Here is a 234,017-nt window from a genome sequence, read left to right as displayed (position 1 = left end):
AGAGGCTTTAGAATCTAATTTCTGCGTCCGGTCGGTGCCGCTGCCCAGCAAAGATCTGGCAGACCCTCAGGTGAGCTTCTCTGGTCCTGGTGTGTCAGTCTTACAGTGAATGAGCACTGGTCAGTGGGTCAAGAAGCTCCAAGCCTACCCAGGCTCTGACACCTGGTCCTTGCGAGACCTTGGATGAACAACTCACTTCTTTGTGAGCCTGTATCTTCAACTGTAAAGTGAGAGAGTTGCCCTAAATGGTTTTTCAGATGGCTATAAAGGGACACCCTAAATCAAAATGTGAAAGCAAACAGTTGCAGAAAATGTGCTCTCATATCACCCTTTAATATTCTTCTGGTAATCCCAATGACTATATTAGGTAAAAGAAACAAATATGAGGTATGAATACTGGAAATGAGAAGGCAAAATTATCATTTACTTGTAAATTATGATTAGTATACCCAGGACATCCAAATGAAGCAACTGAAATAAATGTTTAAAAAGGGAAATCCATTAAAATGTCTATATCGAAACATTAACATTTAGAAGTATATACAATGGAAGAAAGGCTCCTATCTACATTATAAACAAAAAAACTAACAATATTTTCAAGACCTTCTAAAAATAAACTGCTAAAAAATTTTCTGGCTTGGGGACTTCCCTAGTGGTTCCACTGGTTAAGAACCCACCTTGCAATGCAAGGGACGTGGATCAATCCCTGGTGGGTGATCTAGGATCCCAAATGCCACAGAGCAACTAGGCTGGTGTGTGAAAACTAGCATTTGAGTGCCCTGACTTCTGAAGCCCACACACTCTGGAGCACGCACACAACTAGGAAGTCCATGTGCCACAGCGAAAAATCCTGCATGCCACAACAAAGATCGCTCAAGCCGCAACTGAGAGCTGACCGCCAAATTAAAAAATCTTCTCTGGTTAGAGAAAAAAAAGACAAATGAAGAAACATCAGCCCCACGAAGATTAGTACTTAACATTTACCAGGCACCTCAGTTTTAGGCACTACGTTAAGAATATTAATTCTCCCATTTGCTCACTACAACTTAGATGATATTATTGTCCCAATGTAGAGAAACTGAAGCCAACATCGAAAAGCAACTTGCCTGAGGTCACAGAGCCCAGACAATACTCCTCAGGGTCCCACCACTGCCCGGGCAACACAGTAGAACAGAGAAGCCAAAAACAGATCCAATTACTTTATGGGCATTTGAACTTTTGATTCAAATCAGTGGAAAATAAAAGAGCTCTTGGCTAGCTGGATCCTTAATCAAAATAAATTCCAGGTAGATAAAAAGATTTAAACCGAAGAACAAGAGGAGAGGAGGAAGGGGCGGGGAGGGGGGAAGAGAGAGAGACGTGGGAGGGAAAAGCACTAAGAGAGAACATGGGTAAAAAAAGATGCATGAGCTTGGGATGGAGAAGACTCTGCAAGCAAGATACAAAATTCAGAACATGTAAAAACTACTATACTTAAAAACAAACTACAAGCTGTGACGTATGAGAGAAAACTTCCAATTTCTAACACACAGCAAGAAAAAGACCACAGCCCAAAAGCAAACAAATTTAAAAGGTCAGTAAATATATGTCAACCTCATTCATAATAACGGAACTCAAATCAAAACCATGAAATAATATTTTCCATTTCCATCATCTTAGCAAAAGCTGAATGATGAGATAACCTCTGATGTCAATAAGGATGTAGGGAGATGGAAGGCAACTGGCTCACCCGTCAGGATTTTTAACACTCAGTTACTAAACCAGAAGTTCCAGGGCTAGAAATGAGTTTGTTCTATGAAAAAACAGTACACAAGGATGTTCACTGTCTGAAACAGTATTTAGAATATCAATGAACTGAAAACCTAAAAATCCAACAGGAAGGCCTGGTTAAATAAATTTTAAGTTCATACGTAGAATTAAATGCTATAAATTTGTTCTTTTAAAAAATCTATACATACCAAAATGAAAAAATGTCTAAGATATACTCAATGAAAATGACAAGATGCAGAATAGTGTAGGAAAGTTAAAAGTCCATTTACATTTTTAAAAGCAGGAGAAAAAATACATATATACACACAGAAAAATTCTGGGAAGCTACTCAAAAAACTAGTGAGTATCCTCTGAAGAGTCCAAATGGGAGGCAAAGAGAGATGAAATTTTTTTCTTTTTACTATTTGAATTTTTCTTAACTATCTGAATTTTTCCCCCATGTACAACTTTCACAACTTTTAAAAAAATGAATTTGACAAAATATCATCTCAACACTGAACAATAAAGACACACACTTCAAGGCAGTTTTTTTCAAACATTTACTGAACACAAACACCATTTTTTCTTTTTACACAGCAATATTGTTAGTTTCAAATTAGCTGGGCTATTAGGACTATCGATTACTACGAAATTAAAAATGATTCTACATGTCAAACTCAAATAGAAAATGCCATGCAATATATAAATCACTAACAGACCTCCGGTGCAGTCAGCAAGTTTACTATGTTTATTAAAATCACGTAAATGGTTTGACAAAAGTGCACAACAGGATGACATCACTGGTTTGTTATAAATCACAGTGAGTTACTAGAATACAACAACGTAATTCTTCTATGTGGAGGATTGCAGGATGAGGTGAGTGTTATAAAAGATAGGCTCTTTCACCATGTTAAGCCAGTCAGATTTTACTCCTCAGCTATGGACGTCTGAAAAGACTGGTTAGCAAAGCTAAGATTTTTCTCACTCATCTTTTCTTCTCTACCAATTACTAAGCAACAACAAAAAAGGCCATGCACAAATTCTACAACACCTGATAAAAAACAGATACAAAACCTTGTTCATCACTTGGCAAAGCTTGTTATCTTCGATCCTTCATTTTTTTGATTAGGCCACTCAACACGTGACTTACCCCTAAATGAAAAGCTGTTAAAAATTTAGCGAGTCTCACCCCTGCACACACATCAAGATACACTCCTCGTAACCATCAAGTCAGTGTTCCTTCCCTACACATTAACACAAACGAACACACCACAAACCTAGGACTAGACATTTACTTTACAGTTTTAAAAATTAATATATCTATCGCCACTATCCACAAGTATTTATTTCAGATCCCACATTTGGAGAAGATACTGTACTACCCAGCCCATCTGAAGATTTGGGCAAATCTGCCAGCAATGTATGAGAAAGCCCGGCAATGTGCCACACACATTAGGAGCTCTCTACCTTCCAGAGAGGGTATCCAGAGCAGGGCTGTGCATTTTCAGAGCAGGAGTAAACACACAGCTTAAAATCTTATGGACTAATAACTTTTCATAGAACAAAAGGCAGAGTTTTGTTTTAACCCATTTTAATGTTACAGTATAATCAGTGAGGAAAATGGAATAGTCATCTGTACATTGACACATCTGGCTAGCCTGAAAGGAACACTCAAGGTTTTTACAGAAAATCTACCTTAAAAGCAAGTCCTTTATACTTTTATCCATCTCCTCTCTAGTCCAATCACTGGCTGCTTCTAAAGCCAGCAAAGTAATCCAAGGTCCAGTAACTCACTCCTCACCCTGCCCCTTTCCCCGAGAAAGAACTGTTTCTGCTCAAATAACCCAAAGCAACCTTATTCCTAAAGTAGCTGCCTCAGCTGAGGTGGAGACTAGTGACAGGCTGTTGTTCCCTTGGGATCTAATTTTCAAAAACACTTGCCAAATGCAGAATTGATACTTATGCAGCTGCTGACCCCAAATCACATTTTACTTCAAACAGTGCTAGCAGACCTAAGTTTCTCATAATTACCAAGTTACTAATCAACTATCAGTGTAATGAAATAAAACCCTTCCCAGAAATAAACAAGACCAAAGCTTGCTTTTTCATTGGCTGGTTGAAGTTCACACAGCAAAAAACCTTATGGACTGTGGCCTGTGAGAAAGCAATCCAGGGTAGACAGAAAACAATGTTGTTTCAGAGCTCTTAGGCCAAAAATTTCCCCTTTATCAGTCTAAGGATGGATTTGTTGGCCCATTCCTTGAATTATACAGTTACCTAAATTCAAGAGATCAATTTTACCAATGCTTAAGTGCAAAACCCACCCAGGTTTCACATGGTTTGCCCAGGCATTCATCCACCTGGGTCTCTAATTCAATTTTATGACAATTATTAAGCAATAAGTTTTGATTGAATTTGTAATTTATCGAGGAAGATTTATAATCTAAGACACAATTCTACCAATAATAAACACAAAATGACAAAAGTGGCTAAAAAAACAGCAATAGCCCAGAGTTCTCAGAGAAGCTGAGATACAGAACTATCACCTTTCTTACCTATTTATTTCCCTTTAAAAAAAAAGAAACTTAAGTTTGGGAAGGGTTTTGCTAAACACATTTTAAAATAATTCTATCAAAAACAAATTTAAAAAAAAACAGGCATGTAGATCACTTGTTTCAAGAATGGTTTTATACAGGTGTTTCACAATACATATTTGGATTTGTTTTACAAGACAGAATTAGATCCTTAGCAATATAGTGAACAATGTACTGCTATAGAATAGTTTTAAAAAAAAATCTGTTACCATTAGCAAAATTCATCATCTATCCCACTGTCTTCAAAGTCAACTTTGTCAGCATCTCAATCAGCAGTTTTACTCTCCCCAGCATTCGGTCCCCCCTTCTCAAAAACACTGAGTACCATTATATTTTGTTGTCTGAATATGTACAGATAATCATTATTCTCATTTAATAAGTACGTAATACCTAAAATAGTTCTCATCCTGGGTAGCCAAAGGGATGAAATGTTTTATAAAACATGCAACATTATCTGATATTTTAAGTTCTGATGTTTAAAAATCATATGCATTAATAATGGAACCAAGTAAATACCAAGTATCACAGCTATTCCTCAGACTGTCAAGTAAGCAGGCCTTGAAGTCTGAAAAATACAGGGTCTGTTCAGAGCTGCGAAAAAGGTGTGATTCACCCACCTGGAGGATGGGCCTTTTCTCTTTCAGGCCATGAGAGTTGCCAAGAGCAAGGTACACTAGCTCCTTGATTCACACCAGGAAGATCAAGGCCAGTAATTTTCAAATTAGGGATCAAATACTTCCCTTTAGACCATCTTAAAAACCTTTCTTGTAAAATTCCCAGGTCAGGAAAACAGAAGCAGATTACTATGGCAGAATTCACCATCAAAACATTCCTAACTGAAGCAAGGAGACACGCAAAGCATAACTACAGCAACAGTAAAAGTACCCTGCATTCTTGGGGGAATAGGTTTTTAAAAGTCCCCCATCCATTCCCTCCCATCCTTCAGAGCATCTCATTTCATGGGGTATCTCTATTTTCTTTAAGGCCCTAGGTGCTGATTTTGGCTTGGTCATTCTCTTTTATACTGATCCAGCTGCAACCTTTTTCTTAGACTTCACAAAGCAATATCTATACATAAAATGTTAACTGAAATCGTGTTGTTTAATTTTATATTTGATGTTGCTACACCATTATAATGCTTTTCATTAAAGAAAAAAAGCTGCAGGTCTTCACTTACAGTACCATGCACTATGAGTAGCTAAGGCATTCATTTGGCACTAGAGAAAAAAATACAGATATAGCTAATTTTACTTATCATTTTTAACATTGAAAGAAATAGGTATGTACCCTTGAATTTCTGTGATGCTTAAAGATAATCACAGAATATTCTTTTAGTCTGACAGTCAAAATGTTGCCATTAAAACAAAACCAAAACCATAAAGACCTCTGTAAAACCTGTCGGAATAAGTGACATTTTCTGGTTTCAAAATCTGCTGCCCTCAGAGAAATAACTTTCAAAATGGCAATGAGAATTATTTTCATCATCAAAAACATTGAGTCGATACCACTCTAGTAATTTTTCTACTTCTTATCACAGACTAAATGAAGAAAGTGAAAAAAATATCCCAGTTCCTTTTCACCTGTCATAAAAACCTTAGGGAGGCACAAATAATGCCCTCTGGAAAAGCAGTTTTCAATTTGAAAAGATACCACACAAGAAGAGAGGGAGAAGGGGACAAAAACAGAATGCATAACTGTAATCTGACAACTTGTTTCATAGGAGAAAACACAGCAATCATAATTGTTACATGTCTGTGAGCTGAATCAAATGTTGACTGCTGGAATTTAGATTAATCACATCAAAACAGAGATATCTATGCATTTTAGAATCCAAGCTCAAAGGCAAACAGTCCATCAATATTCTCTGAAAAGTTGCTTAAGATTACTATTTTGTATGTATCACCGAGCATAATTCAACAATTTCAATGGATTCAACTTTACGAATTATTAACTATTATTAAGTTAGCACATTTTTCAGATTAATCTGCAGCTATCCTTTTAAAAAATCCTCCCGATGTCATTATGTGTTGTATCATTTCCCATAAATAATGGAAGAGTGGAAACCACCTATCGCAGTTTGGCATGTGCAGAACATCTGGATATTTCATTACTTTTAATGCTTCTTTTAGTTGTTTTCCTTCATGAAATCCTCAAAACTGCTGCAAAGGGGAACACGCTGACACAGGCTTAACAGAAATGCTTTTCTAGGCAATTTTGGTAAAACATTTATCAACTTTAAATCATAAATGTCCCTTGTTATATAAACAAAATATTTTATATTCCTTAAAAAAAAAAAAAATAGCTAAGTGACCAATATCCAAACACCTTAAGATTATAGTTACACTAAACAATGTGGCTTTGTTTAAAGTGTATTTGAAATCAATAACCACATGAGACAAGAAGACCAAATACAAAACTAAGGAAGGATACGTAGGGAGGAGGGGTAGTGGAAAGAAAAGTAGAATTTATGAACACATAATTCTATTGTCTGTGATTAAAGTCCTTTACTTTTTAGCACCACATTAAACGATTTTACATATCCAGTCACTTAATGAAATCCAACAAACTCTTCAAGAGTTCTGGGGATCTGGTCTTGGTAGTTAATGTCATTAGCCCGAACTGCCCGGGCAGCCAGGCACTTGAGACTCATCTTCATTTGAGTTTTAAGTAGTATTTCTGATACCCCAGTTGTACTTTTGTCTAGCGGAGTTTTATTCTGTTTATTTGTCATGTCAGTGTGAGCGCCAGCTTCAACTAGACTAATGATGATAGAGTGCAAGGTCAAAAAATCACTGATGGGCCTGTTGTACTGCACGATAATGTGAAGGGCGCTGTTCCCTTCATTGTCCACAGCATTCACCTCAGCACCACAGTCCAGCAGGAGCTTTGTGACAAGCGCGTTTGGAAAGCTGCAAACGTCATTGGTGTGGAAATCATCAACCGGGGTATTTGAGTTGACAGCTAGATGCAGCAAGGTGAAACCTTCACGAGTTCTGGGGTCCAGGTGAATCAGGTTGTAGATCTGCTTGTTAATTTTGCACTGATCTTCTTCACTGCACTGTGTTTTGGTGGAGATGCACACTAAATACAGAAAGGTATAGAGGTTACATTCATAATTGTCCATAGCACTGTGGACATCAGCATCTGGAATATTTTTTACTCTGTTCATACTCTGTTCTATTTCCAACACACTGCATCTCAAAACACATTCTATGTCTGGGGCCTTCACAGTTTCATTTAAATGTATCATCTGTGAAAAAACTTGGGCAAATCGAAGAAGATCCTTATGGGTATTTCTGTTGCCTTTCTGTCTGAGATGCAGGGCATGAAGCCACAACTTGATACACTGTTCGAATTCCATGTTATCTGCATAAACAGCTCCCCTGTAAATGATGGGATGGGAAACATCAATGTTGTCGGCACCTAAAATCCGTTCCCGAACTATAAGGCCTTCCATATGAAGAGCATCTCTGTCTTGCCGAATGGATTCCAGTTCCTGAGGATTTCTACATTCAGTTCTATTCCCATAAGCATGGATTGGTGGGAGAACCTCTTTCTCAAGAATGTTATCACCATCTTGAAACCTCTCCAACATAGCTAAATATAAATAGTGATATGTCTTCATGATGTCGTAGTTCTCGCGATCATTTGCAAAGGAGGCACCCAAGAGCTCCAAAGCTTCAATCCGACTTCTCCGGTCACAATCAGCATGAGAGAGCAACAGTTCGACAACATCAGCTTTACAGCTTTCAGCAGCTACTTTTAATGGCGTCATCCCATGGCCGTTCACCACTATAGCAGCACGCCATTTTATCAGCTCCTTCACAATATCTATGTGCCCAGCTTCAGCTGCAAAATGCAATGCTGTGGCTCCACAATGTGCTTTAGCATTCGGATCAGCACGTTGTTCTAAAAGATATCTGACCACGTCAGTGTGTCCCTTATAGGCCGCAATCATTAGGCAAGTGTTGTCATACTTGTTGGCAATGCTGATGTTGGCATTATTTTCGACCAAGTATTTCACAATGTCCAATCTGCCATCAAAGCATGCTGCCCGCAGAGGGGTTGAGTTAGTTACTGTGGTGTGGTTCACGTTGGCTCCATGACTGACTAGAAGCTTAACAACTTCAAAATGTCCCGCTCCTGCTGCACACCAAAGAGCAGTGGCCCCATCGATGACATACCTGTTCATGAAAAGAGCCAACAGTTAGAAAATGGGGGTCACCTGCCCTAGCATAAATTTAAAGGATGGAATCATTTACACTGATCCCAAACCTCAAGTCTACAGAGCATTAGTTAAACATTAGTTTCGGTGAAAATAAAATCAGGTTATTTAAGTAAAGCACTCAGCATAGTACTTGTACCTAGTATGAACTCAATAAATGTGAGCGATTATTAGTATTTCCACAGTATAAAAACTTAAAGAAAAAATAAAAAGAGTCACTGATTTCCTACTAGCAGAAGTACATAAATTTCAGAAAACAGAGGAAATGTACAAAGTTTTGTAATTTCTTTACCACCAAGCTGATTCCCTGGCTCTTAGAGGAGCACAGAACGTTCCTCCCTCCCAACACCCTCAGGTACCACAGTTTCTCTCAGTATATCAGTAAGAATGCCACCACAATCTCTGTATTAATGTTGTTAGACACTGTGTCAAGAGAAGTATTTGAGCAGATAATTTTACCTAGGATTATCTAAACTAGTAAGTATGTACATACTCTACTAAAGCAATGAAAATGAAATAATTACTGCTCCTTACAACATGAATGATACAACACAGGTCAAATTATATATCCTATGAAGTAAAAAAAGTACAATCTACTTGGTAAAAAAAAAAAATCATAGTTCAACCCCAACTATCAATACTGTCTATCACTTCTACTGAAAATAAAAGCCATACTTTATAAACATCCAAGCAATTACTTCTTTAGTTTCAAATAATGAAGCAAAATTTCTATAAGTAAAAGCATTCTCAGTAACAGCTACCTATATGGTTATCTACGGGGGAGAGTGTAGGATTGATTCGGAAGGGGCTTAAAGCTACTAGCAATGTCCTATATTTTGAACTGGGTAGTGGCGACACGGGTGGATATTTAGGGGAAAAAAATTTATCAAATTGCGTAAGAAAAATCTGTACATTTTACTGTATGGAAAACAGTCCTCAAAATAAATTTGAATACTTCTGAAGTTTCCTTTTAAATTTTCATTTTTAAAATGTCATTTAATTGTTAATTAATTTTTTAAACTAAAGAATCAATCAAGAGGGGGTTCCCTGGTCATCTAGTGGTAAAGAATGCACCTTTCAATGCAGGGGACACTGGTTAGATCCCACAAGGGATCCAGGAAGATTCCACAAGCTGCAGAGCAACAAAGCCTGCGCGCCACAACTGCTGAGCCTATGCTCTAGAGCCCAAGAGTCGTGACTGCTGAGCCCCGGACCACAGCGACCGAAGCCTGGGAAGCCTACCTGGAGCCCACACTCCCAACAAGAGAAGCCACTGCAATGAGAGGCCCGCCCACCACAACCAGAGAAAGCCCACTACAGCCACGAAGACCCACCGGAGCCAAAAGAATAAAAATACACAAACAAATCTTAAAAAAGAATGAATCAAGAGAATGAGACATGCATCAGTTGAAATGATTCAGTGGTTGCCGACTGTAGCTTTTGCAGACAATTTAGTTTAATTAAAATTCACTTATTACATCTTTATTGCCATGATTATAATCACAAAATTCAAAAATGTTTTCTTAAAAAAGAAAAAAGTTTTCTTTCAGTCAAAAAAGAATACAATTTACAAAAGCACCAGAAAATACCAATGTCTAATAGTAAATCTAATGAAAAATGTACAAGACCTCTACTCTATACTGAAAACTATAAAACATTCCTGAGATAAATCAAAGACTTAAAGAAATGAAGAAATAGTCCATGTTTATTGTTTTGGAGATTCAAGAATGTTAAGATGTCAATTCTCCGCCAAAATAATCTACAGATTCAATGCAATCCAAATCAAAACCCCAGTAGGCATATGTGTGTGCATGCCTCCACATGTGTGTAGATACTGAAAAGCCAACTCTAAAATGTATAGAGTGACACAAAGGAAGGACCCAGAACCACCAAGATAATCTTGAAAGAAAAATAAAGTTGGAGGACAAAATACGGTAAGATGGTGTGTCACTGGCACAAGGATAGATAAACACTAATCAAAAGAAAACAACCAAAAACCCCACCCTAGGAACAGATTCACATATACAGGAACACAGATTAATGACCAAAGGTCCACTGAAATTCAGGTATAAAGTATGGTCTTTTTAATAAATAGTGAAGAAGCAGCCACTAGACATCTGCTTGGAAAATAAGTAAACTTGACCCTACTCACAAAAATTTCAAAGTGGCAAAGACCTATAATATGTGAAACAAAACAATAAAAGCTTCTTAAAAAAAAAAAAAAAGACTATCTTTATGACCTTGGGGTTGATGATTTCTTAAACATAATGCAAAAAAAAAACCATAAAAGAAAAAAACTGATTAGACTTCAAAAAATTAAAAAAAAATTTTTTAAAGAAAGTGACCAGCAATCCACTCACTGGAGATATCTACAATCGATTATCTGATAAATCACTTAAAAAGCAAACAACTGCATTTTTTTAAAGAATGTGAAAAGACTGAAGAAGTATACTTCAAAAGCATATATTCAAACAACCAATAAACATATGAAAAGATGTTCAAGATAATTACTCAGCAAGGAAATGCAAATTAAAACCAGGAGTTACCAATACACATTCACTAGAATAGATGAAATAAATAATACTGACATGACAATACCAAGTATTGGCCAGGATGTGAAGTAACTGAAACCCCTCCTGTTGATGGAAATTTCTAGTGGGAATATAATCTGGTTCAACCACTTTGGTGGTTGACTGCTTGAGAAAGTATTAAACATACACCAACCCTATGAGCCAACAGTCCCACCCCTTGGTATATACTTAAGAGAAATGAACACAAATTCCACCAGAAGACATATACAAACATGTTCATACCAACGCAATTTATAATAGTCAAATACTAAAACTAAAAACAACCAAAATATCTGTCAACAGGATAAACTGCCATACATTCATATAACATAATATTATAAAACATTTTAAAAATACTTATACATGCAACTCAGTGGGTGACTCTCATAGATACTGTCTTAAACAAAAAGAAGCCAGACAGAAAAAAAAGAGTACACTGTATGACTCCATTTATAGGAAGTTCAAGTGTAGGCAGAACTAATCTACAGAGATAGAACTCAGAATAATCATTGCTTCTGGGAGGGGAAGGGAGAGGAAATGACTGAGAAAGGGCACAAGGGAAACTTTTAAAGTGACATCAATGTTCTGCTTATTGATCTAGAAAGTGATTACATGGATGTAAGCAAATGAAAGTTTTATAACATTTATACACTTAAGATTTATGCACCTTACTTGATATTATACCTTAACTAAAAATAGATATAATTTAAAAACAAAAGAGACACAAGTCAATTTAAAGAAAGAGTTTGAACACAGAGTTAATAATGTCAATGTGTCAGGCACTGTACTAAGCAATAGAGCACATTTAATTCTCATTATAACCTTCTCCCAATAATCCTATAAGGTAGATAACCATTATTAAGCCCATTTTAAAGACATATAACTAAAAGGCTTATATGAGATTAAAAACACAAAAGTCTTTGGAAACTATCAGTTCAGTTCAGTCGCTCAGTCGTGTCCGACTATATAATGCATCAAATGTGAGGAAACAGTACATGCCATTGTTCAAACATGTTTCCATTTAAAAAGCTTTTTTTCCCCAATCTGCTTGTTAATGCAATCTACCCAAAAATTGATACATAGTTAAAAGAGTTCTATTTACATAGTTACAAAAGTTTCCTTGCACTTCTTAAATATAAAAAATTGTTACATGCCAGGAATAGGAACCAAAACTAAATAAAACTCAAGAACTGTCGTACTAAAATAAGCATTCACATGTATTATCTTTTGCAATAACCATATAAGATAAATAGGACCCCCATTTTAAAATGGAAAAAAAAAAGTGATTTAAAATTTTTTTTCTGGCCTCAAATTCCCCACTACTAATGACATAAGGGAGAAGGAAATGGCACCCCACTCCAGTACTCTTGCCTGGAAAATTCCATGGATGGAGGAGCCTGGTAGGCTACCATCCATGAGGTCGCAAAGAGTCAGACACAACTGAGAAACTTCACTTTCTTTCTTTCTTTCTATAGTTCCTTTTGGAGAAGGAAATGGCAACCCACTCCAGTGTTCTTGCCTGGTAGGCTACAGTCTATAGGGTAGCAAAGCGTCAGATACAACTAAGCAACTCACACACACACACACTCACACTCTGACATAGGATTAAAAGTTACATTACAAGTATATACTTCACTTGGGCTTCCCAGGTGGTTCAGTGGTAAAGAATCTGCCTGCAGTGCGGAAGACGCAGTTTCCATCCTTGGGTCAGGAAGATCCCCTGGAGAAGGAAATGGCAACCCACTCCACTATTCTTGCCTGGGAAATCCCATGAACAGAGGAGCCTGGTGGGCTTCAGCCCATGGAGTCGCAAAAGAGTTGAACATGACTTAGCAACTAAACAACAACGTCACTTGGTTTTTATAATCATGTAATACTTTTTTCCAATGTAATCTATTAATTTCCATTTTCCCTACAGTGATATGACAGAAGCCTAGAAAAAGTTTCAATTATCTATTTTTATTGAGGCAATAAAAATTTTGAAATACTTAATGACAAAAATATTCACTGCAGAATGTCCTTCAGGAACATTACCCTTAGTAATTTTTAAATTTCTACACCTTAATCAGCACTAAAAAGATTAAAGGGACTAATAATCCTAATACTTATGACATTTTTTGTCCATAAAATACAGCTAAAGTTATAGCTGCATACTGCCTCAAAACAAAATACCAAAAATATTTACTTTCTATAAGTATTTCTAGAAAGTAAATAAAAATATAATCAAATGCAATATTTACTTAATGAGTATGGGAGAAGCACTATAAAACACTGATCTTTCTGGTCTAAAATTACAAATTTTAGGGGGTCCCTCACAGCTCAGTCAGTAAAGAATCTGCCTACAATGCAGGAGACCCAGGTTCGATTCCTAGGTGGGGATGATCCGCTGGAGAAGGAAATGGCAACCCACTCCAGTATTCTTGCCTGGAGAATCCCATGGACAGAGGAGCCTGGCAGGCTATGGTCTATGGGGTCTCAACCGTCAGATACGACTAAGTGACCAAGCACACGCGCGCGCGCGCACACACACACACACACACACACACACACACACACATGTATTTCATCTGAAAAATCAAGCAACATTAATCTGGCATTCGCCTTTTAAAATAAAATGTATAAAAATAACATTTCTGATCACAAACCTAAACTCATCTATTGTCTGGTTCAAGCATTTGAACTGAAAATAAAAATTCATTCAGTGTAAATGATTAACTTTATTTTAACCAAAGTCCTAAAATCATTTATTAGATCATATGTACTTCCTTGAAATATACACTGGAAATGACTTTCTAAATGAAGTCAAGTGACACTGTGCCCCTACGCCTTTCCTCTATCTGGACATTTAAGGATTTGTACTAGCACTGATTTTAAAAGAGCACTCGACAAAATTCCCAGAGGTCCTGTTCTCCTTCCTATCCATGTCAGCAAACTTCTTCTAGGACAAGAGTTCCCCACAAACTCTGGCATTGCGCAGTCAGGCCCTCAGAACGCAAACCAGCACAATATTCCAAGACCACATGACGCCTCTCCTTTGTTCTGGTCCATTTTTGTAACACTCTTAACAGCTTCCCATTCTACAACTAAAGGTTCTTCTTTCATTTCTATTCATGTAACTTTTCTTCTTATCCCCTCATCTATGTCAACTTTAATCTTAACAGAGTAAGCCATAAGTAAAATAATCTCAAATGTTACTCCTAAAAATTAGTACAAGGACTCAAATACCAGGCTTAACCTAGGTGGGTGGCTCTTTCTCCCTTGAGGCTCTATTATGAATTCACTTTAGTTTTCAAGCTTTTATAGATGTTTTTAGGCAGATTATAGACTTTTTAAAAGAAGTTATTGTAATATCTGTGCATGTCTCTCTCACACACACACAAAGGATTGTATCAAACCCATTATCATACAGGTGCTGTTGCTTAAGACGAAGCTAAGAAGTGAGTTGTTGTTGTTGTTTTTTTAATATTAGGAAAACAACAGGATAAGTGATGAACAATCTGGCAAACAACTGTGAAGATGATACATAAATTACTAAAAATTAGGAAACACTAAGCTAAAGCCCACAGAGAACCTGTCTGTCCCTATCTGGCCATGGGTCTCAAGTGAAGGGTTGGCTAAGTACCTCTCAAAAACCAGTCCCTGAGGGGTGAGTGAGCTTCATATTAACACCTCATTCAGACTAACATTTTCACAATGTCTGGAATGAGAGTAAAGTGAAATCATGACATTTGCAAATAACACTTTCTTCCTCTACTTCTGAAATGCCTAAATGACTGGAACAAACTGCAAACTAATCTCAGAATGCTGTGAGTCTGCAGAAAGGTGGCCACGAATATCAATTCTTCTGTTAATTAGTTTGTAAGCTCCTCAAAAGTAGAAACTGTATTTTTTTCTGTATCTTCCACAGTATGTGTGGGGCACAGTGCCAGGCCGATCACAGTCATTTAGTAAGTTTTAAAAAACTAAGCTACCTTGACAGAGCAGCTAATGAATCCATAATTGTAATAATACATAAACAAAAAAAGACAGATTGAAGAAGGCTCAGACAAAATGTCGAATGACAGAAATGTTTGCAATTCCAGTCTCACCAGTCTCTTGATATTTTACATGACAATCACCAAAATCTGGCCTCCACCTCACTCCAGTCTCCCACAATCTCTTTCTTAATTTCCCAGGCTTGAACCCCTCCCTGCAGCAGCACTGAAACACTTGTCATTGCGAGTGCACCATGTTGCTGCTCCCCTTCTTTACTTTCTTTCTATCCTTTAAGACTGAGCTCAAACATCACCTCAGCTGTGAAAACTTCCCTGCTTCTCCCAGGCAAACCTGAGCACTTCCTCTTCCTGCATGCCCTCAGTAGTCCAAAAGATTCCTGTAACCCTAAATGGCATGGCAGCTATTACTCATTTTCGCCAATCTTTCCCCTCCCCACTGCACCTTAATCCCTCCCACCCAGGGCCACCTGACTGTCTTCCTGGGAACCGCATGTTACTCATCTCTGCACACCCAATCCCTACTATAGAGCCTGGCACACAGTAGGTGTTCAAAATATGTTTGCTTACTAAACTTAATTTCACTGGTCAGTGCAAAATATGGGGCAAGCCACTATGAAGGCTCAATGCTACATTCCTTATCATTTCAGGTTCTCTTAATTGCCACCTCAAAATACATCTCTCTTTGACAGTTAGGAAAGATAAGCAAAGCCTTTTCAAATGCTTTAAAAAAAACTATTTTTTCTTGCCACTATTCTCTCCTCATCAAAACAGGCCTCAGCAATCTCCTTAGCAGCAGTGGATCCAGCAGCTGTTACTGCAGAGATTCATAGCTCAGTGGATGCTTGTGCTTATACAACTGGAATGGTGCTCGAAGTTCAGAGGTCATTCTACTTCACTCCTCCTCTGTGTATAGGAAAGGCTGTGGGAATGCAGAGAGTTACAAAAAGGACACAGAAGCCAGTAAAGGAAAACAAACAAGAATCAGGTTGCCATCTGTGGTTAATATGAGAAAGACCAACTCCTTAATGCCTACAGAGGTGGTACTAGACATTAACCACCACTCATGGGCTATCATTTCAGTAAAATGCAATACTCTAATTGCAATATTTCCCTCTAATCTGAAACAGAAGAAAAAGCTCTTCTTATTTCAACTTAAAAAAAAAAATCAATCAAAATTCAACAATGCCCTAGTCAACTCAAAGAATTGTTTTTTTCAATCAAGTTTTATCCAAGCAGTATTCAATTATCAAAACTAAAGATACATATCTTTATACTTGGATCACATCTATCTCAAAAGAAGAAAACGCTAGAAGAGCTTACCTACTGGCACAAGTCAACAAAAACAAATGCAATCAATGAAGCAAAATCTTCATGAAGCTGTAATCTGTAAAACAGGTTATAACCATCCACACAGAAAAGATAATGTCAAACCTGACAATTCTGCATTCAACAATATGACACCTCAAAATATGTACAATTCAACCTAAATGGCAAATTTTAACTATGACAATATGCATTTTTGAACTCCCCACGTGGAATAACAGCAAATTATCAAGCTTCCCCAGATGATGGGATAACTAATTTTACATGGCATCATCTTCTCCCACACCAGGTCCTATGCCATTTTCGCAGCCAACGTGTCTCCTTCCCAGCAATGTGTAAGTCAGAATCGTGTCTGGGGATGTCTGGCTGCATGACAATCCCGCAAGAGGCTGAAGCTGCTGCTGGTTCTAGGGGCTTCTTTTGACATTAAGGTCCCATAACCCACTAAAGGCTTTATCAGACACTCAAAGAGCTAAAATTGGGCGGTCAAATAATTCATCGGAGGTTTCCAATGTTAATTGCTGACCTTGTTAATTTCTGATTTCGGTTACAAGTCCAGCCCTGACACAGGGAAAACCTGAAACGCCGCTCCGTCCTCCATACTGCTTGTTCATACACTATCCAGAGAAGCATTGGTTTTGCCTGCGTGCTCAGTCGTGTCCGACTATTTGCGACCCCATTCACTGAAGCCCGCCAGGCTCCTCTGTCTATGGGATTTCCCAAGCAAGAATACTGGAGAATACCTATTAGATATTAAGACAGAGGGTGTGGCTATTTACCTATAGAGGGAATAAGGGGTAGAGGCGATAAGGATGGGCAGCAAAACATGGAATGGAGTATCCGCCCTAGAAGATGAAGTGGTTATTAATGCGGCAGGTCAGGAGATACAAAAATGGGAGAAGTGATACCTCCAGGAAGCGAAAGAGTGGGACGGGAAGATCCATGAGGTGACAGGTTCGCACGCGTTAGAGGAGGCAGGAGCTGGGATGTACCTACCCGTCGAAGCGGACGGTGCCAGTCTGCTGAGTCTGCACCCGGTAATGTTCTAAAAGCAAGCGCACCACCTTAGCGTGCCCATTGCGAGCTGCGATGATGAGGGGCGTGGAGCGCTGCCCTCCCTGCTGGCTGACATAGCCAAGCAAATAGCGGATGTCGCTTTCAGACCGGTTGAGAAGCAAGGCGGCCAGAGTCAGAACCTTGCCCTCGCTGGCCGCCTTGTATACATAGCCAGCCAGGCCCTCCATGGCCGCCGCCAACTCCAACACCCGTTTGGTCGCCACTGCTGCTGCTGCCTTGCGCCCCCGGAGGCCGCGTTCGCCAGCGCTTGAAAACTGGGCCCTCACAGCCCATTCAACAGGGCGCCGCCGCCGCTGCCGCCGCCGCCGCCGCCGCCGCCGCCGCCGCGCCCAGGCAGCAGCGCGGCCCGGGGAGGGCTGAGACGCAGAGGTGGCCGAATGCCGCGGGGGGCAGGCCTGCGACCCAGCCCGGGCAGGGAGGAGGGCGGTCAGGGCCGCCCCCGAGGCCCCAGGCGCCGGCCCTGGGCCGAGGGGATCTCCATGGCGGCCGCCGCCCCGGGCCTCAGGCCGGACCCCTCCTTCCTGCGGGCTGCGACAGGCGCGTGCCCGAGCTACGGGTCGCCGGTGAAATCCCCACAGGGCCGCGCGCGCCCCGGAGCGCGAAGGACGGCCGCGTTTCACCCGGCCCGGCCCGGCAGGCCTAGGGCCTGAACTGCCTCGTCCTCCCGCCGGCGCCCGCCGCCCTCCCCAGGAAACCCGCAGGCCCTAGCCCACTGGAGCTCAGAAACGCCAGACGCAGTCGAAGGTTTCAGAGGTCCACGCCTGGGAAGGCCCTCGGAGCGAGGGGGAACGCTGCGGCGCCAGCAGCCCTTGGGCTCGGGACAGGGAGGAAGGCGGGCCTCTGCAGACTGGGCCGAGAGGGGGAGGGTGCGACCAGGGGACGGTTAAGTGGGGTGTCTCTTCCAAAGCCTACCGGCTGGCAAACAAGGCCCAATGAAGAAAGGTTCTGCTACTCGAAGGCGGCCCGTACCCAGTTCGGCCCTGATGTCCGCATTGCCCTTGCTGCTCGGAGCTTCCAACTCGTCCCCATTAGGCCCTACGGGTCCCTAGCCTGGGAGTGGTACAGAGTGAGACCACTGAACCGTCACTACCGGGGGGGCGAGGGGGCGCGACTCCGGGGCCCTTCCCTTTTTGCCATAGACCTTATGGGACCCTTCACCCGATTGGGGCCCGGGGAGGCGAGGACGCGGACCTGGCAGGGACCACTTTGAGACCAGGGCTGTGTCTCTGAGTCCTAGAAATAAGGGAGGACTTCGGGTGTCGGCACGAGGCTTTGAGAAGGGACTGGAAGTCCGGCCTGTCCTCCCTGGAGAGGAGGATGAAGTGTGTGAGCAGGGAACAAAAGAGGGCTCACCCTGGGACGGAAGGCAAGGGCTGTGTTCCCACAGACCAGGACTCTAATCCTGAGCCTGATGGAGCCTTCCATCAGGAGAAACCTCAGGGAGTTTTCTCCCATATCTCACAAGATTGTTAGGATTTGAAAAGAGCATTCATCCAACGAATTTTAGAGGTCTGCTGTGTGCCAGGCTCTGCTTGGCTCTAGGGATTCCGTGATAGACCAGATGAACACAGTGCCTCTTCAGGGACTTTGTTGTTGTGGAGAAAACTGACAATAAAATAAACAAATAATAGGCAAGACTGGTTGAGTTTATATCACTATGATTTTGCTGTGAAGCAAGTGAAATAGAGTGATGGTGGGGTGATGCTAATTCACTGCGTGTGGTGGGATAAGACCTCCATGACAGGTAAGGAGAAGGGGTATTTTAGGCAGAGGGAACAGTCTTGGTGAGTTCAGAAACAAAGGTAAGAGTGGCTTCAGCAGAGTAGGCCATAGGAGAGCGACAGGAGATGAAAGCTGGGTGCAGCTCTTGTTAGGGCCCAATTACCCTTCTTCTCAAATCTGATGGGGGCATTTGAGTAGTTTTAAACAGAAAAGTGACAAGATATGGTTTATATTCTTTAAAAGATCAGTCTCTAGTAGGCAAGAGGCAAGGCAGGAAGGCCACTTAAGAGGAAAGGTTTGGGACTAGGATGGTAGGAGTGGAGGTGATGAAGCCGGTGGGGCAGTCACAAAAAGTCCAAGTTCATTATGGAGGTCACTCCCTCCACACACACACAAAGGATAGTATCTACACCACCGCCCCTAAAACGCAAAGGACAATATCTAACATATAGGAAGAGAAAATACATTTATTTCGTCCCAAGGGACCAGGCTGGGCTCAGTTCACATAAATTATTGCATGTGAACCCCACTATTCCAATCCTGGTTTAAAGGCCTCATCTCAGTTGCAGAGCTATTGCTGGGGGTTTGGGCCACTGCAGCACAACTTTACCTATTTTCAGATCTCTATACTTTTTTTTCCCATATTAGACAAAAACAACATTGGAAATCAGAGCTGAAGATAGGGTTCTACTAGTAAAGTCTCTGAAGAAGCTGGTGGAAAAGAAGAGGAAGCTGGTTGTTTTCATTCTGGGGCTTCAAGATTGGAAAAAATTCCAGTTCTTGACAGGCTGACCCAGGCTTTTTGGCCTCTGGGCCAAATGTGGAGTGTGGGACCTGGGGGCTCCCTTCCAGCTGATTTCATTCCCAGGCTCTGTATAGAAATACCAGACTCCTCCTATTCGCACCCCCTCTCTCTGTCTCCCTCCCTTCTTCCCTCTCTGTGTAGCCCTTTTCCCTGCATCATTCTTTTCAAACTCAACTTTTTGAAGGTGATTTAGATTCTTCCCTTTGGTTTCATTTTCTGAAGGAGACATGATTCATCCAACTATATATTCATTGCTGAATCAGAAACTTTCTTCTTCCTCTTCTTGTCTTTTTGAGATGAAGTAGGGTTCTTCCTTGGAAAAGGAAATGGCAACCCACTCCAGTGTTCTTGCCTGGAGAATCCCAGGGACAGGAGAGCCTGGTGGGCTGCCATCTCTGGGGTCGCACAGAGTCGGACATGACTGAAGCGACTTAGCAGCAGCAGCAGGGTTCTTCCTGGTGCTAACACCTCACTTTGGTGGTATATCTGGATGAGTGCTAGGAGGGGTGACTAAACTGAGAGTCACGAGAAGGGCTCAGAACTTGCACTTTAGGGCCTCCACCCCGAGATGGGAATATCCTTCTGCTCCAGCAGCCCAAGGTCAGGAGCCTTCTTTGTTTATCACCATTGCCTAGTATAAAGTTCTGGGCTCGCTGGGTTGCCCAATAGCCATTAACTGACTGGAGGCTATTTGGTTGCCTATATTTACCTGGGCTTGGAGGATGATGTTTCTGTGGTCAGGTTGTGCAAATTGGAGAGAAGATGTATAAACACAGCAAGGCTGTTTTTCCAAAGGCCAGTGCCCAGAAATAGCTCCTTGTTTTTCTGACCTATTCCCTTCCACTTTGACAGAAAACCACTGAGCAAATGATCAGTAATAAAATATAACTGAAAACAGTTGTATCCAGATGGGAGATTGATTTGCTAATGACAGCAAATTGCAGCCTTCTACCTGGACAAAAGACAGGACCAACCTCCAGCGCTTTGCTTTCTGGGGATTGGAGGTGACCTGTGAGTGGAATTAGCTGTACTTTCCATAGGAACATTCATTTTTCCAAGCCAGGTGGGCCCAGCCTGCAGCTCCAAGTCAGTGGTGTTTCTCAGATTTTGTTTAAAGCGCATTCAAAATGTCGTTTTTCAAGCACCAGTAAAGATACTTGTTTTCGTCCTATAAGTCTCCCACATACTCTAATGGAAGAGGATGACTTTGGGTATTGAAGAGATCTGGGTTGGACTGCCTTCTCTGTACATTAGCCATGGCCTTGGGCAAGTTTCTGCACTGTACAATGGAGGTAATCCTTTATTGGTAGGGCCAGTGTGATGCTGATAAGCAAGCTCCTTCACCCACCCTCATCCTGTGAAGTAGCGCCCGTCAGTACTTGTTTCTCTTCTCCCTAGCTCCCACCCTGGTCATACTTCTGTTGTGCCATTAACTTGTTCAGGAAAGGGCTTCCGGGACTTCCCTGGAAGTCTAGTGGTTTAGACACTGCACTCCCATGACAGCAGAGGGCACAGGGTCCATCCCTGGTCACGGAGCTAAGATCCTGCATGCTGTGTTGCATGGCCAAAAAAAGAAGAAGGAATTTCCAGCCCATCTGCATTTTTCCTACAGGCATGTGTCTGTGTCTGGACACATGGAGAGCCCATATGCAAGGGGCTAGGGAGAAGGAAATGGCAACCCACTCCAGTGTTCTTACCTGGAGAATCCCAGGGATGGGGGAGCCTGGTGGGCTGCCATCTAAGGAGTCGCACAGAGTTGGACACGACTGAAGCGACTTAGCAGCAGCAGCAACAGCAGGGAGAGTAATTGACAAGAAGTTGGAAAGTCCAACAGAACCACCAAAGAAAGATGTCAGAAATCAATGACAAGCAAGAAACCACTGATGACCAGTCTCTATTAGCCCATTTTCAGAGGAAAATGTTGACCCACTGGCCTTTGTCTCCTTGTCCTCTCTCTCCCAGCCTTCCCCGAAAAGCAGATACAAAATTGTCAAAGACCTAATGTGGAGGAGAGAGGGCAGCTGGTCTGTGTCATTTCCCAACCCAGTTCACCCCTGCTGGTGTAAGTTTACCAGGAATGTAAACTGAAATAGGGGCTTCCCTGGTGCCTGCAATGTGAGAGATCCAGGTTCAATCCCTGGGTAAGCAAGATTCCCTGGAAAAGGCAATGGCAACCCACTCTAGTATTCTGGCTAGAAAATTCCACTGGTAGAGTGAGCTTGGCAGGCTACAGTCCGTGGGGCTGCAAAGAGTAAGACAGGACGGAGAGACTTGACACTACTGCTACAGACTGCAGTGGAAACAAGTCTTCTTTCTTCTAACCTCATTCCTCCCTGGATAGTGGTACCTCCCAGTCAGGTACCCTGGGATTATAACAAATAACAATGGTGAGCTCATGCTGCGTGCTTACTGTTTGCCAGGTATCACAGTAAATACCATGTGCAGATTAGCATGTTAAAGTTGTGCAAGCCTCTGAGGGCCAGGCCACTGTTATCATCCTCATTCTTCAGGTGAAGAAACTGAGACTGCGATATTGTGTAACTTGCTCATGGGCTCGTAACTAGAGTGTGGTAGAATGTCAGGATTTGGATGTCAGCTGTTTGATCCCCACCCCCTGACCCTGCTACCAGCCTTCTGTTCCCTCTTTATCCCCACTCTGAGTGGCTCTCATCCCGCCTGTTCTCTGCAGCTAGGATCTCAGCTAGAGGTCCCCAAGGCTCTCTATGGTCCTGATCAATTTGCCTGAGCCTAGGTGCCAATGAGTTAATCTGATCATCCATTCTTTGCTAATGGGGGAATGCTAGCAGAAACTCTTCCCCACCTGGCCACCCCCCATACACCCTGGACATTCCTCACTCCTGCCAAGAACACAGGTCCATTTCCAAAGCAAGTGCTGTCTCATCTTAGAGACCATCTTTGTTTGCATCTTTGTTTACCACTTTATACCTTTCCTGGGACCCTTATCTCTTTCGAATGATAACTCATGTCTGTCTAGCACTTAATGGTCTACACCACTTTCCAATTTGCCTAGCCCAGCCCCCACTTCCTAGGCTTCTTAACCATTTTCTGTAGCCCAGGTGACAAGAGAGCATGCACTTTAGCATCCAAGGTCCACCACTTGCTAGACAAGTTACTGATTGACTTCTTCACTCCATTTTCTTATTGTGAAATGGGAGAATAATAGTGCTTGTTTCTCGTTGTGAGGGTTGAATGAAGTAAACACAGAGAGACACATAGAAAAACACACCAACACACATACACACACAGCAAGTAACTCATTAAGTGTTGGCTGTTGTTATCATTATTTCATTGAATCCCCAAACCCTGTGGGGAAAAAATCAAAGCAAATCAGTTCTTGTCACCAGTTTAACTCAGCTCTCTAAGCTCTCTGCTAGCTCTGTCAAGCTCTGATTCTACCGTGAATCACGGTTATTTATGGACACAACTTAGTTCTATGATGTAGCTACTCTGAAGGCCCAGCCCTTGTCAGAGGGCCTTGTATATAGGAGGCTGTCCCGCCAGGTTGGGAGTTAGCATGTAACAATAGTCCCTACCTCATCCAGGCGGTGGGAGGAACTAATGAGAAATTTCTGTAATATGCTTTTTAGTATAGTGCCTGGCACTGAGTAAGCTCCTAATAAACCAGAGTCACTATTGTTCCATCTTACAGTGAGGCTCCCAAACATGTTCCTTAAAAACATAGACTCTGCAACCATACTGTCTGGGTTCAACTTAGTGCTAATTCTATTAGACTCTAAGTTAATTAACCACCTGGGCCTCAGTTTCCTCATCTGTAAGATGGACATAATAACAGCATGTGCCTAAATGAGGTTGTTCCATAGATCAAATGAGTTAATATAATAAACACACTTAGATGTGTGCCTGTCACATGTTGGTATATGTAAGAGCTTTTCGTCACCATTTATAGATGAGGAGACCCAGGCTCAGAGACATCAAGCAGTAGTGGAGCTGGGATCCAAATCTAACTGAGGCTGTCTGAGACCAGAGCCTCACTCTTACTATTAGGATATGTTGCTGCCCCAGATGATCCATGTATATTTTAACAGGAGCCTTCTCCTGTGGTGGAGATGTCAAGAGTGGAGGAGAGTAAGCTGGCACCAGAGATCTCTGGGGTAAGGGAGATCACAGGATGCCCTCAAGTCAAGCCATAGAGGTGGCTTTTCCTCACCTGTGTCTGGCCATATGATTTTAGCGTTCTATCAAGTCTCAGACCCAGAAGGCCTAAAAATGGCACCACCCATGCAGACCTCTGACCCGGAATCTGCAGCAAAACTCTCATTATTGCACACTGATGTCACACTCAAAGATGGGCTCCTGACTTTTAACACAAAGAGGCCCTAGCCTTGAGGCATTTTCCATTTCTGAGGCATGATTCAGCCTAGGAGACAAGACCAGACAGACTTGTTCCAGAGGAAGGAGGCCTGGGTGGCGGATAGAGAGGGAGAAGAAAAACAAACAGGGCTTAGAGCTGAGCAAGTCTCACAGCTGCTGGGCTGCAGGGGGATGGAGCAGAAGCGAACAGAGGGAGCCTGCCTGCAGAGAACGGGGCGCCCACTGACCAATTTATCTTTCCTGAAGTCAAATGCATTGATTTAAATAGAAATCCAGCCTATGCTTCTAAAGCCCCAGAAAAACACTAATAACATTTCACAACTGTGAAGCACAATATGATTGCCAAAGCATTCCACATAAGTAAGCTCAATTTTAGCTGCTTGTTAAAATAATTTGTGTCTCTTATTACCAAGCATCAAGTGCTTATTGAGGAATACTAGGAAATGTTTTTAAATGTAAATCTTAAAATGTCAAGTATGAATATACTGCACCACTAGTAATAATATTTTCAGTAAATTTCTAACTACTTTTTTCCGAGCCTATGTACATACAGCGGTCATTTAAACAAAATTGAGAAGTACTACAGAGTTTTTTGTTTTTCTTTTTTCAATTTATTCAATCATGCCATGTGGCATGTGAGACCTTACCAGATCTGATCCCACAGACCAGAGATCAAACCCATGCCCCTTGCACTGGAAACACAGTCTTAACCACTGGACTGTCAGGGAAATCCCCAGAAAGCTTTAGATCTTTTCTTTCTCATGTAACGTAAAATCACGGGGATTTTCTAATGGTGCCAAACGTTTAGCTGTAACAATTCGTAATGACCGCATTTATCAATATAGACGTGCCACGTTTGCTGTAGCCACACCCTAATTCCTGGACATTCCAGATATTTACAAAAGTTGAACTCTTTAAATAACACTGCTGTGAACATCTGTTTACTTACATTTTTGTCTATATATCTGATTATGTCCTAATAGTAAATTTCTAGTAATGAAATTACTAACTTCAAGAATTTTAATATTTTTGAGTACATATAGCCAAATTACTCTTGAGAAAAATGTATTCAGTTTACCCTCTGACCAGCACCGTGTGACAATTACCTCTCACTCTCTGATTGAGCCAGTGAGTTAGGTAACAAGCATCTCATGTTACAAATGTGGAAGACTGGGATTCATACAACTGAAAGTCAAACTCTAGTGCCCTGGATTTGGTGCCAGGGATCTTCCCACTCCGCCTTCTAGACAAGACAAACTCTGAAAAAGATTTTCCTGAGTAATGGAGTTGTAGAAAATTTTATTTTTATATTCTCATTTATTGGTGAAAAATTTTTTTTAAATCTTCAGTTTCTTGACCTTATTTGTGCCATGGGCCCCTTTGGCAGCCTAGTTAAACCCCTGGGGCTTCCCTGGCGGTTCACTTCTAATGCAGGGGGCAAGGGTTTGATCCCTGGTCAAGGAACCAAGATTTCACATGCCGCAGGGCACGGCCAAAGAGAAACAAAGGAAAAAGCCTACCAGCCCCTTCTCAGAGTAATGTATGTATATGCATTTAACCCAGTTATATTAAATATAAAAGCAAAATGGTGATGGAGTAATGCTCCTTTATGTGCTCCTTCTAGAACTACATGGAAGGAGAGGTAGCCCATCAGGCGTCCTGAGTGTTCCTGTTCATTCTAGCTGAGTTTGCTCTTGGGATATCAGCAGCTTCAGTAGCGGGACACTTAGACAGCAGAGTAGCTTATTCCCTGCTTTCTCAAGAACTGCTGGGCCTTGGTTCTCAGTTCTTCTTATGTAACATAACTTACTACCTGTGCTCCAGTCACCTGGCCCTCTACATTGCGCCGTGGGAATTAGCCCTGAGGGAAACTGCACAGACATGCTGACACCCTCCCTACCCCTTTTAATATGAATAATGAAGTCTTACATCTGGGATCTACACGTTTTGTGTCTTCAGTCCTTATCCAGGAAACTGTAGCAAGCTGGCTGAGCTCATAGGGAGGGTAAAGTCTGAACACCTTCACAATTCTGACCCTACCATTCATTTCAAAGCAGAGTCGAGTGTAAATGATATGTCGAGGTGTATGCAACAGCTAGAAAGCAGATCAAGAATACGTGTAGTTTTTTACTGGTACAAAAGTCACTGTAGTTTATTGTATACATTCAGCTAAAGGTTTCGGAAAATGTCAGGTTTTTTTTTTTTTTCCTCATTCAAGTTCACAGATTTTTAGGAGAACTCTTGGCTGCTGCCAACACCTCAAAAGAAGACCAGAAAATCCTGTTGATCAAGCAAAGCAAGTCTAAGTTAATTTGATATTTACTGCAATAAGGGAGAGTAACACCTTGAAAGAGACTTGGTATAGTTACTAAGAGGATTTCAAGAAAGGGTGTTTACAGGGTGTGGAGGCCTAGGCTCAAGTGGTTTAAGGTGGTTTTTCAAAGCAAGAAACTGATGGGGATTGGGCACAGTTTATGACATTTAAGATAGCTTGGGATTTGCAGACACAGAGAAGCAGAGGTCTAGAAGCAAGTCTCCTTAAATAAACTTGGTCGTATATGTGAGCTCTTGGCCTGTGTGAGCGGTCTGTGGTCCTGACAGTCATCTGTCCTGTCCTAGATGAGGAAACTATTTGCCCAGATAAATTCATTTCTTAAAGCAAACAATTAATCTACTTATCCTCCTGCATAAGAATTTCCCTGGGATTTCCCTGGTGGTCCAGTGGTTAAGCCTCAGTCCTTCCACAGCAGGAGGCACAGGATCAGTCCCTGGTCAGGTAAGCTAAGATTCTGCATACAGTGCAGCACAGCGGGGGAAAAAAAAAAAAAACAACAACAACAACAAGAATTTCCTGATTTTTGAATTCAGTGATTTTCTAAATCCTTCATGCTGTGTTAGAACTGGAAGAAATATTCCATTTGGAGTTAGAATTGGAAGAGGATCATCTAATGGAGAAATCTTGGGGTTTGGAATCAGAAAAGCTTGCCTTTTAATCCCTGATCGATCAATCACTACTGGCATTGTCATTCTTTTCATCATTTCCTTCATCAAAGAAATATGTATTAACCTCCTATGATGGGTTCTAATAAATTGTCTAAGTTCTTGGAAGCTCAGTTTCCTCTTCAGTAAAATAAAAATTAAAGTAAAAAAATAAATATAAAAAAGAACTTCCTGGAGCAGTTGAGTCATGTTGACACGGGTGGTCTCAGTTCTTACTTGATAAATCGTGTCCAAGTCTTTGCGACCCCATGGATCATACAGTCCATGGAATTCTCCAGGCCAGAATACTGGAGTGGGTAGCCTTTTCCTGCTCCAGAGGATCTTCCCAACTCAGGGATGGAAGCCAGGTCTCCCGCATTGCAGGGGGATTCTTTATCAGCTGAGCCACAAGGGAATCCCCCCTGGATAAGACCAGCTTCTTAACTGAAATCCCCTTTCTCATGGAAGTGGAGGCCTATTTTTGCCTGTCTGCCCTTTCCATACTGTGAGTTCACTGTGGGTGGGGGCCAAGTTTTAAACTCCTAGATGTAGGATTCATTTGTTTTCTCTATGTTTACCAAAAAAAAAAAAAAACAAAAACCAACCCCACTCAAATACCTCTTTTAATATACGGGGGCTTTACTTAGTGAGGAGTCCTTGTGCTGTACACTTTTCCATATATGTAAGAACTGAATAATTAAGGGTTGTTTTTTTTTTTTTGGTAATACCCTTCTGTTGACCCTTATAGCTGTTGATTTGTTTTTCCTTTTTACATCAAAATTCAAAAAAAGAGCTATTTGCACTCATTGTTTCTGATTCAGTTCAGTTCAGTTGATCAGTTGTGTTCGACACTTTGGGACCCAATTGACTTTTTTTTTTTTAATGAACTTTTTTATTTGGAAAATTTCAAACATAAAAGAGAGAATTGTAGAGTATGAATCATTCAGCGATCATAAGCTCATAATCAATCATGGTTCGTCCATACCCCATCCCACACACATTCCCATTGTATTATCTTGAACCAAATCTCAGACATTGTTATCATTTCATCAACAATTATTTTAGTATATGGCTTTAAAATATAAGACTTCTTTAAATCTGAAAAAAATGTCCCATATTAATATCATATTCTAAAACAACATAATAGCATAATATCTTAAAATCAACAATTAATTCCTGAACATCATTAAATATCCAATCAGGGTTCACATTCCCAACTGCCTCGTAAATGATAGAACATGTTTTTTTCATTTGAAACAGGCTCTGAATAGGACCCATATATTGCATTTTGTTGCTATCTACCTTACATTTAATTTAGAGATTTCCTATCCCTCCTCTCCTTTTTTCCTTTTTCTTTGTTTAATTTATTCATTGAAGAAATTATCACTTTTTCTGTAGAGTTTCCTACAGTCTGAATTTTGCTGGTTGCATCTCCTTGATATGTTAACATATTCTTCCTATCCCTGTATTTTCTGTAACTTGTTGGCAGTTAAATCTGATGACTTGATCAGATTCAGGTTTGAATGTTTAGGCAAGAACAGTTGAGAGGTAGCATGGTGGTCTCCTGTTATAAAGCATAGATGGATGTCTAGTCATCTCTTTCTCATTTATCTTCATCTCTTTGTAACAATTGATGATTGTTGCCTTTAATTTCCTTAGTGCTTGCATGAGAATATTTTTTATAAACAGATACTTCCTCTGGGTCACTAGTTAGCTATCCTGGCATACAGTTTACATAGACAAGGCACGTCATTCTTGATTCTTTCTTTTTGTTTTCATTTGTTGGTTTCAAAATAATGAATTGTTTCCCTCAGTTCAGTTCAGTTCAGTTTAGTCGCTCAGTCATGTCCGACTCTTTGTGACCCCATGAATCACAGCACGCCAGGTCTCCCTGTCCATCACCATCTCCTGGAGTTCAGTCAGACTCATGTCCATGGAGTTGATGATGCCATCCAGCCATCTCATCCTCTGTCATCCCCTTTTCTCCTGCCCCCCCAGTCCCTCCCAGCATCAGAGTCTTTTCCAATGAGTCAACTCTTCGCATGAGGTGGCCCAAGTACTGGAGTTTCAGCTTTAGCATCATTCCTTCCAAAGAAATCCCGGGGCTGATCTCCTTCAGAATGGACTGGTTGGATCTCCTTGCAGTCCAAGGGACTCTCAAGAGTCTTCTCCAACACCACAGTTCAAAAGCATCAATTCTTCGGCGCTCTGCCTTCTTCACAGTCCAACTCTCACATCCATACATGACCACTGGAAAAACCATAGCCTTGACTAGACGCACCTTAGTCGGCAAAGTAATGTCTCTGCTTTTCAATATGCTATCTAGGTTGGTCATAACTTTTCTTCCAAGGAGTAAGCGTCTTTTAATTTCATGGCTGCAGTCACCATCTGCAGTGATTTTGGAGCCCCAAAAAATAAAGTCTGACACGTTTTCCACTGTTTCCCCATCTATTTCCCATGAAGTGATGGGACCGGATGCCATGATCTTCGTTTTTTGAATATTGAGCTTTAAGCCAACCTTTTCACTCTCCTCTTTCACTTTTATTAAGAGGTTTTTTTAGTTCCTCTTCACTTTCTGTATCCTCCAAAAGTAAACATTTTGGGTTTCAGGGGAAGTTTATTGTATTACTACAAACTCATGGGTTTAAACATATTTCACATGTTTCTGTTCATTCTTATTAATGGAAAATTTTCAATCTAGCACATTGTGAAAGATCAAAAATTCTGAAAACATACAGAGTTGGTGAAGCTGTGAAAAATGGTACAACATCTGTGGACAGCAATTTAACAGTATTTAACAAATCATAAAAGGCACATTTCCTTTGACACAATGATTTTACTTTCAGGAACTTATCCTACAAATACACTCGCAAGTATGCAAAGTGATGTATGTACCAAGTCTAAATAAACAAAAGCAGTCTTGTTTATTTTAGCAAAAACAAAGGTAAAGAGATACTTATGCAGAAAAATTAATAGCAGGATTATTTACAACGGCAAAAAGTGGAAGCAACCCAAATGCCTATTGCTGGATGAGTGGATAAATAAAATTTGGTATACACATACAATGGAATATTATTTAGTCTTAACAAGGAAGCAAATTTCTGACACACACTGCAACATGGATATATTGGTTGCACAGCAATGTACATTCTTGAAGCTACTGAGCTGATTAAAATGATTAAGATGGTAAATTCTGTGTTGGGTATTTTGCCACAATTAAAAATTTTAATTTAAATATATAAAGTAAATTACAATTTAAAGTTATAATTATTAACATGAGTTTTACCTTTCACCTTTCTACTGTGCAATGCCAGTTTTAAATACAAATATCATAGTATTCACACACGGAATTACACAATACAGAAATCACACGATTTGTGAGTTATGATTTGCCCCAGGGGTGTCTTGAACTGTCCAGAAGAGGCAAACGCTAGAAAGACAGAGGAAGATTAGAAAGAGGAAAGGAGTCCTCCCAATCCACCCCCAAGCTCAGAGCCGGAGTACGCGGCGCTACAGGGGCAAGCGGACACTCTCTCTCCAGGACGGCCCTGCAGGGCGCATCCCTCCCGCAGGCAGGCAGCAAAGAAGGCCGGCGCCGGGCTGCTGGGTCCAGCTCCTGCCAGCTGCTGACCGCGGCGCCGCGCCCTCGCCGGGCGAAGTCTAGCGACTTCAGGCCAGGTGTCTCTCCTTCCCCAGGGCTCGCCGCCCACATCGGGGCAGACAAGCGACTCCCAACGGTACGGAGACCTTAGCGTCGGTCAAGCTCTCGCCCCTGGACCCAGGTGAGTGGGTGACCCTGGGCAGCCAGGCAGGGGAAGGGATGGCCACAGTTACAGCCCCGCCCCGTCTCACAGCCGCGCCCAGAACCCAGCCGGGGTCGGAAGGGGGCAGCAGGGCCAGGGACACGGAGGCCGCGGAAGGCAGGATGGCGCAGGAACCAGGGCTTCTAGCCCCTGGCGCGTGCTCCATTGTTCTAGGAGATTTCCTTCTGAAATGTAAATTCTAAGATACAGTTAGAGGAGGGCATCGCACGCAAGCCAGTCCAGTATTCTTGTCTAGAGAATCCCAAGGACCGAGCGCTGGCAGGCTACAGGGTCACTAAGGGTCAGAAACGACTGAAGTGACGGCACGTGAGGCACAATTAAGGTTATCAAGGCAGTGCCGGCAGAGCATTAAGTGAAATGCACGGCACTTCCCACCATGGGACGCCCCTGTTCCACTGCGCTGGCTACACACCCATGAAGCCGGCCCTGGTAAGTAGGGACCACAAGTATTGTGACATCTAAAGCAGTGTTGCCCAATAGAAATAAAATGTGAGCCACATTATGTAATTTTAAATGTTCTAGTGTCCAATAAAAAAGGTAAAAAAAGACAGATGAAAGTAATTTTAATAATATATTTTATTTTCCCTAACATATCCAAAATAATACTGAGCAGGGCTCTGTGGGTCTCCTGGGCACAGGATTCTGTGTCCTCCATTTCTTTGGTTTTAGGAAACAGCTTTCATTCAGCCTCCATGACCTCCCCTGAGTTCCAGTCAGATTCAAGCAGCTGTTATTTAGGGAAGAGAAGGGATGCCAGAGGGGGAGAAACAGTCAAGAGCACCCTTTGGGCAAGGTCCTAGTTTCCGATCAAGGAATACATACAAACAGTTCATATAAAACTTCTCACTGTCTTCTCCAAGTGAGGACACATGGTTTGAGGGCTTTAGCCTACTGTGTCCCCCTTTGCCTGGCAAAGCAATAGAGTTATCCTTTTCTGCTTCACCCGAAACTGTCTGCAAGATTTGATTTGGCACAAGTGTACAGAGAAGCTGAGCTTTTGGCATCAAAATGTATTATCATCTCAACAAGTAATCATTATTAAAATTACTGAGGTTTTTTTCATATGAAGTCCTCAAAATTCAGTGTATATGTTACACTTAGGGCACATCTCGCTGCTGCTGCTGCTGCTGCTGCTGCTGCTGCTGCTGCTGCTGCTAAGTCGCTTCAGTCGTGTCCGACTCTGTGCGACCCCATAGACAGCAGCCCACCAGGCACCCCCCGTCCCTGGGATTCTCCAGGCAAGAACACTGGAGTGGGTTGCCATTTCCTTCTCCAATGCATGAAGGTGAAAAGTGAAAGTGAAGTCACTCAGTTGTGTCGACTTTTAGCGACCCCATGGACTGCAGCCTACCAGGCTCCTCCGTCCATGGGATTTTCCAGGCAAGAGTACTGGAGTGGGGTGCCATTGCCTTCTCCAGCACATGTCGTTACAAGACCTCAATCGCCACATGTGTCTAGTGGCTGATAGAGTGCGCAGTGCAGGTCTAGAGCATGAAAAAGGAAGTGGCTGGCTGAAGACTATGTGCAGTTGCCTCTGGGTGGCATAACATTAACTGCTAAAACAGAAATACCAACTTGTGTCAATCACTTCCTGTGACTGGTGAAATTTGACAGCAGAATTCCTGTGAGTGATTTTGATGACTGTCATGAATATTGAGTCGCTATTTTAACACTGTTACTGAATTTAAAATATTCCTGTATATTACAGGACAGACATTCATTAAAACAGTGGTTCTAATGCTAATGCTACGAAACAACTCCTATTCCATAAATATTAGAAGGGGAAGTTAGATGTGTCAATTACCAAGTTGTCGTTTTAGTCAATAAGTGTGTCTGACTCTTGCGACCCCATGGACTGTAGCCCACCAGGCTCCTCTGTCCATGGGATTGCCCAGGCAAGAATACTGGAGTGTTGCCATTTTCCTCTCCAGAGGCTCTTCCGTTAACCCAGGGATTGAACTGCATCTCCTGTATTAGCAAGCAAATTCCTTACCACTCAGCCACCAGGGAAGCCCCATTGCCAAGAGGGAAGCCAAATAAACAAGCTTATGTTCCATTTGTTAATTTAGAAATGAATACCTTGGGAAATATTGGAAAGTTCTGAGAAATAAAAATTAACATTTAAGAAGGTACACTTTTAAGTTTGCAAAAATGGCTACACAGGCAAAAAGGAAGGAAAAACAAAACCTGGACACATAGTTGCAAGCTCCAGGTCAAAGTACTGTGCACCTGAGCTGCTCTGGTTGTGCCTGTAAACACTCAGAACAAAAAACCCTGTTTTACATTTTGCATGTGTTTCTATAGAGGAAATTGCGTGCTGCGAAAACTGTCATTAAGTAGGGTTTTATTTTTACTGGCCTTTCGAATTCAGGTAAAGAATCTCCCTGCAATGCAGGAGACCCAGGTTTGATCCCTGGGTCGGGAACACCCCCCTGGAGAAGGGAATGGCTAACCACTCCAGTATTCTTGCCTGGAGAATTCCCCAGACAGAGGAACCTGGTGGGCTATAGTCCATGGGGTCGCAAAAAGTCAGGACACCAGTGAGTGACAAACACTTTCACTTTCCCATTCAGAAGTTACAAAAGTTTACTGGCAGACTAGCCTGCCATATAGTGGTAAGAATAGGAAACTACAGGCTGTGTTAAAAATATTTAATACAAAGTATTTGCTATATCAAAATAATAAGTGCAACAGAAAATAAACACCTGGAAATGCACCATCCAACTTAAGAACTAGAACATTACCTATAACGTATCCATCCATCTGTATGCCTTTTTCCTATCTTATCCTGCCTCACCAGAGATAATACTGGCTTGAATTTTATGTTGACCATTTTCTTGGTTTCTTTAAAAGGTTGTTTTATCATTTCTGTATGCATCCCTAAATGAAACATTGTCTAATTTGCTCATTTGAGCTTTATAAAAGTGGCATCATGATTTTATGTAGTTTTCAGCAACTTGCCTTTTTCATACATTTACTTGACCATGTTACATGTATACCTGGAGTTGATTCACTGTGAAAAGAGACAGCTATTTATTTATCCATTTACCCATTCTCCTGTCAATGGACATTTCATAGCCTCCAATGTTTTACCATCTTAACAATACAGCAATGAATATTTTTATGCATTTTTAAGAATTTCTTTGTAATATGTCTCGTTCAGTTTTACAAAATACATATATATAACCAAAGTGTCTTTCAGAGTTGTGCCAATTTACACTCCATTTGTTGTATATAAAAGGTTCCACTGATTTTCATTTTCAGCGGTACTTGTTGTTACTAAATGTCTTAAATGTTGCCGATGGAGTTATTGGCTGTGCTGGATCTTTGTTGCTGTGCAGGCTTTCCGTTAGTTCCCACCAGTGGGGGCTACTCTCTAGTCACGGCTGGGCCTCTCTTGTAGGGCACAGGATCCAGGACGCGTGGCTTCAGTAGTTGTGGTTCCCGGGTTCTCAGTCGCTGTGGCCCGCAGGCTTAGTTGCTCTGTGGCCTGTGGGACCTTCCCAGATCAGGGATCAAACCCATGTCTTCTGCATTGGCAGGCGGACTGTTCGCCACTGAGCCATCAGGGAAGCCTGGAAAATCAGTTATATCATGGCGTTGACTTGTATTTTCCCGGCTGTCAGTGAGGTCAAGCATAGTTTAATTTAAATGGGCGATTTATGTTTCCTTTTTCATAAAGTGCCTATTCACATCTTGCCCATTTTTAACTGGTTTGTCTTTTTCTTATTTTAAGCTTAAGATCTTAATCTGGAAATATATGTGTGTGTGTGTGTGTGTGTGTGTATATATATATATATCTCAGTTTCTAGATTTAGCAACTTTGGTGCATTGTATTTAACAAGTTTGGTTTGGTAAACTCTCTGATCAATTGTCGTAATTTATCCACAGATTCTTTGAGGGCTTTCTATATATACAATTATGTTAGCTGCAAATAATGACAGTGTTGTTTCCTTCTTTCTCCTATCTGCCTTGCCCCTGTCTTGTGGAGCAGAAGAGGTGATAGCAGACACTTTTGTTTCATTCTACTCTTAAAGGAATGATGCTTTCAATGACTCACCATTATAAATGATGACTACTGTCTTCTTTTTCTTTTCTTTTTTTTTTTTTTGCTTTTTGGCCATACTATGCAGTATGTGGGATCTTAGTTCCCTGCTGCTGCTATGTCACTTCAGTCGTGTCCTACTCTGTGCGACCCCATAGACGGCAGCCCACCAGGCTCCTCTGTCCCTGGGATTCTCCAGGGAAGAATACTGGAGTGGGTTGCCATTATCCTTCTCCAATGCATGAAAGTGAAAACTGAAAGGGAAGTCACTCAGTCACGCCCAACTCAATGACCTCATGGACTGCAGCCCACCAGGCTCCGCAGTCCATGGGATTTTCCAGGACCAGGGGTCAAACCTGTGTCCCCTGCAGTGGTGGCTTGGAGTCCCAACCACTGGACTGTCAGGGACGTCCCTCCTGTAGGCTTTTTTTTTTTTTAAAGATTACATTTTAATGTTAGGAAGTTTTGTTTTATTCCTGCTTTTCTAAGAGTTTTTTTTTTTTTTTATCAAGAATGGATGTTAACGTTTACTGACTGCCTTTACTACATCTATTTAGATAATTATACAACTTCTCCTTTAACCCATTAATGTGATGAATTAAAGTTATGGCCTTTAATGCTAAATGATCCAAATATTCTTGGGATAAATCCAGCTTAGTTATGATGAATTGCCCTTAATATAAGCTGTTGGACTTGATTTGCTAGTAGTTTGTTTATAATATTTCCGTCTATGTTTGTGAGGGATTCTGGTCTGAATTTTCTTTTTCATACAGTTCTTGATTGATTTTATTTCAAGGTTTTACTAACCTCATATGAGTTGAGGAGCAGTGCTTTATTTGATATTCTGTATGTGAAATTAGAATCATTTGTTCTGTGAAAATCTGCTAGGAATTGCCTGGAAAATGGCAAGGCTTGTTTTTTTTTTGTTGTTGTTGTTTTTTAAGACATTGAAACTGATTTAATTTCCTTAATACTGTTGGAAACTCAAGCTTTCTTGTAACAGCTTTGATAAGTTGCATTTTTCTAGAAATGTTTCCCTTTTTAATAAGTTTTTAAATTCATTGGTGTAATGTCCTTTATAGTATGCTCATTTTATCTGTTTAATCTCTTCTGTATTTGCAGCTTTCTTCAGTTCTCTGTTCCTATTATTACTTGTTTATGCGTGCTGCCTACTACCCTCTTTTGTAATGAATCTTACCAAAAGTTTGTCTATTTTATCTGGCCTTGGCTTGTTGATCATCTCTATTGTATATTTGTTTCATTTCATAAATTTTTGCTCTTATCTTTATATCTACTCTTAAACTTTCTTTGTGTTTATTCTATTCAGTTTTTTTTCTCTTAGACTAGCTCATTAATTTTCAGCCTTTTTGATTGTAAATATCTAAAGCAATAAATTTCCCTGTTATTACCATTTTTGCTACACCCACCAGTTTTGATATCTACAATTTTCATCATGTACCATATAGTTGTTTCTATACAACTTTTAATTTCTATTATATCTTACTTGACTCATAAATTATATAGAAATGTACTTTCCAATTTTCAAAACTTAGAGGACGCTGTCATTTATCTTTCTGTTAAAGACTTTTAACTTAATTGCATAAGCTATATCCATGATCATAGGTCATAAAATATAATTTATGTGAATCAAATTCTCTGAAATTTGTTGAAACCGGCTTTATGGCCTTTTATATAGTCAATTTTTGGAAATGTTCCATGTGCACTGGAAAAGAATGTCTGTTCCTTGATTGTTGGATGTAGAGTGATTTATAAATATCCACTAAATCAAGCTGGTTGATTGTGTTATTCCAATCTTTTTTTTACCCATTAATAATTGAGAGCTCTGTATTGAAATCCCCTACTATGTTAGTGGATTAGTCAATTTCTATCCATAGTTCTGTACATTTTATCTTGTGTATTTGTAAATTATTTTAGTAGGCACCCACAACTTTAGAACCATTATATTTTCCCGATGGATTAAACCTTGTATCATTAAACTGATAAATACATTTTTGCTTTATAGTCTATTTTATCTAATATCAATATAATCACACCAGCTTTCTTTTAATGAGCTTTTGCTCTTGCTCATCATTTTACGTTCATCCTTTCTCTGTCTTTTAATTTTAGGTGTGTCTAGATTTTTAAAAAATCTAGATCTGAGCTCTCTTAACTGTCTGTCCCTTTTATACTTGTGGTTCCCCCCTCCCTACCTTTTTTTTTTGATTGGCTGCGCTGGGTCTTCGCTGCTGTGCGAGGGCTTTCTCTAGCTGTGGAGAGCAGGGGCTATTCTGTAGCTGCAGTGGGTGGGCTCTCTGTGGCTTCTTCTGTTGCGGAGCACAGGCAGGCTCTAGAGCAGGTGGGCTTCAGTAGTTTTGGCTTAAGGGCTCCAGAGCTGGGGGGCAGTAGTTGTGGTGCACAGGCTTACCTCTCTTTCCCCACCTATAAATTATTATTGTCCAGTATTTGTGCCTGTCCTTTTCAACCCCACACATTACATGTCATCACCATCTTTCATTAGCAGTGTTTTACAGTTATTTTAACTGCTATTTAACTGTTTATTTAAATAAATAGTTTATTTTACTGTTATCTGGGTTAGCAGTTATTTTCTCTCTGTACCTGGAAGATACCTTTCTGTCCTTTAGATTCACTGTTACTGTTACTGTCCGATTTGTGGTTTCTTTGTAGGCAGTCTTTCTTTTCTCTCTGGCTGCTTTTAACAATGTTGCCTGTAATGCTCTGTGCTTTCTCTGCAATATGTCCATGTGTATGTCTTTTTTTAACCTGCTGGATGCATGTTCTTTTTCTCCTGTCCGTGTGTTGGTGTCTTTTATCAGATCTGGAAATTCTTAGCCATTAGCTTTTCAAACATTGCTTCTTCTTTATTCTCTCTATTCTCTCCTTCTGGGATTCTGATTGGATATATTTTAGACCGTCTCATTCCATCTGTTCTTTCCTTAACCTCTCACTGATATTCCTCATCTCCTTGACTCTCTGCACTGCATTCTGGTCATTTCCTCAGATCTATCTTCCGGTTCATTAATTCATCGTCCAGCTATGCATAATCTGTTGTTTAGTCTGTCTATTGAGTTTTTAATCTCAATGACTAAATTGTTAAGTTCTATTTGCTCCCTTTTCAGATGTGTCTCTTCATTTTCAATAGTCTCTTTGCCTTGCTCATTTAAAAAAATAACAGCTCTACTGAGATATAATTTGCAAATAGTAAGATTCACCCTTTGAAAGTGTACAATTCACATTCACAGAAGTTGTGAAATAATTACCATGAATTCTTGAAAAATTCGATCTCCCTGAAAAGAAACTCTATACTCATTAGCAATAACTGCCAGTTTCCTTCTACCCTTGTCTCCCCAAAATCACTAATCTATTTTCTTTCTCTTTGGATTTGCCTAGTGGAGACAATTCATATGAATGGAATCATACAACATATATATAACCTTCTATAACTTTTTTTTATCTAGCAAAATGTTTCCAATTTTCATCCATATTTTAGCAAATATCATTACTTTGTTCCTTCTTGCGGCTGAATAATATTCCATTATATGGGTCTACCATATTGTGTTTATTTATTTACCAGTTGATGGACATTTGGGTTGTTACTACTTTGGGAGTATTATGAATAATGCTGCTATGAACATTTATGTACTTGTTTTTGCGTGAATATATATTTTCTTTTCTCTTGGTTATATACCAATATATCTAAGTTATGTAGTAGCTCTATTTAACACTGTGAGAAATTGCCAGAAGGTTTTCCCGTAGGGATGCACAATTTTCCAATCCCACTAGCAATGGGATTGTCTATTTTTGGCTGTGCTGGGTCTTGTTGCTCATGTGGCCTCTCTCTAGTTGTGGTTATCATGGGCTACTCTCAACTTGTGGTGCGCCAGCCTCTCATTGTTGTGGAGCACAGGCTCTAGAGCTCACAGGCTTCAGTAGTTGGTGGTGCGTGGCCTTAGTTGCCCTGCAGCATGTGGAATCTTCCCGAACCAGGGATCAAACCCATGTCCCCTACATTGGCAGGTGGATTCTTAACCACCAGACCACTAAGGAAGTCCCCACCTTTTATTTCTTTAAACATTTCCCTTCTAGTTATTTATATCTTCTTCTATCTGAAAATTGCAATATCTAAAAACCGTAGAGATCTATTGATAAATGTGTTCTATTTTGTCTTCTATTCATGGTAGCATATTTCCTTCTATATTTGATGGTATATTTCTGTGAAAATATAAGGTAGGGTTTTTCTTCTGTTCATTAGTTTATCCCCATCATCTAGAACAATGACTGATACATAACAGGAGCTCAACAAATCTGTTAAATGAACAAATGAGTCTTAAGGATCTAAGCAGGAAAGTAAACCCCAGAGAAGAATGCATTTGTTTCTGCTTAGTGCCAAGATCTGAGAAGGCAATGGCACCCCACTCCAGTACTCTTGCCTGGAAAGTCCCATGGAGGGAGGAGCCTGGTGGGCTACAGTCCATGGGGTCGAGAAGAGTCGCACATGACTGAGCGACTTCACTTTCACTTTTCACTTTCATGCATTGGAGAAGGAAATGGCAACCCACTCCAGTGTTTTTGCCTGGAGAATCCCAGGGACGGAGGAGCCTGGTGGGCTGCCATCTATGGGGTCACAGAGAGTCAGACACGACTGAAGCGACTTAGCAGCAGCAGCAGCAGCAGCAGTGCCAAGATGCCTACAGACCCAGGGCTATGGTTAGCCTCTATCAGTCAGGCTCTCTTTGGAAAAAGAGAAACCAAATACTCTATGTATTCCAAGTGTACCACCTTTGTCCAGTCAGAAAATGGAAACCACACAGTGATTTAAACAGAGTATGTTTAATATCAAGAGTTACTAAGCTAAGATAAAAGAGTAACTATAAGATATAAAAATAACTCCAGAATACCTTACGTGCCTCCTGAGAAACCTGTGTGCAGGTCAAGAAGTAACGGTTAGAATCGACCGTGGAACAACAGACTGGTTCAAAATTGGAAAAGGAGTATGTCAAGGCTGTACATTGTCACCCTGCTTATTTAACTTATGTGAAGAGTACATCATGCAAGCTGTTGGGCTGGATAAAGCACAAGCTGGAATCAAGATTGCTGGGGAAAATATCAGCAACCTCAGATATGCAGATGGCACCACCCTTATGGCAGAAAGCAAAGAAGAACTAAAGAGCCTTTTGATGAATGTGAAAAAGGAGAGTGAAAAAGCTGGTTAAAACTCAACATTCAAAAAACTAAGATCATGGCATCTGGTTCCATCACTTCATGGCAAATAGATGGGAAAACAGTGACAGATTTTATTTTCTTGGGCTCTAAAACCACTGTCAATGGTGACTGCAGTCATGAAATTAAAAGATGCTTACTCTTTGGAAGAAAAGCTGACAAACATAGACACTATATTAAAAAGCAGAGACTTCACTTTTCTGACAAAGGTCCATATAGTCAATGCTATGGTTTTTCCAGGTGTCACGTATGGATGTGAGAGTTGGACCCTAAAGAAGTCTGAGTGTCAAAGAACTGATGCTTTCAAACTGTAGTGTTGGAGAAGACTCTTGAGAAATCAAACCAGTCCATCCTAAAGGAAATCAACCCTGAATATTCATTGGAAGGACTGATGCCGAAGCTGAAGCTGCAATACTTTGGCCACCTGATGCAAAGAACTGACTTGAAAAGACCTTGATGCTGGGAAAGATTGAGGGCAGGAGGAAAAGGGGATGACGGAGGACGAGATGGTTGGATGACATCACTCACTCAATGGACATGAGTTTGAACAAACTGCAGGAGATGGTGAAGGACAGAGAAGCCTGACGTGCTGCAATCAATCCATGGGGTTGCAAAGTCAGACATGACTGAGCGACTGAACAGCAACAAAGGAAAAAAATGTAACTTGTAGCTCCTGTAGAGTTAGAGGGCAGAAAGCAAACTTAGTTACAGACATTCAGAATTAGGAGCAGGTAAAGTGAAAAAAGAAAAAAAAAAAAAACTGGGAATGTTCAGGCCTGCTCACTGTTCTCTCTGTCTTCTTTGTTCTCAGGAAAGGGAAAGAGAAAAACTCATTCCCCTGTTTTCCTTTTCGCTGCAACAATCCCACATGCCATTAACGAAAATCAAAGATCCTGTGTGCCATAACTAAGACCTGGCACAGCCAAATAAATATATAAAATATTAACAATATATAAGCAAAATAAAACAGGACCATTATTTTAGAAAGGGGGGGATATAGTGCTGAGAGAAAGTACCTAAGGACGGACAAACTATGAAGGGGAGCTCCCTTCCCAAAGCTGGGGTTCAGACCGCACTGGAGAAGATGTGGTTGCAGACCGCTGTATGGCAGAGAAGTTTGACAGGTAGCCTGGGCCAGATGGGCAGCCTGTCCTCAATGTCTGAAAAGGCCAGAAGCAACCCAGTGAAGCACAGGTGAGCAGTGCCCAGGGCGCAGGCTGTCAGGCATGCAGGTGTGCAGAGGGAATTTAGCATCACTGTAGGAGGGAGGCCTGCAATCCACTGTCTGTGTCTGAGCGCCGTGGGAGGTGATCACCAGACCAAGCAGGAGCTGGGAGGTCACTGAGAGATTGTGTGTTCTTGGTGTGTGTGTGGGCAGCGCACCACCCGAATCGCTCCCGTTCATACCACCCTCCAACGTACAGCACCAGTACCAGAAGGAGAAACCTTTCCTCCTCCAGTGTCCTTCTAGTGCCATCTACTGAAAAACAACGTCAGGCTCACCCATGATCACAGAGCAGGTATTGAAAAGTAAATTTGGAACAAGAGAGAATAAAGTGATAGCTGGCATGCCAAGCGTCTCAGTTTTGGATACAGGAAATCAGGGGTTTACATAACCCTCGGAAGCCTTGGGGAAGCAAAGGTAAGGGGACCTTCAACTGCAGCTTCAGTCTGTAGCACCCACGAGGACGGTTCTCAGGCTTGCCTGAAGGCCACCCTAATCTCAAGAGCCTCTGGGAAGCGGCCCTCGCCCCCACCCCTCGCTCTCTCAGGCTGCAGCATGTTGCAGGGGAGCCTCAAGAAGCACATCCTGAAGCTACCACGAACTCACGCCTTTTCACGAGTCTACAACTCCCCTGGAGAACTGTGCCCTCTCCCTCGCACCTGCCTTCGGAATCTCTACCAATGGCCTCCCGCCTGCAGCCGCTGCGGAAGCAGAGGGTTCTGGGAAATGTCGTTTCCGCTTCTCCTCAGTGAGGCAGAGAAAACCTCCGAGGTGGAAAGTGGAAGTGAAGTCGCTCAGTCGTGTCCGACTCCTTTCGGGCTTACCATGCTCCTCCGTCCATGGGATTTTCCAGGCAAGAGTACTGAAGTGGGTTGCCATTTCCTTCTCCAGAGAATCTTCCCGACCCAGGGATCGAACGCGGGTCTCCCGCACTGTAGGCAGATGCTTTGCCATCTGAGCCACCAGGGAAATCCATAGAGGTGGAGCCAGTAACAAAAGAGGATCCCTTAAACTGAGCTAAGGTGGAATCCTGAGGCAGATCCCTGATGTTGCCACTGGCCCAGGGGCAAGCTTCCCAGAAGCAGCTAAAATGGGCATTTGCCCTTAAGGCTGCCCAATCTTCGCTTTCTAACCAGTGCCCCTTCTTCCAGTCTCAGGCTCATGATTTTTGTGTGTTTAATTTTAGTGGTGAGGAAGTGATGACTTCCTTCACTATCTGCAGAGCCAGCAATGCATTAAAAAAATTTTTTTCTTTTTCAAGATCCAGTTGTTTTATAGGGAGGGATCCCTTCTAGGAATCAAGCCCATTACACCACCAAGAGGATCCAGGCTACTTTTTATTTTTAAATATGTATTTATTTGACTGCCTCAGGTTTTTGTTGCAGCAAGCAGGGTCTTTCATTGTGACTTGTGGCATGTGGGTGTTAAGTCACTTCAGTCATGTTCGATTCTTGGCAACCCCATGGACTGTAGCCTGCCAAGCTCCTCTCTTCATGGGATTTTCCTGGCAAGAATACTGGAGTGGGTTGCCATGCCCTTCTCCAGAGGATCTTCCCGACCCAGGGGTCGAACCCACATCCCCTGTATTGGAAAGTGGTTTCTTAATCACTGGACCACCAGGGAAGTCCCCAGGCTGCTTTTTAAAAGAATGATTCCAAGTCAGCAAGGTTCTAAAGTCAGTGGAACAATTTTAATGCCACTGCTCACAATAGAAGAAACACTAAGAAATAAGTGATTCAAATTTGTGGCTCTATCACAGAGGCTTGTGAGGATCTGATGAAAGCTAGAGGCTCCACAATGTATTTGTATCCTCAAAACATGTTGCATACAATTTCAGGGGGTGCAAAGTCCCCTGATGCCCATCTGTGGACCCTGTCCATGGAGAGTAAGAACTTGACAAAAGAGAAATAAGATCCATACAAAATGTTAGTCCAGCTTTTATAAAGAGGGCAAAGCAGTTGGCATTTTTCTCCCAGTGCGGTTCTAAACATTATAAAAGCATTTCTAACTATATGTTCACTGCTCACCATTTCTAGCATATTAGTTTTAAATCATATTAAAGACATAAAGTTTTTCTTGTTGCACAAGAAAATTTGCAGTGGAAGAGGGCTCCTTGTGTAATTAAGGTCTACAGTGGCTCTGTGGCTGTTTCATAAGGACTGAGCAGGGTTTTACTAACAAGTTATTATAAAGATTTGTTTGTAATAACTTTACTTATTTTCATTTTACATTTTCATCGTTTAATTTATGTCCAAGCCTTAATCAGGAACAAATTCCCAACTCAAACTGTGTTTTATGGGGAAAAGACACTTTAATGCTGTGGTCAATTTTTTTCAGGAATGTCCTGGGGAAAAAATTGGATTGTCTTGTTTCGTGTGTTTTAGCCTCCTCTCCCCACCCCGACCCCAAACCCAACTACCTTATGGGTTACGCAGGGAAGGGAAGGCAAAGCTGGGAGACCTGGAATTCATCCTGGCTTCTGCTAGGTAACCTCACATCACATCTTCAAGTTTCTGTTGAATCATCTGTCGAAAAGTAATGACAGTACCCAAAGTGGGTGGGCAAGAACTGTAAGGTTATGAGAAATATCGGTTCCATGTCCACTATTCCGGTACAGTTCAGCAAATGCTTATTGACTGATTGGGTAACTGAGAATTGGCTCTGGTTAGACATCCAGCTAAGAAAAGGGATCCCGCTTTGTCTGCTGGGTCTATTCAGCCTTATGACTTGCCCATTGTTTGATGGAGGATATTGTAGCCAAACTAATGAATAGTTAATTAAAAGTCAGGCAGCTAGGGCTTTTTGCTTTGGGTGGAAACTTAATTCCTAGACAATATATACATTATGTATAGACTGCCTGTACCTACCTCTGCATGTGGCTCTCAGGCCAGAGCCCTGCACAGGAAGATGATGGAAAGGCAGGGGAAGATGAGACATCGGATGGGGGTGAATGACCCAGTTTAGAACTTCCCTCTCACATCGCAGGGGTGAGGAGACTCCAGGCCATGGGAGCGAAGCGTACAACTTGATTTGTCATCAGGGTGATACTGTCGTGGTTACCTCTGCCGTTGTCCAGAAGGTAGTCTTTTTTGAGGCCTACTGCTAGGCACAGTGGGTTTCCCAAGCGGCCAGGTGGCATAGTGGCGCAGAATCTGCCTGTCAGCGTGGAGGGCGCAAGAGACACGGGTTTGATCTCTGGGTCAGGAAGATCCCCTGGAGTAGCAAATGGCAACCCTTTCTAGTATTCTCGCCTGGAGAATTCCATGGACAGAGCGTGCAGGGTTACAGTCCATGGATTCAGGAAGAGCAGAACATGACTTAGCGACTGAGGATGCATACATGCTAAGCTGAGCATCTGAAGTTTTTTAAGATTAAAGATCATTTGAAATGGTATTTCTATTTCCAGTTTGCAGTTTTTCCTTTTAAGATTTTTTTTTTTAAATTTGCAACTATTTTCAGTCTTTATTGAATTTGCTACGGTATTGCTTCTGTTTTATGGTTTGGTTTCCTAGCTGCGAGGCATGTGGAATCCTAGCTCCCTGACCAGGGATCAAACCCACACCCCCTGCACTGAAAGGCTAGGCCAATGCTGGACTGCCAGGGAAGACTCTGCTGTTTCTTATAAAGCTAAAGGTACAATTACCATTGAAGCCAGCGATCCCATTCCTAGGTGTTTACCTAAGAGAAATAAGATATCAGTCCACACAAAGACTTGTATGTAAATGTTCTTAGCAGCTTTATCACAGTAGCCCCAAAGTGGAAACAACTCAAATGTCCCTCAAATGGATTGACAAACCATGGTACATCCAGACAATATCATTCTACTTGTTAATAAAAAGAACTGAATTCTTGAAATGTACCCAAATACAAATGAATCTCAAAAGCATCATACTGAGTGGGAAAATCCGGATAGAAAAAGCTAGATGGTCCCATTTATATGAAATTTAAGAAAATACAAAACTATGGTGACATAAAGACAATCAGTGGTTGTCGGGGTTGGTGATAGTAGAAGGGAGGGACTGAGACCAGGGCCTAGCCCATATCAATTGTACAATAGATGTTATCAGTAGTTGTTAAGAGTGAAAGAAAAGGACCTGAGTTCCTTTCTGGCATTGAACCCATGGACTCCCAAAGCAGGAAGCACCACATAAATTCTGGTTTTAGAAGCTCACATCAGCCTTTTCCACCATAGGCTCAAGAGCATGTCCTTGAGAAATTCTTTTGATGGAAGACTTTTGAGCCCACTGACCTGTTTTATAAAATAAGTCTAAGGTGAAACTGAAGTAAACTTTACTAATATTCACATAAGAGCCAGGATGTGGACAGTGGCAGGCCTTGGTACCCTCTCAGCTTTGCCCAGCTCTCAGTGGCAGATGCGGGGTGGTGGTGGGGGGTGTGCGGCAGTGGGGAGGCTGAGAATAATTCAGCTCTGGGCTCCAATGGGGAGGCAGACTTCCAGACAAGGTTTGAGTTTACAACAAATGTGGAAAAGAATGATCTCTTCCATTAAGGCATGGAAGAGCACAGACTCTCTTATTTTAAGGCTTTTGTTGAAGCCCGAGGTAATGAACCGTCTGCTTCTTCCCTGGCCTGTCTGGCCAGCGAGGGAGCAGCTGTGACTGCAGAGCATCCGGCCTCACTGATGGGCCCGGGGGAGGCACCTGCCTCAAGCTGGTCCAACCAGAACCTCCACGAGAGCTCAGCATTGGGCCCAGAAGAGTCCAGGCTGACTCTGCTTGCCTCCTGGATGGAAGCGAGGTGAACTTGGAAGTTGCTGGCTGAGGCCATTTGATGCCAGTGTTCGCTAGGGCACAGGGAGCGCCAGTTTCAGAGAGAGAGAAAGGGATGGAACAGAAGCAGAGTTGGAGGGAGGTGGCTTCCGGGGTTCTCTGAGTCCAGGTCCTGGTCTCATCTGTTCCCCGAGGCCCAGATGCACCCTGGTACCTAGATTCCTTAAGATGCCCGTGCCCCTATAATATAGAATCACTTTTAGCCTTTGACCTGGCCCCAGGTGTTTCTAGCAGTCACAGCCACACGAATCTTAATGAGATGGCCCTAGCGTCCGTCATGTGTGTGCAGTCTCGCCCCCATGGACTGTAGCCCGCTCAGCTCTTCAGTCAGTGGGATTCTCCAGGCAAAAATACTGGAATGGGTGGCCATTTCCACCCCAGGGGATCTTCCCAACCCAGGAATTGAACCTGCATCTCCCTTCATCTCCTACATTGGCAGGCAGATTCTTTACCACTGAACCACCTGGGAAGCTCATAGTTAGTCATACAGAGTGAAGTCAATCAGAAAGAGAAAACGAGATATTGTATTACTAACACATATATGTGGAATCTAGAAAAATGGTGCAGGCGAAACCATTTGCAGGGCAGGAATAGAGATGCAGACGTAGGGAGGACAGGTGGACACAGTGAGGGAAGGAGAGAGTGGGACGAAGTGGGAGATTACGATTGACATATATACATTCCCATGTGTAAAACAGGTAACTCGTGGGCATCTGCTATAAAACACAGGAAGCCCAGCTCAGTGACCTGCGATGATCTAGAGGGGTCAGATGAGGGGGTGGGAGAGAGGTCAAAGAGGTGGGGGATACATATGAACATATAGCTGATTCACTTCACTGTACAGCAGAAACTAACACAAAAGTGTAAAGCAATTATATTAAACATTTTTCAATGAAAATAATTGGAGATAATAACCTCCTTCTGTCTCTTCCCCCAGTGTGGTCACCCTTCAAGCTTCCTTAAGGATGACTTCAGCCTGGAGGAGCGTGTCCTACAGGTGACACCAGCTGGTAGAGAAAGCCAGTCTCCATCTCCTGTGGTCCCTCTTCCCGAGGGGTCTGTCCTCATGCTGTAACCCCTGTCTCCCACGAGCAGATGTCCCTGAATCAGGCCTTTCCTGACTGCCTTTCTCCCAGCATTACTGCACCTTTCCTGCCCCATTTCTGTCTGCCCTCCTGTGTCCCAGCTTCTGAGTTTAGAACTCCGTGTGTCATGCCTCCCAGGTGGTGGCTACAGTCGAACAGGGGACTTAAAAGCCTTCCTGAGAGATGATGAATATTAGCTGAACCTATTGTAATCATTTCATAATATGCTTTAATCAAACCATCATGCTGTGTGCCTGAGCTTGCGCAGTGATGTATGTCAGTTATTTCTCAATAAAACCGAGTGGGGGAAGCCTTCGGGGTGGGGGTAGGGGGCAGAGTAGTGTGGGAAGATGTTTTGGGAAAAGAAATATTTTCAGAAGTCCTTATGTAAACTTGATAGAAAGATGAGGATCCGTCTCGCCAGATTTGGAGTGAGAAGCCTAGAGTCTAGTCCTCTTTGCTTCTAACTCTATGCGTCCTCAGTGGCAGGATGGCAGAATTGAATGAGATCAAAAGCTTTGGGGAGCCTTGTGAGGGTACCTCGATCATCGCCTTGGAACTGGCAGGGGGAAGAAAAACAGATGACACCTGGGGCCCTGTTTCTCTTCACTTAGAGTGGCCTCACTTCTATCTGTTTTATACACTGAACATCCTTCTCAAGTGTTATCTTATCTCCGGTTTCCAAAGAAGCAGATCTTGAGGCAGAAGTGTACGTGCCAACACTTTATGGGGGAGTGTGACGCTGAAGAACCAGACCTGAGGGAAAAGCCGGGTGAGAAAGAGAAGTGGGAGAGGCCGGAGGGCTTGGCTGGCCCCCACACATCTCCCCTGATGCTCAATCTTGTGGGATCTTCTTCAAAGAAACTGTGTGCGGCTTAGGACAGTCCACTCAGAAAGAGGAAGAGAAAGGAATTCATCAGCCAACCCTGCCCGTATTGGCCAAAGGTTCACCCCATGGAGTGTCTGACACTCCTGTACTCTGAGGCCAGAGTTTGGGGGCGGGGCGGGGGTTGCCATTGGCTTGTGCTAGAAACAAGTGGCAAGACCGGGAAGACAGGTGTGGCTGAGAGGGTCCTAGGTGAGGCATTAACAAGGAGCTCATGGGACTTCCCTGGTGGACTGGTGATTAAGACTTTGTGCTCCCAATGCACGGGGGCACAGGTCCTATCACTGGTTGGGGGAACTGAGATCCCATATGCCGCGCAGCACAGCCCCAAAATAAAAATAAGTAAAAATTAAAAGGAGCTCATACTGCTCTTGTTGGAAAAGAGTGAAAACATCTGCTAAAATAAAAGTTGAAACCACTGGACCATTCCAAAGGACCTCCCCAGCTGCAAAATTCCTTAATGCTATTCACTGAAATTGCAGCTGAGACCATTTGCCTCTCTGGTGGGCAGGAACCATGGCTCCAGAGAGTTGTAGGCAAGATCCCTGGAAATGTGTGCCCCTCAGTGCCCAAGAACTGGTGCCAGCTTTGCTCTATCCCCCACCCCAGCCTCACTCCCCGTTTCCATGCAATTTGAGAGCTAACGCAGATGGTGTTTTCAAAGTCCTGATGGGACAGGAAAGGGAGAGGGGGCTGATAATCCCACCAGACTAGGGGAGTTTTCATTATGTTCATTCAGAAAGTCCTGGCCTCTCTGCCAGCTTGGACTCCCCTCCACTCAGGGGCAGCTGTCAGCCCCAGCCAGGAGGCAGATTTGTTGGTATTTAAGAGATTGGAGGATTAAGTGATCCAGAGAGGCCCCCACTGCACAACTTCATCCTCTGATGACTGGCCACCCACTTCTGGGTATTATTAAATGATAATTACATCACAGGGCACTGTATGTCCCTTCCTTCGGAGCCCAGCAGGCTCAAAAAGGCAGCAGAGAATGAGATTGGGGTCAGAGTGGGAAGCCTCAATCCTTCTTCTCTGGTGTAGGCAAAGAACAATCTGTAGATGGAAGATCAAACTCAAAATTAAATCTGGGATCCAGTCTGAGTGTTGTTGTTGGCTGACCTCAGATATACTGGCTTTCCCTGGTGCAAAGCAAGGACATCCTCTGCTTGTTGATGACATGGTGAGGAGCAAATGAGAGAAAGGGAGCTATAAAGCAAATGTGCCCTTTAGTGAGGCCGGGATGGGTGTTGGGGTGTGGCCTGCGGGCTGCTGGAGCCCAGGATGGAGTTGATGGGAAGTGGCCCAGATGCACGTACCAGCCATTGCCAAGATGGGATATTTGGGCTCTCATCAAAGGGATAAGGAATAAACCCAACAAAAGTCTCTCAAGAGAAGAGATAGAAAAGAAAATAGGACAGAAGAAGATACATCATGGAGGCACACCTCAGGTCCAAAGACAGACTGTTGTACACAGCAAACCCACCAGTGCCAGGCTCTATGTTAAGCGCTTCATGTGTGTGGTTTCATTGAATCATCCATGCAGTGGTTGCAACAGGCTTGTTACAGATGAGTAAACTGAGGCTGAGAGAAGTTGAGCAGCTTACCCAAGGGTCATAGCTGGTTAGCAACGACACCAGGATTGAAATCCAGGCAGTCTGCTTTGTAAATTATTCTCCAACCTTTTTTTTTTTAATTGAAGTATATGATGATTACAATGTTGTGTTAGTTTCTGGTGTACAGCAAAGTGATTCAGTTATGTATACATGTATGTGTGTAGATATAAAATATATATATATGCAAGCATGTTCAGTCGTGTCCAACTCTTTGAGACCATGTTAAACTGTAGGCCTGCTAGACTCCTTTGTCCGTGGAATTTTCCAGGCAAGAATACTGGAGTAGGTTACTATTTCCTTTTCCAGGGGATCTTCCCGACCCAGCGATTGAACCCGTGTCTCTTGTGCCTCATGCATTGCAGGCCGATTCTTTATTGCTGAGCCACTGGGAAGTTCTCATGCATGTGTATATACATATATATATATATTCTTTTTCATAGTCTTTTCCGTTGTGATTTATTACAAGATGGTTGTTCTATTTTGTGTTCTTTTCTATTTCCTACTATGGTTAATACAGTTCCCTGTGCTGTACAGTAGGCCCTTGTTGTCTGTTCTCAGGCTTTGCCCTCTGTTCTCTTTTCTCACAGGGAAACTGTCTCCCCAGGCAGCCCCTAAGGTTCTAATTGTCATCTATATTCCTGTGACTCACAAGTCTGTCTGCCCAGCTCCCGGGTCTGACCTAAGGTTCAGATCCATGGGTCCATCAGCCTTCTTAACCCACCTCAAGTTTAATGTGTCCAAGGATCAATTCTCATTTAGCCTAAACCTGCTCTAACCCACTTCCCAAGGGGCACCTCCACCATCTACCCTGCTGCAGAACCTGGCCACTGCCTGAGCTCTTCCCCCCTCACCCCTGACATCCAAGTCACAGCCTTGGTCCCTCCCACACAACTCTTTCTTTGTGTGTGTCTGCACCAGGTATTAGCTGCAGGATCTCCAGTCTTCATTGTAGCATGCTGGATCTTGAGTTGCAGCGTGGGGATCTAGTTCGCTGACCAGGAGTTGAACCCCAGCCCCCTGCATTGAGGGCACAGAGTCTTAGCTGCTGGACAGCCAGGGAAGTTCCATCCCACACAACTCCTGCTGTTATCAATTTTCTCCTTCCAGTATGTAACCAGTCCAGGACTCTCACTAGAACAACTGAGCCCCACATGCTCCATCTCCTGGTCTCTTATCCTGCCTCCTTGCATCCATCTGCCCTGCATGCTGGGAGGTCTAAAACTCACATATGACGGTGCTCCCCTGCCTCATAGCTCTGAACTGCTGCCCACTGTCCCCAGGATAAAGGCTCTCCTCTTTAATTCTGTTGCCTTTCCCAGGTCAGCTCCTCTTGCTTTTCCTCCCTGCTGTCTGCTGTTTTCACTAAGCTACTTTCTGTTAGTCCAAACATTAGGGTCTGTCTGAATGCCAGGCCTCCTGGTGGGCTATTCCCTCTGCCTGGAACACTCTTCCCTTATGTGTTTGGTAGACTTCTGCTTGGACTTCATTGTTCATTCAGAAGTTCCAAGTCACAACTAGGATGTCCACCTGCAACCAAGTCCCTCTAAACCGAGTCCATGATTAATATCTCTATCCAAAACTTTATTCCCTTTCTCATCATCTCTGACTTCTGTCCTGTGCTAACTGAACACTAGTAAGCCAAAGTCAGATGATTGAAATTGCTGTTGATAACATTGTTAATGTACTAAAGTTGCTATTAGAGATATCATCATTAACATAAAAACTCATGTTGTTTCTCCAGGGCAAGTTGAGCTAACAGACGTCCCCCCCCCCCTTTACTATGGGACCATCTGGTTGAAGAATCATAATCAGAGATACTTTGGCTCCTGAAACAACAATTAACGAATGTCGCAAGACAATGGTCCATCCCAGCCTCTTCATTCCTCCTCTTTAAAAACCCTAACTCATAGACTAAGGTGAGGTAGATCTGAGGTTTGTCTCCCACTTTCTTGCTTAGAACCTGCAATAAATGCTGAATTTTCCTTCACCAAGTGAACAACAAAAAAAATTCTTGCCCACCATCAAGCCATCAGCCACTGCAGCTGCCCTCCATGTGCACCCTGAGGGGCATCTGGATGGAGAGGAACAAGATACTGGCCCTAGATAATTAAGATGCATATCAAAGGTCAGTGAGCCCAGACTCTTGCATCTTCCCACACACTAAAATCATTAACTTGAGATATCTGGTTTTTTGTGACTAGCAGTTATCTTCTGATGTTTGACTACATTTTTTTGCAGCAAAAACTCCTATGTATCCTGGCTCCTAATGGCAGAAAGTGAAGAGGAACTAAAGAGCCTCTTGTTGAGGGTGAAAGAGGAGAGTGAAAAAGCTGGCTTTAAAACTCAACATTTAGAAAACTAAGATCATGGCATCTGGTCCCATCATTTCATGGCAAACAGATGGGGAAAGAATGGAAACGGTGGCAGATTTTATTTTCTTGGGCTCCCAAATCACTGCAGCAGTGACGCTTGCCCCTTGGGAAAAGCTATGAGAAATCTAGACAGCATTCTAAAAAGTAGAGACATAACTTGGCTGATGAAAGTCTGTAAAGTCAAAACTATGGTTTTTCTAGTAGTCATGTATGGATGTGAGAGTTGTGATGTAGGAGATAGATGGGTTCCAGGTTAGATATTTACAGCTGGCCTCCTGTTTGCATTTCATGGGGCACCAAGAAGTAGGCTTCAGGCTGGGTACTTAGAACTGTTAGCATTTTCTGAGACAAGAGATGGGTGGGCTCCAGTTAAGACATCAGACTTCTGTTTGCCCTCTGAAATGCAAGGAACAGCATAAACAGGGTAAATAGGCCAGTGTTTCTCTCTTGTAAGCACCTTCAGGTAATAGTCAGGGCAAGGACAAAGAGGAGCAAAACCCTGTTTCAGTAAAGGATTAAGGGATCTCCCTCCCCCGCCTCTTTTGGGACAAGGGAGACACTACACCTCCTCAGAAAGGCTCCTTGTGGGCCAAAAGGCAGAGAATAACACCAGGCCATAATGAGTCTTGCTCCTCTCAGGAAATCCATCTTGGCTGAGGGGTGCCTGTGTGCCCAAGGGAGGGTCCCAAGGTAGGTCAGGTGAGGAAAAAGAAACCACATAATTGGACTGAATGGAAACAAAGACCTGGAAAAACTGAGCTATATAACCTCTTTGCTTCATTCCTCCTCACTAGGGAGGACACCCACACCCTCTCTCTCTGGGTGTGCATCTCTCCCTGTCTTCTGTTTTAACTAAACAAACCATTTCTCTGTGTGCTCTCCCACTTGCTCTTAGGCTGCATTTATAGTTCTTGCCTCTGTGATAAATGCATTTTTTCACTGGGGGCAAAGATCCAGGGGAAAATAGTTTCTAGGCTCTAGCCCTTGCAGGTCTGGTGGCTAGGATTCCTGGTTCTCATCCAGGCCACTCATGTTCAGTTCCTGGGCAGGGAATTAAGATCTCACTTCACACCACACTCACTGCTGCCTCGCCAAGATCAGCTGGACCATAAAGAAGGCTGAGCGCTGAAAAATTGATGCTTTTGAATTGTGGTGCTGCAGAAAACTGTTGAGACTCCCTTGGACAGCAAGAAGATCAAACCAGTCAGTCCTGAAGGAAATCAACCCTGAATATTATTTTAAGGACTGGTGCTGAAGCTGAAGCTTCAGTACTTTGGCCACCTGATGTGAAGAGCCAACTTATTGGAAAAGACCCTGATGCTGGGGATGATTAAAGGCAAAAGGAGAAGGGGGCAACAGAGGATAAGATGGTTAGATAGCATTACCAACTCAATGGACATGAATTTGAGCAAACATGGATTGCTGCAGTCCTTGGGGCTGCAAAGAGTTGGACATGACTTAGCAACTGAACAGAACATCCTGGCTTCACCCTTATCTCTTTGGAACAATTCGTCAGAGCTATCTGAGAGGTTGTATACTGGTCAACAGCACTCAGTAATGTCCCCAAATAAAACATAATTCTCAACTTTTAGGTTGTGCTTTTTTTCAGCAACCACAACTCCTCAGTAAATTGGCTGTGCTCCACCTCAGCAAATGGAGTTCAGTTCCCTAAGCTCTCCTCCAGAAGCCTTGTCTGATACCACCCCCTCCAAGTCTCTAACCTCACGGTATTCAGTATCTTCCCCACCTCCACCGCGCCCCCCCCTCCCCCCCGCCACTCACCAGTCCCCCTGTTACTGAAAGGTATGTGTGTGGGGTCTGGTTTCTTGCCAGTCAGAAGCCAATAAACAGGCCAGGTTGGTGGAAAGGAAAGTTTCTTTATTTCAGATGCCGGCAACTGGGGCAGGGAGGGGAGAGGACATTCATCCAAAGGCCGACTCCGCCCTCCTCCCACCATAAGCAGGAGGTGAGAGTTTTTATAGACAGAGTGAGGAGGAATACTGCACTTTTGCTGACAAAGGTCCATCTAGTCAAAGCTATGACTTTTCCAGTAGGCATGTATGGATGTGAGAGTTGGACTATAAAGAAAGCTAAGCACTAAAGAATTGATGCTTTTGAACTGTGGTGTTGGAGAAGACTCTTGAGAGTCCCTTGGACTGCAAGGAGATCCAACCAGTCAATCCTAAAGGAAATCCGTCCTGAATATTCATTGGAAGGACTGATGCTGAAGCTGGAGCTCCATTACTTTAGCCACCTGATGCAAAGAACTGACTCATTGAAAAAGACCCTGATGCTGGGAAAGACTGAAGGCAGGAGAAGGGGATGACAGAGGATGAGACGGACATGAGTTTGAGCAAGCTCCAGGAGTTGGTGATGGACAGGGAAGCCTGGCCTGCTGTAGTTCGTGGGGTCACAAAGAGTCGGACATGACTGAGTGACTGAACTGGCTGACTGAGGAGCAGGGCCTACATGCAGAAATAGCAAAGTCATCTCTGACAATCATCTTCAAATTGGTCATCAGTGGTCTGACCAGTATCATCTTGATTGTTTTAGGTACAAGTAATCTTCAGTTCCAGGGTCCATTTGTTCCCATTTCTTTGTGGTCAGTTCTCGGAATTGTGGCAGCTCACGTCCTGGGTTCAGCCTGGTCATCACGTAGTTAACCTCTCCACCTCTGTTTTAGTATCTATTACTTTAGCCACCTGATGCAAAGAACTGACTCATTGAAAAAGACCCTGATGCTGGGAAAGACTGAAGGCAGGAGAAGGGGATGACAGAGGATGAGACGGACATGAGTTTGAGCAAGCTCCAGGAGTTGGTGATGGACAGGGAAGGAAGGCCTGCCTGTCGTTCGTGGGGTCACAAAGAGTCGGACATGACTGAGTGACTGAACTGGCTGACTGAGGAGCAGGGCCTACATGCAGAAATAGCAAAGTCATCTCTGACAATCATCTTCAAATTGGTCATCAGTGGTCTGACCAGTATCATCTTGATTGTTTTAGGTACAAGTAATCTTCAGTTCCAGGGTCCATTTGTTCCCATTTCTTTGTGGTCAGTTCTCGGAATTGTGGCAGCTCACGTCCTGGGTTCAGCCTGGTCATCACGTAGTTAACCTCTCCACCTCTGTTTTAGTATCTATAAGACAGCTCACAGAATATGGCTCCAAACATTATCTATAGCCCTGTAGAAGAAATTAAAGGTCCTTGACTACGCTTAATGAGAACATTATCTGGTCTCTTTTGACGGTTTTCCTTTGTTTCAGCATTTCTCACTTCTGTGATTAAACTCGTTTTAGACTACAGTTTTCCACAGGTCAGAGGCAGGCAGAAGATACGGTGTGTGTGTTGGGGGGGGGGGGAAGGGGAGAGGACCTGCGCCGTCGCCCCTCCGTTTCGCCTCCCCCTGGTCATCCGTCTCCCTCTCCGCCTCGCTAGCTGCTTGAATGGAAGACCTGAAGTTTTATGAAGCCACAGAGTCCAAGAGAGTGACAAAGCCAGAATCCGCCTTGCCTCTTCGCCCCTTAATCCCACTGGTTTTTAATTCCCAGCGTCAAAGGCCACAGAGCTGACATTTTAAGGAGTGCTAGCTACTCCAGTGTTCTTGCCTGGAGAATCCCAGGAACTGGGGAGCCTTGTGGGCTGCCGACTATGGGGTCGCACAGAGTCGGACACAACTGAAGCGACTTAGCAGCAGCAGCAGCAGCAGCAGCAGCAGCAGCAGCTTCCATCTGAGGAAGGTGGCTAACACAGCTGGAAGGGACATGAGCCCCTCCCCCAAAGCCTTCAGGTCCGCAAGGACAAGGGAAATCCAGTCTCGGCTCCTTCCCAAGAGAGTATTTAGGTCGAACTGGCCTTTCCCCACGTCCCTAGCCCACCCTTGACTACTATACAGGTTTCGGGGAGCCTAGGCAGATTCCTGCCCCGGGCCACACGCGGGAGCGCAGCAGATCCCAGCCCGAGGAGGCCCCGCGCCGTGCGCCCTCCCTCCGCCCCTCCGCCCCGCCCCGCCCCGCCCCGGCCGTGGGCCCCTCCTTCCCGGCCGGGAGCTCGCCCCGCCTCCCTCGCTCTGCGGCGCGTCTCCTGGTCCCGGCGCGTCTCGTGGTCCCGGCCCCCGCCAGCTCCGCCCCCGGCCCGCGCCGCTGGGCCGGCGCTCTCGCTCTCGCCCGCCCCAGCCCGCCCCCGCGCTGGATGTTCGCTTTCGCAGCCTTCGGCCAGCGGAACCTGTTTGCAGCTACCGGCAGCGGGGCGAAGGGCCTGGCCGGAAGGTTAGCCATGGAGGCTGCGGCGCGGAGGCGGCACCCGGGAGCGGCGGGCGGCTCCGGCGCGCAGCCGGGCGCCTCCTTCCTGCAGGCCAGGTGGGCGCGCGCCGGCGGGCGGAGCGGAACCGCGGCCCCGCCACGTGATCGGGCGGGCGGGGGGTCCGGGCCGCGGGCCGTGGACCCCGGACCCCGGGTGGGTCTTCCCAGCGCTACGCCTGCAGCTGTTTCCTCGCCCACTCGCTTGAGCCACGCCTCCGCGGCTTCCTGGGAGAGCCCCGGGACCCGGGAGTCTCAGCCACGGCGATCAGCGGCCCTCATGGCCCGGCTGGCTCCGGGACGATCGCTCATCTGGGATCCAAGAAACTCGGAATGGGGGCGGTGGCGGCAAGCCCAGAGGACACTGCCGCTCAAATAGGGCCCCCAAAGCGCCTGCAAGTCCCGGGCACCAACCCAAGTTCTCGGAGTCCTTCTAACCATGACTAGAATTTGGATTCTGGTGTTAACGGGAGGCTCACTCCTTGCTCCGAGGAACCCAGAATGTTGGGAATGCTAATAGAAGAGACAGCGAAGTGTGGAAACCCCTCCAGAGAAAGAACGAGGAAGGGCTTTACCGACACTGTTGCTGTTCCCTTCTCTCAGCAAGGGAAAGTTACTGATTTATGTATTGATAGTTGAGGCCAGGCACTTGGGGCGGAGGAAAAGGTACAGAAGCCGCCTTTTAATCTTCCACTTCACTCTGTCTTCATTCCGTTTTACAGGTCACAGACATTCATTGCATAGAGCAGGCATTCATTAAGCATCTCTGTGTGCCCCAGCGCTGTACCAGGGGTGGGTAAAGTGAAGCCCTGAGGGCCCCACAGTCCAGTAGGACCGGGGAGGAACAGAGGCCAGGAGTTGAGAGTTCGACTTGGAGGGCTTCCTGGAGGAAGTGGCGCTTAAGCTGCATGTCAGAATACTCAGTAGGTGACAGAGGAATAAAGGCGATTTCAGCTCCTGGAAAGCTTGGGAAAGGCAAGCAGTGCAGTTTTGCTGGCACTTTCTGTGTGTACAGTGGCAAGACTGTGAAGGGCCTTTAATGGCAGCAGAACTGGGACCAGAGTGAGAGCGTAGAGTGCAAAAAAAATTTAAGGGGAAGCTCACTCTTGGGACAGTAGTGCTCAGAAGTCCTCTATGGCCCACCTGTGCCTCCTTAAATGTTGGGTCGTACGCGTCTCACTTGCCTCACCCTAGTTCCTGTCCTAAATGGCCGGTTAAGGGTGCAGCTTTTGTTCTGTAGGGCACAGGGGAGCTGTGGAAGGTTTTCCAGCACTAGTGAGCTCGGAGTCAGTTTTAGGAAGTTTGTGGTATGATTTGGGATAAGGGAGGAAATCTGAGAGACTTGGCTGAGAGTAGCTCTTCCTGCTGCTAAAGCACATCTGGGTTCTGGATCCCCTACAAGGTGGGAGTCCTTGCCTTGAACCGTGGCAGTCCAGTTAGAGCCGTCTGTGAGCATCCGATGTGGTCACCACTTTACTTGCACAGTGTCTTACTCAGGCTTTTCATATTTTGTTATGTGCAAACCGAGTCATGGAGAGGTTACATCATTTGCTGGCAAGAACCAGGGCTTAAACCTAGGGCTTGTGGTTTCTGTTCTTATTGCTCCACTCTGGCAGCTCAGGTGTGATGTCCCTCTCTACTCCTGCATGAGCTCCCCACCAACCAGGATGCTCCTGGGGATTGCATAAGGGGCTGGCTCTCTTCCAGGATGTCTCTGCCCACCTCCCTGCCTTATTGCCCCCCTGTTCTCAGTCTCATTGCTGCACAAGACAGTAGGCAGAATCACCCTGTCCACCTCCTAGGATGTTTGGATTTCCTCTGCTCCATCCATGCTTTGCTTACACACCTCTAGTGACAAAGTGCTCACTCTCTTTTCCAGTTTTCATGTGTTCTGTTAACAGTTTCTTGTATTATAATCAAAGTAGTACATGCCCATGATTAAATAAAATTGCACAGACAGGCTTAGAGTAAAAAGCAGTGGTTCTTTTTCACCTCTCCCTAGTACCAGAGACAACCATGTTAGCTTCTTTTAGCTGTTTCTATCAGAATTAAATTCATATCTCTAAATAATAGTAACAAACACTACATACATACCACTTTCTGTGGACTAGGCCCTACTCTTAAGTTTTTGCATTGAAAAATGTTTTTGCATAATTTAATTCGACCACAACTTTTTTTTTCCCGACCACAATTCTTGAAGTAGGATATACTATTATCCCCCATTTTACAGATGAGAACGTCGAGGCCCAGGAGGTAACTTGCTCATGATTTGGTTAGTGATAGAGCTGGGATATGAACCCAGGCAGGCTCCAGAGTCCACACACAAGAGCTACACTCAACTGCTATTTCTTGGTTTATCGATTTTTAGCCTCTGAAGCTAATGTTGACCTACTAATTATCCTGTTATGATTTGGTTTACTCATACCTCTTCCATCTTCACAAGATAGTTCTTTTTATGACCATTTTTAGTTTTGCTCTTTGTTACCTCTGTAGCCTTAGGAAATACGTGATACCATTATTTCTGTTTTGGTCAACTATAAAGCAGTATCTTTTTAAATAAAGTTTATTTATTTATTGAAGTATAGTTAATTTAAAATAAGGGCAGTATCTCTTGATTCCTTTTCAAAAGGATACTGTTAGACTCCTACCCTTAGTTTTAGCTTTCTTTGCTCTTTCCCTAGCTCCTGTCATCTATAGTTTTACTTTCAAGTTGTCAAGGTTGACAGTATTTACCTGCTGTTTCTTAACCATAATTTTCTTCCATGTTTTGTTTGTGAATTGACTCTAAACTTTGAAAATCAATATACAATGTTTTTATTCGTTAAGCCATGTAAATATTGTTCCCTACAGAGTCCAGTAAGTTTAAAAGTTACATTTACTTTCTTATACTGCTTTTGTTTTTCCTGGAGTTTCAAATTGCCTTTCCTTTTTTCCTCTTTTTTTTTTTTGCTTTTGTTTTCTCATTTTCTGTTTAAAATTCTCATCATGTCAGGTTATTTCACCATTGTGCCTATAGAACCAAAATCAGTCCCTCTATAGTCCCCATTCATAGGTCCCTGCTTGACTGCACGGTGGCTGAGACACCTTCCTTTTCTGCCAGGCAGTCCTGCAGGTTCTGCTGACTGCTTGGAATGTTTCATTTGCATGTTTTGCGCTGTATGGTATGTACCCTCCAACCGTCGTGGTGTCTGTTTTCCCAGATGGTAGGCTTGTAAAGCTGTGGAGGAGAGAAAAGGCCCTCCGTGTCTTGGGTTACCTGCCCTTGTGCTTCCATCGTTCTCAGCAGGAGTTTCTGATGATTGGGGCCTAGAGCTGGCAGTCTGGGGGCTCTGTGTCTGAGGAGTCAGGTACTTGGGTTAGCATGAGGATGCTCATCCCCAGGACAGGGCTGGGGGAGAGGATGCCTTCCCTGTCCGTGATCTGCCTCGTGTGCTCAGAGTCCCAGCAAAGAAGACAGACGCTCACCAGTCTTGATTCCCAAGTTGGGTGTCAGCCTTGCACCTGCCCTTTTTCTTTCTGCTCTTCTCAGCCAGGCTGGACTCATGGCAGGGATCCCTGTTGACTGAGGTGCCTCCTGAGGTGGAGGAGGAAACAGTCATCGAGCCCTGACTACATGCTTGGTATCCACAGCTTCCAGAGACTCACACTAAGTGCTTCCCGGACTTGCAAAACGCCTTTTATTTTCTCTGCCAAACATCGTGCTCTGAAGGTTTCCAGAACAGAACACTGAGGACCTTTTTTTTTTGTTTTAAATGTTTATCTATTTATTTATTTGGTTGCACCAGGTCTTCATCGAGGCACACTGGATCTTCATCACGGCATGTGGGCTCTTTAGTTGTGGCATATGGGATCTCGTTCTCTGACCAGGGATTGAACCTGGGCCCCTTGCATTGGGAGCTCAGAGTCTTAGCCAGTGGACCACCAGGGAAGTCCCAACAGTGAAGACTATTTCCTTCTTCCTCATCTAAGCTCTTCAGGCCTGGAGGTTGTCCCTGCCTGCTTTTGGAGGCCTTGCCTTGATGGTCATGAAGCGGAAGGGCACAGGGGGACTTGTGCACCAGTCACTCATGTCGTACTCTATCTAGACTGTCCTCACGGTTAGTTGTCTCTGAGTATCTGCCCAGTCTGAAGGCCCGGCAGCCCCTCCTTCTCTTCCTTCCACTAGTAAGCCAGGCATCCCAGCTCCCTGCAGCGCCTTTCTCACTCCCACCTCCAGGCCTTTGATGCTGCACTCTCGCCGCTTTTCTGCCAACAGGAATCCACCCATCCATGTTTCCAGGCTGCATTCCTTCCTGCAGGCTTTGCATGCTGCTCCAGGCCACACTAGTCCTTCTGTATCTTGATCTCCTGATATATTCTATAGCTGATAGTAATCAGCAGCAGAGTAGCAAACAACTTAGAGTATACGTCTTGAATCCATATAGACCCCGGTTTGAATTCTGTGTACTTCAGGACTCCTGGGTTGCAGAGTGACAGAAAGCCAGTGTGAACTGCAGCCCCCTTAGCAAAAGAGAATGTCTGGGCTCTTGTGGCCAAACTGTTGCCTTGGGGATGCCTGGAACTGGGGATGTGAACCCTCTCGGGCCTTTTTCTCCTCTTTTTCCCTGCTCTTCTCTGCAGGGCCGCTTCATTCTCATCTGACTGTCCCTTGAGGCTGGTACTTTGGCCTCAGGCAGCCCTGGGCTCTCGGGCTCTCCGGAGGGTGCTCTTTTCAACTGTAGTTAGAAAAGTCCCACTGGGCCATCCTGGGTTTTTGGCCTTCCCTCTATCTCAGGGAACATCATCTTTCACCAGTAGGAGGAGGGAATGGGAAATAGTCTGACAGAGGAATAGTTGATGCAGCTTCTTATTAGGGCAGGCAACCTTGGCTAAGCCTCAGTTTCCTTGTTTGTAAAATGGGAGGGTAAGAGTCTCCTGGTATTGCTGTGGGGCTTCATTGAGATGGTGCTGGTGACGCTTCTAGCATGGCACACAGTAAGTGGGCACTGAGCAGAGGGGGTGGATAGGAAGGCTTAGCTGACCTGGACAAACCCACTCCACCCATCCATTCTGCCACCAGAGGATAATGAGATCCCCAACAGCTTGCCTTCCTGAGTCTGAGTTGCTCTAGCAACCCAGTGCGGACCATTCTTGGAATTGGCTGAAAAGGATCCCAGAAAATTACCGAAGCAATAGCAGTGCTGACAGAGGGAAACCTTCATGGCACCTCTAAGCTAATGTTTGATTAGCCGCTGAAATGAACAGGTAGGTGCCTGCTAAGTCACTTCAGTCATGTCTGACTCTTTGCCACCTCATGGACTGTATAATCCACCAGGCTCCTCTGTCCATGGGATTCTCCAGAATACTGGAGTGGGTTACCGTTTCCTTCTGCAGGGGATCTTCCTCACCCAGGGATCAAACTCACATCTCGTCTTGGCAGGCAGATTCTTTACCACTGAGCCACCAGGGAAACCTATGACTTTAAGACTAGAGGTTAACAGCAGAAGCTCTGAAACGTAATCATTTGAGGCAACCCGCTCCCGTATTCTTGCCTGGAGAATCCCCATGGACAGAGGAGCCTGGTGGGCTGCAGTCCACGGGGTCGCACAGAGTCAGACACAACTGCTTACGCACAGCACAACAGCACTTAACGTCTTGGGCTCAGTTGTTTCACTTGTAAAATGAGGGTAATAGTGTGACCTCAGAGGGTTTCTGTGAGGATTAAGAGACTTAAATGAGATGGTACATGTAAACAGCTGGAGGAGTGCCTGGAATGTAGAAAGTGTTCAGTAAAGCCTAGCTAGCATCATCCATCGCCATGTTTCATGCCTTTCAGCCACGTTTGCATCCTCTGCTCCATCCGATCTCCCCGTCACCTATAGACTTATAGGTGAGAGCCCAGTGTGATTGTATCTGTTGAGTATTTTCCTTCTTGAATCCTAGAGAAGCAACTGTCAGGGCAGACGGAGTCCATCTCCGATCCCTTCCCCCAGGCCCCAGTACTTCGAGCCAAACCTTTTCCTAGAACTTAACCATGTGTGTTTCCTCCTGCCCACAAATTCCTGTGGCTTGTCCTGGTGGGGAATCTTCCCATGGAGGAGAGGAGGGCTGACTGCTTTCGTTTACTTCTTTCCCAGGCACAGCTCCGTCAAGGCTGACGAGGCTGCTGGCACGGCTCCCTTCCACCTTGACCTCTGGTTCTACTTCACTCTGCAGAACTGGGTTCTGGACTTTGGCCGCCCCATAGCCATGGTGAGCATGAAGCTGTGGATGGAACCCCCCAACTGGCAGTGTGGAGACAGTGTGGTCTGAATGATCAGAGTGACCTCAGACAAGCCCTTGCCCCTACTGGTACACTGTGAGAATGCGGTCCCTTAGTGCTGCGGCTGTACCCAGTGTGGCAGCTGCCAGAGAGTGGGGGATCCGAACAGTCGTACTGTGACCCCACCACCTGCCCCAGTATCTCGCATTCAGGTTGAACCAAAGCACCAATTCAGACAGTGGAGTATGGAAAAGGATCCTACCAGTCTTGCCCACAGCCTTGGATAGAATTGTGTTTTCTGGAGGTGAAGAGTATGGGCCGAGTGTGCGTGTGATATGTGCCTTGAGCCTTGGGTAATTTTTAGTGTCGTCTCGTGAAACCGTCCCCTTCTCTCCAAGGCCACCCCATGCCTCAGCGTACAGTGGTGGCCTCTATGGAGATTAACACTGGAAGAGCACCAAAGCCCCTCACTTGATGAGCAGCTAGACAGCTAGATGGATAGACAGATAGGTAACAGAAGGTGAGGTATCACCATGTACTGAGGTGTTAATTTTTGCATATGGGTGGTAAAAACAACAATATCCAGCTCTGAAGCTGACACCTTGTACATGCGATTGATATTGCAAAGTAGCAAAGTCCTTTGGGAAAGCAGATGGTCAAGGTGATAACTGGTACTTAGATAGTGCCTAGCAAGATATATTCCTGTCCTAAAGGAATAACAATAATTACAGTAAGCTAGAAGTAGCAGTTAAGATCTTTATGTGTTTAAACTTCTTAATTCTCCCATCAGTGCTATTGTTAATCTCAGTTTTGTAGATGAGAAGACTTTGGACAGAGAGGGTAAGTAGCTGGCTCGGGGTCACCCAGTCCGCAAGTGGAGGAGCCAGCATCTGCCACCCCCACTCAGGCACTCTGGCCCCAGAGCCCACCCCCCATTTCCATCATGATTGTATTCAGAACCCTAATATGTTCATCCCGCCTGGCTCAGTACGACCCTTTCCTAGAATCTGCCCTGAAGATGTAATCACAGGCGAGAGCCTGTGCCAAAGGTGTTCACTGCAGTGTTGCTCACAATAGCCAAAACCTGGAAGGGACTTGAGTGTCCAGCAGTAGGGACTGGGTAAGTCAGCTTTGCTCTATGCAGGATGGAGGATGCTGTCTGGGCAGTAAACAGGAATTGTGGGTACTATAGAGCATTCTGGAAGGTTTAAGGAGAAAACAGATGCCTGGGTGGCATGCACATGAGCTGCCTGCCAGTCAGTAACGGCCCAAACGATCTTACGTACGTAGGATCCAAGACTTCACGGGGATGAAGAAAAGCTGCTGGCAGTGGTTTTGGGGAGGAGGTATGGTGGATGCTGAGTCTCCTTTCTGTAGGCTTTTGGTAAGGTTTACAAGCTGTATTTTAAATGTAAGTGAAGAAAAGGGACTGACCCAGGAGTCAGGGCACCCAGTCAGGTTTGTAGGTGATTTGGGGCAAGTCTGTGTCATCTGCGGAGAAGGCAATGGCAACCCACTCCAATACTCTTGCCTGGAAAATCCCACGGGCAGAGGAGCCTGGTAGGCTGCAGTCCATGGGATCGCTAAGAGTTGGACACAACTGAGCGACTTCACTTTCACTTTGCACTTTCCTGCATTGGAGAAGGAAATGGCAACCCACTCCAGTGTTCTTCCCTGGAGAATCTCAGGGACGGGGAAGCCTGGTGGGCTGCCGTCTATGGGGTCGCACAGAGTCAGACACGACTGAAGCGACTTAGCAGCAGCAGCAGCAGCAGTATCATCTGGGCTTTGGTTCTCTCATCTGTAAGAAGACTGGTTGGACCAGCTGACCTGAGCCCCCTTGCAGCACAAAGGTTCCAGGGGACAAAGGAGCTGCCCATCAAACGGGTGTTCCAGGGAGAGGGGAGATGAGGCCAGGGTGGCTCGTGGCTCTCCTCACTCACTAAGACTCAGCCTCATCTGGCCTAATAGGGCTCCCCGGTAGGGCAGATCACCTCCCGCCATCCTGCTTAGAGTCGCTGTGGCCGCTGTAAGCCTAAGTGGGCTCAGGAGGAGCATACATCTGAAAAGGTCTAGTGTATACATGAGCTTTTCAGATGTATACATGATAGTCTCAAATTTTTAATAACTGCAAAATAAAACCTTTTACAAGTTATAAAAGTAGTATGTCATGGTTCTATAACAAGTAAGTTCATCCCCAGTAATATAAAGAAGTGTGAGACTCCCTTTGCAGTCCCACTTCTGACTGTTTGGGGCGCATCCTTCCACTCCTTTCTCTGCTCATGCAACACATGTGTACATCTCTTTTTTCCCCTCTAACCAAAATAAGATTTTACTTTATACCTTAGTCTATAGCTTACTTGTTTTACTTTAGACTGTTTCATGGATAGCTCTCCATGTCAGCACATACGAGGTGTCATCTCTGTTCATGGTTGCTTAACCTTCTGTAATAAAGAGGTGCTGTAGTGTATTCAAGTAGTCCTGTTTGGTTGAAGAGTTGGCCTATTTCTGATTCTTTGCTATCACCGGGTGTTTCGGCCAGCTGTATATCTTGCTGTAGATAAAGCTATAGAGATGCCCACACAGCAAGTAAGAAAGAGATTGAGACTCCTGTCTCCTGGGAGATTTATTTCTGCAGGTTGGTTTTATCCAGCACAACATTTTGTAATTAAAAGAAATAAACATTTAAAGTTTTGATTGAAATTTATGATCGTTACAGGTGTTCTCCATCAGGAGATTCTAGAGGTACAGTTTGGCAGAGCAGGGATTGGAAGTGTTGTGATCTTGTATAGGTGTTATCACACTAACCCCGACAAGGCTGGACTCACTGGGGTAGACCAGTAGGAAGAACATGGGAAGTCCAGACAGAGGAATGGCCCTGGCCTGTCTCAGGGAAGGTAGGAAAGGAAGCACTGAAACTGCGTTTAGAACTCACTTATTTTCTCCTTTGTTGCAGAAGGTATAGTTCTGACCTGATTGGGAAGTGGTCCATCTGCTCAGTGGACAGGGCGTTTTTCACACCTGGGTGGTCAGCATTTCTTGTCATCATTCTAAGGAGCCAGACCACTAAGGGTCCATGTAGACCATCTGGGCCACATTTCGTGTTACAGATGGGGAAACTGAGGCAGGAAGAAGGGAAGAACTTGCCCTGGGGTCACCCAGAAGGTTTTTGGCATGCTTGAGTCCCAAAGGATCTTCCAACTCCCAGGCTGGTGGGTACCAAGGGACCTTTACTTAGTATCCACAGGAAGAGGGACACAGGATCAGACTCTGGGTTTGTACCTGCTGTGTGACTGGGGACACGTCTACCTTCTCCGGGACTCAGTTTGTCTGGAAACACCTTCACCTCAGTGCTGCCAGGAGGATTCCAGGAGATCACAGAAAGAGCACAGTGTGTGCAGAGGCAGTTCTGAGGGCTGCGTGGGTCAGGCCTTGTAAACTGCATTCTCCACTTACTCCCCAGCTGGTGTTCCCTCTCGAGTGGTTTCCGCTCAACAAGCCCAGCGTGGGGGACTACTTCCACATGGCCTACAACATCATCACGCCCTTCCTCCTGCTCAAGGTACTACCCCAAGCCCCTCCTCTTCCTCCCTGCCCTCGTTCCTTTCTCTGCTCTGCCGCTCAGCCCTGGGAGTGCCCTGAATCAGGCCGTCCCCTTGCCTGACTCTGGGGGCCGAAGGCTATGACAGAGGGGATGTGTCAAGGGCCTGAGGGCCCCAGGGGAGGCAGGGCTGCCTCTGCCTGGGAGGGATGGAGCAGACTTCCCCAGGGAGGGGCATGTGATTTGGGACTCCACCTGATGTGCCTGGGGGTGAACTGGGAGAGACCTTCAGGCGGGAGTATCTGAAAAGAAGGCTGGGCTTGAGGAGCCGTGTTTGGGGAGGCTGAGGCGGAAGGAGTGGCTGGCTTGCTCAGGAAGAGGTCAGGGACCAGTTGGGCAGGCAGGTGGGGGCCGGAGGAAGGAAGGGCATCAATGGAGGGTGAACTCTCTCCTTCGGACCGAGAGCCCTGACTTTGAGGCGCCACTGGGAACAGAGAGATGTCTCCTAGAGGGCTCTCTGCTCTGCTGGCTTTGCATTTTGCCAAGTAAAGGCTTTTAAAACTACTGCTATTTACTATCCCCATCCTTGTGTTTTTAGAGACATTTCCGAACTTCCTTGGTGGCTCAGACGGTAAAGCGTCTGCCTATAATGCGGGAGACCCGGTTCAGTCCCTGGGTCAGGAAGATCTCCTGGAGAAGGAAATGGCAACCCACTCCAGTATTCTTGCCTGGAAAATCCCATGGATGGAAGAGCCTGGTAGGCTACAGTCCATGGGGTCATAAAGAGTCGGACTCAGCTGAGTGACTTCATTTTCTTTCTTTCAAAGTAAGGAAGGTGCAGTCTCTGAATTTGAAGGGGTCTTTAGTTAAACAACTTAGTTTCAGAAACACCTGCCCCACATTTTTGTTTGCATGGTTCAGTTGCTCAGAAATGGGAGCAGCCCAGCCTCAACAGTCCAGCCCAGTCACCCAGAAGTAGAATTAGGGGTGGTGGGAGGTCAGGGCCTGGCTTGCCTCTATGGAAGGCCTAGCTGTCATCTCCAGCACAGTATATGGGTGTGTTTGACCTTGAGCAATGAGCTGGCCCCGCGGAGTGTGTTCCTTCTTGCGCCAAAGAGGGTGCTCTTCCCCAGCACCTGCTGGATTCACAGGGATCGTGTAAGATGATGGAGGCTGGACTGACTCCCCTAGAGGGAACCCGCGTGAGAGAGGCTTTCCGGCTGGTGGCATCCATCCCACTCCAGGTGTGAGCGGGGCCAGCAGAGGGCGTCTCCGGTGGTGATGGTGTCAGGGGTCATGCTGTGGGGCCTCCCTCTGACCTCAGCTCATCGAGCGGTGCCCCCGCACCTTGCCACGCTCCCTGATCTACGTTAGCATCATCACCTTCATCATGGGGGCCAGCATCCACCTGGTGGGCGACTCAGTGAACCACCGCCTGATCTTCAGTGGCTACCAGAACCATCTGTCGGTCCGTGAGAACCCCATCATCAAGAATCTCAAGCCAGAGACGCTGGTGAGCCCCCACCTCCGCTGTGCGGTCTGTCCTAGAGGCGAAAGACATTGCCGACCCATCACAGGTGCCCCAGAGAGAGCAGGTCGCCCCCCCAACCCACCCTCAACCCCCAGCCAGGATGCCCCCACCCAGATCCCCTCCTCCCCATAGGGAGGGACTGGGGGCAGTTAAGGGAGGCATGGGCAGGCAGGGGGAGGGTAGCCGGGGGCTGCGCGGCCCGACACCCTTCCTGAAGCCCCACCCTCTCTGCCCCCCGCCTGGCGTCTGCTGCCCCCCAGATCGACTCCTTTGAGCTGCTCTACTACTACGATGAGTACCTGGGCCACTCCATGTGGTGAGTGATGGGGCCCATGGCCCCGGCCAGCTCTGCCGCTGGCCATAGTGACGCTGAACAAGGGGCCCTGGGGTCTCCAAGTGTCCAGCCCAAACGCTGGAATGGCGTGCTCTTCCCCAGCAGGGGGCGCTGTCGCTCCTCTGGCTCCCGCCTCGCCGCCTTCCGTGCCCACCGGCCCGCAGTGTCCGCGGCGGCCACTAGAGGGCAGCGAGCGCCTGTCCTCCCAGGGCCGGGGCTGCAGCGCTGGTAAACAACTCCCCCCACCCTGGGGATGAGGATGAGGACCCGGAGGCAGGGAGGGAGCTGAGGAGGGCCGGCTGAACCAGGCTGGGGGCGAGGTGGGAGTAGGGGTGCTTTTAGTGCCGCCTCCTCCTCCGAACTCCCCTTGGAGCTCCTTCCTCCCACCCCTTCACCCCACAGCGGAGGAAACCTCACAGATGTGGGCTCAGCCACAGGAGATGCGGGCCGAGCTGCAGGCAGTCGTCTGTTCCAGAGCCCACTTTATCCCAGGATGAGCTGGGGCCGATGGGAGGGGCTTTGCCCATGGGCTGACAGCTAGTGCCAGAGCCACCCCTGGACATGGTGGCCCCACTCCCGAGTGAGGTGGGCTCACTCGTGTCACGCGGGCCCTACATTGTCCTTCTGGGTTCTCTTTTGGGGCCTAGAAAGTCAGGGTGTCCTTGCACACACAGGCCTCTTGCCAGTTCTCCCTGGCCTGTGCCAGGAGACCCTTCCCATGGAAGGCTGGGGAAGGGAGGAGGAGAGATGAACAGGGGCCTGGAGAAATGAAAGGGCCGGACTCGGAGGGAGTGGGGGCCACTGAGGGGAAGGTGGGGAAGGAGGTGAGTGGGGGTGGGAACAGAAAGAGGGTGCTGTGCGAGCTGGCACAGGCGTGTGGGGAGCAGCGTGTGTGTGTGTGTGTGTGTGTGTGTGTGTGGAGAGGAGAGAGGGTGGTACTTGGGTGAGCTTTGAATGGAAGGGGGTGAGGCTGGGGACTGAGTGTGAGTGAAGGAGCTTCACAGAGCTCCTGGGAGGTCCCCAGCAGGTGCTGTTCCTCCCCTCACCCCTTTTTTCCCCCCAGACTGGGACCTTGGGCCTCTCCCCCCTCAACCCTGCAGGGTGCACCCTTTCCCAAGGCAGTGAGGGGCTGGGGGCTGCTGGTCTTGGGGTGAGTGTGTGGGGCAGAGAGAGTGAGAGAGACATGCACACACGGGGAGTGAGTGAGGTGGCTGGGACAGTGTGGGAGGAGGTTGGCCCCACGCCCCTGCCCATGGCTCGGATCTGCAGGCCTCATCTTCCTTCCTAGACCCCCCGCCCGGGAGAGGCTGGGAGTGCCCTCACCCAAACAAAGTGAGACCGCACAGGGTGGTACAGGCAGACAGTCCTAGGACGGTGGGGGGACGGGGGCTGGCCGGCCGGGCGGCCAAGCAGCTGAGCACCGGCTTCCCTATTGCAGGTACATCCCCTTCTTCCTTATCCTCTTCATGTACTTCAGCGGCTGCTTTACTCCCACCAAAGCTGAGAGCTCAATGCCAGGGGCAGCCCTGCTCCTGGTGGTGCCCAGCGGCCTGTACTACTGGTGAGTGGATGGCGGACCTGGAGTGGCAGGGAGGGGGCCCCCTAGTGATCCAGTCAGTGACAATATTCTTCCGACCGCAGAGCTGCTGTGTGAGCCCTGTGAGCCTCCCTGTTGGGGTCCCTGCTCCCTCCTCTTCAGTGGGGACTGGGACAGTGCCTCCTGGCCGCCACTCAGTGACCAGGAAGGCGGGCCTGAGTGTGGCCTCTCTACACTCAGAGAGTAACCTCAGGGCCCATAGAATCCACATCGAAGCATAATTTCTGTGTGTGCTTAGTTGCTGAGTCGTTCCAACTCTTTGTGCGCCCATGGACTGCAGCCCACCAGGCTCCCCTGTCCATAGGATTCTCCCAGGCAGGAATACTAGGGTGGGTTGCCATTTCCTTCTCCAGGGGATTTTCCCAACCCGGGGATCGAACCTGCGTCTCTTGTGTCTTCTGTGTTGCAGGCAGATTCTTCACCCACTGAGCCATCGGGAACGCCCGGGGAGGGCTGTAGAGCAGAAGTCTGTAGAGCCTGGCAGGGTGGGAGGGGTGGGGGCTGAATGTCCCCCTCTGTGAAATGAGGATGATAGCAGGCTGTCTCCCTTTTGGGACATGGTGAGAACCCAGAGGGAGAGAGAGGGGCTCGTAAACCATGAAGCCTCATGGAGACGACAAGGATACTTACGGGGGAATTCCATGGCTTCAGGGTTTCCCACCTGGTTTCCTCTTCCCATTCCAGAGGACCAGGCCTCAGCCAGGCTTTTCCCTCTCCTCTGTCACTTCTGCTCTGGAGACAGGCTCCCCAGGGATTGTGGGTGTCTTAGAAAGGGTGGGTGTCCTAGCCCTTCTCTGGGGGGAAGCCTCCAGCCTAATGAAAAAGGCCTCCTCTCCTGGGGCCTTCTCCCCCACCGCCAGGGGCTGCCCCTGGCCAGCAGTGAGGGTTCATGAAGGTGAATCCACATGCCCACTGAGGACAGGATTAGAAGGAATGGGTGACGACCACAGCTGGAGGGAAAGAGGTGAGAAGTGAGAAGAAGCTTAGCCCATTCTTACCCATGGTGTGTCAATGCGGTGACAGCTACAGGGGGCCATTCACCGAACAATGTGCCTTTACAAGTATAGAGTTCTCATCAGTAACCTCGAGAGCTGGGGCCATTTATGCCCCCTTTATAAGTAAGAAAACAAAGGCTCCAAGATGCCATGTAAATTCCCAAGGTGACTCAGCCACTCAGTTGCAGAGCTATGCAGTTGCTTGAGTGGGATGGGTCAGCATGGAGACAGGGGAGTGGATGAGATAACCTCTGGGAAGCCCTCCAGCAAGTGTTACTGCATTCCTGGCCATATGCCAGCTACTGCCCTGAGAGCTGGAGGGAACCCTGGGGAATGAGACTGACCCAGCCTTCAAGGAGACAGTCAGGACAACCCCATACACTGAAACTGCGTCCCAAACTCAGATGCCTTTCGGAACTAAACAGGAGATAGAAATGCATCAAGTAGGCATCAGGTGAGGCAGGAGGGAGTGGTGGGGACCGTGGCAAGCTGCGGGGCCATGCTGTCTCTGAGCAGCTGCTTTCTCCTCGTCAGTCATTGTCATGTGGGAATATAAACCTAACGTTAGCAGGGAAATCAGAACGCCACGTCGGCAGGTAATCTGTTATTTAAATATTGGCAACAAACTCGACTTTTTGAAAAACAGTAATTCTAGAAGCCAGATCGGAATGCTGTGTACTGGCCCTGGCTCGGAGCGGAGCCCCTCCCTTGACGCGCTCTTCTGACCGGCTGGGAGGGCAGCCTGGCGCTTGGTAGAGGGCAGAACGCTGGGCAGGAGGGCCCCCACCCCTCACTGCCCGCCTGCCTCCTCAGGTACCTGGTCACCGAGGGCCAGATCTTCATCCTCTTCATCTTCACCTCCTTTGCCATGCTGGCCCTCGTCCTGCACCAGAAGCGGAAGCGCCTCTTCCTCGACAGCAACGGCCTCTTCCTCTTCTACTCCTTCGCCCTCGCCCTCCTGCTCGTGGCGCTCTGGGTCGCCTGGCTGTGGAATGACCCCGTCCTCAGGAAGAAGTACCCGGGCGTCATCTATGTCCCCGAGCCCTGGGCCTTCTACACCCTCCACGTCAGCAGCCAATACTGAGTCCTGGGCACAGGCCCCTGGTGCTCTGTGGGTGGGAGATGGATGGATGAGAGTGAGTGTCGGGAGTGTGTGCGTGTGTGCACCCACTGGGGATGGACGGCCGAAGGTGTCTGAGTGTGCGGAGTGTGTGTGTGTGCACCCACTGGGGATGGACGGCCGAAAGTGTCTGAGTGTGCGGAGTGTGTGCCTGTGTGCACCCACATGTGTGTAGCCCGCAGCTGAGAGTGTGGGTGAGAGTATGCCTGGTGCCTGTGGATAGGGGGTGGGGTGGGGGTGGGGGGTGTGTGTGTGTGTGTGAGGCAGTGTGTCCAGACCAAGAGCTGGCCCCGGCCTTCCCGTGCACGCTGGAGTCGGGCCTTCTCACTCTCACTGCCCAGGGCTGTCTCTTCCTCCTGGGTGTCTCCTGGTAGCCGCAGGGGAGAGGCCTGGGTGGGGCAGAGGTTGGGAGGGAACTTAGCCTGTCCCTACCGCCCGGCTCACCCCTCAGACCACCTGACCCTGAGGCCAGGCCACAGGGGTTCCGTGAACCTGCTGTGTACTCATTTGCAATGCACCCCCTTCCCTGGGCCATGTTCGCAGCAGACGGGCCGACGGGTCCCAAGTCGGCTGTGGGCTGGTTGCCGTCTCCTCTCAGGGCAGCCTTGGGAGGGGTGAATGGTTCCTCCTTGTCCCTGCCTTCTTCAACCCTGGGAGGGGTATGTGCACCCCGGATCCTCACCCCACTGCAGGCTGCGTGGGGCTGGGAGCCAGAGCCAGCCCTCCCCCAACTGCCGGCCTGATCTTGGGGTCTGGCAGTGGTCGTTCCCAGCCACCTTCCCCTCCCGGGAACTCGGTCTCTGTCCCGCCTTCAGGATCGTGGCACCTGCTTCGTTCACCTGCTCAAGGTTTCTGAGTACTTGCACTCACTAGAGGCAGACATCGTGGGGCTCTCGTCAGCGTGTCTCAGCCTGAATCCACACCTGCCACCAGCGGCCCTACTCCCAGGAAAGGGGGCCTTGTTCTGGCAAGATGCCCCCCACCCCAGCACCAGGGCCAGGCACACAGCCTCGCTTCCTGGCATTGCTGGCCTTCATGCTTGTGAGGGGCTCAGGGGGGCTACCTCGCCTTCCCTGCCCTCCTCTCCTCTCCTGTGCTGCCAGGGACTCTGCCTCAAATCCTCCTTTCATGTAGGGGTCCCCCAGCCCCGGTCAGTCCCTGTCAGCTGGCAGCATCAGGGGTGAGCAGTGTGAATAAAGGCAGTGTGGAGCCAAGCCCCACTGGCGGCTGCTGCTGCTTCCTTGGGGTGTGAATTTGGGAGGCAGGAGGAGGAGGGACCCTGGAGCAGGGAAGTGGCTGGTCTGGGGCCTGGCAGGAGCCCTGGGCTGACCCCAAGGGCCTGCTCGGCCCTGTCTGGCTGAAGGCAGGTGCTGCCACTGCCCCCTGGCCATCTGTGCCACTCAGGATCCTGAGTTTGGGGGTCCCAGCTCTCTTTGGAGGAGGCTGAGGGTTGTGGGGCTGGGGCCGGCAGAGGGCGTCTACAGATGGAGCCCCCAAGCCATGCTGCTAGCGCCTTCTAGAAACTGAAGCAGAGAGGGTGTCCTTTGGGTGGAGGTGGGGGCAGGTTTTTGGGGGGCTGGCACTTAGCCTTGGGCAAGTCGCATGACTCCTGGAGGCCTCAGCCCTTAATCTTTGAGGGTCTCTGCCTCACCACCCAACCACCAGAGGCTTTATAGTCTCCCGTTCCTAGAACCCACAAGACATCTGCACTGAACAGGAGACACACAATCGTAGGCTGTACAGCTTTTAAGGAAAGCAGCTTTGTTCTTCAGAGTTGCTGCTGAGGCATTTTACAGTGTGGTAACCCTCCTCACTGCACAAAAAGACTATACAAAAAAGATCTTCATGACCAAGATAACCATGATGGTGTGATCACTCACCTAGAGCCAGACATCCTGGAATGTGAAATCAAGTGAGCATCACGATGAACAAAGCTAGTGGAGGTGATGGAATTCCAGTGGAGCTATTTCAAATCCTGAAAGATGATGCTGTGAAAGTGCTGCACTCAATATGCCAGCAAATTTGGAAAACTCAGCAGTGGCCGCAGGACTGGAAAAGGTCAGTGTTCATTCCAATCCCAAAGAAAGGCAATGCCAAAGAATGCTCAAACTACCTCACAATTGCACTCATCTCATATGCCAGTAAAGTTATGCTCAAAATTCTGCAAGCCAGGCTTCAGCAATATGTGAACTGTGAACTTCCAGATGTTCAAGCTGGTTTTAGAAAAGACAGAGGAACCAGAGATCAAATTACCAACATCCACTGGATCATGGAAAAAGCAAGAGAGTTCCAGAAAAACATCTCTTTCTGCTTTATTGACTATGCCAAAGCCTGTGACTGTGTGGATCACAATAAACTGTGGAAAATTCTGAGGGAGATGGGACTACCAGACCACCTGACCTGCCTCTTGAGAAACCTATATGCAGGTCAGGAAGCAACAGTTAGAACTGGACATGGAACAACAGACTGGTTCCAAATAGGGAAAGGAGTACGTTAAGACTGTATATTGTCACCCTGCTTATTTAACTTATATGCAGAGTACATCATGAGAAACACTGGGCTGGAAGAAGCACAAGTTGGAATCAAGATTGCCGGGAGAAATATCAATAACCTCAGATATGCAGATGACACCACCCTTATGGCAGAAGGTGAAGAGGAGCTAAAAAGCCTCTTGATGAAAGTGAAAGAGGAGAGTGAAAAAGTTGGCTTAAAGCTCAACATTCAGAAAACGAAGATCATGGCATCTGGTCCCATCACTTCATGGGAAATAGATGGGGAAACAGTGGAAATAGTGTCAGACTTTATTTTTTGGGACTCCAAAATCACTGCAGATGGTGATTGCAGCCATGAAATTAAAAAGACACTCCTTGGAAGGAAAGTTATGACCAACCTAGATAGCATATTGAAAAGCAGAGACGTTATATTGCCTACAAAGGTCCGTCTAGTCAAGGCTATGGTTTTTCTAGTGGTCATGTATGGATGTGAAATTTGGACTGTGAAGAAAGCTGAGCACCAAAGAATTGATGCTTTTGAACTGTGGTGTTGGAGAAGACTCTTGAGAGTCCCTTGGACTGCAAGGAGATCCAACCAGTCCATCCTAAAGGAGATCAGTCCTGGATGTTCTTTGGAAGGAATGATGCTAAAGCTGAAACTCCAGTACTTGGGCCACTTCATGCGAAGAATTGACTCATTGGAAAAGACTCTGATGCTGGGAGGGATTGGGGGCAGGAGGAGAAGGGGACGACAGAGGATGAGATGGCTGGATGGTATCACTGACTCAATGGACATGAGTTTGAGTGAACTGCAGGAGATGGTGATGGACAGGGAGTCCTGGCGTGCTGCGATTCATGGCGTCGCAGAGAGTTGGACACGACTGAGTGACTGAACTGAACTGAACCCTCCTCACATCCAGAGTGTAGACGTGAAGACTGGAGTTCAGGATACCTGCAACAATTTCCTGCTTTGCTTTTCCCAGGCACCTTCTACACCCATGAGAAGTTAGTGACCTCTGCCCCCACCGCCTTGGGAGTAACAGATGCCTGCTGTCCTGCTCAATAGCTCCTGCTCAGGACCTGGGATGAGGATGGCCCTTCTAGCTTGTTGGGCCCCCTGGCTTCCGGGATCTGAAATAATGAATTGTGTGATTTCATGTTCTTGGTGGGGATGTATAGAAACTTATTTAGTTGCTAAGTTGTGTCCTACTCTGCAACCCCATGGACTGTAGCCTGTCAGGCTCTTCTGTCCACGGGATTTTCTGGGCAAGAATACTGGAGTGGGTAGCCATTTCCTTCTCCAAGGGACCCTCCAGGTGATCTTCCTGACCCAGAGATTGAACCCGCATCTCTTGCGTCTCCTGCATTGGCAGGGAAGCCCAACTGCCTTCAATCAAAAGGACTCCATGGGTTTCACTCCCCCAGAGTGGGAGCTGGATGCTGAAGGTGCTGCCTGCCGCCCCCCCTCACTCAGCAGGTCACAATCTGCACAATCTTAATTCAGTAAGCCAGCTCCAGCCTTGGCCTCTCAAAGCACAAGGGCCCCTACGTCCCTAGTAACCTCAATTCTCCCCTACGTTGATTCCGTGTTTCCTCCAAACCCTGTCCCAGGCCCATTCTCCATACAAGGACTTAATGGATATCACCTAAGTGGGCACACATCTGATTGTGGGGTCTGAGGCTTACACAGTTTTGAGTATGCTTGATAAGAAAACTTCTAAAAAAGTGAATAAAATTAGATATGAAAGAATATTTAGAATGGAAAAGAGATCAGCAAATTATTGGAGCCTTGGTGATTCCTGTCCCTCTTGACTAAGATCTCTTTAGGAAGTTTCCTGAAAATGTTTCCCAAGAAATACAGGAGAGGCTGGCCTTGAGAGGCTTGGCACACTGATAGGGGGGTCTGGGGTGATCGCGCTGGTGGACAGCAGTGACTGGCCTGTATCCAACAGCATCTGGATAAATCCAGTGGAAACCGCGAGAGGGCTTGCTGATGGCTGCACACCCCTATGGGGAAAGCGCTGCAATAGCGACCAAGGAAACCAGTTTATGGGCCATGAGACTCAGGAGCTGGCCTGTAAAAGATGACAGACACTGGCATTTCCACCAGCCCTACAGCCCTCCTCCCCTGCTGCCGGGCTAAGCGGAGGATGGATGGACTACTTACTTAGCCAGCAAGTGAGACAGGAAATCTGCTCTCTGACATGTGAACTAGGAGGCTAGCTTGAGCCTTCCACATTATAACTGAATATGCCAGGAGCAATGGACCCAGAGACTACGCCATGGTAACCCCAAAGCAACTAGTCAGCACCATCCAAGTCCGACTGTTTTTGTCCTGACCACAGGATCTGCTCCCAGTGGAACACCGTATACCACGGCCTGGGACTGGCAGGTAAGTTTCTGGTGGTGTGGGTTTGCCACTTCTTGGGGGATAGGATTAGAAAGGGTCTTACAGTCTTCACCTGTCCTCCACTCAGCCCTACCTGAGACCGCTACTGAGGTCACTAATCCAGGCCTCCCCTGGAGAAAGTCACCATTCTATGACCCCTACGATCTGTTAGACACCCCCTGCTCCAGGTTTCGGCGCCAGCTGTGGGGACTGCAGGCTGGGACGCCAACCACAGGCTGGGGTGGTGTGACCTCAGAATGCTGTCACTGCCTGTGTGTTGCCTCATGGCCACGATCTCCCCTGTACTGTGCCTGTTAAGCATCTTATGTTTCGTCCCTAGCCTGAGCAGAGGGAATCTCTCTGGGGACCAGGTGACAGTGGTGGCCTCACCACTTTGTTGGTTTAAGGCTGCGCTGTCTGCGTTGTGCGCGGGTTTTCTCTGCAGAGTGGGGCGGCTCTCTAGTTGCAGAACGTGGGCTTCCCACTGCAGCAGCTCCTCTTGGCGTGGAGCACAGGCTCTAGGCACACGGGCTGCAGCAGTTGCAGCACAGGGGCTAATTAGTTGTGACTCCCAGGCTCTGGAGTGTGCAGGCTTTGGTAGTTATGGTGCAGGGCTTGGTTGCTCCGAGACATGTGGGATCTTCTGGAACCAGGGACCAAACTCGTGTCCCCTGCCTTGGCAGGTGGACTTCCCACCATTGAGCCATCAGGGAAGTCCTGGCCTCACCACTGGCGAGTCTGACTGCAGGGCCTCCCTCCTCTGGACTTCCATGAAAAATTCACCCAAAGTTGGCTCGCGTCTCAGGGAGTTACTATCTAGCATTCTTTGTGTCTTACTCTTGATTGTGTGTGCACTCGGTCGTGTCCGACTCTGCGACCCCCTGGACTGTGGCCCGCCAGGCTCCTCTGTCCATGGGATTTCCCAGGCAAGAATACTGGAGTGGGTAGCCACTTCCTACTGCAGGGGACCTTGCGGACCCAGGGATCGAACTGGTGTCTCTTGGGTCTTCTGTGTTGGCGGACGGATTCTTTACCACTGCACCACCTGGGAACTCTTGGTATTCTGCTAGCTACTGTCATCACGGGGTTGCAAAAGAATCGAAAACAACTTAGAGACTAAACAGCGAAAACAACTTAGAGACTAATCAGCAAAAACAACAGTCTGTCATTTTATTTGTGATCTGCGGTTGCAACGCACCTCTGCATCCCTGACCCCAGGGATATCTCAGAAGAGGGGCAGGGCCATGAGAGTCATGCAGGAAGTGTGGGTGTGTATGGCCAGGCCACTCAAGGTGGCCGTTCACTTGCTGTCTGTGTATCTCCTGCTCCACCAGTCGCTACTTCACACACAGGACTGTCCAGTCCTGTTCATCACAGGCCCTTTATCTGTGACTGTCCACACGCCTGCCCCTGCCCCCAGCTGGTTTCCCTGGTAACTGATGAGCCTTCTGAAGTCAATGCTCTCTATAACTGGTAGCCGCCTCCTCCAGAGCAGCAGAAGGCGCGCCGTGTCCTGCCTGCTGTCTGCCGTCCACAGGGGGGTGTTGCTCCAGGATGTGGCTTCAGATCCGTAAGATTCCCCCATCTGATAAGTTGTTGTCTGTCTCTGGCTGGGCTACTATATGGCTCGCAGCACCTCGGGGTACAGCCCAACGATCACATCTCCCCCAGGAGCCCCTTTCCAAACACAGGGTGATTCCAAGCGAGCCCGGGCCTGGCTCTTCAGGCTTCCCCTCAAGCATCCGCTCTGTGCCCCGGGCCCTGCCAACGCCCCGCCTCATGTCCCCTCTCCTCTTCTTCCTGTAAGTCGCATAGAAACTCCCCTCCTTTCCTGCTCCCACCAGCCTTTCCTCAGCCCCAACTTGGAGGAGTCAGAAACCGCCAGCTAAAACTTTCTGGGTCTAGAAATGGGTGTGAAGTCGAGGAAAAGAGAACCTTTCACAAGGAAATGGTCAGGAGACAAAGACAGCCCCCCTGCCCTGATCCATGTAACTTCTACAGATTACCACCAGCTCCCTCTGCACGCATGCAGCCCTTTCCAGGCCCCCAGACCAGGAGCCCTAGTGCAGTGCACAACCGGTGTGGCCGTACCTGCCAGTCCCGACAGGCTGGGTGGGCCCTGGAGTCGGGGCCCCAAAGGCACGGCAGCCACCAGCCGTGGACACAGGATACAGCAGGGATCTCGGAGAAGGAGGGGGAGAACCCAGCTGTGCCCAGCGCTGCAGCTCCATCCCCCGTTCACTTCCTCAGTGGGTGTGGGGAGGGGTGGGCTGGGGACAAACCACTGAGAAATGGGGAAAGTCAGCAGCTTCTGCTGGAAGGGGTGGGAAGTGCAGTGGGGAGTGGAGGGGAAGGAAGAAAAGAGGGAGCCTTCCTGACCAGGAAAGTCACTTAAGAGGTCTCCCTCTGAGTCCCCTGAGTTGCCTGTGGTGGGGCCAGAGACCCCAGCATGGGCACCTACCACACCCCCAGAAGAATGGGAAGGAACTGACTCAAGCTGAAAATGGACCATCTGGCCATTAACTGTCAACATAAGGCCAGGATGCTGAGGCACAGAGCTGTGGAATGGGCACCGAGGTCTTCCTCAGAGGCGCCTTTCTCTCCTGTGTGTGGCATCCAGGGTTCTGGCGGAGGAGGTGGCTGTCACTGGGCTGTGGTGTCACGCAGGGTTTCCTTCCCATATTAAAAAGCAGAGACATTACTTTGTCAACAAAGGTCCGTCTAGTCAAGGCTATGGTTTTCCAGTAGTCATGTATGGATGTGAGAGTTGGACTGTGAAGAAAGCTGAGCGCCGAAGAATTGATGCTTTTGAACTGTGGTGTTGGAGAATACTCTTGAGAGTCCCTTGGACTGCAAGGAGATCCAACCAGTTCACCTTAAAGGAGACCAGTCCTGGGTGTTCATTGGAATGACTGATGTTGAAGCTGAAGCTCCAATACTTTGGCCACCTGATGCAAAGAGTTGACTCGTTTGAAAAGACCCTGATGCTGGGAAAGATTGAGGGCAAGAGGAGAAGGGGATGACAGGATGAGATGGTTGGATGGCATCACTAACTCAATGGACATGGGTTTGGGTGGACTCCAGGAGTTGGTGATGGACAGGGAGGCCTGGCGTGCTGTGGTTCATGGGGTCGCAAAGAGTCGGACACGACTGAGCGACTGAACTGAACTAATGAGGTGGTGTGTGACGTGCCTAAAGGGGATGTGCAAAGTGCCCAACACCTAGGAGGAGACTCTATTTAGCCCCTAATGCAATCCTCAGAGAGAAATACCCCTGAAGGCAGGCCTGGGGGACCCAGCGATCCCCTCTCTGGGTGACCCCTTCTTAGTGTCCACAGAGGGCTCCCAGGAAGGAATAGCGGCCCTTGTCCTCTGGCTACAGAATATCAGCTTCCTGGTGCAGGACCAAGTGCCGGCGAAGCCCTCGGGCAGCTCCCATCTCTCAAAATCCAGCCTGCCACCACCCCACAGCCAGGCATCCACAGAGCACAGGAAGCTGGAATCTGACCCCTGGCGGCGGGCCTGGTCTCCATGGCAGCCAGGGATTTATTACCGGGGCCTCCACCCGGCTGGGCGGACTTTCGACTTGAAGCCGGGAAGAAGGGGAACAGGAAGGCAGTTCTGGGAGCAGCGAGCCCACGGGTGGCAGCTGGAGGCCCCGCGATGGTGAGGATCTGTGTGGCCTGGCCAGGCTGCCCGGGGCTGGGGAGGCAGGGGGCTTTCATGGAGTCCCTTCCTGACTGTTCTCTCTCTGCTGCAGGCCAAGTTTCTTTCCCAGGACCAAATTAATGGTAGGTTTGGTTTGTTCTTTCATTAGCAACTCGCAGCAAAATATGGGTCTCATTAGGTAATTTGCTCTGCTCATGTTTTGTTGGTGGGAGAGCTGGGCCCACCCACAAGCCAGGGGCCGACTGCTACCAGGAAGGGCCTGGTGGAGGGGCGGGGGATAAGGCTTGGAGGTGAGAACTGTGCCTAGTACACAGTCGTCAGTGTGATTTGCAAGAGGGCCTGACAGGAGGGGGAGCGCTTCGGTTCTCCTCCAGAACTTGATAGTTGGGGGCGGAGGGGGAGAGGGGCTGGTCGGACAGACACCAACTGGTTGTGACTGAGGGCCCCAGCTGAAAAGGGGGCTTTGTAACTGGCTGAGAAAGAGAACAGGGCCCAGGGCTGTGCTCTCGGAAAGGGTGCTTTGTTTAGGCTGTGGGCTTCAGTCTCCCCATCTGTAAAGGGTGAAGGCCAGTGGAGGTGGCCTCAGAGATCCCTCTGCCCTGACGGCAAGCCTAGCGTTGGCATTTGGAGCACTTTATTCTGTGAATCCCCAAACCTGCCCCAGGCAGCTTCAGTTTCCCACAGTGCCTGGTTCTGTTTCCACAAGGCCAAGCCGACAGAGTTGGGTTACACAGAAGCCAGGGGCCAGACCCTGCTGGGGAGGCTCAGCTGAGCTCAAGCAGGGAGATGAACTGAGGGATGGTTACCTGGGCAGGACTTGCAGAGTTCTGGTTACCAGCAGCGTCTATAAGGGAGAGAGGGTAGGTGGGTTGCAGGCGCCTCCCCATAGGCCCCTTGATATTCTTACCCCTCAACGGGGTCCAGAGCAGGGACTTTTAAAATCCAAGGCCCAGGGTAGGGGCCTCTCCTACCCAGTCTTAACACAAGGCTTGATGAATCTCAGGGCTGGAATCCAGCTGTTAGTGTGCCCCCCACCAAACATGGTGCTGGGGCTCACTGACCCTCCCTCTGGGGCCTCTGAATCTCCCAGAAAGGAAGAAGGTACGTTTCCCTTTGTATCCTAAAGTCTGACACAAAGAAAGGGACCACAAACGTTCAGGAAAGAAAGACTGCTTGAATGGAAAGACCAGGGACCTTGGAGGCAGTGGACCTGGGCTCCAGTCCCCTCTGAGCCTCGGTGGTCTCATCTGTGAAGTGGGAATAATGGCACTGCCTCATCAGGCTCCTGTGAGCAAGAGAGCAGGTGGCAGGCACGCACCTGACTCTGTGCCTGGACGTCACCCAGATGTAAGCCGGGGCCAGCTTGCTCTTGCTAGCATGAGCTACGTGGTACACCTTTAGGAATTTTGTGAACTATTATTAAACAAAGGAAGATGAAAGAATGTCCCTTCGTCTACAAAAGTTTTTTAAAAGATAGCTCTGTTGCAATTAGTAGTGCTGAAGATTTGAAAGACTTCAGTTTAATGGATGTAATTTGCACAAAGGTGAGGAATAGTTTAACAGTAGATCACTCATCAGATGTAATGACAGTGTAGTCATTGGGAAAATAGTTGCATTCATTGGCCTGCAGCTTACCTCACTTATGGTTAAATCAAAATTGTAGGTTGGCAATGGATACAAGAGCTGGCAGAAACTCACTTGTGATAATCAATTGGCTAGATGGGATTTATAATCAAAGTATTTTTATTACTTGTAAGTTGGATGCTATACATTCTTAAGTCTGTACCATGTACAGATGTCATCAGAGTTGGTTCCATTCCCAGCACAGCTGGTGTTATCCTGGGTCTGGGGAGGATTCTTTCTTGCCTTGGGGCATTTGCATTTTCAAAGGGAAAACTTAAAGGGAATTTTAATCCAGTTTATTTAACCCAATTTGTTCTTTCATTCAACAGTTATGAGTCCTTTTTTTGTGCCAATTATGAGTCCTTTTTTTGTGCCAGCCCCGTTCTAGGGATTAAAAATACAGCAGTGCACAGCGAAGCCCCAAATCCTTGTGCTCACAGGGTTCACCTGTGTGGGGAGGTGGGGACAACAAAGGAAAGGAGTGAGCAGGATGTTGGATGGCAGGCAGGTCTGGCAGGAGAAGGGCCTGGCAGGGAGAGCAAGGAGGTGTAGAGGTCATGGAGGCGGGGCAGGAGTAGAGAGAGAAGAGCCCTACTGTTTCAGGGCTGGCCTCCAAGTCCAGAGGACCCCCCAGATCTTTAAAGCAGGAAGACACATTTTAGGTAACTGGGGAGGAGATGGGTCCCCCATTGACTCTAGCCCTGCTGATACCACGGGGCCCCTGGTGCAGAGTATGGGGGAGGCAGTTTGCCCCCTGTGGAGTCTGGTCCATCCCCGGTCCCAAGAGTGTGCTGTCCCCATCCGGCTACTGTTGGAAGGTGCTCAACTGTCATAGGATGGGGTCCCAGGATGGTAGTGGGCCCACCTCTTGGGCAGAGGCAAACCCAGACGGAAGGTAAGCTCGGGTGACCAAGACAGGTCCCCTGGAGCTGGGCGGGGGGCTGAGTTCAAGTCCTGCGTGCAGGGTGGCCCCCTGTCCCTGTCCCTGTCCCCACTGGCGCTGGGCCCTCTTAGAGGGAATTGGGTTTCACAGGAACCAGTGAAGCCTTGCTTCCCTGGGCCACTCTGGTTCCTGCCGCTGGGTCCTGTTGGTGGTCTGCCCCTCCAAAGCCCAGGCTCTGGAAAGTTCTGAAAGGGCAGGAGGTTCCCCTTCAACCTCTCCACAGGCATAAAAGCAGGTAATTGTCTCTAAACCCCCACCGCCTGGCCTGCCTTTGATTAGCAATGCCCCTGAAACCCTAGGCTGCTGGGAGTGGCCCTAATGAGGTAGCATGAAGGGGCCCTCGGCCTGGGCGTCCTCTGCCACCTCTCCCGCCCTCTGGTGGAGCTCCAGGGTAGCCTGGGCAGAGCTAGCTGCCCACTGCCCCCACTGCCAGGAGCCCTCGGCTGCTCCAGCCTTCCTCGCTGGCTCGTCTGCACCATGGGAACAACTAGGGTCCCTCCCCACAGGGCCACAGTGAGGATGACACAAGGGCCTGGGGGAAAGCGCTAGTACCGGGAGCTGCTTTTGCTGGTTTTGTTACTATCCGCTCAGAAGCTGCTGGTCCAGGCCTCTGAGTAACCAGCTGGCTGTGGGAAGTGTGCAGGGTGCTAGGGAACAGTGCAGGGCCCGGCATGCTCCCAGTGGGGCTCAAGCTGGAGCTCTACCCCATGGGTCCCGGGGGCTGCACGAGAGGGGCATTTGGCCAGTTCCACCCCCACCCTGTGGTCAGGGCCTCTGTGAGGACCCCTTATCTTCCCAAGCTCCTGGCTGGCCTCCCTGTGCCTCCAGGGCTGGGGGGTCAGGGCAGATGCAGGTGGGGGCTGGTTCCACTGGGCTGGGGAGCTGTGGCTCTGCAGGCCACTTCACCTCCAGAGGGGAGAGAGGGTTCAAAGAGAGCAGTAAGGAAGATCTCCGCGGAGCTGGGAGGACGTCCAGGCAGTGCCTGTTGAAGTCTTGAGTGGGGCCTGGGCCTGTGTGAGAGCGCGGCTTGAGAGTTCAGCAGCCCGGAGACCGGCGGCTGCAGCAGTGGACTCAGAAGCTCCCAGTTGTGATATCTGTCACCACGTATGATGGCCTCTCTGCCAGGCCTTCCCAGAGCGGGTTTCTGGTCCTCCAGCAAGCCCCAAGGCATTATTATTCTGTTTCCCACCTAAGTTGTCATTTGCTGAGATCCCCTAGGAATTTGGTGCCCTGCTGTGGGCTCCTCGTCTCCCTGGGCTGGACCTGGAACAAGAGAGCGAGCAAGTTTTCCTGTGTGTGCTAAGTTGCCTCAGTCACATCCAACTCTGCCACCCCATGGACTGCAGCCCACCAGGCTCCTCTGTCCATGGGACTCTCCAGCAAGGATACTGGAGTGGGTTGCCATGCTCTTCTCCAGGGGATCCTCCCGACCCAGGGATCGAATCCACGTCTCATGTCTGCTGCACTGGCAGGCGGGTTCTTGACCACTGTGGTTTTAGTCAGTTGAGGACAGGAGCAGGGAGGGAGGCGGCAGAAGGGCGGTCAGGAGGGAAAGGGGATGGGGTTGACAGGATGAAAGGCAAGAAATGCAGTTAAACATACATTTCAGATAAACGACAAATACCTTTGTAAGCATGTTGTTGTTAAGTCCTGTCCAACGCTTTGTGACCTCATGGACTGAGGTTTATCTGAAACTCAATTTACCTTGACAGCCCTGGATTTTTTTTTTTTTTTTTTTTTTGCTAGGTCTGGCCACTCTAGGAGGGGAGGCGGACTGGGAAGCAGGCAGAAGGAAGGGGAGGGGCAGAAAGTGGAGAGAGGATTGAGAAGTTGGGGGAGGGTGAAAAAGCGGCCCTGACTCTCCCTTCTGGGCTGTGGCAGAGTACAAGGAATGCTTCTCCCTGTATGACAAGCAGCAGCGCGGGAAGATTAAAGCCACGGACCTGCTGATGGTGATGCGGTGCCTGGGGGCCAGCCCAACGCCTGGGGAGGTGCAGCGGCACCTGCAGACTCACAGGATAGGTGAGTGGGCCCGGCTGGGCCAGCTGCCACGGAAGGAGGAGTCTGGGTGAGTGGGTGGGCCCTGAGCCCTATAGCTCTTGTCCCAGGGACGCAGGCAGGCAGGCAGGTCGGGTGTGACCAGCTCAGAGGTTTGAGAGGTCCGTGTTAGCCAGAGTTCTCTGGCTGGGTGTGGAGGCACCTGGCGAGGTGTGCTCGTAGCAACGGGTGACGCCCCATCCCAGGGGACCAGGGGCTCTAGACATTTCACCACAGTTGTCTCAAACCTGCAGTCCAGACGGTGCTGAACGATCCCAAGGTTGTTTTGATGGAAGTGTCCCTTTACTTAGATGTGTCATGTGCTTAGCTCAGCAACACCATGAAGGAGGCGCTATCCTAATCCAAGTTTTACAGATAAAGATCAAGATTCAGAGCCCAGCTGGTAACTTCCGAGCCCTTAAGCCAATGGTGGAATCAGATTGGAACCAGATTCTCATTTCTAAGACTGAGCTCCCCCAAACTGTTCAAAATGGGAATAAAACATAGAGGAAAACCCACCCAAAACATTACCAAGTTGTCCTCTGCTGATGTGATTATGGGTGATTCTTCATTCCTCTTGTTTCCTGTTTTTGGCGAAGAGAACATATACTAGTTTTACAAGCAAAAACGAGTTGCTTTTTGTTGGTGGTGGCAACTTTTTTTTTAAAAAGAGATGGAGGAATGTCAGATGCCAGGATGGCTGTTTGCATCGATAGCTGGACACTCAGGAAGGAAAGAGGAAGGAACACTTGGTCAACAGCCCAACTGGACCTCCGTTTCCCCATCTCTCAGTCGGGTTCCCACCCTCTGCTGGGGTGATCCCAAGGCCCCATCAGAGGGCGAGTGCAGCGGCAATGGGAGCTTGTCCTGAGGCTGGGCTGGGGGTGGCCTCTGAAGGCCCCAAGCCTGGTGACGGGGAGCTCAGCCACCGAGAACCCCTGCTCTCTTCAAAGCGTGCTGGTTTCCTTTGGTTTCCGTCTCCTTCAGACAGGAAGCTGTGGGCAGGGGCACTTCCGATTTCCTGCAGTTGGAGCCCAGCCTGGGCTGAGGGCCCCAGGCATGCCTGGAGGAGGGGTGTGGGCTGGGGTGGAGGCTGCAGTGAAGGGAAGGGCAAGTGAGGGAGGCTTGAGCCCCATCATCCACCTGTCTTTGTAGATGTGTTGCAGCGACTGTCAAAGGGGGAGGATAGACATGTTGGTGCACTTCCTCCAGTTCAGGGCAGGAGAGAAGCTTCCAGAAGGGGTACAGAAAGCGGTGCTTCATCCTGTTCTTGTCACTGCTCTGAGCTTCTGTCTCTTTAGTGGGCAAAATGAGATGTCCAGGCACTGAGGGTTGTTGAAAAGATTAAATGAGGCATATCCATGGTGGGAACGCAGCAAGACAGGCTGCAGCCTCTTCCCCATGAACACAGCCACCACCACGGTGCTTCCTGAGTTGGGTGGCTCTTGAGCTGGCCTTGAAGGCTTGGGCAGGAGGCCAGCTGACATCCCCAAGAGAAGCCTTTTCCTCCTTGCTCACTCTGCTGTTTGGGGGTTTCCTAGACAGAAACGGAGAGCTGGATTTCTTTACTTTCCTGACCATCATGCATATGCAGATAAAACAAGAGGACCCAAAAAAGGAAATTCTTTTGGCCATGTTGATGGCGGACAAGGAGAAGAAAGGCTACATCATGGCATCTGAATTGCGGTCAAAACTGATGCAACTGGGGGAGAAGCTCACCCACAAAGAAGGTAATGGTCTGGGTCCCTATTTCCCAACAGTGGGAGGTGACTAAGGGGTTGGGGGCACACCAAAGTCCAAATCATGCCACCTCAGTTACGTAGGCATTGCATCTGATGGCATTTGGACGTTGGGACTAGATGCTAAGCTTGGTGAACTCTGGACTGGAACCTGGAAAACTAGGGAACTGTGAGTGGCAGAAGTTAGCCAGGGTGAAGGGACAGTAGGGAAACCCAGTTAGGAGCTACTTGGGCATTACTCTATGTCTTCTAACTTTCACTGGGGGCCTTCATGACTGCGACACCTCTAGGATCACCAGTGTCCCTCTCATACCCATTAAAGAAACAGGTGCAGTGCGCGGCCTGTGACGAGCAGAGCTAGGCGCTAGACACAGGGCTAGCAGACACCGGGACCCCCACCCTCCGACCTCGCTCAGGCACTCCTCTCACCACAGCTGTCTTCTGAAGTTGCTGCTGCCACCAAGTTTCTAAATTGAGATGTTACTTTGCTCCCTTTTCTCATGAGTCAGCCAGCTCTGAGCTCTTCCAGAAGGAATGTCCTGTCTACCTTCCCTGTCTTCTTGCCTCAGAGCCAGAGGAGGGGCTTGGGCCTTCTGGGAAAGCTGGATGTTCATGGTGAGGGTGACCCCAATGCTGAGCCCTTTGCAGATGTCCTCCCAGCCGGCCTGACAGGCCCCTGGGTCCAGCCACAGTGGCCATGCCAGGTTGCCACCCGAGTCCACACTCCCCAACCCCAGAGGCTGCAATTTCTGGGTAGGCCGCCGGGCTCACCTGTGATTGGGGCAGGAGGACACGGTCGGTGGACGAAAAAGGCTCCGGTAATGATGGGCCTTTAGCGTTTGGTGAAATCACAACAGACTTGAATCCTGGCTCCCCCTCCTTCTGGGGGAGCTCAGGTGAGTTTCTTAACCTCTCTCACCCTCCTCAGTTTCCTCGTTGGGAAATCAGGTTACAATAGGCAATCCCTCAGGACCCTGCAAGAGCTAACATTCTATAAAGCAGTCTGCTAAGATTTTATCTGCAGTCACAAAGGCACAGTGCAAAGGAAGTAAAAATAGCGCTAGAGAAGGCAGATGGAGCTTCCCCCGCTCTTCCAGGCTGCCAGCTATCACAATCCCATCTTTCATTGTGGCTGTTTTAACGTGAACAGGGAGTCACAGGCTATGCTTCCCTCCCGGGCTCCAAGGACACTACTCAGCCTTTTAAGGATCAGGTGGAGTGTTAGCAGAGGTCAGCAGGGGCCTTCATTTTTGCGGTTAATGATCCGTCTAAAACAATACCATGGTCCCCAAACTTAAACATCTCTCTCATTTGTTTAACCAGTAAGGAAACATTTCAAAGAAACTGGCAGTGTCTGCCAGAGACTGATGTCCTTTTCCTCTGGCTATGGGAGATAGAAAAGGTAATACTGGAAGTAAGACTCCTTTACCTTCAGTGATAGAAAAGTTGGTTTACTGCAGAAGCATCCTTGGAGCAGCTGAGACGGCTGTGAGGAGGCCTCCTTTGCAAACCGGTTCTCTGTGGTTTTTCAGGGAACTGCTATTCTAACCAGAAGGTACCATCAGATTCCAGCTGCCCCTCTTCTGGACAGCTGGAGGCTGCAGTGACCGGTACTGGACTTGTCCATTGGGACAGTTTTAACCAAGTGGTTGATGGGTAGACACTCCTCCATGAAATAAGATAAATTACAGTCTCAGAGTTCTACAAGTACTCAGAAGTACTATCAGCTCAAACGCAGTGCATAGCAATTACGATTTTGAGGAGGATGCTTAAGCAGGAAGTCACAGGATGCTTTTTCACTGTCCAGAGTTGTGTGGGGGCTGTCTGCGGCTGGCAAAGTTGACACAGAGCAGTGAGAGAGTTTTGTAAGAGGGTGAGGAGGGTCCTGAGAAGCCACCATTGAAAAGTGTAAACTGAACTGGCTCTTCTTGTCAACTCCTGGGACAAGCTTGTATTTTATCCCAAGAATCCAGAACCAGTAAATGTACGTTTCTTTTTTTCTGAGCAACGTTAGAGAACAATGGCAGTTTTTGTAGGCTTTGAGCTTGGACACAGTTGAATTTATTTTCTCTTATACTATCCCACCTCCGAAACACTTTCAGAAAGAGATGATAGTGGCAGATACCATTTGTCACCAAGCCCCCTCTTGGGGTGGGGGGATGTCATTTTGGAAGGCAGGCCATAGGCTGGGCTAGGGGCCCCAGGATGGAGCTGCAGGGGTGTCTGTTATGGAGGGCGTCTGAGAGGGCGGGCGGTAGAAGGTAAAATCCATGCCAACACTTTCTGGAAATACTGGCACAGGAGCCAGATATTTTCTGAAGAAAAAAAAAGGTACAAGGTGGTTTTATTGACTGAATCCTTACCAGTACACCCCCTATCCTGGCCCCTGCAGAAAGCCAGATGAACTCAGAATTGATTCCATGGTCTCCAAGGGGGAGGGAGCGGGTTGTCCTTTTCTGTTCACTGGTTACTTCCTCACCTATGGAAGCAGTCAACTGGAGGTTCAGGGAAGACCTCTGGGGAGGCTCAACCCCCAGCTGGATGCCTTATCATATGACACTGAAGCCAAACTGAGAAATTACTGTGATTTATCGCAGTGGAGGATCTCTTCAGGGAAGCAGATATCGAACCGAATGGCAAAGTGAAGTATGACGAGTTCATCCAGAAGCTCACCATTCCTGTGCGGGACTATTGAACGAGGAGGCGAGAGAGCCGCCCCTGGGCCTGAGCACTCAGACTGTGGGTTTTGGAAAAGAAAGTGTTTCTTACACTTGCGGGAGATGGCAAACACAGCAAGATGACAAACCTAAGCCCAGCAAGAGGACAAGGAAACAAAATTATTCCAGCCACGGTATTAGCATGTCTTTAATAAAACTTTGTACTGTTTTAACAACTACCATTAGTCTAGCCCTTTATAGCCTGTGGTTTAGAGATGGGCCAGGGGTCTAGTCCCAACACTGCCATTTCCCAGCCAGGTGATTCTGGGCAAATCATTTCACCCCTCAAAGTGAGGGATCCTCACTAAAGTGGATTCTTGCTTCTTACCTCACAGAGCCTATTGAGAATGGGCTCTGCTTTCGCAAACTGTAGGACACTATGTAATCCTGGGTTGCCATGATTGTGCTTTTCCTAAAAAGGGCAATTTACAGGAAGACCAATATTCTGTATCTGGGTGCTGGAACCATCTTCCACATTTTCAAGATAAAGCTAGCTGGGAAACAGCAACAAGCAAAGAGCTCAAACAAACTATGGCAACATTTCTTGCAGCACCATGGGGTCATGTGTAAATTCTCATTCTCAGTGCATACTAATGTAGTCCTGGATATTCATTCATAAGCAGAGTATACAACAGGTTGGAACAAGGCAGCATCAGCCAAATGTTGGGAAGAAGGACCTGACTACAGCCGACCAAAGGGGACCGGGTGTGACAAGCTGCATTCACTGCAGCCTTGCAGACCCCGAGAAGACTCATGGTGGTGCTTCTCTCAGCATTTTGAGTTCTTCCCTGGCCCATTATCAGAGGGGTTCATGGGACTAGGATGGGTTTGCTTAAGTGGGTCAGACTGATGGCTTCAACCCGTTTCCTCAGGACTAGAGGCAAGTAGTAAGGGGATGGAACAGACCACAGCCGTGACACAGCAGGAGCCCTGCAAAACTGTTCCAGGGGTACTGGTCCTGCCAGGAGCTTTTCTAGCGCAAGTGGCTTTTTAAGTTAGTTATGAGTCAGCACAGTCCAAAAAAGGGCTGGAGTCACACATCAGCATGTTGAGAGGGGAGCCAGGCAGAACTCAAAGTACAGAGATTTTCATCCTTATATGTATCAAAATTGTGCTCTCTGGGCTGTGGCTTTTGCTAATGGTACCTTAGTGGCTAACGCAAAAGAAAACCAAATTAAGAGGGAGGTGTGTCTCTGGGGAGATTTACACAGGACACAAGTTTGAGGGCGAGGCACAAGGGAAATTTCAGGGGACAAAGCAGTCACAGTCAGTGTAACTATCTCAGTAAGGATGCGTGGCTTCAGACCAAATGGAGGTCCTGAGAGAGAGTCACTTTTGTTTTCCCAACAGTGTTTAACTGCCCATTAAGTGATCAGGAATGCCTAGGAGCTGGAGAGAAGGGTTATGTGGGGGCAGGCAGTTATGTGCCCCCCACCCACCCACCCTAAACACCAAGTAGGTGAACTTGTGATTGTCTAGCTGGGGATCTCAGGCTCATACAGTACAAGGGCAGATCCAGGTTTTGTGAGATCTGAGGGTTATACGATTCGGCAGCCTTCCAGAATAATACAAGAGAAGTACAGAATTACTAAGGGCTGCTCCCAGGACCCTGGAAGAGGCCAGAGCAAATGAGGGGCTCTTGTGCTTAAACTTCATTACCTTCATGGTAAATTCATCTGAGGCTGGTTAGATGCTGGCACACCATGGAGAACTGCTATATTTCACTTTCAGGCAAGGCTCAAGGGTCAAGCTCCACATCAACTGTTAACCCCTCATGGACATGAGGAAGTCAGTCTTGCATAGCCAACCTGGAATGCCAAGGATTAGACAGTAGATACCTGGGATTTAGATGGACAGGAAAAGGAAGTTCTGGGCTATAATAGTAAATGAGGGTCCAGTCCCTCAAAGCTTGGCCTTTATACGCTACTGGGTGGTACTCATATGGCTTCCAGGCAAGTTTTATGAATCTCATTTGTCTAACAGGAATCTGACGTATAACTTGCCAAAGACACCTAAGTGGTATGTACTGGCCATTAGAACCTGGGGCTCATGTCCACTGACTCTGTGTTCTAAGGGTGTTCAGTGGGTAGGATACCAAGATCCTGGGATGTGTTCTAATTTAAAAATATACCCCAGATAAGGCTCTGACAAGGACCCCATGCCTGGGTTTCATGCTCATTCCTAACACTGGTTTACCTAGTGCCTAGTATGATTTGCAAAAAGGCCACAGTGCTCTTAACAGTCAAATTGAAAATTAATTAAACAGATTTAAAACTAAACCAGTGCTGTGGTTCACTACAAAGCTAGCCACGTTTCAGTAAGAAAGGGGAATGACAGCTGTATATTCATGACTTACCTCAAAGCATGTTGCAAGAGAATAAACTACTTGTCATGCTTTGAAATCTCTGCATCAAAGGGGCTCTGGAAGCACAAAGCATTGTCACTTTTTCTCACAGGGACTGTCCCCTCGTATACCCAGCAGTGTACTTTACAGAAGACAAATTAACTGAAGGTTTTTCTTTTATTACATCTAAAGAGCTCTACATAAACAGGTAACATTCAATAGGTAAACAATTTTTTTTTCCAATGCATGTAATAAATATTTTCACTTGGTACTTTTATACAAACTGACATTGGTCTACTATACATTTTTAAAAGCCATTTTACTGGTTTGGCATGCGGTATGGAAATTCTAAGAGAGAAAGTTTTAAGGCAATGAATCACAGATTTAAGTTCATGGAATTTATGGTAACTTTTATATCTGTTTATATACATTTTTCCCCTTTGTTAATTAAACAGTTAACAGCAGCACACTCTGGAACCACCAGCTAGTCTCCCTCCCTCTTTCTGAAATCTAAGCTTTGTGTTTTCTTTTAATTAAAAAAACAGAATCCAACATGTATTGAAAAAACAAAATTCTTACTAACATCTTACTAAAATAATTTCAAATGTGCTTTAAAGTCCTAAAGATCTTGAAGTGTTTTATGTGTTTTAAATTGTTTAAAAACAATGTTCTTTCTACAATTAGTAATTAAAATTGGGATATATTTCCATTCAGTTTCAGACATTTGACTCAAAGAAATATCTGCCAAGAAATCACATTTCTCAGAAGCTTAAGTATATCTTTTCTAAGTCAGTAATAGAGAATTGTGATAATGTCTAAATTAACAGTAGAAAAATTTTAATGCTCAAAATAAATTAGTCAACCAAGCGTGGCATGGTTAAGGTCCAGATAGTTTTAAAAACGTGTTCAGTAATGCCCACAAAGTAATTAAAAGCCACTTCAACCCTGCTAGTCAAACAGCTATTATACTAAAGGTGTGTGTGCGTATACACACACACCCACAGTTCTGTACAGAAACACAAACATATGCACACCTATTATGAGTGACCAAGGCAAGGGGGATGGTGGTAGCTCGACTAAAGATTCTGAGAATCGTCATTTGTCCACAGACAGCATGTCAGTGTTAGCACTATGCCAGGGTAGGGGGTCGGGGGCGGGGCGCGTGGTAGTGATAGTTGGCTAGGGAAAAAAGAAACAACTGTGCTTTAAAAAAACACAAAACTTAGAAGATAAAGATGCAGTGCATTACTCCACTAATAATTACTATGGATCATAAAAGTCTGATTGATTAACATCGGCCATGAGACCAACAGAGTAATAGCTACTACTACCGCAACATTTGAGAAAGTTAACAACTGAAGGGAACAAACTGCTTAGAGTGGAATGAACTAAAATAAAAAGACAACTGAACGGTTAGTTGCTCCTGTGGAGACGACCAAAGCTACTAGACAGACATTTATTTCTCCCTGTTACCTGTTCTTCCCTTAGATTGGTATAACGCAAGACACTGAGGGAAAATAACTCTCTCCAAAACTGGGCTGAAGAAAGTAGAGGGACGGGTTTTCAACTGGATCATTCAAACAGTTCGTAATTCAGCATCATACACAAAGTTATTGATCAGAATTCTGAGACCACTAACAACGACAAAAAAAGAAAAAAACAAAACTATTCATTTTATCTTAGGTAGCTGAATTAATAGAAACATTTCCTATTACAATGTGAAATAAGAAGCAACTCCCTACAATTTAAGTAATTTCTATCCCAATCTGAATTAGACACAAATTATAATACTATTAGATATTAGCCTAAGTTAACATGGCAATGAGAGTTCTAAAGTGTTTACTCACCATAACACCAGATTCGTTTAAAAACTTAACTATTTCCTGTTTTAACTGACAATGAATTTTTTTATTGCAAGTTGTTTAGTGACTATAACTCAGCCATGTATGTGTGGAATACACATGCGTAGGGAAGACTATATAACTCACTTGTTACTCACACACACTTGTCTATAAATACATATATACACACACACATATACATATCAATACCAACTTGTTTTTCAAAATTCAAGTCAACAATTTGGTGGCAGAGAGATGCTGTAAAAACAGGTATTTTTAGATGCCACACAGTCATGTGAGCCATTAATTTTATCATACAATTGAAGACATAGCCATCTTGAATTCTAACTGGATTAAAGTAGGTCAATTTGTTACCACTGCAAGGTTTAAAATATGACAATTTTATACACAAAGGTGGTCCTTCATCAACTCTGAGAACAACTCTGAGAATATTAACAGTTGTGATATAAAAATCCAGTTTGGAAAACTGGTAATCATTATGCCCCTTCGTTATCTTTTCTGTTAAACCTGCTAAACCTTTCAATCAGATAAAAAATATCTTTGACACCTTCAGATATTACCTGAAGAACGTTAATACCTTCTCTGACGAGGATTTTGGAACACAAGTAGAATCACTTTTTCCTTCCCTCCAACCCTCACTCATTTCCTGAAAAACAGTTTTCAATATATTTACATGTTCCATTATTAGTAAGGATAGATCAGACTGATCCATGAATTCTTGAAAAAATCTGACTTTCCTATGTCATGCTTGTATTTAAAAAGTGAAGAAAAAAAATAAACAAGATTACTAGGCTAAAATTAAGTACAGTTAGAACCAGAAAATGAAAATGAATAAGGATTAAGCCCATTTTGAATTTCAATTATTTATCAGATGATAGATTTCTACAGACGGACATGTATGGTGCACTCTATTTTCTGAAGAGAATTTACTTTTAAGGATAATTGACTGTCTGTCTTTCTTTTTTGAGGTGATGTAGCCTTACCTCTGTCAGCTGCACATGATACCGAACAGGGATTTCTGTGCTATTTTTACTTCCTACTTTGGTATGACGATCTTACAGGAAAATTTGTTACCCTGTGGCCAAAATAGCAGGTGTTCACAGACTTGGTTTAAATACATAATACTGGCAATCCAAATTTAGAATAAAGAACTAGACTAAGCCTACTCCTTACCCAGACAGCTTTACTCCAATCTCTGAAACATATTCTCAGGGGGCATCTAGCAATTAAGAGAGAATATGTGATGGAGAACATGCAATTGGGACCGTTGATAAAGACGCTCATATGTGAATTCAAGACCTTCAAAGCACTTTGAAAGAAGCAGGCAACTGGTTTATCAACTGAATGCAAACTCGGGAGAAGGAACAGTAACGACAGAAAAATACACACAGACACACACACTGAACACACACACCTACAAGCTATGTCCTGAAAATACACAGGGAATGCAGAGCGACAGATGAGATTTATAACTTAAGGCTGAATAAAATATGCACACAAAGAGAATCCAAGTCTGTCATTTTTAGAAAATGGAAATTAAAACTATCCCCCCCCCCCGGCCCCCTCCCCACAACAAAGAAAAGCCCACAATTTAAAACTTCATACATGCAATTCCTTTTCTGTTATTGCAAATAAAATAATGCCATTGAACTAAAATAAAACCAAAACCATAGGACAAACGATGAAAAAAAATCTTCAGAATCCAGAAAAAATGAACCGAAGGTGGTTTGTGGGTACTTGGTTTTGTTTTTTTTTTCTTTTTTTTCTTTTCTTTCCTTTTTTTTTTGTTTTTTTTTTTTACAAGTGTTTTTTTTTCAGACAGGCAGTCTTAGATTTATATACAAAAGTAAAACTGAAAATATAGTTTTGTTCTCTGTACATTTCTTTTAATTTTTTCCCTAAAAAAAGGAAAAAAAAACACGCTTGTGTACTTTTCTAAACAGAATAAGGTAAAACATAGCACAAAGTTCTCTTCTTTCTGCCAAGTTCCTTTAATCTGGGGTGGGGATGGGAGCAGCAGGGGCGTGGGGATCAGTCCAATGAAATAATGTCTGGTATGATGCCAAAGATGGCTGCTGTGTCCGTGCTGCTCCTATTTGCGACAGTGTGGCCATGGCTCTCCCTTAGGCTGTTGGAGGATACAAGGCTGCTGTTACTGCCACTACTGCTTCCGTTGGTGGTTGGCAGAGAAGTACTGCCTCCTGCACTTAACTGATCGAGAAACATCTGTGAGGAGGCATACGGAAAAAACCGAGACGAGTGTAAGAGGTCTTGATCATCTGAAACTGCTGCTGCTGCAGCAGCAAGGAGGGAGGTGTTATAATGCTAGGGAGGAGGAAAAAAAGACAGAAAATAAAGTTAATTATTGTCATAAATTAATAAACTCTCTTCTCTCAGCAGAACAAAGTCCTAAATTTAACATATTCTAAGTACCTGGTGTTTCTGAAATATTCAGTAAAACATTTTGCAAAATCAAATGGTGTTATATAATGATCACATCATTGACCTTTTTTATTTTAATTTTTATTAGCATATCACTGAGGCATTTTTGTATCTGAAACTGGGGACGGGGGTCAAAATATTGGTTTTTGTTTTAATCTGTACTGCAAGCAATTCTCATAATGCTATTCTTAAAGAGGCATATGAAGGAAAGACGACAGACTACGTCCCCTCCAGGAGATATCTGGCTAAGAAATTTGTCATTCAATATGACCCACTGCCTGTTTCTTTATAAAAAGTACTGGGAAACAGACACTGTACTTAATATATTCAGGCACAGTTGAAAGAAAGGGACTTTTATTTAAATTTTTAAAACCTTAAGAATAATGAGTATAACAACTCTGAATTTTCTAAGGGAATTTATGCTCTTTCTCTTAGCTACATATTATACTTTTAAGCATTTTCATGTAGAATTAAAAGATCAATTTTTTTTTCATATAACATACCTGATTGTCTCCTGATAAGAAAGGAAAGAAATCTAACCCTGCAGAAGAAAAAATTATTTTAGTTGGGGGGGGAAAAAAAAAAGAGCCTCCCAAATGCCCCAACACTACAAAAATAAAGACAATATCTTAAAAGCGAATTCTAAATTCATTTAGCATTTTATTTAAACATGAAGAGTTGAGCTGAATATTTTAGATCTCCCCCATCTCTAGATTATAAAGCCTGGAGTCCAAGTTTCAGCAATGGTGTGCACTCCCGGTGATGCCATCTATGGGACTTGGGCCACTGCTGCCCCATTCAGATCCAAACACCAACCCCTTAAACTGACTGAGCACTTTGCACCAAATGCTCTCACTGGCTCCCATGAAGTTACCTTTCAATCTAACCTACTCCACACAAGGACCTCACGAGGTATGCAGTTCTATTCGGTCTCATTTTGCGGATGAGAAAGTTTGAAGTTAAAAGACGTTAAGCAAGTTGGAAGACAGATTGGCTTCCTCAGATTCCTTCACTTCCCACTGTCTGTACTGGATTCTAACTCAGAGACTAGTGACACAAGAGGGGAAGAGACCCGAGGGAGTGTCTCGCTGGCGTGGAGGACCAGCTCTCATCCCTGGCTGCAGGGAAGTCACTGTAAGCTGGCCCCTTCCAATTCACATTCTGGTCCATACTGCCCAGTGTGTAATGTGATGAAGAGCAAATAAACCAATGTGAATAAAATCCCTCAGTATGACATCTAAACTTGAAGAAAAGTACAACACACAGATGTAGATAAAAATATGACAATACAAATACTTTGGGGATACCTCCAAAGTATGGCAGGTATCCCACTCCATTATTCTTGCCTGGAAAATCCCATGGACAGAGGAGCCTGGCAGGCTATATAGTCCATGGGGTCACAAAAGTCTAAACTACCACCACTACCACTAACTACACTAGAACAGATTATACCATAAGGATCTAAAAATGTATAGAACATTGGTTCTTGACAGTGAGTTTGGCAATGGGCAGTGAGAAACAGGGTTACACTGACTAATAGAGTAGCTACTAACCACCTAATGTGGCTATTTAATTTACTAAGATTAAATAAAATGAAAAACTCAGTTCTTTAGTCACACTAGCCACATTTATATGCTCAGTAACCACATGTAGCTCAGTAGCTACTGTACTGGCCAGATTACATTCCCCTAGTTGCAGAAAGTTCTATTGGACAGAGCTGAAACACGGTTTTCACAATATTCACTAAGAATTCACTCAAATATCTCAGCTCCCAAGAATCCTTGCCAGTGACCCTGAATTTTACTGTAGAGAAGGGATGGAGAGAAACTTCCACTCTGTGTTTTTGTATTATATTTTCTACAATGAGAAAATATGGCTTTCTGTAATTTAAAAAATGTTCTTAGATTATATGGCTAATATACAAAATTATTAAATTGCAAAGATACATGACAACAGTAATTCTTTTTGATAATATAAATGACTATTATGAACTCAAAATACATTGTAGAAATGATTATAATAACATTTCAAATTACTTTCAAAAAGAAGAAACCGGGTTCACCAGAACAAAAATTAAAACTTTCCAATGTTTCAGTTCTGCATTGTCTAAAAGATAATACATCATAGCTACCCACAATGTGTGCTGCCTTATAACCAGATTCGGGGAACAAAAATAATTTTCATTAATATAAAAATTCAAAGCAACATAAGCAACATCCTGGAAACCATTCAAAAGCCAATTGCCGACTACTTTGAAGTACAAAAAACCCAGAGATCATTTCTTTATTTTTACCACTGGTAGTGAAACACTGGCTATTGATGAAGGTACTAATAGGAAACGGAGTCAGTATTTATTTACGTCCGAAGTATATATTTCTCCCACCTTCCTAGATTCCAACCTCCTCTATCCCTGATCTTTCAATCTTTCTTAAACTTACCCAGAAGAAGACTGTATAGATCAAAGACATTTATAATGCTATATGGCAACACAGAATGGGTAACTCACCTTGTAAGTCATAAGGCATGGGTGTCATGTGGAAAGGATGTCTGTAGTCTTGGATGAGGGATGTGTTAATATAGCTTGTGTCTACAGCAGGGAGGCTTGGGGTACGGGACACTGGAGATGCTTGATGTGGAAGACTCAGTATGCTAGAAGAAAAAAAGGTTTGCAAAATTTTCATGAGTCAGCTGAACTTAAGTTTAATAAAAGGGCAGAATCTCACAATGAGTCCCAGTTTTTGTGCTGAAAATAAAAACAAAAGCAAAACAATATATAATTTAGACTACCATGATTATTAGGAAATAATTTGTATACTTAATAGCAGCTTTCAGAGGCTATAAGGAAAAGAGATGGATGCAATGGTATCCAACATTCATAAATCACATGTTGTCTTCGGAACACCATCTACACTCTTAGAATGCAGGCCAAAGGCATAGTTGAGCCACTTCAATGAAATCTAAGTGAAAAGTATAGCAGACAAAATTCTAAAACCTTTAAAAAGTAAGTACTAGGGTGTTGGCAAGTAAAAGAATAGGTAAATCCTTGCAAAGAAAACACATCTAACAAGACTAGGGGAATGAAGCAATCTGAGCAGTGAAGAGTTAACAGCTGGCCCTCAGACTTGTAAGATTTATGAGAATAAAAACTAGGTACTGTTTATCTTGGAATACCTAATGCCCAGCACAGTCACGAGGAATGCTGTTTGCATAAAAGTCTGCTGAATGAACGAAGGCAGCAAGACAAGCAGTAGAGATCCTCCAAAATGAACAGGTGATGGAGCGTTTTTAAAGGGAGGACAGTAGAAATGGAAAAAGAAAAAAGAACAAAGAGGGATTAGGGGAGAATAGAGGGAAATGTTTAAGTAGCTGAGTAGTTAAGTACTTTTTTACCAAAAATTAATGAAAAGCAAAAAGGGGGATGTAATAAAGGAAAAAGAAAAGGGAGAATTAAAATGATTTTGAAAAGAAAAAGGATTCTCATAGTCCTGTGTGAAATCATAAGGGCCATATGCTATCCCAAACATATAAGAGGCCATCAGATATGTTATAGAAAACAGAGAGACAGACAGAGGCTGTCTTTTGCATTTAAAAGTTCATGTAAAGTGCTGGGGGGTATGGAGATGCAATTTCAATGGTAGAGAGTATCCCTAACGATGCCAAGCAAGGCTGGATTTCCAGGAACAGCGTTCTAGTTATGAAGCGCTACCTTGTTTTTATGAATGGGATATGAAGCATAAAATACACTCTCATCCATCTCATAAAATTGTTTTGTCTAATGGAAACTTAATTAAACTTCTTACATCTACAGAAAGTACCATTTTCCATTAGCTATTTCCTCTGACAATACTCCAGGGATTATAAAGGATTACAAGAGAGACAAAAGCAGTTGAAACGCTAGTCTTTGAAAAACATCTTGGTATACCAAAGAGCAAAGGAAATTTCTGGAGGAATACTAAACACTCAGTGGCTGAAGACGGCAAAATATTTTACATTTACTAATGTTTGCCTCTTTCTACTTCCTGGCTGGCTCTTTTTCTTCCAATTTTGTGACTGTATTCTAAAATGATTTCCACCTTCACACTGCACAATAACATATCCAATATGCTGGGTTTAGGTTTCTATTTATAGGCTAGTCATTACTGAAAAATGGGCACTGGTATTGAATATGGTGTTATCCTACTAAAAAAAAAAATCATAAGCTTTCAGGTAGCTTGTTTTTAAATCTGAAAATAGAGAAAGGTTTGGCATTTGCAAATACTCTATCTGGGTTCAATTAGTCACTGGGAAGCTCAAGAAGTAGTTAATGCATCTAATGTAATTTCCCAAACATAATAAACAAGCTATTTTTGGAGAAACAGCACAGCAAATATTCAAAGAAGAAATATTAGATTTCTAAACACTCAAAAAACATTTCCTTTAAGGAAAAATGTTTACCTATATATGACTACTATCAATATCCTTAAGAGTAGAACTTATGTATATATAATGATGCACTTAATCCATGAAATATTTATACATCCAGATTTATGAAATAAATTTTAATAGTGCTAAAATGGCATTTAAAGCATGTAAGAATTAAAGATTTTAAAATTTAAAAAAAAAAAAATGAAAAAAAAAAAAAAAAGTAATAAAATAATAACGTGTTTTTGGTCATACTGGAGGGCTATGGTCCATGCAGTCTCAAAGAGTCGGGTATGACTGAGCAACTAAGCACATGTTAAATATAATATAGTCACACCATTTAAAAATATGTATTTGAGTATAAATTAGCCCACTAGGCTCCTGTGTCCATGGAATTCTCCAGGCAAGAATACTGGAGTAAGCTGCCATTCCCTTCTCCAGGGGATCTTCCTGATCGAGGGATTGAACCCTGGTCTCCTGCACTGCAGGCATCTGAGCCACCAGGGAAGCCCCGTAAGTATATATATTAAATATAAAATCTAAAATAAAATCTTAGAATAAAAATTCGATATTTGTTCTAACTATGCTGCTTTCGATAATCTGACTCCCCACAACACCCCCAGATTTTAAAAAGAAGCTGGTGTAATAACAAGGTCAGGCTTGTTGGCTAACAGCTGTCAAGGTAGGCTGCATCAATGGTGAATGTTTACAAAGTAGAATATAAAGTAGAATTAGTGTTTAAATACCCATTTCATTTAGAATAATGATACTGCTTTTAATATCTTTATTCCCACCAGTATGACGAGATAAGCTACTCTAGAGTGAAACATCAACCTGTGTAACATGTTTAGCTGTATTATAAAGATTCCTGAAATAGCCAAAGTCCTTTAACAAGAGAGGAGCTACATTTATCACAACTGTACTCTTTTAATGTTGAAATTTCAACTTTCCTGTAACTACAAATATACTCAAATAGAAGATCTTTTCATTTCATGAAACAATATCAAGCCTGAAAATAATCTGACTGCAAGCATCAAAGTACCTGTTCTTGGTCTGGTGTTAACTTTCCCTCTTAAACCTTGAAATCTGTATCAACGCTTTCTGCAGACTTTTCTCCTCTCACTTAAATTCTTCCTTCAGGCACTAGTGTGTTGGAATATTTTCTAAATAGCTCCTATTCAATTACATCAGGCCACATAACTCTCCTGATATATACCTAAAAGGGGTCACATCTATTTCTAGATTTACCTTTTGTGTGCTACAACTGTGCCTCAGCAACACAAGACGTCCTTTGCTGAGATTCTCTGAAGTGTCTCAAGAGACCAACAGTCTGTTTAAGAGTATGGCTATAGAGTCCGCTACTTATTTTACCATCCTCTTCAAAATGTTAAACTCTTTAAGGGTGGGACTGTACTAACTCACTGTATTACCATTTATGTTTAGCACAGGGTGTTTTACATAACGCAGATAACAACGTTTCATGAAGTGAACTGAGGCATAACCAAGGGACATTATTATTGACGTGAGACTAATGGGAAGTATGGGAAATGAGCCTGCAAAATAGAAAGCACTGTGTACTGCAGCGTAAGTCTTGGACCACTTTCATTGCCAGTCTTGCACATCCTGAGGCAGGTTTAAAGCATTTACCTGGTATTTCTCTGCTTTTTGCTTAACACACTCAACTTAGGGTTAATTTCACAGCATACACTTTCTAGTTTGAATAAATATTTAAAATCCTATGACCAGCATTAGGATCGCCTGAGAACTCATTAGGGCTCAGACGGTAAAAAAAAAAATCTGCCTGCAATGTAGGAGACCCAAGATCAATCCCAAACATTTTCTGTTCCTATTCCTGAATCAGACATGGAGGTACAGGAGAACAGTGTGTTTTAATAAGCCCTTCAGGTGATTCCGATGCATATTCAAGTTTGAGAAACACTGTACTAGAACCATCTTTTGGTATGATGAATATCATATCCAAGTGACCCCTTTAATGCATTATTCCAGCCCCTTAAGAAAAGCAAGAGTTCCAGAAAAACATCTGTTTCTGCTTTATTGACTATGCCAAAGCCTTTGACTGTGTGGATCACAATAAACTGTGGAAAATTCTGAGAGAGATGGGAATACAGACCACCTGACCTGCCTCTTGAGAAACCTATATGCAGGTCAGGAAGCAACAGTTAGAACTGGACATGGAACAACAGACTGGTTCCAAATAGGAAAAGGAGTACGTCAAGGCTGTATATTGTTGCTCTACTTATTTAGCTTATATGCAGAGTACATCATAAGAAACGCTGGGCTGGAGGAAGCACAAGCTGCAATTAAGATTGCCGGGGAAATATCAATAACCTCAGATATGCAGATGACACCACCCTTATGGCAGAAAGTGAAGAAAAACTAAAGAGCCTCTTGATGAAAGTGGAAGAGGAGAGTGAAAAAGTTGGCTTAAAGCTCAACATTCAGAAAACGAAGATCATGGCATCTGGTCCCATCACTTCATGGGAAATAGATGGGCAAACAGTGGAAACAGTGGCTATTTTTTTGGGCTCCAAAATCACTGCAGATGGTGATTGCAGCCACGAAATTAAAAGACACTTACTCCTTGGAAGGAAAGTTATGACCAACCTAGACAGCATATTAAAAAACAGAGACATTACTTTGTCAACAAAAGTCCATCTAGTCAAGGCTATGGTTTTTCCAGTGGTCACGTATGGATGTGAGAGTTGAACTATAAAGAAAGCTGAGCGCGGAAGAATTGATGCTTTTGAACGGTGGTGTTGGAGAACTTGAGAGTCCCCTGGACTGCAAAGAGATCCAACCAGTCCATCCTAAAGGAGATCAGTCCTGGGTCTTCATTGGTAGGACTGATGTTGAGGCTAAAACTCCAATATTTTGGCCACCTGATGCAAAGAGCTGACTCATTGGAAAAGACCCCGATGCTGGGAAAGATTGAGGGCAGGAGAAGGGGATGACAGAGGATGAGATGGTTAGATGGCATCACTGACTCAATGGACATGGGTTTGAGTGGACTCCGGGAGTTGGTGATGGACAGGGAGGCCTGGCGTGCTGCAGTTCATGGGGTCACAAAGAGTCGGACATGACTTAGCAATTGAACTGAACTGAAGAAATAAATACACTGAGAACAATCCAACTCATTCTCTGTACTGTTTACAATCGTGCATAACCATTTTATTTGGCAGATCTTTTAATCCTATTTTCAAAATTAACTGTCACAATGACTTTTTTTATAAAAAGATCTCAGCACTTACCCTTTATTATTTAGTGGCGATGTTGGAGATAGGGAAGGACAGGTTCTCTTGGCAGATGGCTCTTCCTCTTCTTCATCTGATGAACTGTCTATAGTTAGATCAATCACCTCTACTTTCTTACTTTTATTTGAGGACTGGTGATGAGAAGCCACTTGGTGCTCTAATGTGGAGCTTAAGCATCCTAGGAGGGAATAATTGAAACACAAGGCAAAAAAAAGGCCTGTGATATCTCTTATTTTTCCTCAGCCTATGGATTAGTCTATCAGTTATAGTTTAGACTTTACCAGTTATATTGCTGGGGCCTAAGAAGAAAAAAGCAATAGTGGCTCTGTTCCTCTAAGCTCAAGACTACTAGTATAGATTGTCAAGGATTTTTTTTTAAACAATTCTGAGTTAGAAGAATCAAAATGTTACATCCGCCTCACAATAAAAACAGTCTGAGAGCAAATTCACATATTACACATTTACCTGTACATTACCTGATACACAGAGAAATGTTATGGGAACACTTTCGCTTCCTTACAGCAAAAATATACTAGAAGCTAGAGAAAAATGCAAATGAAAAAAGAACATTCACTAACCTATATCAAGTCTGTTAAAAATTTAAAAGGATACCATTTCAAAAGCATGACTTTACAAAAAAAAAGCTTATTAAGTTATGTTACTCTGAAACCTCATACACAAAAATATAAAACCTTGCAAAAGGTGAATTTAAAAAGAGCTTCACTACTTCTGAACATTTAATCAATAATTTAATAAGAGTTACTATGCTATCCATAAATTACTGAATATTCTTTAAAAAAGTTGAGTTTTAATATTGAAAACCAGGCTTTAAAAGAGCAAGGAGATTGCACCATCCTTTTGGAAAACTAACACTCACCATCAACTCCATTGTAAGAGGCAGAAACTTCCTGTACTTCCTTTTTTGATCTCATAGGTGCCCAAGAGCCGTCCTCCTTAAACTGTATTTCATCACAATCTGTACAGTACTTTAGGATTTCCATAAACAAGCTATAAAAAACAATTTGTCCTTTGAATATCACATTCTAAATTAAGACCTATTAGAATTACTGTTCAAAAACATTCAGACCTATTTTTTGTACAAGTATATAAATAAGAAAGTACAAGGTATTATTTGTTCTTAAAATCTAGGGCTAAATAGGAAAATAGTTACTTATTATTATGGTAGGTTTATGCAAGAAAATATTACATAACTGAAAAATGAGGTTTCCAGAGATTTAAAAAAAAGTAACATGGGGGGGTGTATGTTCACAGCAAGTGGGAAGAGGACAAAGAAAGAAAACTCTGTATTTCAAAGACAAAATTCTGTGTGTGAGTGGTATATAAATAGTGGTTATCTCTGAGAGGTAACATGGAAGATATTTATTCTTTTTCTTTAAACTTTTCATCATAATCCAAATTGCCTACAATAAGCACATCTTATTCGATAACTGTAGAAATACATGTAAAAATATGTACTGAAAGATAGAACTCCTTGATAAATACCATGCAGATACTAAAAAACGAGATTTGCCAAAATGTGTAACATGAATGATCAAATTCTTAGGTTATGTTAAACGAAACCAAAGGATAAAAAAATACTGATATTATATAATCACAATTATGGGAAAATAAAAATCAGAAAATAATACATCTTTTTATTTTCCTGCGTTTTCCAATTTTTCTTTAGGAGTATGTGTGTATGTGTGGATATTATAATAAGAAAGAAAAATCCCAATTGATGGGAGCATCTAAAGTTATGTAATATACAGAGTTGGTAAAATATTATTCAATTTATTAGTGATCACTGACATCTCTGAAAAATTAAACATAAAACATTTAAGTTACACATTTACTCTCCCTCATATGATGGGTTTGGCATCTTTCAAGCTCTGGGTTACACCTGTATTGCTAAATGTATTCCATTCCTTATGTTATACCTTCTGGCTCCTTTGTTTCCTCAAATACTATAGATAAGATACATTAAGCATTTTGCTAGAGCGCACAGGAAATGTCAAGAATATATTTTTTTCTTTTCACAATTTATTTTTGTTCAGAGGGAAAAAGGGAAAAAAATGGAGGCTAGAGAATAGGAGAAAATTTTAAAAGATATTTGAAGATGTGTGGAAGGACAGATAAAACACTGGAATGTCAGGAAAAAAAGAAATAACTGTTGTGATGCTGTAGATGGAGAAGAAAGACAAAGACAAGTATTTTAGGGGAAACAGAAACAAAGACAGCTGCTATTCAGTGTGTTGATCACTTTTAGGAGCCCACACAGCAGGGAGTAGACCCATATAGTAAATGAAGCACCAGAAAATCTTCAAAAACAGCCCAACTTCTGGTCAGCTTAGGTGAACCAGAGTTTCACAATTCTTTCATTCTTCCCCTAGAAAGGTCTGCACGTCTAGGGACAGATGGATTCATGTTAGGAAAAGATGTAAGCTATACCCTGCTCAGAACCACCGGTCCTTTAAAATGGTAAATGTCAGGAGGCACTGACAGTGAGGCATGTATCTTTAAAACAAGAAGACATAGTTAAAAAGGGAAAATATTCACAATATTAATTTCTTAGAAAAAATATAATTTCTACAGTCATGAATATCCTACACATATATAACTCAGAAACCACTATCTATAGAATTTTAATCCCAAACCTGATAGGTAACAAAACTTTAATAGATGGTTACTATGAAGTACAAGGAAAAACTTTAAAGTGACATACCCATCAATAATAAGGTGTTCATATGGGGCCTTCTTATCACAGACAGGACAAACCCAAGTTGGTTTTTTCTCATTCATCTGAATATAAAGAGTTGCATCAAAACACTGCAGATGAGAACATGTAAGGGCCCGACATGGAATTGTCAGCCGCATTTTACCAAGCTTTAAAAGAGGGAGACAAAAGTTAAATATTAGACAACCGTTGTTAAAAGTTTTTCCTGAAACAAACACAATGTGCATGTATTCTGATTTAAAGCATATTGTGTCTACTTTCAACACACTTCCTGTGAAACATCTACAGGTTAAAAATTACTATTATTTCTTTGGATATTAAAATACAGAGACTATGGAAAATCTACAGCAGAGGTTATTTACCCTCAATTCACAGCTTACAGATCCACTTTTACGGGAAAGGACCATGAATCCCTTGAAATTACACACAAAAATCTTACAAGTGTGTGCATTTTTCCAGAGAATGCTAAGTTGCTTCAGTCGTGTCCGACTCTGTGCGACCCCACAGACGGCAGCCCATCAGGCTCCACTGTCCCTGGGATTCTCCAGGCAAGAGCATTGGAGTGGGTTGCCATTTCCTTCTCCAATGCATCAAAGTGAAAAGTGACAGTGAAGTCACTCAGTCGTGTCCAACTCTTAGCGACCTCATGGACTGCAGCCTACCAGGCTCCTCCATCCATGGGATTTTCCAGGCAAGAGTACTGGAGTGGGGTGCCATTGCCTTCTCCTTTCCAGAGAATGCTTTTACCAAATTCTTAGGGTAGTCCCGAATCCAGAAAAGAACCACTTTACCAGGTACTGGGAAAGGAAAAATGAATGCCTTACTAAATGCTCAAGATACAATCAACCTGATCTCTGAATGAGAGTAATTCACAGGTCAAAACAGAATAAGCACTCCCGTGTTTGGCATAACTGCCAAATGGCAGCTCTGAGCAAAGCCAGTTGTTCACACTCTCTTCCCTCACTGGGTACCATCACAGGCAATTCAGCAAACACCTCTGGACCTCTTGCATCTCTGTTATGTTATGAGACTTGCTCTTCTTGCCCTGCAAACAGTGCTTCTGCTGACACAGGTCGAGTCTGTCCTATGAACAATGAGATCTGCTTCATTTGGTCTGAACTGCTAGCTTTGGCCCAAAGCAGAAAAGCTGTCCCAAGACCTGCCCAGGGAGCTACCATATCACCACCTCCTTGCATGGAGGACACTTCATACAGTTCAGCCAGATAACCACTGCAGGGTCCCCAGAGGTCATAGTGCCCATATAGTATAGAAGTCACCTACTTTCAATTACCATATTTTTTTTCACTAAATATTAGGAAAAGATTTTCACACATGTGAGCTTGAAAAATATGAAGGTTTGAAAAGTATAAAAGTTAAATAGGAAAAAAAAAAGATTCTTGGCTTTGAATTTCAGGGAAACGTGCAATTTCCTAGTCTACCAAGGAAACTGTCATTTGGGGTCCTAAATTATTGTTCTGGCACCAGTGACTTACTGTGCCTCTAGGAAAGGCACTTAACCCTTGCTGGGCCTCTCTTTCTATCTTTGATAGAACATGATTTCCCCCTTACTTCAACAGGATTTAGTGATGAAGAACAAACAAGGACCCAGAATGTGCCATCATCTTGAGAAAGGAGAAATGCCAGTGTATAGTATCAGAAGTATGAACAGGATACAGAGAAGGATACAGAGAAAACTGACAGTTTCCTCCTCTGTGCTCCCAACTCCACCCTGCATATGATCACGCTATTTATTTATGTGTTTCTCCTCCAAGAAACACATCTGGCTCATCTCTGTATCTTCAGCACTAGGAAATGTACCTGCTACATATACAGCAGGAAGATGGTCCTGTGTACTGATCAGGCTTCAGCTGTGCATGCTGGATAGTTTCTAGGAGGCACCATTCACTTAGGCTGTGAATTTTGGATGTTATTTAGTCTCTCTGAGCCTTAGTTTTGTAAAATGGGGATAAAAATAGCATCTATGCCATAAGACTGAGGGTCTAAATTATATTCATTGTACAGGGTCTAAAACATAGTAAGCACTCAATATATGCCCCCCATTATTAATTAAAGTACAGAAACACATTTACTTGAAATCACTTTATGAGCTAGTAGGAGACCCACTCAAACCTCAGCCTAGTCAGTCTTCTCTTCTATGCTCACACAGTATTAAACAATTCCGTTACTTCCCTTCTACACTTCTATTTAATTTTTATGATTTGATTTACCTCAGTACCTGATGAAAAGGCATACACATAAACAGAACTAGCTCTCATAACAAAAAAAACACCTATGCCAAGACATACCACATTAATCTAGAAATATTTTCCTAAAACAATCTAGTTGGTGGTGCTAAATTAAATTTTTATGTCTAAAGTTCAGGCCTTAACTTATCTGGGAGGTGCAAATTTCTACTGAGTAGGTATATTTACCACTGCCTTAAAACTAAGTAGAGAGATCCTAGATGAATACAGCGATCACAGACGTGGTTCAGGTAACTGCATAACTAGTAGGCTACTTCTGACAGTTTATGAAGACAGTGGATAAGAAGATAAGATACAAAGACTGTTTCAGAATCCAAGCAAAAGCTGTAGAACTTATACTCTGAAAAGCAATTATTCTCCAAAGACCATCATCTCACATACCTTTAGCCCTAAATTCCCAGCTGTCAGTTCATCTTTTCATTGGGAGAGCAACTCTCAAGCCCTTATGATCAGCCACACTGACAAGTTTACCTACAGAATTTTTAAGGAACACTGCTACATGAATGGCACAGGAAGGACATGTATAAACAGGTACAAGAAAGAAGTTCAATTTGAAATGCAATTTATTAGCTGTCACACAAATGTCGTTTCAAAGAATTACAGAGTAATTGTTACGCGATAACTCTCATATTCCTGACTTTTAAAAACAATCACTAAATTCTAAATACTTATCTAAGAGTGGACACTGAATTCTCTAACTTCAGAGAGGAAGCTGAGCTTTGAACATTTTCATCTTGTAATTATAAACCCCTTTTCCCTATATGGGATGGGATGGATATTTGCATCATTTGCAAATAAACACTTTGAAAACAACTCCCAAATAAGTTTTCTAAAGCCACTAATCTTATTATAACATAATAGTAATTGAGAATACTGCAAGAGAAAAAGAAATACCCTACTTAGATATAAGTTCAAACCAGCTTATACCAAAAGGACTCTAAAAAACATCAACAATATATGTACTTTTCCCTTGTAAAAAGAAAACAACAGTGTGAAATTGGGACTTTTACAACTTTTTCATCATTATCATAAGTATTTCATGAATAAATCTTCAAAGAGATTCTTTTTCCTTTTCTTCTATCAACTCCAAGTGATTTGCATTTGAGTTTACAGGTCTAGGGAGTACCTCACAAAGCAGGTTCACAAATATTCTTCCAGTTCTATTTTTAATAAATCAGAACTAAAAAATTCCCAAAGAACAAAAGCATTTTTAATTATTTTCATTGCCTTTAGCTAAACAGCACACAAACAGAAACTCATTTATTTTGAGCTGTGTATATCACAACAGGGCAATTCAAATGCACAGTCAGACATTATATTTACATATTTCAAAGAGAACAAATCTCTTTTATTATTCTATAAATTTGATATATAGATGAGTTGTCATTAAAAAGTTTTACTTTTTAGAGTAAAAACCTACCTAAAATATAAGCATTACTGTTCCAGAATAATTGTAAAGGCATTGTTTCTTAGGTCAAATAGAAATCCATAAAAGTATTATAATTATGGATTATGTATAGAGAGAGTTGTTTTTCCTACAATCTGAATTTTGAAAGTGTAAGTCAATTTAAAATGAATTGCTATAGTTGCTGAAAATAAAAAAGTGGATATGGAAAGAAAAACTTAAAGTTGGCCCATTAAATTAAGAGGTACAAGGAGCAAAACATGATTAGCATTTTGTAATAATACAAAGATCACCTGAACTATGAAATTCAAAACTAGTTCTATAAATAAGAACATCACAATTTATATTGTAGTGCTTTTTTATACAAATAAACGCTTCATCTAAATGTTAAATATAAACATCATATATATTAGCACAACTGTAAACACTTTTAAAATGAGAATGCAAAAAAACAAGACCCTTTCCAGTGATTTAAATGGAAAATGAAGCTTATGCACATTCCTAAATTTCTTATATTCTCTAAATTGGTATTTTATAATGGAACGGGGTGGCAATAAATCATGTCAAAGGGGAGGGTGGATAAATAGGTGTTTGGAAGAAAGAGGGTATGATAGGTATACAACTTAAAAAAACTCTTCTTACTCTTCACTAACCTGGACTGTGAACCATTTTTCTAAATGTTAAAAAATACCACATTCCTTTACACCATAGTCTATTATAATGTCTGATTAACTTAATCCATCCCAGGTCCCTCCAGTCAATAACTTTTATTGTACAAAAAAATTTAACATTAAATCTACCATCTTACCCATCTTAAAGTGTACAATTCAATAACACTATGTTCACACCACTGTACGACACATCTCTAGAACTTTTTCATCTAGCACTACTGAAACCCTCCCCCCAGCCCATAGTAACTGTCTTTCTGTTTTCTGTTTCCATGATTTTCACTACTTTAGATACTTCATGAGTGGAATCATATGGTATTTATGCTTTTGTGATTAGTTTATTTTGCTTATTGTAATATTATCAAGGTTTATCCACCTTGTAGCATATGACAGGATTTCCTTTTTTTCATGTTGCATACATAATATATCATATTTTATTTGTTCACCTCTTGATGGTCATTTGGGTTGCCTCCACCTCTTGGCTACTGTGAATAACGTTGTGATGAATGTGGTTATGCAAATTATTTCTTCGAGATCTTACTTTGAATTCTTTTAGATATATGAATTGATGGATCACATATTCATTTTAACTTTTTGAGGTACCTCCATACTGTTTTCCATAATGGCTACAGCATTTTATATTCCCATCAAGAGTGCACAAGGGTTCCAGTATCTGTGGCACACTTACTGACACTTGTTATCTTATGTTTTTTTCGATTGGAGCTATCCTGATGGGCATGAAGTGATTATCTCATCTGTGCTTTTGATATGCATTTCCTTAATGATTAGCAGTGTTGAACATCTTTCCCTGTGCTGTTGGCCATCTATGTATCTTCTTTGGAGAAAGGTCTATTCAAGTCCTTTGCTTATTTTTAATCAAGTTTTTTTTTTTTTTTCTGTTGGGTTGCTTGCCAAATTCAACTGAAGCTTTTCCCCCATGTTTCTTTTCGGAATGGAACCATTAAGGGTATTACACTTTAGATCTTAAATCCATTGTGAGTTAATTTTGAGGGTTCAACTTCATTATTCTGCATATGAATATCCAGTTTTCCCAATGCCATTTCTTTAGAGACTTTTTCCTATTATGCAGTATTGGCATTCCTAGGTATTTGATCATATATGCTATAAGAATTTGTTTTTGGGCCACTGGTCTATATTATCTATTAATATCATTATGTCAATACTATACCATCTTAATTACTACTGCTTTCTAGCATGTTTTGAAATTAGGGAATGGAAGAGCTCAAACTCTGTTGTCATTAAAGTTGCTTTGGTTACTCAAAGTCCCTTGAGATTCCATAGAAATTTTAGGATTTTTTTTTTCTTAATTTCTGTAAAACATGCCAATGGGATTTGATAGGAAAAACAATGAATCTGTAGATCACTTTGGTAGTATGGACATTTTAACAATGTTAAGTTTTCTAGTCCATAATTACAGGATGTTTGTTTATTTCTATTTTCTCTGAGTTTTTGCAATGTTTTACAGTTTTCAATCTCCTTGGTTGAGTTTATTCCTAAATATTTTACCCTTTTTGATGGTATAGTAAATGGGAGGCTCAGACGGTAAAGCGTCTGCCTACAATGCGGGAGACCTAGGTTTGATTCCTGGGTTGGGAAGATCCCCTGGAGAAGGAAATGGCAACCCACTCCAGCACTCTTGCCTGGAAAATCCCATGGATGGCAGAGCCTGGTGGGCTACAGTCATGGGGTCACAAACAGTCGGATATGACTGAGCGACTTCACTTTCTTTCTTTCTTTGTTTCCTTTTCAGTTTGGTTACCTAGTTCCTTTTCAGAAAGACAACTAACTTTTTAAAGTTCTAGTTATTTATTTTTGGCTGTGCTGGATCTTCGCTGCTGCATGGGCTTTCTCTAGCTGGGGTGAGTGGGGGCTGCTCTTTGCTGCAGCATGCAGGGTTTCCATTGCTGTTGCTTCTCTTGTGGAGCACTCGCTCTCGGGCACACAGGCTTCAGTAGTTGTGGCTCCAGGCGCTAGAGCATGGGCTCGACAGCTGTGGCACACAGGCCGAGTTGCTCTGCAGCATGTAGGATCTTCCTGGATCAGGAATCCACCTGTGTCTCCTACACTGGCAGGTGGATTCTTTCCACTGAGCCACCAGGAAGCCCAAAAGGCCACTAACATTTGACTGCTACTTTGTGTTGATTTTGACTATAACTTTGTTAGTCCTAACACGTTTTTTGTTGGTTTGAGGCATCTTAAGGGGAGTTTTCTACATAAAAGATCATGTCATCTGAAAACAGAAGTTATTTCACTGTTCCTTTCCAATCTACCACCAGCCCAATCGTTCTGGCTAGAACTTCCAGTACTATATTGAACAGCAGTGGTGCAAATGGGCATCCTTGTCTTGTTCTTTACCTTGGAGGAACAGCTTTCAAGAAGTCTTTCCACACTGAGTATAATGCTCATTGTGGGCTTTTCATATGTTGAGGAAGCATCTTTCTATTTCTAGTTTGCTGAGTATTTTTATCATGAAAGGGTGTTGAATTTTATTAAATGCTTTTGTAATTTTTTTCTATACTGAACTGAGATGTGGGTTTTGTTCTCCATTTTGTTAATGTGCTCTATTACAATGATTTATTTTTGTATGCTGAACCAGTCTTACAATTCCAGCTATGAATTCCACTTGGTCTGGTGTATGATTATTCTAATGCACTGGTGAATTCAATTTGCTAGAATTTTGTTGAAAGTTTTTGTTCCATCAGGGATACTGGTATGCAGTTTTCTAGTTTGTTTGTTTCATTTCGTCTTGTCTTGTGTCTTTGTGTGGTTTTGGGGATCGGAAGGAAATGGCAACCCACTCCAGTGTTCTTGCCTGGAGAATCCCAGGGACGGGGGAGCCTGGTGGGCTGCCATCTATGGGGTCGCACAGAGTCGGACACAACTGAAGTGACTTAGCAGCAGCAACACTATCCTCAAAGAATGAGTTTGGGAAAAGGCTTGGTGTTAATTCTTTAAACGTTTGGTAGGATTCTCCACTGAAGTCAAGGGGTCCCAGGCTTTTCTTTGTTGGGAGGTTTTGCATTGTTCCTTCAATCTCCTCACTAGTTACAAGTCTGTTCAGATTTCTCCACGATTCAGTCTTGGTAAGTCATATGCTTGCAGGAATTTATCTACTTCTTCTAGGTTATCTAATTTGTTGGTGTTAACAGTCTCATAATCCTTTTAATTTCTGTGACATCTGTTATAATGTCTCTTCTTTCATTTCTAATTTGAGCTATCTGAATCTTTCCTCTTTTTTCTTAGTTTAGCTAAGGGCTTGTCAATTTTGTTGATCTTTCAAAAACCAACTCTTAGTCTCGTGATTTTTTTTGGACTCTTTTTCTCGTCTCTATTTCATTTATCTCCTTTCTAATCTGTATTTCTTTCTGTGTGCTGACTTCGGCTTTAGTTTGTTTTTCTAGTTTCTTGAGGTACAAGATTAGGTGGTTGATTTGAGTTCTTTCTTTTTCAATGTAAGCATTTACTGCTGTAAACTTTCCTCCTCCTACTCTTCTGCTACATCTTGTAAATTTTGGTATACCGTATTTTTATTTTCGTCTTCAAATATTTCCTAAATTCCCTGAGACCTCTTCTTTTGATTCATCGGTTGAGAATGTATTATTAAATTTCCACATGTTTGTGGATTTTCCTGTTTTTTTTTCCTGTTACTGATTCCTAGTTTCATCACATTGTGATCAAAGAAGATACTGTATATGATTTTAATCTTAGATTTGTTAGGACTTGTTTTGTAGCCTAACCCATGCTCTATCTTACAGAGTGTTCTGTGTGCCCTTGAGAAGAATGTATATTCTTCTTTGCTGGGTGCAGCATATCTGTTAGGTCCAACTGGTATACAGTGTTGATTAAGCTCTTTGCTTACTTACTGATCTTCTGTCTGGTTGTTCTATCAATAACCAAAAGTAGGGTATCAAAGTCTACTACTATTAATATTATTGTGTTGCTGTCTATTTCTCCCTTCAGTTCTCTCAACTACTGAATCATATACGTGGGAAAGAATTTAAAATAATTATACAGGGACTTCCCTGGCAGTCCAGGGGTTAAAACTCTGCCTTTTCATTGCAGGGGGGCACAGGTTTGATCCCTGGTTGGGGAACCATATGGCATGGCAAAAAAAAAAAAAAAAAAACACAAACCAAACCCAAAACCCAAACAAACAGGAAAATCCTGGAGTCAAAATATTTTCCCTATAAAAATGACTGGCCATAGTAAGGGAAAAAAAGATAGAAGGTTATATATAAAATAATAGGTTTGGTGGTTTTTCTTAATTTCACTGTATTTTTTTTTACAGATGCTTAATAGTGAAGAGAAATTCTCTTAACTAAAGTTTTTTTTTTTTAAGCTATGCAACATATGCATAAACTAATTCTTGAGCTACAGACTTTTTCATTACTTTTTGTGTTGAGGTGTATTTTTCACACTTGTGTTGAGGTTTTATAAATTATAAGAGACTAAGATATAAGACAAATAAAACAATTTTTGTTTAAGAATAAATTAATCTTAGATTAGTAGGATTTCAGTATTAAAAGCCTTCAATATCAGACTTGCCTGAACAATCCCAGCAAATGAGGAAATAGCTGAGTCCTCTTATTTTTCATATTTTCTCCCCAATTTAAATATGATTACAAAAGGCAATCAAAATGTAACTTACTTTTAGTTTTTCACGTATCTTTGTATGAAAGCATCATTCAACTACCATTCCTACTACTGGTAGACCTAATATCAAATTAGTTAAAAAGCAAACCTTAACAACGCATTTTTGGAAACATTCACTACCAGTTTTCACTTAGGCATTATATTTATTTTATACAAATGAATGAAACTGATCTCATTTTCTGGTTTAAAAATATGTCTAGTTGATTTTTATATGCATACCAATTCAATTATTCAGTAATAATTCAATAATTATTCAATTATTATTAAATAATAGTTTTAAATTCTTGTTATAGTCATTGCTGACAAAGTGGTTGAGTTAAATGTATGAGTAATCATGGCCAGATTTTTATTCAGAAGCATACTATTTAATAAAATGAAATTTCAATAAATACATTGAAATGATAAACATGCCTCATTTGGAGATTTTACACTTAAGTCTGAGAGACAGTCATCTGATAACCATAATCAATATTTAAATATAACTAAGAGTAGAAAAATTTTATAGACATAAACTTGTTTACATTTCAAATCCTAAGACTACATAATATCTTTTACTTTTCATAAACTCTTAACAAGTGGGTATGTTTCAAGGTAACAGAATTTGTTAAATACTAGAAATACTTAATAAAAAAAAGAAAATGTGTATTAAACCTCCTGGAGAGCAAATATTAGTTAGCACTTACTGGACATAGTAGAGAAACCCTCAGGCTGGTTGTAGCTATTTCACTGTCTGGATCTGCAGTCAACTTCTCTTTAACTGACATTCATCAAAGAAAAAACAAACAAAAGAAGTTTATTAAAGATGTATCATTGATGCAACACAAGAATGAGGAACTTAAAAAAATGGCACTAAAGAATAATCTGCTCAATTATTTTCCAATCAACTGAATGAAAAAAAAAACTTTATAGTTTATAATCTCTACAATAAGCAAAGGAAGGAAAATGACCGTATACCTATCTATAGACTGACTACACTTCCTGTAAGCTTCCTATTTCTCACCGACAAAACAGAAGTTGCACTGCACTAACATAAAGGGAATTTATACAAGCAGTTTACCACAGTCAACTGATGGCAGACCCTTCTTTTGCAACTCTAAGAAACTGGATAAATATCTTCTTCCTTTTAAACTATGACAATATTATTTTAAAAGAAACTAATAATAACTATAAAACTAACATGTATAAATTTTTACAAAGCTCAGATAATAAAAATATTTATTGTAATTCTAATTTCATACTGTAAAAAGAAAAAAGTTCAACTGCCTTTTTAAAAACCATATAATTATTTGAGTTTTATATTTATTTACCCATAACCTGATTAGTTACACTATCCTGGGCAAGTCAATCCTCCTCTCTGAGATTAACTTCTTGGAAAATAACAACCCACACTAAATAATCTCTAAGTCTTCTCAGTTCAAATTTCCTGTGGTTCTTAAGAGAGGCAGCACTGGTAATTTTACTTTTAAAGCTATTCTGTTACTCTTGGTCAGTCTAATACAACAAGGATCTTTATACTTCTCATCTGCAAACCAGCAACATTCAGGTTACTTCTGAAAACCCTAGAACTTCAATTAAACTTTAACACAAAGTGAGTCAGGATATACCTAAATGTAATATTCAAATAATTTTAGAAACTGTTTCACAGTAACTTTAAAGTCTATTTGTGTAAGGGGGACCAAGCAGAGTAGTTGTGGACATAGTTAATCACAGAATTTCAGACCTGAGGCACAACTGATCCCAGACAGTTGACTGACAGATGGGTAGAAGCACAGATATGCATAAATACACAGAGAGAAGAAAAGGGAAAAGTACTTGGATAAAGAAGAATTTCAGAACAGATGTCTATTGAACTAATAGCCATTTATAAGAATTAAGAATCCTGCCTTTATTAAGCTTGATGAGCATATAGTCTGGATTTTTTTTGAAGTGGTCCAAATCTTAGATACTCTATACAACTGTCTCCATAAACTAACTAGTGGATCTCAACTAAGATGCATGTCAGAACTACCTACAGAGCTTTCTAATTTATAATTGCCCAATGAATCAAAATGGAGAAGAGGGATACAAATGAGTAGTTTTTTAATAAAAAGTTCCAGATGTGATTCTGATGACATACTAAAAAGTAATTTTATGGCCTGGAAATTCTGAAAATTTAATGTCGACTTAACTTGTAGGCTATCACATCTAAAAAGGCATATAATCCATGGATTTTGTCTGGAAAATAGTTATCACATCACTTATGCTAATTAATTATATAAGTAAACTATGAAAAACATGCTTTTGCCATTATAGACCCAATCTTAATCCTTTCTTAAGATACATTTAATGAATAGTATCTGCTTAAAGGTGACAACTGCCATATGATAAATGTGATTACTAACCATTTTACAACCACCCCTCTTAATACCCACACAGCAAGACAAACAGCAATGGGAACAGTAACTGACTTTAGGTTTTGTCTATATGAAGTTCAGCGTTAGTACTCTGAAAAGAAATGAAAAAGAGAGGCAACCTGAGGCAGTGGTTCAGAGCAAAGAATCTAGAGCCAGCCTAGGTTATAATTCAGCCTTAGTCACTTTTCTGTGCCTCAGTTTCATCATGTTGTAAATGAGAACAATACTAATAGCTCATAGCATTGTTTTAAGAATTAAATGAGTTAATACAAACAAATGCTTTAAAATAACATTATTCTCAATAAATATTAGCTATTGTGTGGATGGGGAGGGAGGTGGGAGGGAGGGAAAAAATATTAGCTATTGCAACAAAATAAAATATGATTTACATGTTCATTTTCTTTCAGAGCTGAAAGATTTTTCTGAAATTATTTTAGAATCAGTTTGTCACTTTCTTTTACGAAAAGCTCTGCTTTTTCACCTTTGCCATTATAGATTCAATCAATCCTTTCATGTAAAGATACTTTTTGAGGATCTCTAACTGAATTTAACCTACAGATCAAACTGGAGAGAAATGACATCTCTCCAGTAACAATACTGAGTGTTCTGACCCATTAACATGATGTATCTCTCCGATATTCAAGTCCTGTTTTAGTTACCCTTACCAGTGTTTTATAGTTTTCAGCATACAAATCTTGCACGTATTTTGCATAATATATCCCTAAGTACTTCATTTTTTTGATGTTACAATGTTTATAAACTGACCATATAAATTCACACATTAGCTCAAGTAGCTTTTTTTTGGGTAGATTCTTTGGGATTTTTTTCCCTACACAATGATGTCATCTTCAAATAAAGACAATAATTATTATTCATTTCTAATCAGTTTCTTTTTTCTTGCATTATTGTGCTGGTTAGGATCTCAAGGGCAATGCTGAACAGACATATTAAGAAAGATATTCTTGCCTTATTTTCAATCTTAGGGGTGAAGTTTTTAACCATTTAATATGATATTAGCTCAAGGCTTCTTATAAAATACCCTTTCATACATTAAACAACCCCCTTGTCTCTACTTTGCTGAATTTAATCATGAAAGGATATTGAAAAAGTGACCAAAGCTTTTACTGAATCTATGGTGATGATCATATGATTTGTTTTCTGTTTAGTTTGCTGAGGTGAATTATAATGACAGATTTTTAAAAATATTTAATGACCCTAATATTCCTGTATAAACTATTTGATCACTATCCATTACGTTTTTATATACTATATTTAGTCAAAACAATTCTGAAAAAGAAAAAGGTAGAGGACTACCCGATTTCAAGAATTACTATCAAGCTTTAATTAGTAAGACTGTGCTATTGGTATAAAGATAGACAAATAGGTCAATGGAAGATAATGAGGGAGTCCAGAAATAAATTTATATACCTATCATCAATTGGTTTTTGACAAAGGTGCCAAGGTAATTAAATGGAGGAAAAATTAGTATTTTTGACAAATGTTATGGAACAACTGGGTATCTATATGGGAAGAAAATGAACCTATAAGTTTACCTTAATTTCTGATAAAGTGTAGGGGCTTCCCTGGTGATCTAGTGGTTAAGAATCCACCTGCTAACGCAGAGGGCCTGGGTTTGATCCCTGGTCTGGGAAGAGCCCACATGTGCCATGAGTCTGTGCTCTACAACAAGAGAAGCCACTGCAATGAGAAGCCCATGCACTGCAGCTAGAGAGCAGCCCCTGCTCGCTGCACCTACAGAAAGCCTGCATGCAGCAACAAAGACCCAGCACGGCCAAAAATAATGTAAAACAAACTGCAGACCTAAACTAAAACAATAAAACTTCTAGAAGTAAAATGTTTGTGATCTTGGATTTGGCAAAGATTTCATAGTATACAAGAAGCATAAACTATAAAAGAAATGGGAAAAATTTGAAGAGACATTTCATCAAAGAAGCTGGAAGGATGGCAAATAGGCACATGAAAAGATGTTTAACATCATTAGTCATTAGGAAAGCACAAATTAAAACCACAAATGACATATCACCTACACAGTAATCAGAATAGCAAAATCAAAGCAGCCTGACAATACCTACTGCTAGTGAGAATGGGGAAAAACTAAAAATTTCAAATCTTTTTGGACAGAATGCAAAAACGGAACATGCACTTCATAAGAAACTGCCAATCTCTTTTCCATACATTTATCATGTGACCCAGCAATCCTAGTCCTGAGTACTTACCCAACAGAAATGAAAACACATGTTCACAAAACTGAAATATTCATATGCAAAATGTAAATGTTTCCAGCAACTTTACTCATAACAAAAAACTGGGAATGATCTAAATGTCCATCAACTGACAAATGGATAAAGAAATTACAGTACCAATAAATGGAACATTACTCAGTAATAAAGAGCTCAAACTACACAAATGAACCTAAAAGGATTATACCATGTGAAAGAAATCAGAAATGAAAGGCAGGGGGTGGGATGAATTGGGATTAACATATATACACTATTGATATTATATATAAAATAGAGAACTAATGAGAATCAATTGCATAGCTCAGGGAACTCAATGCTTTGTGATGATTTAAATAGGAAGGAAATAAAAAAAAGGGGGGATGTATGTATATGTATAGTTGTTTTACTTCGTTGTACACTAGAAACTAATTCAACACTGTAAAGCAATTATACTTCAATAAAGTGTGTGTGTGTTAGTCGCTCAGTCGTGTCTGACTCTTTGCGACCCCATGGACTGTAGCCCACCAGGCTCCTCTGCCCATGGGATTCTCCAAGAAAGAATACTGGAGTGGGTTGCCATTCCCTTTTCCAGGGGATCTTCCCAACCCAGGGATTGAACCCAGGTCTCTTGCATGGCAGGCAGATTCTTTACCATCTGAGCAACCAGGGTAGCCTTCAATAAAAAATAATTTTTTTAAAAAAGGTTACATGTTGTGGGATTTCAAATATCTGAAATTCTGGAAAGGGAAAAACTAGAGACAGAAATCATATTAACGGTTATGGGAAGTAGGGGAGAAGAAATGAGAGGAACTGTGAAGGTCCACAGAGGAACTTTCTGGGGTGAAGAATGTTACATGTTTTCATTGTAACATGTGGTTCATGATTGCATATGCCTGTCCAACTCAGAATGTACACTTAAAAAGGTTAATTTTTACTGCTTGTAAACTTTGATAAATACAACCAAAATATTGAAGAAGAAAGATAGGGGATGGGAATCACGATGTTAAATTTCAGAAGAAAGTAGGGAGGAAAGACAAAGTAAGTAAAGTATTCATCATTTGTGGGCATGGGAGTGAAAGATAAAAACAAGACATGATATTTATCCTGCTGCATCAACCAACATGTGATAAGTCTTCCAGGAGTTCAAGTTTTCTTGTGTCACTGTGAGCTGCAGCAGTAACAGTATTTCCTTTATGACCCATAATAAAGTTACAATTAGCCACATTAAAAATTAATCTTTGAAAATCCCTGTTGTCTTGTGCTATGAGAGTTGGCCACTAGTCACATGTAGTTATATTTAAATTTAACCAAATGTAAAATTCAGTTCCTCAGCTGCAGTACCACGTTTCAAGAGCTCAGCACAGACATGGCACTGGTGGCTACCACACGGGACAGGGCAGTGCTGATGCAGAGCATTTCCATCATCACAGATGGTTCTATTAGTGCTGTTATAGGTTAAAAAAAAAAACTCTATCCCTTTTAGACTTTTAAAGCTGGAAACAACTGAACATATTAACCACGTCCAACATGTCCATTTTATAAACAAGAAAACAAGAGGCACAGAGATGTGACCTTTCACTCACGATCTCTTCTCATCAGTTTACTTAATAGAAGTCTTAGGGACTACTATGTGCCAGACCCTGAGCTAAGCATTAGGAATTCAAAGAAAGATAAGATTAAATTCCTGCCTAAAGGAATTCATAGTCTAGATGGGAGCAAAGATACTTAGTTGAGAGCATCTCTAATGCACTGTAATGGAAACTGGCTGAAACTCAATGCATCAACTCTGGGGGTTCTGAGACACCTCCAGGAAAAAGTGAAACATGCAGGACAACTAGAATCAGGCAAAGGAGGTAACAGGGAAGTTCGAGTCACAGAGAACAATACTGACACAGCACTGAGGAAAAGAAAGAATTCATTATTTCTGGAATATAAAGAATGAGAGAGGAGTGAATACACATGACAACCGAAAGTAATAAACAGATGCCACACCAAGGAAAGCTATACGTTTACATCATCCTAACAAAGTTAGTTGTTTTTAATTTTTAAATTTCTATTTATTCTTGGCTGTGCTGAGTCTTTGTTGCTGCACCAGCTTTTCTTTGGCTGTGGTGTATGGGCTTCTCTTGTTGAGGAGCACAGGCTCTAGGTGTGCAGGCTTTAGTGGTTGCGGCGTCCAGGCTTAGCTGCCCCATGGCATGTGGGATCCTCCCACTTGGGATCAGGCTTTGAACCCATGTCTCCTGCATTGGCAGGTGGATTCTTTACCACTGAGCCAGGAGGGAAGCCCTCAAAGTTAGTTTTTATTCCATTGGTGTTAGCAAGCCATGGATTGCAAAAAAACAGATAAGGTTGCTGCTGCTGCCGCTGCTAACTCACTTCAGTCGTGTCCAACTCTGCGTGACCCCATAGACGGCAGCCCACCAGGCTCTCCTGTCCCTGGGATTCTCCAGGCAAGAACACTGGAGTGGGTTGCCATTTCCTTCTTCAATGCATCAAAGTGAAGTCGCTCAGCTGTGTCTGACTCTTCGTGACCCCATGGACTGCAGCCCACCAGGCTCCTCTGTCCATGGCATTTTCCAGGCAAGAGTGCTGGAGTGGGGTGCCATTGCCTTCTCCAGGTAAGGTTAAGTCATATTAATCATTTAGATTGCTATCAGAAGAGAGATAGGAAAAGGGGGTGCCAAGAAAGAAAAGGAATAAATAATTCAAGAATAGGTTTTTGAAATAAACTTAGGATATAAGAGCTTAAATGAGGTCAGTGATGGTAGGGAGAGAAAATTTGACAAGAGTTGAGAAATATTTAGGGTTTATGTCTGATAGAACTTGTGAATTTTCACTCCTTGAATAAAAGGAAACAGCGGTATGTTTCAGTGAAGACAGCTACATGTATCTACACTTGAAATTCAGGGGAAGGCCTGGAATGAAAATATTTGTTTGGGAGTTGGTGCTAACTTAAACCACAAAGGTGAATGTGATAATCTCTAGCAAAAAGTATGTAGAGAAGTGGACCAAGGACAAAAACCCAGGGAAAACAAACATTTAGGATGCTTCCCTTAAGAGAATCCATTGAAGGCAAGTCACTGAGAAGAGAGACAAGAATTTCAAGGGGAAAGTTGTTAGCACAAAATGTAGCAAAAATACCTAAGTTATACATTGAAAAAACAAACTTTAAATTCTGCAATCAGATTGTCACTTGTGATATCTGCAAGAGTAGTTTCAGCGGGATGATGGGAGTTAAAAGTTCACAATGGTTTGCAGTGAGGAGGTAGAAAGGGAAGTGTCTACTACTCTTTGAGGAAACTAGGATGAGAATAGGAGGAACACAGGTTCCTAGAGAGTACCTTGCTTTTGTATTATTTAAAGGATGAAAAAGACTTGACAGTGAAGGTTGACAGAAAGATCCGGTGGAGAGGAAGGAACTGAAAATACAGGACAGAGAGCAGACAAGTGAGCACAAGGGCCTCATAATACTGTTTGTGAGCATCTCCATCTGAATGCCTCATAGGTATCTAAAATGCCAAAAGTCCAAGGATGGACTCTGATCTTGCTCCTGCAACCTGATCTTTTCAACGCAGTTTTCCATCTGAGTAAATGGCACTATCATGTAAGCTGGTGCTTAGTAAGAAACCCAGAACTCCTTCATTTCTTTTTCTTCGCTCCCCACACATAATCACCATTCTCCCCTTCAACATCTCTCAAAACATCAACTTCTATTTTCATCATTATTACTCCAGTTTAAGACAACATCTCTGTACAACTGGGTTTCTAATGGGCTCACTTATATCAGCTTAGCCCCCCTCAGTTCAGTCTAAGTGATCTTTTCATTGCCCATATCCGGTCATACTGCTCTGCTTAAAAATCCTTTAAGGGTTTCCTGTCATTACCTTTATATCACCTGTAAGAACTCACTCCATGGCTATCTCTCTGGCCACTTTCCTCCTCTGCCCTCTCCACTCCAACCCCCCTAGCCTTGTCTCTTGATACATTCTCCTCCTATCTTGGGGTTTAATTCCTCCTCATCCTTATCATCTTGCCTTGAACATCACAGCACCAGAGGACTATGTTATCCTGCTGTCACCTCCAGGGTTCCCTGTCTCTCTTCTTTAAGACACATGTCACAACTGTAATTCATTAGTGATTTGTGCAATCATTTAATTTTGTCTTTCCCATCAGACTGCAAACTTCTCAAGGATGCAGAAACAGCATATGTTTTGCTTAATACCATGTTCTCCTGTGCCTGGGACATAGTAGACTCTTAAACAATTTCTTGAACGAGATGAATCAATCAATAGATTAATACTGGGCACGAAAAGGGACATTTCCTCCTGAGACTGAAGAGAATAAATAAGGATAAGTACGAATAAAGTTACGGTGACATTAAGGAAGAAATGGACAATTTAGAGACGTCATATAGCACCAGTTTTCTTACACTGACAGTGTGTTGAAAGAGAGGGAATATTGTTTAAGCATGGCCAAGGTTTAAAATGTCTGCTCCGGAGAAAAAGAAGCAGAGACAGGAGCCTGACCAAGAATTAGTAAAGGACTCTTGTGATAGTTATGATGGGAAAACTCTACATGAAGGTGGAAACCACAATACAAAAATCTACTAAATCAAATGAACCAGAGAGTAGATTTCTCTGTGAAAAGCCTAAATACTATTGACTTTATTTCAGGAATAATGTCTGATTTATTTCTGCCAGTAGAATTTACTGATAAGAATGACTTAAAATGAACATATTTGGAGGTAATTAGAGCCTTCAAAATATCTGAGATATCCACCAACATTCTCTTCTGTCAAGTTGTTTCACAGAATCTTTTAATTACATAATTAATGTGCCAGGAAAGTTACTTCTTTAGAGATAGCATAAAGGCAAACAATCTGTTCTTCAGTCAATCATGACAAATGTTTTACTGGTAGGATCCAGTGAATGTTTTGTTGGTTCCCCAGGCCAGTTAAGATAAGACACAAAGTGTGACAATTCTACCCAATCTCCTACTATTCTCCACTTCCAGGATGCATCAGAGATGAAATAAGCAGCTTTTGAGTTAAGTAGCTTTTCCTGCTTAACAGTGGCTAACAGTGGTTTGTGCCAGTAAAGAAAGTAACTCTAGGCTCACCTTTCCACTCCCCCTCCAGGTGGTGCTACAGCTACAAGTGGAGAAGAGTTTACGCTTGAACAAAGACAGCTTGCCTTATTATTACTGTTGTGCCACTTAACAGCTTCATCAGCTTTTAGCTTTATTTCCTGGTCTGACCTTTTCCACACAGGCTCCCATAATTTAATAATACTTTCTGACTAAATGAAAGTCTAATATTATGAGGCAAAATACCAAGATTCTCAAGAGAATGACCAGGAATGGAGTGTGAAAAAAGAAAAATTCTTCACGTTCCTTCAAAGCAGGTGTCGGTCCCTTCTCTACTTTTAGGGTCCCTACTATCTCCCTGGCCTTGGCAAATGGTGCTTTCACTTCCTTAGACATCAGCCAGACCACTAGCTCTCCATTGTCTATCAAGAAATGCCAACAGAGGCATTAGCTACCAGTGTGCTCCTCTTGACTCAGAATATTTGCATTTTTAAAAGAGCCTCTTTTAAGTAGAAAAATCCTTCAATGAACTCTGAAGGGTATACTGATATTCAGAAGTAGTGGGATCGTTTACTCTGGTATGAAAACAGGTTAGAACAAAAATAAAAGCCATGCCACAAGGGGAAGCAAGAGGAAAGGAGGTCTTACTGCTTTAGTTTTTTTATATCAGAATGTTCCTAACTACAAATCTGATAGGGGCTCATTAATCAACTCACATCAAGAATGTCCTTAAAGGGTAGCCGTCTAACCTTCATCTGTAAAAGTTTTGTTTTCCAAGTGCCCATCTCCAGACACCCGCAAATTCATTTATGAAGAATCTACCTCTTATAAGGAAGAGAATAAAGCAAGAACTTGGTTTACTTCTTTGGAAGGCCATCAACCTCTGGGCTCAACCCTCACTGAGGCCAGAATAGTCTAGTTGCACCTTTCTGCCTCTCAAACTCAACAGAACAAAAGGATCGATCCTTTCCACCAAAGAATGCAGACTTTGGAGGAGTGTTAGATTATCACGTGGTATAAACTTCTCGTTACAGATGAGGAACGAGCAATTCAGAGGAGGTAGACTGACTTTCCAAGGCCACACAGTTTACTAAAAGCAGAACTTAGTTCATTATTTTATCTACCACCCCACTGACTTTCCTTTTACTTTGTTAATGAAGGGATGCTGTCATCACATATCCTTGGACGTTTTTCCTAGATAAACCTTAAATACACAATAATTGTTGTAAAATATATGCCAAGATTTTCTTTCCATCTTCTAGAATTCCTGAACATTTATTTTTAATGAAGCTTTGGTAAAATATTCTGTGTTCATATACTGATGTTACAAAGTTAATTTTAAGATCAATAAAATATAAATTATACAATATAGGTCATGACAAAGATATTAAAACTTTTTTTTTTGGCCATGCCATGAAGTATGTGGGATCTTAGTTCCTCAACCAGGGACAGAACCCATGCCCTCTGTAGTGGAGGCATGCAGTCTTAACTACTGGACTGCCAAGGAATTTCCTAAAACTACTGTTAAGTCTTGAATTACTCTAGCTCACAAAACAAGGTTTTCAGTGTTTTAATCCACTCTGACAAGCTCTAGTAAAAAAAAAAAAAAAAAACCTAAAATTTCTTGAGTTGAGAAAACACTATTCTAACTTTTACCAAAACAGTTCAGCTGCATAAATAAAACAAGATTATCATACGTACTTAAAGCTCTAGAATGATCCGGGTTCCTTATTCCCTTTGCTCGTAACCTCTGAAGAAGAACTGTTGAGGACAACTGTTTTACAAGATACACTGCCATGGAATAGTTCTGGAAAAAAAAAAAAAAAAACGATGTAGAAAACAAACAACATATGTAAGTAAATAGGTACATCTACTTTAACCCCAAAATGATAGAGAAAGAAAATTAACACCTGTTAAAACACCTACTGTGTGCCAAACACTATCTCAGGTGTTTTCATGAATGGTAATTCATTTAATCTTAACCAAAAAGCTGCCGAGGAAAGTGAAGTGTACAGAAGTGAAAGAATTTGCCCTAATTTTGCAACTTTCAAGAGATAAAGCCAGATATGTTATACTTCTGTATTACCTGACTACCTATGATTGAAGCTAACCATTTTAGGCACTTTTGTAAAAGAATATTATTTAAAATAAATATAAAACAAGGCCAGTAAGATGCCAAAGTCATCATAAACCATATTTAGTAAAGGTAGCTATTCAAAAAATTACAAATTACAAATGGCAATTTATACCATTGAATCTCTCTCTATGCTTTTAACTAGTTGTTGAAAAGACCCTACTTCGGCTATTACCACAAGAAGCAGAGGGAATACTAAATATTCAAAGAGAAGCTGCTGGTTTGGCAAGTGAACAGATGAATATCCATGACCAGCAGAGGGATTACCCAGAGATGGAAGCAGGAAAAAGGGAACAAAGAAAAAGTTGATCAACAAGGCAAAGGAAAGGGTACATGACTGGATAAAAGGAATAAAAGAGGGCTGAAGCTTATGAAGGGTAAGAGAGGTAAAGAGGAGGCCCACTTTCCACTTGGTACTGGAATCAAGAAGGAGATCAAGAGACTGCGAAAGAAGCAAAAGGAAAAATAATTATTGCCATCTTCTACTTATTAGCTATAGAGCTTTGTATGCACTCTTAATGTATACTATCCACTTCATTTAAACCTCAAAGAAGGCCTGTAAGAGATACGTAGGGCAAGTACTTTTCTAAGTAAAGGATTGATGCAATGGAAGCACACAAAATATTTTTTATTTAAATTTTAAAAATGTATGTAATCTGCTCATGATCATGTACCCGCTTGGTGACAAAGGTGGCACTAGAAATCAAGAGGAGAGTAGGGATATCAAGACAAAGGACTCAAGGCCAAGGCCAGAGTGGCTCTCTAGAGATCTTAACTTCACACACCATTTGATTTGACCCTCCTAACCTAGTCCAATGTACACTCCAACTTTCATTTACGTCCACTCTCTGGAAAACACAGTCCCCTCTCTTGGCAAGAGGAGAATATATACTATAATACACTCTGGAAGGTCACATTTTCATTTATAGTTCAGACACTTATTGGTGCTCACATATTATACATTTTCCAGGGGCAGGGTTGGGGGGAGTACAAAATAAGCTAATGTGAGAAGGATAAATTAGGAGTCTTGGATTAACATATACACACTTCTGCAATGCAGGAGACCCTGTTTCAATTCCTGGGTTGAGAAGATCCCCTGGAGAAGGGATAGACTACCCACTCCAGTATTCTTGGGCTTTCCTGGTAGCTAAGACTATAAAGAATCTGCCTGCAAAGCGGGAGACCTGGGTTCAATCCCTGGGTTGGGAAGATCCCCTAGAGAAGGGCATGGCAAACCACTCCAGTATTCCTGCCTGGAGAATACCCATAGACAGAGAAGCCTGGCAGGCTGCAGTCTATGGGGTCACAGAGTTGGATGTGACTGAGTGACTAAGCACAGCACATATATAAAATATATAATCAACAAGGACCTACTAAATAGCACAGGGAACTCTGTTCAATATTCTGTAATAACATAAATGGAAAAGAATCTAAAAAAGAATGGATATATGTACATGTAAAACTGAATCACTTTCCTGTACACCTGAAACCAACACAACCCTGTAAAAACTATACCTCCATATAAAATAAAAGTTAAATTAAAAAAATTAACAGCTAATTTACTTTCACTAGACGTTTCCCTGGTGGCTCAGACAGTAAAGAATCTGCCTGCAATGCAGGAGACCCAGGTTCAATCCCTGGGACAGGAAGATCCCCTGGAGAAGGGAATGGCTACTCACTCCAGGATTCTTGGCTGGAGAATTCCAAGGACAGAGGAGTATGGCGGGCTACAGTCCATGGGGTTGCAAAGAGTCAGACATGACTGAGCAACTAACATAATTAAACACAATTATTTTTAATAGTCTTTCTAAAATTTCATTTATTTATTTATGGCTGTGCTGGGTCTTTGTCCCTGTAAGCAGGCTTTATCTCTGGTTGCGGCAAGTGGGGGCTACTCTCTAGCTGCAGTGCCTGGGCTTCTTGTCGAGGTGGCTTCTCTTATTGCAGAGCATGGCTCTAGGGTGTGTGGGCTTCAGCAGTTGGCACTCCGGGCTCCAGAGCACAGGCTCAATAGTTGTGGCTCACTAGGAATCAAATCCGTGTCTCCCGCATTGGCAGGTGGATTCTTTACCACTAAGCCACCAGGCAAGTCCCAAATCTTCTGATTTATTAATGAGGAGCAAATAAAACTTGCCAAAATTTTAGACTGACAACAAACATACCAATCTAATATAAAACTAAAAAGCTTCTTTTGGAAAAAAAAAATCCTACTCATCTTTATTATTTGATTAATGCTTCAAGTATGACAGAAACTGAAGAAATGCTAATTAACACTGTGAAATCATCTACTGACAGCTTGAGTATTCAGAATCACCTAAGGTTTTATACAGATTTTTAAGGAGAGATCAAGTAGAAACCACAGGTACAAGTGAAAATGTATATTCACTCTAGCTGAAACACATAACAAGCAAAAAAAGCAAAGAGATGGTCAGCTGTTAACAAACACACATATTGATAATATGGAATTAAATTTTATATCACATGAAAGATTCAGCAGCAACTCCCTACTCAAAAAAAAAAACCAAAAAACAAAACACCACCTTCACAGTGGTATAGTATCTCTTCTAGGTGGATGGTATCATACTATTCCAGCTACCCCTTCAAAGTGCTATCTAACTCCAACTACTGAAATACACTGTACTACACTAACGCTTTTGTCAAATGCTCTTTCAAAGAGTCTTCAAATTGTCTAATGAGTTCATAGGACATTTTCTTCATTATTAAGATATGATACACACATTAAGTATTAGTATTTACACAGGTATCTAAACTTCCCTACAATGAAAGTTTAATAAATGCTAGATGCAGTGATTACTCTGAGGTAGGATAAGAAGTTATAGTTCACTTATTTCCTTCAAGCACTGTAGTAGCTTTTTCTTTTATAATTTTTAATTGACTTATAACATTGCATAAGTTTTAAAGTGTACAACATGTTGACTGCAAAGAGTTAAAAAATATTGGAAGATGGTTACCATCACTATGGGCTTCCTCAGTTGCTCAGACAGTAAAGAATCTGCCTTTAATGCAGGAGACCAGGGTTCGATCCCTGGGTCAGGAAGATCCCCTGGAGAAGGGAATGGCAACCCACTCCAGTATTCTTGCCTGGAGAATTTCATGGATAGAAGAGCCTGGTGGGCTATAGTCCATGGGGTCACAAAGAGTCAGACATGACTGAGTGACTAACATTTCCACTCACCATTCACCACCTCACCGTATTTATTTCCTTTGAAGACATAACAGTAACATTTCTCAATAAAAACTAATAATATAGAAATTAATCCCTCAAACAGTAAGAGAGAGATCCTACATGTACTGTTTAGAGTATCTTCATAAGCTGAGTAAAACTAGTGATCAAAAACCAAACTAAGAAGTTACTATAGTACTATATTATCAGCAACCACATTTCCCTCCTCTCCCCCAGTTTCAGATTTTTTCACGGTTCATAGTAAACACCCTGGTGTTTATACACTTCCCAGGCAGGTTATACTCTCATACACACAGACAAACCCAAAATATCTGCAATACCTTCTTTAAATAGGAGGAAAAAACAAGGAGCCCAAGGTACACCAGAAAAAGATCATTTTAAAGGATTGAAACCTAATAGTGACATATTGATTAGGTAAAGGAAAGAAGATGACCGTGACAGATGTCAAAAAGGATTTTGATAAAATATAAAAATTTACTGGATATTTCTCTCAAAAATATCCAGTAAAAAAGAGGATCATAGGATTATGTTATTAATGCAATTAAGTTTTATCAAGAATTAAGTCATTATAATACTTAATGCTGTGACACGTCTTCTCATTCATATAAAGAACAAGTCAAGTATGTCTATTAGTGTTCACATTATTTAACATTGTTCTGAAGGCTGTAGACAGTACAACAGAACAGGAAGAAGAAATTATGGCATAAGTATTAGGATTATCATTATTTATATAATGATACTTCTCAGACTCAAGACTGCTGGTCTGGAAACACTAACACCCACTAAAACGTTATCAGAACCCACTAAAAAGTTATCAGAACCAATACAGGAATAGTAAATATTCAACAATAACTAGCTTTTAAATAAGTCAAAAATAAAATTTTAGAAAATACAATAGAAAAAGAACTATTTACAGAAGCAGTAATAATAATAAACAAGAATCAAAACAATATGAAAGATTTATGAGAAGAAATCTACTAAATTACAGGAACATGAAAGAAGATTCGAATAAATGGAGAAACACGGTTCCTGAAATAAGGACACTGAATATTGTAAATAAGTTAATCCTCTCTAAGTTAACACACAAATTTTAAGCAAGCTCATTCACTTCCAGAAAGATTTTGGGGAATAATACAAGGGAATATGTCTTATTCTCTGTAATTACTTTTCCAACATTTCACTCTTCTCAAGGCCCTGATTTCTTCTCTCATTCTCAGTGGCTTCTCTCACTTCCTATTTCACAGACATACCCGAAGTCATCAGATCAGAGCTTAACTCATCTCTCTAGTAATAATCTCTCTCTCTCTCTCACACACACACACACACCACACACACTTCTTTTATTCCACTAAATAAAGAAGCTGTCCCTCTTAGCTACCATGAGTTATTGTGAAATTTACTACTGATTATTCTTTCTTCCTCTTGTATATTTAACTTCTTCCTCTCAAGATGATACTTGCCATCATCCTATATACATGTTTAACACTCTCCCATTAAAGCAAACAAACAACTGTCATCTCACATTTCCCTCCAGCTTACCTGAAACTATTTCCAAAGCCACACTTCTACAGCTCACCATCTCCATGGCCTCCCTTGCACCTGGTCACAATCTGGCTTCTCCTCCCACTATCTGCCAGAGCAGCTTATGCTCTATTTTTAATCCAAAAGGTATTTTTTTAGACTTCAAAAAATACTTATTTCTCAACATCTGTTCAATACTGCTTATCCTCTCCTCCTTTTTTGAAATTCTTCCCTTGGTTTCTCATATTCACCCTCGATTCTGTCACATCTCTGGTACTATTTCCCCATGCCCTCTTCAGGTTCCTTCTCTTCTACCCAGTATTAAATGTTATCTAGTTCCTCAAGAATAAGTCTTCAATGCTCTCTTCTTCTTACTTGACACATTTTCCCTGAACAAAGTCAGCCTGCTTTTATGGCTCCAATAATCACCAATATGCAGATAATACTTTTTTTTTCCTCTAGCCCAAACTCTTTTCTGAGCCCATATGCCCACCTATCCAGAATATCTTAAAGGCATCTCAAACTCTAGCCATTCTCGCTCCTTTTCAGTTTCTTGAAACAACTGGCTCTGGGGTCAGGCCAGAAGAGTGGCCTAGGTGTTTGCCCACCCCACTGGAGGTGCTGAGTGCAGGGGGTGTGCTCAGCACCCTGCTTTTGCTTGCAGCACCCTGCTTTTGCTTGCAAAACCCTGTTTTTGCTCCTGGTTCTTCAGAAGTGGCCGTGGGGTTTTTTTGGTCTTTTCATATTGTTTGTCCAGAATTTGCCCCAACTGCACATGTCCGACCCCTCAACACACCCCTACCCTCACCCTGTGTAAGGTACAAACTTATCTCCCCTTAGGGAGAAAGGAAACAAGGGAACCTGTTGTCTGCTCTTGCTCCTCCTTGCTGCGGCAGGGGACCCAATAAAGTCTTGCCTGAAAAAAAAAAAAAAAAAAAGAACTAGGCTCACACCTGCCAGTGGGCTACTCTGAAGACCATTTGCTCTGAATCTTTCACCAAACTGATTCCTTCTGCCCTTCTCTCAACTCTTAGCTCAGTCATTACATCCTCAGGGAAGCCCTGCCTGACCTCTCTCTAGTTCAAAGTGCCCGAGTATACTCTAATATCACCATGCACCTCTTCTTTATATTTCCTGTGACACCGTTCACATTTTTGTGTGTAAACTGGATTTTGGCTCCAAGTCAGGACTTTTTTTTTCTCACTATGTTACTAACAGTTTTCAGTATAGTACATGGAATATAGCATAAATTCTGCAAACTTCAAATGAATTTGTGAATATACAAACTCATATAAAATTGTAATAATCAAAAATATTCTAAAATTGTGCCAGAAAAAGAATGCTAGGCTAAAAAACAATACAGCAAAGTGCAGAAACACACACAGGATAAATAAAAATCAAATATATAACAATGGTTACTTCAGAATTAGCATTTGTCTAGTTAATGGCGTTAGAACTGGCTATTTAAAAAATTAAATTTTTATTTCACATGTAAATTTACAATGGACTAAATATGTAAAGATAAAATAAGAAATCTCAGAAGTCAAGAGAAAATATAAACAAATATTTATGTAAGATTGGGAAGGGCAGATAAACTAAATCCAACAGAGGCTGAGCGGAAAGATGATAAAGAAACAAAACTATGCAACTAGAGATTATCATACTAAGGGAAGTAAGTCAAAAAGAGAAAGAATTGCCATATGGTATCATTTATATGTGGAATCTAAAATATGACACAAACCAACTTATCTATGAAACAAACAGAATCAAGGACATAGAAAATAAACTGGTGGTTGCCAAGGGGAACGGAGATGGGAGAGGGCAGGAGCAGGAGTTAGGGATTTACAGATGCAAACCAGTATATACAGAATGGACAGACAATAAGATCCTACTGAATAGCACAGTGAACTATATTCGATAACCTGTGATAAGCCACAATGGAAAAGAATAAGAATATAAATATACATATCTATATATAACTGAGTCATATATCCTTGATGTATAGCTGTAATTAACACAACACTGTAATTCAAGTATACTTCAATAAAGAATAAATTAAAAGAAAAAAAGAAACAAACTGGTTAAAATTTGGCTCCATAATAATTTAAATCTTCTACACATTAAATAATCACATAAATGAAAAGGCAATAAACTACAAACAAACATTTGCAGCATGTGAAAGAAGGTTAAATCAGTAATGTAAGAACTCATAAACAATAAAAATAAGAAAAACAGCAACAGAGAAACAGATATTGATATATTTTTAAAATGTGAATAATCACAAATAAATTTGTTCAATCTCACTAATAATAAAAGGAGTACTAATTAAAGCAATCTAATACCACTATTTACCTATAAAAATTAGTAGAGATTTCAAAGAAAATAAAACTCAAGTGTTATCAGTCAACAGGCATATGAAAAAACACTGAAAGTCAGAGAATAAATTTTTAAAACATCTTTTGGTAAGGCAATCTGCCAGTGAACACAAAATTTCTTTAAATTCTGATGGTCTTTGATTCAGCAATTCCACTTAAGGGAATTTACTCTAAAGAAAGTACTATGCGTGTATGCAAAGTTAGAGCTATTAGGATAGTCTTCAAAATGTTCTTTGAAGTAAACAATCAAATAAATGTTCAACAATAGGGAACAGGCTAAACTATAGATACTTGTATTGAAATATGATGTAGCTGTTTCATACAGATGAACATGAAATGACATAGGAAGATGTTTATGAAAATACTTAGTGAAAGTTATCATTATAAAATATTGAATATTACAAGATCCCATTTTAAAAATGGGAACATGTTGAAAATTCACTGTGAGACAAAAAATAAATCCTTTGGTAACTCATTTTATACCCATTTTATTTATATATAAGCTCAAGTAGCCACAGAGCTTAACCCTTCCTTATAAAACAAAAGTCTGGAAGAAACAAAAATTTACTCACTCTTCCAATTTCTGCAGTCCAAGAAACAACAATGGTGTTTGGTACAGTTGTAGACAATCGGACAAGTGAGGTGATATTAATTGGTCGGCTGGGTCGCTTTGGTTCCACACCATTTTTAGTAGGTGGAAGATAACCCTAAGGATGAAATATAACATTTCTATTTATTACTTCCACAACCATTTAAACTTCCATTCCTTAAAAAAAAACAACACCCTACAAACTACATATTAGAAAATATGAGTATTTCCATTTAAAAGTGGAGAAGCAAACATTTGTAAGAGTTTTCTGTACGTTTCTCGAAACTACCCTACAGTCTCATTAAAGTAAACCTGAGAAAAATATTGGTGATAGAACGTAAAAATCTGTAAAAATTTAAGAATCATGTTGAATTCATAAACAACTTGGATAAACACATAAGGGCTATTTTAAACGTGAGCAACAATAGCCCCCACTCCTTCGTTAAATGCACAGCAGTCTTCATATCTCCCATCTACCACAAGGTTTCAGACACAAGAATACATCTGAGGTTTGATGAAACAATCTCTTCATCCCAAAATTAAATAAAATACTAAAAGCTACCACACCCAACTCCAAGTCCTAGACTATGTCTCCATAGCTAATGTCACAGCTGTTAATTGGACATAGTTGGTACAAGTGTTTCACTCAGTCACATGAATATACATCCAAAATAAAGACGTTTTCTTAATGAAAAACTATGATTAACAACAGCTGTGATGACTTATTTGCTAGCTATGTTGGGAATGCACTGGAAAAATAGCTTTTAGGACTTACTGGAAGGCTGCAAGGTTTTGTATTCACTTTCACACAAAGATTGGGTGGGAAGTGATCTTCTTGTGGACAACTGGTTTCTGATAAACAAAACCTAAACAATAAAGAACAAATTTAATTTCCTTTATTAAAAGATGATCTCATTGATATTTTTGTTCCATAGCTAATCTAAAAGATGGGCAAACTTAACAGCAACAACTATTAAAACTAGACATTTCATATTACGAATAAATGCATTTAAATAGGATCAAAATAAATAATTTTGTCAATGTAGAGTTTCAATAGTCACAACTACTAACCTGTAGTTGTCCTCATAGTATTTCCAGTCATTTGTTCAAGCATGCTGGCGGGGGTAGGGGTTGGGGGGTTGAGGTGGGGTGCTCTGGGGTTGAACACATTTAAGAAATTTTGGAGAGTAACATGGAACCTTATATTACCATATGTAAAACAGATAGCCAATGGGAATTTGCTGTATGACTCAGGGAACTCAAATCAGGGCTCTGTAACAACCTAGAGGGGTGGTGTAGGGAGGGGGTTCAGGAGGGAGGGGACATGTATATGCCTATGGATGATTCATGTTGATATTTGACAGAGAACAATGAAATTCGGTAAAAGCACTCATTCTTCAATGGAAAAAATTCAATTAAGTTTTCTCTGTACAGAACATCTCAAAGCTAATAAGGACTGTAAATTTTTAAGAGGGAAATGTATGTGTGTGTGCTCAGTCGTGTCTGACTCTTTGCAACCCTATGGATGGTAGCCCACCAGGCTCCTCTGTCCATGGGATTCTCCAGGCAAGAATACTGGAGTGGGTTGCCATTTTCTCCTCCAGGGGATCTTCTCAATCCAGAGGTTGAAGCTGTATCTCCTGTACTGGCAGGCAGATTCTTTATCACTGTGCCACCTGGGAAGCCTGATATAACATATGGTATTTCCCAAACTTATTTGTCTATAATACATTTTTTTGGTTCTCAGCAGAATATACTGAAAATGCTAGAAGTCAAGCTCCAGGATCAAGTTTTGTCCACCAAGTTCAAGTGTTCCATTAGTTCCTGAAAACTGAGGATGTTGAATAACGACATTATTTGTATTATATCCACGTGTTTAGAATACTATTTAGAAACTCACAAAAACATTTATTTCTAAATTACATGGTAATCTTTCAGGAAAAACCAAGACAGCTACATAATTTGTACACTCTCAATCTTTTCATTCTTTTTTTTTTTTTCAATTTGGCTGCACCAGGTCTTAGTTGTGGTATGTGGGATCTAGTTCCCTGACCGGGTACCGAACTGGGCCCTCTGCACTGGGAACGTAAAGGCTTAGCCCCAGGACCACCAGGGAAGTTCCTTACTCTATTCATTCTATAGATTGAGAAATAGATTAATCTGCTATTTAAGACAACAATTCTCAATTACTTCCTTGTTCCCAATATAGAGCTAAGGTTCATCCCACCTTTACAGAATGTTTACAGAACTTTTTGAGTTATATGTTAAGTATGCTATCTCTGAATTCTATGAAATATTCATTGTTTTTACACAAGTTTTACACAAGAAGCACAAGTATCTTCTCTCAATAATCTGCCTGCCATGGAATCTGTGTGAGGGAAGGTCCACAAATGGGACAATTTTCTATATAAAATTTTATGGGTACATATATGGTCATCTTTAAGCAGGGACAATCTATAGTTTCCATTACATTCTCAAAGAGGTTAGAGAGTCATAGAAAGGTTTAGAATTACCAACCTACAAAGATTTTCTCAAAATATACTTAGCACACAGATATCAACACCCACAAGATCATCTCTAACCCCAGCAGAACCTTCTATGACAGGCCAGTTCTTCACACAGCAAAAGTCAGAGGATGCTCCAGTTTCAAATCAATTATACCAACACTGTGGGAAATTAGAAACATGGACCTGGCTGCCTGAAGCCACCGAAAACCAAAATCCATGTGACAAGTTGACCCCTATTCAACTATGTGAAAAGTGAAAATCTAAATTATTCTTACAAACCAAAGGTTTTTTTAAAAAAGGAACAATAGCAGAAAGTTTCTATACAGATGTTCATGGGGGTGGAGAGGGGAAACAGATAAATGAAAACAGATTAGGAATCTAATAGAGAAAATACTGATCTTAATTCTGACCAAACTGTTTTTCATGTTTTAGATAAAGACTTATAATTAGGATAGTAAAAGGTATACACTCCAAACTTAATATCCTGGGATTGCTGTGGGGAATGGGCAGTGTAGGGATGAAAACAATTTAGCAAAACACAAAGAACCACATAATAATTCCCCAGTATAATACAAAATGGTTCTTTTTCCATTAAGTTCCGGAGATAATTTGAATTTAAAATAGCTAAGCCACTCCAGTATTCTTGTGCTTCTCTGGTTGCTCAGACAGTAAAGATTCTGCCTGCAATGCAGGACACCTGGGTTTCATCCCTGGACTGGGAAGATCCCCTGGAGAAGGTAATGGCTACCCACTCCAGTATCCTTGCCTGGAGAATTCTATGGACAGAGGAGCCTGGCAGACTACAGTCCATGGCGTCTCAAAGAGTTGGACATGAATGAGCAACGTTCACTTCAGAAGCCATTTTTAATCATCACAATTCCCTTAGAATCTCTGAGTTTATCTTAGAAAGAAAGAAAACCTTCCTTTGGAATGAGATCAATACCTCTTGCTGCTTTAAAGAATGCATGTACGGTAATGCTAAGGATAGCAGGTGGATCTTCTGTTCTAGAACTACGGTTTGCAAATTTAGTCTTGGGATATTCTCCTCAAACGAAAACTAACCCAGAAGTCAAACATGTAAAAGCAGGCCAAAGCAGCACTACTTTGGTTCAGAGTGTGTATGTGTGTGTGTCAGGTAAGAGAGTTGGGGTGGGGGAGAAGGTGGAATGATAGCCAGAGGGTAGACCCCAAATGGTGGCTTCAAGCAACAGTCTGAAAACCACTGTTTTAAAAGACAAAGTCACATACCAGTATGAACAAAATGTAAATTGAGGCAGGAAGTAAAAAATATTACAGCAATATGTAATTATTTATGAAGGCATCAAATTTTAGCCCTTCATTCAGTCATTATCATCATCTGCCCCTGACAGAGGATAACGCACCTTTCACACAGAAACACCTTTGTCAGTACCTTCCAAAACCAAGATCTCAATCTCTCCTTTGCTTTCAGTTTTCATCACACTATTTCTAAGTCTAGATCAGAGGTTTTCACGTTATTCCATGAAGAACTGAGCTGGTTCTTTAATCTCTTTTCTGATCTCTTAGTATGTATACAATCTGTACATACAACCTAGTATTTGATTTTGAGACTGGGCTGTGTGTTTGACTTAACCTTCCAACTTTATAGGGAAAATAGCTTCCGGAGGAAAACAATCGTCTTTGTTTTCTCTTCTCTCTATCGCAACAAGAACAGTGTGGGGCACTTAAGTCTACACTACAATAGTCACTGAGTAAAAAGAACAGCATAAGATGGTTTATGTAAGCAATGAGAGAGACATTAACATAAAAGATGTCTTAGATACTCTTAGAAGAAATGGGCTAAGAAAAGACACTGAATATGGGACAGTACCACGTTGGAAAATTTTCGTTTTGCTTTTCAAATTTATCAGGAGATGTCTCACACAGAATCTAAATTAGAGAGTATTTAAAAGTTAATGGCTTAAATATAGGACACAGAAAATACCTATTGAAAATCAGAAAGATTTTAAACATCTTTAAGAAATATTGACTTTTAAACTTTGAATATATACTGTAGTCAATACTTTACCTTAACTGGACCTGCACTGTGAAGTCACATTTGGTCCCAGAAATATCCCTAGAAAAGACATGGTAAGAACTAAAATTATTTTAAAGACATACACAGGAAAGCTGATTCAAAGACACAGCTAACTCCAGAACGTATATCAGAAATATCAACAGTTCTTATGATAACTAACACTCTAATAATTTTTTCAGTACTAATACTTGCATGACAATAATACTCACCCCTGAATATACTGTTTCAAAGTCACTTATTATAGACAAAACTACAAGGTCAAACTACAAGTTACACTCAGAGACAACTTACATGGAACTACTGATCTGCTGCACTTGTTGTGGTGTCAAGGCAAATGCAAAACAGGTTTCTCGAAAGCGCTGACTGTTGTCTGATGCTAAAGAAGAAAAGAATTATATTTTTTAATTACCTTCAAAATCATTAATATGGAACACAATAGCAAACAGAACAAAAAACTGTAACCATTCACAAGCCTTCAATTAACTAGGATGGATGCTAGCTTTTAGATAACAAGTCAATTATGGCATTTGAAAAATTAGATATGTGCTAAGTGTCTGATCATAGACATCTGCATCTAAAAAGGACATGTATAAAAACATGCTGATATTAATTTTAGTTAAAACAATACAAAGCCATTTAAAGATAAGTGTTTTTTGAGCTAAGTAACAAATATATACATACACCTTGAGATCTGCATAGGTGAGACGACAGTTGGACTTGAAGGCAAATTAAGAATTTTATCACCCCCCCAACTAACTATACCACAAAATTTTTATAAAATAAATATCATATATGATTTGTCCTATCCTTAGATGAACAGACCTCAAAATTTGCCTGTGGTTACTATCTCAAAGGAGGAAAGGAGTTACAAAAAGAAGGGAAAGAAGGGAATAGAGAGAAGAGGAAGGAAGGAGAGGTGGCGAAAGAAAAGAATATATTTTGAAATCAGTGGTAAATATCTTTCTTGTTTGCTATATTTCTGCACTAAATGATTGTTGAATGAAGGAAAGACTGAAAATGAAGAATAGCAAATTAAATTATTTAAACTGTCCTTTTCCAGGATAATTTTCTAGAACAAATGGATCACTTTTAATACCAAAGAACTCCCAGCCTGCGGGCCACTTAAACTGGTACAGAAAAAGTAGCTGAAGTTAGCCATTTCTTACCTGCAAGCAACACTTCCTCCAAAACTACCACCAAACACAAATGTCCAAAAAAGCTGTACAAATGAATGAGAAAGGAATCCAAAAGAGTACTGTTGGATCTACAATTTCAAGTCAATGACCAACCTAGATAGCATATTGAAAAGCAGAGACATTACTTTGCCAACAAAGGTCCGTCTAGTCAAGGCTATGGTTTTTCCAGCGGTCATGTATGGATGTGAGAGTTGGATTGTGAAGAAGGCTGAGCGCCCAAGAATTGATGCTTCTGAACTATGGTGTTGGAGAAGACTCTTGAGAGTCCCTTGGGCAGCAAGGAGGTCCAACCAGTCCATTCTGAAGGAGATCGGTCCTGGGTGTTCTTTGGAAGGAATGATGCTAAGGCTGAAACTCCAGTACTTTGGCCACCTCGTGTGAAGAGTTAACTCATTGGAAAAGACTCTGATGCTGGGAGGGATTGGGGACAGGAGGAGAAGGGGACGACAGAGGATGAGATGGGTGGATGGCATCACCGACTCAATGGACGTGAGTTTGAGTGAACTCCAGGAGTTGGTGATGGACAGGGAGGCCTTGCGTGCTGTGATTCATGGGGTTGCAAAGAGTCGGACACGACTGAGCAACTGAACTGAACTGAACTGATAGGAGTATCTCTTCACATCTACATTTGTATTTCTGCTTTCTGTGATCTGGGAAGTTTTTTTTCTTAAAAATTAATTATTTTCATTAGAGGCTAATTACTTTAAAATATTGTGGTGGTTTTTGCCACACATTGACATGAATCAGCCAGGGGTATACATGTGTCCTCCATCCTGAACCCCTCTCCCACCTCCCTCCCCATCCCATCCCTCAGGGTCATCCCAGTGCACCGGCCCTGAGCGCCCTGTCTCATGCATTGAATCTGGACTGGCGATCTATTTCACACATGGTAATATACATGTTTCAATGCTATTCTCTCAAATCATTCCCCACTTACCTTCTCCCACAAAGTCCAAAAGTTTGTTCTTTACATTTGTGTCTCTTTTGCTGTTGCGCGTATAGGGTCATCGTCATCATCTTTCTAAATTCCATATACATGCGTTAGTATACTGTATTGGTGTTTTTCTGACTTATTTCACTCTGTATAATAGGCTCCAGTTTCATCCACCTCATTAGAACTGATTCAAATGCATTCTTTTTAATAGCTGATTAATACTCCATTGTGTATATGTACCACAGCTTTCTTATCCATTCATCTGCTGATGGACATCTAGGTTGCTTCCATGTCCTGGCTATTATAAACTGTGCTGCGATGAACATTGGGGTACATGTGTTTCTTTCACTTCTGGTTTCCTCGGTGTGTATGCCCAGCAGTGGCATTGCTGGGTTGTATGGCAGTTCTGTTTCCAGTTTTTAAGGAATCTCCACACTGTTCTCCATAGTGGCTGTACTAGTTTGTATTCCCACCAAAGGTGTAAGAGGGTTCCCTTTTCGCCACACCCTGTCCAGCATTTATTGCTTGTAGACTTTTGGATTGCAGCCATTCAGACCAGCATGAGATGGCACCTCATTGTGGTTTTGATTTGCATTTCTCTGATAATGAGCGATGTTGAGCATCTTTTCAACTGTTTATTAGCCATCTGTATGTCTTCTTTGGAGAAATGTCTGTTTAGTTCTTTGGTCCATTTTTTGATTGGGTTGTTTATTTTTTTGCATGAGCTGCTTGTATATTTTCGAGATTAACTCTTTGTCCGTTGCTTCATTTGCTATTATTTTCTCCCATTCTGAAGGCTGTCTTTCCACCTTGCTTATAGTTTCCTTTGTTGTGCAAATGCTTTTAAATTTAATTAGGTCCCATTTGTTTATTTTTTGCTTTTATTTCCATTACTCTGGGAGGTGGGTCATAGAGGATCCTGCTGTGATTTATGTCAGGGAGTGTTTTGCCTATGTTGGGAAAGTTTTTTCTTAAAGACTTTATCCCCAAGAAACAGTTAAGATAACCAGAAAGCTATCTTAATTATGAAATATCAACTTGGCAAAAAGCAGATAACCAAGGACCAGAATGTAGAAAAGCAAACAGTTTCCTCTTTCAGGCAATGAAAGTAACTTCTTTGTTTCTGACTTAGGATATGTCTCTATCAAAATTTTAGTCCAGTAGGCTTCGCCTGATTTAGATTTCTGGCTCTGTTGTAAAACAGTACTAAAATAAGTTTCCAAGTATCAAAAATAATATTATTCTCTAGGCAAAGTTTCAGATTCTTTTAGAATATATGAGTACAGTAAGTTCTGGACACACACACACAGACTTAGAAAAGATAGAACTAAAATAACGAGGTTGCTTTTTGAGCCACACATAGAAATCAGGTTTATTTTTTAATAGTAACCCCTTTACATCCTCTTATATATATATTAATAGTAGACTGAACTGTTCACAGGATTATTAACTGGCTACCTAGAAAACCATCTTTCATACTATTTGATTTTCAGGTTTAATTTTGTTATGAATGCCAGTGAATTATAGTTTTGGTCTTAGGTAACAGACCATTCAAAATTTTTTCTAAAAGTTAATTAAGCTATCATTATTCCTTTCAGAAAAATTCAGGCCAAACAGAATCATGGAATCTTATACTGAAAAGTAAGCCTTACCAATCATCCAAAACAATGACCTCCAATGTTGAGGATACGCATCTAAGAGATGCATAGATTTTTCATAAAATCTAATTCACAAAAATATCTAAAATTTTATGTCAAATCTTGTATGGCACATGCTAAATTATTTTTCTGAAAGGGTACAAAGATCAAATGAGCTTGCAGACCACTGATCTAAATTCAAATTCTAAATTCAAATTCAGGAATTCAACATTCCTTTCAATTCTTCCATTTATATACTTTGAAACATTTTAGAGATGAGGGAAGAGTGGTCATTACTCTTGTCAGACAGAAGATGACTAGTGATGTACAGTGTAATTATAAGAAAGCTTGCAGCCAAACAGAGTAGCAAGTCTAGTGGGAGAGAGATGAGATCACACAGACATGGATTTGAAACAGGTTTTACCACTTATTTGCCATGTGACCTTAGGTACTGTTTTCTCCAATACTTAAACACACACAAACACAAAAACCCTCATAGGATTATTTTAAATATAAATATAAATGAGGTAAGATATTTAAAAAGCACCAATTTCCTTTTCTGTCTCCCTTTCTCCTTATGACCTTACACTGAATCAAAACATAATGCTCTAACTCCCACCCATTGATGTCATATAGTATAGCCAGTTACAGGCACTCTTCAAATATTTTAGATAGCAGTAATGTGCCCCACTCTCTCCATTGACTATTTCCACTGTATTTCAGGCAAGATTTCAGAATTACTCACCATTCTGATCTTTCTCCTCCAGACACACACCAGACTTTTTAAAGCACTGAACACACTCTTTGTCACAGCATATATTATTTTTCCCAAATATTTGCTGCCCCTCTGTACTGACCCCTTCCCCAAAGGAGGATTATGACACAGTGTCACTGTTGCCTTGGTCAATGAAATATGAGTGGAAGTGTACCACTTCAGAGCAGACCTTTAAGACCTGTCCACATCTTTCCTTCTAGTCTAGCTTGATTCTAAAGTGGAGAGAACACAGAGCAGAGCCACAGTCAATTCACAGATAATAAGCAGCGTTAAGTGAAAAATAAATCTTAGTTGTTTGCCGTTGAAATTTATGATTGCTTTTAAGCTGACTGACATTATTCCAAATGTCACATGACAACAATATTTCTATCAACAACTGCAATATACTATTATTAATCCACACAACAACCATAAACAAAGCTTTTCTCAGAGTTAGAAATTGAGGTTCTGAGTAGTTATGTAACTGTCAAGGCCTCATACTAGGTAAGTAGGACCCAAATTAGAACTCAGATCTACACATTTCCAAAGCCCATGCTCTTCTCATAACATAGGACTATTAGCTTCCCGATCTAAGTACTGTACTTCTATTAAGTACAGACTAGCATTATATTTGATCACAGAAAACAGGAAAAGAGTTTCCCACTATACCCTCATCATAACTGCTTGTCATTTCTACATATTTCTTACCACTTAAATTATACATATAATTTGAAAGCTTGCTTTAAAAAAATTACTCTTATCACATTTTCAATTATAATCTCTATTACCATATTTAATTATTGCATTGTATTCTATCTATGGGGTATATGAAAATTGTAATTACTCCTTTGATTAGCCATTTAGGTTTCTCTAAGTTTTCATTATTTGAAAACAACTCTGTATACAGGATTTATATGTTCGCTTTTTGGAAAGAGGGGTATAGTTATTATTTTCTTTGGATCAATTCCCAGATGTAGGTTTTCTGGGTCAAAAGGTATTGAGATCTTTTAAAATGAATTTTATCACAAGAGTAGTTTTCAAATGCTTGTAGCACTATATATATATATAGCGTATATATATATACACATATATGAAAGACCATTACCAATTTGTACATCTACTTATTGCATTTTACTCTGGCCTGCCTGAGAGTTGCTGTTAATTTAATGGGTAGGTCTGTGTAACTCCTTAGTAGTTTAAATTGTATCAAAAATGTTTTTCCTGTTTTCAACTTCCTATTTAGTTAATTGTCCAATCTTGTCCTATGCCTATGTTTACATTTGCATAGAGTTTCATATATTAAAAAAATATTAACCTTGGAAATTTGCTGAAAATATTTCCCCTCGTCTGTTATATTTTTTCATTTTGGCAATATTTTTGGATAATTCAAAGTTAAGTTTTATGTCATCTTATCTGTCAATCACTTCCTTTGTTAATTTGTATTGTTTCCCTCCTTAGGTTCATTCAGTACACAATTCATTTCTTTGGCTTGTTGTTTCCATGTAATTATCAATCCATCTGGAACATATTTTAATATGTAATATTTTTTAAAATATAAATTTTTGTTTCTCCAAATTGCTTAGTTATACTAACACTATTTATTAAATAATCTTTCTACCTTATGGATATGTGTGCTTCCTTTATCACATATTAAATCCTTATATCCAATATGTTCCATTTCCAGGCTATTTTCTCATTGGTCTTCTTTATCCTGGTGCTGGCACCCTATGTTTTCAACTGTTACAATTTCACTATGTTTTGATATCTTCTATTAGGTTTCTCTCCATTTATTCTGTTTTCAGAACTTTAACATCAATTCAAATGTTTTATCAAGATGAACTTCTGAATCCTTTTGTCATGATTCTCAAAGTTCAATGGTATTTTGAGCAAAATTATACCCATGACTTATTTTAAGAGCTGATATCTTTATATCTTTAATCTTTCTATGCTGGAGTACTGTACCTGTGTCCATTTATTCATATCCTTACGGTTTTACCATTTTTATCATCGGATTCCCAGGTAGAGAATATGCCTGCGAATGCAGGAGATACAGGTTCAACCCCTGGGTCAATAAGATCCCCTGGAGGAGGGATAGCAACCCACTCCATTATTATCATTGGGAAAATCCCACGGACAGAGAAATCTGGCGGGCTACAGTCCATGGGGCCACAAAGAGTGGGACACAACTGAGCACACGTGAATGCATTTCTATCATAAAAATTAGTCACACAGTTTCCATTAAGATTATTCTTATACAAACTATCAACCAATAGGAGAATGACTCGGCATTCATGTAACAGAACACTCTAACAAAAAAAAAAAAAGAGAGAGAGAGAGGACAATCAACACCAGAAGCTACTTTCTTTTGAAGATCAATAAAATTGATAAACCTCTAGCAATACTACTAAGGAAAAGAAGAAAAGACACAAATAAGAATAAGAAATATGAAGTGACATCACTACAGAGTTTATAGATAATAAAAACATATAAAAGAATATCACGAACACCTTTCAGACTAGAACTGACAACTTTAAAACTCTTGCCCCTAAATTAAAAAGAGAATATTTCTCAACTCATTCCATGAAGAGAGTATTACTACAGTACCAAAACAAGACAAATACATTGAAAGAAAACTACCATTGTTGCTTCTCATGAACATAAATACAAACATTCATGACACAACTTTAGCAAATCCAATCCAATCATATTAAAGTTAAAAAATGACTATACGACTATAAAAAAATGACTATACTACATGACTATGTTTAAAAAAGGGTAACATATCATAACCAACAGAGACTTATCCCAAGAATGCAGAGTTGGTTCAACATTCAAGTCACTAGGTTAACAAACTAAAGAAGAAACAACATAATACCATTTCAATAGATACAGAAAAAGCATCTGACAAAAATTCAACATTCTTGATTTTTAAAAAAAAACTTACAGCAAACCAAGTATAAAAGTGAACTTTCTCAACCCAATAAATGGTTTCTATGAAAAATCTATAGTCAACATTATACTTAAAGATGAAAGACTAAAGAATTAGAAACAAGGCAATGATATCCATTTATCAGTTCTATTCAGCAATGTACTGGCAATTCTTGTCAGTGCAATAAAGCAAGAAAAAGAAATAAAAAACATCAGGATTGGAAAGTAACTAAAATCATCTATCCACAGACAATATGATGATCTATGTAGAAAATCTCACAGAACCTACCAAAAGGTATTAGAATAAGTGAGTTCAGTAAGGTAACAATAAAATATAAAAATCTGTGTTATTTCTCTAAATTAGCAGCAAACAGTAAGAAACTGAAATTTTAAAAACACATTTATAGTAGCATCCCCTCAAAATGAAATACTTAGGGGTAAATCTGACAAAAGAGGCGCTAGACCTGTGCAGTGGAAAACGCTAAATAATGCTCAGAAAAATTAAGGACCAAAATAAATGAAGAGACAGTGTTTATGATCAGAAGACTCAATTCTGTTAAGATATCAGTTGTTTCAAACTGATCTACAGATTCAATGTAATCTAATCAAAATCCTAGCTAGTTTTTGCTGTTTTTTTTTCTTTTAAAGAAATTGAAAAGGTGCTTCTAAACTTCACATGGAAATGCAAAATACCTAGAAGAGTTAAAACAACTCTGAAAAAGAACAAAGCTAGAGGACTAACCGGAGAAGGCAATGGCAGCCCACTCCCGTACTCTTGCTTGCCTGGAAAATCCCATGGGCAGAGGAGCCTGGTGAGCTTCAGTCCATGGGGTCGCTAAGAGTCGGAAATGATTGGGAGACTTCACTTTCTCTTTTCACTTGGATGCACTGGAGAAGGAAATGGCAACCCACTCCAGTGTTCTTGCCTGGAGAATCCCGGGAACAGGGGAGCCTGGAGGGCTGCCGTCTATGGGGTCGCATGGAGTCAGACATGACTGAAGCGACTTAGCAGCAGCAGCAGAGAACTAACACCACTTGATTTCAAAACTTATCATAAAGATACAGTAACTAAGACACTGTGATGCTGGTGTCAAGATAAAAAAAAACAGATCTATGGAGCAGAGTAGAGAATCTTGAAATATACCCACATATATATGAACAACTGATTTCTGACAAAGGCACAAAGGCAATTTAGTTGGAAAAGAATAGTCTTTTCAATGAATGGTGCCAGAACAACTGGAAAACCATATGCAGTGGGGAGAAAAGTGCTTTGAATCATACAGCACACCATATATAAAAATTAACACAAAGTAGATCATAAATAACAGAGAAAATGGTAGAGTAGGAAGCTCCAGGAGTTACTCCCTCCTCCAAAACAACCATTAAGCTGGAGAAATTTTTTTAAAAGATCAGAATTAATGATTTCAGAACTTTAAACCTGATCAGACACTTCACAGCGACCAGGAGGAATGCTTGATGAAGAGACTGTCGAATATGTTGAGAGGGCTATGTGAGAGATCTAGCAATCATCCCCTATTCCTCGGCCCCACCATAGCTGTAGGGACTATGACTTGCCATCTATTACAAGACTTAAAAGAGGTGTACACACTTTTCACACCTTAGGAGGGGGCAGGGTGAGAGGGTTGTTGGCTATTTGTAGAAATCTCTGTCAGATCACAGGCTGACTGAAGAGAAATGGCAGAGAAACTTCACAGACCACACCAAAGGAATACAGCTAGCTCCAGCTTATCCCTGAGGGTCACTAAGTTGCTGACAACCTCTTTGAACTCTGCGTCCACCTTCTCAAATCCATGAAAATCATCAACAAACTGTGGGAAAAGGTTCTTCCAAACTCCATTCATGATGACAGCTGAAACCTCAGGCCGAGCAAAGTCAATGGGATTTGTGGCCTTGTAGATGTTATAGTCCTTCCAAAATTGTTGCAAGACTGTTCCTGATTCATCTCTCGCCTTTACTGCCTGATGAAAACTGTGACACAAATAGTATTTCTTGAAAGTCACTGTAAGTCCCTGGTCCATGCTGAGACGTAGTACTTGGTGGCAGATGCACCTCTTTGACGTTGGTGTGAAAGTCATCCATGAACAGGGCCTGGAGCACTGTTGAGTGGCAAAAGAATTTTGAATGGGACATCCTTCTCCAGGCAATATTTCTCTACCTCCAGGATAAAGTGGTGGAAAAACCAGTCCTGGAAAATGGCCTGTGCACCCAGGCTTTAGGGTTACTCTTTCATACAACAGGAAGAGAGTCCTTCACTATGTTTTTAAGGGTTCTTGGGTTCTCTGTACGATAAACCAAGAAAGGCTTCAGCTTCAAATAGCTGCAACCATTGCCACCAAACAAGAGTTAGCCTATCCTTTGCTGCTATATAGCATGGCATCAACTTTCCGTACTTACTGATATAACTTTGGTCTGGATCCTCTTCCAGTATAGTCCTGTCTCATCCACATTAAAAGACCTGCTCAGGTAAATACTTGCCTTCATCAATAATAGCTTTTAGGGTTTCAGGAAATTCCCAGGCAGCTACCGTATCTGCAATGGCTGCCTCACCACTTACTTTTACACTGTGAAGGCTGGCTCTAGCCTTTAACTGGTGAAATCAGCCATGTTGTTCACTTGGTAAGTCGTGTCCGAATCTTTGCAACCCCATGGACTGCAGCACACCAGGGTTCCCTGTCTTTCCCAGCCATGGATGGCATTAAAAGATGCACCCTCTGATTTCTCACCATGTTTTTACTTCAAGTCTTCGTAAAGACTTTGAGCTTTCATTAAGTCAGCATTAAGCTGAGCTGGAACTCAGTGCTGAGGCTGATCTTGCATTCACACACTGAGAAGTTTCTCTATCTCCTCCACTGCTTTTCTATGCTTCTTCAATATTATTGTCAAGATCACCAGCACAGCAGACTTCACATGTTCCGTGATCTTCTCCATGTTCTTTAGAATTGGGCCTATGCTTGAATGATTCATGTTATAGGAACAAGTGATATCTACCATCTGTTTACTTCACTGCACTCAATTATTTTCATTTTTGTTTCCATTGTTATCACCTGGTACTTCTGAGCAGTATCAGCTACATCACCACTGCTTTTACACTTGCTTCTGGACATCCTGGGCTTGATATAAAGATATGTACTACTGTATTCTATACAGTAAAGTGCATAAAAACACAACAGTTTGTAGAGGAAGCATGCACTTGACAACGTATGCCAGACACGTGAACTAACTTACGTGATTGAACATGCAAACGTACATTCTCATCTTTGAAAGTTCACAACTTGAGGTTCATATGTAGGGGACATACTGTACACAAAACCAGAACCACTTCAAACTGACTAGCGTGGCTATAATTAAAAACAAAACAGAAAACAACAAGAGTTGGTGAGGATACAGAAAAACTGGAACCCCTCATACACTGATGCAGATGCTCTGGAAAACAATCTGGCAGCTCCCCCAAGAGTAAACCACAAAATTATCATTAAGATTCAGTAACTCCACTTTTACGTATATACTACAGCAAAGAAATGAAAACAAGGACTCAGACACCCAAATGCCAGTGTCCATGACAGCTTTATTCACAATAGCCATAAGGTAAAACGCTGTCCATCAACAGATGAATGGATAAACAAAATGTGGTTTATCTGTACCACAGAATATATTATTCAGCCATTAAAAGGATAAACTTCTGACACATGCTACAACATGGATGAACCTTGTAAATACTAAGTTGAAATAAGGCAGACACAAAAGGGTAAATATTATATGATTCCATGTATGTATCTAGATTAGGCAAATTGATAAGAGATCCAAAATAGATTAGGGGTTCCTAGTGGCTGTAGGGAAGGAGGAATGGGAAATTACTGCTCAATGGCTACAAAATTACTGCTCAGGGTGATATAAATTTAGAAATGTAGTTGTAATCATTGAACAACATTGTAAATATAATGAAACACACTGAATTATATACCTTAAAAATGATAAAATGACAAACTTAATTTATATTATATATATTGTGTGTGCTCAGTTGTGTCCGAATCTTGGCGACCCCATGGACTGCAGTCCACCAGCCTCTGTCCATGAAATTTTTCAGGCAAGAATATTGGAATGGGTTGCTATTTCCTATTCCAGGGGATCATCCTGACCCAGGGATCCAACCTGCGTCTCTTGTGTCTCCTGAATCAGCAGGTGGATTTCTTTACCTCTGTACCACCTGGGAAGGCTCTATATTATTACAATAAAAAGATTAACAGGTCCTAGACCTAAATGAAAAACCTAAAACTACAAAATATATAGAAGAACACATAAAAGAATATTTTTTGTGATCTTGGAGTAAGTAAAGGCTTCTATTTTTTAAAATGTATTTTATTGTAGTTGATTTACACGTTGTTTTAATTTTGGCTGTACAGCGAAATGATTTAGTTATACATATATGTACTTTTTTTTCATATTCTTTTCCCTTATGGTTTATCACAGGACACTTTATTCCCTGTGTTATTCAGTAAGACCTTTTCTTTTAAAGCCATTCTATGTATAATAGTTTGCAGCTGCTAACCCCAAACTCCCAGTCCAGGAGTAAGTTGAGAGTACAGATTTCTTTAGAGATACAGTCCCAAAGCACAACGTTTTTTTTAATTGATGAACTGAACTTCATAAAAATTAAGAACTTATGCTCTTGGAAAGACACTGTTAAAAAGAAATGAAAAGAGAAGCCACAGACTGGGAGAAAATATTTAAAACTCACATAACCATTAAGACTTGCAGCCAGAATATATAAAGAACTCTACATAAAGTCACCAACAAAAAAGCAAACAACATAACAAAATTTACAATGTGAAAAGATCTAAACAGACGCCTCATCAAAGAAGATAAATATATGGATGACAAAAAAGCACATTAAAAGATGTTCAACATCCTTAGTCTGTGGGAAATGCAAATTAAAACCACAATGAGACACACGCCTATTAGAATGTCTAAAGATCTTTAAAATGATAGCATCAAGTGTTGACAAGGATGGAGAGCAACTGCAAAGTTCATATGCTGTAGGTGAGAATATAAAATGAACTAACACTGAAAAAAAAAGTTGAGCAGTTACTTACTAAGTTAAACCTGTATCCACTAACCCACTCGTTCCACTCCTAAGTAATGTATCCAAAAAAAATATAAGCATATAATCATTTGAGCCTAAATTCTGAGCCCAAATTTTTATAGCAGCTTTGTTCTCATCAGCCAAAAACTGGAAACAACTCAAATATCTATCAACGGGTGAATGAATAGTGTTATATCCACACAATGAAATACCACTCAGCAATAAAAAGCAATACACTATCAATACAACATAGATAAACCTTAGAATATAATCTTGAATAAGAAAAAAATCAGACCTCACTGCCCACTTCAAAAAAAAAAAAAAGATTATATATTTCATGATACCACTTATAAAATTTTAGAAAATGCAAACTGATCTATACTGACAAAAAACATCTAATCTAGGAGCTGGGTGGGAATGGAAGGGGCAGCAGGGAGGAATTACTAACGGGATGAGGAAACCTTGGGGAATGATAGAGAAGTTCATTATTTTTATTATGGTGGTAATTTCACATAGTTAAAATGTATTATATTGTACCTTTCAAGTATGTATAGTTTATGGCATATCAAGGATACTTGCATAAAGTTGTTTAAAAAAATAGTAAGTAAAGCAAAATGATGCACACACACACCCACATGCAAAAAAAGGGCAGATGGTGAGGGGGTAAGAACAACAGAGCCCTAGAGAACCTGTACCAAATTTAAGGCTCAAGTCAAGGAATAAATGCCCAGAAATTCAGAAAGAAAAACAGAAGGAAATGTTGTCCTTGATATCGAAGGAAGACAGGATTTCAAAGTGATAATGTTAAATGCTCAGAAGTCAGGTTAAGAATTCAGAATTAGACTTAATAAACTAGCAAGTCATAGGTGATCTTGGCTGGACCTGTTTCAGTGGAACGTGATTGCAACAAATTCAGGTATGAATGGTTACTGATTTTAATACTTAAATATGAGATGTTTGTTTTCATAACTGCAATAAGAAATTAATATCTCAGATTTCTGAACTAATTATCATTCTGTTTTAAATTATTATAAGCAATCTTGAAGACCTCCAAAGTTCTATAAATTGAAATTTTGCTAAGAGTGTTTAATATGAGCATTTTCAGGATGTAGGATGAGTGTCCTGGGTAATAACTCAGCCTCTCAATGTGGCCTAAATTATTGTATACTTGTCAGTAGCTCTTGTAGACAGTAAAAAGAGTCATTCAGATTTCCACCTTTTCTATACACCGATTTAGGGAAAGGATGAAATGTTCTAGTGGAGTTACCTACAAAGATCATGGAGGATATCTCTTGAGGATATTACGGGCATACTGTACTCAAAGGAAAAGATTTTCAATAATCTCCCCGTAAGTATTAACTTCTGTTTCAATTGTGAGAAAGAAAAGCATTGCTCATAATAAGCAGAATATAATTATCATTCAATATATTAAATGTGCAGAGAAAAGGTTAAGGTTTTAGAAACTTCATTTTTTAAAACATTGATCCATAGAACGATGAACTAAAAACAGAAGGAAGAATCATGTGGCAATTTACATAAACACATGGAAGGTAAAACCTAGATACATAAAATAAACAAAGTTATTGAGATTCTGATGATAGAAACACTGAGCTAATCTAAGTGGCTGTACTTTCAACTGCTCTAAAAATATTCGTTATTCCACCTCACCAGCAGAAAGAAAAGCTAAAAATAGTCATCTTTCTGTTATAGAGTATTTCTCACTGTCTTGGGGAAAGTGAAACTTAAGTACCTATCTACAAACATCAGTCATAAAATCTTTAATGAGCATATTGGTTTACTTAAAAAACAAAAACAAAAACCTGGACAACTGGGTAATTTTTTAAAATATACCTGAAATTACATAATTTCATCATTAGGCTGCTAACTACCATTAAAACATAAGATTGCAAAAATCTGTTCCCCAATAAAAGGCATATAACAAATCATCAACAAACTTACTATCTATCTTTAATATGGGAAATACTTAAAGCAAACAAAATATAAAGATCTAAGAACACAGTCATAAAATATTAAGGTAAAAAAGGCAAGATATAAACTCGAAATGTACAGCTAAGTAGAATTTATATATACAGATAAATACATATGCATTGAAAGATCAAAAGAGGCAGCAAAACTGATTACTTTGTAACTTAAAATTTTTTCCATATTGAGTATGTATTGTTTTTATAATAATTTGTTTTATCTTACCTAGAAACCAATATAATATCATACATACACATTAAACATACAGCTATGATGTTTTATTGCAAGATTTTAAGAATTCTAGGGTGGCAAGCATTTCACAACAAAATTTGACTAAAGTTCTTTAGGGGGGACAACAAAAGCTAGACATGAATTTTTCCACTTACATAGAACAAAAAGCACTAAGAAGTGGGAAAGAACACTGGAACACGCAATTCTAATGGACTCTAGCTGTGTAAAACCCTTTGGTTTCATTTTATCACATCCTAATTGTAGGTTCCTAATAAATTCATTTTCAGTAAGCTTACTATGCTTTTCACCGTCTTTCTCCTCTGGAATTTAACTCTACCTGTCCTATTTGTCTTTATAATTTCTCAGTTTACTGAATTAGTTAGCTGGTCTCCTGCAAGACTTAGATCCAATGAGCCTATAGAGACCCCTGAATAACTTTAGAACTAAAAGTATGGTAAATATTATATCTGGCCTATCTATTCTTTCACAGGTGATAGGCCATCAGGCTATTTAAGTCCAGTGGAGTTTAAGAAAAAAGACTGGGTCAAACCAAGCCAGTCAGCTATGAACCAAGTTTGATGCTCAATGTTTAAATGCAAAAACAGAAAAAGGAAGAAGACTATAATTGGAAAGGTGGGTTTTTTCTTTCGCAAAAGTTTTTCATTTTCTTCTTTTTCTGATGTTGGGAATACAACCAATCTAATTTAGGAAAGTTTGGCCACCTCATGCGACTCATTGGAAAAGACCCTGGTGCTGGGAGGGATTGGAGGCAGGAGGAGAAGGGGACGACAGAGGATGAGATGGCTGGATGGCATCACCGACTTGATGGACTTGAGTTTGAATAAACTCCAGGAGTTGGTGATGGACAGGGAGGCCTGGTGTGCTGCAATTCATGGGGTCACAAAGAGTCGGACATGACTGAGCAACTGAACTGAACTGGTTAGGAAAAAAACAAAATTCTGCTACTTGATAGCTAAAATACATTTGGAATACATTCTTCCAAGCATTCAGATGCTGCATCTGAAGCTCCAATACTTTGGTCACCTGATGCAAACACTTGACTCACTGGAAAAGACCCTGATGCTGGAAAAGACTGAAGGTAGAAGGGGGCAACAGAGGATGAGATGGTTGGATGACATCACTGATTCCATGGACATGAACTTGGGCAAACTCCAGGAGAAGGCAGGGGACAGGGAAGCCTGGCATGCTGCAGTCCATGGGGTCAAGAAGAGTTGCACATGACTTGGCAACTGAATAAGAACAAGCATTTCATTGTTGTGTGTATGTACATTCAAGAGTGTTAATATACACAATGTTTTCCATAAAAATTGCTCTAAATACTTTTCGCAGTTAAAAATGTATAATAAAAATCTTTCCAGGTCAACAAACCTCCTTCTGTCGCCCTTTTCGGTGGCTGCACGGTATGCCAGCACACAGAAATGTGGTAATTTAACCAACCGCCCATTGTTAGGATATTTCAGTTGCTTTCAGTTTTCCCCTTCAGGTTGTTTCCAATTTTTCCCTTTTGGAAACTACTCCTTGATGAATCCTTTCCTCTTCCATGGTGAGTGTGTATACACATTTGTGTGATCTTTATTTCCTTAGGACATACTCTCTTAGAAAAGGAAGGGGTGGGTCAAAAGATATACATACTTTTAAAGCTTTTGTACAACTGCCCAAACTGCTTCCAGAAATGCTGTTCACTTGCATAAGTAAGTGGTATATGAGAGTTCCCTGCCAACACTGGGCACTAGATGAAAAACATCTTATTGTCTTTAATTTGCATTTCTTTGGCTGCTCTAAGCTGACTACTTTTCGTACCCTTTTTGGCTTTATGTTATGAGCCACTCTTTCGATGCCTCAAAACTGAGAAATGATTTGCTTTTACTGTCATAATGGTCACTGACGACCTAGGTAACAGTGGTTTCTGTGGCATGGGTTAAGTGAAAATCTACTTGGAAAGGATTCATGATAGAAAAGGGAGGAAAGAAATCAAGAGACAGTGAATTGAAACACTGCTGGCAAGGAATTTTGCGGTTAAGGAAAAGAAAATGGGGGTATAGCGGGAGGGAAATTAGAACGGTAGTTTGTTTTTTAAGATTGGAAAGTTAGCACAAAATTGTATATTAAAGGAATGATCTAGTACATAGGAAAAAAAACACTGATGACATAGGAGAGAGAAGGAAGAATTAATGAGCAATGTCCTTGAATAAGGAAGTGAATGGGATCTAAAGGACAAGTGTTAAGACTGGTCTTAGTTCAGAGATCAAAGAATTATCACATACACAGCATAGGGGCAGAGATGCAGGTAGGTGTGTATAAGTTACTTGTGATGGTGGGAACTTTTAGAAGTTAATTTTTGACTGGTTCCTTTTTCCTGGTAAAAAAGAAATAAGTGAAATCATTAGCAAAGAGAGTGGAAGAATAGCTGTGTGAGAGAAAACAGTGTGTTGTGCGAGAATAAGATTAAACAGTCATCTAGCGTGGATCAACTAGGTAACACTGTCTGATGGCTGGTTAAAATTAAGCACTTCTGTCCATACACAAATTATTTATAACAGTCTTTCATATATCAAAGATTTATAATATGATCATATGTAGTAAATATCTTCCCTTGGTTTATTTTGCTATTTAATGTAATAAAAAAAATTTTTGAGTCTTCACAATTAATGCTTTTTTCCTGAAGAAAAACTCCTTCCTAACTCCAATATTATATAAATATTTTTATGCCACGTAATGCATATTTATTCATTTATTTAAATGCAACCTATATTCCTCTCTGACCTCACTACAGTTTCATTTTTAAGCATTTAAACCTTTAAACCATTTTGATATTATTCTGACAAGTTGGAAGGTAGGAATTTTAATTTTAGCGGTTAATTAGGTAATTCTGAACAATATCCAATTTATGCCACTAATTAGAAATTTCACTTTTATGTTGTTTTAAAATTATATTTCTACTTCATTAACTACTTATTCAGGCATCAGTTCCACAGCTTTAATTACTATACCTTTGCCATTCCTATAGGCAGTAAATTTTTAATGTCATATGCCATATGCCTCTTTTTCAAAATTCCTCTATTCTTATTTCTTCTAAATTATACTAGACATTTCAGTCATGTTACCTACCACAACCACTTTCTCTCTTAGCTGAACCTTCCCAGCCCAGGCCTTCTACCAGGAAAGCAGCTTTAGGCTGCTGTCTATACTGGACAGTCATTGACAGCAACAGGGAGCATAATTTTCCCAGGGGCAGCCTATCCACTGGCAAACCATAAAATGACTATGCCTGACGGAATTCATCCATTAGCAACATATTAACTAAAATCAATTCAAACTAGCTTCTTTCAGGATTTGGAGTGTGGACACAGAAAGTCTCCAAAAGCTACCTGCAGTGAGAGGCAAACAAAACAGATGCTTAGAAAGAAGAGGTGCCACAGAGGGAGAGAATAAACATAAGCATACAAAGTACATAATCATTAACTTTCTATTCTGGTTTTAATTCTTATATAGCCTCACAATAAACCTTTCTGAGGTGGCCTGAAGTTATTACCCTTTGCTGCAATCAAAAAAACTACAACACAAAGGAATGCTGAAAGTCATTCGATAAAGCACTCTTTCTCTTCCCTTCACTCCCTTCTCTATTAAATTGGATTTATAAGTACAACTACACTAAATTTATTGAGAACAGACATCTTTCAAAGGACTGTGTTTTTCTATATAAAGTCTTTGTGGAGTCATAAACATTTTTCCTTCTAACAAATCCTGTAAATTTGAGGAGTATTCCTTTATATTTTTTTTCTTGCTGTTGTTGCATGAGATTTTGCTTCAATTTTCTAACTAGTTTTTTTTTTCCCTAACTAGTTCTTAGCAAACATAACAGTATTTCTCCTTGTGTGGGCCATGAGAATATACCATGAGCTGTTCTTGAGGGAAAAGGGTTCCATGTTCTAAGAATTTTGGGAATTGTTGCATAAAACATATCTTACTTAGAGATTCATAGAGTACATTATAATATCTAAAACCCCAAGAAATTCTGCAATAACAAAGTTTTACAAAATTTAAGTTTCCAAAATTAATGGGAGATAGTCACAGAGCGCCTACTGACATGCCACGGAACCAGTATCTAACAACCACATTTTGTAAAACAGTACTACAAAAGCTAGTAGACATTTCTTGTATTCAGCAGCTTCCACTCCCCCAAAAGATATTTTTATTTGTGACTTTCTTCCAGTCTCAGAATGGAGCATATGATCAAAGTCTAGGCTGAAAGTACACTGCATTCCCCTGCAGGGTTGATCGGTCAAGGGTGGGACATGGCATTTAAAGTAGTTAAATCATACTGAACCTCATGACTTTTTCCTGGGAATACTGGGACAAAGACTTTTTCTCTTTTGGGCTAGATTTGAATCTGGAAGGATTCCAGGAACTGCTGGGAACTACATAATGACTAAAAAAAAGGAAACCAACAGCAAGGAAGCAAGAGTCACAAAATAACATGAAACAGATTTGTTACACAAACATTCGTTCAACAATATTTATTGAGCATATGCTGTGAAAGTGCTGCACTCAATATGCCAGCAAGTTTGGAAAACTCAGCAGTGGCCACAGGACTGGAAAAGGTCAGTTTTCATTCCAATTCCAAAGAAAGGCAATGCCAAAGAATGCTTAAACTACCGCACATTTGCACTCATCTCACACGCTAGTAAAGTAGTGCTCAAAATCTCCAAGCTAGACTTCAGCAATATGTGAACCGTGAACTCCCTGATGTTCAAGCTGGTTTTAGAAAAGGCAGAGGAACCAGAGATCAAATTGCCAACATCCACTGGATCATGGAAAAAGCAAGAGAGTTCCAGAAAAACATCTATTTCTGCTTTATTGATTATGCCAAAGCCTTTGACTGTGTAGATCACAATCAACTGTGGAAAATTCTTCAAGAGATGGGAATACCAGACCACCTGACCTGCTTCTTGAGAAATCTGTATGCAGGTCAGGAAGCAACAGTTAGAACTGGACATGGAACAACAGACTGGTTCCAAATAGGAAAAGGAGTACGTCAAGGCTGTATATTGTCACCCTGCTTATTTAACTTCTATGCAGAGTACATCATGAGAAACGCTGAACTGGAAGAAACACAAGCTGGAATGAAGATTGCCGGGGGAAATATCAATAACCTCAGATATGCAGATGACACCAGCCTTATGGCAGAAAGTGAAGAGGAGCTAAAAGCCTCTTGATGAAAGTGAAACAGGAGAGTGAAAAAGTTGGCTTAAAGCTCAACATTCAGAAAACGAAGATCATGGCATCTGGTCCCATCACTTCATGGGAAATAGATGGGGAAACAGTAGAAACAGTGTCAGACTTTATTTTTGGGGGCTCCAAAATCACTGCAGATGGTGACTGGAGCCATGAAATTAAAAGACGCTTACTCCTTGGAAGAAAAGTTATGACCAACCTAGATAGTATGTTCAAAAGCAGACATTACTTTGCCAACTAAGGTCCGTCTAGTCAAGGCTATGGTTTTCCTGTGGTCATGTATGGATGTGAGAGTTGGACTGTGAAGAAGGCTGAGTGCTGAAGAACTGATGCTTTTGAACTGTGGTGTTGGAGAAGACTCTTGAGAGTCCCTTGGACTGCAAGGAGATCCAACCAGTCCATTCTGAAGGAGATCAACCCTGGGATTTCTTTGGAAGGAATGATGCTAAAACTGAAGCTCCAGTACTTTGGACACCTAATGCAAAGAGTTGACTCATTGGAAAAGACTCTGATGCTGGGAGGGATTGGGGGCAGGAGGAGAAGGGACGACTGAGGATGAGATGGCTGGATGGCATCACGGACTCGACGGACGTGGGTCTGAGTGAACTCCGGGAGTTGGTGATGGACAGGGAGGCCTGGCGTGCTGCGATTCATGGGGTCTCAAAGAGTCGGACACGACTGAGCGACTGAACTGAACTGAACATGTACAAGATGTTATGCTAGGTGCTTGGTATAATTAATGAAGAAGAAACCAAAATCTCTGCCCTTATTGCACTTATATTCTAATAGGAAAAGAAAGATAATAAATGGCATCATAATGAAGTATGTCAAAAAGTGGTAAACATTATGAAAAAATACAACAGGGTAACAGAGATTAGAAAGAATGAGATGGAATTTTAAATAGGGTAGTCTGGGTAAGTCATTTAAAAATATTAATAACTTGGCTTAAAGGAACCGAAGGAGATAGCCATGTGAATATCTTGGTAACAGCATTCCAGGTGAAAAAAACACCCATGCCAAGGCCCAGGATAAGAGCATACAGTACATCTGAAGAATAGCAGGAAAGTCACTGTAGTTAGAGCCAAATTAAACAGAATACTAGTAAATGATGATACCAGATGGGTAAGAAGAGACAACTAGATCATAAGGATCCTGGAGTTTACTTCCCTGGTAGTTCAGCTGGTAAAGAATTTACCTGCAATGCAGGAGACCCTGGTTCAATTCCTGGGTTGGGATGATCCCCTGGAGAAGGGAAAGGCTACCCACTCCAGTACTCTGGCCTGGAGAATTCCATGGACTGTATAGTCCACGGGGTCACAAAGAGTCGGACACAACTGAATCACTTTCACTTACTTATTAACACTATAATGAAAAAGAAGAATCCAGGATGACTCTAAAGATTTTAGCCTGAGCATCTAGGCAGATTGAAGGTTCCCTTAACCAAGATGACTGTGGGTCAAATTTGTTTTAAAAGAAAGAACAAAAAACCATTGCTGGACATATTAAGGTTGAGATACACATCTGAATAGTAATTTTAAATGGGCAGTTGGATAAGACTCGAACTCAGAAAACTTGGCTACGGATACAAACTTAGAATCATTTATGTTTAGTTACTATTTAAAGCCTTGAGACTAGATAGAATTATCAAGGAAGTGTAGATAGCAAAGAGGTCTGGGATAAGAAAAGTATAGAAGACATACAGATGGCCAAGAGGCACAAGATGTTCAACATCACTAACTACCGCTGCTGCTGCTGCTGCTAAGTCACTTCAGTCGTGTCCGACTCTGTGTGACCTCATAGACAGCAGCCCACCAGGCTCCCCCATCCCTGGGATTCTCCAGGCAAGAAGGGCAAATCAAAACTACACTGAGGCGTCACCTCACACAGGTTAGAATGGCTATCATCAAAAAACAATAAATGCTGGAGAGGGTATGGAGAAAAGGAAACCCTCCTACACTGTTGGTGGGAATGTAAATTGGTGCAGCCACTATGCAGAACAGTAGGAAGGTTCCTTAAAAAACTAAAAACAGAGCTACCATACGATCCCTGGTGGATTCTATAGGCTTCCCTGGTGGCTCAGATGATAAAGAATCCACCTGTAATGCAGGAGATCTGGGTTCAATCCATGGGTTGGGAAGATTTCATGGAGGAGGGCATGGCAACCCAATCCAGTATTCTTGCCTGGAGAATGCCCATGGACAGAAGGGCCTGGTAGGCTACCATCCATGGGATCACAGAGTCAGACACGACTGAGTGACTAAGCACACCATGTGATCCAGCAATCCTACTCTTAGCCATTTATCCACAGAAAACCATAATCTGAGAAGATACATGCACCTCAATGCTCACTGTAGCACTATTTACAACAGCCAAGACATGGAAGCAACCCAAATGCCCGTCAACAGAGTACAGATAAAGACGGTGTGGTACAAATACACAATGGAATGTATCTCAGCCATAAAAATGAATCAAATAATGCCACTTGCAACAACATGGATGGAACTAGAGATTATCATACTAATACGTGAAGACAGGGAAAGACAAATAAATGATGTTGCTTATATGTGGAATCTTAAAAAAAAAAAAAGGTACAAACAAACCTATTTACAAAACGTAAATTGAGTCCCAGGTATAGAAAACTTATGGTTACCAAATGGAAGGGGGAGGGGGGCGGAGGGGATAAATTGAGAGACTGGAACTGATATATACACTACTGCAGACAAAAGATGACTAGTAAGAACCTACTGTGTAGCACAGAGAACTCTATTCGTTACTCTGTGGTGACCTACACGGGAATGGCATCTAGAAGAGAGTAAATGTATGTATATACATATGGCTGATTCACTTTGCTATACAGCAGAAACTAGCACAACACTGTAAACCAACTATACTCCAGTTTAAAAAAAAATTAAAGAAAACGAAAACAGGTGTAAGAAGAAATGACCAGCAAGACAAAAGGAAAACCAAGAAACAGAGTTGTGTCCTAGACTGCTCCGTTCAGTGCTGCAAGCAGGAGAGCTTGATTAACTGAGTCACATGCTGCTAACAGTTAAGTAAGCTGGGGACTGAGAATGAACTATGCATGGCTTTGGCATCAAAATCTTCCTGACAAAGAAAGTTTCAATGGAGTGACTGGTACAAAAGCATTACTGGAGTGCACTTACAGGAGAATGGAAAAAGAGGAACTGGAGAGAGAGACTACAGAAGACTTGTTCAAGAAATTCTGCCATAATGAGGAGCAAGGCAATGGAGGTAGAAGCTGACAAGGGAAGTAGAGGGTTAAGAAAAGCATCATGCTGATGGCACTGAGCTGAGCATCAAGCCTCTTCTTCTTTGGTTATATAAACTAATGGATTAGTTTTTAAATTTATGCCAGTTTTAGGTGGATTTTTTGTATCACTTATAGTAAATACTGATTTTTTTCATAACTTTTTAATTCACTCTCACGCTGAACTCTTAATTAGTTCTAACAGCTCCAAACAGCTGATTTTCTACTAGTTTTCCTGTGTAAGAATTCTTGCATATATATTAAAACCAGGGTTCTTGCATACAAGTAGCTAGAAGTTTCCAGTTACACCAGAAAAGGAAATTACTTAAATTAATCTTTCAGTAACTATCTGATAGTACAGACTGAAACGCAATGACTGTACACTTAGCTGTTTTCTTAACTGTGTATTTTCTCCAGTAAATATAAGCCTTAAGTATTTACCATGAACTATTTTTCTTGTTTATAAATGTTAGCCACCTTATTTGTCATCATACATTACTATTAGTTGTATACTTGTATTCAGATACAGTTTAACAGTCATTTTCAAAGTCATTCTATACCATCCTTTCATAGATGAAGTAGAAGGGCAAAATGTTAAAATCTGAGTAGCAACCTATATTCATAAGCCCAGAAAAGGTTCCAAAGACTGTAATTATCTAGTGTAAATATTAGACATTTAGTAACATTTACCTGTAACTGATTTTCAGTTCAGTTCAGTCGCTCAGTCGTGTCTGACTCTTTGCGACCCCGTGAATCACAGCATGCCAGGCCTCTCTGTCCATCACCAACTCCCGGAGTTCACCCAGACTCACGTCCATCGAGTCAGTGATGCCATCCAGCCATCTCATCCTCTGTCGTCCCCTTCTCCTCCTGCCCCCAATCCCTCCCAGCGTCAGAGTCTTTTCCAATGAGTCAACTCTTCTCATGAGGTGGCCAAAGTAATGGAGTTTCAGCTTTAGCATCATTCCCTCCTAAGAAATCCCAGGGGTGATCTCCTTCAGATGGATTGGCTGGATCTCCTTGCAGTCCAAGGGACTCTCAAGAGTCTTCTCCAACACCACAGTTCAAAAGCATCAGTTCTTCGGTATTCAGCCTTCTTCACAGTCCAACTCTCACATCCATTATTTACAACAAACTAGAAATTCCAGGCATTTGGGTAAATACTGATTTATACTCTTGAAATATATTGCTGAAGAGAACTCAATCTTACAAACTATTATGTTTACTTTCCTGCAGGAAGAAATGGAATTTCCTTCTGATAAGGATTAAGAGAATTCATGTGGTGAAGGTAGTGGCAAGAGAGCCCAATATCCAAGCATATTTGCCATGAATAGTGATCAGACGGAAACCAGCTATAAGTCATTGGATAATTTCTAACAAATACTTAAACTACAAAAAGCAAACAAGTACATTTCCTTCCTGGAGAAGGAAATGGCAACCCACTCCAGTATTCTTGCCTGGAGAGTTCTATGGACAGAGGAGCCTAGTGGGCTACAGTCCATGGGATTGTGACGAGTGGGACATTACTGAGTAATTAACACAATTATCACTAAACATGTACAAATAGCTGTCACTACCCTGGACTCCCATTCCTAAGCAGAGAACCTATGGGTTCAAATATGGAAATATCATGATATCAAGATTAATGGAGTTGATTGAGAAGATTGCTCAAACCAAAGTGGGCTTCTTAGATTCAGCTCTTTGCTCAAAAACCTCTGCTCTTCTAAGGTGCCAAATAATCAAAAATAATGCCAGAGATTCTGTCTGACTACAGTCCCCAGTTAAGCAGAAGAGTGTTTCCCTAGGTCAGTCTCTACCTCTCCTAACAAGAGCACCTCACTAAGCTCATTATGATGCTAATGTTTTAAAGATCCAGTAAAAATTTTTCACAGAACATGACCCAAAACATAAGCCAATTTCATCTCTGTTCAACCAACGAAACAGCAATCTGATCCAATGCTGGAAGAAAGCTTACTGTGCTGTATATCTACTTAAATATGGCACACTATTGTAACAGAGAATTTCAGGAACTCTCAGTAGTCAGGCTAATAATCCACTGACTTGTAGAACCAATTCCCTTCACTCTATAGATGAGACTGTTTTCTTATTTTACAGACTTTGGAAAGAAAATGAAGGAGTCTTGTGGAAATTAATAAGAGGTACATCTGCAGGCCTGGAAAAAATGCCATAGTAAGGAGCTAAAAAGAGTAGACACCCAAGAAGGCGGCAGAAGGAGATGGGAGAAGTATGAAGAAAGACAAATGGGAAGATGCCAAAAAAAACCTTACTTTCCACTGAAATTTGGTCTGCGCCAGTTTTGCACATGGGTTAAGAGAATAGTTTCTTCCTGCTCCTCAAGTTGACCTTCCTGTACCTCAAAACCCTCCATTCAGAAAATCCAGAAGGTCTAGAAGCAAAGGTTATTCTCCTCATGGGCACAGAAACAGGTGTTTAACCATCATTTTTAAGCTTGGAGGAGAAAAGGGGATGCAAATAGTTTAATATTTCTAAAGTAAACATTTTCATTTCTCCTACTCTTTTGAACTCTGGGTGCAAATGAGTGCATTCTCTTATACATATTCTTGTATGCAAATGTCTATGTATGCAAATTAAGAGTATTAAAATAAATCAGCTGAAAAAATAAGTATCACCTTTAATTGAATCAGTATCTAAACTGTTGTTTGCTTACAGCAGAAAAAGTATGCTCTGCAATGACCTTCAGTTGAAGAAATGAGACTGATGATTATCACTTTTTAAAGGGTAAAATGGTTAACAGTGTGAATGATTTTTTAGGTATCAAAAAAATTAAGTATCTATCCTCTAATTTTATATAGCAAATCTAATACATGTAGGGCAATAAGAGATATAACAAACTATTACTAAGAACTATAGTTTCATTTTATAAAAGTTAAAACACATCTCAGAAGTTACTCTAAAAGCACAAGGGGGTCAAAAGAGATGCAATGCTAGATTGGGGAGCAAGTAGAAGCAAGCTGCAGACACAGAAAGGCTGATATAGATTACTCATTAGGTAGTAAAAGCTCCAGCACTTTAATTCTAGTCACACTAAGTGTCATTCTCTATTAACAGTCTTTTGATTTAGCAAATCCAGGTCTTATGGTGGGAAGGTAAGAATTAATATGAAAAAAATCACATATAGAAATACAATCTTGGTTTTAAATTTACTTCAAAAGCACACCAAAATCTATACAAAGCATAAGAAAATTACACTCGAACACATAAAAGATAAATACAAACACATGACCTGTTTTACTTTAGAAAAGTAACCATGGGATGAATTCTAGAGAAATTTCAATCTTAAGCAGAAATACAAGTTATACCATCAAGGCTATTAGTTAAAGAATAATGTGTTATTTCTATTAAAAAGGAAGTTAATTCACATCCCATGTGAACTTGAAAATATGAATTTCCTAATCTGCTATATGGATAAACTGCAATTTGATACGCTAAATACTGTCATAGCTCACCTCTTTTGGTTGCACTTTAACTCAATTCACAATATATTTGTCAGACTTTCTAGTCCCCAGTCCACCTACTTTGGAGTTGAAAAACTCCTTGTTAGCTTTTAGATTCTATAGAGACCTCTCAAAATAATCTGAAATAAAGCGCTAAAGTGAATGTCTATTTCTCCATTCGACAGCAATTCTCTTATAACCATAATTATTGAATCTATTAAGATTTCTACTCTTATCATGCAATGAGGAAAATGCTTCTGTCAATGACATGTAAACTTCAACTGTTAATATAAACTTTGAAGAAATAGCCATCGACATACTTCTGATAAAATAAATCAACGAGTTATTTAAAAGTTAACAAAGTGGGGGAAAGAAGAAAAACACATTGATTACACTGAAAAATTAACAAAGCTGTTAAGAAAACTTAGATTTAAAAGTGTCTGGTAAACTAAAATTGGCTTCCCTAGTGGTTCAGTGGTAAAGAATCCACTTGCCAATGCAGGTTCAATCCCTGAGTCAGGAAGATTCCCTGGAGGAGGAAATGGCAGCTCACTCTAGTATTCTTGCCTGGGAAATCCCATGGACAGAGGAGCCTGGCACACTACAGCCCACAAGGGTGCAGAAGTCTGACATGACTTAGCAACTAAACAACAACAAAAACAGAACTTTAAATAGTAACTACTTAAGGAAACAAAGATGGCAAAACAAAGACCAAATATCAGTGTGTGCATGCTAAGTTGCTTCAGTTGTGTATGACTCTTTGCAACACTAGAGACCACAACCAGCCAGGCTCCCCTTCTATGAGATTCTCTGGGCAAGAATACTGGAGTGAGTCACTATTCCCTTCTCCAGTGGATCTTCCTAACCCAGGAACTGAACATGCATCTCCTGCACTGGTAGGCAGATTCTTTACCACTGAGCCATCTGGGAAGCTGCTAAAAAGCCAGCTGCTGCTGCTGCTGCTGCTAAGTTGCTTCAGTCGTGTTCGACTCTATGCAACCCCATAGACTGGACTATGCAGCACACCAGGCTCCCCCATCCCTGGGACTCTCCAGGCAAGAACACTGGAGTGGGTTGCCATTTCCTTCTCCAATACATGAAAGTGAAAAGTGAAAGTACTTGTTATTTACAAGAGGAAAAATTGCCTCAAGGAGATACTACTTCATACCCACTAGGTTGGTTATAACCAAAAAGGCAATAACAAGTGCTAGCAAGAATGTCGGAGAAGGTGATGGCAGCCCACTCCAGTACTCCTGCCTGGAAAATCTCATGGGCCGAGGAGCCTGGCAGGCTGGTCCATGGGGTCGAGAAGGGTCGGACACGACTGAGCGACTTCACTTTCACTTTTCACTTTCATGCACTAGAGAAGGAAATGGCAACCCACTCGTGTTCTTGCCTGGAGAATCCCAGGGAAGGGGGAGCCTGGTGAGCTCCTGTCTACGGGGTCGCACAGAGTCAGACACGACTGAAGCGACTCAGCAGCAGCAGCAAGAATGTGAAGAAACAGGAACCCTCATATATCACTGGTGAGAGTGTAAAATGGTACAACTCCTTTGGAAAACCGTCTGGCAGTTATTCAAAGGTTAGACAGAGTCACCCAGTATTTCCACCTCTAAATATACAACCAAGAAAACTGGCAACATATGTCCATATAAAAACATGTATATGAATATTCATAAGCTTTATTCATAATACTGAAAAAACAGAAACAACCCAAATGTCCATCAACTGATGAATTTTAAAAATGTGGTACAATGAAATACTATTTTGCTATAAAAAAGAATCAAGTACTGAAACATGCTATAACACTAATGAACCTTGAAAACATTATCCAAAATAGGCAAATCGTAAAGACACAAACTGCATTAGTAGTTCCAGGGGCTGGGGAGTTGGGACTGGAGAGTGACTGATAATGAGCATAAAGTCTCTCTTCAGGGTGATGAAAATCTTCCAACACTGACAGTGGTGATGGTTGCACGACTCTGTGAACATACTGAAACCAACGAATTGTACACTTTAAAAGAGTAAATTTTATGGTAAATTCAATCCTAAAGGAAATCAGTCCTGAATATGCATTGGAAGAACTGATGCCGAAGCTGAAACTCCAATACTTTGGCCACTTGATGTGAAGAACTGACTCATTTGAAAAGACCCTGATGCTGGGAAAAATTGAAAGTAGGAGAAAGGGACAACAGAGGATGAGATGGTTGGATGGCATTACCGACCTGATGAAAATGAGTTTGTGTAAGCTCTGAGAGCTAGTGATGGACAGGGAAGCCTGGTGTGCTGCAGTCCATAGGGTCACAAAGAGTCAGACATGACTGAGCTACTGAATTGACTGATGTATCAATAAAGCCGCTATTTAAAACACAAAGAACATTCTAAAATAAAATGCCACAAAAGGTTGAAAAAACAAAAAAACACAGCTTTTATCAGGCAAATAGCAATAAAAAGGAATCTTAAAAAAAGTAACAATCTTATGAGGAAAACTCTAAAAGCAGGGGGAGGGGGAACAGTTTAATTCCAGACTTTCCCCCTCAGATTAAAACACAAAGGATGGTCATTCTCACCACCATTATTCAACAGTGTATTGTAATCCCAAAATGTGCAATAAGATAACAGCATATAAGGTACTAAAAGAAGAAATAAAACTATCTCTATTACCAGATGACACTGTAGCCATATATAGAAAATTCCAAAAATTGAAAAAAAAAAGCCTTCTTAGAACTAAGTAATGAGCTCAACAAGGTCACAAGATAGAAAATCAAGAACAAAAAGTCAAGCATACCTGTATATACTAACAACCACCATGAAAAATCAAAATTTAAATTATAATACAACCTGTAATCACTCAACAGAGTGAAATACTTAGATAGGGCTCTAATAAACAAGTACAAGACTTGTATACTGAAAACTGCAAACAAAATGCTGATGAACAAAATAAAAGAAAAATTAAATGCAAAGACATTCATATATTGAAAGACTCAACGGATAAACTGTATATTATCCCTAAGTTGATATAGAAGTATAACTCGATTTCCATCAAAATCTCAGCAGGTTTTTTTTTTTTTTTTTTTTTTTTTTTGGTAGAGAGAGACAAGACCACTTTTAAAATTTATATGGAAAGGCAAAGAAACTAGAATAGCTACAAAACTTTTAAAACAAAACAATGAAGTTAGAGAAATCACTCTGCTCAATTTTATGAGACTATATATCTATGGTAACCAAGATCACGTGATAGAAGTGAGAGACAGAAAATAGATCAGTGGAACAGAACAAAGAACTCAGAAACAGACCCAAATAAGTATGGACAGTGATTTTTGACAAAGGTGAAAAAGCAGTTCAATGGAGGAAGGATACGGCTTTAAAACAAATGATACTGCAGTAATCAGAAATCTGTAGACAAACCTCAACTTATATAAAAGGTAACAACAAATGGAGCACAGATTAAATGTAAAACATAAAAATATAAACCTTTTAGAAAAAAACCATAGGAGAAAATCTTTCAGACATATCTAGAGTTAAGCAAAGAGTTTTAGACTTTACATCAAAAGCATGATCTATAAAAGAAAAAAAAATTCAATTTTGCTCTGTATAATACTCGATCAAGAAGATAAAAAACAACTACAAAACAGGAGAAAATATTGGCAAACCACATATTCAGCAAAGGATTAGTATCTAGAATATATAAAGAACTTTCAAAGCTCAATAATGAAAAAACAAACAAATACTCAATTAGAAAACGGATAAAAAATATGGAGAAAATTCACTAAAGAGAATACTCAGATACCAAATAAGCAAATAAAAAGATGTTCAATATTATTAGCCATTAAGCCAAATTAAAATCATAAGCTATCACTACACATCTACCAGAAAGGCAAAAGAAAAAAACAACCACCACCACCACATGATGTAAAAGACTCAGAGAAACTGGATCACTTATATGCAGCCAGTAGAAATGCAAAATGGTATAGTTATTGTTTGTGCTTTCCGAGAGTCTCTGTTTCCCTCAGTCCTACGGAAGTTCTGTAAACAAATCCTGCCGTCCTTCAAAGTCAGATTCCTTGGGGATTCCTAGTCCCTTTGCAGGATCCCCAGGTTGGGAAGTCTGATGTGGGGCCTAGAATCTTTGCAACAGTGGGACTTCTCTGGTATTACTGTTCTTAAGTTGGTGGGTCACCCACTCGGCGGGTATGGGATTTGATTTTAACGTGATTGTTTCCTTTAGAAGAAAAGTTATGATCAACCTAGACAGTGTATTAAAAAGCAGAGACATCACTTTTCTGACAAAGGTCCATATAGCCAAAGCTATGGTCTTTCCAGTAATCATGTATGGATGTGAGAGTTGAACCATAGAAAAGGTTGAGCACCAAAGAATTGATGCTTTCGAACTGAGGTGCTGAACAAGACTCTTGAGAGTTCCACAGACAGCAAGGAGTTCAAACCAGTCAACCCTAAAAGAAATCAGTCCTGAATATTCATTGGAAGGACTGATGCTGAAGCTGAAGCTCCAATACTTTGGCCACCTGATGTGAAGAACTGACTCATTGGAAAAGACCCTGATGCTGGGAAAGGTTGAGGGCGGGAGGAGAAGGGAACAACAGAGGATGAGATGGTTGGATGACATCACCGATTCAAAGGACATGAGTTTGAGCAAGCTCCAGGAGATAGTGAAGGACAAGAAAGCCTGGCATGCTGTAGTCCATGGGGTTGCAAAGAGTCAAACACGACTTAGTGACTGAACAACATAGTAACTGTGGGAAATAATTTTGCAGTTCCTTTTAAAACTGGAAATGAACTTACCATATGGCTCACCAATTGAATACTTGGGCAACTATCTTAAAGAAAGGAAAATTTATTTCCACAAAGAAACCCATACATAAAGGGTAATAGCAATTTTATGCAAAATAGCCAAAACACTGGAAACTATCTAAAATGTCCTTCAGTGCATAAAATGGCTAAATAACAGAATACCATGCAACACACTACTTCCCAGAAATAAAACAGAACTACTGATATACACAACAACTTGGATAAACCTCAAAGAAATTATGCCGAGTGAAGAAAGCCAATCTTTAAAGGACATAAGGCATGATTTTTTTAATATTGGTGAAATAATTTAGAGACAGAGCACTGATTAGTGGTTGTCAGGGACTAGGCATGGGGGAGGAGGGTAGTGAGGCTATGAAAGGGTAGTAATAGGCAGTCAGGTAGACTTGGCGGTAGTTACATGAAGCTACCATGTGATGTGATGTTCAAGCTGGTTTTAGGAAAGGCAGAGGAACCAGAGATCAAATTGCCAACATCCGTTGGATTATCAAAAAAGCAAGAGAGTTCCAGAAAAATATCTATTTCTGCTTTATTGCCTATGCCAAACCCTTTGACTGTGTGGATCACAATCAACTGTGGAAAATTCTTCAAGAGATGGGAATACCAGACCACCTGACCTGCCTCTTGAGAATCCTGTATGCAGGTCAGGAAGCAACAGTTAGAACTGGACATGGAACAACAAACTGGTTCCAAATAGGAAAAGGAGTACATCAAGGCTGTATATTGTCACCCTGCTTATTTAACTTCTATGCAGAGTACATCATGAAAAACGCTGGGATGGATGAAGCACAAGCTGGAATCAAGATTGCTGGGATAAGTATCAATAACCTCAGATATACAGATGACACTACCCTTGTGGCAGAAAGCAAAGAAGAACTAAAGACCCTCTTGATGAAAGTGAAAGAGGAGAGTGAAAGAGTTGGCTTAAAGCTCAACATTCAGAAAACGAAGATCATGGCATCTGGTCCCATCACTTCATGTCAAACAGATGGGGAAACAGTGGAAACAGTGATAGACTATCTTGGGGGGCTCCAAAATCACTGCAGATGGTGACTGCAGCCATGAAATTAAAAGATGCTTGCTCCTTGGAAGAAAAGTTAGGACCAACATAGACAGTATATTCAAAAGGAGAGACATGTGTATACCTGTGGCAGATCCATGTTGATGTATGGCAAAACCAATACAATATTGTAAAGTAATTATCCTCCAATTAAAAAAAAATTATACTGTCAAAAAAAAAAAAAGGCAGAGACATTACTTTGCCAACAAAGGTCCGTCTAGCCAAGGCTATGGTTTTCCAGTAGTCATGTATGGATGTGAGAGTTGGACGGTAAAGAAAGCTGAGCGCTGAAGAATTGATGCTTCTGAACTGTGATGTTGGAGAAGACTCTTGAGAGTCCCTTGCATGCCAAATAGATCCAAGCAGTCCATCCTAAAGGGAATCAGTCCTGAATATTCTTTGGAAGGACTGATGCTAAAGCTGAAACTCCAATACTTTGGCCACCTCATTCGACGAGTTGACTCATTGGAAAAGACCCTGATGCTGGGGAGGATTGGGGGCAGGAGGAGAAGGGGATGACAGAGGATGAGATGGCTGGATGGCATCACCGACTCGATGGACCTGAGTTTGAATAAAATCCAGGAGTTGGTGATGGACAGGGAGGCCTGGTATGCTGCAGTCCATGGGGTCGCAAAGACTCAGTGACTGAATTGACTGAATCATGTGATAAAGTTGCAGAGAGGTATACACACAAAAGTGAATGCATATATAACCAATATAATTTGAATAAGCCCTGTGAGTTGTACCAGTGTTAATTTTCTAGTTATTAAGATATTGTACTGTAGCTAGAACAGATGCTAACAATGGGGAGGCTGGGTGAAGGGTAGACAGGATGATCCTTACTGTGCACTTCTTTGTAATTTTCTATGATCAATGATTATTTCAAAATCAATTTAAAAAATAAACACAAGCTATAACTTGGAAAAAAATATTACAAATCATGTATCTAAGGACTAGTATCTAGAATACATATATGGCAACTCTCAAAATTCAACACTATATAAACAAACAATTAAAAAATGTGAAACTCTTTGACATATCACAGCAAGATCCTCTTTGACTCACCTTCCAGAGTAATGGAAATAAAAACAAAAGCAAACAAAAGGGACTTAATTAAAGTTAAAAGCTTTGGCACAGCAAAGGAAAGAATAAATAGGATTAAAAGACAAAGCCAGAATGGGAGAAAATAATTGCAAATGAAACAACTGACAAAGGATTAATCTCCAAAATATATAAGCAGCTCATGCAGCTCAATACCAGAAAAACAAACCAATCAAAAACTGGGTGGAAGACCTAAACAGACATTTCTCCAAAGACATACAGATGGCTAACAAACACATGAAACGATGCTCAACATCGCTCATTATTGGAGAAATGCAAATCAAAACTACAATGAGGTATCACCTCACAGTGGTCAGAATAGCCATCATTAAAAAAATCTACAAACAATAAATGCTGGAGAGGATGTGGAGAAAAGGGAACCTTTTTGCACTGTTGGGAATGTAAAGTGATACAGCCACTATGAAGACGAGTACGGAGATTCTTTAAAAAACTAGGAACGGAACTACTGTATCACTCAACAGTCCCACTACTGGGCACAGTAAGTAAGTAAGTAAGTGAAGTCGCTCAGTCGTGCCCAACTCTGTGACCCCGTGGACTGTAGCCTACCAGGCTTCTCCGTCCATGGGATTCTCCAGGCAAGAATACTGGAGTGGGGCATGGACCCTGAGAAAACCATAACTGAAAGAGACCTAAGTACCCCAATGTTCACTGCAGCACTTTGTACAACAGCTAGGACATGGAAGCAACCAAGATGTTTATCAATAGATGACTGGATACAGAAACTGTGGTGTATATATATACAGTGGCTATTACTCATCTACAAAAAGGAACACATTTGTGTCAGTCCTAATGAGCTGGATGAACCTACAGCCTATTACAGAGTGAAGTCAGTCAAAGAGTAAGACAAATATTGTATATTAACTCATGTGTATGGAATCTAGAAAGATGGTCCTGATGAACCTACTTGCAGGGCAGCAGGGGAGACACAGAAATAGAGAAGAGACTTGTGGACATAGTGGGCCAAGGAAAGGGTGGGACGAATGGAGAAGAGCAAGGACAGATAGACATGACCATATGTAAAATAGACAGGCAGTGGGAATTGGCTGGGTAACACAGGGAGCTCAACCCAGTGCTCTGTGACAGCCTAGAGGGGTGGGATGGGGTGGGAGGTGGGAGGGGGGCTCAGGAAGGAGGGGACATATGCATATCTGTGGCTGATTCATTCTGATGTACGGCAGAAATCAGCACAATATTGTAAAGCAATTATCCTCCAATTAGAAAAATAAAGAAAACAATGTGAAAGACATGCACAAATATTTCAGCAAATACACATGGAAAGATGTTCAACATCATCATTAGCTATTAGGGAAAGAAATTAGAATACAATGAGATATCACTACATACATAATTAAACACTGAAAATAAAAAGCAACAATAACATATAAGCTGGCAAGGATGAAGAGAAACTGCATCTCTCATATATTGCCAGTGGAAGCAAAAAATGGTATGCACACTCAGGAAAACAGTTTGGTGTTTCTTCAAAAAACTAAACACATACTTAGGACTCAGAAAACTCACTACTGGGTATGTACTTAGGAAAAAAAGAGGAAACTTAAATCCATACAAAAATCTACATATGAAAAAGAAAAAAGAAAAACTGCACATCAGTGCTTATAACATTATTTGTAGTAGACAAAAATTGAGGAAAACCATAACACCCTTCAACAGGTAAAAAGGTAGAGAAACTGACACATGCATACCATGAACCGCTACTGAGCAATGAAAAGGAATGGAACGCAAGTTCCCAACACAAATCATCAATAAAGTCAAAAGATATCCAAGAGAAAAAACACCTGTGAATTATATCACAAAGTGCTAAATTCCTTAATTTTACAGATCAAAGAAAACCAATGTTTTTTAAGTCCTTGAATTTAATGACTAAACTTTTAATATGTTGACTGCTTGACAATTTTTCTTTGGTTCTGTATTTTCTCACTTCTCAGATTAAGCTTATTCTTTGAAACAAAATGTTACTTTAAGATTTTTTTTTAAATGAGACCATTTTTTAAGGTGTTTATTTTATTTGTTACAATATTGCCTCTGTCTTTCGTTTTGGTTGTTTGGCTGCCAGGCTTTTGGGATCTGAGCTCCCCGACAAGGGATCGAACCTGCACCCCCTGCATTTGAAAGGTGAAGACTTAACCACTAGACCGCCAGGGAAGTCCCACAGAAGCCACGGAAGTCCCATAAACCAATTTTTAAATGAGCAAAGTTCACAGAACAGTTCAAAGAGAAAGAAATATAACCGTCTCAAACAAACTTAATCCTCACTCTTAAGAGATGCAAGTAAAAACTTCAATGTGTTACAGATACTCACCTAATCTGAAGTGTTCAAAAAGTTTAGTAACAGAGTATTGCTGAGGCATAGGGAAAAAAAATATTCTCTACATAGCCACTAGCATTATGAATTGGCAAAAACCTTTTCTGGAGGGAAATTTGGCAACATCTATCAAAATTTTAAACACACATTCTACTTCTAGGAATTTATCTTATAAAAATATTGGATATATTTGGACATGTGCATAGGGATATATACCCCAGAACAATCTGTGTAATACAGCTTTTTTGTGTAATACAGTTTTTAATAGCAGGAAAGTAAATGTCAATCTACAGAAGAATATTTAATAAAACACAGTCCAATAAACTGCATACTAAGCAGATGCTAAAAAAAGAATGAGGCAAATATGAGGACAAAAACTTTCTGGAAAGACATAAAAGGAACTGAAAGCAACACCTGTGGTTGAAATAAAATTAGGAGAGAGACTTCCTTTTCACTATAAACTCTTTGGTAACTTTTGACTTTTATATTAAGTAAAAATGCATTAAAAATGTATTTTAATTTGAGTAAAAATTAAATATAATAAACAGACCGAGAGACTAACAGTTTCATTTTGATAAAACAGAAATAGACTCACAGACACAGAAAACAAACTTATGGTTGCCAGGGTAGGGGAAGGGGGTTTAAATTAGGAGTTTGGGAATAAAATATATACACTTCTATACATAAAATATATAAGCAACAAGCACCCACTGTATAGCATAGGGAACTATACTCAATATTTTGTAATAAACTACAATTAAAAAGAATATATATATTTATATACAAAGCTGAATCACTTTACTACATACTTGAAACTATTATAAATATTTTAATAAAAAGTTTTAAAAATACAGTTGCAATTTATATTACTTAATGGACACTAGTGTATGGTAATACTATTGTATACAACAACAAATGTAACTCAAATGCATAAGAAATAAATTAGTCAAATTTGCCAAAGTTTAAAATAAATATTCTCTACATCTTTTAGAAAAGAGAAGAAACCAGTGCTGCCAAATTAGGAAGACAAGTTTCTAGGGAAGAAATCCGCCTACAGAAAGAATTAGTGCTTTTGATTTCCTAAATTTCAAGTACAGAAGAGCACAGCTTGTGTTGAATTGTTAGAAGGCAAATTTTCTAAAAGCAGAGTAAATCATAAACCTTTGAATGCCCTTTTCAATGCTTATCAGAGCCTGCGTCCTTGAATTTGCATCACCTGATCTTCAGGCACTGGCTATTAGGCATGTCAGAGAAGGCAAATTCAATTATAAAAAATGAGAGGAGAAGGAAACTGTGAAACCTAATCCAATGCCAGAGGAGCCCTTGGCAGAAAACACTGGTAACCAATGTTATTAAGATGTAGCAGAAACCCTACCCGCACTGCACAAAACAAGATGGATCATTTTAACTATTTAGGAATGCTGACACCATCTGCTGTCTTGTTTCCTAAGGCAAAAAATCAAGTGTGTGTGTATATGTGTGTGTATAATTGGATGAATAAATATATATTAATTCAAATATTTTCTATAAATTATTCACACATCTTCCCAAGTCTAAAATAACTGTAATTTCCTTTATGCAAATGTTCTACTTTAAAAAGGAAACAGAATGACCTAGCTTTCTAAAATACTGAGACTATAAACCCTATACACTTAGGCTGTTGAACTTTACTTAGGAGTATCAATACACTGTTCCACATCAAAGTAGAACTACTCGTAACAGAACTCAGGAAAATCAAATACACATTGAGAAGATATGCGGTGTTTTAGACCTGTGGTGTTTAATGAAAAAGACTGTTTGACAAACATTAAAACCTATATAGAAGCCACCTTCCAAGACTTACGAAAAGAGTGAGGGAGGGATAAATTGGGAGACTGGGATTGACATATACACACTACTATATATAAAACAGATAATAAGAAACTACTGTATAGCACAGGGAACTCTACTCAATTCTCTGTAATGGCCTATATGAAAAAAGAATTTTAAAACAGTGCATATATGTATAACTGATTCACTTTGTTGTATAGCAGAAACTAACACTTTGTAAATCAACTATATTTCAATAAAAAATAATTTTAAAAAAGACTTAAAAAGAAAAAAGTGACTTGCTTCATGACAAACTGAAGAATGACATCCACATGATCAATTAAAATGTGTTTCAGATTCTTTGCAAAAAACATTAGAAAAGACTATTTATTGTATTTAAATAAAGTGGAGCGCTAATAAGTGTTTACTGTGGTTACCACATAAAAGGTTCTTTTGAGAGTATACAGATGAATATACCAGAGTTGATTTTGAGGAATAAATACCAAAATTTTATTAAGAGCACACAAGAAAGTGAAATTGATTTGGATGGGAAAGAACAGACAGATATGTAAGGGGGACGGACGTCATGGAAGTTTAATGGAAAAGGCTTTTCAAAGCACCTGAAATAGGCCTCATAGAACAAACAGGGTTTAATACTAACAGACAAAAATACACAGTAAATTAAGCATTTTACTTCATAACCACCTTTACCTCATCTCCCAATTCTTCCAGTTACTATGGACAATCAAAGAGTTCTCTTTAATATGTGTTCCAAAATGAAGAAAGACCTTAAAATTACTTACTGTTAAAGAAATAAAATGATTATAAAAATGGATAAAAATTATCTAATAAAGTAGGGGAATGCCAAAACTATTGTTTTTAGTTAGAAACACGAACCACGCATACAATACAAACATTCAACTTACACTGGAACCTCGTAAACTCTGTCTAAATTTAGTGCTTACAGATAAAATGGAAGCGGAAAAATGAAAAATTAAATTTATTCATCACATTCTGGACTCAAATGATCATGATGAATTAGCTAAGTACAGGTCAAAATTAAATTCTTAAGAGTTTGTAATGATTTTGAATGTATGTATGTTGAGAAAGAAAGAGAATGCTGCAAGGCATTTAATTTTTCAGAAAATAGTTTTCTAGATTCAAAACAAACAACCTACTAGCAAAAGCCATCCTTTAGAAAACAGAATTCTACAATGAGGTAGTCACTTCAATTAATGAAGTACAGAGAAAGTCTTTTAACAATATCAAAAATATTACAGATTCTTTTTTTTTCAATAGTTTCTGTTAGTTAGCAGGGCTTTAAAATATGTTCATTCTAAACTCTTGCGGATTACTCAGAATCTTTTTTCAATCTTTTCAGAGTCTCTGAGTATTTCCATCCCACAAATACTGGATCAATAAACTCCCACAAATCACTTTCTGGCGAGCTTCCTATGTATAACCAAATTGTTTTATTTTATTTCTACGATAAGAGTGAGAAACTAGAAATCTATTTACATCCCACTAAGCAATTTTATACCACCTATCGTTTTGTGTGTATATCAAAAATAATGGATTTATTCATGAAGACAGGCTTCCCTGGTGGCTCAGATGGTAAAGAATATGCCTGCAATGCAAGAGAGCTGGGTTCAATCCCTGGGTCAGGAAGATCCCCTGGGAGAAGGGAATGGCAACCCATTCCAGTATTCTTGCCTGGACAATCCCATGGACAGAGGATCCTAGTGGGCTACAGTCCATTGGGTTGCAAAGAGTCAGACACGACTGAGCAACTAACGCACACATTCATAAAGTCTGGTGTTCTATTAATACGAAGTCATCACAAACAATGAGTTAGTGAATACTGAACCATTGCTCCTAGGAGAAATACAGGGTTAAGTTCCTATAAGCCTCTGATCACAACATTTTCAACAACTGATCAATATCTAACCTTGTTTTCTGTGTGTTTCTATTTAAAGACAGTATTTGATATATATTGATAATTCATTAACACTAAGTTCACTGCCAACAGCATTGTAATTCATGCCTGAGCAAAACTGTACATGTCTATTTTCTCCATAATGCACATCACAGCCTTTTTGCATTTCAGAATAATATAGATAAAACTTCAGCACTATGTTTGGGGGCCATTTTAAACAATGTGATCACCAACAAAAAGCACCGAAATGCAAAAACTGTAGCATTAAGTAGAGTGCAAAGAGGACATTTGTTTATGAGAGCAGAAAACAAGGAGACAAGAACCACCTAGTTAACCACAGGTTGAATGCTCCCATCAGCAAACTCAAGTTTTCTGCAGCTCTGTGCATGTCTCTAAATGGCTATGCAACTGTTGCAAGAAGTGATTTTGAATTTACAAGCAAATTTGAGATAGCACACATTCACTCACCAGAATGTGCAAATAATGAAGCTCAAAAACACAAAGAAAGTTCAACTAAATAAACCTTATGGGAAATATGTTAGCACTTCAGTCAATTTTGTAAATGCAAGGGTTTACTTATTGGATTTCAAGAATGGGTAAAACTTTATGACACTGTTCTTAAACTGTTACATGAAAACACTCCATTAAAGCATTCTATAACTTTTCAGATGAAGCGTAAAGAGAGAAGTATTATTTAAAATTCACTGACTACTCTTAAAAAAGTCATTAAGAAGAAAATATTATATAGAAAGATAGCAAAAGCTATCTGTAGCTTTAAGGTAACTTCTTATGAACTATCTCCTTCTAATATCTTTTTAGGGGAAAACCAGATGTTTACCTGTTATTTTTACACACTAAAAAGTTCATAAGGATAAAGTATCCTGAAGTAATAAAACAAGATATTAAGCTACAAAGGCATAAAAAATTAATGTAGACAATTAGAAGTGAGCATATAACATATACACTTAAGCAAAGTACCTCAGTTAAATATCAATAATTTAAATGCTCAATTTTATTTATTTAAAAGATTATTCAATATAACCATAATGTATATCCAGTTTGCATTTCTACTTGTCATAACAAAATTTAACAGACATGTATGTAAACATCATCTATTCACTCTGGTACCTGAAATTCATATTAGTGAAACTGAAAACAAGATATGCTAATTATTAACCGTGTTTTTGGCAGCGAAAAACTAGAAGATAAGTCTTTCAATAAAGGACTTATTTAGAACACAGAATTAACAGTCTTTAATAAGAAATGAGCTACTATATATACACATGCTCACACATGTACACATACACATTATATACACGTGTATGTATATACATGTGATGTGAAAGTCGCTCAGTTGTGTTTGACTCTGTGATCCCATGGACTGCACAGTCCATGGAATTCTCCAGGCCAGAATACTGGAGTGGGTAGCCTTTCCCTTCTCCAGGGGATCTTCCCAACCCAGGTCTCCCACATTGCAGGCGGATTTTTTACCAGATGAGCCACAAGGGAAGCCCATGTGTATATACGGCCTCCAACAAAAATGGGAAGATGAACAAGGAGAAATGTCTATACCATATTAGTAAGACAAAGAGAGGAACAAACAAGTCACAGAATACTATGTACAATATGACTCCTTCTTAAACACGAGAAACATAACGTCCTTATCTATGCATACACACTCAACTGCTAATGAGGAACGGAATTTGGCACTTTCACTTTTTATAATGAGCGTGTATAAGTTTTAGAAGTTTACAGCAGGTTCTCAACAAGTGTTTCCTTATTAACGGCTATTTTACAAATGTGATAAAATTCATGTTGTTTGAAAATGACTCCTATAATCTTAATTTATTCATGTATTCTGCTAAATATAATTTAAAACAAACATTTCCTAATTCAAGAATTTCTGTAAATGTTCTCAAAATTCAACACTTATCAATCCCCCAAACTGAAATGTTTACTGATTTGTAACAGGGATTGACAAATTTTTTCTGTAAAAGCCAGACAGTAAATATTTTAAGGTTCTGCAGACATGCATGATCTCTGGTGCATATTCTTCTTCGTCTTTGTTTTTACTTTACAACCCTTTAGGAATATCAAAATAAAAAAGTTCTTAGCTCAGATCCACCAAAACAGGCTGCAGGCAGGATTTGCCTTTCCAGCCACAGTTTGACAATCACTGATTTTTAACAACAAACCAGCATCTGGAAGTCTGATATTTTAAACGTATTACACTGAATGTATCAGAGATCCCAACAGAGTCAGTTTTCTTCTACCTTAAATAAAGTAAGGGAGCATACAGAAATTAAAACTTCTAGTTGATTAATACATTGAATTCTATTAATATATTAGACACTGACCAAACAATGGGAAAACATAGTACATGAAATTTTAAGTGTTTATTAGTATTATATAACCATGATCATGTGTGTACCTGTAAAACACACATATTCACTTGAAAAAGTCAACTGAAATTGAAATACTACACATCAAAGCTCACATCTCCTTTTATAATAATTTAAACCATTTACTCATTTAAATAATCAAAAATATCAAGTCATTTTAGATGTCATCAACCCTTAAAAATTAAAAACAATTCAGAGACTGACAGTAATTACTGGGCTTTGATTTTGTAAAGGTTACTATAAAATATTAATCAACAATCTAAAATATTATACTTAAGTTTTTAACATTCACGGTGTCAGCACCCATCCCTGAAGACCTGAATATACTTTTTTCCTATCTAAAAGACAGCTTATATACATTTGATTTTGTCTAAAACTGAAAGATTCTTATTACCATCTGGATGCTACTACCAAATATAAAATTCATTATGAATGATAATCTGGGTTACATTCAAACTCAAAAGTGTAAATGTATCCTCCAATAGTAACCAAATAACCATTACAGAATAATCTTACCTAGACTGGTGGGTTTTATCAGTTCATCCAGTAAATCATAAAATGGTAATTTTTGAAGTTTTATATCCGGATGGACTGGGTGAAGAGCTGATGTAAGATGTGGGAGTTCCAGTTCATGTTTAGGTCCCAGAAGAGAAACAGGGAGTAACGGTGATGATGCAGGGTGACCATCATAAGTGAGTTGTGGAATGGTAGATGGAGACAAAGTTGCTGGCATAGGACTTGAATGTACGTTGGGGATGGACAAGTCCGCAGGCGTCATGATTTTCTGGGGGAACCTCCGCCTATAGAGTTCTTTAATTTTCATTTGTACAGCAGGACTGCAGCCAGCCTTTAGCAAATGCAGGGCTTTTGTGAGAAGTTCGTGTTTGCGTCCGTGCTTGTTTCTCCCAGCGTAGCCCAACAGTACTTGGAGTTCAGAAACTCTAAGGCTCATAACCATTTGCTTAGAGACAAAACAAAATGTGAAACATTAGTATTCCAATAACATAATTTACAACATTAAATGATACTTTATTATAACATTTTATCTTTATGTTTTGTTTACAAAGGCCAGTTCCGTTACAGTCAATTCTAGTTATTTCAAACTTAAAATCTAACCATTTAAAGTAAGTAAACAAATAAAATTAAAATTAATGTTCATAAATCCACTAACTTCTACCTAGGGTTATGAAAGCTGTAAAATAAAGCAGACATGAGGTAAAACTATATCTCACCTCATTTTACTGTTATAATGAAAAAGTCAGGTCTTTACCAAGCACTTACTAAGTCTCCAAGAGAGTACTGAGTGCTATGTGGATGGCAAAAGATAATGAGCCCTCAAGAAAATTTGTTTTCTTGGGGAAAATTATATACATACATGTGAAAGACATAAACAATCCACCTCAAGCACCAGATGTAGGCATGGTACAAATACTGTGACATTATAGACAATACTGTATTCTACACTAATTTGGGGATTTATAGGGCTTAAACTATACCTTTTTTGACCCACTATATACCAGATAGATATGATATTTTCATATGGATTGTCATTAAATCTTTACACCACCACAAGGTGTTACCCTTCCTGCTTTACAAGTGAAGAAACTAGTTAAGAAAGGTTAAATAACTTACCTAAGGCCACTTAGCTACTATAATAAATATCAACCAGGATTCAAACCCAGATACGTGTAATTTTAAATCCCATGATCTTTCATTAAACCATTAGGATGAAACTGGAAATATACTATCGACTCTATTGGCAAAGGTAGGCTAAAGTGTCCAGAAATTGGGAATTCACCGTCAGCCCAGGGATTAGGACTCTGCTTTCACTGCTGAGGGCCTGGGTTCAATCCCTCATGTGGAAATTAAGATCCCATAAGTACAGCTAAAAAGTCCAGGAATTTAATCCACATGTCAAAATCCATAAGCCTGTAGTAAAGAAATCTAACTTTGTTTAACTCTCTGTTCCCAAATTTCTTTCTCCTTTTCCCCCAACTTTTAATACTAAGAGACCACCAACAGGAAATATCAATGTATACCAATTCTCTCATTTTAAAGTTGAGGAAAATGAAACTCAAAGGAAAATATGACCCAAGATCTTAACAGCTATCAACAGCAGAATCCTGACTTCACCATCACTGACAGAAGGTGCCAGGGTGAAAGACACATGTAAGCTCACCATCTGCTCTCTATTTTCCCAACTGTTGTGCACACTGGTGCGTGTGTGCTCCGTCGCATCTGACTCTGCAACCCCATGGGCTGTAGCCCTCCAGGCTCCTCTGTCCATGGGATTGCCCAGGTAAGAATACTGGAGTGGGGTGCCATTTCCTCCTCTAGGAGATCTTTCCAACCCAGGGACGGAACCCGTATCTGTGTCTCCTGCATTCTCAGGCGGATTCCTTACCACTGAGCCATCAGGGAGGCCTCATCCCAAATTCCAGTAACACAAAAGCTAAACTGGCTTTCCTAATTTATGACCACTCCCTGAAATGACATACATTTCAAGCCAATCATCTAGAAGTTACCTACATATTACAAAACAGTCAAGAAAAACAGAAAAACAAGCGTATAAAGAGCTTTAAATGCAATACAGGTGGTTAATCAAAAAACTATGAGCCCTTCCCCTACCCTTCTCTGGCCTGGTTTCCTCAAAGCTCAGCTTTTGTCATCCTTGCCTTTTAGGCCTGGCAGAACTAAATGATTCTCTTTTCACTACTCTCACAGGTCATTTTTCATATCTTTATTCTGGCACTTATTTTGCTGTACTACAGTTTTATTTTTATACAAACAATTCCATGATCAGACTGAGGGCCTCTATGGTACAAGGTCATGTTACCTTCAGCTTCTAACACTAAGGCCCAACAATAATGCCTTGACAATGAATGATGAACAAAATTAGAAAGTCATACCGAAACAAACGGTGGGGATGGATTCTACAGGGTTAAGTTATACATATAACTAAAAAATAACTCCAAACGAACTCCCAAGTTCTTATGTTCATACAAAGATATAATGTAGACCTTAAAAACAAATTTTACCCCAAATCCTATAAATATATCTTTCTTTAGATTGCTATCAGAGGTTAAATAATTACTATGTCAATTTCTCCCTACTATTTAACCTGTCCTAAGAGTATAAAATAGTTTTAAAGATTTTTTTTATTACTTATTTTAAAAGGAACAGAGATTTCAACAGAAAAGCACTGTATTAGTTAAGTAAGCTTCCGCTCTTAGAGAATAACATGAATTATGCTTCAAAGATTATAGGTTAAAAATAAATTTAAGTTGACATTGGTTAAATATATTTCATTTTGCAGAGAAAGCACAATAAAGTTTTCAAAACAGAATGTCTTTCTATTTCAATTCAATTCCATTCTCCTAAGTCAAACACAAACAAAAATCAACCATAAACTTCTCACAACTTTTGTCCTAACTCTATGGATGTAAGGATTTAAATGTAGCACAGATGGATTATTGCTCTATTTCTATGGAAGAGTACATTGACAACTCACATAAAATTAAATCTTCTGACTGATCATCAAAAGAAAAAAGTTAATGACATAGGTATAATTTTTGGTTTTGTTATCACAGGATGCATAATTAATCATAATTACTGTCCTCATTTTACACATGGAAAAACTGAGCCCTACAAAAGTTAAGAAATTTGTTGAATGTTACACAACTACTTCAACTCCAAACTTACTTTTATACGATGCTATTGTCTTTTAGAGAAAACAAACCACATGCCTTTTAGTTAGGAAAAAAGATCAACTTATTTAATATTCAATCTCAACTTTAAGCTTCAACATTTTAGCCTTAAAAAAATTGGTGGTTAAGATAAAAGAAAACTTCTGGATTCAAATTAACCACTGCACCTTATAATCAGATATAGTGAAAGATGAGGCTCTATCGCTACTACTGGAGCAGCTTCTGCATAATCTTAAGGTCTGTAATTAGCATGCAGTATTTAAAAAATCAAGTAAAAGAGGGTGGGAAACACAAATATCTGAAGTTTTATCTATTATCTATTACTCAAACCAAAAACTTCAGAGAAGTATGGAGCAGTCAATTCACAGTGTACAGTGCTGACAACAGAGGTAAACTAAACACATCTGAAATGTTGAAACGCAGTGTATTTGAATCTTTCATGTGTTTAAAATCCCCATTTGTTAGCACTGTAACAAAATGAATATTTATAACTAAGGATAACATCAACCACTGCTACTACTAGAAATCACTGCCTTCTCGGACAGCACTGCGCTAACTCTACATGCCCAAATGATAGTTTTCAGAATCCTAAGGAATTCAGAATGTCTGAGAAATGTACCTATTCTGTATAGAGAGCATTCTGTGAGGGACATCTTTCTAAAATGAATCTTTTTAATCAGATAGAAATATATACAGTTTTAAAAGTCAAAATTTTAGAAGGAAAACATGTCCCTTGCCCTACCACCATTTTTCACATCCTTAAGGCAACCATTTTCAAGTCTTTTTAGCTGTTTCTTCTGGCATTTCCCCCCCTATTTCTACTATATAGAAAGTCTTTTAGAGTTATTTAAAATAACTAATTTTTTAAATTTAAAAATTGTTTCCTATTAAAAGGTAACGATTTAGATCTGTTACATCTCCTCTACCTCCATCTTTCTTTTTAAAAATATTTATTCATTTATTTGGCTCTTCTGGGTCTTAGTTGTGGGCGGCATGCAAAATCTTTTTTGCTTTTTTTTTAACTTGCAGCATGCAAGATTTTTAGTTGCAGAATACAAACTCTTAGTTGTGGCATGTGGGATCTAGCTCCCTGACCAGGGATGGAATTTAGGCCCCCTGCACTGGGAGCCCAGTCTTAACCTCTGGACCAGCAGGAAGTCCCTACCTCCACCTCTCCATCATCATTTTTGGTTGAATTAATTGCTGGTGTTTACATTATTACTATGGCTGTAAATAATATTCACAGATGAGCCAAAAGTACATCATGATTACTGTTTATTTTTTGTATGACCTTATTTCTAGTTAACAACTGTACCATTTTTGTATTTGCTTAATTTTCTATGAAGTAATAGTTAATTCATCTGCAAACTGCTAAAGTGCAACTTTCCTGTCAACATATTCAACTCTATCAGGTAAATCTCTGTTTTAATTTCCTCCTTCAAAATATACTTCCTAAAACCCTCCATTAAGTTCCAATTTGAACTGCTTGATCTCTTGGTCTGGCACAAAACTGTGGTGATGGAATCTCCCTCTAACTTATCCTGGGAATTCCCTTGTCACTTGTGTTGGACCTCGTTTCCTTGATCTCACTTCTTCCTTTCTGGATTTTCTCTTTTTAGTGGGGTATTTCCCCCAGTAACTTCCTGAAAAGAGGGCATGGGAAGTACACTTTTTAAAAATCCCTTGTATTGTCTAAAAATATCTTCATTTACTCATACTTAACAAGTGAGCTTGGCTCAGTACAGAATTCCAGACGAGAACGTATGTTGCGTCAGAATTTTGTAAGGCTTTCCTCATCATCTTAAGAAACCTGACATCTTTCTGATGGGCAATCTTTCAGTTATCTATATATCCCTCATAGAAGTTTCTCATGGTTTTGTTTTTAACTGTATGAACTGACCATGGCTTAATTTTTACATTTAGCGATGTATGCCCATCCTTCAGTCCTGGGAAGATTTCCTACAGTAATCTTCCTTTGACTTCGTTCTCTTTTATGTCTATTATTTAGATTATGGCCTTCCTAAACTGTCTAATTCTCTTTTGCGCTATTTTCTTTTTCCTCTTGCATTTACATCTCTTGTCTTTAGCTCCATTTTCTGGGAGATTTCCTAAACTTTATCTTCTAACTCTTCTTTCAAAATTTTAATTTCTATGAGTTGTTTCTGTTTGCTGCACATATCTTTTCTATTCCTTCTACATCTTGTTCTTATTTTCCATGAATTTAGTTATCTTCTTTTCTCTTGAGAATATAAATAAATTGGGTGTTTGACATTGTTGTTTTCTTCAGCTGCCTGCATTGTCTCTATAGTTTGAGTTCTTTCTTACTATTTTCTCTGGTCTCTGCCTCTCAGGCTTGATGTTCTCCTTGAGCAGGAAGAAATCTCTAGCTGTACATTTATATCTAACAGTAAGCGCGTGCTCAGTCACTTCAGTTGTGTCCCACTCTGTGCGACCCTATGGGCTGTAGCCCACCAGGCTCCTCTGTAAATGGGATTCTCCAAGAAAGAAAACTGGAGTGAGTTGCCATGCCCTCCTCCCGGGGATCTTCCCAACCTAGGGATCAAACTTGCAGCGTCTCCTGCGTCTTCTGCATCACAGGCGGATTCTTTACCACTGAGCCACCCAGGAAGCCTCGTATCTACTAGTAAGATGACAAAGATGATCAGATGAACTGTGTGAGTGACCAGACCAGGATACTTCACTCCAGGATGATCAGGCAGGAAACTTAACTATCATGAGGATTCCTTTTTTTCCTTTGATCTGATCAATTTTGGCAGAAAGGAATCCCTCAACCTCCTGGTTTGGCAGTATAAGACTGGCTTCCAGTGTTCTCCGAACACAGTAGGGGAATGGGGAGGGAGGAAGAAGAGGTCCTTACCATTCAATAAGAACACATTTCAACTTAATCTCTTCTCAGATATTTAAGATTTTACACACACACACACACACACATTAGACTGTGTGTGCCTGTATAAGAACACTAGTTCCACCACAGAGGAAGGGACCATACACTGAGAAAGATAAATAATCAAGCAACAGTAATAAGTATTGTAGACTGAGTGCTTTTTGAGATTAAATAAAAAGTGCCAATGTTACTTTCTCATTAGCTATGACCCTATGTTATTAAAGGTCATAACTAAATTCTGAATAAGAATTAGGCACTTCCTTTTGAACCACCTAATTACCCTTGTTCACACGTTCCCAGTGCAGTATTTTAAAGGATTAGTCATGAAGCAGACCCTGTATTACGAATCTTTATCTGTTATCAATTTGTAACTAATCATAAAGCAAAATGAATTCTAAAGGTAGACAAAAGAGGCATTTAACAATGTTCTAGTATTTCATTTATACTTTTGCTTTCTGTCCACCAAAAAAAAAAAAAACCAATTATTGAAAATACTGTGCATAAAGATGGTACAGTACACCAAAAATATTTTATTCATTATTTTCAAAGTTGGATTCTTCTTTCAGTGGAACTGACTTTGGGATCATTTCTAATCCTTTCCATTTGAAACAGTTAATAAACAGTTGTTAGATTAGCAATATGTCAGCAATGTCCAGTTCAACCAGAAAACCTAGTTAGACCGTTGCTACTAAAGGAGCAAGTTAGGTTGGTTGCATACTTCTCTGTAATCTTGTTCCACCCAACATCTCATCTTTTATTGATTTCTTCATAGAAGACGACCGAAAAATGACCTGCTGATTATCTTTCCTCTTCTGGTATCTTCCATCACATGGGTTGCATTTAGTTCTGATATAATGACAAAACATGAAGATTCCATTCTCCTTCAAGCAAAGTACAAACCTAACATTCTGTTGAAATGGCATACCATGGCTTTGATTTTTGATAATTTAAACATCATTTCCATTTCTGTACTACCACAAAACCGATAGCTATGTCCTTTAAAAGCTCCTTCTAGATGATAACTTGAATACTAAAAATAAACTCAAAGCAAAACAGTTTAAAATTTGGATAAAATATTACTTTTATAATAAAAAAGTTTAGCTTAATTTAAAAATCAAGAATTTAAACTTCTTATGCACAGGTAGGAAACACAAAACTTCACATAAAAAGTTGCTCTGTACACAGCTGTCTAACAAACACTTTATGGATTCATGAATGAGCCTTAAATGAGTTGTAGAAAGAGGGAATACTGGAACTAACAAGGAACACAAAGAGATAAGCTACTCTTCAGAGACAGGAGCATATAATCATATTAATTCAATTCTCAAAAGTAACAACACCTACTATGTGCTAGGTACAAATACAACATAATATGGTACTAGTATATGTAGAATTTGGATTCTAGTACTGACTTGGCCACTAATTTACTGAATCACAATTTTCCAGGGTCTATATTCTCATTTTAAAAAAAGATTGACTAGAGCTTCTCCAAGTTTCCTCCAATACTCAAAATGCTGTAATACACTGACTCTATTAAGGCTTCCCTCATAGCTCGGTTGGTAAAGAATCCTCCTGCAATACAGGAGACCCCGGTTCGATTCCTAGGTAGGAAAGATCCTCTGGAGAAGGGATAGGCTACCCACTCCAGTGTTCTTGGGCTTCCCTTGTGGCTCAGCTGGTAAAGAATCTACCTGCAATGCGGGAGACCTGGGTTCAATCCCTGGGCTGGGAAGATCCCCTGGAGAAGGGAAAGGCTACCCATTCCAGTATTCTGGCCTAGAGAATTCCATTGCACTCTATCTGAAAGTTAAGCGGAAAAGGAGGAAGAGATAAATGTTAACAAAACAGGACTTCCCTGGCAGTCCAGTGGTTAAAACCCAAGCTTCCAACTGCAAGGAGCAGTGAGTGATATAATCCAGATAAAAGTCTGACTATTCTTAGTATTATCTATCTTATTATGAACACAGCTATTTCTACCAGTACAACCTAATAAGGCATTTTAGGCTGACTGGATTATTTTCTTTAGGCAAATGGAAGGATGTTTTATGTTATGCTTTTTTTTCAGCAGGGGCAGGGAGTCACATCCACATCATATTGTCACTCATATTAAGATTGAGGTTAACTAAAACCTTTATTCAATTATTTTCACATGAAATGTACTAGGTTCAGTCAGTTCAGTCGCTCAGTCGTGTCCGACTCTTTGAGACCCCATGAATCGCAGCACGCCAGGCCTCCATGTTCATCACCATCTCCCGGAGTTCACTCAGACTCACGTCCATCGAGTCAGTGATGCCATCCAGCCATCTCATCCTCTGTTGTCCCCTTCTCCTCCTGCCCCCAATCCCTCCCAGCATCAGAGTCTTTTCCAATGAGTCAACTCTTCACATGAGGTGGCCAAAGTACTGGAGTTTCAGCTTTAGCACCATTCCTTCCAAAGAAATCCCAGGGCTGATCTCCTTCAGAATGGACTGGTTGGATCTCCTTGCAGTCCAAGGCACTCTCAAGAGTCTTCTCCAACACCACAGTTCAAAAGCATCAGTTCTTCAGCGCTCAGCCTTCTTCACAGTCCAACTCTCACATCCATATATGACCACTGGAAAAACCATAGCCTTGACTAGACAGACCTTAGTCGGCAAAGTAATGTCTCTGCTTTTGAATATGCTGTCTAGGTTGGTCATAACTTTTCTTCCAAGGAGTAAGCATCTTTTAATTTCATGGCTGCAGTCACCATCTGCAGTGATTTTGGAGCCCCCCAAAATAAAGTCTGACACTGTTTCCACTGTTTCCCCATCTATTTCCCATGAAGTGATGGGACCAGATGCCATGATCTTCGTTTTCTGAATGTTGAGCTTTAAGCCAACTTTTCTCTCTCCTCTTTCACTTTCATTAAGAGGCTTTTAGTTCCTCTTCACTTTCTGCCATAAGGGTGGTGTCATCTGCATATCTGAGGTTATTGATATTTCTCCCGGCAATCTTGATTCCAGCAGGTGCTTCTTCCAGTCCAGCGTTTCTCATGATGTACTCTGCATATAAGTTAAATAAGCAGGGTGACAATATAAAGTCTTGATGCACTCCTTTTCCTATTTGGAACCAGTCTGTTGTTCCATGTCCAGTTCTAACTGTTGCTTCATGACCTGCATACAGATTTCTCAAGAAGCAGGTCAGGTGGTCTGGTATTCCCATCTCTTGAAGAATCTTCCACAGTTGATTGTGATCCACACAGTCAAAGGCTTTGGCATAGTCAATAAAGCTGAAATAAATGTTTTTCTGGAACTCTCTTGCTTTTTCCATGATCCAGTGGATGTTGGCAATTTGATCTCTGGTTCCTCTGCCTTTTCTAAAACCAGCTTGAACATCTAGAAGTTCACGGTTCACATATTGTTGAAGCCTGGTTTGGAGAATTTTGAGCATTACTTTACTAGCGTGTGAGATGAGTGCGATTGTGCGGTAGTTTGAGCATTATTTTGCATGCCTTTCTTTGGAATTGGAATGAACACTGACCTTTTCCAGTCCTGCAGCCACTGCTGAGTTTTCCAAATTTGCTGGCATATTGAGTGCAGCACTTTCACAGCATCATCTTTCAGGATTTGAAATAGCTCCACTGGAATTCCATCACCTCCACTAGCTTTGTTCGTAGTGATGCCCACTTGACTTCACATTCTAGGATGTCTGGCTCTAGATGAGTGATCACACCACCGTGAATATACGGGCTGTGAAGATCTTTTTTGTACAGTTCTTCTGTGTATTCTTGCCATCTCTTCTTAATATCTTCTGCTTCTGTTAGGTCCATACCATTTCTGTCCTTTTTCGAGCCCATCTTTGCATGACATGTTCCCTTGGTATCTCTAATTTTCTTGAAGAGATCTCTAGTCTTTCCCATTCTGTTGTTTTCCTCTATTTCTTTGCATTGATCGCTGAAAAAGGCTTTCTTATCTCTTCTTGCTATTCTTTGGAACTCTGCATTCAGATGCTTGTATCTTTCCTTTTCTCCTTGGCTTTTCGCTTCTCTTCTTTTCACAGCTATTTGTAAGGCCTCCCAGACAGCCATTTTGCTTTTTTGCATTTCTTTTCCATGGGGATGGTCTTGATCCCTGTCTCCTGTACAATGGCACGAACCTCATTCCATAGTTCATCAGGCACTCTATCAGATCTAGGCCCTTAAATCTATTTCTCACTTCCACTGTACAATCATAAGGGATTTGATTTAGGTCATACCTAAATGGTCTAGTAGTTTTCCCTACTTCTTCAATTTAAGTCTGAATTTGGCAATAAGGAGTTCATGATCTGAGCCACAGTCAGCTCCTGGTCTTGTTTTTGCTGACTGTATAGAGCTTCTCCATCTTTGGCTGCAAAGAATACCATCAATCTGATTTCGGTGTTGACCATCTGGTGATGTCCATGTGTAGAATCTTCTCTTGTGTTGTTGGAAGAGGGTGTTTGCTATGACCAGTGCATTTTCTTGGCAAAACTCTATTAGTTTTTGCCCTGCTTCATTCTGCATTCCAAGGCCAAATTTGCCTGTTATTCCAGGTGTTTCTTGACTTCCTACTTTTGCATTCCAGTCCCCTCTAATGAAAAGGACATCTTTTTTGGGTGTTAGTTCTACAAGGTCTTGTAGGTCTTCATAGAACCATTCAGCTTCAGCTTCTTCAGCATTACTGGTTGGGGCATAGACTTGGATTACTGTGATATTGAATGGTTTGCCTTGGAAACAAACAGAGATCATTCTGTCATTTTTGAGATTGCATCCCAGTACTGCATTTTGGACTCTTTTGCTGACCATGATGGCTACTCCATTTCTTCTGAGGTATTATAATGGTCATCTGAGTTAAATTCACCCATTCCAGTCCATTTTAGTTCGCTGATTCCTAGAATGTCGACGTTCACTCTTGCCATCTCTTGTTTGACCACTTCCAACTTGTCTTGATTCATGGACCTGACATTCCAGGTTCCTATGCAATATTGCTCTTTACAGTATCGGACTTTGTTTCTATCACCAGTCACATCCACAGCTGGGTACTGTTTTTGCTTTGGCTCCATCCCTTCATTCTTTCTGGAGTTATTTCTCCACTGATCTCCAGTAGCATATTGGACACCTACTGACCTGGGGAGTTCCTCTTTCAGTATCCTATCATTTTGCCTTTTCATACTGTTCATGGGGTTCTCAAGGCAAGAATACTGAAGTGGTTTGCCATTCCCTTCTCCAGTGGACCACATTCTGTCAGACCTCTCCACCATGACCTGCCTGTCTTGGGTTGCCCCGTGGGCATGGCTTGGTTTCATTGAGTTAGATAAGGCTGTGGTCCTAGCGTGATTAGATTGACTAGTTTTCTGTGAGTATGGTTTCAGTGTGTCTGCCCTCTGATGCCCTCTTGCAACACCTACCATCTTACTTGGGTTTCTCTTACCTTGGGCTTGGGTATCTCTTCACGGCTGCTCCTAGTAGCAAAGCTACTAAGTTAAACCCCCTCATCTAATTCTTTTTAACTTAAAAATAGAACTTTATATATAGTACTGTTAAACTTCATTTTTTTCATGTTCATCATTCCAGCCTTTCAAAATGCTGTTTAAGAATCGCTCCCTGCAGTCTCAACTGTAGTGCTTATCACACAGGGTTACCTGATTTTCTAGTCTACGTCCTCCCTAGACTTTGAAATTTTCAAGGTCACTTTACTCCACATGACCTATGCTAAGTACGGTGGATGATATCCAGTAAATACACTGGAGATGACGGTGATGATGAATTAATTCCTCTTGATTCTGTCATCTAACATATTCTTCCCAGTTTTGTGTCACTGACAAAATCTGAGAGTTTTGCTTTCTTAAACAGTCATACAGATCACCCTTAAAACTTGAGATATAACAGGGTCAAAGCTATAGAGGCCAATGGCACATGGTAAGAAATTCCCCTTCAGATAACAAAAGTTAAAGAGTACAAATAAGATTGTTCAACTACTTAGGAGACAGATGATTATTTTCCCCAGGATTCTCCAATTTTAAGGTAATTATTCAATAAACATTGTCCATGGTGCACAAGAAAATAATTCAGGTTATTAAATACCAGTCTTATAGCTCTCAAGAGAAAAACAAGCTTAGAAAAAAAGACATCCATCTTTTGGGGAGAGGGATGCCACACATCTTGTGGGATCTTAATTAGTCCCCCACACAGGGACTGGACTCAGGCCCTAGCAATGAAAGCCCCGAACCTATCCACTGGATCACCAGAGAATTCTCATAAATGTTGCTTTTAATTTCATTTTTAAAATTTCTATTTCATTATGGTTTATTATAGGATATCAATTATAGTCCCCTATGCTGCACAGCAGGATCTTGTTGTCTCTTTTATAAACAGTAGTTTATATCTGCTAATCTACAACTCCTAGTTTATCCCCCTCACTCCCTTCCCCCATTGGTAATCGTAAGTTATATCTGTGAGTGTGATTCTGTTTTGTAAATTTATTTGTGTCATATTTTAGATTCCACATATAAGTAATATCAAATAGTATCTGTCTTTCCCTGCCTGCCTTAGTGCACAGAGTATGATAATATCTAGGTCCATCCATGTTGTTGCAAATGGGCATTATTTCATTTTTATGGTTGAGTAGTATTTCATTGTGTATATATACCACATCTTTATCCATTCATTTGTTGACAGACATTTAGGCTGCTTCCACATCTTGACTACTGTAAACAGTGCTGGTATGAACACTGAAGTGCATTATATAAATGTCCTTAAAAATCCTGGGAATGACTGCTCATAAACTACTAAGAAACACTGGAGAAAAAAATAGGTTGCATGGAAAAGTCAAGTCCTACAGTGACAGCTTGTCCAAGTATTCTTTTAAATCCTATCAGAAACCTATTAATGATAATACACCTTTCTTTTCTACATAAATAGAATACTTTCACCAGATTATTCTATGAGTTACAGCTAAGAGAAACAACAGAAACATCCTTTACTGCAGGGTAATATTGCTAATAAAGCAAAATTGCTAAAGTATTACAAAACTTACACAGATCATTATCTTCAGAACAGATCAGTATGATAAATATTTACACGCAAAGCTTCTATAATAGTGAAAGCAAGTTTAAGAAAATGCTCACATTTTCTTTGGAGAAATTCCATTAATGTATATAAAAATGCATTTCAAGGTGAGACCATGAAAACACACTATACACTCTTCCTGAAATTTAGGGAGGAGGGACGATCAGCTATTCACAAGCCTCTGATGTAAAAAAACCTAACAGCATCCGTATTTACATATCCAGAACATTAAACAAATAAAAAAAAGTGGGGGGAGGGGAGCAAACCAATGCCAATTTTACTGTCAAGGAAGAAGTAATTGTTTTAAGCACAAAATTAGGAAAAAAATTTAATTCATATGTCCAACGGTCAAAAAAACTAGCCAGCAAAAGAAAGAAATGTACTATAATTATGCTAAAAGAATAATTTACCTCTTGTTATTAGAAAGTAAAATATATACATATATTATGAGCTTATCATAATCAAACAAAAATAAAAACTCAATACCATTCCTTAAACACACAACTAATCAAATTCCAGAACATTTCTCCATATAGTCAAAGCAATAATATTCTTTAAAGTGCAAGTTCAATTCTTTCCTTCCTAAATCTACAAGGGCGTAATTTTCCATTCAAAGATCAAAAACAGAGATTCTTTGACAGAGAAGAAACAATACCTATAGCTGCATCCTAAGTCTAAAATGATTTAAAAAAAGAAAGAAAGAAAGAAATTAGCTAGGCATATTGCCTAGCTTGGAAGAAACAGTGAAAAGGCCTTTTAAAAATCTGTTCAATAAATTAGTATTCAACCCTCAAAGTTCCCCTAAAACAGCAATATTTTTCAGGGAAATGTAACTGAAGTTTTATATATATTATATATATATATATAATATATATTATATATATATAAATCATATATATATAATACATATATAACAATTGTGAATATTACAATGTGTTGATTCCAGCCCTTCCTTTCCCCATTTCCCCCACAAGTCTGTTCTCTATGTCTGTGAGTTTGTTTTCTATTAGGTTGGTGCAAAAGTAATTACAGTTTCGAACCCTGAATTTTAAATCATTATAATTAACCTCAAACATATCATTATTAATGAAAAATAGGAACCATTACAATCAATACATTTTTGCCAATAAGAAATAAATTTGTTTCCTGTAGCATAAAAATCTGTGCTTTGGTATTCAAGGAACACTTGTAAAGTATTTTCTGCATCCTGCTGGTTGTGAAAGCATTTTCCCTGCAAAAAAGTTGTCAGGATGCTTGAAGAAGTGGTAGGCAGTTGGTGAGAGGTTGGGTGAACACGGCAGATGAGGCAAAACTTTGTAGCCCAATGCATTCAACTTCTGAGTCACTGGTTGTGCAAAGTGCAGTCAGGCACTGTCACAGAGAAGAACTGGGCCCCTTGTGTTGGCCAATGCTGGCAGCAGGCACTGCAGTCTTCAGTGTATCTCATCAACCTGCTGAGCATACTTCTCATATGTCATGGTTGCACTGGGATTCAGAAAGCTGCAGTGGATCAGACCAGCACTGAAACACCGAACAGTGACCATGAATCTTTTTGGGGGGCAAGTTTGGCTTTGGGAAGTGCTTTGGAGCTTCCTCTGAGTCCAACCACTGAGTTGGTTGTTGCTGGTTGTTGTATAAAATTCACTTTTTGTCACATGTCACAATCCAATCAAGAAATGGTTCACTGTTGTTGCACAGTATAAGAGAAAATGACACTTCAAAATGACATTTTTTTGATTTGTGGTCAGCTAATGAGGTGATGCTAACGCTGAAACTCCAGTACTTTGGCCACCTCATGCGAAGAGTTGACTCTTTGGAAAAGACCCTGATGCTGGGAGGGATTGGGGGCAGGAGGAGAAGGGGACGACAGAGGATGAGCTGGCTGGATGGCATCACTGACTCAATGGACGTGAGTCTGGGTGAACTCCGGGAGTTGGTGATGGACAGGGAGGCCTGGCGTGCTGCGATTCATGGGGTCGCAAAGAGTCGGACACGACTGAGCGACTGAACTGAACTGAACTGAATGAGGCACCCACTTACTGAGCCTTTCCACCTTTCCAATTTGCTTCAAATGCCAAGTGACCATACAATAGTCAATGCTGAGTTCTTGGGCAACTTCTCCCATTAGTTTTAAGAAGATTAGCTTTGAGGATCCTCTCAGTTGGTTGTTGTCAACGTCTGATGGCCAGTCACCGTGCTCCTCATTTTCAAGGCTCTAGTCTCCTTTGTAAAACTTCTTGAGCCACCACTGCACTGTTAAGTTTATTCGCAGTTTCTGGGCCAAATGCATTCTTGATCTTGCAGGTTTTCTCTGCTGCTTTATGACCCATTTTGAACTCAAACAAGAAAATCGCTAGAATTTGCTTTTTGTCTAACATCATTTCCATAATCTAAAATACAAATAAAATAAACGGCAAGTAATAATTCATTAACAAAATACATAAAGCAAGAAATGCAGATTAAAATGATGTATAACATAGCCACAATTAAGAATGTATTCCAATATCAAATGGCAAAGTTCAACAATGTGAAACTGAAATTGCTTTTGCACCAACCTAACAGAAAGGCTCACTTGTGTCACCTTTCAGATTCCACATATAAGTGACAATCACACAGTATCTGTCTCTCTCTGACTGACTTAGTATAATAACCTCTAGATCCAGTCAGTTTGCTACAAATGGCATTACTTCATTCTTTTTTATGGCTGAGTAGTATTCCACTGTTTGTATGAACCACGTCTTCTTTATCCATTCATCTGTCGATGGACATTTAGGGTGCTTCCATGTCTTGGCTATTGTGAAGAGTGCAGCTATGAACATAGGGGTGTATGTATCTTTCTGAATTAGTTTTGTCCAGATACATGCACAGGTGTGGAATTGTTGGATCATATGGTAATTCTATTTTTAGTTTTCTGAGGAACCTTCATACTGCACCAACTTACATTCCCACCAACAGTGTAGAAGGGTTCCCTTTTCTCCACATCCTCTCCATCATGTGTTATATGTAGACCTTTTAATGATGGCTGTTCTGACCAGTGTGAGGTTGTACACCTCATGGTAGTTTTGATTTGCATCTCTCTAATAACTGGCAGGGCTACCCTTGGGGCTCAGTGGTAAAGAATCTGCCTGCCAAGCAGGAGACACAGGTTTGATCCTTGGGTCAGGAAGATACCCTGGAGAAGAAAATGGCAACTCACTTCAGTATTCTTGCCTAAGAAATACCATGAACAGAGCAGCCTGGCAAGCTACAGTCCACTGGGGTCACAAAAGAGTTGGAGACAACTTAACTAAACAACAGTTAGCAATGACAAGCATCTTTTCATGTGCCTCTTGGCCACCTGTATGTCTTCTTTGGAGAAATGTCTGTTTAGGTCTTATGCCCATTTTTCAGCTGAGTTGTTAAAAGTTGTCTGTATATTTCGGAAATTAAGCCCTTGTTGGTCATATCACTCGCAAATATTTTCTCCCATTCCAACAGGCTGTCTTTTTGTTTTGTTTGTGGCTTCATTTGCTGTGCAAGGGCTTTAAGTTTGATTAGGTCCCATTTGTATATTTTTGTTTTCGTTTCTATTGCCTTGAGACTGACCAAAGAAAATATTGGTATGATTTATGTCAAAGAATGCTTTGCCTATCATCTCTTCTGGGAGTTTTATAGTGTTTTATCTTATATTCAAGTCTTTAAGCCATTTTGAGTTTATTTTTCTGTGTGGTGTGACGATGTGTTCTAACTTCACTAATTTAAATGCAGCTGTCCAATTTTCCCAGTACCACTTGCTGAAGAGACTGCCTTCCCCCCCCCCATCTTATATTCTTGCCTCCTTTGTTGAAGATTAATTGAACGTAAGTGTGTGGGTTTATTTCTGGGCTATCTTGTTCCACTGATCCATATGTCTGTTTTTGTACCAGCAGCACACTATTTTGATTACTATAGCATTGTCTGAAGTCTGGAAGGGTTATGCCTCCTGTTTATTCTTTTTCCTCAGGATTGCTTCCACAATTCTGGTTCTTTTACAGTTCCCTATTTAGGATTACTTGTTCTAGTTCTGTGAAAAATGTCATGAGTAATTTGAAGGAGATTGTGCTAAATCTACATGTTGCTTTGGGCAGTATAGCCATTTTAACAATATTAATTCTTCTAGTCCAAAAGCATGGGATATCGTTCCATTTCTCTGAATCATCTTCAATTTCCTTTATTAATGTTCTATAGTTCTCATCATAAAAGTCTTTCACCTCCTTGGTCAGGTTTATTACTGGTGTGTGTGTGTGATTTTAAAACTTTTTTTTTAAAAAAAAAAAACAACCCAATCAAAACATGGGAAGATCTAAATAGACACTTCTCCAAAGAAGACATACCGATGACCATGAGGCAAATGTAAAGACATTCAACATCACTATTAGAGAAATGAAAATCAAAGCTACCATGAGGTACTTTGGTACCAGTGAGAATGGGTCACACCAGTCAGAATGGCTGAATGGACATCATCAAAAAATTTACAAATAACAAATACTTAGAGAGGCCGTGGAGAAAAGGAAATTCTCCTACACCGTTGGTGGGAATGTAAGTTGGTGCAGCCATCATGGAAAACAGTATGGAGGTTCCTCAGAAACTAAAAACAGAATTACCATATGATCCAACAATCACACTCCTGGGCATATATCCAGAGAAAAACATGGTTCAAAGGGATACACGAACGCCAAAGTTCACTGCAATGCTGTTTGCAATACCCAAGACATGGAAGCAAACTAGATATCCACTGACAGATGAATGGATAAAGAAGATGTACATTTATACAATGGAATATCACCTAGTCGTTAAAAAGAATAAAATGCCATATGCAGCAACATGGATTGACCTACAGATTATAATACTACGTAAGTCAAACAGAGAAGGACATATCATATGATATTACTTAAATACAGAATCCTTTTTTCTTAAAGTTACAAATGAATTTATTTACAAAACAGAAACAGACTCACAGACTTAGAGAACAAACTTACAGTTACCTGGAGAGGAACAGATTGGCAGTTCGGGACTGATAAGTACACAATGCTATATTTAAAACAGATAACCAACAAGGACCTACTGTATAGCACAGGGAACTCTGCTCAATACTCTGTAGGAACTTACAGGGAAAGAATTTTAAAAAGAACACACACATGTGTATACATGTGTATGTGAAACACTTTGCTGTACATCTGAAATTAATATAACATTGTTAATGAACTATACTCTGAAATAAAATTAAAAATTTTTAATAAAAGTTTTTTTTTTTACAGTCTCTTTCTGATATTTCATTGTTAAAGAAATGTAACTGATTTCTGTATGTGCATCTTGTATCCTGTTACCTTGCTGAATTCATTTATCAGTTCTAGTGTTTCTATGTACACTAGAGTCTTTTGGGTTTTCTGTATATAGTATGTCATCTACATATAATGACAATTTTATGAGGTTATTTCTTTTAAACTTCAAATTTTACTCACTGTAATAAAGCTAGCTGCCCAGACATGAAAAATCAAAAATCCTAAATAAAACTTAAAACTAGAAACAATCTGATTGGGTTTCACATTAAAAAGATCCAATTTAAATGACAGGGTACTCCAAGTTACCATTTTCCAAACCAGGTTCATAGGGTTAATATATATTCAAAGTAATATGGTATTGTGGCAAAACCAATTAAGGAAATTCAAGATTCTATAATTCCTCACCACGCCCTACCTTCTCAAATAATATTTACACATATAAAGGTCCTAAGAAGTCCTGCAGAAAGAAGTATGTTAACTTTGTATCCAACATTTTGCAAAGTTACTTGGCCACTAAACTCTTCATTATTATTGTTCAATCACTGTCATCTCATTTCCTAGCACTTCACAAAAAAAGAATTTTAGAAAAACCAACAAGATCTTCAAATTTTCCACTGTACACCTGTTGTTATAGCAACATTATTAAAAGCAGCCCCTTCCACTCTTAAAAGTGTCCCATTCTGGATGATAAATTATATGGTCACCCTAGAATTAATACTCTAAAACTAAACACATACTTTAAAGTATGTGAACTACCTTTACCAAATGCCAAATTAACAGGGCCATGTTACTACATGCAGTTAAAATGTTATATAGATGATGATTAATCTTGATCTCTTTTTCTCAAACTTCTGAAAAAATTCTCCACTAGCAATCATATATATTTTCAAAATACTCTGGACTACTGAATTCTCACTAAATGAACTCACAAACCAGATGTAGACAGTGAAAGGTATCTGTAATTGCATAATTTTTAAAAAGTGTCTATTATATATAATTGTAAGGAAAGGAAAACTCTTGAAGACATTACAGCACGTCCACACAAGAAGTTTTATGTTTTAAAAGGTATTTTTTAAAATTATTTCAGTTCTCAATTTTAAGAGGTCCTCAGAATTCTTGACTCTATTTTCACTCACTCCAATCTTTCTAGATGACCTCAATCATCTCATAACATTTTGAGGTTAACAATCCCCAAATCTTCATTTCTAGCCTAGCCTTTGTCTTCTGAATTACAGTGTTAAACACTTCTATGTCCCAGAAGTAGTCAGCTCAACACGTCTAAACCTAACAAATCAAACTTCTCTCAAACCACTTAACCAGTTATCCAAGCCAGAAAACTTCTATGCCACCTTCTCCCTCACTCACATCTATTTTCCAAGTCACATCAATCCTACCACTTTAAATGTCTATTACCACTTTAATTCGGACTACCATGATCCTTTTCCTAGATGTCTGTAAGAAATTCAACTGTTCTCCTCGTCTCCAATATTATCTTTTCAAGTCATTCTTCACACTAGAGGTCTTTCTAAAATAGAAAGATGATCATGTCACTCTTGAGCTTAAATCTTTCATGATTAGCCACTAGACTAAGGATAAAGGGCAAATTTCTCAGCATAGCCTAAGAGATCCTTCATGATCCAGTCTTGCACACTGCCGCTAAGAGCCCTGTTAACCAGCTTTCCATCCTCCAGGACTTTCATACACATGCTGTTCTTCAATAACTTCTCCCCTCTCCCATCCCAATCTTCTTCTAGTTAATTTCAACTCATTCAGATCACACCTTGGAAGTCATCAACTTTGGGATACTTTCCACAGGCTATCCTCAATATTAGTAAATTTACCTTCTTATGTGCTTTACAATTTAACCCAACACAGTTCTCATGCCAAAATGTAGAGAAGCCCTAATTACTAGTCTACTTTCTAGCAAACCATAAGCTCAGTCTATACAAGCTGTGTTTTGTTCACTGTCAATGAATATGAGTAACAATGTTCCGGCATCTCGATTATTATAAACCATATTGGCAGTGTAAGCCTATTAGAAATTATATGTATTTTCTCTCACAAATAAGGACATTATATAATTCTGCTCAGCGCCTACACAGCATGTTATTGCTATTTAAACAGTAACTTACTTAATTTGGACAGGTAAAGATTTTGTTTTTAATCCTACAAAAATGGGGGAGTTACAGAAACTTCTCCAGTTGCAGAAATGTAGGGTTAAGAAAGAGACTGACATATAATCAAAAAGGTCATCTGACTAAAACTGAAAAGGGAAATTAAGATATGAGGCCAATTTAGGGGTTGTTAATATCAGCATGAAACTATGAGAGTCTGAAATAATGAGGGTGATAGCAGGGAAGGAAAGGAAGGCACAACATTTAAAATATTTGACAAGACTTGAAGTGAAGGATGTAGCTCAGATGGCTCAGAAATACACATAGGGAAGGCTTCCCTGAGCACCCAAACTAGGTCAGGTCTCCCTGCTACATGCGCTTATAGAATTTTGTTCTTTTCCTTTACAGAATTTAGTACAGTTTCAGACTCATAATTTCAACATGCAAAGTTCTGATAATAATTTGGCTCCAGCTTCCCACAATTTGCATCACTCTGTTATACAGAAATCCAGACACGGATCTACTGGGTGTTCCATAAACATACCTCAATGTCTCTCATTACCTTTTTTCACGCTGTTCCCTCTGCTTGAAACAATCTCTCTGTAATCAAAAACTTTTGAGAAGTCTCCTCTTTTGAGGACCAGTTTAAAATAAGCTTGGCCAGAAGTGACTAGTCTTCCTCTCATGAATATACTGTTAACTATTTACATAGTTATTCTTTTATAGCTTTATATTACAGTTGTTCTAGACATTTGTCTCCTCCACAAGAAAGGCAAAACTCCCTGAGGTTAGCTATGGGGCAGGGGTACAGAGGTGGTGTGAAAAGGCTGAACAGAAAGAAACTGCAAGCACAAACAGCAGCAGAAGAGAAAGTACCAGGAATTCAACAAAAGTAAGTCTAAGAAGAACACCCACGCCCTCTCCTAAAGAAGTCTTATACTGGGTACTACAGACTACAGCCTTTCCTCCTGCTCTTCATGTTAGTTATTGGTAATATTATTTCTAGAAATCAATGCCCAAAAGAAATACAATGTAAGCGACAATGGTTAGCCACACATGGAATTTAAAATTTTCCACCAATCACTTTTTAAAAAGTAAAGAGAAAAAGGTAAAATTCATTGTATATTTTGCTTAACACAGTATATATCCAAAGTAGTATCATTCAAACATATAATCAATACAAAACAATTGAGATATATTCCTTTATTTTCATGCTATGTCTTCAAAATCTAGTGTATCTTTTTCTTATAGCCACATCTCAAATGCTCAATAGCCACAAATATAATAAATAAACCACAATGGAAAAAAAATATGAAAAAGAATATACATACATACACATATGTGTGTGTATAACTGAATCACTTTGCTGTACAGCAGAAATTTATAAATGAACTATACTTCAACAACATTTTTTAAAAGCAAAAAAGAAAAAAAGTAACTAAACAATGCAGCTCTAAAATAATATCCCTGTCATTCACTGGCTCCAAACCAATACCCTGGGCTGTATCTGACTCTTCCTCATTACTCTCCAACCTCACACACTTACTTCCATGGCTCACCTTAGATCTTTGCACCAAAACCTGTACCACCTTCAAAAATTACCAATTCAAATACTCCCCTCTCCAACTACCACCTATTCTTACGTGCTTAAGTACCTTCACTCCAACAACTCAACTTTATCATGACCTCCAGTTAAGTGATGTTTATCACTCTCTATCCCTTCAGCTTAGATTCCTTTATTTTTTTGGGGGGGCAGGGCATGGTATAGCATTAAACATTCCTGTGCAAAATCCCCTTCCCCACTCTATGCCTGGTACAATCTACTTGCTCTAACTTTACAACTCAGGCCGACAGAAGAATGCATGCACACAGGCAAAGAGATGAGACAATACACTCATAATCATCCATCTCAACGGGTATAGGCATCCTACTAAATTTTCCAGTAACCAGCAAACTTCCAACAGAAAGATAACTTTCATATCTTTCCCTTGCTCCTCTCCTATCTCCCTTCCCCCAATACCACCTTTAGGAAGCATAGCACTAATGTCAGTCACTCAGTCATGTCTGACTCTTTTTGACCCTTGGATTACAGCCCACCAAGCTCCTCTGTCCATGGAATTCTCCAGGCGAGAATACTGGAGTGCATAGCCATTCCCTTCTCCAAGGGATCTTCCCAACCCAGGGACTGAACCTCATTCTCCTGCACTGCAGGCAGATTCTTTACTGTCTGAGCTGCCAGGGAAGCCCACTTAGGAAGCCTGCATAAAACCAATGACTTTCTCTAACAATGTTATTTGGTATATTTGATATATATTTTTTTAAAAACTTGGAAAATTAAACAGCATTTTTTGCTAATTATAAAAATTTAGATTCATGTAAGTGCAGGAGAACAAAATTATCTTTCATATAATATATGGAAACCATATATAACCATGTAACAATATAAACCATATATAACCATATAACCAGAATACCAGAATATAAGTTTCATGAGGGCAAAGAATCTATTTCATTCCCAACCTACTATTGAGCATCCAACCTAAGTATCTGGCACATAAACCAGCCTTCATTTTTTTGGATGGAATAAATAAGAACCTTGCTGTAAGCAACTGTGATATGAAAGACCAAACTTGAAACAGGCAGAAGGAAGGGGGAGGAGAGAGTGTTTATTTTCAAGACTTAGCACAGAGTATCTATAGCCCAGAAAAGGCATAATTATTTTTACTTTACATAAGACTTTTAAAAGTGTATCAAACAAAACAATGGACAAAAGTCAAATATAACTTTTAATGGTTTGCATGTGTGCATGCTAAATCACTTCAGTCATGTCCGACTCTTTATGACCTGGTGGACTGTAGCCCGCCAGGCTCCTCTGTCCATGGGATTCCCAGGCAAGAGTACTGGAGTGAGCTGCCTTGCCCTTCTCCAGAGGATCTTCCCAACCCAGAGATCCAACCCATGTCTCTTACGTCTCCTGTACTGGCAGGCGGGTTCTCTACCACTAGGGCCACCCAGGAAACCCTTTAATGGTTTATCCTTGAACGGTTTACACGTCCACTAAAAAGCTAGATTTCTCCTATAACTGATTTAATGTCTTCATAAACTATACCACAAACACATATAAATCTAAGCACTTCTGAAGACTTAACCAAGTGTGGATCACTGTGGCCATTAACCAAAGCCCCCTTCTCTTCCCCAAACATCATTGAGCATAATTAGTAGATTCCATGGGCATGACTATCTGCCACAGTTACATATATTTTCAAAATGAGGTCTCCAAAACTTTACTCTCCACTTGTGGAATCCTCCTCTTCAAAAAATGCTATGTCACATTTAGAAATTTATAAAATTGTGATATAATTAATAGTTTAATTAGAAGCAATGGCTTAAAAACAACCTTACAAGTAAATAATACACAAAACTATTATTTGACTACTAGTTTTGATTTTTAAAGTAAAACATATTAATAAAGCTGCATGGAGGAAGTGGGGAGGAAACAGGATGTGGTTGCACAAAAGAAAGCCTCAAAGTTTTGGAATACTCTGTTATGTTTGGTGTTTGTTTTATTAGTCATCTATAAGTTACACATTGCTCTACAAAGTTATACATATTATTCTGCATACATATTTATTTTTCTAAAGCAACCTAGCTTTCTCTCAGAAAAGAACACAATTCCTAATAACATTCAATATAAATCCTAATTGAACACTAGCAAATATTTAAGAATGGTCAAATATTTTGTATCATAAGCTTTGCAGCAAGTTTACAATGTCTTTCAGTTAAATACAAAGTGACCATACACAAATATCTATAATACTCCCTCCCTAAAAGGAAGCATTGGAAGGACTGATGCTGAAGCTAAAGATCCAATACTTTGGCCACTGGATGCAAAGAGCTGACTCATTAGAAAAAATCCTGAGGCTAGCAAGATTGAAAGCAGGAGGAGAAGGGGATGACAGAGGACAAGACGGTTGGATGGCATCACCGACTCAATGGACATGAGTTAGAGTAAACTCCAGGAGATGGTGAAGGACAGGGAGGCCTGGCATGCTCCAGTCCATGGGGTCACAAAGGGCTGGACACGACTGAGTGACTGAACAACAAAAAGGAAGCATAAAGAATAAGGGAAGAAAAAAAAATTCATCCACAAGCTCAAGGAACAATAATTGCTCTGCGCCACCAAGTACTTCAGCACAATGAATGAAAAAATATCCACACCAAGTTTCCATATCATGAAGTTTGAGCACACATCATAAAGATCCTAAAAACTTCCAGACAGGACACTTGCAAAGGTTCAAGAACTGGAAAATCACTCTTTACTCCATACAATACGGAAATCATCTTTAGCTTATGAGAGTAAAGAAGAGAAAGTGTCTATTCAGAATTATATCATACTTCAAACTGGAGTTTCAATCAACAGATCAAACAAGTGTTTAATTTTCTGAAAAGCTAAGATTTGTCAAAGATTTAACAGAAACTGAGTAAAATCATTAATTTCAATGTTCGCTTATTTAAATTTCTCCTGCTCCTAAAGATTTTGACTACTTTAACTTAGTTTGGCGGAAAAAAAAAAAAAAAAAAAGCCAAAACAATACTTTTTAAAAACCATGGGGCAGGAAGGGTTGTGGGCAGGGGCAGACAGCTGGACAAAAGAGACACAGGAATCTAAAAGCCTGTATACATAAACTTTTCAAAATAAAAAGCTATTTTTATTCATCAAAATCATTCACATGTGAAAGGTGAGGAGTAACAATTAACTTTCTTAACTATGTCAGGAACGCAGAGATTCAAAGTTAAGTAAAAGGTAGAGAACAATTATGCACGGCTCTACTGCCCGTCTTAAGCAGACAATTTACACGAGATAGTATGTGTCCATCTACATCATCCTGATTCCTTTCCATCAAGAATTATGTCTTAATTATCTTTGTATACTGATGATTAACACAGCACCATGCACACAATATACACTCAAACATTTACTGAATAAATGAGTGTAAGAAAAGGCCTAACTATATAGAAAGTAAAATATTCTCTTCAGTACTACATTTTTAACGAGACATAGAAGACTATAAAAGGGAAAATAGTAAAGGATCAGTTTTTAAATAAAATGAAAAAATTATTTTCATATTAACGAGGTATAATTATGTGTGTCCCGTGTGCTTACTTCTTCAAATACTCTATAAAGAAACTGAAAGTGAAGTCGCTCAGTCATGTTTGACTCTTTGCGACCCTAAGGACTGTAGCCCACCAGGCTCCTCTGCCCATGGGATTTTCCAGGCAAGAATACTGGAAAGGGGTGCCATTTCCTTCTCCAGGGATTGAATCCCGGTCTCCCACATTGCAGGCAGATTCTTTACCCTCTAAGTCACCAGAGAATCCCCTTCAAATACTCTAAACTCATAGCTAATTAATAAGAGCTTGCTCTTCATATCAATATCCTTTTCCCCATTAACTTTATTTGCAGAATCACTTTCAATAGAGGACAAACTCCCTGAATTCCAACAGTATTCACAGTATCCTCACCACCACCCTCACTATATGCAGACAGACACACATCACCTTCAGACTCCATTTCTTCAAATGGGTTATGCAATCAGGATGACAGATGTCGGAACAACCAAAAAATCATCACTTTTAACAAAGCTACAAAGAAAACTGAAATCTATATGCAAAACAAAATGTCCAGTATCACCCTCCACACTTTGCAGAATCACCTGTTAAAATCAGCAGTTTCCAGAGAATAACTCAGTACAGTCTGCAGTGTTTGCCTATAAGAAAACATGTTCTAAGCAACTAATCAACCTGTAAGCAGCAAAATTCAACCCACACAATAATTATAACACATTAATAGTCTATATACAAACACGACTAATTACAAATGAGTCTTACCTATATACTTTCCACTGGGCGTGGCAGAGTTGCCACTTATAAAAACTTAAAAATACTTGCCACATATACCAAGAAGTAACTTTTTTAAAGTAGTATGAAATTAAGGGTTATTAATTTCAATCATTCACCCTTCCCAATAGTCTCAAATATAGCTGGCCTGACCATCTAAAGAATGCAAATTAACAGCAATTCCAAAATTCATGTTCTTTGCTCTAATTATGATCAATTCAAAATACTTTAGAAAAGATCTTTCACCTTTAAGATGCTACTTTATTTTTACTTCATATATTAAAATAATTTTTGTGACAAAAATCCTCCTTTTCCAATCTTAGTTTGACATCTTGCAGAAAGATGCTTGAGATACAGAGGCTGAAGTTTTTCAAACAACTTTAAAGAAGAGTAGAAAGTGAAAAGCATTCAGTCCTGTAATCTTTAGGTCCCACTTTAATACAACAGAGAAAGGGAGAAAACAAAATAGGTCAAATGCAAATCAACCATCTTCTATATATGTGATAAGAGCTAATAATGGGGCTTCCCAGGTTGTACAATGGTAAAGAATGCAAAAGTGATGAGTGTTCCATTCCTGGGTTGAGAAGATCCCCTAGAGTAGGAAATGGCAACCCACTCCAGTATTCTTGCCTGGGAAATCCCATGGACAGAGGAGCCTGGTGGGCTACAGTTCATGAGGTTGCAAAGAATCAGACACAACTGAGCACGTATGCATGCAAGAGCTAATAAGATCTGCTAAAGAGGAAATTATCGATTAAAATTAGGCTAGAGGACATCTGTATGGATTTTTCATCTATTCAAGCTATTTCCATCTCCTACTATAGAAAAAAAAATGGCAATAAAGGGTTGAGACATAACCTTGAAAAAATAAAAAATCACACAATTCCCACACCATTACTGACTGAAAGTACTAGAGCACATTTATTCAGTTCAGTTCAGTTGCTCAGTCGTATCCGACTCTTTGCCACTCCATGGACTGCAGCATGCCAGCCTTCCCTGTCCATCACCAACTCCCGGAGCCTACTCAAACTCACATCCATTGAGTCGGTGATGCCAATCAATGCAATGGAAACCATTACTGCTTAGCATTTTTACTACAGAGACACAGGATACAATTAAACAGCTTTGCTTAGCAAACTGGCCTTGAAAATGGATCACTGTTATCTATAAGTAAAACTTTTTTCTTTTAAATTATAAAAAATACCATGGATAAGAAGATGAGAATGATATTCCCATTTTAAGCTACACTGTGTATCTTACAGAAGAGTGTTCAGGGTCTCAAAAGTTTTGACTCTCTGGGTTTTTTAATAGTCTTGGAAATAGAGGATTCCCCCCTCCAAAAAATACTTTGCTGATTAAATCTATTCATGTTTACTGTATTAGAAGTTAAAACTGGAATTGTTGTTTAATGGAGATAATTTTAGTTTTATAAAATGTTCTGGATATTGGTTGCATAACAATGTAAATATATTTAATAGTTTTAAACTGTATACACTTAAAAGTGGATAAGTAAATTCAAGTTATACATATATTACCATAACTTAAAACTTTTAAAGAAAAACAAATTAAAACAGAAAATTTTGAAAGATTCATTGTCATTCAAAATACATTGCTTATTAAATCAAAATATTAAACTATTCAAAAACAAAAATAGCAAAAATAGTCTTTACTTGACATTTTTGCAAAGCTCTTTAACGTTTGGTTTAATAAAGAGATTCATTTTCATATCCACTTTCACATCCAATCTACATTAGGTTGTTCTGACTAGAGTACATGAAGAAAATTCAGCCACATGCAGATATGTAGTGAGAAAAGATGCAATATTTCAATAGCTCTCCCAGGTAACTGGGGCTTCCCTGGTAGCTGAAACAGTAAAGAACCTGCCTGCAATGCGGGAGACCTGGGTTTGATTCCTGGCTTCAGAAGATGCTCTGGTGCAGGAAATGGCAACCGACTCCAGTATTTGTGATTGAAAAATTCCATGGACAGAGAAACCTGGCAGGCTACAGTCCATGGGGTTGCAAAGAGTGGGGTACGACAAAGTGACTTTTTTTTCCCCAGATATGGATATTCTTTCATCCTTCACCAAAACTCAACAAGTGGCAGTTTCTTAAAGGCTGCTCCAATATGGAATGTGAATCAATGAACACTTCCTACTCTTATGTACTGAAATCCATTGATCTATCTTACATTTCCAATGGATCATTTTACCATTTTGTAATACCATGCATTGATTATTTAGAAAATAATAGTTGAGAGTCCTGCCAATGTTGATTTTGACCCTTTTACTATACAACTTCGCTATATGACATTCATTAATAGCACCACTGATCTTTATCCCCCCAAAAAAAGTCAAGTATTGGGAAACTATCAAGTTCAAAGTGCTAAACACAAGTCTTCCAAAATTCTATTTTCACTTGAGAGCCAGAATTTTATCATTAGCAACAAATACTGTTAGTGTGTCTTGTGATGCAAACTCGCTTGATTTAGTTTTGAGAAAATGTCTGCCAAATACCCAAGTCTTTGTACTTTGTCAACCATTCTTTCAAATAAAACGGTATCCCATTTAAAAAGCAGCTAGTTCAGCATGCATCTCAAACAACTGTACTAGTTCTTTTTCTTGAATTAACCACCAGATTTGGTGTTTAGTATAAGTGGTTTACAGGACTTTCATCACACAAAATATACTTTAAAATGTGCTCAAGGATTGAGACATAATAAAATTAAGTTTTACTGCTTCATCATCTTAATTCCAAGTACATGATGATGTCCCAAACTAGTACAGTTTAATACTACTGCCTTAATTCACGCAATTTTACCCACCACTGATTATGCAAACGTCAGTGTAGCTAATGGGCTTCCCTGATGTCTCAGATGGTAAAGAATCTTCCTGCAATGTAGGAGACCTGGGTTCAATCCTTGGGTCAAGAAGATCCCCCGGAGAAGGGAATGACTACCCACTCCAGTATTCTTACCTGGAGAATCCCCATGGACAGAGAAGCCTGGCAGGCTACAATCCATGGGGTCACAAAGAGTCGGACATGACGGAATGACTACCATTTTCAATATAGCAAATAATGCCTTACTTTTACTGAGAAAAGTTTTGACCTGGAGGATCCCCAGAAAGAGTCCGGAGAACTAACAGAGGTCTGGGAAACAGACTTTGAGAACCACTGTAATAGCTGATGCACTTTTGGGTGATTAACAAATATTTTTGGTACATATCCCTCTGTAAGGGTGTTTAAATACACGTTTACACGGTAATGGGCTTCCCAGGGGGTGCTAGTGGTAAAGAACCTGCCTGCCAGTGCAGCAGACGTAAGAGACAAAAGTTCAGTCCCTGGGTTGGGAAGATCCTCTGGAGGAGGAGGGCATAACAATCCACTCCAGTATTCTTGCCTGGAGAATCCTATGGACAAAGGAGCCTGGCAGGCTATGGGCCAAAGAGTCGCAACGACATGACTGAAGCGACTTAATAGTACACAACAACATTCTCAAACCAACTGGTATCTAGCACTTCATTCACAGTCATAACTCAAACATATAATGAATGACAGAATATGACAGATACTTCCTAAATAAATAACAAATAATTACCAAATACCTACCATGTTAGACTCTGAGCTAGGTGCTTCTACATTCCCTTTTGGGGGTAACTCACAGAAGCCCACAGACCAGACTGATAATTTTAATATATGAGAAAAATATTTACCCTGAAATATTTCAGATCTTATTTTTTTAGATTACACTTACATGGCTACAAGAAAAAGTCTTAAAATTCATCATAAAGCATAAGATAGCATGTTTAAATTCTATTTTAAGCAGTATGCCATGAAGCTAAAAACAGGCTTGCTCACATTCAAAAACCCAAATACAAAATGAATTGCTTTGGCTGTGTACTGCTAGCACGCCATAAAGAGCCTACATTCCATTTCTCCTCAAGCCAAACAACCCTTACCTGCTACAGTTTTCATTCCTATTTTTATGGGAACCTCAAATATAACTTAACTGGAGTTACATTAAACACTGTCAACTATTAAAAAAATTTAGCAAAACCATCAAGACTAGTTAAGAATTTTTAGACATATACACTGATAAATGCACAAGCTAAACCTCAACAAATATACATATGAAATATCTGCACTGTAAAAAAGAGAGAAACATTCTCACTTTGGAACATGCAGTGGAAAGAGCTTCAACATAGTATACTGTTAAGTGAAAAAGGCAAGTCAAAGGATACTATGTATAATAAGATTATGTACAGCAATGTATGTACATTCATTTAATAAATACTGAGTTCTATGTCCCTGATTTGATTCAAACCTAGACATATACAATAAATTACAAATGCTATACAGACACAATTAAATGTCCACACACAGAAAAATGAATACACAAACGGCTACATATGATTCCATTTATATGAAGTGTTCAATATAGGCAAATTTATAGGGCAGAAAGCAGATAAGCAGTTGCCTGAGGGTGAGTGAGTTGTGGGCAACAGGGGTGATAGCCAAAGAATGCAAGATTTCTTGGAAGGGGAAGGGGAAAATATCCTGAAATTGGTTGCAATAATAGTTACACAACTTTGTGAATATATTAATATTAAAGTACCATTTAATTGTGCACATAAATGGATGAAATGCATGGTATGTGAATTATACCTCAATAAAGCTTATGTTTCTGCCTCAAAAAATAGGATACCAAAGCGGTTACAAGGGGTGAAGGGTGGGTGGGGTGAAAATGAGGACTTAAAATTTTACTCACTGCTGTATCATGACAATGAGAAATGTATTCATTTATTATCTATATAACTTCAAGAAATGTGAAAGGTAAACCTAAAACAGCTTTCCAAGACAGCATATTAAAAAGCAGAGACACTACTTTACCAACAAAGGTCTGTCTAGTCAAGGCTATGGTTTTTCCAATGGTCATGTATGGATGTGAGAGTTGGACTGTGAAGAAAGCTGAGCGCCGAAGAATTGACGCTTTTGAACTGTGGTGTTGGAGAAGACTCTTGAGAGTCCCTTGGACTGCAAGGAGATCCAACCAGTCCATCCTAAAGGAGATCAGTCCTAAATATTCACTGGAATGACTGATGCTGAAACTGAAATTCCAATACTTTGGCCACCTGATGCAAAGAATCGACTCACTGGAAAAGACTCCGATGCTGGAAAGATTGAAGGTGGGAGAAAAGGGGATGACAGAAGATGAGATGGTTGAATGGCATCACCGAAGTGATGGACAAGAAGAGTTTGAGTAGGCTCCGGGAACTGGTGATGGACAGGGAGGCCTGGTGTGCTACAGTGCCTGGGGTCGCAAAGAGTCAGACACAGCTGAGTGACTGAACTGAACTGAAAACAGTCTTCATAAATTATTCTGGATTCATCTACGAAGCAGCCATGAAAAAAAGTGTGACAATATGACCCTATCTCAGAACACTGACAACTTAATTAAGACTGTTATATAAATATATGCATCTGCCCCCTCACTAACAGAAACAAATCTTGAATGCAATTTGACAAATATATCTTAGGCACCTACTGTGTCCGTGTCCACAGGGTAGGGATAAGGGAAAATGGAGTGGCATACGAAGCAGAACACTGGTCAACAACAAAAACGCAAACTAGCTCCAGCTTTAAGTAAAAGACTTTTGCTACACAGTGGAGGAGGCAAAACATGCACACAAAATGTACTGCGGTCAGCCTAGAAAATCTTGAATACCAAACTGAGAGCTAAAACTTTATTCTGTTTTCAGTGAAAAGCCAGTGGAGTGACAGGATGAAAGGAGTGTTTGGGGAAAACTGACCTTTGGGCAACCAAAGGGGGAAAGTAAAAGAAGAGAAGAATAGCAGGAAAGGTAAGAAAGAGATGAAGTTTCTAAAAACAGGAACATGTACAACAGTCCTAAGAAAGTTATATTTCAAAGTTACCAGCTAATGTTCAAAGGGTTTGTTTTGTTTCTTGATCTAAGGTGAAGCAGAAAAGGAAAAAAGGATTTCTTCATTTTGATGAATTTCAGAAGTTCATGACTAAGAATGAAGTTTTACCAGAAAATTCTGAAGGGAGGGGAGACTTAGGGAGTTTTTTTCATGTGCTACCATGAAACAAAGAGTAGACAGAATCAAAACCAATAGGAGTTCCACAATTTTTGACATGGAAAAGGAAGTAGTAGTCACAAAGTCACAAACGCTTTGTAGCAAAAAGTAGCAAAAAGTGCATAATAATTAGCACTATTTCTTAAATTGTAGCAAAGGAAAACTTAATATTTTTAAATTTCTCTATCCCTATCTCCAAAAAATTTTAGTGATACAATTTGTTACATAAATGCTGAAGATTTAGGTGAGGACGGAATTTAACATGTCAAAATTTAGAGTCTGATCAATTTCATATCTTTAATTTCATTAGCTGCTCCTTCCACAGTGCAGTACTTTTCAGATACTGCACAAGTAATATTTTTAACTCAATTCACATGCTTTTATTAACTGATTTAACCCATAAGGTTCTTTAAGACAGGATAAATGTTTTCACTGCCAAAGGAACCTCCTCGCTCTAACAGCCTCCCCGAAACAATGTCACCTACCAATTTTATATTATGGCAACACTTTGCTTTGAGATTAAAAATACAGCTAAAGCAAATATTCTCAAACTCTATTTCTATTTTCATAATCTATTTCATACTTTATCAAACGTTCTGATTCAGAACATTTATATAATGTTGACATAATCTATCTCTGCCATCATTTTATAACCTTATCTGGTAGATTTATAGGAACAGAAATAAGAAAGGTATAGACAATGAACAAATCAAAAATTACTCTTCACTGAACACTTCACCTAATCAAAACACTATTTGCACTGTTCCTGAAGCACAAAAAATGGTCTGTAGAATACATACGTTTAGTTAGAATAAAACACTGGCAAACTTTTGTATCAGGCTGTTTGTCAAGTCATTGTTTAAAAAAGCAACAAGTGGAAGTAACCCAATTGTCCAATGATAGGGTGTGTGTGTGTTCGTCGAGCCGTGTCCGACTCTTTGCGACCCCATGGACTGTAGACCACCTATGGAATTACCCAGGCAAGAATACTGGAGTGGGTTGCCATTTCCTTCTCCAGGAGATCTTCCTAACCCAGGGATCAAACCCGTGTCTCCTTTACTGCAGGCAGATTCTTTACCATCTGAGCCACCAGAGAAGTCCAATGATAGGGTATCAGCTGAATAAAAGACAATGTTACCTCTCAAATGATCAGAGAGACCTCTACTGACTACCCTGGAAAGACAACCCATGAAAACAGCAGATTACAAATAAAGAGTATGAGCTCTCTTTTGTGTTGAATATACATATGCATTTGCTCTACGAGAGAAAGTCTAAATGGATACCCAGATGCTAACCATGATATTTCTAAGTACTGCGATTACAGGTGCTGTTTATTTTTGTGCTTACTCTTCAGTATTCTCTTAAGTTTTCTCAAGTAAAATGATATCTACAAGAATTAATGCCTATGATTCCAACTAACAAACTCCAAACTCTTCCCTGCAAAAAGCCCAAGGAATATCCAAAAATACCTTGGCACAGAGCAAGAGGGAAAGTATTAGCAACAACATAACTAGAATTCTTTGTGAGCGAGGCACCCTCAAAGGTTCCAGGACTGACATGGCTCAAATCCCTGCCACTTTCATTTGTATGACCTTGGACTAGTCATTTACCCTTTCTTGGCATACTTTATCAATAAAAGGGAGATACTACCTGCCTTTCCTATCTCAAAGAACTGATGGAAAAATAAAATGAGATAATGTGATACATTATGAACTGTGAAGTACCATATAAGGTATTATTCAAATACATATATAAAAAAACAAAACAAAACCAAGGTACCTGATGCCACAGCAGAATACACTACAACCAATTCTATGACGTAATGACCAGCAGTTTTGTTTTTTAAGACTACATCTCACTATAAACACTGCAGTTTTTCAGAAGCTTAGACAATTCTTCCCATCCCTACTACAACTCTAAGCCATTTTCTTTTCTTATCCCTAGTTACAAGCAAGAAAGGGTACAAATTACCCTGAACTCAAAAGCCTTTGCAAGAACCCTGGAGTAGCACGTTGATGGAGTTCACCGGGAGAAACCCAAGGTTAATCAGCTATGGACTCACCACTAAGCACTACTGCAATCAACAGGGATTACAAGAGACTCTTTGAAGAGAAAGACAATACGATCACCCAGGAGAAAAAAGCAGAGGAATAGGAGATATTCAAAACTATTATATGAAATACTTAAAAACCAGAGTGTCTTACAAATTGTTTTTAAATGTTCATAAAAATGGTGATTTAAAACAAAAACCATCCAAATGTGGCACTTCAGCAAGGCAAGTTATGGAGATTCAAATCAAACTCATGAATAAACTGTCAGATTTACTTGCTTCCATCTAAAATAAAAGCAGACAAATTACACCACAAAGACCAAAATTAAATGACTAGTTCTTGAAAACAGAGAGGCAGAATACAACAACGTAATTTACTGACAGGCTTGTATAGATACTACTTTTAAAGGTATGGTTTTTAAAGTATGATTTCTCTTCCCCTTGAATTCCATTATTTACTTCACTAAATGATAATTTCTTCCTTTCCACTGTTCCTCCTGACGTAAGATGGCAATATAACCCAATCTGACCTTAAAAAAAAAAATTACAAATATTTTTTGCATTAAGTACTTTAAGAGAAGCTACATGAAGCTGTCAGATTAACTTCAAAGATCATCTGGCCATCACACCCTCCTGCTTTTAAGCTCCTAAAGATAATAAAATGCTCACTCTCTACATTCTTACAAATGTCATTTATGGGTATTCCCCTAATGAAAAATTAAACCTTCCATAAACAAATGAGTACAGAGAATTTTTTGATATGTATGACTCAATCTAATTTTTATTGGCAGTATCTATAACTGTTGCAGCTTCCACTTGCAGAAGATACAGATCTATCCATTTTTCCCATCTGATCCTGCAGATTTGTTATAGATTTAAAAGGACTCACTAAAATGGGTCATGAGGAAAAACATTTACAACCCACATTTCTTTTTGCTATGGACTGTATTCATAATTAAGATAACAAATCACTGTATTTACTCTAAGCCTCACAGTTGGAAATCCATTGGAATATTGTGTTGTCACCTAACACTTTAAAAAAAATCTGACTTTTTCTTAATTTTTACTCTGACTTTTCATTCCTTATTAGGAATAAATGCTATCTACCTCCAAAAACCACACACACAAAACCACTTAGAAAATATAATTTCCAAAAGTATCTTCCAAAGCTTACTGCAGAGAAAATTACATATACACATTCTCAAATAACTACTGTAGGCGTTCCTAAGATCATCTCCTCCCCTTAAAAAAAAAAAAAACAGCAAATGTAACCACAATCAAATATAAACAAAATATTTAACACAGCTATCACCAACTAAGCAATTTATCACAGCTCTTCAAAGTACTTGGTACACACAATGACAGACCAGTATGTCAAGAGCAGTTATTACAATTTGAAGGAAAAAACAGTGTACGACAGAACATAATAATAGGGAAAACTCCTTTAGAAAAACTCAAGTAGATTCTGGAGAGAGCAAAACAGGAGACCAGTTTTAGAAAAATAATGTTTCCCCCCATGTGTTTAGCATTTATCTGATGCAGGCTCATTTTTGTAAAGAGAAACTTTACCTAACAAGACTCACACCAGGGATCTGATCTATCCCCAAAGGCACTTTCTTAAAATGAGAAAGAACAAAGGAGGAAATCTCCCAGCATGTGCTTTCCATACCAGTTTCTTTGGACAGCATCAAGAGTGACAACATAGCCAGCACAGGCTTTTCAGCTTTACTCTGTAGTCCACGTATAGCAGAACTGATTAGCTACCATTCAGAAGGATTCTTAACAAAATAAATACTATGATGCAAAGATCACAGCGACATAGTGACTACATTTTACAACTACAGAAAACATGTACCTTAAAGTTGTATACTTATTTTAAGAGTTAACTACCTCCAAATATTCAAATTCCTGGGGCTTTTTCATTTAAGTCAATAGTTTGAAACTAGAAAAAACGAAACCACCCATTCTAGATTTGCTCTCCCTTAATTTGCAATTAGAAGTAAATTAAAAAGAATGACGCTCAAAGGCAGACTCTAAATATACAAATTTTGTAATGTTAACACTGAAAAATTATTCGGAAAAACGATCTCTCGGCGAAGCTTTCCACTGAAAAACTCTCCAGAAACAAACCTGGCGCTTGCCTGTTCTAGGAGTTATCGTTTCATTGTAACAGAGATAATTCTTTAAATAATTTTTACTGATTAGGAAAAGACGACTCTCCCCTCCAGGATTTATAACTATATATCCCAATCTCCAGTCTGACAGCGATGTCAGTTCTCTGGGTAAGGATACAACCAGCTAGCTGCTCGGTTCACACGTAGGAAACCACAGAGAAGGGAATATCGCGTTCAGAGCCTCGAAATAATACGCGTTAGTTAAAAACTGCTTGCTACTAAACCAAAATTATTCAAGCGGAGCCCCATTTGTCACAATCCAATCACAAGGGTTCCACCCCCCTCCCCCAACTGCTTGTGTAGTGGTATATCTGCTTCGGTAAAGAAGCCATCATCAGGTAAAGAAGATTGGGGTGGGAGAAAAAGCGGGGAAAAGGGGGCACCCTTTCATCCAATTTCGCGAGGCGTGAGTAATTGGTACAGTTGAGAGGAACGGAGGAACGTTCTATTTAATTGGAGGTTGAAGTAGGATGAGGGGACAATTTCGTTCAAATCAACATGGCCAGCAAGATGTCCCTACAAACAAAAGGCAACGGGGGGATATAAACACGAACCATTCACCTCCATCAGCTATAGCATCGCCATCATGGTGTGTGCAGAGACCCCCTAAGACTCCTCTCACCGTCCACACCAAGCCAAAAGGAAGAGATGGACAAGAAGGGAGAGTAGCTGCTTCCCACCACCTACCATTGCTTCCAAATACACACCCTTCGAGGGGGTTTCTCCCCGCGGTTGCCCGGAATCAGAGAGAAAGAGTACCGTCCCGCCCAGGCAGACTCCCCCGCTACCCACCAGTCGAACCTCAACGCCAGCCTGGGGTTCACTAAACTTTACTGGAGCTTCTCCCCTACATCCCCACTCTATGGCCCCAGGATCGCGCTGCCCACAAACGGGCACCCCGGGCGCCTCCTGACAGGCGGGTAACTGGGGAGAGCCGAGTCCGGGGCGGGGGCGGCAGGGAGCCACGGAGGGGCGGGGCGGCCAGAGCCAAGTTCCCGGGGGTCTGAGGAGAGCGCCTGACAGCAGCCCGGGACTGCAAAGGAGGAAGAGGAAGCAGCGGCAGGGAGGTTTCCCAATCCCCCCAACATGAACACCCATCCCCTGCCCCCGCTCCTCACGGGGGGCGGGGAGGCTGCCTGGAAGGTGAGGAAGCCGAGCCCCAGAGACAGCCGCGGCCCCCACCTCCGGACTCCCGATCTCTTCCCCCGCCACCCCCGCCAGAGGCGCCCACAACAATAACACGCCGGGGACGACCCGTCAGCGCCCCCGAGGCACCCGGGGCCCGCGGCCCGCCGCTGCCGGGCCCCCTCAACTGGGGCCAGGCGCGCCGATCCTCTCTACAACTCCAGGCCCATGTGGAGTCAAGCCCGAGCGGCCCCCCAGGGTCGGACCCATCCCCCCCGGCACAAGCGGCGCCGTCTCCGCGGCCGAATATTAGAAGTGAATTCGAGCTGCGCTTTACCTTTAGTTCCGCACTGTCCGCCATCTTGCGTCTGTCAGCGCAAGCGCAGTGAACCTCGCCGGGGGCCGCCGCTAGGCCCGCCCCTCTAGCCAGCCTGGCCCCGCCCCGGCCCGTCCTCTCTCTCCCCTCCACCTCCCCGGCCCGCCCCGGGCCTCCGCCCCGCTCCCGGCGCTCGCAGCCCCGCCCCGGGCACGTACAGCTGCGAGACAGGCACGTACTATTTAAATAATGGCGCCAAGCGAGGAGGTTTGACAGTTACTCCCCCCCTTTCTCCCCGCCCCCACGTCCTTGCCCCGCTGGCGCCTCCAGGGAAAGGCCGAGGCTGGAGGGCTACTGGCCTGAGCCCCGCCCCTCCGCGGCCTGTGGAACCCTTCTGCAGTTTCTATACCTGCAGCCACAGCAAACAGTAATGCCCCTCTCCCCTAATCAGCAAGTCCTTTTCAGCACCTGCTACCTGCGAGGCTTCACGTGGGCTGCAAATAACAATCCGTTACATTTAAAGGATCACTTGAAGCATTTCCAGGTTTATTAGCTCAGATCCTCATCATGAAGCAGTGAGGTAGGCAGGGAAGAGATTACAGTTTTTTGTGGTGTATATGTTCAGACATAAAAGCTCAGATAGCAAAAGTGACTTACCCAAATTAGTACTTAAAAGAGGTTGAGGACGTTCATTCATTAACTTATTTATTTTCACAAATATTTATTTAGCGACTATGTGCCAGCCCTGCTTATAAGGGCTATATATGTGTATATATATATACACATATACTTTGGGAAATTAAATATAATACAACAAAGTCCCTGTCTCTCTGTAGTTCTCTAACATGGGAAACAGACAACTGAACCAATAAAGATACGATTACAAATGGTGATGAGTACCAAAAATGAAGAAATTGTCCATTGAGAGAAAAGGGGGTTGGAAGGAGATGTACTTAAACCTGCAAGGGCTTTCTCCATGAAATTGACATTTAAGAAGTGTTGAAAGAATTATTTCACACCTTTCCCTCTCTACTAAAATCCTCCTCCTAAACTCCACTTGTTGCTGCTAAACTTTGTGTCACACCTGATGGAAAAGATATCAGATGTCTTCTCAGAATTAAAACTACTCTTATAGGTGTGGCAACATTTGGGTTACTATAAGTTTTCCTGTGCCTATGAAAGCCAGTCCCTCTACCAGGAAACTGACTTTTTTCACCTTCCGTGTTCCTCCTACAATTGCCATGCCCTCCAGCATCATTAATTCCCCGCCCATTAGATTATTTCTATATCCAAATAAACATACTGAAACTCCTCCCATCTAAAATAAACCTCCTTGACTCCAAAAGTTCCTCCAGAACTGCCCAATTTCTCAGTTCTCTTTACTGCATAAATTCACAGGTTTTTGAAGAGCTCTCTACAGTGCTCTTTCCCACTTCCTCACTTTACATTTTCTTCTCCGCCTACTCTGATCCAGCTTGGACTTCCCTCATCAACATCGCTTATTAAGATTACTAATGATCTCCAGGTTTCCAAAGCCAATTGCCAATTCTCTATTCTTATCTAAATTGATATCCCAGCAGATTCAAACAGTTGACAAGCTTCCTTTCTTTTGAAACACTTTTCCACCTGAACTCCCCTCAATATCTTATTTTCCTGATTTTCTGTTCCCTCCCTGAGCCTCCTTTTCAAAATCATTTGTTGTTTTTTCCCTCTTTTTCTCAATGTTGTGGTGCTCCAGGGTTCAGCCCTTATCCTCTTCTCTTTAATTTTACTCTCCCCAGGTGATCTCATTGACTCTTAAGTCTAAATCTGTGATGACACTCAGATTTCTCTCCAGCCCAGATACTCCACCAAAACCCAGATTCAGAAATTCAACTGGTTACTTAAAATATGATTGATCAGAGATGTATTAATATGTCTTTTGTTACCCAAAGTTATTGACCAGAGCTGTATCGATGTTTTTAGAAAATGAGAAAATTAACATCACAGTGTTAGAGCTTAAATTTGATCAAGTGTTCATTATACAACTTATGATCGCCGTTATCAATCACATTTTGCTCCATTAGGTTTTTGTTTCAACCTGTGTATATTATAAATGCAGGTTTATTACCATAACATTTTCAAAAATGATGCATTGCAAAATTTTGAGCGAAGATAAATTTTTCAGTAAATTTTATGCAGATACTTTTTCTGATTGTCCAAGTGACATATATACTAGTGTCTCAGAAGAGGAAGCTCTTCAGAATATAGTTCTGATTCAGGCCCTGTGAATATTAGACCAGCGTAAAGACAAAAAACCTGAGTGATTGATTCTGATATGGAAAGTGAAACTCACAGAGCTGAAGAAGACTTTACAAGTGTGTCAGATGTAACTAGTGAGTGTAATAACCCATAAATTTATATAACAGAATTGATTTTGACCAGCCAAAATAAAAATCACTGGCCATAGTTGTTAGTTTCTGCAAAAATCCATCAATCAATAACGAGTTAATACTTTCACCTCATGACTCATGGTCTTCTCAGATCCATAGCAAAAGGCCTTGATCTTACCCCCAATCCTGGCCTTTTCCCAGTGTTCTTAGTGGATGGCAGTATCACCTACCCAGACATTCAAGCGAAAAATGTGGAAGTCACCCTTGGTTTTGCTGCTTCATTTACCTCTCACATCCAATCCATCAGTCAGTCCAGCTGACCCTATGTCTAAAATATATCCCAAGCCCATCCATTTCACTGTCTCCCCTATCACCCTACTCCTGCTGCTGCTGCTGCTAAGTCATTTCAGTCAGCCCACCAGGCTTCCCCGTCCCTGGGATACTCCAGGCAAGAACACTGGAGTGGGTTGCCATTTCCTTCTCCAATGCATGAAAGTGAAAAGTCAAAGTGAAGTCGCTCAGTCGTGTCCGACTCTGTGTGAACCCATAGACAGCAGCCCACCAGGATCCTCTGTCCATGGGATTTTCCAGGCAAGAATACTGGAGTGGGGTGCCGTTGCCTTCTCCGTCACCCTACTCCAGGCTGCCATAATTTCACAAAAAGACTGCTGGAAAGCTACTCAACTGATAGGACCACAGACTTTTTTGATCCTAGGGACTTTTGCCTTCTAGGTACTGTGGTATAATAACAGATAAAATTTGATTTTGTCCCTGGTTCCTGGAGGGCTTCCCTGGTGGCTCAGAAGGTAAAAAATCTGCCTCCAATGCGTGAGACCGGAGTTCAATCCCTGGGTCAGGAAGATCCCCTGGAGAAGGGACTGGCAACCCACTCCAGTATTCTTGCCTGGAGAATCCTGTGGGCAGAGGAGCCTGACGGGCTACAGTCCACGGGATCACAAAGAGTCGGGATCATAAAGAGTCGGACACCACTGAAACACACACATTGGTTCCTGACACACAGCTCCTAAAATCCTTATTTCCTGAGTGATAGAACTGCCTTATGTTAATCATAACAAGCCCCTTTCCATCACACCTGAATTTATGTTACAGAGGTGACTCAGGGTGGGGCTCCTGGGTAGCTTCAGGATGGGAGTTGGTCATTAGAAAATCAAATGTGATCAGAGGGAGGACAGTGAAAACCTGGAGGCCCTGGCAGGTGAGGCGGGGTGCCTGAAGAAGGTATGAAAGCTGTGTATCCCCTCCTCTCATACCTTGCCCTATGCATCTCTTCCATCTGGCTGTTCCTGTGTTGTTTTCTTTATAATGAAATGGTGAAAAGTGAGTGTTAGTCACTCAGTCGTGTCCAACTCTTTGCGACCCCATGGTCTGTAGCCTGCCAGGCTCCTTTCTCCATGGGATTCTCCAGGCCAGAATACTGGAGTGGGTTGCCACTCCCTTCTCCAAGGGATCTTCCTGACCCAAGAATCAAACCTGAGTCTCCTGCATTGCAGATAGATTCTTGTAATCGGGGCTTCCCTGATAGTTCCGTTGGTAAAGAATCCACCCCACAGTGCGAGAGACCTGGGTTCGATTCCTGGGTTGGGAAGATCCCCTGGAGAAGGGAAAGGCTACCCACTCTAGTATTCTGGCCTGGAGAATTCCATGGACTGTACATGACCATGGGATTTGTGTCGGATACGACTGAGCGAGTTTCGCTTCCTTTACCATCTGAGCCACCAGGAAAAGCCATAATAAACTGGTGTATGTAAGTGAAGTGTTTTCCTGAGTTCTGAGTCATTTCAGGGAATTATCAAAACTGAGAAGGGGATTGCAGGAATCCTCAAATATGGTCAGTCAGAAGTATGAGCGGCCTATGAAACTGGCAACTGGCCTCTGAAATAGGTGCAGTCTTGTGGAACGGAGCACTTAATCTGTGGGGTCTGATCTTGCTCCTGTTGTTGTTGCTCAGTTGCTCAGTCATGTCCAGCTCTTTGTGACCCCATGGACTGTAGCGTGCTAGGCTTCCCTGTCCTTCACCATCTCCCAGAGTTTGCTCAAATTCATGTCCATTTGCTCAAACTCATGTCCATTGAGTTGGTGATGCCCTCCAACCATTTTATCCTCTGTTGTCCCCTTCTCCTTCTGCCTTCAATCTTTCCCAGCATCAGGGTCTTACTCCTGTCTTTAATGTCAAAATTTATTGTTGGATACCCAGTTGGTGCTGGAGAATTAATGTGGAAAGACACCACCATATTTGGTGTCAGAAAGAACCTCAGAGGCCCCTTCTTCCACAAAAAACTTTAAAAGTATATTTTACATCTGTATTAGTATAAAGACTACTTAATCCAACCAGAGTATATTTATTTTTTCTTCTGTTTTTAAAGATTTAAAACATTTTTGTGAGACCCTAAAACTATTGTGGGTCTCACTCAACACTTAACCCCAAATAAATCATAGACCTAAATATGAGTTAAAACTATAAAACTCATCAGAAGAAAACTGAAATAAATCTCAATGGCCTTGGGTTAGGCATAGTTTCCTTAGATAGGGATCACACATACGTTGTTAATAGGAATAGTATGCATGCATGCATGCTAAGTCACTTCAGCGTGTTGACTCTTTGCAACCCCAGGGACTATAGCCCACCAGGCTCCTCTGCCCATGGCGATTCTCTAGACAAGATTACTGGAGTAGGTTGCCATTTCCTCTTGCAAAATAGTTTAGCGGTTCCTTTGAAAACTAAAAACATATCTACAGACAACAGTTGTGTCCTTGGGCAGTTTTCACAGAGGTTGTACAGGAGGTTGTACCAGAATGTTCATAGCAGCTGTATAAGAGCACCAAACTAGAAATTATCCAAATATCCTTTAATGAGTACATGGCCAAATGAACTGATACATACATACCATGAAATGCTGAAACTGCACACATCAGATGGGATTTGTGCACAGTCAAAGTTCAGATTGGGTCTTGAACCCATGGACTGGGACTCAAACCCACTGTCTTTTAATTAAAAGCACTCTCCCGGTGCCAGGACTTATGGAAGCTCAGGTTCTTTATGTCTTAGAGAAATAGGAATTTAGCAAGAGGCTAAGTGATAGGCAACAAAGTAGACATTAATATAGGATGCTTATAAGGGATATGGGTTTGCCTGATAGCTCAGTTGGTAAAGAATCCACCTGCAATGCAGGAGACCCCGGTTCAATTCCTGGGTTGTGGAGATCTGCTGGAGAAGAGATAGGCTACCCACTCCAGTATTCTGGCCTGGAGAATTCCACGGACTGTATAGTCCATGGGATCACAGAGTCAGACACGACTGAGAGACTTTCACTTTCTTTCTCTAATCTTCTATAAGGGATATAAGCCAGCAGACAAGGGTGAAAGAAAGTGAAGTCACTCACTTCAGGCAAGAGTACTGGAGTGGGTTGCCATTTCCTTCTCCAGGGGATCTTCCCAACCCAGGGATCGAACCCGGGTCTCCTGCATTGCAGGCAGACACTTTACCATCTGAGCCACAAGGGTGGGAAAGCAGATTTATTTAGAGAGATACACTCTCCTTAGAATGTGGGCAGTCTTAGAAGGTGAGAAGCCCTGGGAGATACACATTTAACAGTCAAAATGCAGTCAGTCTCAAAAGGTGAATGGACCCAAACATGGGAGATGTTTAGTTTTTATGGGCTTAGTAATTTCATAAGCTAATGAGTGGGAGGATTATTCCAGCTATTTGGGAAAAGAGATGGAAATTTCCAGGAACTGGGCTACAGCCTACTCCTTAACCTTTATGATTGGCCTCAGAACTGTCACAGCATCTGTACCGTATGCCTGTCATTTAGCACACTAATGTATTACAGTGAGGGTCAAGGTCTACTGGAAGTTGAATCTTCCACCATCTTGGGCCTAGTAGGTTCTAACCAGTTTTTGTCTTATCCATAACATCTATGTCATTCTTTAAAAAGTTGTATCTTCCCCTCATCCTTCCCAGCTCAATACTACTCAGCAATTTAAAAATATACATATTGATACTCAACAGCTTAGATAAACTTCATGGAAATTATGCTGAGTGAAAAAAACAATCCCAAAAGAATTACATGAATTATTGCTTGATTCCATTTATGTAGCATTAATGAAATATCTCATAGCTCAGTTGCGTCTGATTTTGCGACCCCATGGATGGTAGCCCACCAGATTCCTCTGTTCATGGAATTCTCCAGGCAAGAATACTGGAGTGGGTAGCCATCCCCTTCTCCAGGGGCTCTTCCGGACCCAGGGATTACATCCAGGTCTTCTGTGTTGCAGGTGGATTCTTTACCATCGAGCTACCAGGTGATGAAATAAAGTAATTACAGAGAAGGAGAAGAGATTAGTGGTTGCCAGGAATTAGGGATAGAGGGAGAAAATAGTTCCTTCAAGTGTCAGCTTCTTGGTTTTGATATTGTACTGTACTTCCATGAGATGTTATTAATAACTTTGGGGGAGAATAGGAAAAGGATGTATGTAACTTCCCTGCATGTTTCCTTGCAATCTTCTGTTAATCTACTTCAAAATAAAAGTACATATATTTTTTCATACATATGTATACATATGTTTGAACAGTGTGTGTGTATATATATATTTGAAAAGTGTATATATATTTGTATTAACATACAAAAACCTGGAGACTTCCTGGAGTTTCAGTGGTTATATATCTGCCTTCAAATGCAGGGACACAGGCTCAGTCCCTGTTTGGGAAACTAAGATTCCACATGCGGTGGGGATACTAAGCCTATGTGCCACAACTAGAGAGCCCGTATGCTGTAACTACTGATGCCCTCATGCTTTAGAGCCCAAGCTCCACAACAACAGAAGACCATGTGCTGTAACTAGACAGAAGCCCCTGGGTACCACACGGAAGAACCAGTGCAGCCAAAAATAAAAATAAATAAAATGAATGGGAACTTATTTAAAAATATATATATTGAAATTTGTGGAGAGGGGAACAGCAACAAAATACAGAGTAGATAGCTCCCAATTCCATACCACAAATCACTGAAAAAACAAACAGAAGGTATCACACCAACTTTATCAGAATTCTGGAAAACAGTCAAAGATTTACAGCAACCAACCAAATGCTTAATTTTTTTTTAAGGCAACTTAAAAATGGTAAGAAAACTTTATGACATTTTTTTTTAAATGACATTTTTACTTGCCCCTTCCCTACTCCCTCCCTGACTCTGCAGCAGACAGAAGCCCACATTTCCAGGGAAGAGCCCTGAAATCTGGTATCACTGTGTTTGTCTATTCCAATGTGTCTGGGGGCTAGCTGAAGGACTAATTCAAGGCCCTTGTCTTCATCTTGCCAGTGCTGGAACCCAAAGCAGTGGTCATTGCTTGAAAACATTTTAAAGTGAATAAATAACCTGCAACAGCCTGGGGCCAAAGATTACAGCTGGTACACAAAAGACCTTCTAAAGCCTGGAAATAAAAGCTGGAGAGAGAAATTTTCTGGGAAGTTAGAGCACTCAAATTCAAAAGTGCTTATGCACACTGGGGTATTTAGAAAGCTAAACAAGATGCATGCTCAGGAAAGACCTGGGAAGATCCTAAAATTCTACCACTAGCTGGTCTATATGCTCAGGGTAACCAGGAAGTAACAGGCTGAGGAAGAATTTCAAGTGGCCTGGCTAAGTGTTAAAGGAATACTCCCTCAAGAGCCAGTTGCAAAAATTGGGAAAGGTATTTGTCTAAGTGCTCAGTGTTCAAGGAAATCTCAGTAAAAGCACTGGCTGAAAGTAAGCTGAGGCTTCAGAAATCAAGACCAGCAAATCCTGGGCAAGGGAGAGAGATTAATTTCCAGAGATAACCTGTTATAATATTCAAATATCCAGTTTTCAACAACAACAACAAAATCACAAAAAGTACAAAGAAACAGGAAAAAATGGCCCATTCAAAAAAAAATAAAATTGACAAAAACTATCCCTGATGAAGCTCAGACATTGGTACTATTCAGATTAGATTGAAAAATCACTAAAATATGTACAGAAAAGAACAGAAGGGAATCAGAATATAATCCTACATAAAAATCAACCAAAAAAATTGTCAGGGCAGTAATGGGGGAATGAAAAGTGTATAAACCATACGGAAGATAGTTAAATGACAGAAGAAAGACCTTTCTAATCAATAATTATTTTAAATATAAACGATTAAGCTCTTCAATGTGAATCTCTTGGTTAAATTTATTCTTAAGAATTTTATTCATTTTAATATTATTTAAAATGAAATTATTTTCTTACTTTCCTTTTTAAATTGTTCATAGTGTACAGGAAAAAAACTAATTTTTGTGTGTTGATTTTGTATTTCATACCATTACTGAATTTAACTCCTAGGTGGCAACTTTTGTGTGATAAAAAAATTAACCAAGCAAATAAACTTGGAAGGAAATCATAGCCATGTGTGCCAATATAAGAAAAACTTGAAAGTTGAAAATCAGTTATATAAGTTTCCATCCCAGGCAGCTATTAAGAGAATAACAAATCAAACTCAAGCTAGCAGTAAGCAAATAATGAGAGCAGAGATAAAATTTAATATAAAAATAAGTCAGCAAAGCCTAAAGTTGGCTATTTGAAAATTTTAATGAAATTGGTAATAAAATGAAATAAAAATAACACATAAAATTAAATTTCTCCTGATAAAACTTATCAAGAAGAAGAAAAAAGAAAGAAATTATCATCATCATGATGTCGATTCCACACGAAAGGCAAACAAGCCTATGTGTGCCAGTACTGACAGAAGCCCTTTTAGAAATTATGATCATCATGAATGAACTAAGGGTCACCCACTACAGAGCCTATAGACACTATAAAAGATAATGAATGCAGTGAACAGTCTGACTCAAGTACAGCTGATGATTTAAGCAAAATGATCAAACTCCATAAAACCTACAACTTGCCAAAACTGACTCATATCCAAGAAAATGAGAACAGTTCTACCTCCATTTAAAAAGTTGAATCTATTATCTAAAACTTTCTTACAAAGAAAACACCAGACACACATGATTTCACCAGTGAATTTGCTAGACGATTAAGGAAGAAACAACAACCAATCTTAGTCTTCTCAAGAACAGAAAAAGATATAACATTCTCAACTCTTTACAAGGCCAGGACCATGAAACCAAAACCTGACAAGGATATTGCAAGACAGGAAAAGTAAGGAACACTCGCTTTCATTCCCATAGGGGTGAAAAATCTTAAGCAAAATATGAGCAAATTTAATCCAACTCTCTCTCTTTCTCTGTATGTATATATGTATATATATATACATACACACACACACACATACATGTAATGGAATATAACCAAGGGGAGCTTATTCTAGGAACACAAAAAACCTGTTTAATATTTAAAAACAAACCATTTAAATTTGTCACATTAGCAAAAAGAAAAAAATGATATGATCACATTGATAGATATAGGAAAATCATTTAATAAAATTTAATACTCATTCATGATACTACTTCAAAAAACTAGTAATAGGAGGAAACTCCTTTATATCATTATAAGTATTTACCAAAAACCCACAAAAAAACATAATTAATGGTAAAACAGTGAAAGTATTTCTTTCGATAATTGGAATGAGACAAGATGATAATATAAATAGAAGGGGAAAATCAGAATTAGAAAAGAAGTAATAAAACTGTCATTCACAGAGAACATGATGGTGCATGGAGAAAATCTCAAAGAATTCTCACAAAAATTATTGGATAGTAGAATTTATTAACAAGTGAATTTCACTGGATGGGATGTGAGCTAACAAAAATCGATTACATTTCTATGTCAGCAATAAATAAATAGAAGATGTAATTCAGAAAAATATGTCAATTACATTTTAAAAATAACAAAAAATATATTTGAACACATCTTACAAAAAAAAAAGACCTCTACACAGAAAGCTATTAAACTTTTGATGAAATTAAAGACCTAAATTAACAGAGATTATGCTCTTCATAGATTTGAATACTCAATATTGTAAAGATATCAGTTCTTCATATATTGATATGTATTTAATTGGGATATATTCAACATAACTAATCAAAATCCTAGTAGATTTGTTACAGACACTAATAAACTGATTCCAATATTTATAGAAATGTGATGATTCAGAAAAAGGAAATGCAGTCTCGAAGGAAACAACCTAAGTGGAGGCCTCACACTACCGGATATCAATATATATTATAAACGTAGAGTGGTTAAATCATTATAACACTGGCACAAGGAGAGAGAAATAGACCAAGGAACAGAAGAAATAGTTCAGAGACACTTGGGAAAAGCACACTCTTTTCAGAAAAAGACTACAGGTCAATTGGATATCATTTAACAAAAAATGACTCATGACCCTTACCTCAAATCATACACTGAAAGCAATTACAGACAAATTATAAATCTAAATGTGAAATGTAAAATAATATATTCTGTAAATTAACATAGAAAAATATCTTTAAGGCCCTAAGGTAGGAAGAGATTTCTTAAATGAGATACAAAAAGTGCCAACCGCGAAGGAAAACTTGAATAAATTGGAGTATATAAAATCAAAACTTCTCTTTGTCATAGGACACGATGAGGAGATGGACTTCCCTGGTGGTACACTGGAGAAGAATCTGCCTGCCAATGCAGGGGACATGAATTCAGTCCCTACTATGGGAGAATTCCACAAGCCACAGAGCAACTGAGCCTGTGCTCGGGAACACACAAGCCGCAACTACTGAGCCTGCTTCCTGCAACTACTGCAGCCTGAGCACCTCAAGGCTGTGCTCTGCAACGAGAGCCCCACGCATGACAACGAAGAGTAGGCCCTGCTGGCCGCAACTAGAGAAAGCCTACACGCAGCAACAAACACCCAGCACAGCCAAAAATACGTATGCTAATTAATTTAAAATTTTTTTAATTGAAAGATAATTGCTTTACAGAATTTTGTGGTTTTCTGTCATAGATCAACAAGAATCAGCTATAGGTACAACCATGTCCCCTCCCTCCCAGACCTCCCTCCCATCTCCCTCCCCATCCCACCCTTCAGCCGGTCAGAGCCCCTGTTTGAGTTCCCTGAGTCATACAGCAAATTCCTATCGGGTATCTCTTTTACATATAGTATTGCAAATTTTTATGTTACTCCCACCATACATCTCCCCTTCTCCCTCCTCTCCTCCCACCGTGTCTATTCTCCATGTCCGTTTCTCCACTGCTGCCCTGAAAATAAATTCATCAGTGCCATCTCTTCAGAGTCCATATATATGTGTCAGTATACGATATTTACATTTCTCTTTCTTACTTACTTCATTCTGTATAACGGGCTCTAGTTTCATCCACTTCATTAGAACAGATTCAAATGTGTTCCTTTTTATGGCTAAGTAGTATTCCATTGTATATATGTAGCCCAGCTTCTTTATTTAATCATCTGTTGGTGGACATCTAGGTTGCTTTCATGTTCTAGCTATTGTAAATAGTGCTGCAGTGAACATTGGGATACATGTGTCTTTTTCACATGTTTTGATTTCCTCAGGGTATATGCCTAGGAGTGGGATTGCTGGGTCATATGGTGGTTTTATTCTTAGCTTTTCAAGTAGTCTCCGTACCATCTTCCATAGAGGCTGTATCAATTTACATTCCCACCAGCAATGCAAGAGTGTTCCGTTTTCTCCACACCCTCACCAGCATTTATTGTTTGTAGACTTTTTGATGAAGGCCATTCTGACTGGTGTGAGGTGATGTCTCATTGTAGTTTGATTTGCATTTCTCTAATAATGACTGACATTGAGCATCTTTTCATGGGCTTGTTAGCCATCTCTATGTCTTCTTTGGAGAAATGTCTCTTCAGGTCCCTTTCCCACCTTATGATTGGGTTGTTTGTTTTTCTAGTATTGAGTTGTATGAGCTGCTTGTATATTTTGGAAATTAATTCTTTATCAGTTGTTTCCTTTGCTATTATTTTCTCCCATTCTGAGGGTAGTCTTTTCACCTTGTTTGTAGTTTCCTTTGCTGTGCAACAGCTGTTGAGTTTAATTAGGTCTCACTTGTTTATTTTTGTTTTTATTTTCATTACTCTAGGAGGGGGGTCCTAGAAGAGAGAGAAAAAGCAAGCCACTAGTGGGAGACCATATTAAAATACATGTATCCAACAAAAGAGATCTTCTACAATATTATACAAGAAGCTTATAAAACTTATTCAAAGCAATTCAACAAAATAAAAAGCAGACAACCCAATAGAGCAAATAGACAAGAGGGTTGAATTGGCACTTCACTAAAGAGCATATTCTAAACGGCCAATAGATACAGAAAAAAATGCTCAACTTCATCAGTCATCAGGAAAACACTTATTAAACCCATAGTATAGCAAATTTAGGAAAAGGAAATAGACTTATCTGTGGGGTTGCACAGAGTTGGACACGACTGAAGCGACTTAGCAGCAGCAGCAGCAGCTTAAATGTTACTCCCTCTGAGATGCCTTCTTATCCAAGACAGTACATGGTGGTGTTTATTTCACCTATAGTCAACATTTACCTTATTTTTGGCTGACCCACATCTAAGTCACCTCTATTATACTAGACCTCACAGAGGGAATCCCCCATGGTGGGAGTTTTTATGGGAAGCAAGTGTCCAGAGCTAGCCACCCACAATGGAAGCCAGGAGCTGAGGGACAACAGCTTCACAGGAGTGGGACAGGAGTGTGAATCAAACCTAGTAGAACAGAAGCTTGCTGCTGGTTCCCTGGTTCTCTGTTGAGACCTAGACACAAGGGCAGA

General features: G+C 40.9%; 4 protein-coding genes and 1 long non-coding RNA gene across 10 annotated transcripts; 3 read left to right on the top strand and 2 right to left on the bottom strand.

The window, feature by feature from the left end:
- Positions 1-2,474: 2,474 nt before the first annotated feature.
- FEM1B (fem-1 homolog B) lies at positions 2,475-18,382 on the bottom strand. Its single transcript, XM_012180829.5, has 2 exons — positions 17,453-18,382; positions 2,475-8,527 (listed from the first exon to the last, which is right to left on the bottom strand). The coding sequence occupies exons 1-2, from the start codon at positions 17,698-17,700 to the stop codon at positions 6,892-6,894; spliced, it is 1,884 nt and encodes a 627-aa protein (XP_012036219.2). The 5' UTR covers positions 17,701-18,382; the 3' UTR covers positions 2,475-6,891.
- Positions 18,383-27,161: 8,779 nt separating this feature from the next.
- LOC105608741 (uncharacterized) lies at positions 27,162-54,052 on the top strand. 3 transcript variants are annotated; one of them, XR_006060308.2, is made up of 4 exons: positions 27,162-27,189; positions 31,089-31,174; positions 47,452-47,511; positions 51,837-54,052. It is a non-coding gene; the product is annotated as an uncharacterized LOC105608741 (long non-coding RNA). The 3 variants fall into 3 exon arrangements; XR_009601421.1 differs by lacking the exon at positions 27,162-27,189 and having other exon boundaries at positions 31,064-31,174; positions 51,837-52,220; positions 52,334-54,052; XR_006060307.2 differs by lacking the exon at positions 27,162-27,189 and having other exon boundaries at positions 31,064-31,174.
- A 2,686-nt stretch (positions 54,053-56,738) lies between these two features.
- CLN6 (CLN6 transmembrane ER protein) lies at positions 56,739-72,080 on the top strand (the record flags this gene model as incomplete). Its single annotated transcript, NM_001040289.1, is given in 7 exon segments — positions 56,739-56,821; positions 62,878-62,992; positions 66,466-66,564; positions 67,868-68,056; positions 68,335-68,390; positions 69,847-69,969; positions 71,814-72,080. Coding segments are annotated over 7 exon segments (932 nt in total), but the record flags the coding sequence as incomplete, so codon positions are not given.
- A 768-nt stretch (positions 72,081-72,848) lies between these two features.
- CALML4 (calmodulin like 4) lies at positions 72,849-89,907 on the top strand. Of its 3 annotated transcripts, XM_060418891.1 has the most exons (6): positions 72,849-77,004; positions 80,383-80,666; positions 80,761-80,791; positions 85,117-85,257; positions 86,814-87,002; positions 89,609-89,907. In XM_060418891.1, exons 2-6 carry the CDS (start codon positions 80,532-80,534, stop codon positions 89,704-89,706), a joined length of 594 nt encoding a protein of 197 aa, XP_060274874.1. In that variant the 5' UTR covers positions 72,849-77,004; positions 80,383-80,531; the 3' UTR covers positions 89,707-89,907. The 3 variants fall into 3 exon arrangements, with proteins under 3 accessions (XP_060274874.1, XP_004010311.1, XP_012036220.1); XM_004010262.6 differs by lacking the exon at positions 72,849-77,004 and having other exon boundaries at positions 79,186-80,666; XM_012180830.4 differs by lacking the exons at positions 72,849-77,004; positions 80,761-80,791 and having other exon boundaries at positions 80,576-80,666.
- A 2,323-nt stretch (positions 89,908-92,230) lies between these two features.
- Positions 92,231-220,934, bottom strand: PIAS1 (protein inhibitor of activated STAT 1). 2 transcript variants are annotated; one of them, XM_060418890.1, is made up of 15 exons: positions 220,899-220,934; positions 189,476-189,603; positions 182,662-183,106; positions 140,194-140,278; positions 139,894-139,941; positions 136,115-136,205; positions 135,323-135,457; positions 127,217-127,322; positions 116,478-116,551; positions 106,772-106,932; positions 104,927-105,057; positions 104,047-104,227; positions 98,883-99,025; positions 96,880-96,917; positions 92,231-96,259 (listed from the first exon to the last, which is right to left on the bottom strand). In XM_060418890.1, the coding sequence occupies exons 2-15, from the start codon at positions 189,506-189,508 to the stop codon at positions 95,966-95,968; spliced, it is 1,965 nt and encodes a 654-aa protein (XP_060274873.1). In that variant the 5' UTR covers positions 189,509-189,603; positions 220,899-220,934; the 3' UTR covers positions 92,231-95,965. The 2 variants fall into 2 exon arrangements, with proteins under 2 accessions (XP_060274873.1, XP_014952322.1); XM_015096836.3 differs by lacking the exon at positions 189,476-189,603.
- Between the last annotated feature and the right edge of the window lie 13,083 nt (positions 220,935-234,017).

The sequence above is a fragment of the Ovis aries genome, chromosome 7 (assembly GCF_016772045.2).
Source record: "Ovis aries strain OAR_USU_Benz2616 breed Rambouillet chromosome 7, ARS-UI_Ramb_v3.0, whole genome shotgun sequence".
Taxonomy (NCBI): Eukaryota; Metazoa; Chordata; class Mammalia; order Artiodactyla; family Bovidae; genus Ovis; species Ovis aries.
This window is presented reverse-complemented; position numbering and strand designations above follow the sequence as displayed.

What these genes read in the sequence shown, in the direction of transcription:
- FEM1B (XM_012180829.5), bottom strand. Translation starts at nt 17,700, where the DNA reads ATGGAGGGCCTGGCTGGCTATGTATACAAGGCGGCCAGCGAGGGCAAG. An exon ending in GGCACCGTCCGCTTCGACGG is followed by an intron (nt 8,528 to 17,452) that starts GTAGGTACATCC and finishes TTTCATGAACAG; the next exon opens with GTATGTCATCGATGGGGCCA.
- CALML4 (XM_060418891.1), top strand. Translation starts at nt 80,532, where the DNA reads ATGGCAGCCAGGGATTTATTACCGGGGCCTCCACCCGGCTGGGCGGAC. An exon ending in TTCCCAGGACCAAATTAATG is followed by an intron (nt 80,792 to 85,116) that starts GTAGGTTTGGTT and finishes GGGCTGTGGCAG; the next exon opens with AGTACAAGGAATGCTTCTCC. An exon ending in GAAGCTCACCCACAAAGAAG is followed by an intron (nt 87,003 to 89,608) that starts GTAATGGTCTGG and finishes GATTTATCGCAG; the next exon opens with TGGAGGATCTCTTCAGGGAA.
- PIAS1 (XM_060418890.1), bottom strand. Translation starts at nt 189,508, where the DNA reads ATGAGATGTTGGGTGGAACAAGATTACAGAGAA. An exon ending in TGGAACAAGATTACAGAGAA is followed by an intron (nt 183,107 to 189,475) that starts GTATGCAACCAA and finishes TTTGTCTCTAAG; the next exon opens with CAAATGGTTATGAGCCTTAG. An exon ending in TCTTATCAGGAGACAATCAG is followed by an intron (nt 96,260 to 96,879) that starts GTATGTTATATG and finishes CCTCCTCCCTAG; the next exon opens with CATTATAACACCTCCCTCCT.